This window comes from Muntiacus reevesi, chromosome 5 (assembly GCF_963930625.1).
Source record: "Muntiacus reevesi chromosome 5, mMunRee1.1, whole genome shotgun sequence".
Classification (NCBI taxonomy): domain Eukaryota; kingdom Metazoa; phylum Chordata; class Mammalia; order Artiodactyla; family Cervidae; genus Muntiacus; species Muntiacus reevesi.
In genome coordinates this window covers 102,852,237-103,140,594 of record NC_089253.1, presented here as the reverse complement: position 1 = coordinate 103,140,594, position 288,358 = coordinate 102,852,237, and the positions used below count along the sequence as shown (strand labels likewise).

Here is a 288,358-nt window from a genome sequence, read left to right as displayed (position 1 = left end):
TTCCCTTGGTGTCTCTAATTTTCTTGAAGAAATCTCTAGTCTTTCCCATTCTATTATTTTCCTCTATTTCTTTGCACTTATCACTGAGGAAGGCTTTCTTATCTCTCCTTGCTATTCTTTGGAACTCTGCATCCAAATGAATATATCTTTCCTTTTCTTCTTTGCCTTTCACTTCTCTTCTTTTCTCAGGTATTTGTAAGGACTCCTCATGCAGCCATTTGCCTTTGTGCATTTCTTTTTCTTGGGGATGGTTTTGATCACATTCTCATGTACAATGTTACGAACCTCCATCCATAGTTCTTCAGGCACTCTGTCTGTCAGAGATAATCTCTAGAATCTATTTGTCACTTCCATTGTATAATGATAAGGGTTTGATTTAGGTCATACCTGAATGGTCTAGTGGTTTTCCCTACTTTCTTCAGTTTAAGTCTTAATTTTGCAATAAGGAGTTCATGATCTGAGCCACAGTCAGCTCCTGGTCTTGTTTTTGCTGACTGTATAGAGCTTCTCCATCTTCAGCTGCAAAGAATATAATCAATCTGATTTCAGTATTGACAATTTGGTTAAGCCCATGTGTATAGTTGTCTCTTGTGTTTTTTGAAGAGGATGTTTGCTATGACCACTTCGTTCTCTTGGCAAAACTCTGTTAGCATTTGCCCTGCTTTATTTTGTATTCCAAAGCAATACTTGCCTGTTACTCCAGGTATTTCTTGGCTTCCTACTTTTGCATTCCACTCCCCTATGATGAAAATGACATCTGTTTTTGCGTATATATATATGCATATTTACAATGGAATATGACTCAGCCAAAAAAAGAATGAAATAATACCATTTGCAGGAACATGGATGCACCTAGAGGTTACCATACTAAGAAACATCAGAACAATAAAGACAAACATATGATATCATTTATATGTGGAATCTAAAATATAACACAAATGAACATATCTACAAAACAAAGACTGACTCACAGATATAGAGAACAGGCTTGTGGTTGCCAAGGGGGATGAGAGGTGGAGGAGGGAAGGATTGGGAGTTTGTGATTAGCAGATGCAAACTATTATATTTATAACAATAAAGGACTAGGTCCTGCTGTACAGCACAAGGAACTATATTTATATTCTATGATAAACCCTAATGGAAAGAAATATGAAAAAGGATATATGTATAACTAAGTCACTTTGATGTATAGCAGACATTAACACAACATTATAAATCAACTATACGTCAATAAAAATATTTTAATTGCATTTATTATTTTTATTAAAGCTTCAGCTGCAGTGTGCAGCATTCACTATGTTGCTCATGTCAGTGATTATATAAACTAATAAAAGTATTAGACAATAATATTTTATTATTAAAATTCATTAAGATAATATGCCATTATTCTGACATACAGTTCTTTCCAAAAATAATTTAAAGGTAATAATAATGCTGAATTATAGGATATTACAAGTAGGACTGGAGGAACAGTGCATCCAGATTAAACTGCCTGAACTAAATGTTATGTTATAAAATCTTTCTGAGGAAATAAATGCATTTCATTCATTCAACAAATATTTACTCTCTGAGCCACTAGAGAAGCCCTATTCTACAAATATTTAAATCGAATACCTATAAGAATAAAATATGTTATACTATCAACTTTCAATGAGTATTAATGTTATTTATTATATTTTTATGCATATAGTCTACTGTAAGTATGATAAACATTGTTCTTCTTAGATATATTCAATAAATTCAATTATGAATCTCTGAAAAAATTCCACATAGTTCTCTCAAAATGTCTCTGGGATCAATTTTTCTTTGTAAAAATACACATTAAAAATTTTGAAGTAGGAATTCCCTGATGGTCCAGTGGTTAAGACTGTGCTTACACTGCCAACCGTCCAGGTTTGATCCTTCATTGGGGAACTGCAAGCCACACAGTGTGGCCAAAAAAACATCAGGGCAATGGGCCACATCAATTTCCTTGCTCCCAAATGTTTCAAAGGAAAAAAATTACCATACTATACTTGAACTTTTCTCTGTGAGATTTCTTTTTCAACATAGATTTTTAGAAAATATGGATAAAGGATAAAAGACAGGCTAGAGATTGCATTCTTTGAGACTTTGGAGTAGTTTTACTATAGAATTAAGCCTTGAGGCTCTAAGCTTCTTGCTCTGCCTTCCTCTTGATAAATCCTTTTCCACTTCGGGGCCTCTGTGCTTGCATTCCCACTGCTAGAAATCCCCGATTATGTCCATGGTTTTGTTCCTCACTGCACTCAGGTCCTTGCTCAAACATCATCTCCTCTGGCAGTACCTTCCTCCATCACTCTCCATCCTTTTCCCGGCTGCCGTAGACTTACTTGAATCTGCTTTGGACCTTTGTGCTTCAAATAACAAAAAGAAATTCATGTGTAATAGACTCAGCATTAAGATGGCTCCATGACATGGATCCTGAAACAAATTGTAGCATTACTCATCTTTATACATGAATAAAGATTCTATTTTCAGATATAGTGACATTTACTGGTTTGAAAACTATTTTCATCTTAATATTAAAGAACATTACTTTTGTTAAAAAATCTCTTGAAGGTCTGATGACATTTGCTGATTGAATTTGAAAGTCAAGTACAATGAGATGTTCCCTCCCAGGCACCACGAATGTCAGTTTTAAAGACAGACAGACCTGGCTTCAGATCTCAGGTCTGCAGCTAACTAGCTATGTGAGCATAATCAAACTATTCTCATTAAAACCACCAGAAACCTTCTTTTGATTTAATCTAATAGACATCAGTTCTTACGTGATTGGTTCACTCAATCACTTGATAAAGATGACTTTTCTTTTTCCCAGAAATTTTGTTTTCTTTTTACATTTTTAGCTGCTCCATATCAGCCACCTTTGCAGACTCCTCCTTTCTTTGTCTTTCAGATATTTATGTTCCTCACGAATGAGGCCCTTTTTTCTCCTCGCTCTCCATCCTTTCCTAGTGCTCTCATCTGCTCTCAGGCTAAGACGTCCAAAGTACCAACGTAGCTTTAAGTTCTCTCTTAAAGGCCAGATACGGGTATACAACTATCTAATTGATACCATCATGTAAATTTTCCAGAGAGACTTCAGATGAATTACGTCCAAACCAGAACTTGGCATCTCCATCACACAGACTGATATGCTCTTGCTTGCTGTGCAAACGAAGGCACTTCGACCACTCCCATCACCCACCCCATAAACCTGCTTCTCCCTCCGCTCGTTCTCACCTCCACTCGCCATTCCCTGTGTGCTGGGGCACTTCAGTCGTGTCCGACTCCACGCGACCCCACGGACTGCAGCCCGCCAGGCTCCTCTGTGGGGATTCTCCAGGCAAGAATACTGGAGTGGGTTGCTGTGCCCTCCTCCAGGGGATCTTCCCAACCCAGGGATTGAACCTGCGCCTCTTATGTCTCCTGAACGGGCAGGTGGGTTCTTTCTCACTAGCGCCCCCTGGGAAGCCCAGTCACCAAATCCTGTCACAGCTTCCTCCCGTGTGTCTCTCAGATCTGCCCATGTCCCGTCACTCTCACTGTCATTGCGCTTGTTCAGGGGAAAAGAGCACCTCTGTCCTGGATCGCCCCTAGAGAATAGATGCTTAAATCTGTGGCACTGCTATAAGAAATAGTTAATGAGTAACTTCAAGTATTTGGAGTAAATCAGACAGAGGATGAGATGGCTGGATGGCATCACCGACTCGATGGACATGTGTTTGAGTAAACTCCGGGAGTTGGTGATGGACAGGGAGCCCTGGAGTGCTGCGATTCATGGGGTCGCAAAGAGTCGGACACAACTGAGCGACTGAACTGAACTGAACTGAACGGAATGTTTTACTTTAGCGGTTTCTGACTCTCAGGGAAGGTGAAAGTACCTCAAAAGGCCTCTTTTGGGGAATCAGAGACCAGGAGTCTTGATAAGATTGCTATATTAATTGAAGCTAAAGCAGAAAATAAAAGCATTTATCCTTCAGGGACACTGACTTAATAACCAAATGACACTATATAAGTCAAAAAAAAAAGCAAATTTAACCAGTCTGATTCTACTTGGTCCAGCTGGTTAAACTGAAAATACTAACAGTTAAGATTTAACTGTTTAAGAGATTTAGAGCTAAATATATTTATAATAAAATGTTGCTGCTGCTGCTAAGTCACTTCAGTCGTGTCCAACTCTGTGTGACCCCATAGACGGCAGCCCACCAGGCTCCCCCGTCCCTGGGATTCTCCAGGCAAGAACACTGGAGTGGGTTGCCATTTCCTTCTCCAGTGCACAAAAGTGAAAAGTGAAAGTGAAGTCGCTCAGTCATGTCCAACTCTTAGCAACCCCATGGACTGAAGCCTACCAGGCTCCTCCGTCCATGGGAATTTCCAGGCAAGAGAGTACTGGAGTGGGTTGCCATTGCCTCCTCCGACACAATATCCTGACCACATATGACATGCTCTGGTTTTCTAAGAAGGAAGAAAACTTGACTTCTCTTCCCATAATCTGTTGGCTTCATACCCTCCAACCTCTTCCCCCAACACACAGAGACCACCCCCCCACACACAAAGTCCCTTTTACTTTTCTCCCCAGAGAGTCACCTCCAGTCTCTCTTAAGGCTGCTCTCTTCAACTACTCCTTGGTAATTTTCTCAGGTACATTCCTCTATTTTAGCCATGTCAACATAGAGAAGCAAATTTGGTGGGATTGTGGGCTAGTATCTGTGACACAGATTTCTCTCAGAAACCATTCCATTTCAGATCTTTATGTGGGTCTGACAGTTTCCACCATCATATTTAGAAGTTTACCTTTTATTGAGGAAATACTACATGCCAGACACTATGCCAGACACTAAATGCTCAGGATGCATCAATATTATTGCTAACATTACCCTTTAAGATTAGTTTGCTAGACCCAAAGTAGTCGAGTAACTTTCCAACAAGGTAGTTGCAGGGCTGACATCTGAAGCCAGGTCTGTCTAACTTTAAAATCCATACTATAGTGCCTGAGAGGGAACATCTTATTGTACCTAAGCCTCCAAATTCAATCAGCAAATGTCATCAGACCTCCAAGAGATTTTTTTAAAAAGTAATATTCTTTAATATTAAGACGGAAATAGTTTCCAAACCAGTAAATATCGTTATGTATGAAAATAGAATCTCTCTTGATGTATAAGAATGAGTAAGGTTACAACTTGTTTCAGGATCAATGTCATGGAGCCATCTTAATGCTCAGTCTGTTACATATTAATTTCTTTTTGCTATATCGAACACAAAAGTCCAAAGGAAATTCGCAGAAAACCTTCCTGGGACTTCCCTGGCAGTCCAGTGGTTAAGATTGCTTGCTTCCCTCACTTCCACTGCAGAGGGCATGGGTTCGATCACAAGTCAGGGAACTAAGATCCCATAAGCAGCTGTGATGTGACCAAAAAAAAAGGGAAAAAAAAATCTTTCCTGAAAATGAATTATCAAATGTATTTACAGCATAATGTAAATTAAAAATTATCCACTCAGAATCACTACATAACAATTTTCCCAATTGATTAATTTTCTAAATGTTCTCTATTCCAAATTATAAGTTCACTGAATGTAACTTATTTCCATAATCTTTAAGTTATAAAGAGATTTCAAGCAAAAGTTCTTGAAAGTTAATTAAATAGACTGCCTTGGTAGATTTTTTTTTCAATTATTCAGTGGCCAAGGGATTTACGTATGCAATATGTTCCATAAACTCATAAAGCATGATGCTACTGACTTCTTTATTTACCAAGAGAGATAAGTGTTTAGTTCAGTTCAGTCACTCAGTCGTGTTCAACTCTGTGACCCCATGAACCGCAGCACGCCAGGCCTCCCTGTCTATCAACAACTCTGAGTTTACCCAAACTCATGTCTATTGAGTTGGTGATGCCATCTAACCATTCTCATCCTCTGTCATCCCCTTCTCCTCCTGCCTTCAATCTTTCCCCAAATCAGGGTCTTTTCAAATGAGTCAACTCTTTACATCAGGTGGTCAAAGCACTGGAGTGTCAGCTTCAACATCAGTCCTTCCAAAGAACACCCAGGACTGATTTCCTTTAGGATGGACTGGTTGGATCTCCTTGCAGTCCAAGGGACTCTCAAGAGTCTTCTCCAACACCACAGTTCAAAAGCATCAATTCTTCGGTGCTAGCCTTGCCTAGATGGACATTTGTTGATAAAGTAACATCTCTGCCTTTTAATATACTGTCTAGGTTGGTCATAACTTTTCTCCCAAGGAATAAGCATCTTTTAATTTCATGTCTGCAATCACCATCTGCAGTGATCTGGGAGCCCAGAAAAATAAAGTCAGCTACTATTTCCACTGTTTCCCCATCTATTTGCCATGAAGTGATGGGACCAGATGCCATGATCTTAGTTTTCTGAATGTTGAGCTCTAAGCCAACTTTTTCACTCTCCTCTTTCACTTTCATCAAAAGGCTCTTTAGTTCCTCTTCACTTTCTGCCATAAGGGTGGTGTCATCTGCATATCTGAGGTTATTGATATTTCTCCCCCCAATCTTGATTCCAGCTTGTGCTTCTTCCAGCCCAGCGTTTCTCATGATGTACACTGCATATAAGTTAAATAAGCAGGGTGACAATATACAGCCTTGATGTTCTCCTTTCCTTATTTGGAACTAGTCTGTTGTTCCAAGTCCAGTTCTAACTGTTACTTCCTGACATGCATATAGGTTTCTCGAGAGGCAGGTCAGGTGGTCTGGTATTCCCATCTCTTTAAGAATGTTCCACAGTTTATTGTGATCCACACAGTCAAAGGCTTTGGCATAGTCAATAAAGGAGAAATAGATGTTTTTCTGGAACTCTCTTGCTTTTTCAATGATCCAGCAAATGTTGGCAATTTGAGCTCTGGTTCCTCTGCCTTTTCTAAAACCAGCTTGAACATCTGGAAGTTCACAGTTCATGTATTGCTGAAACCTGGCTTGGAGAATTCTGAGCGTTACTTTGTTAGCGTGTGAATGACTGCAATTGTGGGGTAGTTTGAGCATTCTTTGCCATTACCTTTCTTTGGGACTGGAATGAAAACTGACCTTTTCCAGGCCTGTGGCCACTGCTGAGTTTTCCAAATTTGCTGGCATATTGACTGCAGCACTTTCACAGCATCATCTTTCAGGATTTGAAATAGCTCACCTGGAATTCCATCATCTCCACTAGCTTTGTTCATAATGATGCTTTCTAAGGCCCACTTAACTTCACATTCCAGGAGATAAGTGTACTGCTCATTTATTCTCAGAACAAAGTCTACCTTTCACATCTCGTGTTATGTTACGTTTCATCATATTGTAGGAAACAATCACTGAGATAGAAAAATAAAACAATTTCTAGACTTTCTAGTAGCCTTAAAAACAAAAGTCACAGCTAAGTCAATATTTTGGAATCTGAAATGCTCTTTTACATAAGAATGTGATCCATAACAGGAAAAGTCAGTCCACAAATGCTACCTGGGAAATATATAACATTCCTGAAGCCAAGAGCAAATGCTTCTAGTAAATCTAGTTGCTCTAGCACAATACTTTTTTTTTCCCCTTCCCCTATCAACATGGTATATAAACCCCAATTTCTAACTACCCCTTTCAGTTATTCATTCTGAGCATACCCATGAGTATGCTTTTTTTTTCTTTTGCTAATGTGTTGCTTGTCGGTTTAACATGAACATCTTCAGAACTAAACAGGAGAGGGTAGAGGACAGAGGTCCAATTTGCTTTGGGGTGAACTGGGGGAAATCCTACTCAACATGAAAACACAGAATCAAAAGTTCACACCTCCTTTTGTATGCCCTCAAATCCCCTATTAGTGGTAGCACATGGCCAAGGTGTTTGGTGCCTCAGATGAGGAAAAATTTAAATTATGGTAGCCATCTCCTCATGCAAGATTGAGGCATAACTTATCTAGGAGCAGACTTGTTAAGTGGGTTATCATTTGAATGGTAGCTTTTGTGTGTGTGATGCAAGTAAAAGGCAGGCAGGCAGCCTAGTCCGAGGGAAACCGGTGAAGCTTTATAAAGGCCCTTCCAGGTTAGACCCCTTTGTATGTAGCTCTCAAGAGAAGTTGTCCAGTTTATTCAAGGATCCCAAGACCCCTGGGAGGAAAGATCCTTGAGCTCCACATGACCCAGGTAGATCAGAGTGGCTAGAGTGTAGTCCACTGGTGTGAAAAGATACTGAAACTGGGACTTGAACCCAGCCAAAACCCAGATCAGAACTTGAACCCATAGTTTTTTAATGGAAATCACACACCTAGTTTAAGGACTTAATGAAGCTCTGCTTCCTGATGTCTCATTGCAGAAAGAATTCAGTGACAGACAAAGTGACAGGTAGGAAGTGAATTTATTTAGAGAGAAACACACTCCACAGACAGAGTGTGGGCCATCTCAGAAGGTGAAAGTGGCCTATCTCATGTAAAATACATTCTTAGCAATCATTTAGTATTTTGAGGTCGCATGTTTCCCCACTGTACCTCCAAAATAAGATCAGAGTCACTCTTTCAGTGCACTTAATTTTAAGGAATATTTCTCAACCATCTGTACACCTGCTCCTCCTTTCTTTACCTCCTACCTAATGAGCAAAGAGAGAAGGAAGTGCCTTAAAACCAAACCACAGATTAGGATTGAAAGCCCAAGAGTGCAGATTCTTCTGACTGTATTAATCAAGTTTCTTTTCATTACAAATGTCAGACACCCAACTCAAATTAACTTAATTAAAATTAAAAAATTTAAGAATCTATTTGCTTATGTATCTGAAAAGCCTAAAAATAGAACTAGTTTTAGACATGATTTGTCCTGGGCATCTAAATGATGCAATCAGGCTTCTTTCCATCTTTAACTCTGCTTCCTTCCGTGAATTGGTCCCCTCTTCTAACCACAGACAATCTTCCTCCCTGCGTCTGGGGAAAATGGCCACTGGCAACCCTAAACTCACAGTATCCTAGCACCTTTACAGTAAAGGAAGGAGTCTTTGACTCCTTTCTCTAGCAGAAAGGTCTCAATTTGCTATGTCAGTTTGGCTAACATACTGACAACCTCCAAGGAAGTAGAGGTCTAAGATACAGTAATTGACAGTTCTTCTATGACCCGATAGAATAAGAAAGGACGATTCCCCCAGAAAAGATAAAAGATAAGTGCTGAGTAAACAAATAAGATCCATGTAGAACAGAGAGGAAGAAGTGGAGGCAGAACTCTTGGAAAGAAATTAAATATATAATTTAAAACTGTCCCACAAAAAAAAAAAAAAAAACCACATACTCTAGATTCAGATGGCTTAACTCTCTTGAATTCTACCAAATATTCATGGAAAAAGGAATACCCAATCTTGCATAAACTCTTTCATGGGAGGAAGAAAAACGTACCATTTTGTTTTATGAGGGCAGCATAACTCTGATACCAAAACCTGAAATCAAACTTTAAAAAAAGAAAGTTATAGGCCAATATTTTTCACTAACGCAGATTCGAAAATCCTCACAAGGTACTGACCAATGGAATCTAAAAACGTAAAACAAGGACAACATAACCATGACCAAGTGGGCTTTTGTCTTAGGAATGCAAGTTAGGTCAACATGAGAAAATCAATCAATGTAATTTACCACATCTGCACAATAAGAAAGGAAAAAAGCATATTATTCTCAATCAAAAGCAGACCAGCATTTGACGAAATTCAATACTCATCCCTGATAAATATCCCTAATATTGCAGAAACTAGGAATCAAAAATAATTGTCTCAATCTGAAAAAAGGACATTGGTTAAAATCCAAGAAGGATATGTTAAATGCTTTCCTCATAAGCTCAGGAATAAGACAAAGACATCTTCTCTCATCTCTTCTATTCAACACTGTATTGGAAGTCCTAGACAGTGTGATGAAATACCTTAGCTACATTTTTAAAAAGGAGTTGTGGGTTTTCCATAAATGTGCTATTTTTTTTCTTTTATTTTACCCTGCTAATAACCCCTGTTATTTTTTTCTTTTTTATTAAACTTTTTATTTTGTATTGAAGTATGGCCAATTAATGGGCTTCCCAGGCCAGGTGGTGCTAGTGGTAAAGAACCCACCTGCCAATGCCACCTACCGATGCAGGAGACAGAGGGCATGTAACCCACTCCAGTATTCTTGCCTGGAGAATCCCCATGAACAGAGGATTCTGGGGGACTACAGTCCATAGGGTTGCACAGAGTCAGACACAACTGAAGTGATGTAGCACGCATGCATGGACGATTAACAAAGTTGTGATAGTTTGAGGTGTATAGCAAAGGGAATCAGCCATCCATATGCGTGTATGCATTCTCCCCTGTTATTTTAAAGGCATGTAGTCTTGAATCTGTCAACTTATCCATCTCATCCATAAAATTGTGGGTTAAGGAAGCTATTTCACTAAAACAATTTTCAAAGAAGTGAGATGAGACTGGGTTATTTTGGAAGCACATATGATCCTGTATGTTTATCCAGCAGGAGGAGGAAAAAATAATGCCTCCAAGAATAGATTGACTTTACTGCATCAGTATAATTTGCTTGCAATTGTCCCTTTGTCACTAAGTACATTCACATCATCACCTTCTGTGACCAGGGACAAATAATGACTATTTCAACTCTCCTTCCATTTCATCTTCTCACTTTTCACAAGCTTCAAATATATACTTGAAATGTAACAGTTCATTATAAAAAATTGCCTTGTTTTTCACTATGTCTGCATTTTATAACCAGTTTATAGTTGTGTAGTATTTGTTGTGACTATAAAGTTTATGGTAGAGCATGTAAACTTTAAATGTTACTGCATTCAAAGCAATTGGTTTTTTTTTTAAACAACATTAGTTATTTGGTAATTGGGAAGATGTTCTAAGCATTTTACATCCCAATATAGTTTGTTGCTTCCTAGGTAGCTCAGTGGTAAAGAATCCACCTACCATGCAGGAGACATAGAAGACACGGGTTTGATCCTTGGGTTGAGAAGATCCCCTAGAGAAGGGAATGGCAACCTACTCCAGTGTTCTTGCCTGGAAAATCCCATGGACAGAGAAGCCTGGACAGTCTACAGTCTATGGGGTCGCAAAGAGTCAGACACCACAGAGTGCAAGCACCCATAATAGTTTGTAATGTGTGGATGAACAGTGGCCCAAATTATGACTGACAGATAGACAGTCAGATAGACGGATAGACAGTCAGACTGATAGATAGATAGATAAGAAAGACAAAAAGCACAGAGGCAGATGTGAACAGAGATAGAGACTCAGACAGCCTGTCCAGAGTGTGAGCACTGCAGCTAGACTGGCAAGACTTTGAACCTTGAGCAAGCCAGCAGATGCTTAGCATTCCCAGCACTAAGATGAATTTGCAGAGCCTCTCTACACCAAAGGCATGCACATCCAAAAAGGAACTCTCCTTTTTGCTGAGATTATATTGTGACTGGCCATTCTCATCTGCCTCAGTGCTATGGCGTAGTCAGTACCCAGGGTACTTCTTCCTGTTGATGCAAGTTGAGAAGGTCCTTGTTTCTTTCTAAGATGCAGTTCATCAACTAGCCCTGGAGTGCTCTCTTCTGAATCCTCACAGCAGTGAACTCTACATGATCATTTCCATCCTTGTCCTGGTTAAAAAAGGGAACCTGTCCAAAATCATCGCCTGGTTGCCCAACTCCACAGTAGGCTGTGATGGTTACTCCACCTTCCGTCTGGGACAGTAAAGACACAGAGTAAGCTCTCCTGCCTCTGCAGATGGCCAGTAGGCTAATGCCCCTCATTTCTCTGAAACCTGCAAATAACTCCTTCATTTGCAATAACTCTACCCAGCTCCAACAAGGCTCCCTGCCCACTCCTAGCCCACTACTGAGGTAAAAGTGCCTTGATAGAGATTATTTAGCTTCACATCTGTGGATCAACCCTACCCTCCTAGGTGTAGCCACCTTTGGGCCTCAAGGAGATACTGGTTCTAGCTGGATCTTACCCCACCTAAAGCCACAAAATGAACAAAGTGTGCCTGGGATTTTCAACTCCAAACTCTAGACTATGACCTCACTCCAAATAATCTCCTCTGTGTAAATAATTCTAGGGTAGGATGAAAGTGAAAGTCACCCAGTCCTATCCCCAGCTCTGTGCAAGCCCATAGACTGTGGTCCGCCAGGCCCCTCTGTCTGTGGGGTTTCCCAGGCAAGAATACTGCAGTGGGCAGCCATTCCTCCAGGGGATCTCCCTAACCCAGGAATCGAACCCAGGTTCCCTGCATTGCAAGCAGATTCTTTACCGTCTGAGCCACGTGGTGACTTGGAGAAGCCCACGCACAGCAACTAGAAAGGAGCCCCCCACCCCACTCACCACAACTAGAGAAAATCCTGGGCACAGCAACGAAGACCCAGCACAGCCATAAATAAATAAGTAAAATTTCATGAAAAGAATAATCTGTTGTTAATCCTTTAAAAAAATAAAACAGCACACATGCAGGGGGAAATAACTTCAAACAGAACAAAAGGAAGTTCCTTTCTACTCCAGGCCCTTGGCCAGTTCTGCAACACAACATTTCCCTCCATCTGGAGTTTCTTACTTACCTTTGCAGAGTTTCCATGTATTTCATGTATTTATATATGTATATGTGCTTTAATAGCAATATATCTAATTCTACTGTTGTACACAAATGGAGAAATATGATTTATCTGGTATTTGTTAATAATACATCTCTCTTTTTAAGAACTGTGTGGTATTTCCCCATTGCTATATGGCTAGGGTGTCCCCCACCCAACTTTTTTCTCCTTACAAATAAAGCTGCAACAACATGCATATGCATCTTTTCAGACCTGTTTAAGACTAGATAAAATCCTAAAAGTGGAATACCTGCATGAGAAGCTTTGTGTATATTGAATTTTGATGGATATTGCTAAAATGTCCTCCACAGGGTAATTTGTACAAATTTGTGTGTATTATACTATCCGATTTTAATCTTTTTAAATAATCTGATAGGTAGGAAATGACCTCTTTTGTGTTCTTTTCTTTGCTTGTTCCAATAAGTTTGGGGGAGGTGGTAGGGGGAGGCCCATGCCGTGTGGTTGGCAGGATGTTAGTCCCCTGATCAGGGACTAAACCCAGGCCAGGGCAGTGAAAACACCAAGTCCTAGCCACTAGAATCCTAGGGAATTCACTCAATGTGCATTTTTTTTCATTTATAAATGAGGTAGACCATATTTTGATATGTTTACAATCTAACTGCACTTATTTTTCTGTAAAATACCTACTTATATTATTTGATAATTATTTTTTCTTTTTTATAAGCTTGCATTTTTCTTGTTAATTCTTGTTGTAATAGTTGTGTACTAAGAAAATGAGTATTTTGCCTGACATGTTATATATATATTTGATAGACAATCTTCCAATTGTCTTTTAAATTTGTTTAGAATATTTGTTGTTGTATGGAAAGCTTCTCTTTGATCTATAGGCATTTATCAGTATTTTTCTTTCTATGTTTGTTTTTGTATCTTCATTAGAAAATTCAGGTTAAGGAGGTGGTGGGTGTGAGGAGGAAGTGTTGTTGTTGTTCTCCATGGACTCCATGGACTGCAGTACACTAGGCTTCCCTGTCCTTCACTATCTCCCAGAGCTTGCTCAAACTCACGTCCATTGAGTTAGTGATGCCATCTAACCGTCTCATTGTCACCCCCTTCTCCTCCTGCCTTCAATCTTTCCCAGCATCAGGTTCTTTTCCAATGAGTTGGCTCTTCACATCAGGTGGCCAAAGTATTGGAGCCTCAGCTTCAGCATCAGTCCTTTCAATGAATATTCAGGGTTGATTTCCTTTAGGATGGACTGGTTTGATCTCCTTGCAGTCCAGTGGACTCTCAGGAGTCTTCGCCAGCACCGCAGTTCAAAAGCATCAATTCTTTGGCTCTCAGTCTTCTCTATGGCCCAGCTCTCACATCTGTACATGACTGTATTTTCCCCCAAATGGAAACTCAGTTGTTTCAATACATCAATAAATAATTTATTTTTATTATTTATAAAATATATTATATATTAAGATACATACTTCATAGTTATGTGAAACATACAATTTTATAAAATAAAATATTTTAATATTATATCATCAGTAAATAATATTCTTCATTGATTTGAAATGTTACCTTTAGCACCCATCAAATTTCCATATTATTAAAAAAATCTATATGCAGACTGTGCTCTTGTCTAGAGGTAATATAGGGTAGGCAGACCTCCACGAGTTACGGACGTACCAAAAGATTAGTCCCCTCAGCCCCTGGGGCACCTTAGTCAAGTCTGATGCAGCCCTAAGTCTGCTGCTTTGTAAGTAGCCTTGTTTCAATTTCCCATCATGCCATAAAAATACTTTTCAGAAAAAAAAAAAATACTTTTCAGTTTCTCTGTGAACCAGAACATGAGGAAGACTGGGAAGCGGACTGCAGCAGAACAGGCTGAAGTGATCTCTGCGTAAAACTCTTGTTGTTGCTTAGTCACTAAGTCATGTCCGACTTTATGTGACCCCCTAAGCTCTAGCCTACCGAGCTCCTCTGTCCATGGGATTCTCCAGGTAAGGATACAGGAGTGGGTTGCCATTTCCTTCTCCAGAGGATATTCCCCCAGGAATCAAAGCCACGTCTCCTACATTGGCAGGTGAATTCTTTACTGCTGAGCCACCCTGTCTAGGTTCAAATCCAGGCTCTGTTCTTACTGGTTGTGTGACCTTGGGTGAATTATTCATTTACCTTGTCTAAAAGGTAATTAAAGCAATTTGTGATTATTATTATTATTATTATGTGTGTGTGTGTGTGTTTGCATGTGCTCAGTCATTCAGTCGTGTCCGACTCTTTGCAACCCCAAGGACTGTAGCAGGCTAGGTTCTTCTGTCCATGGGACTTTCCTAGCAACTAGAGTTGCCTAAAAAAGGAAAAAAATGTAACTGTTAATAAACTGTTAATAAGCTGTTAATAAACTGTTAATAAGCTAACTAATAGCTTATTAACTGTAAGCTATACATCTACTGACAGCAGGGCAGGGGGGTCTGTCTTCCTTGGATCTGATACAAACCCCATGAAGTGGAGTGACAAGGTCAAGTTGATTAGCTGGCCAGGAGTCCTACCAAAATTTGCTGCCAGAACGAGGCAGCCTCAACAATGAGAGGATAAAGGTGCCTCATGGATGTAGAAGTGGAGGAGGATGAAATTGGCCACTGGGAAGCAGCATCACTTTGTTAAAAGCTAAGGACTTTTCTGCCCCTTCTCTTTCCCCTATTTTAATATTCAGTTCAGTTCAGTTCAGTTGCTCAGTCGTGTCCAACTCTTTGCAACCCCATGAATCGCAGCACGCCAGGCCTCCCTGTCCATCACCAACTCCCAGAGTTTACTCAAACTCATGTACATTAGTTGGTGATGCCCTCCAGCCATCTCATCCTCTGTCGCTCCCTGCTCCTCCTGCCCCCAATCCCTCCCAGCATCAGGGTCTTTTCCAATAAGTCAACTCTTCGCATGAGGTGACCAAAGTATTAGAGTTTCAGCTTCAGCATCAGCCCTTCCAATGAACATCCAGGACTGATCTCCTTTAGGATGGACTGTTCGGATCTCCTTGCAGTCCAAGGGACTCTCAACAGCCACAGTTCAAAAGCATCAATTCTTCGGCACTCAGCTTTCTTCACAGTCCAACTCTCACATCCATACATGATCACTGGATAAACCGTAGCCTTGACTAGACGGACCTTTGTTGGCAAAGCAATGTCTCTGCTTTTTAATATACTGTCTAGGTTGGTCATAACTTTCCTTCCAAGGAGTAAATGTCTTTTAATTTCGTGGCTGCAATCACCATCAGCTGTGCTTTGGGAGCCCAGAAAAATAAAGTCAGCTACTATTTCCAATGTTGCCCCATCTATTTGCCATGAAGTGATGAGACCAGATGTCATGATCTTAGTTTTCTGAATGTTGATCTTTAAGCCAACTTTTTCACTCTTCTCTTTCACTTTCATCAAGAGGCTCTTTAGTTCCTCTTCACTTTCTGTCATAAGGGTGGTGTCATCTGCATATCTGAGGTGATTGATATTTCTCCTGGCAATCTTAATTCCAGCTTGTGCTTCTTCTTAATATTAAAGAGCCTCAAAATAGCAACTATTAAATGGAGAATGCAATGAAGTAAGGGGAGGAAAAAGGTGAAAGCCCTTCCCTTTCCCATCCCTTCAGTCCTCTAAGCTTGGTGGTGGTGGTGGTTTTGTCACTATTCATGTCCAACTCTTTGCAATCACATGAACTGTACCCCACCAGGCTCCTTTGTCCATGGGGTTTCCCAGGCAAGAATACTGGAGTGGGTTCTATTTCCTTCTCCAGCGGATCTTCCCTGAAGATTGAACCCCCGTCTACCTGCATTGCAGGTGAATTCTTTACTGACAGAGCAATCACGGAAGCCCTCCTCTAAGCCTGATGTACACCTAAACTGAGGAAGAAGAGATTTTAAACTGAATGGGATTTTGGACTTTTGATATTTGACTATACTCTGATGTTAGTTATTTAGTGAGACAGGAAAAACTTGTGACCTGACTGAGATTTTATTCCAGGGGCTAGAAATATGTGTTATAACCCAAAGAACAAGGGAAAAAAATAAAGGTGCTTTCTGCTTCATTCTACTGAGTGCAGCTCATTTAATAAACCAATTAAATAAGTATAACTTGTCATATTAGGAAGAAATCCCAGTTAGGAAAACTTCTGAGTTAGACTTACTGGGAGAACAAAGTAACATAACTGTGAACTCTTTTGATATGAAAAGTGAAGCTAAACAAAGTCTCCTTGGCCAATTTCCAAATACTCTACAGCAACAAAAGATTAGAGATTCATAGAAAAGTAATATGTACTCCACTATTGGGCATCTTCCTTAGTTTTTCCATATGCCACTAATTTTTTTCTATCATTGAATCTCAGGACAGGGAGATTGTGACCTGTAAACTATAGCGTTCCTGTGTGGATAAATGTTTTTATTTTTTTCTAAAGCTGACCTTGAGTAGGAAGCTTGTAAAAAGGTTCAACTCTGGTCAGATAAACAAGTTTCTACCACCTTTGCAATAGGATACAAAGTTCATCCACAATAGGAGATAAATGAGTCAGAGATTAAATATAGTGGATGTTTTCAGATCAGCGTGCCCTGGTAGGTAGATCCAGGAATATTTAAGGCATGTTCTGAATTTATATAAACAATCTTTCTGAAAACATGGTGGACAGCTATGAAGCTGAAAAACAGAGAAAGAACATGGGTAGGGACTACTTCTAAAGTAGAAAATAAAGTGATAGCCCTAAAAATTATAACCTGGTCACCTTAACTTTGATACCTGAATAGACCAAATTAATCAATCATTCCATTTGTAAAATACTAAAAGATCACAAGATACCAGGGAATCGTAAGCAGGACTTTGGGAAGGATAAATCAGTTTGACCTACGTAATATCATTCCATGACAGAATGCCAGGCATTATTGCTAGAAAGGGAAGAAAAAAGGACTTTAATCCTGGTGTTAAAGGACATACTCATAAATAAAGCAGGGAAAATATTTTCAAAGTATATAACTATGTGAATTCTCGACTAATTAGAAGGCAGAACAGATGGATTTTTATTCTCCTCTTTTCTTTCCTGGAGAGGAGACAACAAGAGGTATGCTTAAGTTTTAATTAAATATATAAGAATTTTTTTAAAAACCCTCCACCAAATTTTTGTAAATTGGGAGAGTGTCATTCATTCTGGAAGGAGAGAAAATGCATTTTCTCCTCTTATAGAATGAAGACTGTAAATTCGTAGTATTCAAAGTCTGTAATATCCATCTGTAGTTGACTTTGCAGATGGATTTATTTTATGCTACATTAATCTAAAAAGAATCAAAGGAAAAATAAATAAATAAATAAATAAAAAGAATCAAAGGCTAGGGAAAGTTGCTCCCAAGAAAAAATGAGAGAATTTCAAGATAATTCAGAAAAAGAAAGCTAGCTGGGGAAAACCAAAGCAGAGTGAACAAAAATAGAGGGATTCTTGGGATCTAAGCTTTTTCATATCAAGGAAATGGAAAGAAATTTAATCTGTGTTGACAGAACCATGTGAGGACAGGAAATGAGTGCTGAATTCCATTGACACAGAGACAGCTTTAATCTGAAGCCAAGGGGGTACACTCCCACAAGGACCCAAGACACCACAAGAGAATACTCAAACTGTGAGACAAACTAGTCTATATCATCTCAGAATTTTCCACAGCTGTTGCCTCAACTGAATCATGGCTTTGCTGTGATAATACAACTTCCTCATGAATCTTTTCAACCAATGGAAGTCCCTCTCATTAATTGGGCATGAAGAGTTATATAGTTCTTAATGTCCCTTGCTCCAAACTCCCCTATCAATTCAAGACAGCTTTTTACCACTCTCACTACAGGTCATTACACTTGCAGGTCATGCCACCATTCTTGATGACTTCAATCAATGAGCTAATCTTCTTATTCATCCAATCCACTACCCAATCCCATTCCCATGCTTATTGACTTAACACCTAGTACCCTGGCCATAGAATTCCTCAATTCCAATGACAACTAACACTTCACTTGAGTTACAAGATGATAGAGGCACACTTTGGATTTTATCATACAGCACTGCTCCACCTCCAAGTTCATAAAATCTGGTTTCCTCTATATGGCCTCTATTCCCTCACTTTTACTGACCCCTTTCTTAAACTTCATTATGACTCTTGAACCTTACACACTAAAGTTAACAAATCTAAATTTAAATACAAATGTTCACATTTACAGGCCCTGGGACTTTATATGAGTTGCTCTACAAACCTCAGGATGCTTCGCTGCATAGCAACATAACAGCATTGCCTAATACAACTCAACTCACACCCAACTCACCATTAAAAATCTGTGACAATATACAAAATGACAAAAACTAGTTACAACTTTGTCCCATGAGAAGGCCATATGACAAATCCAAGGAAGATTTCCAATACCTGTACTATCAATTGAAATGGATTAAGAAACATTTTTAGACTATAAATCACATTTCTACAACCAAAATAAAATGGCATAGAAACCACCCCCTCCCCCGCCAAAAGGGAGACAAACCTTCACCTCTCCTTTCTATTTATCTCCAATTCTGAGACACAGTGAATATGATAAGCAGCAAAACAAATGATGGTTCCTCAATGATATCAGCCAAAGCCAAAATCACAAATAGCCATGTTCTTTTATTTTTCTACTTTATTATTTCCTCTTTGTCTGTATCTATTCAAAAACTAAAATCTTTAGTGCTCAATTAGGTAAAAACAGGCATGATAACTTTGCCCTAGATATCTTATCCAAAAAGTAACAATAATTTCAGTAATTAAACACTTATTATGTATCATGAATGACACTAAGCATTTCACCAGGATTGTTCCAAGCATTTCATCTGGATTATTGTAACAAGTTCACAAAGCAGGGACTATAATAATACTCTTCAGATGTAGAAACTGAAACTTACAGTGGTTGTTAATTGCCCAAAGTTGCATGGTTAGTAAATTTCAGGTCTGTGTTAAAATACATTTTCTTTATACTTTTAATGCAGGTAAGATAAGTGAATAAAATTATTAATCTTTCCTGCATTACATTCCTTCCATTAGAGGGACAATATTTTATTTTTGGTTATTGCACTTTTTTTTTTGCAACTTGAAGGGAATTTTTCTAATGTATTTTCTAGACATAAAGGAAAACAATGCATTTTTAATTTAGAGATAACAATCTTACTGATGTCTCCAATAATTTTAAGCTGATGTTCTAGGATTATAATGATAGATAAACACATCTAGAAATAGAGATGAGTACATGCATGTTTTTTTCCACACAGACAGTTTTAGAGAAACAACTAGAAAATGCATTAGAACTAGTATAACAAAAAGGGAATTTAAGTGAAATACATGTATCTTCCATTGTTTTCTAAAGAAAATAAAAATATGTATTTTTATTTTTCCCTTTCTTATGGAAAGGCAACATGCTATACAAAAGAACAAAGTGAAATATATAATTAATCCAGTTTTCTTCAAAGTCAATAATAAACAGTGAAAAAATAATAGTAGGAACATATGATATTACAGTAAGCATTAAAATATAATGTACCCAGAAATAATACATGAAACCTGAAAAACCTGCTAAAGAAAATGTCCAATATTAAATCAGACATTAAAAATTCTGTAAATAAATGACTTTAAAAAATAATGTCCTATATTTGAAGTTTGAATATTACGAAGCTGTCAATTTTTTCCCAAATAACTGTATGAGTTTAATTCTAACCCAATAAAAGCCATAAAGTTGTTAATTTATTAGTTTCCTTGTTTGACTTTTTTAGAGGTGATACATTCACATATCAAAGATACTATATGAAGGATCAAAGAACCTAACTATAAGAGCTAAAACAATAACACTCTTAGAAAGAATCATAGGGGGAAATTTTCATAATATTGAATTTGGCAATGATTTCTTAGATAGGATAGCAGAAACACAGACAACAAAAGTAAAAATAAATTGGACCACATCAAAATTAAAAATTGCTGTACAGTGAAAGATACAATCAATAGAGTAAAAAAGGCAACCTACTAAATGAGAGAGAATATTTGCAGATTATCTATCTCATAAAAGATTAAGATCCAGAATATATCAAGAACTGAAGAATCGGACACAATTGAGCGACTTCATTTTCACTTTTCACTTTCATGCATTGGAGAAGGAAATGGCAACCCACTCCTGTGTTCTTGCCTGGAGAATCCCAGGGATGGGGGAGCCTGGTGGGCTGCCATCTATGGGGTCTCACAGAGTCGGACACGACTGAAGCGACGTAGCAGCAGCAGCTTACAGTTCAACAACAAAAAAACCAAACAATCTGATTTTAAAATTGTCAAAGGACTTGAATAAACATTTCTCCGAAGAAGATATTTAAATAGCTAACAAGCACATGAAAAAAATGTGAACATCACTAATCATTAGGAAAATCTAAATCAAAACTACAGTGAGATACCGTCTCATACCTATTAGAATGGCTACTTTCAAACAACAACAACAAACCCAGAAACTATCAAGTGTTGATGAGGATGTGAAGAAACTGGAACCCTGTTCACAGTTAGGGGGAATGAATGATGCAGCCACTATGGTGTTTCCTCAAAAAATTAAAAGCAGAATTACCATATGACCTGACAATTCCAATTCTGCATGTATGCCCCCAAAGCCATGAAACCAGAGTCTCAAAGAGATTATTTGTACACCTCTGTTCATGGGGAGGAACCTGGCAGGCTACAATCCATGGGGTTGCAAAGAGTCGGACACAGCTGAGCGACTAACACACATGTTCACAGCAGCATCATTCACAATAGCCACAACATGGAGGAACCAAATTGTCTGTTGACATACAGATAAACAAACAAAATGTGGTATATAATACAGTGGAATATTATTCAACTTTAAAAAAGAAAGAAATTCTGATATATATTGATACTACAATGTAGGTGAAATGGAAGGACATTATGCTAACAGAACTAAACTGATTACAAAATGGCAAATAAGATGCCATTTATATGAAATATTTATAGTCAAATTCACAGAAACAGGAATTACAGTGGCAGATACCAGGGGTTAGGAGAAGGGGGAAATGAAGAGTTGTTTAATAAGGATATAAATGTTGGTTTTATAAGATGAAGAGAATTCCAGGAATTGATTGCACAACTCTGCAAATATATTTCACACTATTGAACTTTGCTCTTTAAAAAAATTAAGATGGGAAATTTTATGTTATCTGTATTTTATGATAATGAAAAAAAAATTTGAACATACAAACACAAGATTCAAACATACCAAATGATAGACTAAAAATTTAGACATAAAAGTCAAAACTATAAAACTCTTAGAAGAAACCATGGAGATAAATCTTCATGACCTTGAATGGACAATGGTTTCTTAGATATGACACCAAAAAAATAAGCAACAAAAGAAAAAAATAGATAAATGAACTTTGTCAAAATGTAAACTTATGGGGATTTCTCTTGTGGTTCAGTGGTTAAAACTTTGCCTTCAGTGCAGAGGGTGCAGGTTTGATCCCTGATCAGGGAGCTAAAATCCCACATGCCTCACAGCCAAAAACCCAAAACATAACACGGAAACAATACTGTAACAAATTCAATAAAAACTTATAAAAATGATCACAAAAATTTTTTTTAATAAATTAAAAATGTAATACCTGTGTGCATTAAAGGATACTATCAAGACAGTGAAAAACATTCCACAGAATGGGAGAAAATATTTGTAAATCATATGCTTGATAACACCTTAGCTATAAAAGAAATGAAAATTAAAGGCACAATGAGATATCCTGCATTATCTATCAGAAAAATGAAAATAATAAAGAGTCACAGCATCAAATGATAGTAGGGATGTGAAAAACCTGGGTCACTCATACAGAGTTGGTAAGACTGTAAAATGGTAAAGCCACTCTGGAAAAAATTTTATAGGTTTCTTATAAAACTAAATACATAATTATCATACACCCCAGCAATTTCACTCTCAGGAATGGATCCTAAGTAAACATAAAATTATATTCACACACACATATTGTACACGGATGTTTATAGTAGTTTTACTTGTAAAAGTTCAAAGCTGAAAAAAATCCAAATATTCTACAACACATGCATTGTTAGACAAATCCTGGTATATCTATGCTAAGGAATATCATTGAGAAATAAAAAAGAGTTAACTGTTGATATATACACAATGATTTCAATGGATCTCAAGGGAATTTTGCTGAGTGAAAGAAGCCAATCTCAAAATGTTATGATTCCATTTACAAAGCATTTTGAAATTACAAAATTACAGAGATGGAGAACAGATTAGCAGTTGCCAGATTTTGAATGATCAACTGAAGGAGAAAGGTGTTGGTGACTATAAAGGATATATAAGGGATTCATGGATGGAACTATTTTGTATCTTGACTATGGGTAGTAATCACACAAGTCTACACATGTAATAAAACTGCATGACTCATGACACACACACATGCATACAAATGACTGCATATTAAATTGGTGAAATCTGAATAAGGTAGATTATATTAATGTCAGCTTCCTGGTTGTGATATCATACTCTAGGTAATACATGTGACCCTTGGACTAGTAGCCTTATCAAGAACTTGTCAAAAACATAAATTTTGGGCTGAACTCTAGAGCTACTGAATCAAAAACACTGGTGTGGGAGCAACCAAGTTGTTTTAATAAGCTCTTAGCTGATTCAGATGAATGTGAAATATTAATAGCCATTGCTTTTGTTTATATGTTGCCAAACCCCTGGAAACCATATTCCAGATAGAAAGAACTGTTTATCACCCAGAGATTAATGTTTTCAGACTGGAAGTAATAATTGCATAAGACTGGGGTTGTTGAACTTGGAGAAAAGATGACTATGTTCCATGAAAAAGAATAAAAGGTGTATACAAAAATTATAAAACCCACAGGAACGGACTCCATTTGTTGGCTCAGCAGACTCTTTCTCTCTTCCTGCCTTCTAGTTGGGAGTGGCCTTTTGACACTGTTTTAGCTAGTAGAAATCTGTTGTGGGACTCCAAGGAATTATTTTCTTAGTCCAAGTGCTGTCACTTTCCTTTGTTCAATCTAGTGAGTCCATATATAGGTAGTCTATCCTAAGGAAATAATCATATGTATATATAAAGATTTAGCTCATGTTGTTCATCATTGTGTATTTTTTTGGAAATAACCTTAATGCTTAATTACTGGAGAATAAATAAAAATAATAAATAATTTTGATGTTTTCTCAAGATGGAATTTTTCTGGTCATTAAGGATGATGACTACTAAGAATTTTGATGGCATGGAAATAATTATAATATTAAGGGAAGTAATCAAAATTAAAAACATATATTCACATATATACAACCTTTAACATTTAACTTAAAAATAAGTGTATATTATTAATCAATATTTTGAGGTAGGGTTAAAGATCCTTCTTTAAGCACTGTTCAAATGACTGGAGCTTCAATTCCTCTTCATCAAACAAACTGATAATTTTTTTAACTTTCATTATTGTCATTACATATATAGTGGTATTGATGATAACGTTTAATGTGAAGCCAGAATTGAGAATTATCAGTATACTGTGTAGGGTGTGTGTGTGTGTGTGTGTGTGTGTGTGTGTGTGTGTGTGTGAGTGTATTTTAACATATAAGAATGCTAAAATGTTAAGAAAGCTATAATCAAATGTTAAGAAAGTTATATCCATTTCAATGCATTATATATTTTTACATACTTGTGTAATTTTCTATGATGTGTTATTATTTTTAATACTCCACAAAATAATTTTTAATATTAAAGAAGGATGAGGAAATAATTCAAGCTCAAGTCAGACCAATAGAGCCAGAGAAGCAGCTCAGAGTGAAACAACTTACCTGGGGGATTAAATCTTTGCCTTCAAATAAAAACATCTCTTCACCATGCTCCGGTTTACGAATTAACAGCTGCCTGCTTGCGTGTTTGCTCTTCCATTGGTCCAGACAATGGAATTAGATTAATTTACTGAGCCATTCCAAAAATTACAGATCAACAGATAAATAACACAGCTGTAGACATATAGATAGACAGGAAGAACAAGTATATGCTTCTTTTATGCATACATAACCTTTTTCCTAATTTGAGCTAAATCCTTTCACCAACCCATGATTTTTTGCCTTTGGGAAGCCCCTATTTTATGATTCACAAAAGGCAGAAAATAAAAACTGCATTAAAGGAGCAGTATGATCAATGATTTTCCCATGCATCACCTCTTGGCTCCATTTCTACTTAGAAGATGTAATACACCAGGATAAACCAGACCCTTAATATTTTATCAAGTATTTCCAAAGCAATTTCTGATTCTAGAATTCAAATTAGATTTTTTTATCATAGAATAAGGGTTTTAAACCATTAAAATTCTTCAGAGGTTTTCACTGCAGAGCTGGTGATAATGACTGATCATTGAAGTAAGAGCCATTACTCCCAAGGCAACACTCCCGCCATACCCAATTCATTTGATGACCAGAGGAATAAGTTTCTTGTTTCCCTTACTACCTCAGAGTCTTACCATTTATTCCAATAGAGAGTGGAATTTGAAAGGAATAAAGTTCACAGTCTACTTTTTGCCACTGACAGAATATAGAATATATACAGAACTGAATATATATGTTCTAAAATGAACAATGTTGATGAATATATTAAAATACTGCAATGTTAGAAGTCAGGGTAAGTCCATCATTACTGAACACAGAGCACAAACCAGAATTTCAAGAGGAAGAAAGAGATGATAAGATACCTACTACTCTGCATGCCTACTTTTAGGATTCTATATTGATTTATATGGCTGTCCTGAGCCACATAATTCAGCTGTTTGGTTACTGAACTCTTTTGTTCTTTTTGAAAAGATGACCTTGAGTTTTTGAATTTACATGGCCCCAAAATATCTAGCTTTTGAGAAAGGGTAAATTCAATTTAACAGGCATAGTTTTAGAAAATAATTGCAATTTTGCAAACTTTCAAGGCAGATATTATTGAAGTCACCTGAACAGTTGCTGTCCTCTCCTCAGTGTGAGTCATGGGAACCAACTAGACAATCTGAAGGTCATTTTTCAAGATCAGGGATCTTTCAGAAACTCCACCCTACCTGTGGCTAATGCCTCTGACAGGCCTTAGATATGCCAGAAGATCTATGAGACTAATTAACTAGAAAATCTATCGGTCAGCTAAATTCAGCATGCCTTCTCCTATTGTTATGCTTATTCTTATTCTGCCTTGAAGCTGCTCTGGTCATCTGTTCCTTCCTACTACACTGCTCCCTGCTAATCCAATGCCTGTTGCTATCCTTTCAGGGGTGCTGTCTGAAATCTCCAGACCATGGAAAACAACCCTTTTTACATTATCAACAGCGAATGTTCCTCGTGGACATTTCTTCTCTTGAATCTTTCCCAAATGGGTGCTTCTAACACCCCACAATCCCCTAAATCATGTGTAGAATTCATGTTCTCCTTACTCCTCAATGTCTTTGAAGACCTTTATCCTTTGTGCTCATGTAACACACCCCTCCGCTGGTGTAATCAAGGAATATAGGTATATGTTAATAATAAAAGTTGGTATCTAAGGATAATGCAAACTTCAAAAGGTGTATCTTTCTTTTGAACATTATTCAGTATTTTTTATCATTCCATCCCCCCAATTATTTTGGAAATTATATATTGCTTCTGTATTTGGTTTTTTTTTTCTTTTTTTTTTTTTTTTCTTTTTCAGTGGGTTTTGTCATACATTGATGTGAATCAGCCATTGTATTTGTTAATATTTAATAGTTACACCAAAGGTTACCACATGCCTCCTTAATTCATCATTTTAACTTCTTCCAGGACAAAGCAAAGGCCTGAGAACACTTTAACTATATTTATCTTCATTTCAATGTATAAGCTTATTTCTGCATATATTTCATTTCTCTAGATAGCTCACTCAAACCAAAACACAAGATAGCTTTATTAATATTTTATGCAATGTTCACTTAATGAACATGTTATTGCTCTTCATTTCAGGTGGCACTAGTGGTAAAGAACTCCCCTACCAATGCAGCCGATATAAGAGATGTGGGTTTGATCCCTGGGTTGGGAAGATCCCCTAGAGGAGGAAATGGCAACCCACTCCAGTATTCTTGCCTGGAGAATTCCATGGACAGAGGAGCCTGGTGGGCTACTGTCCATGGGGTCATAAAGAGTTGGACATGACTAAGTGACTAACACATACTTTCTTTCCTTCTAAACCTCTGACCTTCTATCCATGGTCATTTTCCTTCAATCTGAAGAATACCCATTAGAATTTCCTTTGTGCATGATTAACTCAGTTTCTGTTTATTCAAAATTTTCTATATGTTTTTATTCAGATCCAAAGGATTCTTTCACTCTGTAGAGTCTTCTAGGTTGTGTGTCATATTTTTCATCACCTTGAAGATATCATCCCACTATTTTCTGGTCTCTATTTTTGCTTTTGAGAAGTTAGCTACAATTCTGTTATGCCTTTAGTTAAAGTCTCTTTTCTCTAGCTGCCTTAAAAGATTTTCTGTTTGACACAAATATTTGAAAAGATAATGGCTGAGATTTTCTAGAACTGATGAAAGACGTGAATACACAGAAGTTCAATGAATCCCATGCTAGCTAATAAAGAAATACACTTCTAGACATTTCATAGAGAAGTTACAAAATGTCATGTCACTTTTCATACATAGTTGTTAGTTTTATATTTTTAGATGATGCTTTTATTCATATATGCATATATCCTATATATATTTTAGTTGTCTTCAATGGTTTTGTCTAAATTATCTAGTCTAGCATTATTGGCCTTTCTTGTCTGTAATTAAACTCATCTTGATTTTGCGCCTCTGTCATACTAAGTAGTGAGGGGAAGTAAATTAAACTTTCCAGCTAAAGGCATTTTAGTCTCTGGCTTTAAAACAGTAAATTCAGTCTCTTTTAGAAAAAAATTTGTCTTTGGGGGTAAATATTGAATGCTTTAAGATTGCTCCTCACCCTTTCTATCCAAGATGTAGTCAAGTACGTTTGGAAGATTATAAATCCTTATAAAAGAAATGAGGGAAGGGCCTTAAGTTGACATGTATGAGTTTTCGATTAGATTCCAAAACTTACTGAAATCCCTGAGTAATGAATCAGTTGGTGTCTTTCCTAGTCATAGCTGGGGTCTGATGGCCCCACCTTAGCTCTTTTGGGGGCTGCACATCCTCTTGGTTCTCAGCCACATCCTCCGTCTTGCTCTCAGAGTCGATCACTAAATGAGGAGCCGCCTCTGTAACATTACCCTGTCCCTTGTCAAGATGGCACTGTACCAGGGCCACCTGTTCCCTACTTGGCTATCTTCTGTATTTCCTACATGAAGTACACTGGGCTTTCTCACACTTCTGTACTACACACAAGTCATGGAGCCCCTGTCTTTTCCAGTGCTGCTCTCTTGCTCCTGAATCCATTCAGGTGTGGCCCTATCTGACTGTGGGTCAAATTGAAGAGGTGTCCCTCATCTACTGCATATGACTAGAAAAGCTAGTCACTAGCTCTGATATCCTCTGATTTCCCTATGCCCACCTAGATGTATCATCCTGTTTTCTGATTCCCAAGATTTGACCTGAAAGGATATACGATGATGCTAACTTCTGGCCTCACTCAGCCTTTTTCTCCTCTCCAAATTTAAGTTGAAACATTCCTCCCCTTGCTGACTGTTGTATGCTGCTGCTGCTGCTAAGTCACTTCAGTCGTGTCCAACTCTGTGCGATCCCATAGATGGCAGCCCACCAGGCTCTCCCATCCCTGGGATTCTCCAGGCAAGAACACTCGAGTGGGTTGCCATTTCTTTCTCCAATCGTGAAAGTGAAGTCGCTCAGTCGTGTCCGACTCTTAGCGACCCCATGGACGGCAGTCTACCAGGCTCCTCCGTCCATGGGATTTTCCAGGCAAGAGTACTGGAGTGAGTCACCAGTGCCTTCTCTGGACTGCTGTATCCTTCTAGCCTTAAATCCTTTTTTCCATCTTACCCTTATGATAAGACTTCCTACCCAGTGCTCCAAGCTTTGCTTTTGATATAAAAAGAGAAGTGTTTGCTTGTTTGTTTAGAAATCTCTTTTGACACAATAAATTCTTGCCATCAGATTAGTGTTTCGCCAGAGACTCAAAAAAAAAAAAAAAAACAACCCAGCTCTGGATCTTCAAGTTGATTGACTTCTTCGTTTTAGATGGAACTTCCTGTGTCTGAATAGAAGCAGTTTCCGAGCAACAAGGTTTACAATCAGTAAGATTACATCTGAAAATATCTCAAATGTAGTAAGCTCAAAAAATGGAATAATTACCATTGAGATGTGCAAAACATGCAGGCTTCTTTTATTTTACATAACTAATTCAATGTTGCTCTTGGATACCCATTCTGCTGAGTGGTGCAGGAAAGCAGAGAGAAGATAAACCAGCCAGTTTAGAGTAGCTCATTCTCTTTTAAATTTTTTTTGGCTGCACTGCATGGCTGTGGGATTTCAGTTCCCCAACCAGGGATTGAACCCAGGCCATGGCAAGGAAAGCCCAGAATCCTAACCACTAAGCCACCAGAGAACTCCCTTAAGACTTTTTCTTTCAGCTTAAACACGTCATTTACCCTTTCCTGCTCCTCCTCCCAAAACATCAGCTCTGGATTTAGTGGAAAGCCTAATTGTCCTCAAGGAGTGCAGTAGCAGATGGGAAATGTTTCCAGATGTTTCCACATCAAAATGGGACAGCCAGTTCAGAGTGAAATCTGCAGAGTAAATTCACCGTATCGATTGAAAGCCAGAGATAGTGCTAATAACCTAAAAAATCCAGAGACGTCTATGTGCCCTGGAGAAAGTTTTAAAGTGTAGCTGATAGTGAAGTTGAAAAGGGATTGCCACAGAAAAGACAAACAACAAATGTGGTTGAGAACCTGCAGACAAATTCCAAGAGGAATCACATGAAAGTGTTAGCCAGATCTCAGAGGGCCAGCAGCACCAGTAAAGGCTGAAAAAAGGCCTGAAGAAATCCCCACAAATAATCCCCACACTGACAGAGTTTCACCAGAAGCAGAGTTCAACAGCAGAGTCCCTTGAAGAGGCAGGGCAGGGCCCTCCCTGCTCCATCATCACAAAGCACAGTTTTCCAGTCCACTATTTCTAGACACTGCCTTTGGGAAGAAGAGAGGTAAGAAACTCGGGAAGACTCAGTCTTTATCCGAGATGGACAGTTATAAAGAAAAGAGACTTTTATCTTGAAGCTATTAAGGTATTTCTAAATGCAAATACACATTTTTATTTTTCCATCACTCACTGGTATATGAGTTCATGAAAAGGCTCAGACCACTTACAGAAAATAAAGAAGCTATAATTTCCAAGTTTTATAAAACTTGAAGCACAATATATAAATTATAATATCATGTGCCATTTTTCAGATTTATTAAGTTACAAAGTATTTGCCAATAATTTCATTTTTTCCCCACAGCTATCTTTTTTCCATCTTCATCTTGAGTTTTATCATTTGCATTTTTACCCTCATAACTTGATAGACTAAACTAGTGAGGCTTCCATTTAATAAAGTTTGTTTTCAAGAAAATAGTTCTTGGATTATATATTTACTCTGTTATTTCTAATTTAGCAATTAGTACTTTTATTTGTTCCTTCCGTTTTTGTTAGGTTTACTTAATTATTTTTCCAACATCGGAATTCAATATTAATTTGATTTATTTTAATTTCCTTGGTGTAAGCAGGCAGAAAGAAGTATCTTTTGTCTTTTCCTCATTATAAGAACATTAATCCTATCATGAGGGCTCCATTCTCATAATCTAATATAACCTTATTACTTCTCAAAGTCCTTACCTCCAAATACCATTACATTGAGGATTAGGGTCTCAACATACAAATTTGGTAGTAGCACAACTATTCATTCCTTCAGTTTTACTCAAACTCATGTTCATCGACTTGGTGATGCCATCCAGCCATCTCATCCTCTGTCGTCCCCTGCTCCTCCTGCCCCCAATCCCTCCCAGCATCAGGGTCTTTTCCAAAGAGTCAGCTCTTCGCATGAGGTGACCAAAGTATTGGAGTTTCAGCTTCAACATCATTCCTTCCAATGAACACCCAGGACTGATCTCCTTTAGGATGGACTGGTTGGATCTCCTTGCAGTCCAAGGGACTCTCATGAGTCCTCTCCTACACAACAGTTTAAAAGCATCAATTCTTCAGTGCTCAGCTTTCTTGACAGTTCAACTGTCACATCCATACGTGACCAATGGAAAAACCATAGCCTTGACTAGGCAGACCTTTGTTGGCAAAGTAATGTCTCTGCTTTTTAATTTGTTGTCTAGGTTGGTCATAACTTTCCTTCCAAGGAGTAAGTGTCTTTTAATTTCATGGCTGCAATCACCATCTGCAGTGATTTTGGAGCCCCCCAAAATAAAGTCAGCCACTGTTTCCACTGTCTCCCCATCTATTTCCCATGAAGTGATGGGACCAGATGCCATAATCTTAGTTTTCTGAATGTTGAGCTTTAAGCCAACTTTTTCACTCTCCTCTTTTACTTTCCTCAAGAGGCTCTTTAGTTCCTCTTCACTTTCTGCCATAAGGGTGGTGTCATCTGCATATCTGAGGTGATTGATATTTCTCCTGGCAATCTTGATTCCAGCCTGTGCTTCTTCCAGCCCAGCATCTCTCATTCCTTAGCAATATTATATTGGAGGTTCTAGCTACTACAATAAGACCAGAGAAGGAACAAAAGGCACAAGTTTGGAAAGAAAGAAATAAAATGATTATTGTTTGCAAATGACATGATTGCTTACAAAGAAAATTTATTGAAGAGTATGCTGACAGTGTTCTCATTTAACTTACTGGGTTGTAAACAGAAATAAAAGGCAATTCAAATGTCATCAATCTCCACAAGCATCTTTTATGAAATAAATAACTGGTGACAACAAGGTTTTACAGATTTTAAGCATAAGCACAGTGACTGCACACTTTGACCATAATCAAAATGACTTTTTGTAAAATAAAACAAAACAAAAAAAAAGAAAATCTAAAAAAACTGACAAAAAAATTTCTGGACTTAGAAAACAATCATAGGAAAGTTGCAGGATATATAATAACCTGTTAATATACAGAAGTCAATAGCTTTCTTATACATCAGCAATCAACAACTGGAATTTTCCTTTTTTTAATTAAACCACATATAACACCCACCTCAAAATAAAATTCTTGGATATAAATCTAACAAAATATGTTCAAAATCTACATGTAGAAACAACAAAATTCTAAAAAAAAAAAAAACCACAGAGGCTTGGTCTTCCCTGGTGGTACAGTAGATAAGATACTGTCTGCCAATGCAGGAGACATGGTTTAATTCCTGGTCTGGGAAGATTCCACATGCCACAGAGCAATTAAGTCCATGTGCCACAACCACTAAGTTTGTGTTCTAGAGCCCCAGAGCCACAACTACTGAACCTGCATGCTGCAACTCCTGAAGTCTATGGACCTAGAGTTCATGTTCTGCAACAAGAGAAGCCACCACAATGACAAGTCCACGCAGTGCAACTAGAGGGTAGACCCCACTCACCACAAGTAGAGAAAGCCTGTGCTTGGCCAAAAATTAATTAATTAAAAGTAATCCTACTTTAAAAAAATTAAAAGAAGCTCTAAACAAACAGAGAGATATTCCATGTCTATGTATTATAGGACTCAATATTATTAAGATGTCAGCTTTCCCCATCATGATCTATAGATTCAAAGTAATCCCAATTAAAATCACTGTAAGCTATTTTGTGTGTGCATGCTAAGTTGCTTCAGTTGTATCTGACCCTGCAACCCTATGGACTGTAGCCCACCAGGCTCCTTTGTCCATGGGATTCTCAAGGCAAGAATACTGGAGTGGGTTGCATGCTCTCCTCCAGGGGATCTTCCCAATCCAGGGATCAAACTCACTCCTCATATATCTCCTGCATTAGCAGACAGGTTCTTTACCATAGCACCACCAGGGAAGCCCCTAATTATTTTGTAGATACTGACAAAATGATTATAAAATATACAAAGAAAGACAAAGTACCTAGAAGAGCCAATATAATACTGTGAAACAAAGTCGGAAGACTCCATTACCCAGTTTCAAAACTTAGTATAAAGCTGTAACAGTCAAGAGAGTATGTTATCTCTTCAGCAAGTGGTTTTGGGAAAGCTGGACAGCTACATATAAATCAGCTAGTTAGAATACTTCCTCACAAATAGACAAAAATAAACTCAAGATGGTTTAAAGACTTAATATAAGACATGACATCATAAAAACCCCAGAAGATATCATGGGCAAAACATTCTCTGACATAAATCCTAGTAATATTTTCTTAGATCAGTCTCCCAAGATAAAAGAAATAAAAGCAAAAATAATGGGATCTAATCAAACTTACATGCCTTTGCACAACAAAGGGATCCATAAACAAAATACAGTCTATGGACTGAGAGAAAAAATTTGCAAGTAGTACAACTAACAAGGGCTTAATTTCTAAAATATACAAACAGCTCATCATAAAAATCAAACAACCCAAACAAAAAATGTACAGAAGACTTAAATAGGCATTTTTAGGCAGATGGCTAATAGGCACATGAAAAGATGCTCAGCATCACTAATTATGAGATAAATGCAAATCAAAACTATATGGAAGTGCCACCTCACACCAGTCAGAATGGCCATCATGAAAAAGTCCACAAGCAATAATGCTGGAGAGGGTGTGGGGAAAAAGGAATCTTCCTTCCCACCTACACTGTTGGTAAGAATGCAAACTGGTGCAGCAGCTATGGAAAACAGTAGGGAGGTTCCTTACAAAACTAGAGTTACCATGTGACCCTACAATCCCACTCCTGGGCATATGTCCTAAGAAAACTCTAATTTAAAAAGATACATGCACCCCAATGTTCATAGTAACTCTATTTACAATAGCCTAGACATGGAAGCAACCAAATGTCCATTCATATATATATATATATATATATATGTTTGTGTGTGTGTACTAGTCACTCAGTTGTGTTTAACTCTTTGTGACCCCATGGAATGTAGCCTGCCAGGCTCCTCTGTCAATGGAATTCTCCAGGCAAGAATACTGGAATAGGTAGTCATTCCCCTTCCCCAGGGGGATCTTCCCGACAGAGGGATCAAACCTGGGTCTCTTTCATTGCAGGCAGATTCTTTGCTATCTGAGCCATCAGGGAAGCCCACACATTCACATACATGATGGAATACTACAAAGCCATAAAAAAGAATGAATAATGCCATTTACAGAAACATGGATGGACCTAGAGATTACTGTACTAAGAGAACTAAATCAGAGAAAATCTAGTATCATCTACTAGAAAATCATCTAGAAAATCACCTACGTATAGGTAATATCACCTATAGTTTATTATCACCTAAACTATAATACGAATAAACTTATTTACAAAACAGAAACACACTGACCGACACAGAAAACAGACCTATGGTTACCAAAACGGGAAGAGGGGAAGGGATGAATTAGGAGTTTGAGATTAGCAAATACAAACTACTGTATATAAAATAGATAAAGTTCTCTTGTATAGCACCAGGAGCTATATTCAATATCTTGTCATAACCTATAATGAAAAAGAATATATACAGGGACTTTGTGGGTGGTCCAACCCACCTGCCAATGCAGGGCACACTGGTTCAATTCCTGGCCCAGGATGATTCCACACGCCTTGGGGCAACTAAGTCCTTGTGCCAAAACTACTGAAGGCTGCACGCCTTCCCACCTGTGCTCCACAAGGGAAGCCACTACAGTGAGAAGCCCGAGCACCACAACTTGAGAGAGCCTGCACACAGCAAAGACCCAGTGCAGCCAACAATAAATTTAAAAAGACTTTAAGGTAGTTGAAAAAAATCATTAAAAAAATAATATATATACACATATATCCACATACATCAATCACTTTGCTGTACACCACAGCTAACACAATACTGTGACTCTGCTATACTTCAAGTTAAGAAAAGCAAGTAACAGAAAGGACAGAAGTAAATTCAACTGTGTCTCTAATTTCTTTAAATTTTAAAAAACTGGTTGACATGAAAAGAATGAAAAACATACACCATCTAAATTCAAAAGAAAGCTGAAAAGAGTTTTATTAATATTAGACTTAATGAACCTCAAGACATGAAGAATTATCATGGATAGAAAGAGACATTTATAATGATAAATGGGTCAATCCATGAAGAAGACATAGCAAACCTAAAATGTAGGTGGTTAATAACTGATCTTAAAAATAGATGAAGCAAAGGCTGACTGAAATAAAGAGACAAATAGACAAATTTACAAAGTAGAAATATCAATTTCCTCTTTAATAACTAGATAAAAATCTAGAAGGCTGTGGAAGATCTAAAAATATTAACCACTTTAACCTAACCTGACCTTTATAGAACAATTTATCCACTAAACTGCAGCATTCACCCTCTTTCCACGTGATTATAGAGCATTGACAAAGACAGATCTTATGCTGGGGCATAAAACAAGTCTCTACTTAAAATCTTAAATTCTACAGAATATGTTTTCTAAACACAACAAAATTAAATCAGAAATCAATAACAATTAGATATTTAGAAAATCCTCAAACAATTAAATTTCTAATTAACCAAAGAGATCATTAAAATTAATAAATATTTAACACTAAGTAAAAAAAATACATCAAAATATTTTGGAGGGAGGTAATGTGTACTTCAGAGAAGGCAATGGCACCCCACTCCAGTACTCTTGACTGGAAAATCCCATGGACGGAGGAGCCTGGTAGGCTATGGTCCATGGGGTCCCTAAGAGTTGGACACGACTGAGCGACTTCACTTTCACTTTTCACTTTCACACATTGGAGAAGGAAATGGCAACCCACTCCAGTATTCTTGCCTGGAGAATCCCAGGGACCGGGGAACCTGGTAGGCTTCCGTCTATGGGGTCACACAGAGATGGACATGACCGAAATGACTTAGCAGCAGCAATGTGTACTTACAGGAAGTGTATCAATCTGTCTTCAAGTCTGCTAATTCTTTATACTCTGCCATTCAAATCTACTGTCAAGTCCCTCCAGTGAATTTTTAAATTCTAGTTATTGTACTTTTTATGGACATCACTTGCCACATCAGAGGGTAAGATGGTTGGATGGCATCACAGACTCGATGGACACGAGTTTGAGCAAGCTCCGGGAGTTGGTGATGGACAGGGAAGCCTGGCGTGCTGCCGTCCATGGGGTCGCAAAGAGTCGAATGTGACTGAGCAACTGAACTGAACTGAACTTGCCACATCCGTAAACAAAGGATGTTGTTGCTGTAAGCCAAGGCAGCTGCCCTGCTCTCTGCACTCTTGAGGGGATTCAGGATGGAGAAAAACAGGATACTGGCCCTAATAATTAAGGTGCATATCAAAGGGATGATTTCATTGAGCCCAGACTTCTACACCTTCCCATACACAGAAAAGCACAAAATTCATTCACTTCAGGTATCTGCCTTTCTTTAATTAGCAGTAATCTTTTGATGTCGGACTACCAGGTGTGTTTGAACTCCTGTGTATCCTGGCTCCTCCTTTATCTCTTTGGAATAGTCCCTCAGGGGAGTTCAGTCTGCAGTAAGTCAGCCAAATAAAACATCATTCTAAACTTTTAGATTTTGTGTGTGTGTGTTTCCATAAACATTCTCAACTTCAACAGAATTTGCATGTTGACTTTTCTTTGTATTTCTATCTCTTCATTGATATTCTATCTGATGCCACACTGTCATACTATCTCCTTTACATCTTTAATCAGGCTTTCCTTTAGTTATGTGAGCATATTTATAATGGCTACTTTGAAGTCTTTTTCTCTTAAAACTAACATCTACTCACTCTCACAGTTTCAGTCATATGTATAGGTCACAATTTCCTGTTTCTCTGCAAGCCTCAAAGATTTTTGTTAGAAAATAAACATTTTTCCTATATATTGCAGCAACTGGTATACTGGTCCCCCAGCCGCTTTCCAAGAGTGTTTTTGCTATTTGCTTTTTTTTGGTGGGGGGGGGGGGGGGTATCAAATTAGTTTATTTGAATGAATGGTACCAAAAAAGAACTTAAGTAAATGTTTTGGTACAAATTATAGAAAAGGCAGAGATAAACCAAACATGCACAGCCTGCCTTGGTCACCAAGGAAGTCATCCTCCTGGCTACAGGAAGCCAGCCTAAGGCTAGCTTATTGTCACTGCTCCCCAGGACGTGCTTGTCAAACAGAAACTTCGTCAGTCATGCTAGATACACGGGGCCCCCATCTTGGCACAAGTTGGTTACATAGTCACTCAAATCTTTGATGAATTTCATCTACTCATTCAGGTATGTCACACAGAAACATGTTAGTTAGTCAGTTGTGTCCGACTCTTTGTGACCCCATGGACTGCAGCCTGCCAAGCTCCTTTGTCTCTGGAATTCTCCAGGCAAGTATACTGGGGTGGATTGCCATGCCCTTTTCCAGGGCATCTTCCCAATCCAAGGATCAAACTTGGTCCTCCTGCATTGCAGGCAGATTCTTTACAGTTTGTGCCACCAGATAAGTCATATGGTGGGGAGGGGTGTCATTATTGTCAGTGGGCATTTTGTGCCCATTCCAGTTGAGATGGATCTACAATTTTTTCCGAAGAGTAGTGCACATTCCATTGCATTCAGCCCACTCTTTGAGACTGGGTTTCTTGATATCCTAAAGGATATCAAGCTTCTCAATTAAGTGCCCTCGCATCACGAAATTGGAGAGGAACGTATTTGGCAAAGTTCTTCAAAGCCGCATCATCAAGGTCAGAGTCATATGACATTGACAGGTAGCCATAGAAGGTGAAGAGTTCCAGGCTGGTGGCTGATGGCAGTCTCCGAGTCCCCGTGGTAGTTCTGGCACACCAGCGAGATGGCCACTATCCTCACAATGAGTTGAGACCTGGGGCTGCGCGGTGCTGGAGCGGCTTTGAAGAGGTGGATTCCCTCCAAGCAATGCTGAAGTAGGAAATCGAGGTGCCTGATCAAGGAAGACTGCAATTTGTTTTTTTAATTTATGTAAAGAAAAGTCTTTTGGGGACTTACAGTGGCTAAGACTCCCAATGCAGGGGTCCTGGATTTGATCCCTGGTCAGGGAACTAGACCCCAATGCCAGGACTAAAGATCCGACATGCGACAAGGAAGATCGAAGGCCCAGGGTGCTGCAAATAAGACCCTGTGCAGTCAAGTGAATACATAAGTGAAGACATAAAGAGAAGCCTTCTTTCCTTTACTCACTACTCACAGAATATGTGATACATGGATGTGTTCTTGTTCATCAACCTGCTTTTCAACCCTCTAATCACCCTAGTTGGTTCCCCTGGCAACCAGCCCCCATCCTTAGGTGATCCCCTACTTATCTAGAGGAGTAGTCCCTAACCTTTTAGACCCAAGGGATCGATTTCATGGAAGACAGTTTTTCTACATACCAGGGTTGGGCAAACAGTTTCAGGATGATTCAAGCTCATTACATTTATTGTGTGAACTTTACTTCTATTATTGGTGGCTTAAAGGGTAAAGAGTCTGCCTGCAATGCAGGAGACCCAAGTTCTATCCCTAGGTCTGGAAGATCCCCTGGAGAAGGAAATGGCAACCCACTCCAGTATTCTTGTCTGGAAAATCCCATGGATGGAGGAGGCTGGTGGGCTACAGTCCATAGGGTCGCAAAGAGTCAGACATGACTGACAGACTACACACACATACTCCAATAGGCATTAGATCCTGGAGGCTGGGGGTTCCTGATCTGGAGGTTTTCCAAAAATTTCCTCATGAATATGAACTCAGGTGTGATTGAAAAGGTTTGTCATAAATAACCAAATGCACCCATTTTACCTTTACCACTCAACTATTGCAGGAATCAAAAACAAAAAAGCAAACATAAAAGATGCCCCTACTACTCTAATCCCTTAGGAAATGAAAAGGGTTTTGAGAGCCAAGAAGCAGGAACCAATAAATGAGACCAAATTTTTTTATTCTACCACAGGCCACCCCCTGTGTTTTTTGAATACAGAAGCCTTACAGCAAAATGATAACACCTATCAAAGTATGTACATTTTGTGTAGCATTTATGGATCAGATCTAGAAATAATACTGTTAAATAACAAAAATTCAAATGAGGAAATGTGAAGATATAGTTGGCTTCATTGGAGAAGGCAATGGCACCCCACTCCAGTATCCTTGCCTGGAAAATCCCAAGGATGGAGGAGCCTGCTAGGCTGTAGTCCATGGGGTCACTAAGACTGGGACACAACTGAGAGACTTTCCTTTCACTTTTCACTTTCATGCATTGGAGAAGGAAATGGCAACCCACTCCAGTGTTCAGTCGTGTCTGACTTAGCAGCAGCAGCAGCAGCAATTGGCTTCATTAAGTGACTCATGAAATGAACAGCATCCAACCTAGTGAATAGAAAAGAGCTTTGTCTAGCCCTTCCCTGGTGGCTCAGATGGTAAAGTGTCTGCCTGCAATGCGGGAGACCTGGATTTGATCCCTGGGTAGGGAAGATCCTCTGGAGAAGGAAATAGCAACCCACTCCAGTACTCTTGCCTGGAAAATTCCATGGACAGACAAGCCTGGTAGGTTATAGTCCATTGGGTCACAAAGAGTCAGACATGACTGAACAACTTCACTTTCTATATGCAAAAAAGGAAAAGATTTTCATATTTTTAGAAAATCTTTTTATTTATTTAATGAATTTATTTGGCTGTGCCAGGTCTTAGTTGCAGCATATGGGATCTTAGCTCCCTGATGAGGGATCGAACCCAGGACCCCTGCATTGGGAGCATGGAGTCCTAGCCACTGGACCACCAGAAAAGTCTCAGATTTCAGTATTTTTAAAGCAGAGAGTAAGCAGGAGAAAGGAAATTATTAGTGAAGAATTGCATTGTTTTAGGTAAGGCCACTCTCCTAATGGGAACAGAAGGAGCCTATCGGCCAAGTATCTCAGTGCTAACCAGGTAATTCCTGGTTGACTCATGAACCTGGGGGAGGCCGTAACTGCAGTTAGGTTAGGTATTAAGTCTTGGTTTGCTGATGTGGGGCCTAACACAAGTGACTCCATTTTGGAACAGAACCAACACAAATATGCCTAACATTTGAAGAAGCCAGTATGGGGTAGGGACAGATTTAAATAAACAACTAATTTGTCCTATAAAGCCATTACAGACATTTTCATATTCTGGCACGAGTTTGATTATTCATTTTCCCCCTTGATCTACTACTATTTATACCTTATAACTATTTAGCTCAGACATCAACTGATGGTTAGCTAGATCCAGTTCCTCCTCAGGCCAGTCATTTTCCTTATAGCCATCCTGAGGAGGCTATAACTCAATCTCCCAATACACTTGATCATCAGTGTATTATAGTATTGTAGGACTCCTTGACATGAGGCAGTTGAATCTTTCCAACAATACCACATCGTCATTGTCAGTGCAATTTAGCTTCATTACAGGACAAATCAGTCACTTGCTGGTTGGAGGCAGGACTGAGGTTGGAACCTCCCAGATGTATTTTCATGATCCCTCTGGAATGGCCTATTAGACGTCTTTTGCCATGGTATTTTTACTTTTTTGAATGATGGACTCATATATATAGGCTTCCTAGGTGGCACAATAGTAAAGAATCTGCCTGTTGATGCAGGAGACACAAGAGACAATCTCTGGGTTAGGAAGATCCCCTGGAATAGGAAATGGCAACCTATTCCAGTATTCTTGCCTGGAGAATTCCATGAACAAAGGCGCCTGGCAAGCTACAGTCCATGGGGTCTCAAAGAGTTGAACATGACTGAACTACTACAAGCACACATAGATGTGTTCTACCCTTGCCCATACAACAGGTATTATTAAAAGACAGGTGTCATTATGACTGGCCTTGGCTTGGTTTTCTCTGGGTTAATTCAAGTTAATTGGAGGGGATAGTCATTCATCTTCTCCACCTTGTACTGAGACTGCGTTTCATTGTGTAAAAATATAGCAGAGCCCATCTTCCTTCAAAGAAGAGGATTTGAGCAGTATTTAGCACAGTTCCTATTCCTACCAACTATACTTCAGGGTATGTTTTATTTCAGCTTTCAGTCATTGTACATTGGTGTAAATTACAAGTACCCACAAAAAACTTCCATAAGCTTGGAGGCCTTAAGATTTCCATGGGTGTACTCCCTTAAGGCTCAGGAATAGGGTGAAGAGTCATTGTTTCCCATCCACTTTAGCCTCCATCTGCATTAAAATTTCCAGAGAACCTCTCAGGTCAGGGTGCAGACCTTTTCCCCTGTCTGCTAGAACTCTGTGTTCTAGCATTGTGGAGCAGTACTTGTAGAATCTGCCTGCTCCAGTTTGCTAGTGCTTCTTTATCTCTCCAAGCTGCCTCTTATCCTTCACCTTCATCTAGGAAGAGAACTCCTTCTAATCTGCCTGTTCTAGTGAATATGTCTTCTTCCTCTGAATGCTGCTCCTCATTAAAAGGAAACCCCACTTGTCCCAGAATACCTACTGGCATCTATCTCCCCTAAGGCCCTTTTCTGTCTTGTGAGTCATCGTTGTTTAATCCACTATACATGTTGTTGCCATCATGGACTAACAGCCTGAGTGCGGTTAGGGTACATAGTTTGTACCCAAAAATGTTAGGCACCTTCTACTAGGGTTGGTTGGTCAAAGTCAGCTGTAAGTATTTCATAAGACCTCTTACTGCCTTCCTCTCTAAGGATGGGAATCTCAAATCCATCACATGATGCTTTAATCCCAACAGGAAGCCATTGTCCCTCCCCATTCTGCTTATAGCTTTCCATCCACAAAAACCAGGGTGACTGTGTTTGCACATAGCACGCTGTGGCATGTTGGGCATGCTGCCGTTGTATTCTGTCCACTATAACCAGCAACCTTTCTAAGCATTTGCTTGTCAAGGTTTATAGCTACATGGTAATCAGTCTGCTGGGAGCCACCCACCACTGGCCTAACTCCCAGTAGGAAGCAGTTCTCAGAAAACAACTCAAACTAGTTAAAGAAAAATATGGATTATAAATATAAATGCTTGCTTTTCTCCCTGCATATCGATTCCCTGTTCTTCTCTGCTCCAAATGAGGGGAAATGTGGCTGCTGAAACATCTTGCATGTTACGTCTCGCAGTTCAAGTTCTCAAAGAAAGGCTGGCCCCTCTCAATTCCAATTCCAAAATGTCCAGGGAAGGACTGTAATTGGCCATACTTGGGCCAACTGACCATCCCTAGACCAATAATGATGGCTGGGGGTGGAGAGTGAGGCAATTTTGTGTTCTTCTGAGAGACTCATACAACTTCTGAAGGTACACATTATTATTAACCTCATAATAAGATACGGAAATTGAGAGAGGAGTCTTCAGAAGAAAGGCATAAACATCGTAGCAAATGCTGAAGTTTGCCCAAACTGGTAGCATTTCAGATAAAAAAAGCAGGAGTGGTCTTGGCAAACATAGCTTTGCCCCTTCTGGGCACCTGGTGCAACTATACTAAGAGATAGTATTATTCTCTTACTCTAAACCTCTCCTAAGGTTTTCTTTCATCACATAACCCACCTATACACGCTTTTATACTCTATTATTTCTCCTCTCATCTGTCATTTATTTTTACCTGAACTTTTCCACATTTGGAAGGGACATTAAGCCCAGTCACTGTGCTGGTCCACATTGCTACCAGCAACAGTTGTCTCATAAGTGCCTCCCCCTCAATTTGTTCGTGATTGGTTGGATTATTTTAGTGAAGTCTAGTCTCCTTGCCAGCTCACATGTGAACAGACGTGCATGCGTGCACACACACACACACACACACACACTCTCATATTGCTCCTTAAGAAGTGATAGTTGGGGTGGGTATGCCCAGAGTCACCCTGAGATGGCAGTGCTGTCCTCCTCTTTCCCTAACCACACCCAGGATGTTCAACTTCACTAACTGCTGGTTAGTGGCTTTATTTTTTTTTCATCAGTGTCCTGGTGCCTAATTGCTCTATAAACTAATCCAGTCAAACTATACCTCCCTTAAAGAATAGTTTCTGAACTTTGCATTCTGTGTATTTTTCTGACTCCATAAAGAATCCTCCCAGCTATCCTATTCCTCAGTCCTCTCTCCCAAACTATCCAGCCTGCAGTCTAGTCCGTATCTTTATTAAATCCACAAATCTCTTTCTGGTTGCCTCTCACCACTGCCTACTGTTCAGGCCCTTTGGCTTGAACTTCTCCAAACTCTTACCCATGAGGTCAGTCCTTTGGGAAAAGACTAGAAATTATCTTTTGTATAGACTACTTCTCTCTCCAATAAAAGTTTCTGAGCCCAAGCTCTGGAGCTGGGGTTGGGAATGATCTTGGGTGGCCTCTGCCTGCAGTGGCTTGAAGCAAGGCTTTGGTTCTCAGCCAGAGATTGAGGTTGGGTCCCAGGTGTGAGAGTACCAACTCCTAACCACTAGACCAGTGGTTGATGACAAGCCCTGGCTCCTTGACTTTGCAGAAGAAGAATTTCCACAAAGACAGAAGGTAGTAAAACAAGTGGAGTATTTAATAGGAGGAAAAAAAGAGTATGTATGATAAACACAAGGGCAGACTCAGAGAGAGAGTGTTTCAGAATCGCAGTAGTTTGAATGACCTTTAAGGAACATTTCTTTCAGGTTTCCTTTGGCCAATCATTTTGATTTACCTGGTTCTGAATCCATATTTGGTATATCTCAGGATCCTCTCATATGTGCACACACATCTTAGCGAACACAGGTTTCACCTAAGAGGCCTATGGATAGTCAGCATCACTTGCCTTTTGACCTCTAAGGATCCTTTCTACACTACGCATGCATAGTTGAGGAGGTCTCCTGACTTTGAGAATAAGAAGTAGGCAGTCTCTTGTCTTCTGTCTTTGCAGGACTCAGTCTCCTCCCTCCATTGTCCTGCTATTTTTGTCTTGTCTACAGGTCCACAGAGAATGAGCTCCAACTATTTGCTCAGGGGGCCCATCTATTTTCTGCCTCAGGAACAACGGCAAGTTTCTCTCTGAGTGACACCCCAGCTGTAAAAGCTGAATACTCAGTGAAGTGGGGGGTGGGGTGGAGAAGGCAACAGCCTGGTCCTCCCAGCTTGCCTCTCTTGGCATGGAACCATGGCTCCCAAGCTGGGGCAAGGACGATTGGTCCCTAGTCTTCTCAGCATGCTGTGACCAAGGCCCTGGATTGCTCTTAACTCACACAATAGCCCCTACTTCCTATGTCAGCAGTCATTTAAGTCATTAATACGTCATTGGCAAGCAGTACCATAGACACCTACACATGTTCCTTTGATATTAATAGAATGTCTCAGATCATTCTCTTTCTGCCTACTACCATCAGGATGTCCACATTTATAAATTTTTTTCCCTCCTAACAACCAAAAATTCTTCAGTTAAGTTAGTGTAAATTGTGGGAAGTTGTCTTTCCTGCTTCTTTCTGTTAGGTAGTTAGAAAAGGAAAAAGGAGTCCAGAATGGTGGTGGCTAAAAGACAAAGAAGGGGAAAGCCCATGAAAATAGAACAAAGGAAGGCCCAAGGACCCAAGTGAGGACCTCGAGTAAAACAAACAGCCCTTCTGGCTAGCCCAATCTACACAGGGCAGGCTCAGGGGGGAGGAGACAAATGTATAAAAGGAGGAAGCCTAGAGGATTGGGGCTTCTCTTCTCTTCGAATCTTTTGGGTCAACCCACCCTCACGCCTCAAGGATGTATTTTCCTTTGCTTTCTAATAAAACTGAGCTCTCACACAGAGCTGTATCACTGGTCCGTCCGTCACTTCAAATTTTTACTGCGGCGAGACAAAATTGAGGAAATTACACACTCCCCCAACATTTCCATCAGAAAGTATGAAATAATCGTCCCTGACATGAAAGACTTCTTATCAAAATGACGGATCACTTTCTCCCCAGACTCTATTATACTTCAGTTCAGTTCAGTCGCTCAGTCCTGTCCTAACCATTGTTAAAAGATGGTGAAACGGAGCAGTAGCCTGTGGGGCCCTCCTGGATACAAAAGCTTTTCCATGTCCCCAGTTTTCTTGCTTATAGGCTTCAGCCTCCTAGACTTTCCCTGAGTTCTGAAGGGCAGATTCAAACAGTTACTCATTAGGTAAGTGAGAGAATGCAGAAACAAAGGAAAAGCAGTCAAGAAACAATAGTGCCGCAATAAAAGTGAATGCTATTTCCTCCTCAAGGAATAGACACAACAATGAATCTTTGAGTTCTATAAGAACTGAGGCTTCCACTCAAGCGAAGGTTGTTAACTTCAGGCCAAGGACAAGATTTCTGGAACACCACCCTGTTACTTCATCATCAACCAATCAGAAGAAAGCCAGACATTCAGTAGCCCTCACCCCAAACTTTGCCTTTAAAGGCTCTTCTTTGAAATCTATTTGGTCTTTGCACACATGCCATTCATTCTCCTTGTTTGGCTGTTACAATAATCCAAACTCTGGTGTTTCCATTTGTTTGGCCTTACTGTGTGTTGGACTTACGAACTTGTGTTTGACAATAATAGGACTTTCTGAGATTTATTACAATAAAAGCACGGTAATATTTTGAAGGGTAGCAGAATATGCCATCCCAAAATATACCTCTTTGGCATAAGGATTATTTTGAACTGATTATTGTGGAGCCCTATACCAAGGTCACAGGTGTGGAGCTGTGTATGAGGGTCACAGAATAAAAATCTCTGGAGCTGACCAAGCCCAACTGTTGCCATGAATCTCCAGATCCAAACTGGCCAGTTCTCTGACCCCATGTTAGGTAAAATACCCACCCTATTACCCACTCTTTTATACAGTTCATGAGGTTCTCATGGCAAGTATACTGGGTTGGCTTGCCATTCCTTCTTTAGCGAATCATGTTTGTCAGAACTCTTCACTGTGACCCATCCATCTTGGGTGGTCCCACACAGCATGACTCATAGTCTCATTGAGTTATGCAAGCCCCTTCACCATGATAAGGCAGTTATCCATGAACCGTATTACTCTGCCCGTCAAGGCTATGGTCTTCCCAGTGGTCACATACCATTGTGAGAGCTGGATCTTAAAGAAGACAGAGCCCCAAAGAATTGATGTCTTTGAACTGTGGTGCTGGAGAAGACTCCTGAGAGTCCCTTGGACAGCAAGGAGATCAAACCAGTCAATCATAAGGGAAATCAACCCTGAATACTCCTTGGAAGGACTGATGCTGAAGTTGAAACTCCAGTATTTTGGTCATCTGATTCGAATAGCTAACTCATTGGAAAAGTCCTTGTGCTAGGAAAGATTGAGGGCAGAAGGAGAAGATGGCATTGGAGGATGAGATGGCTGGATGGCATCACTGATGCAATGGGCATGAACTTGGGCAAACTTCAGGAGGTGGTGAGGGACAGAGGGACCAGGTGTGTTGCAGTCCATGGGGTTGCAAAGAGTCGGACATGACTGGGTGACTGAACAACAGCAATATCACCCACCCTACAGCCTCCTAACCAATCACCTAATGCCACTGTTCCAGTGGATATTTTCTCTGTCTTGAGGCAATAAAAATTGGCTGCTAGCCTGGGAAAGGGCTTGGCTCTCCCTTGAGCCGGCCTGCTTTTCTAACAGCGTCTCCCACTCCAATAAACTTTTTTCTGCCCTCATTCTGCCTCATGTTCGGAAATTCTTTTCCAACCTATGCACAAACCACAACAATTATTTTTAAGAAACTGTAGATATAAGAGAAGATCTGAAAACAGAATAGAAATACACTTTTTGTAAGAGAAATACACATTCATAAAGGAAATCTACATTAGAAAGGGAGTCTACACCAGGAAGAGAGCTATTACTAGAGAGAACTTTTGCAACTGTGAGACTTCTCTGCACAGCAGGGCAACATTTATTTACCAAAAATTTCTCCTTCAACTAACCAGAGAATTGACTTTTCGTCTTTGAAACCACAATGTGTGTATCAGCCACTCAGTCATGTCTGACTCTTTGGCGACCCCATGGACGGTAGTTTGCCAGACTCTTCTGTCCATGGGATTCTCCAGGCAGTAATAATAGAGTGGGTTGCAGTTCCCTTCTCCAGGGGATATTCCCAACCCAGGAATCGAACCAGAGTCTCCCACACTGCTGGCATATTCTTTACTGTCTGAGCCACCAGGGCAGTCCTTGAAGTCCCAGATTCCTCCCTAAACATCTCCTGAACTCATGATGGTATATAAACCTCCATCCTCTGGCTGACTTTGAGTCTAATATTCCTGAGGGCGTCCCACAAGTATATTATTAAAATCATTATTTTTCCTCCTGTTACTCTGTCTTCTTACTCCAGGCCCACCCCCACCCCGAACTCTGGCTCACCCTCAGTGTAAGCCAGCATAGATCTCCTTCTGAGAGTAAACAGCCCACAGTGTAAAATAAAATATTCTCTGGTCTACTATTTGAATGTGCCGCCCATTCACACGCACCCCCTCCCCCCACCTAGTTCTTTCTGGCTTTGTTTCCACTTTTTGCCTAACTCTGGAGTTGCTGCTACAGACTTTGTGGTCAAAGCATTCTCCCTGTAGCAATAACCTTCTTCCCTAATTTGCAATAGTTCATTTCCCTCTCTTGCAATAATCCTTTTGAATACAGTCTCAACTTCACTAAGTCTAGATCTGATTTTTATTCTAGTCTGGTCAGTGATTTTTCTTGATATTGCCTACCCTATGACATCCCAAACATATGGCTTTACGTTTTAACTTCTTTAGGGTTAACTTTGAGTTAATATTTGGTATCAAATAATGACATACCTCATGGGGTACAGCAGATTGTTGCTGTCCCAGCTAAGGGCATCATAGACCATCTAGCCTCCAGCCTATCCAGCAGCCACAGAGAGTCTGAGTGAGACCCAAAGAGCTTCCCAGTGGAGCTCAGTAGAAATTTCCAACCTGTAGAGTTGGACTCAAGTGACTATTAGTGGTATTGCTTTAAGCCTCTAAGTTTGTAGGCATTTGTTATGCAGTAGTAGATTGATGATAGGTTGGCTGAACACATGAATGAAAGAATGAACAAACAAATGAATAACGTCAATCTGGAGATTGATTTTCTTCTCAAGTAGGCAGAAGGCAAACAAGGACTTCCAAAACAGATTGCAACTGGGGCTAAGATGCTATACAGTATATGAACTGACAAGGATGAAAATATTACTTCTGAGCGTATTTTTGAAACTTCAGTTGCTATGGGGGTGTTTGGAAGTATATCAAATACATCACCCACCAAAAATATGGAGTGACAATACTAACAGGATATTAGTGAGTTCTCTGTGAGTCATGCATTCACCCTAGGCTAGAAAATATCTTCATGATTTTGTAAAAACTAAAAATCACAAAGGAAGTTGGATTAATCTTTAAGGCATCTTTAAAATATGGGAAAATCTTAATTCAATATCTATTTAATAAAAATATATGAACCTCATACTCTGTATACCAAGCATTTTTCCAGATGCTGGGAATAGACCAGAGAAGATACAGTCACTGCAATCAATGTGACAGTCTAGTCAAAAGATACTGATGATTACAATGTTAAGTGCAACAACAGCAGTAAGAAATTTATTGCCTGTGTAACTAAATATTTTGGGTTAGTGCTGATATAAAAAATGGCAAGATTTAGGGCTGAAAAAATGATGTGGTTAGAATTTCATTTCTATGTATTAATTCTACTTTCCTCTAAGTTGGTCTCATTCTTGGATTCCACATGGTAGCAAGACGATACCAACAAGGTGGTAATAGCTATGGCTTCTTTGCTTTCAGATCCAAAGGGGGAAAAAAACAAACAAACAAGCTCTCCTTCCTAAATGCCCCAGGGAAAGTTCCTTTTTTTGAGTAATCTGTCCATTCCTGAACCAATAACTCTGGTGGGAAGGGGGGGAGGCACTGAGAATATGATTCGCTGATTTAAGTCTGGATTATATGCTAAATTTGCTGAAGTTTTGAGGTTTGGCTCTCCTCCATGGAGTCTCTTATGGACTGAAGAGGAGGAAGGACACAGATCCCCACAGATCAGCAGAGGTAGGGCAAAGGGAAGTGTGTGCTTAAGTCTCTCAGTCATGTTGGACTCTGCGATCCCATGGACTGTAGCCCACCAGGCTCCTCTGTCCATGCGGATTCTCCAGGCAATTCTACTGGAGTGGGTTGCCATGCCCTCCTCCAGGGGATCTTCCCAACCCAGGGATCAAACCCAGTCTCCCACATTGCAGGCAGATTCTTTACTGACTGAGCCAGCAAGGCAAATGAATGGTGGTATTTAAAACATAATCAATATAGATTACAGAGGATCTAGGACCTTCAGCCAGATTCTTCATAATTCTCACCGTATCATAAGAACACTAGTCAAATTGGATTGGGGGACACTCTCAAGGCCGCATTTTAACTTAATTACCTCTTTGAAGACCCTGTTTCCAAATGTCATATTTTGACAGATCAGGGCTTCAACATATGAATTGGACTAGGGAGGAATACAATGGAGTCTATAATATTACCTTTCTGACCTCATTTCTTCCCTCTCTTTCTCTCACACATACTCTCTTTTTCCACCCTAACTTGCTGCTTCAGCATACTGACTTTTGAACTTCAAATACTAAGCATTTTCCCTGATCAGAGCCTTGGCACATCCTCTGATACTCTGCCTAGAATGATCCTCCCGCTCTGGCCCACTTCTCCTTTCATTCAGGTCTTTGCTCTAACAATAGTCTCAGAGATGGTTTGACCAACTCAATCAAAATAGCACCTCTATTAGTCAACTTTGTTTCATAGAACTTGCTGTTGTTATTTAGTCGCAAATTCCTGTCAGAGCATCTGACTCCTTTGCAATCCCAGGGACTGTAGCCCTCCAGGCTCCTCTGTCCATGGGATTTCCCAGGCAAGAATACTGGAGTGGGTTGCCAGTTCCTTCTCCAGGGGATCTTCCTGAACCAGGGATCAAACCAGCATCTCCTGCTTGACAGGCAGATTCTTGAATGATCTGGGAAGCCTTAAGAACTTACCTACTGACTTGAACATTCTTTTCCTATTAGCACATAAAACACATGAGGAAGGAAGCTTGTGTATGTACTGTATCTTCAGAACAGTTGTTGATACATGGCAAGTGTCCAGTGAATGTCTATTGAATGAACGTACGTAACTACTGAAGAATAGAAAGAGACTGATCCACTGACCCCCTACATATGAGTAATTAATTTATGATTGGATGTTATCTTCTAATTATATCCATCTCAGGGACCAAAAGTCATTAAAAAAAAAGTGAGAACCAAGAAAATATTTGGTAGGAAAAGTATAATAACTGATAGGATAGCAGCAGATGGATGAAGCCATAAGACATACTAGTGAGATGAGTTAGAGAAACTCTACTAGAAGGTAAAAAACGAAGTAAGAGAATATAAATATAAAATTTATATATACAAATAAGATGTAGATGTAGAAAGGATAGAAATTAAAGTATTTAATTGAAATTTCAACTAAGTGAAATCTCAGAAGGAGAGAAAAGGAGGAAATACATGGTGAAATAATATGATGAAATATGCAATGATTAATTTCCCAGAATTAAGGAAAAATAAAATAACTCAGACTGATAAGGTCTGTAGAGTGGCAAACAAAGAGATAAGAAAAAAGGATGTGGTCTCAGATTTAAATACTAAAATAGGGTGAGAGGAAATTCCCTGGCGGTCCAGTGTTTAGGACTTGGCACTTTTCACTGCCGGGGCCCAGGTTCAATCCCTGGTCAGGGACCTAAGATTCCCTGAGAGGAAGGTAAGAATGATGCAAATGCAGGCAGTTTCATTCTATAAAGTCTGAATCCCATTCATTATGACCTAAATGTATACTGATACCATAAGTTTATGAAAAAGGCTATAGTACACTCAATGTGATATAACAAAAATATAATTGATGTTTTTTATATTTAAACTTAAATTTATGTGGAAAATTTTTTGCATGGTGTCAAGTAAGGACTTGATTTCTAATCTTTCTAAATGGACAATTTCCCCAGCATGATTTATTGAATAATATTAGTATTGTTTCTAATATTTATGTATCTTTTTTTTCAGTGCTTGCTAAGAATTTGAAAAGGATGTTGAAATTCTTGTGAATTATTAGCTAGAGTAATATGCACTAGCTGCTGCACAAACAAATCTTCACATATCAGTAACTCTTCTAGCTTTGCATGAGCTTTGGGAGTGGTTACCCTCACCTCCCTACACCTGCAACTTTGGGTGGTTCTTTCCCTAACTATGTGGTGGTGGTTTCGTCGCTAAGTTGTGTCCGACTCTTGCGACCTCATGGACTGTAACCTGCCAGGGTCCCCTGTCCAAGGAATTCTCCAGGCAAGAATATTGGAGTGGGTTGCCATTTCCTTCTCCAGGGGATCTCCCTGACCCAGGAATCGAAACCAGTCACCTGCATTGCAGGCAGACGATCCTCAGGCAGTTTCTTCACAGTCATCATGCCCTATTCGGCATTGAGCTGAGGACTTGAGGAAAAAGCTCTTGAGATCTACGGAGCTCTCTCTTTGTAGACCTCTTTCCTCTCTGCAACTCTACCCTGAAAACTCTAGCCACTGGATTCTCAGCCACTTCTCAGCCTCTCACATATGTTTCCTTATCTGAGACCTAGGTCCTCCTCCCTGTAGTCTGGCTTGCAGATATTCTTCAGGCATTAAGCTGGGGCAGCCTTAGGGCTTGCCTCATTTCTTTCCCCTTTCTCAGGGATCACTGTTCTGTGCTACCTGACATCCAATGTCTAAAAGTGTTCTTTCATTTAGTGTGCCCATTTTTTCAGTTGTTTCATGTGGAAGAACAAACTTGCTTCATGTTACTCCAATATTAAAAGATGATAGCTCCGTGGAAGAATAACTACCACAAACCTAGACAGTGTATTAAAAGACAGAGAAATCGCTTTGCTGACAAAGGTCCATCTAGTCAAAGCTATCGTTTTTCCAGTAGTCATGTACAGATGTGAGAGTTGGACCATAAAGAAGGCTGAGCACTGAAGACTTGATGCTTTCGAACTGTGGTGAGAAGACTCTTTTGAGAGTCCCTTGGACAGCAAGGAGATCAAACCAGTCAATCCTAAAGGAAACCAAAACTGAATATTCATTGGAAGGATTGCTACTGAAGTTGAAGCTTCAATACTTTGACCACCTGATGCGAAGAACTGACTCATTGGAAAAGGCCCCGATACTGGGAAAGATTGAGGGCAGGAGGAGAAGGGGGAAGTCTGGCTTGCTGCAGTCCATGGGGTCACAGAGTCGGACACAACTGAGCAAATGAACAACAAATTATTAACACTGGTTCATTTTGGTACTAATCAAGAGTTTGAGAGTTAAGTATTAGTACACAGCAAAGGAAGAATGAAGAATAGCACATGATACTTAATTTTAATTTACAACTTGGATTTAACTAACTCAAAACCATTATATACTCTTGTATCAGGTGAACTATTGTCAGGCAGAGATAATCCAGATTTAGCAAACCTTAGCTGTTGAACATAGGGTGGAGTCCTGAGATTTTGGCCAGCAGCTTTATTGCTTTCACCTAATTTTTCTAAACAGAAGGTGAGATAGTCCCAGTTTCTACTATTTTACAATAAGTTGATTAGTGCAAATGCAGTTGATGAACTGGTTTTAATGGGAGATGCCCAGGGCTCTGTGTGGGAGGATTCAGTGTGGGGTGAGAAAGGAAAAACCCGCTCTATCTGAGCAGAGTATTCACATTTAGAATATAAGAATTACCATACAAACTCAGGAAAAAGAGGAAACATATTGGCAGATGGAATATTTGTTTTACTTGACATCCTCCTCAAATGTTAAGAATAGGCTCCCAAACTAACTTCTCTTCCAACCTGATGTAAGTCTAATTATAATGATTATATCCAAATGCTCTTCCTCCTTCATTTTAGGTTGTTACACAAATTCATAATTTAGTGCTATTTTAGCAGTCCCAGAATTCTGTAAGATTTTTACAGAATTCAGTGGATGACAGGAATAGGTATTGGAGACAATATGGTAACATGATTTGCCAGCAATTACATCCTAGTACACTCAGGGTACCAGGCAGAAAGAAATATCACTCATGATCTAGGAAGAGACTTGATGAAAATTACAATGGACAACGTACTGTTTTAAACGTTTCTAGATTCTAACTGTACACACTTTCCCAGATCACTTAGGTATACAATGCCACATGCATGGCTAATCAAATTCCAAGGGGCAAATGACTTGAAGTGTTACCTGCTTCCACTTCAGGGTGAAGTGTTTTTCGCTGGATCTTTAATATTACCTGGTCTCCACCTCTTGATGACCTCAATTGTTGTTTTTGTAGATTGCATTATACCTCATCTTATTTTGGTTTATAGTCTTTAAGTAGATCTAAATCTACCCATATATTCATAAAATCTGTATACATTCACCACATATAAAACAAGTACATGTTTCTCTACTCAATGTTAGCTTTTCCTCGTGTTTGGTTTCTTTTCTTTTTTTTTCAATATTTGTTTATTTGTCTGCATTGGATCTTTTAAATTTTATTTATTTATTTTCGGCTGTGCTGGGTTTTCATTGCCGAGCCTGAGCTTTCTCGAGTTGCAGCGAGTCAGGTCTACTCTCTAGTTGTGGTGTGTGGGTTTCTCACTGCGGAGGCCTCTCTTGTTGCAGAGCAGACTCCAGAGCAGGCTGGTTTCAGTAGGTGTGGCTTGTGGACCCTAGAGCGTTGGCTCAGTAATTGTGATTTATGGGCTTAGTTGCTCCAAGGCATGTGGGATCTTCCGGAACCAGGGGTCAAGTCGGTGTTCCCTGTACTGCAAAGCAAATTCTTAACCATTGAACCACCAAGGAAGCACTTGGGTTTCCTTTTATTAAGCTGACTAACCCTATTCAGTAACTTGCATTCACATTCATACAGCCACACCTATAGTTCTTCATTGTTAACAATGCTTCTATCGGCTTGGGCCACATTTCACAAGGACTTTGACTAAAATTGCTAGCTGCTGCTAAGTCATTCACTCTTGTCGACTCCGTAAGACCCCACAGACGGCAAGCCCGCCAGGCTCCCCTGTCCCTGGGATTCTCCAGGCAAGAACACTGGAGTGGGTTGCCATTTCCTTCTCCAATGCATGAAACTGGAAAGTGAAAGTGAAGTCGCTCAGTCGTGTCCAACTCTTAGCAAATCAATGGACTATCCTACCAGGCTCCTCCGTCCATGGGATTTTCCAGGCAAGAGTACTGGAGTGGGGTGCCATTGCCTTCTCCAAATTGCTAGCAGTAGGTTGAAGAGGAAATTAACTCCTCTTAATAGAATGAGTGACTTACAAAGGTATTAATGCTATTAGTTTACCTTCTCTAAAAAATTCTTGTAATTTCATATAGAAAGACTAGAAGGGAATAAAAGCTAATGATGCAATTCTAGCAATGAAAACAACCCAATAGACATCTTCAGAAAAGAGTTGTCCTCAAATTATAAGAAATTACAGTGCTTCACAGGTAACTACCTCTGGTTTTAATGTATAAATTGAAGCTTTTAATTTTACCAGTAGATTATGGATTATTTTCTGCTAGATATATCACGATGCTATTGAGTTTCAAAAAATTTTCTTTTTCCCGTCCATTCACTTGGACAGAAAATATTTGACTCCTTTTCCTTCTCAATTTAGCTTGTCAGTAGTGTGTTTATTCACATTCCTTATGTTGTTATAACAGGGCAACCACATTATAAAAAAAAATTAACAGAAAACAACCATTTACTCACAGGTTTTGTTAGGGGAAGCACACTGACTGAAACCGCCCACCCTGGCCAGGCACCATAGTAACCATTTGCATGAGTTGTTTTATGGCAGGAGATCCTGATAAGGAATACGGAACTAATAAGCCACCACCAGCCGGAAGAGTTCGAGAAAGATCGAAAGGAGACACTACCTGTCCGTCCACTTCCCAGAATCCCTCTCGCTAGCATCCACCTTGGCTGAGCAATGCGTGCGCCACCAGGAAAGACTCTGAATTAGAATGATTGGCCAAAGACCACCCGGAAATGAATCCCATCACCATAAAACCCAAGACTGCGAGCCACGCGGCAGAGCAGTTCTCCTGGGTTCCCTTACCCTCCTGCTCTCCACCCGGGTGCCCTTTCCCAATAAAATCTCTTGCTTTGTCAGCATGTGTCTCCTCGGACAATTCATTTCCCGAGTGTTAGACAGGAGCCCAGTTTCGGGCCCTGGAAGGCGTCCCCCTTCCTGCAACAGTTTGAGAGAGCAGACAGGGCTAAAGGGGAGCAAACCCTCCAGGTGAGTCAGGCAGAAACGTTTTTCAGGGAGGATCTTTTGAGGAGATTGGTTACCAAAGGGTGGGGTTAGTGGAAGATGGAAACCACTGGCCTTATTTCCCTACAATGTCATATTTAGCTAAGACACCTTAGTAATACATTTGGGAAGTTCTGTCCTGTTGACAATTCCATCCCATTTTAACTACATGAGATATTGGGCGTCCCTGGCGAGTCAGCAGTAAAGAATCTGCCTGCAATGCAGGACCACAAAAGACACAGTTTAGACCCCTGGGTCGGGAAGATCCCCTGGAGGAAGAGCCCCTAGATGAGAGCATGGCAACCCATTCCAGTTTTCTTGCCTGGAGAATCCCACGGACAGAGGAGCCTTGGAAGGCTATATTTCATGGGGTCGCAAAGAGACCCGACTGACTTTGCATGTGCAAGCACATGGTATTTTACTTCAGAAGTGTTTTTGTAGAAGACTTCAGATTTTGTCTTATCACTTTTGTCAGGACTAATATTTTCAAACATGATAAAATGATTTTTAGTTACTAGGGCTTAATTTATATTTCATGTTTACTTTTGTTTCTCACTAATGTTCTCTTTTCCTATTAGCTACTTCTGAATTGGCTGACTTCCTGTGTGTATGTTTCGCTATTCTTCCCCTTTTCTCTTCTGCTTTCCCAGAAGTCTTGCCACCAGAAACTAGAAAGGGCTGTGTCCTTTCAGACTAGTCTTTATACATTTATCTGGTATGAAAGGGAAATTCTATTGCATCACATCACCTCAGCTTCCTTTTATGAGTTCAGATTATACTGAAGATAGTTCCAAAGAGATAATACTAAGAGCTGATGATTTATTTTCCCCCCAGGAAATTTCTCAGCGAGGGTCATATCACTTTCTGTCCTCTGAATAAGATACCTGAAAGGAAGAGACTGTCTTACATATTTCTCCTGAACTGCCTATAATATTAATCACAGTATTTCTTAAAAGGTTACCTGCATCAAGTTCAGCTGGGTGAGGATAAGAATGCATATTCATAGGTCCTAGCTTAGAACCATACGTTCATAATCTCTGGAGAGAGAGCTCAGGAAATCAGCAGTTTTATTTTTGTTATGTGCTGAATCTACTCCTGTGTCTTGCCTGAATTTTCAGTCACTGGTTAGATATGCTTACTTGAATGTATTTTCATCTCATGAACACTTAAGATATCCACAATCAAATCATTCAGTCTAATTCTGTCATGCTGGTATACCTGAAGTCATCATTAGAGTCCTTCATCCTTGTGTTTCCTAATTTTTACATAATCATCTAATTGGCCTTTGTGCCAAGCACGGGGAAAGACAGTGATGACCTTAGGACAGACATGGGTCATGCCCTCAAGGATCTTGAAGATTCTATTCTTTGGTTGTGCCAAGTCTTTGTTGCTGCAAGCGTGCTTTCTCTAGTTGCGGTGATGGGGGCTACTCTTCATTGCAGTACCTGAGCTTCCCATCGTGGGGGCTTCTCTTGCCGTGGAGCATGGGCTCTAGGTGAGTCAGCTTCGGTAGCTGTAGGGCTCTGGCTCATTAGTTGCAGCTCATAAGCTCTAGAGCTCTGGCTCCGTAGTTGTGGTGCATGGGCATAACTGCTCTGCAGCATGGGGAATCTTCCCAGATCAGGGATCAAACCCATGCCCCTTCTGTTACAAGGCAGATTCTGATCCACTGTGCGACCAGGGAAGTCCAATGAAGATTCTTTTACAGAGAGTAACTTAACCCTGTAGATTCTTGTGTGTGTGTGGGTTTCATAATACCCTTTTACTTTCCTTATCCGTATACTAACCTAGAGGTCTTCCCTGGTGGCTTTGTGATAAAGAATCTGCCAGCCAATGCAGGAGATGCAGGAGATTCAGGAAGATCCCCTGGACTAGGAAACAGCAACCCACTCCAGTATTCTTGCCTGGAGAATCCCATGGACAGAAGGGCCTGGTGCCTGGTCCACAGGGTCACAAAAGTCAGATATGACTGAGCGCGCGCGCGCACACACACACACACACCCCCCAACCTAGAATCTCATCACGTATGCTTGGACTGCTCTAATGTTTTTCCAATTAGTCTCTTAGCTCCAAATCTCCCACCGCTCCTCAAAGATTAATCTGCTGAAAATGTAATCTTCAAAACACCACTTCAAATATATTTTACCCCTACTTAATCTCTTATTTCCAACTGCCTGTAGCCTATTTTTCAAAGTAGAATCAAGGCTCTTTACAATATGGCCCCCAAATGAATTTTTGCCAAATGAACTCTTTGAACTCTTATCAAATAGATATCTGAACTTGATGTAAGCATTTTTATTTATTTTCTGGGCTCATGACTTTAATTATACTTTAACTGACCAAGCCATACTTTTCTCTTCCAGCCTTACAACTCCCTACCCCTGCCCCCTGCGGCGCCCCCCGCCCCAAGCACGGCTGGCCCTAAGCACTTGCTCTTGCTTCAGTTCCTATGTTGATTCTCTGCTTAACTGATTAAGCATTTAGCACATACATCAGTAGTCACGTATGGATGTGAGAGTTGGACTATAAAGAAAGCTGAGCACCGAAGAATTGATGCTTTTGAACTGTGGTGTTGGAGAAGACTCTTGAGAGTCCCTTGGACTGCAAGGAGATCCAACCAGTCCATCCTAAAGGAAATCAGTCCTGAAGTTTCATTGGAAGGACACTGAAGCTCCAATACCTTCACCACCTGACGCGAAGAACTGACTCATTGGACGAGACCCTTAGGCTGGGAAAGACTGACGGCAGGAAGAGAAGGAAATGACAGGGGATGAGATGGTTAGATGGCATCACTGACTCAATGGACATGAGTTTGAGTAAGCTTCGGGAGTTGGTGGTGGATGGGGAAGCCTGGCATGCTGCAGTCCATGGGGTCGCAAAGAGCTGGACATGACTGAGTGACTGAACTGAATGTACACCTTGGTAACATTACTTATCTTTACATATTTTTCTAATTCTTCAATTATTCCATGAACATATATTTACCTCTTCCTTGCCTAGTCCAGGGCTATGTGTAATAAATATTCAATAAATATTCATCAGATTCCTTGGCTAATAAACACATGAAAAGATGCTCAACAACACTCATTGTTAGAGAACTGCAACTCAAAACTACAATGAGATATCCCTTCACACAAGTCAGAATGGCCATCATCAAAAAATCTACAAACAATAAATGCTAGAGAGGATGTGGAGAAAAGCGAACCCTCTTGCACTGTTGGTGGGAATGTAAATTGATACAGCCACTATGGTAGACAGTATGGAGATTCCTTAAGAAAGTGAGGAATAAAACTACACAACAATCTCACTACTGGGCATATACCCTGAGAAAACCGTAATTCAAAAACACACATGTACTTCAATGTTCATTCACATTAGCTAGGAAATGGAAGTAGCCTAGATGTTCCGTGATGGCTAAATGGATAAAGCTGTGGTACATATATACAATGGAATAGTACTTAGCCATAAAAAGGAACACATTTGAGTCACTGCTAATGAGGTGGATGAACCTAGAGCCCATTATACAGAATGAAGTAAGTCAGAGAAAAACAAATGTCGTATATTGATGCAATATGTATGGAATCTAGAAAGGTGGTACTGAAGATGCTGTTTACAGGACAGCATGGATCGCAACGGACATGAACTTGGGCAAACTCTGGCAGATAGTGAGGGGCAGGGAGGCACAGCACGCTGCAGTCCATTGGATCAAAGAGTCAGACACAACTGGGAGACCGAACAACAGTGGAGATGCAGACATAGAGAACGGACTTATGGACAAGATGGATAGGATGGGAAGGAAGAGTGTGGGATGAGTGGCGAGAGTAGCATGGAAACATATATACTACCACGTGTAAAATAGATAGCCAGTGAGAATTTTCTGTGACTCAGGGAACTCAAACTGGGGCTCTGTGACAGCCTAGAGGGTGGGGAGGGGAGGGAGGTGGGAGGGAGGTTTGAGAGAGAGGGGACATATGTGAGTGAGGGGACATACATACACCTATGGCTGATTCTCGCTGATGTGTGGCAAAAATCAACATAATATTGTCAAGCAATTTAAAAAAAGGGGGAAATACTCATCAAATTATTTACGTTCATTTATTTATGGATTCCTTCATAAAAAATTACTTGAATGTCCACTGAGAACTCCTATGGTCCTTTCTTTCATGGAGCTTAAATTTTAGTTGGAAAGACAGACTTTAAGCAAATAATTAAAGTAAAAATGACATCAATTGCTTTGTTTGCCCAGAAATACTTAATAAGCACTGATCATAGGCCAGATATTGGGTTACATGCTGAATTGGCTGGAATATAAAGCTGAAGCTGATAGGTTACTGGAGGAGAATTATAAAATACTAAAATACAATGTTGTAAGTGCAAAAAATATTCTAGGGACACAAATGACGGTGCAACTCTTTCTGCTGAGAAGTTAGTAAGGCTTGATATTTTAACTGTGTCTGGAAAACACATTTAAACAAAGGGTTGTATAACAGAATAATAAGGAAAAGAAGAGGGTTGTTAGAAATCTGATATGCCCATCCCTGTATCATTATACTGAGCAGAAACCTGAGCTGGGAATATGAGTGTGAGCAGCTAAGGCAGACTTCAGTGGGATGGTGGCCTTAAGATGGATGGGTGGTTCACGGCCAGATATTGCTGCTGGGCCCGCATCGAGGCCCTCTCCTCAGCATGGACAGGTATTCCTAGGGAAAGGCCCTCTAATTGCCCCTAAGAGAATTAACTGAGATCCTTCCCTCTAAAAATCATAGCATGAGTGTTGGAAAGTATATTGACAATCAGAGTTAATTGTTTCTAATTTACATCATCAAGAATCGGGGGGGGGGGGGGTGTCTCAAAATGGCAAATGAAAATCTGTAAACAAATTTCAGTATTTCAAAAAGCCTACCAGAAACTACAACTTCTGGTAGCATTAACTGCCAGAGTTTCCTTGTTTTGTGCTAAAAATCGTATCAGACACACATCAGACGGAGGTTTTAACTGAGCTATGTTCCGATTAAGTAGAATTTGTTTTCTCATTATTATGATGCTTAACTTGGTAAATAACTTTTCAAACGGTCACGGTCGAGCACGTAAATTGGAAACACCTGCTACCACGCTTGCACTGTACAAAGCACTGAGCACTGAACTCAGTACTGTGGAATGGCTAACAGCAGCAGCGCCTGGAGTCGTCAGTCCAGAACTCTTCTCAGCGGCTCGGAGCTTCCAGGTTCTTTCCCTGTGTCCCAGCCTTCAGAGCCTTCAAAACCCGAATCGAAATACCTGTCGTGCCCTCGCCACTGGGTCACACTGCCTGCCTCGCAAGCCACAAGCCGCCGCTCCCAGTTCACGTTCAGGAATGCGGCTCACCCCCCACGCATGCGCGGTGCGGCAGCCCACGCCGGCGCCACTCCCCGCGCTGGGACTGGACCCTGGGTAAAGCAGGAGGGTCTGCGCCCCGGGCGCGCGTGCGCAGTTGTTTTCGGAGCACTTTTCCCCCCGCCCCGTCCCCCTGCCCCGAGGCCTCCGCCACTGCGACCATCCATTTCTCTCTCCGTTGCCCTTTCGTTCCCTCAGACGGCCCTACCCTCGGGCACGTTAAGAAAGAAAACCGGATCCCCACTAAGGCGGCGGTCGCTGCTAGGCCGCCGCCGTCGCCCAAGGCGCGCTCGACGCGTCTGAGCGCCGCCCCGGCCGCGTCTGAAGTTGTATCCCCCGCCGCTCCCGCCCCTTCCGCCGCTCGCGCGCGCGCACGGCCGGCCCACGGCGCGCTCGGGTTGGCTGCGACGGCGATCGCGGCGGCGGCGGTCCCGAGAGCGGCAGTGGTTCCTGCTCTGCTTTAATAGTTCCCTCCGCCCCCTCCCGTCGGACGCTGCTGTGTGGTTTTGCCTTTACAAAAATCAACTTTATTGTTCCTCAGCCCCACCTCCCGACGCGGCGCGCGTCCTCAGGATGCACTGAAGGCGGAGGGGAGGGAGGCGGCGGCGGCGGCGGGTCGCGATCGCGGTCCCTCTCCTCCGAGCTCCCAGCCGGAGGGGAGGGAGTCACGATGTCTGGGAGCCGCCAAGCCGGATCGGGCTCCGCCGGCACCAGCCCCGGCTCCTCCGCGGCCTCCTCGGTGACTTCCGCCTCCTCGTCTTTATCCTCTTCTCCGTCGCCGCCTTCCGTAGCGGCTTCGGCGGCGGCGCTGGGGTCCGGCGGGGCGGCCCAGGCCGCGGGCTCCGGCGGTCTCGGGGGCCCGGCGCGGCCTGTGCTGGTGGCGGCCGCGGTGTCCGGCAGCGGCGGCGGGAGCGGCGGCGGGGCGGTGTCCGCGGGCCTGTCCCGGCTCAGCTGCGCGGCCAGGCCCAGCGCCGGCGTAGGAGGGAGCAGCTCCAGCCTAAGCAGCGGCAGCAGGAAGCGACCTCTGCTCGCCCCCCTGTGCAACGGGCTCATCAACTCCTACGAGGACAAAAGCAACGACTTCGTCTGGTGGGTTGGACGAGCAGCCTTCGACACCCCCCCCATCTCTGCGTTAGGAGTTTCTGCTGTTGGGGCTGCTGGGGTCCGGGGTGACGGCGGTCCGTGGGGCGGTCTGTGTCCGCAGAGGGATTCGAGCGTTTGCAGGGGCTGGTGGAGTGGGATGGGGGAAATGTTGGCATCCCGACTCAGGGTGAGGGTACTAGAGAGGGTAGTGTTGGGGGGAGACGTGAAGGGAGTTTAGGCAATAATAAATAAGAGGGAGAGATGGAAGGTCAAATAAGTGGCTGTGCATAAAAGGAGAAAGGTGGGCACGGAGGTTGGGCATTGAATTTTCTGGCCATCTGGTCAATTAGGTACCCTGTCAGTCCGGATTGCTCGTGGAGGTGAATTAAACTTGTAAAGGGAGAGAATTAAGCTTCCTAGTATGCTGAGGGAGGGAGTTGTTGGTCACAGTTTGTTTATTGAAAGTGTGGTAGATGGTACTGTAAACATGGGTATAGCTGTTTTAAGGAGAGGTAGTATTTGCTGTAAATATCCGTCGTGTGTACGTGTAAATATTGCCTCCTGTTTCAAAGGCTAGGTCATTTAAATCTGCTGGTGAGGCTCCTGTAGTCAATAAAGTCTGTTCACAAAAAATTGCACTTCTCAGTTGAATGTCTTGAAAGCGGGGGTGGGGGGGGCGCATTTTTAAATACCATCCGTGGGTCAGATGTAATTGCACTGCACTTGGCACTTGTGCTAACGCATCAGAGTTTTTTAGAACTTATGATTTGAGAAACGCTTGGAATTAGACGTGTTGTCATCATGGATAGTATACAGTAGTACTCAGTTATGATATTTGGCATAGGGGGCTTATTTATATTAAGGGAAAGATGGAGTTGATTGTCCTGCTTGAGAGTGTTTTCAGTTTTCACTGGGTTTTGTCCAATTCAAATGGTAAGATTAGGAGAAAGGAATTGCTGTTAGCTGAGTGAGAACTGGTAAAATCTTGTGCTTTTCTTCTGGAGGAAATTGTTGATAGACTTAGTGTATTAGTGATACGGGAAATTGGCTTGCACTATCATTAGAGGGGAGATTCACTTCAGGGTTGCAGATGGCAAGTTGTCATTAAATATAATAGGGCTAGAAGTTGGGAGTATAAGAGTTATTGATTAGACTTACAGTTTCTAGTTCTTGCAGTGAAAATGGCTTTATATTTTCGCTTTTGTCATAAATTATTCTGGATTGAGAATTGATTCATTTTTCATTGAAGCTGGACTAGAATTGTAGTTTTTTTTTTATAAATAACTTAAGCAGCTTATGTTAGGTCTGCGTTTGTACCTGGTAGGGAATGCCATGTGATAAAAGTAGAAACTAATGAAACAAAGTGTGGATTTTCAGAATTTGTCTTTTTAGCCACCATTTCCATTTCACTTATGAGTAGACTAAAGGAAACAAATGTGTTAGCATCCATGTAGGTGCACTAAGATACAGGGTGAAAGAAGGGAATTAATCATTCATCCAACAGACATTTATTTGACACTCACTGTCTGCCAGGCACTGTATGTATTTATTATACTTACTTATTACTTATTATACTTACTGTAAGCCATTTTATAGAGAATTGGAGAGGGATAGGGGAGTATAAGCCACTGGTGCTAATTTTTATTATTTGGGGGTAAAATTATTAAAATTTTTGTTAGTCTGTCACCTGACTTTAAAAAAAAAAATTGAAATCCAGTCTCTGAATCTTTACTATGTTGCTTAGATTTTTTTGCTTGTTTGTTTTCTTTTATATTCTAAGTGGAAGTGTCCAGTGAGAGTCTTTAGTTAAAAATTCTGAATATTTCACTTTCTAAGAATGTCATAGTTCTTGGTCTCTTGTTGGTGAGGTTGACGTTTCAGAAGAATTCATTAATGGGAATCAGTTTTCCTGATTCTCAAGCTAGATTTGATTTGGCCAAGTGTTTAGGGTAGGAAGATAAAGGACTAGGCAAAGCCCAAGGAATCCTTTTCATTTCTAATTGGCCCTGGGTGGTTGGTCTTGTGTGCTGCAAGGTTAAACTGTGAACCAGTCCAAACTACTCTAAGCTTTTACATCTTAATGAGGCTTAAGTTTGAATAATGATAATAATTCCTCATTCACATTTTAAAGATGTTTATGCTTCATGTTTCATTTTATCCTAGAGCAACTCTGTTAAGTTGTATAAAACTTCCAATTTTAATGTAATACTAATATAATTGTATTCTCATAGAGGTAGAGAGAAGTTAAGTAACTGTTTCAGATTGGACTGTTCAGGAACAGAATTACAACTCACATCTCCTGATTCTCAATTTAGTGCTTTCTTTTATGGAATTTAAAAATTTCAGATCTATAAGATCAAATATATGCATTTAGCCTCATGGTTTTTAAATGTGGTGGATTGGAGGAAAACAGCTGTTTCACAATCACAGGAGATAACTTTTTTTTTTTTGACCACACCCTGTGGCATGCAGAGTTTCTCTGACTAGGAATCCAGTCTGAGGCCTCTGCAGTGGAAGCTCAGAGTCTTAACCACTGGACCACCAGGGAAGCCCAGGAGACACATGTTTTTATTCTTTCTCCCTCCCCTTGCCTGTCTGTCTGCCCACATCCTAAGAGGACTTAACAGAATTGGAGGCTGGAGCGGGCAGTGTAGTTTGCAAAAGCTCCCTTGGTGATAATGGCTTGTTCTTTCACCCTGTTTGAGAACAGTTGATTTAAAGTCAGATGCTGAATTGTCAGCATCACCTATTGGTCTCTCCTTACTTATATTTGAAAGTAAGTTTATATCTTATTGGAGAATTGATGGACATTTTAGGGATTTGTAGTTTTGACTCTAGTATTTCTTTCAAAGGATTGAAAGTACCAACAAGTTGTAAATTCTGACTTTTATAGATGAAGAGTCTGTAGTACAGTAGAGAGTGGTATATATAGCTTGAAGTTGGATAAGCCTCTGACATCAAAGGAAGTCTTTGTTGCCTTACTTTTCAAAATTGTCTTACATGGTCTGTTAAAGTATGAGTCTGTCCTGTGTTTGAAAGACAATATCTTTCTTTTACACTGTCACATTATGACTGTCTCAGTGTTAGCCTTTCCAGCTCCCCGAAATGATCTTTTCTACTTCTTTAAGTCCCAGATATTCTTTAAGTTGTAGCAGGAATAGGTATTTTTAAGTCTATAGTAAGCCCTTATGGGAAAATTTACTCTGCCCGATCAAATGTAGGTAGAATGTATGTGAAGTCCATCGACCATTTAATAAATGTGATAGACAGCCTCTTGTGTCAAACTGTTAATAACAGACTGTCCTGAAGGAGCTCACGATTTATGTGAAGAAAAACTTTTAATCACATAATTATAATATCACATCCTGGCATCACTGCTTCTCTTAGTGTCATGGCAGATGTTAAGTACTCTTTTGAAATTCAGATGTTGTCTCACAGTCCTCAACATAGCAGTCTAGGCAGCCACTACCTATTAACCATATTTAGCTCTAAAGATGAGACCTGTTGCCCATGTCTTACTGACTATGAGAACTCAGTTTAGTTTAAGGATGGGTTTTGGGCTCAGAGATAATGAAGCAAAGTGGGTTTAGTGAAAATTACAGATAACTGTGTTGGAGGCTCATGTAGATGCTTGAAACTCAAAGTTCATAAATGCCAAGTTCACTAAAAAGTACTAACCGTTGGTTTGGTATACATAATAATAATGTGAAAGTCGCTCAGCTGTGTCCCACTCTTTGCCACTCCATGAACTATACAGTCCGTGGAATTCTCCAGGCCAGAATACCGGAGTGGGTAGCTGTTTCCTTCTCCAGGGGATCTTTCCAACTCCCACATTGCAGGCAGATTCTTTACCAGGGAAAGGAAGCCCAAGAATACTGAAGTGGGTAGCCTATCCCTTCTCCAAGGGAACTTCCTGACCCAGGAGTCAAACTGGGGTCTCCTGCATTGAAGGTGGATTCTTTACCAACTGAGCTATCAGGGAAGCCCAGATAATAATAATATGGGTTCCAATATAAACTATTATTTATTTGCCAGGCACTATTCTAAGGGTTTGACATGACTTAATCTTTACAACAACTATTTGATGCGGATAATTCCCACTGAAAAAAATTAACCAATTGCAGTTCGCTTGTTTTGGAGCATAGGCTCTTGGTGCACAGGCTGCAGTAGTTGTAGTGCGTGGGTTTTAGTTTCTCCACCGCACGTAGAATCTTCAGACCAGAAACGGAACCCACGTCTCCTGCATGGCAGGCGGATTCTCACCCACTGTCCCACCAGGAAGTCCCTAATTCCCATTTTATAGATGAGAAAGTGAAGGTCAGAGAGGTTATATAACTTGTCTCAATTCACATAGTTAATAAGGGTAGTATCAGTGTTTATATCCAGACGTTTTGGCTCAAAACTCAAGTTCTTAACCACTATATTACCTTGCCTTTCAGAGACCAGTGATTTTGTTTACAATCAGCCTTATTAAGATATAATTTGCATACATTAGAAGTCCCCAGGTTTAAGTGTGAAGTTCAGCGAGCCTGACAAATGAATACGTCTATGTTACCACCCCAGTTAAGGTACAGAACATTTCCATCACGCTCATAAGTTTACTGTGCCACAGCTTTGCACGCAGTCTCCTGTCACCTCTGATAACCTGGCAGTCTGTTTTCCTTCAACATGGTTTTGCCTTTTCTAGGATTTTATATAAATGGAGTCACTCAGTATGTAGTCTTTTGTGCCTGACTTCTTTCACTTGGAGGAATGTTTTTGAAATTCGGTAATGGTGAGTGCTGTGCTGTGTGTGACTCTGCCACCCCATGGACTGTAGCCCGCCAGGCTCCTCTGTCCATGGGGATTCTACAGGCAGGAATGCTGGAGTGGGTTGTTGCCATGTCCTTCTCCAGGGGGTCTTACCGATGCAGGGATCGACCTGGGTCTCCTGCATTGCAGGCAGATTCTTTTACCAGCTGAGTTACTGGGGAAGCCCTCAATAATGGTGAATGTTTCACTAATTTTCTTCTTTTAATTTCTGAGTAGTATTCCATTCCATGGATATAACATGACTTCTTTATATAGTCATCAGTTAAAAGATACCGAGTTTGTTTGTTTCTGAAGTTTTCAGGGATTGTAAAGAAAGCTGTTGTAAACATTCAGGTTTCTGAATGTAGACCCATCTTCACGTCTCTTGGGTAAGTATATAGGGGTGTATTCTTGGGTTGTGACCAACTGTATGTTTAACATGATAAGAAACTGCAGAATGGTTTTCTAAAGTGACTATCATTTTGCATTTCTACCAGCAATGTTTGAGTTTCAGTTCCACATTCTTGCCAACGCTTGCTTTCAGTCTTTCAAGTTTCAGTCATTCTAGTGGTGTGTTTAGTAGTATCTTATTGTCATCGTTTGCATTTTCTTAATGACTGATTGTGTTAAGCATACTTCCATGTGCTTATTTCCACTTGCCTATCTTTTATAAAATGTGACTTCTAATCTCTCGCATATATTTCTCATGTTTGTGTTAAGTTGTAAGGCTTATGGCTGCAAGTCTTTTGTCAGTCTATATATTCTGATGGTTTCTCCTAGTCTCTTGTTTAGTTTTTAGTTTTCCGAGCAGTCTTTTGAAGTTCAAAAGTTTAAAATTTAAGTTCAGTTTATTGGACCTTTTTCTTTTATCATCTGTGACTTTTGTGTTCTATCGAAATTGTTGTCTAAATCTTCTTGTATACTCTAGAAACTTTATAGCTTTTTTGTACTTAGGTACAATCATTTCATGTTAGTTTTTATATTCTGTTTGTGGTAAAATTTGAAGATTTTTCTCCTCCAGTGTAGATATCCAGTTATTGAAGCACCCATTTGTTGAAAAGACCATCTTTTTTCATTAGATTTTCTTGGAATATTTCTCAAAAATTAATATGTTTAAGTTTATTTCTGAAATCTTTAGTCTGTTCCATTGATCTAAGTGTTTTTACTTATGCCTATACCACAGTTTTAATTTCTGTATCATTGTTGTAAATCTTGAAATCAGATAGTGTAGTTTTGTTCCTCTGTTTTTAGCTATTTAGGATGTTTGCATTTCCACATATATTTTAGCTTACCAATTCTTAAAAAAAAAAAGATTTCTAGGATTTTAATTTGGGTTACTTTGAATCTATGACTCAATTTGGGGAGATTTGACATCTTAACAGTGTTGAATCTTTGAGCCATAAACATAATGTGTTTCTCCAGTTATTTAGGTCTTGAACTTCTCTTAGCAGAGTTTTATAGTTCTCCATGTTTGGATCTTGCACATCTTTTGTTAAACTTACTCTTAAGTGGTTCATGTTTTTGATGCTGTTGTGTTAATTTCAGTTTCCTAATGTTGCTAATATGTAGAAATATAAATTGTTTTTGTATATTGACTTTGTTCTTTAAATTCCTAAGTTCACTTTTTACTTGTAACAGTTTTTGGTAGAACCATATGATTTTCTGAGATGACAATCATGTCATCTGAAAATCAGTATAGTTTTACTTCTTTCCTTTTGAATTTTCTGCCTTATTTTGGGTTCTTCCCTGGTGGCTCAGAGGGTGAAGAATCTGCCCACAATGCACGAGACCCTGGTTTGATTCCTGGGTTGGGAGGATCTGCTGGAGAAAGGTTAGGCTGCCCACTGCTGTATTCTTTGGCTTCCCTGGTAGCTCAGACAGTAAAGAATCCACTTGCAATGTGGGAGACCTAAGTTTGATCCCTGGGTGGGGAATATTCCCTGGAGAAGGGAGCGTCTACCCACTCCAGTGTTCTAGCCTGGAGAGCTCCATGGACAGAGGAACCTGGCAGTCCATGGCCTCGCAAAGAGTTGGACATGACTGAGCAACTTTCATACACTAATTTTTTAAAGCTATATTTTTCATTTTTATTTATGAGTGGCATTGATCTATTGTTTTCATATAATGCACATATATATTTACTTTATTTACCTTATGTATTTATATATAAGTTTTGGTATCAGGGTTATTAGTTTCTAGGGCTGTTGAAACATAATTACAGACTGGGTAGCTTAAAAAGCAGAAAGTTATTTTCTCACAGTTTCAGAGGCTAGAAGTTCAAGATCAAGGTGTTGTCAGAGTTGGGTTCTTCCCTCCTTGACTTGGTGACGGCCACCTCTTGTTGAGTCTTCACATAGTTGTGCTTTGGTCTGTGTGTTGTCTGTATCCTAATCTCATGTAAGAACACCAGTCATTTTAGGTTTAGGTCCTACTTATATGACCTTACTTTACCATAATTACCTCTTTAATGTCCAGTCTCCAAATACAGTCTTCTGAGGTACTGAGGGTCAGGATTTCAATGTATGGATTTGGGAGAGGACACAGTCCAGCCCATCACCTAGAGTAATGCTGGATTTCTAAAAGGGGATGAGAAATGTAATCGATTTTCTGAAAGAGTGTATGAAATTGGTATATTTCTTCTTAAGTGTCTGGTAGAATTCATCAGTGAAGCCATAGTTTTTGTGGTAAGGTTTTTATTTACAACCAGTTTCTTTAATTGATAAAGGACTGTTCAGGTTTTTTATTTCTTAAGTGAGCAAGTGAGTTTTGGTAATTTGTCTGCTAATGGATTTCTCCATTTCACCCAAGCTATTGAATTTGTTGGCATAAGGTTCCTAAATATTAGTACTTCTTTATGCTTTAAGTGTTTGTAGGATTTGGAAGGATGTCCTTTCTTTCTTTCATTCCTGATAATTTGTGTTTTCTCTCTCTCTTTTTTTTTGCTTTAAACAGTTTATCCAGAGGATTGTCAGTTTTATTAATCTTTTCAAATAACTCTTTTTCTCTGATATTTGACTTTTGTTTTTTTAATTCTATTTTGAGTTTTATCTTCTTTTTCTAACCGTGAATATGGAAGGTTACATTATTTTTTTCTAAGAAAAATTTAATTCTAATAGTTTTCCTTACTAATCCTGCACTAATTTTCATTCAGTTCCATATACTTTTTTTGTCCTTTCCATTGTGATTGGAAGAATGGGTTACTTAGAAGTATTTTAATTTCTAAATGGGAATTCTCTGGATATCATTCTGTTATTGACTCCTAATACAATGTAGCTTTGTTCAGAGAATAGGATTTATTTGAATTTAATCCTTTTAAATTTATTGACTTCTTTCATTGTCCACCATAGGATTTATCTTGGTTGATGTTGCATATGCATTTGAAAAAAATGAGTATCCTGCTGTGTGTAGACTGGTATATTCTATCAGTGTCAAGTTTGTTGATGTGTTAAGCTCTGTATACCCATACTGATTTTCTGTATACTTGTTCTATCAGTTACTAAAAGGGTTGTTAAAATCTTTAACCATGCCAGGTGTAATTGTGGGTTTTACTATGTTTCCTTGCAATTCTGTCAACTTTTGTTTCATGTATTTTGAAACTTAAGTAGTAGGCACACACATTTAGAGTTGGTAGTTGGTCCCCTTATCGTTTAGAAATGTCCTTGCTTATTACTGGTAATATTTGTTGGTCTGAAATCCATTTAGTCTGTTGACATAGCCTCTCCAACTTTATTTTCTTACATGTTTAGATGGTATGTGTTTTTGTCCTTCACTACTTCTGTGTCCGTTTCAGAGTAGGGTTCTTGCAGATAGCATATGGTTGAGCCTTTTTTACTTACTATGACAATTTGTCTTTTAATTGGCTTGCTTAGACTTTTTGTATTTTAACGTAATTATATGCTTGGTTTTATGTATACATCTTGCTTGCTCTTTGTTTTCTGTTTGTCCTTTCTGTCCTTCTATTCCTTTTCTCTCTTTTTTCCCCCTTCTTTCCTTGCCTTCTTTTGGATTAATTGTGTATTTTTAAGACTTCTCTTTTGTTTCTACAGTTGACTTATTAGTAATACTTGTATGGGGGTGTGTGTGTGTATGTGTGTGTGTTGGGGGGGCGAAGTATTTGCCCTAGGGTTTATAATACTCATTTTAAATTTTTTATAGTCTGCCTTCAAATAATGTTATGTCACTTCATATACAGTGCAAGAATTTTGTAATAGTATGCCTCCCTTCTGTAGGATCCATCCCAGTTACTGCCTCATGGCCAGAAGTGTAAGTTCTATGTGTGTGTGTGCATGTGCGTGCACTCAGTTGTGTCTGACTCTTTGTGATTCCATGGACTGTAGCCCACTGGACTCCTCTGTGGAGTTTTTCAGGCAACAATACTGGAGTGGGTTGCCATTTCCTCCCCCTGGGCATCTTCCCGACCTAGGGATCGAACATGCATCTCTTGCGTCTCCTGCATTGGCAGGCAGATTCTTTACTACTGCACCACCTGGGAAGTCATAAGTTCTGTATTCTTTTTCTAAAAAAAAAATTGACGTGAAATGCATACTTTATAAAAGTCCCCATTTAGAGTGTGCACTTCAGTACATGTACAGTGTTGTGCAGCCATCCCCACTAGCAGTTGCCCTGCAGCATGTGGGGTTTTAGTTCTCTGACCAGAGATCAAACCTGCGTTCCCTGCATTGGAAGGCAGATTCTCAACCACTGGACCACCGTGGAAGCCCCTGAAGCAATATTTTTTCAAAAGTTACTTTGAAAACTCCAGATGGGAATATAAGGAGCACATTTTCCACGTGGCTGGGTGTTTCTTTCTCCCAATGATGGGAATGACAGTATCAGGGCTTCTTTGGTGGCTCAGCTGGTATAGAGTTCATCTGTGATGCAGGAGACCCGGGTTTGATTCCTGGGTTGGGAAGATCCGCAGGAGAAGGGATAGGCTACCTACTCTAGCATTCTTGGGCTTCCCTTTTGGCTCAGCTGGTAAAGAATCAGCCTGCAATGCAGGAGACCTGGGTGCAGTCCCTGGGTTGGGAAGATCCCCTGGAGAAGGGAAAGGCTACCCACTCTAGTATTTTGGCCTGGAGAAGTCCATGGACTGTATAGTTCATGGGGTCACAAAAAGTGGGACAGGACTTCACTTTCTTTCATTGTTTAATGAAACGTATTAAGTATGGTATCTCCCCGTCCATTCTTTTGTAGCCCCTCCTGCATATGCCTCCATGTTTTTCTAATGGGGGAACTTGCTATCTTTCCTAGCTCATTGGCCTGTGATGGTTGCTTTTCTGAATTAATGACTAAAATATAGCAGTTGCATCTTGCTGTTGTTGGCATGAAACAGTTATTTATGTTGCATCAATCATATTTTCTATCTCAGGAATTTGAAATTAAAAAAAAACCCACACACTTTAAAAAAAATATTGACGTTCTTGATTTAGTGCTGATGCTCGAAGGGCTATACGGTTGACCTTGAACAGCACAAGAGTTGGGATGCCCACCCTCTGCCCAGTCTAAAATCCACTTTAACTTAAGTCAGCACTTCATGTCCACAGTCCCTCCACATCTGTGCATTCAACCAAATGGAGATTATATTTTACTGTAGTATTTATAATTGAAAAAAATCTGTGTGTAAGTGGACCCACAGAATTCAAACCTGTGTTGTTCAAGGGTCAGTTGTATATTGCAAGCTGAGATATCCTTGAGACGCAGAAAAAGAAACATTAGTCAGATTAATAGCAGAGCTTTAGTGAAGATCTGTATTCCATGTAAATGCACCGAAGTCCCTAGATCCACCTTGAATCTAACGCCAGATCCTGTGAACCCTGGTGATGTTTGCTATGAGACAATTCTCTTAACTGTTCCACTTATAACTCACAAGCCTAATTGAAATTTTTCTCTAACTGTAAGCCTTTCGTGGTTAGAACTGCTACGCTGAGTAGTGGAATCTTGGGAGGGTGTGAATAAAAAGAGATCCAAGAGGAAATTGAGAGTGTATTGGGGTGATTTCATACTGGGAGGAATCAATAGTGACAGTCTTTGGCCATATTTGTTTTCTTGATCAGTCTACTTTTTTAGGCGATTGCGATGGATGAAACACCAGAACTTGACTCCCTTGCTTATCTTTTCATGCCTATCACTTGTTGTGTTAATCACGGTGTCCTCTTTTTCTCCTAGCCTTCATGGTCTCATTTAAAAACAAAAAACAAAAAACTCTGCTTCTGAAACTCTACCATGGCTACTTTGAATGCCCTACCCTTCTCTGTGTTTTTTTTTTTTCTTTTTTTTTAAGATTTCATTGTTAAATTAGAGTCTAAAAATTTTGTCTTATCTTTCTTTTCTTCTTTACCTTCCCCGTCCTTATTCAGAGAATCCTGTGATATAAGACAAAGTTAAACGCGGAGATAGGAAAGGAATCTCTTTCATAAAATACAGGATAAATTTAATCTCTATTAAAAGGGACGTTTAAGTTCTCTAGGGCTTTTTATCATATCAAATGAAGTTAGGAAGGAGTGAGATGAATGGACAGAGGCTGGAACTTAACTGCTCCCTGTGAAGATTGGTGCTTGGGATCTAGTGTTACCAGTATAAAGTGAAGTCGGTCTGTTGTGTCCGACTCTTTGCGACCCCATGGACTGTAGCCTACCAGGCTCCTTTGTCCATGGAATTTTTCAGGCAAGAATACTGGAATGGGTTGCCATTTCCTTCTCCAGGGGATCTTCCCAACCCAGGGATCGAACCCAGATCTCCTGCATTGTAGGCAGAGGCTTTACCATCTGAGCCACCAGGGAAGTCTCGTTATCTGTGTAGGTGTTAAAAAATGATTTGAGGTTATTATTATTTCCTTTTCATTTATTTCCTTGTCTTTCAGTCCTGAATCCACTTAGGGCCAGTTGAGAATGAAGGGTGCCTTGGGGATGGTCACAAAGCAGCTGGTTTAAGGGGAAGGAGGAAGCTAGGTAATTGTCATTTTTGGACATTTTGAGGGGAAAGAAGAAACATTTCTGTGGCTGACTTTTGTTGGGTGTCTTTCACTCTTGAAGGATGTATATAAATTTCAACATATTCAAAATAATTTTTCCCAAGGTTTTCTAATTGCTGATAGTGATTTGAAATTTCATGGTCACAGTGATACATGTATTTGTTTCCTTTATCTTCTGATGCAAAGGGCACTGGACTTGGAATTAATAGCCCTGAGATTTAACTTTGGGCAAATGAATGTTTGAGTATGTTTTTTTTTTTTTTTTTCTTCGTTTTTTATAAATTGAGACGTAATGGTATCCCATTATAGGATTGTGAGGTTTAGATTATATAATACATGTATGAAGACACAGTAACTTATAAAATCACTGAAAGGAATCAGGTGATATTTGCCAGGATTTCACATTTGGTACCAAAATATGAAAGTGGTTCTTTGGTCCTGTTAGGTAAGATAAGATATAACCACTCCTTATTTTCCTAAATGATTCTTAATTGTGCCTGGTTCTGATTATCTTGATTTTTTTTTGTATAATACCTAACATTTGAAAAATCGAATGCTTGGTTAGTTAGAATCAGTGCCACTAGAATCAGTTGACACATTTTGTGGAAGCATAATAGAATCAGTGTTGGTATCAAATTATGTATGGATTGAGCAATGGCCTTATTATTGTACCATTTATTATTATATCATTTGGTAAGTTTGGATGCTGGTTTTGAAGCAGATAATACATATAAAAGGAAGAGTATAGGCACTGACTGAAAATTTAACTTGAGAGTCAAACCAGTTGTTCTGAGACCTTTGCTTAACTGAGGTGATGTGCATTATAAATACAAAATAGTGAATTAAAAAAGAATTTTCTGTATCTATATCTGTTCTGCTCCGTTGGTTCTTAATGTAGTTAAATGACACACATAACCTTTTGGCAAGCTTAAGGGTTGTGCAGTATAATATCTACCTTTAGTTTTGGCAGCTGCTATGAATTTATCTTCTTCACAAGATTCAACTGAAGATTATTATTTTAATAAAAAATGTTAAGATGAAAAGTTCAGATAATCACTACTAGTGTGGTTCACTCCATGGTCTATCAACATTTTTGTGGTAAGGTTGCAAAATCAGATACCTAAAATGGCCATCTAATTTTCTCTTAAATCAGTGCCCATTGTGCTTATTTGCTCTTCTGTCTTTTTCTTTATTTCTAAGTTTTCCTGAGTTCTTTAACTTCTTTTAAAATAATTTTTTCTTCCTAATAATTGATTTCTGAGGTTGCCTAATTGAGAATTTTCTTTATCTTTCAATGCTTTTGTAATTTTCTTTATTTCTTTTAGTCCATCTTAAAATATTAGGTTATAATTTCCATTTGTCTTACTGTTTTCCTCTCGTGCTTGCATTGTTTCCAGGGATGGTATTATGCTCTATATTCAATTGTGAACTCTTCCTGCTGCTTATATTTTAGAATGATTAAACATAAAATATGTTTCATATTTATATTCATTGTTACCACATGTAGAGCTCTTTCTGTCTTTGTGTATATTTGCTGTCTTTGTATTTCTTATTCCAGTTCAGTTGAGTTGCTTAGTTGTGTCGGATTCTTTGTGATCCCATGTACTGCAGCACGCCAGGCTTCCCTGTCCATCACCAGCTCCTGGAGCTTGCTCAAACTCATGTCCATCGAGTCAGTGATGCCATCCAATCTTTTGTCCTCTGTCGTCCCCATCTCCTCCTGCCTTCAGTCTTTCCCAGCATCAGGCTATTTTCGAGTGAGTCAGTTCTTCACATCAGGTGGCCAAAGTATTGGAGCTTCATCTTGAGCATCAGTCCTTCCAATGAATATTCAGGACTGATTTCCTTTAGGATTGATTGATTTGATCTCCATGTAGACTCTCAAGAATCTTCTCCAACACCACAGTTCAAAAGCACCAATTCCTCAGTGCTCAGCTTTCTTTATGGTCCCACTCTCACATCCATACATGACTACTGGAAAACCATAGCCTTGACTATATAGGCCTTTGTCGACAAAGTAATGTCTCTGCTTTTTAATATGCTGTCTAGGTTTGTCATAGCTTTTCTTCCAAGGAGCAAGCATCTTTTAATTTCATGGCTGCAATCACCATCTGCAGTGATTTTGGAGCCCAGGAAAATAAAGTCTCTGTTTCCACTGTTTCCCCATCTATTTGCCATGAAGCAGTGGGACCAGATGCCGTGATTTTAGTTTTTTGAATGTTGAGTTTAAAGCCAGCTTTTTCACTCTCCTCTTTCACTTTCATCAGGAGTCTCTTTAGTTCCTCTTCACTTTCTGCCATAAGGGTGGTGTCATCTGCATATCTGAGGTTATTGATATTTCTCCTGGCAATCTGGATTCCAGCTTATGCCTCATAGAACTTACGTGAATATATCAGGAAGTGAAGTCTGTATGCAGTGAGTTCTCTAAGTTATTTATTTCTTTATTTTGGAAATTACTTCTTTTGTCTTATATTTGAATTTTTTTTTTTCTGGATATAGAATTCCAAGTTTAAAGTTTTTTTTTTTCTTTCAGTATTTTGAAGATATCAGTCCACTGCCTTTTACTATATAGTTTTTTTTTTAAACCATTAAAAAGTTGAAGTATGGTTAATTTACAGTGTTTTAGTATCAGGTGACCAGCAAAGTGATTCACTAATACATATATGTATCCTTTTCCGATTCTTTCCCATGTTAGGTTATTATAAGATATGGATTGTAGTTGCCTGTGCTATACTGAGTACTCTTGTTGTTTACCTATTTTATATATAGTAGTTTATATATCTGCTAATTCCAGACTCCTAGGTTATCTCACCCTGGTTCACCCCAGCCCCTTCCATGCTATCCCTTTTAATAATTTTAAGTTTGTTTTCTATGTCTGTGAGTCTGTTTTATGCTTTGTAAATAAGTTTATTTGTAGCATTTTTTTTAGATTCCACATGTAAGTGTTATCATAGGATATTTGGGTATGTCCACGTTGCTGCAAATGGCATTATTTCATTCTTTTTTATGGTTGAGTAATATTCCATTGTGTATATGTACCATGTCTTCTTTATCCATTCATCTGTTGATGGACATTTGGGTTGTTTCCATGACTTGACTATTGTAAATGGTACTACTGTAAAAATTGGGGTGTATATATCTTTCTGAATTAGCGTTTTATCTGAATATATGCCCAGGAGTGGGATTGCAGGCTCATGTGGTAACTGTTTTTAGTTTTTAAGGAACTTTGAGACTGTTTACCGTAGTGGCTGCAAAATTTACATGCCCACCTTCAGTGTAGGAGGGTTCCTTTTTCTCTGCACTCTCTCCAGCATTTATTATTTGTGGACTGTTTAATGACGGCCATTCTGACTGGTGTGATACCTCATAGTAGTTCTGATTTGCATTTCTCTTAATAATTAGCAGTATTGAGCATCTTTTCATCTTTTCATGTGCCTGTCGGCCACCTGTATGTCTTCTTTGGAGAAATGTCTATTTAGGTCTTCTGCCCATTTTTAAACTTTTTAAAAAATATTGAATTGCATGAGTTGTCTGTTTTGGAAATTAATCCCCTGTCAATAGCATCCTTTGCAAATATTTTCTTCCTGTTTGTAGGTTATCTTTTTGTTGGTATGGTTTCTTTTGCTGTGCAAAACCATGTAAGTTTGACTTAAGTCCCATTTCTTTATTCTTGTTTTGAGTTTTAGTTTTTCTCAGAGACAGATCCAAAAAAATCTTGGTAGAGTTTACGTCCAAGAGTTTCCTGCTTAAAGAGTGTTTTCCTTTAAGAGTTTTTTAGTATTCTGTCTCACATTTAGGTCTTTAATCCATTTTGAGTTCATTTTTGTTTATAGTGTTAGAGAATGTTCTGCTTTCGTTCTTTCACATGTAGATTTTTCCTAGCAACACTTACTGAAGAGACTGTATTTCTTCCATTGTATGTTCTTACCTCCTTTGTCATGGATTGAATGATTATAAGTTCGTGGATTTATTTCTGGGCCTTCTGTCCTGTTTCATTGATCTGTATGTCTGTTTTAGTGCCAGCACCATACTGTTTTGATTACTGTAGCTATATAGTATAGTCTGACGTCAGAGGGCACGAGTCCTCCAGCTCCGTTCTTCTTTCTCAAGATTGTTTTGGCTATTTAGGGTCTTTGTGTTTCCATACAAATGTAAATTTTTTTTCTATGAAAAATGTCATTGATAATTTAATAGGGGTTTGTATTGGATTGGGACTTCCCTGGTGGCTCAGCGGTTAAAGCGCCTGCCTGCAATGCGGGAGACCCGGGTTCGATCCCTGGGTCGGGAAGATCCCCTGGAAAAGGAAATGGCAACCTACTCCAGTATTCTTGCCTGGAGAATCCCATGGAGGGAGGAACCTGGTAGGCCACAGTCCATGGGATTGCAAAGAGTTGGACACGACTGAGCTACTTCACTTCACTAATTGAATCTATAGATTATCTTGAGTAGTATGGTCGTTTTAACCATATTCTCCATCTTGGAGCAGTGGCTCTTTGTAGGAAATGTCTTGTGCCGTCCCTTCTTGTCACTGGGTCCCAGGTAGTTTCTGACCCGCCTTTGCAGACTTGGTCTGTGGAGCTACAGTTTTCTTGTTTATAGTGTCTGCCCCCTGAAGGGTGAGGCTGGTCTCGAGGCTGGTGCCCCATTCTGGCGGGAGGGTCCAGTGCCTGACCTCTCGGGTAGAACTGGGATGTGGCCCTCTGTTAGCGGTGCAGCGTCTGGGGTGTACCGAGAGGCAGCTGTGCCCTTCGGAAGTCTTAGGCAGCTTGTCTGATTGGTGGGCCTGTGTCCCTACCCAGTTTGCTGTTTGGCCTGAGGAATCCCAGCACTGGAGTCGACAGATGTTAAACAGGGCCAGATCTTGATGCCAGAATGTCAGAGCCTCCAGGAGAGCTCTTGGAAATGAGTGCTCCCTGATAAAATTGCCAACAGTGCGGATGCCCCCTGTTTCTCCCGAAGACCCTGTGAAAACAGCAGGTTGGTCTGGCCCAGGCTCCTGTCAGATTATTGCTTTTACCCTTGGTCCCGTTGGGTGTATGATTTTGTGTGCACCCTTTAAGAGAGATGTCTCCGTTTCCCCCAGTCTTCTGGAGCTCCTGCAGTCAAGCCCTGCTGGCCTTCAAAGCCACATCCTGTGGGGGCTCTTCTTCCTGGTGCTGGATCCCTGACCTGCAGGGGCTGGCATGGGGCTCAGAGTTCTCACTCCTCCTGTGGGAGAACCTCTGTGATATAATTAGTCTCCAGTGTGTGGGGCACCTACCTGGAGGTAAGGGATTTGATTATATGGCAAATCTGTCCCCCCTGACGGTCTCAATGTGGTTCCTTGAGTGGTAGATTGTCTTTAGTGGTAGATTTTTTTTTTTCTGGTAGATTTCACTCATTTTTAGTGATAGTTGTTCTGCATATTGTTGTGATTTTTGTGTGCATGTGAGACGAGGTGAGCTCAAGTGTCTTTCTACTCCACCATCTTGGCCGTTTCCCCCAACCCAGTTTTTTAAATGGGCAAAAGACTTAAACAGATGATTCCTGTATGGAGTAGTGCAGCAACCAGTTCCCACTGTGTAGATGATCCATCGCGTCTAAAATTTGGAATAATGACCATATTACTGGTTTAATAGTAGAGGATGTGACTCAGAAACAGACCGATGGAGAAGATGCATAGAACACGGTGCAGGGAAACGGTGCAGAGCTTCTGTGCCCTCTCCAAGTGTGCATTCTCCCCGGGCCGTCACCAGTCCAGAAGCTCTCCAGACTCTCTAGACTGGCATAGTTTCTGATGAGAACTCTGCTGTATTCTCATCTTTGTTCCTCTGTATGTGGTGTGTCTTTTTTCTATGACTGCCTTCAAGATTTTCTCTTCATTTTTGCTTTTATCGGTTTAAATGCAGTGTATGTATCAGGGTGTTTTTTGTTTGTTATTTTTTAAAATTCTACTTGGAGTTTTCTGAACTTCTTGGATGTGTGATGTGGTGTCTTTTGTTTTTTTGTTAATTGTTATTTTAAAATAAACTTCAGTGTCTTCATATATTTATTTTGATTCATTTGACACACAGCCCATAGATGCTGTGTTTTCTTTTTCTCTTTGTGTTGTAACTTGGGTAATGTCTGTTGACGTCTGATTTGCTGCTGCTTTTATCAGCTGGTAGTTCATGTATTAATCAGCCCCTGGAAATGATCGTCTGTCTCTAATGTGAGCTTGTGGAGTTTTCACCTTGGGCACACGTGACTGGCATTCAGCGGTGAATCTGATGAGAACACTGTGTAGATATTTTTAGGATTTCCTTCTTGTAGCTCCTTCTTGGGTGTCCTGCCCTGTAAGTTCTTTCTTCTTTGTCCTTCCAGCAAGATTGTGGCGCTCTGCTTGTGTTCTCCCTCCTTGAACCTGGGAAACTTTCACTTTAAGGCAACAAGCTGAATCTGTGATGCGTTCGTGTCATTTGTCCCCTTTCCTCAGAGGTCTTGGTACTGTGTTGCTCGGTGTCCAGTGTCTAAAAGCAGTTGGTTTATTTGTTCTCCCTGCTGCTCACCCCCGCAACCTCCGACCGCCAGCCAGTTTCTAAGTGTGTATAGTAAGAGGGCAAGCCTGCTTCGTTTAAATTTTGACTTCAAGTCCAGGGTGAACTAATCGTGTTTCACCTTGCTCGTTAGCCAGCCCAAGGCTCCTCTTTTGCTTTGTTTCACTTTGTCATTTTCTTTGATTCTAGTTTTTCCTTCATTTATTCTTTGGCGTATTTGAAAATTGGGTTATGTGTTGTAGATGATGAAATTAAAAAAAAAATTCTTGGAGGTAGCTGTCATTTTACCCATGGATAGATATGTCAACAGAGAAAACGCCTGCCTCAACAGATTAGAATGTGGTGAATTAGACATGTTTAGCAACATTCCTAAAGCTGGAGTCAGATGTAGGTGATCTGACTGAGTGTAAACTTGGCTTACAGTCCCAGGAACGACAGTTTTTAGTTCCATTATGAATTCTCCTAGTAAATGATACTTCACCAAAGAAATGGACAGTAATATGTGGAAAAATCTGGATATCAGTGACTTAGTCAAAAAGTGATTCGGAGAAGTTAGACCTTGAAGAATGAGTATTTGTTGGAAAACCTAATTATAAGTGTGTGTGTGTGTCTGTTTTCCACAAGAGTGATGTATGATAAAACTTAAATCTAAAAGAGCTTTTTAGAAAAGGATAAAATTCTAAACTGATAAAGAAGTAATTAGTTTAATCAGCAGAGTTGTTTCCTTTTTAATTGCATATAATGGTACATCTTGGAGAAGACAATGGCAACCCACTCCAGTACTCTTGCCTGAAAAATTCCATGGGCAGAGGAGCCTGGTGGGCTGCAGTCCATGGGGTCACGAAGAGTCGGACATGACTGAGCGACTTCTCTTTCACCTTTCACTTTCCTGCATTGGAGAAGGAAATGGCAACCCACTCCAGTGTTCTTACCTGGAGAATCCCAGGGATGGGAGCCTGGTGGGCTGCTGTCTATGGGGTCGCACAGAGTCGGACACGAGTGAAGCGACTTCGCAGCAGCAATGGTGCATCTTACTATTGATGTTATTTTTAGATTCTGTTGAATAAGGTAGTATATTTCTCCTCCTACTTAATTTTTTATTTTCCTAACCTCTTCTCTTGGTTTTCTATTATATTGTGATTTATGTATGTTTTTGAATATATGCATACCTGTGACACCAATTTTTTGTGTTTTAATTTTATGTGAAACATATTGTGTGTCACAGATCTTATTTTCATTTCTGTTTTCACTTGACAAAATAGCCAGTCATGGTGCTTCTGTACCTTTGATTCATTCCTTTTGGCTGTTTCATGATGTTTTCTAGTATACATCTAAGCACATTTTTATTTGTCCATTCTAATAATTTTGATTGTTAAGGCTGCCTCTAAATTCCCTACTGTAACAAGTATCCAGTTTGTTGCAGGTATCCTCAAAGGTATTCCCTATTGACAGATGTGGGTGTTTCTCTTAGCTCTGTACACACACACAAATGTATACACATGTATATATGTAGTTACATATATGTATACATATGCTAGATGTGTATATTTTTATGTTGTACAAATCACAGGTACAAATCACAGGAGTGGGATTACTGGGTAATAAGTATATGAAAATTCAATGTAGGTTGCTTTGCCAGATGTCTCTTCATGAAAATTCTTGTTTTTCCATATCCTCCCTCATATTCTTGGTATTCTAATTTTCTAATAATTTAATGGGGGTAACATTTTATCATCTTAATTTGCAAATTTTGATTACTGCTGAGTTAGAACATCTTTCTATATACTTGAAAAGTAGTATGTCTTCCCTTCCTGTGAATTAGGAATTGATATCCTTTCCCATTTTTTCTGTTGGAATTTCTGTCTTCTGTGTTGATTTACAAGAATTGCTTGTTTTATGGTGATACAGGAGGCATAAATGGTCACAGCACTGGCTTTAATCTATTTGTGATTTCTTCCTTGTTTTTGATGCTGCCACTGTCAGATGTCCATAAAAAGTTTGAGAGGGTCCATAAATATTTTGGGGGGTCTGTATAAAGATTTGGGGGCTGCATAAAATTTCAGATATCGCTATAATATTTAGCTTGTCTACCAGTTCATATACTTGCTATGTTTGTACTTATGCTTAGGTCTTCTAGCTCATTATCTTTGAATGCTATTGATAAGCAGAGTAGAAGGAGTTTTAAGCTGTTTGTTTACATTTTCCCCCAAAATCTACCCTGAGTATGTTTTTGCCCTTTTTCTGGAATTGGGAAGAGCTGAGAGTTGGGAATTCCCTGTCAGTCCAGTGGTTAGGACTCTATGCTTCCATTGCAGGAGCCACAGGTTTGCTCTCTGGTCAGGGCACTAAGATCCTGCTTGCCTCATAGATGACCAAGAGAAAAGAAAAAAAAAAATTGGGAAAAAGAAACAAAAAGAAAAATAAAAGAAAGAAAAAAGGAGAAAAGAAAAGGTATGACTTACTGACCAGAGAAATCAAGGAGTAAGTGGTATTTGTGAAAAAGGGTAGAGCCCAAGTGATTTGAAGATTCCAGGCTTAGGGGCTGACGTAGACCTGAAGAGATCTTTATAAACAAAAGGAAGATCTGTTCTTCAAAGTCATTCTGTAATTCTTTGACTCAGCCTCTTCTAAGATTAAGAGAATTACTCTCAACTCTTCCTTTTTTCTTACTAATAAAACTATATATATAGTCCACTCAAGAAGGACAATTTTCACTCTTTTTGGAGTTTGAATGCTAAGAGATGGATGGGTTTAGAAAACTGCAAGATTAAAAAGTAGAATATGATTCATAATAGTTAGGTGAGGTTTGGAGTATTCAAAATGTTAAAATTTTGGGACTTTCCTGGTGGTACAGTGGATAAGAGTCAGCCTACCAATGCAGGAGACACGAGTTTGATCCCTGGTCCAGGAAGATTCCACATACTGTGGAGCTACTGGGTGTGCCTGCCACCGCTGAGCCCGCACTCCAGAGCCTGTGCTCTGCAAGAAGAGAAGCCACCACAGGGAGAAGTCCGTGTGCAGCCATGAAGACCCAAATTAATTAATTAATTTAAAAATGTTAAAGTTTTGAAAGCTATATGCTGTTCACATGTAATTGAGTAAATATTTCTATCTGTTAAAAAAAAAAAAATTGGCCTTAAGATACCTGCTTGAGCACCCAGTGACCTGCTGTACCGGTGTAAAATAAAATTTGTCTATCCCAGATCTGCTCTTCAGCATCCTTCATTCACAGACTGGGATCACAGAGCACCCTGGGCAGCTCATGCATGTGTCCTCAGGAGGGACTCTCGCCCCTCTTCCTTCTTCATCAGACGGAGCAAGATGGACTTCGTTCCAAAAGAAGAACTACCGAATCCCCACATTTAAGAGATTTCTCCTTCTTCTGAGTCTGGGACAGTAAAGGGTTGACAAATTCAGTGCAGTCTATGCCAGGTTACTATAGGTGATGAAACGCCGAGCTTGTGCAACATTGAGACTTTATAACTTACTTTAAACCTCACGTTCTAAGATGGTACTTATGCCTAGGAAACTTTTCTTGAAGGGAGTGGATAAATTTTCATTTGCAGTTTAATTGTCATGTATCATCAATAAGGACTGGATTTGCATACCAGTAACAGAAAACTCGATAAATATTGGCTTAAGCAAGTGAGGATTTGCCTTTCTCTTGTAATGTGAAGTCCAGAGAGAGACAATTCATGGCTGATGCAACTGCTGGAGAATGTTACCAAGGAACTCATATCCTGTCTTTTTAGCCTGTGGTTGTTGTCTTTGTGGTCACAAGATGGCTGTTGTATCTCCGGAGACTTCATGGAGTTTTTGGAAGGAAGAACGGAGAAGGATAAAGGGAAATTGCTTTTTGTAAGGCTTTGCATATCTTTGGTGGACTGTATCCTCTCAAGAGATTGATAACCACCTTTCCTTGGCCAGAACATGTGGCATAGTTGGTGTGACTTGATATTTAACTTATCGTATGTGAAAGTAGTATGGAATAGCGATTGAGAACATGCACCTGAGTTTGAAAATTTGGCTGTGTTACTTCCTAGCTCTGTGACTTTAACATCACTTGTGTCAGTTTCCTTATCTATAAAGGATTGAGTTAATATATATCATTATTTAAGTGGACATGCATAGCTCGTGTTAAGTATTAGTTATCATTAGCATCTTCACCGCCTGGAAGAGTTATTGACATTGTAACTGTAAATTTATCACTCAGGAAATTAGGTTTCTTTGAGATAGAAAATAAAAGAGCATTTAGATGGGTAGGTCTTGTGTGTCTGGTACCAGGGATGATCGAAAAGATGGCAGAACTTAATTGCTTTTGTTATTGCACCACACTGTGAAAAGTTACGGACTTTTGAATATATTGGGGTCAGTTAAATTATTCATTTCATTCATTTTAGAACTTGATGGCCCACAAATTATTTTTTTTTTACCAGCAATCCACTAAAGTTCATTCAGCCCAATAAAAATTTCATCTCTCATCAGTAAAAAGTTTGAAGACTTACCTGTGTACTGAAATATGATTTTGTTGATACTGTTATGACTTTTTCCAATTTGTAATTACTCTGTTTAAAAAATGTATTAATTATTTTTCTATTTGTTTTTAGCCCCATCTGCTTTGATATGATCGAGGAAGCATACATGACGAAGTGTGGTCACAGCTTTTGGTAAGATGATTTTATTTAGTGAAATTGTCTTCTGGCAGTTTTTAACTTGTGTGTAAATGTAGCCAGCGAGAAGTTGCATTTTATAGTTACTGTTGGTTATTTCGAATTGTATTTCCTTGACTGATACACCTTTATAGGTTTGACTTCTCAAGGCAAACCTGGTTAATGGTGTAGTTTCTGTGAAATACTTTGATTTACCATGAAATCAAATATGAAATTATAATTAATAAACTTCTGGGTTTATTAACTGTTTAAAGAGCTTTGACTGTTGTTTTAGGAACTTGGAGGGTGCTGGGTATCAGAATGAAGCATGAAACACCTTTAACTCACTCATGGGGGTCAGATGTGAGGGTCATTAAAACAGGCTAGCAGGTCATTGAAAAAGGATATTAGAGGATTAAAAAGTTCTGGTCCTTTAACACTGTGCTCAGGGCTGTCTTAAGGTTATATGTCACATAAATTTGTGTATTTTGAAAGAGTTTCAGTTGTGATGAAATACACATATCATAAAATTTACCATCTTAACCATTTTTAAGTAAGTAATGTTGAATATTGTTCACATTGTTGTGCAGTCTCCAGAATGTTTTCATCTTGCAAAACAGAAACTATCCTTATTAAATAAGTCCCCGTATCCCTCTTCCCCCAACCTCTGCCAGTCACCATTCTACTTTCTGTGGTTTTTGACTTCTCTGGATGTCTCATATAAGTGAAATCAACCAGTATCTGATTTTTGTGACTGGCTCATTTCACTCAGCGTAATGTGCTCGGGTTTCATCCATGTTGCATCACATGTCACAGTTTCCTTCCTTTTTGAGGCTGAATGACATTTAACTGCATGTACGGTTGGCCCTACATATCTGTAGGTTCAGCATCTGTGGGTTCAACCAATTAGGGTTCAGAAGTATTTGAAAAAAATTCCAGAAAACTCTAAAAAGAGAAACTTGAATTTGCAGCTCACTGGCAACTATTTCCATAGTATTTACATCATATTAGATATTACAAGTGATCTAGAGATGATTTTAAATATACAGGAGGATGTGCAGTAAGCTATAAGCTAATACTGTTCTATTTTGTATAAGGGACTTGAGCATCCTTGGATTTTGGATCCATGGAGGTCCTGGAAGCAGTTCCCTGTGGATACTGAGGGATGACTGTATATATCATAGTTTGTGTGTTCATCTCTCTGTGGACACTGGCGTTGCTTTCATCTGTTGGAACTGTGGTTAATAATGCTGCTTTGAACACTGATGTATAAATAGCCTTTTGAAATCCTGCTTTCAGTTCTTTCAGGTGTTTACCTGGAAGTAGAATTGCTGGATCATGTGGTAAATCTGTTTAATCGTCTGTAGAACTGCCATACTGTTTTTCCTACCTGCAGTACAATTTTACATTCCCCTCAACAGTGTACAAGGGTTCCAGTTTGTCTGCATCCTCTCCAGTACTTGTTATTTTCTGGTTTGGTTCTTTTTTTTTTTTTTTTTTAAATAGTGGTCATCTTAATGAGTATGAAATTTCTGTATGTTTAATTCCTTTAGTTTGTTTATTTACCTGTTTGATTCGGGGTGATATAGTCTACTTGTAATCATCTCCCTAAATTATTTACACTGTTTATTTAATATTTCTGTCGTGTTCTAATATACCCAACAGGTATACCTGCTTCTTTAACAACTCAGTAGCAACCGTTTTGCTCCCAGTTGTAGCAAACAAAAATGTCTCCAGCCATTGCCAGATATCCCCTAGGAGACAAAATTGCCCTTAGTTGAGTATCCTGATGTAAAGCTAAAAGAGCAAGGTCTTGAAGTCGATGGACCAGGAATCTAGTTCTGGGTTCTGGGTCTAAAATTTACCTTTGTCAAGTCATTCAGCCTATCTTCTGCTGCTCTACAACGCTCAACCCCCATTGTCTTCATGTCCCGTGACCTCTTCTTCTTTCACAGATTTGAAAGTGAAGTGTGAAACAGGTTGTAAAGTGAGATTTTCATTTTTCCTAACTGCCCTCCTCTAACTTATAATTTACTGTGGCATTTTAAAAAAACTTAAGAGTCTGGTAAATCAGTTCAGAGATCTTGTTTCACGAAGTTGTGAAATATAATAAATTACGGATTGACTTTATAACTGGACAGTCCTACCCTTTTCAGTGAGTCCTGTAATCTTCATGGTATGTCTTTAGGTCATTGTTGGGAAGCTCCATTGTTTTCTTAAATACCCTTTTTTTCCTTTCAAATAAAAATAAAGTTTAGATCCTTGTTACAGTTCAAGTTACTGTGTTACACTCTGATATGATTATGTTTTAAAATACCTACCAGAGAGCAGGTTTTGGTAGGATAGAGATAATAACATTGGCAGGAGCCAATAAACCTGGAGTCTGACAATCCAAGTCCCAGGCTTGATAAACTATGAAATATTTTTGTGGTGGTGGTGGTTTAGTTGGTAGGTCATGTCTGACTCTTGCAACCCCGTGGACGGAGGAGCCTGGCAGGCTACAGTCCATGGGATTCTCCAGGCAAGAATACTAGAGTGGGTTGCCATTTCCTTCTCCAGGGGATCTTCCCAACCCAGGAATTGAACCTGGGTATCCTGCATTGTAGGCAGATTCTTTACCAACTGAGCTACAGGGGAAGCACCTAAATATTTTGTACTTTTGTTTAAAGCAAAAACTCATAATTATTTACTTTATCTAATATGTGAGGCCTATGGAACTTTAGTCATGAACAGTAGCCTATTGTATCAACTCTTTGCCAAGTTGAACCCTGGGGCTGGTAACCTGGAGTCAAGCTGTATGCCACTTCAAGGCTCAATCCAGATTATTAACACTAAATCAGATTGAGCCACATTAACTGTTTATCCCTGGTCCCACTTATAAATGATAAGTCTTTCCTGGTAACACATTGGAGACCATATAGCAGGAAGTCCTTTCTCGTTATTCATTCCCACTTCACAGTGAATCTGCTATTAATATTAGCTGTAGTCTAACTTAAACTCAGTGATATCATTTTAAAAAACTGGCTATTGTATGATACAGAGATAAGGCTTGCTCTTTCTCTTTCCCCCTTGTGGTCTCCAGGTTGTCCTCTGTCCCCTGCTTCTCTGACCACATGTATATCAATTGCTGATTTTCTATTTTGCTTTATTACAAATTAGTTATAATTAATAGGGTCCCTCAGTGTTGTCATCACAGCATACCTGTGATCGAGCCTGAGGGTCAGTTTGTCTGTTGGGACTTCTGACCAATCCTCCATCTTGTGCTTTACTAGTACCAGGTTGTTAGATACAATCACTGGTACTATCTGTTCTTTCTGTACCCCCTTCTTTTTTGACAATTTTCCACTTACTCAGTTTTCTTTATCTATTCATCCCTGTTCACTCAGAAAGAAAAATCTATTATATTTTGTAGGTAGGTATCGAGAGCTTCCCTGGTGGCTCAGATAGTAAAGCGTCTGCCTACAGTGTGGGAGACCCGGGTTCAGTCCCTGGATCAGGAAGATCTTCTGGAGAAGGAAATGGCAACCCACTCCATTATTTTTGCCTGAAAAATCCCATGGATGGAGGAGCCTGCTAGGCTACAGTCCATGGGGTCGCAAAGAGTCAGACATGACTGAGCAACTTCACTTCACTTCACTTCAAGCACTTAATAGGAGAAAGAGAACAACTATATACATCTGTGGAGAAATAGTCATTCTTTGTGATCAGATCTACACTTATTAGGGAACACAGGTACCCATTTATGTCAGCGCACTGTGGTACTAAGTTTTTTTTAAGAGTTGCAGTGTGAGTAGCTATTGAAAATATATATGTCCATCTTATCTCTTTATGCTCACCTATTTTGATTGCTAGTTTAGGTACTTTGTCTTCTTTTGGAATCCACAACATTGCGTTTGGACTTGTGATGTCAGGTAGATAGATGAATGAGAATTAGATGAATGAGAATGAATTAGAGTTATTGTGATAGGGCTTCTCAGGCAACACGAGTGGTAAAGAACCTGCCTGCCAGTGCAGTAGATATCAGTCGCAATTCAGTCTCTGCATTGGGAAGATTCCCAGGAGGAGGGCATGGCTACCCACTCCAGTATTCTTGCCCGGAGAATCGCCATGGTCAGAGAAGCCCAGTGCCTACAGTCCATAGGGTTGCAAAGAGTCGAACATGACTGAAGCGACTTGGCATGCATGCATGTGATAAAAAATACTGAAACTTTCTAGGAGTATTTTATATGACCCAGAAGGCAACAGAAGTATGTCTTTGTTTTGTTTATATCTGTTTTTCATGTATTCAACATTTATTGAGTTCCAGCTCTTGAGTGGGATATTAGGCTGGATATTGAGGGTAGAGAGATAAATGAAACAAATCTCTGCTTTTAATTAGCAAATAGAAGAGCTACTCTGAGACATATACACAGATTAAGTACAGAATAAGACAGCAAATTTGGAAAACTCAGCAGTGGCCACAGGACTGGAAAAGGTCAGTTTTCATTCAAATCCCAAAGAAAGGCAATGCCAAAGAGTGCTCAAACTACCACACAGTTGCACTCATTTCACATGCTAGTAAAGTAATGCTCAAAATTCTCCAAGCCAGGTTTTAGCAATACGTGAACCGTGAATTTCCAGACGTTCAAGCTGGTTTTAGAAAAGGCAGAGGAACCAGAGATCAAATTGCCAGCATTTGCTGGATCATCAAAAAAGCAAGAGAGTTCCAGAAAAACATCTATTTCTGCTTTATTGACTATGCCAAAGCCTTTGATTGTGTGGATCACAATAAACTGTGGAAAATTCTTAAAGAGATGGGAATACCACATCACCTGACCTGACTCTTGAGGAATCTGTATGTAGGTCAGGAAGCAACAGTCACAACTGGACATGGAACAACAGACTGGTTCCAAATAGGAAGAGTACGTCAAGGCTGTATATTGTCACCCTGCTTATTTAACTTATATGCAGAGTACATCATGAGAAACGCTGGGCTGGATGAAGCACAGCCTGGAATCAAGATTGCCGGGAGAAATATCAATCACCTCAGATATGCAGATGACACCACCCTTATGGTAGAAAGTGAAGAGGAACTAAAGAGCCTCTTGATGAAAGTGAAAGAGGAGAGTGAAAAAGTTGACTTAAAGCTCAACATTCAGAAAACTAAGATCATGGCATCTGGTCCCATCACTTCATGGGAAATAGATGGGGAAACAGTGGAAACAGTGGCTTACTTTATTTTTTGGGGGCTCCAAAATCACTGCAGATGGTGATTGCAGTCATGAAATTAAAAGACACTTACTCCTTGGAAGGAAAGTTATGACCCAACCTAGACAGAATATTAAAAAGCAGAGACATTACTTTGTCCACAAAGGTCCGTCTAGTCAAGGCAATGGTTTTTCCAATGGTCATGTATGGATGTGAGAGTTGGACTGTGAAGAAAGCTGAGTGCCAAAGAATTGATGCTTTTGAACTGTGGTGTTGGAGAAGACTCTTGAGAGTCCCTTGGACTGCAAGGAGATCCGAACAGTCCATTCTAAAGGAGATCAGTCCTGGGTGTTCATTGGTAGGACTGATTCTGAAGCTGCAACTCCAATACTTTGGCCACCTGATGTGAAGAGCTGACTCATTGGAAAAGACCCTGATGCTGGGAAAGATTGAGGGCAGGAGGAGAAGGGGACGACAGAAGATGAGATGGTTGGATGGCATCACCAACTCAATGGACATGGGTTTGGGTGAACTCCGGGAGCTGGTGATGGACAGGGAGGCCTGGCGTGCTGCGGTTCATGGGGTTGCAAAGAGTCGGACACGACTGAGTGACTGAACTGAACTGAAGACAGTTACTGTTTCTCAAACTAGAAGGAATGTACCTGAGGTGGTAGTGTGGTAGTAGATGTTATAGAATGAAATCGATTCATCTTGTTATCACTGGACTTTTGTATAGTGGGATGTAATTTGATACATTTAAATTTTATAGTATAGATGGATGTTATCAAGTTACAGGGCAGAAAAGTCATTTGGGCTTCTGTTTCTGGTTGTGTCCTAGACTTCTTTTTTTCCTTCTGGGAGAGGATGGTATGGTAATAGGTTAATGAGAAGAGATATGATTTGGGGGTTGAAGAAAGGAGAGGGGACTGTTCTACTGGATTCAGGAATTTGTATGTTGACAAACTCTCTGTCTTAACAATTTAGTTTATTCTTATCATTTTATTTGCTCATTTTCTAACTAGCATTTCTTTTCAAAAGCTATTTGCTATAACCTCCAGATGTCCTCCTTCTGCTTATCTCTCAGCCCCTGTCTCCCACCTTTAATAACCTTCTCAGATTCTCTCCTTCATGACTTGCTTTATGCGAACATGCAGGTGTCTTTTATTTCCTCATGGTCACACAGAGTGGCCTGCAGGATCTTAGTTCCCCATCCAGGAATCTAACCTGGGACACAGCAGTAAAGTGCAGAGTTCTTATCACTGGACCTCCAGGGAATTCCCTATAGTTTTGTTATTTTTTTGTAAAGATTAAGTCTTGTCTTGTGGGCAAGTATTCTGGTAATATTAATTCATTTCTTTTTCCCTTAAGCAGACTATAAATGTTTCCATGTTGGAACTTAATCTATTGTATTTGCATATCTTCTTTATGCTTTTCCCTTGCAATAAAAATAAAAACAATTTAGCATTAAAATGAAAAAAATATGATTTCTTTCATTGAAATTTCCATGTAGAAAATTTTTCTTCCTATATGGAATCTATTTTGTGGTAATATGGTATTCCTGGCCTGGTCACAGTTGCAGGGGGTGATGATATTGTTTCTGGAACACTGTGCTCGTCATTTGTTGAGTATGTGAGTACCTATTACATGCCAGACGTTTAATCTCTAGGTCCCTGTGCTGTGCCAGAGACAACCGTTACATTGATTGTCTGTCATGTCCTCCTCTTTTGCTTGTCTTCCAGTAACAAGTGTGAGATGAGAAAGTAGATAATAACTAGAACAGAGCAACCTGATAGTTGTAGGTTTTTGTTTTGATAAGGTTGAAGAAAGTAGGCAGATGCAAGAATCTCTTTAGTTTATGAAGGTGAGGTAAATTTATAGTAATTTGGACTCAGATTGAACAGGTACTATCAGTGGATAGCCATCAGGGACCTACCATGTATCAGAGGGAACTCTGCTCAATATTAGAAAACCTACCTAAATGGGAAAAGAATTTGAAAAAGAGTAGATACATATATATGTGTAATTGAATTACTTTGTTGTTCACCTGAAACTAAAACAACAGTGTTAATCAACTATACTCCAACGTAAAATAAAATGTTAAAAGAAGAGATATTGTCTTTTTTGGGAATCATCTTTATACTTGTCACTCTAGTAAAATTTTAGAAGTAACTTTTTTTTTCCTGATTATTAGGAGCAGTACATATTTACTATAGAAACTTGTAGACACTGCCAAAGAAAAAATTTCCCATAATTATATGACCCAGAGGCACATACTGCTAACATTATGGTGAATGTCTTTTTTGGTTTATTTTAAATGTACCCATTTAAATGTACACAGTTTTGCTGTGGAGTCTTTAGGGGTTGTTTTTTTTTTTTTTTACAGAGTATCATGTCATCTGCATACAATGATAGTTTTACCTCTTTTATTTTTACCTTTTATTTCTTTTTCTTGTCTGATTGCTATGACTAAAACTATTAGAACTAATAAATGAGTTCAGCAAAGTAGCAGGGTAGATGATCAGTATGCAGGAATCTGTTGAGTTTCTTTACACTAACAATGAAATGTCAGAAAGAGAAAGTAAAAACAAGACAATCCCATTTAAAATCTCATTAAAGAAATTAAAATACCTAGGAATAAACTTAACCAAGCTGCAGTCCATGGGGTCGCAACGAGTCGGAAACGACTGAGTGACTGAACAACAACAAAAGAGAATAATGAAAGATCTATATGCTGAGAATGATAAAACATTGAGAAGGGAAAGATGATACAAAGAAGTGGAAAGATATTCCCTGCTTTTGGATTGGAAGAATTAATACTGTTATAATGGCCACACTGCCCAAAGAGATCTAAATATTTAATGGGATCCCTATCAAATTATCCATGGCATTTTTCACAGAGCTAGGACAAATAATCCTAAAATTTATATGGAACCACTAAAGACCTAGACTTGCCAAAGCAATTCTGAGGAAAAACAGCAAAGCTGGAAGCATAACCCTCCCAGACTTTGGATAGTACTACAAAGTTACAGTAATCAAAACAGCATGGTGTTGGCACAAAAACAGAAGTATGGATCAATGGAACAGCACAGAGAGCTCAGAAATAAACCCACATGCATGTGGTCAGTTAATCCTAACAAAGGAAGCAAGAATATACAATGGAGAAAAGGCAGTCTCTTCAGCAGGTGGTATTGGGAAAGCTGGACAGCTGCATGTAAATCTATGAAATTAGAAAACTCCCTTATACCATACACAAAAATAAACTCAAAATGACTTAGAGACTTAAATATAAGACTTGATACCATAAACGTTGTAGAGGAGAGCATAGGCACACATTCTTTGACATAAGTTACACTAATGTTGTCTTAGTTCAGTCTACCAAGGCAAAAGATAAAAAATAAAAGCAGACATAAATAGATGGTACCTAATTAAACTTATATGCTTTTGCAGAGCAAAGGAAACCATAAACAAAATGAAAAAACAACGTACAAACTGGAAGAAAATATTTGCAAATGATGTGACCAACAAGGGCTTAACTTCCAAAATCAACAGGCAGGTCATGAATCTCAGTGTCCAAAAAAAAAAAAACCCAATTAAAAAATGGGCAGAATACCTGAATAAACATTTCTCCAAAGAAGACATATAGAGGGCCATCAATTGGGTGATAAAATCCCCCACATTGCTAACTAGTAGAGAAATGCAAATCAGAACTACAGTGAAGTATCAGTATCATCTCACATTGGTCAGAATGGCCATCATCAAAAAGTCTAAAAATAAGTAGTTGCTGGAGAGGGTGTGGAGAAAAAGGAACCCTCCTACACTGTTGGTAGAAAGGTAAGTGGGTGGGGCCACTGTGGAAAACAGTCTGGAGATTCCTGAAAACACCAAGAACAGAGTTACCATATGATCCTACAGTCATACTCCTAGGCACATATCCTGAGAAAATGCTACTTCAAAAAGATACAGACACTCTAATGTGCATAGCAGCACTATTTACAGTAGCTAAGACAGGGAAGCCCCTGAAATATCCATCAACCAATGATAAGGGGATAAAGAAGATGTGGTATATATTCAGTGGAATATTACTCAGCCATTAAAAGTAAAACATTGGCATTTTAGCTACATGGGTGGACCTAGAGATCATCATACTAAGTAAGTCAGGCAGAGAAAGGCAAATACCACTTATAAGTGGAATCTAAAAAAGTAACACAACTTATTTATAAGAGAAAGAGACTGACAGACCTAGAAAACAGCTTCTGGTTACCAAAAGGGATGGGAGGGATAAATTGAGTGTGAGATTAATAGATACACTACATTGTATATAAAATAAACAACAAGGATTTACTGGTGTTTAGTTCACAGAACTATATTCAATACCTTGTAATAACCTGTAATGGAAAAGAATCTGAAGCTGCTCATGTGAAACTAACAAAATATTGTAAATCAACTACAATTTAATGAAGTTAAAAAGTTTAAAGAAATGTACACATACACAATTTTTTAAAACAGAAATGGAATTGTATCCACTGTGTTAAAGATTATTTTTATTGAGTAACATAGTGAAAGTGAAAGTCGCTCAGGTGTGTTCCACTCTTTGTGACCCCATGGACTGTGTGGTCCATGGGATTCTCCAGGCCAGAATACTGGAGTAGGTAGCCATGCCCTTCTCCAGGGGATCTTCCCAACCCAGGGATCAAACCCAGGTCTCCTGCATTGCAGGCGGATTCTTTACCAGCTGAGCCACAAGGGAAGCCCAAGAATACTGAAGTGAGTAGCCTACCCTTCTCCAGTAGATTTTCCTGACCCAGGAGTTGATCAGGGTCTCCCGCATTGCAGGTGGATCCTTTACCGACTGAGCTATCAGGGAAGCCCTAGTAATGTAATGATTATTTTCATAATGTCAGTTTGATATTTTCTCGCTATTTAGTTGAATGACATTTTCAAAGTTTTTATTATAAGGCAATATACAGTTGTAAAAAGCCAAACATTACAGAAATAAATAATCTGAGAAGGGAAAAATTTATCATAATCTTATGTCTCTAGCTATGCCTGTAACAGTTATTATTTTTCATGGCTTATAATAAGTTACATATTATGATATGATTTTTATTGACTATACATTGGATTGATGTTTACAAATTTATGTAGTCAATTTCCTAATGTTTTGGTTGCTTCTAATTTATTTTGCTGTTTACAAATAACTTTGAATTGAACATTTTTCTACTTATATATATTTGCTTATTTCCTAAAGATAAATTCCAGGAAGTAATATCACTGCATCAAAGAGGTTACACAGCCTTAAGAATTTTCCATACAGTTTGTCTTCTAGAAAGTTATGGTAGTTAAATTTCCTACAACAGCCTGTGAAATTATTCATTTTTACATGTACTCCTAACTCTGATAGCCTTTTGTTTATTTTTCTATTCTGATTGGTAAAAGGTAATATATAATTTTAAATCAATTTATCATCCTAGTGAAGGTGGTATTTCCCATGCTTATTGACTAATTTTTCATTTGTTGATTTTTATGTTCTTCTTTTATTTTCTTTTTATTTGAATGAGCTTTTCTTGTATTAAGGATATCAAAACTCCAAGAACACAGTCTGTTTGCTTAACTAAATTGTAGGCTTTTGTTTTTCTTGCTATTGTTATGTACCGTTTAAATTGCATAAACTTACCTTTTAAATTTTATATCCAGTAGGCTTGTTATTTAAGTTTATTTTTAAATAACTTTTGTATATATTATCTAATAAATGTCCTATGTACTTTTTTTATGATATAAAAGTATAAGCTGAAATTAACTTGATAACTGCTAGATTGCTTATGTTGAAAATAAGGAATAGAAAACTAATAGGCATTATTTTGTGACCAGTTTACTAATTAGTCACTGATTTAATGAAGCCTATTTTATTTTTTCTTTGTTAATAGCTACAAGTGTATTCATCAGAGTTTGGAGGATAATAATAGATGTCCCAAGTGTAACTATGTTGTGGATAATATTGACCATCTGTATCCTAATTTCTTGGGTGAGTCTTTGGAATGATTTTTAATTTTTAAAAATATTCAGTCCCCAAAAGGTTGTGGTAGCACAAATTTATTTAGAGAACATAACTTATAGGTAACCATATCTCTCTGTCCTAGTCACCACTGCTTTCCCCAGTCTTCCTTGGGTTGTGACATCAATTCTGTACTATATGTACCATATATCATATCTATTTCATTAAAAAAAAATTGACTGGTACAATTCTCAGGTTCTTACATCAATAGCTAGGAGGAATGTGAGGCTGTAGGAGAATACCAGAGTTCCAAATCCCTGTCTCTTGTCCTGTTGTGCATTCTTGTTTCCGTTCTGGGGCAGAAGCAGTGGAGGGAAGAGTTAATGGAGAATGGGAAGGGGGGAAAAAGTTGGGCATGAGGACTCCTGGATGAGGGAACAAGAGTCTGTGACCTGGGGAGGCAATCGAAAAGTAAAACTGGGGAAAGGAAGGCATGAATATGGAACATTTGATGGAGGAATGGTGACTGGAGAAGACAGATACAAATAGGGAACCCTTAAGGTAAATGGTAAGTAGTTGGGAATAATACCTAGTCAGAGGCCAGTTATGAAAAATCTACAAATTCTACGTGTTGAAAAGCCTAAGGTAGTGTGGAAAGTCTTCAGTTTGAGTTTTTGTGAATGAAGATTAATTTTCAGGTGTGGATAAGCAGGAAGTACGACGCTATTCGTTATGTATATCAGAAAGGATAATTGTTCTTTCTAAAGTGTAACATACTTGGAGGTGAGGATATATAAATTCTGACCTCCCTGTGCTTCAGTTGCAGTTTGATTTGTTTGGTGTTTTACAGTATTAAATCTTGACGTGGAACCTGTTTAGCCATGGCTTTCCCTTTTTTTAATCTCTGTTCTAAAATTCCATTGACTTCAATCCTTTCTTCTCTTTCATTCTTCACTGCACTCCAGTATCTTTTCATAAAGGAAAATAAATCATTGGATGATTGCATAGCAGAAAGGAACCCTGAAGAAAATATTCTGATGATTTTCTGTTGAAATACCAAGTTCTTCTAGGTAGATAAAGTCTTATGATAAACTAGGAGAAAAGAAGAGATACTGATTGATATGATACTCTGTGGGACTGGACTTCATGAGCTGAGTTAGGGAAACCAAAGTCCTGCAAAGCAGAAGCCTTTGTCCTTGAACTCACAAACATGGATTCATGCTACTTATGAGTTTTAGAATCACTTTTCTTTGAGTTCTTATAACTTTAGAAAACTACTCCTTCTTTTGGAATGGTTAAATACAGCAAGGAAATCAGTGGTCTTAAGATTTTGGTATTTACCAAAAATTTCAGGCAGTATTCCTTAATGAGACCATAAGTTAGAAATTCTGTTGTGTAAATTTCTAAATAGAGTGAGAACACCATACAGAAGGAATGTGAAAATATTAACACTAAGATGTAATTTCATATTTTATATGTTCTCAAATGTGTACATTCAGTGAATAGTGAAGTCATAATTACTGATTTCCTTAGCTGGACATTGTCTTCGCTATGATCTAGTTTTTAATCTCTTTATATGGGTAAAGAATTTTGGTTTTATGTAATTTAAGCATTAAGTATTTTATGCCCAGATTTGAAGTCTTAGTTATAATGCAGCTTTCAGTATGAGTATTTATGTCAGCCACAGAAATAGCATTTCATCCTGATGTTTATTCTGTTTCGCTGCCCGCCACCCTTTACAGTCTTTACCTTTGTACAGTGATAGTCAAATCCTCAGGTTCCTGTGTACTCAGGAAGCTACAGAGATCTGTTTCTGAAAGTGATCTATCACTTGTTTTTTTCTGTACTGGAAAAAAAAACAATTTATTCCCATTGATTTAGTTTGAGATTACATGATTTGTATAATGCCTGTAGTTCTTTGCTGGACTAGAAAGATGTTGAGCCTTCTAAAAGTAATATCAGATTTCCTCTTGAGCATCATAAAATAACTGTAAGTTATATGATTCTGAAGTATTCTAATATTTTTATTGATGGGTTAGGATCCTTCACTTTTAATGTTTTACATTTACTTGAGTCATGGCTAGAGGGCTGGGCTACACATTTTCAAAAAGATCTTCAAACCTTTTTGTTTGGATGACACATAAAAATTCTGAAAAATGATGTACTTCCCACTTTGATGCCATATTTAAATTAGCATCCAAATTTTTCTTCGTAAGTTTTAGTGCTTGTAAAGAATATAGTTTTTAAAGTGTTATAAATATGGTTATTTAAAAATAAGCTTTTATCTCTTTTTAAAATGTATCTAGTGGAAACTGAATAGTATAGTGATTTGATACCATTGTTTCAAAACTAAAGACTTTTCATTAACAATGAGAAATTTTGTGTTTTGTTCCTTTGAACTTCTGCTTAAATTGCAAATTGCCCATGAAATTTTGTCATTATGTATTTTTGGGACTTCCTGGCAGTTCCCTGGTTAAGACTCCATGCTTCCAATACAGGAGGCACAGGTTCAATCACTGGTTGGGAAATTAGGATCCCACATGCTGCCCAGTGTGGCCAAAAACACACACACACACACACACACACACACGGTTGAAATTCTTACTGATTTATCTGTCGTACTTTTCTGTTAGAAATTACAGACTTTGAAGTTTCTTTTGATCTTTTGAATGTGTTTTTTCTGAGTTGTAATTAGTCGACATGCATTTGATCAAATAAATATGTACAAGTTTTATAAAGTATTAAACATAAAAATTTATTGAAAATGGCTGCTTAATGTGTGATGGTGTTCTTCTCAATTAGTTCCATTGCCACTGATAGTTATTACTAAGGCAGGGATTCAATTTCATTTATATTTTTCTTATTTATTTAGGATCATCACGGTTTTTTTAAAAGATTTGAGATATAATTGACATATTGTGTAAGTTTAAGACTTTTTATTTTGAAAAGGGTAAATCATGAGAAACTCTGCTTACATAAATACTTTGATGGGGATTGAAGGAACTTTGTTCCAGCAGTGTCACTTATTTCTTTGACCTCCTTCTGAATTACATGCTTCAAAAAAAGAAGCATTTATTTAGCAAAAAAAAAAAAAATTTTTTTTTTTTTACTGCCATAATCATTAGCAAGTCCACTTGTTTCTTCAGTTTTAGTGAGAGCAAAGAATTAATTGGAAGTCATACACCCCAAACACAAGTGGATTTGGTTTTCTGGTCTTTAGACTCATGCATTTTTTTGTCAAGACAGGTATTTTGATTTTTTCCTTTCATGCCCTAAGCCCTACACTACAGTTCCTCCTTTTTCTTCTTCCTCTAGTTTTCTTCCAGAGAAGGCAGTGGCAGCCCACTCCAGTGTTCTTGCCTGGAGATTCCCAGGGACAGGGGAACTTGGTGGACTCCTGTCTATTGGGTCGCACAGAATCGGACACAACTGAAGCAACTTAGCAGCAGCAGCTACCTTTCTTCTCTCCTTCTCCCTTCCCCCAGAAGGGGCACAACTCTCACTTTTTGCCTTTCTGTCCTCTTTGCTCTTCAGTTCAGTTGCTCAGTCGTGTCCTGGCTCTTTGTGACCCCATGGACTGTAGCATGCCAGGTTTCCCTGTCTATCACCAGCTCCTGGAGTTTGCTCAAACTCATGTCCTTTGAGTCAGTAATGCCATCCAACCATCTCATCCTCTGTCGTCCCCTTTTCCTGCCTTCAGTCTTTCCCAGCATCAGGGGCTTTTCCAGTGAGTCAGTTTTTTGCATCAAGTGGCCAAAAGTATTGGAGCTTCAGCTTCAGCATTAGTCCTTCCAGTGAATGTTCAGGACCGATTTCCTTTAGGATGGATTGGTTTGATTTCCTTGAAGTTCAGCGGACTCTCAAGAGTCTTCTCCAGCACCACAGTTCAAAAACATCAATTCTTTGGCGCTCAGCCTTCTTTATGGTCCAACTCTCACATCCATCCATCACTACTGGCAAAACCATAGCTTTGACTAGATGGACCTTTGTTGTCAAAGTAATGTCTCTGCTTTTTAATATTCTGTCTAGGTTTTCATAGCTTTTCTTCGAAGGAACGAGCGTCTTTTAATTCCATGGCTGCAGTCACCATCTGCAGTGATTTTGGAGCCCAGGAAAATAAAGTCTGTCACTGTTTCCATTGTTTCCCCATCTATTTGCCATGAGGTGATGGGGCCAGATGCCATGGTCTTTGTTCTTTAAATGTTGAGTTTTAAGCCAACTTTTTCACTCTCCTCTTTCACTTCCATCAAGAGGCTTCTTCCACTCACATGTAGGGAGTTCTGGGGACCCTTCTGCTTACCAGGCTGCTTTTTGTCCCAGTGTGTTCAGGAATGGGGATCTGTTAGGTCCCCTATTTAGCCTGAAGCTGTCCCAGGGACTGGGAAGCAGGGTTGCAGCTTGTGACTGAGAACGTGAAATTACAGAGCGGGGCTGTGGGCAAGTGAGTCTGGGGATTGCGGAATCTGGGCTCTCTTTCTCTACTGTTGCTGGAAGGCTCGTGCGGGGCAAGGGGGTGTGTCTCCTCTGAGCTCTGCAGTGGCTCTCCTGCACTCCTTCTAGGGCTTACTCTAGCTCTCGCTGTCCTTCTGTGATGCATGATCTTCCTCCAGCTACACCCTGCCCCTACCACCACCCCCACCGCAGCAATCTGTTTTCTAGTGTTCTCTGTGGATAAAATTTGTAAATTGAATGGTCTTACCTCCCTAATGAATGACTTTCTTACTCTTTAATGTAAAAGACAACATGCATGCAAAATTTAAAATCTGTGTTTTATAAAAAGTCACCAACACATATAATGTCTTTACTACTGCCAAGTACTTTTCCAGGCACTTTATACATTCTCCGTCTTATGACATAGGTAGTTGTTGTCATCTGCATTCCTCCCCTGGGGGAACTAAGGCACAGAGAAGGCAAGTAACTTGTGTAAAGTTCAACAGCCCCTGTAAATGGTGGAATTGGGATTTGGTCCTTAGTATGGGATTTGGTCCTGACTTGAATATGTGCTTTTACTTTGCTATCTTGCCTCTAAAATGACAGTTGCTAGAATGAACTCTTTAGCAGTAGAAAGGCATTTTGTTTATTTGTTTTTTTGGCTGTGCTGTCCTTGTTTTGGGGCATGGGCTCTTGTTGCAACATATATAGTCTTCACTGGTTGTGGCCTGTGGGCTCAGTTGCCCCATGGCAGGTGGGAACTTAGCTCCCCGACCAAGGATCAAACCTGTGTCCCTTGCATTGCACGGTGGACTCTTAACCCCTGGACCACCAGGGACGTCCGAGAAAGGCATTATTTGTTCTTAGTACTATGGCTATTATAAGGATCCAGAGAATTCCAATTAAGGATTTGGAACATTCATGGCCAGTGTTAAAATGAGATTTCTTGAGATTTTTACCCCCTCTACTCCCTCCTACCCCTACCCCACCCCGTTTTGGGGGCATACCATGTGGCTTGTTGGATGTTGGTTCCCTGACTAGGGATTGAGTGCAGACCCATGGCGGTGGGTCCTAACCACTGGATCACCAGGGAGATTCTCACACAGCCTTATTTGAATTCTTTTCCACTTCTTTTCCTGGTTAGTGAGTCTCTGTGTGCTTATTATGGCCCAGTTCTGATGTCATCTCCTGTGTGAAGTGTACTCGTTAACATTTTAATAGCTCCTTTTCCTGTGTTCTTAAATCTGTTCAGTGATGGTACTGATTATCATATTATAAGTGATGCATTGTATGTGTTTGTCTGCTTACTCCTAGTTGCTTGCGTCTTTAAGTCTTACTTAGGTTGAGTCTTATCTTTAAACCTTGGTTTCTAGCATGGCCCTGGTATCTCTCTGAATTTTTAGAAAATATTTGTAGTAAATTGTGGTATGGTGGGAAGTATTAGTTAGGTTTATATCCTGGCTTTGTCTTGTATTGTATGTCACCATGAGTAACTTTCTTGTGCTCTTTCTAGTATTTCCTCATTTCTAAAATGCAAAGAATAACCCATAGGATAACATCTGTAAATTAAAGACCAGTACGTTAAACTAGCTTGGTGCTAGTTGCTCTTTTCTTTTATGAGGGTTTTTTTGTTTTTTTTTTTTTAAATCAGTTGGGTGTTAAAGATGAAAAATCTATTAGGAGTGGCTGGAACATTAAAGGAAATGTATTGATTTACACAGAAAGAATTTCTAGATTGAGTTAATTTGATATCTCAGTGATATGATCAGATTCTTTCCATCTTTCTGGTCTTCCTTCCCCAGCAGATGTGTTGGTCCTTTGGCTAGCTCCCCTCAAGAGAGATGCAGGGTGGCTCTAAGTGATTCCAGGTATCATCCCTAAATGAAGGCAGACAAAAATCTCATTCAAGCCTTCTCTTCTGAAAGATAGCATACCCTTTACTGGGCAAAATGAGGTCTCAGTAATTAACCATTTTGTCAGTCACTGTCAAGAGGATGACTAATGGATTTAGGTTAAGTCAAGCATCATTCCGTAGGGCCAGGGAGGGATCTAGCCCATCTGAAAGTATATGGCAGTTGGCATTCTGACATTTGGGAAAAAATAATATTCTTATTTTTATTTATTTAATTTTTTGACCACACCGAGCGCTATGTGGAATCTTAGTTCGCGGACCGGGATCAGGCTGGCGCCCCCTGCAGTGGAAGTGCAGAGTTTTAACCACTGGAGGGCCAGGGAAGCCCCTCATGTTCTTATTTTTTAAAAAAGGGTTAGAATGGCTTTTGGGTAGGTAACCGACTGTGTTTGCCATGATATTTATAGAAAAGTCGCAAGCAAAAAGAACAACAAATGAAACCTTTTAGTGCCTCCCTCATAGAATCGGCCACTTACCCTGTAGAGTGTGAAACGGTCCTTACAGCCAAGAGCTGTTTCCAGATGCTGATAGTGTCATCGCTGACACATGTAGGAGAAAGTACATATTCTGAAGAATTTTCCTTTTGCAGTAATAGTAATGGTAATAATAGTGGTAGTTGTAGTAGTAGCGGTGGCAAAACTGTTTCTAATTTGGGGAAAAAATAGCATATTCTGCTTAGCATTTTTTTTTTTCTGAGATTTGAGACTTTTTAAAGTTAAATAGAATCTATTTAAATAGAACAGTTAGATAGGTCATTTAATAAAAGTACAGATTATATGTGCTTTTTGTTTTGTTTTTATTTTCAGTGAATGAGCTCATTCTCAAACAGAAGCAAAGATTTGAGGAAAAGAGGTTCAAATTGGACCACTCAGTGAGTAGCACCGTATGTTTCAACTCTTTTACTACTATTTTTAATAAATTTCATTTTGCTGTGTTCATTGGTTTAATATTAATTGGGTATTCAAGCTTAGCATATTACTGATTTTTCTTAAAGGATATCTAGGATTATGCTATTCAATAAACTGCTTTCTTTTATCTGAATTGTCTAAAATATACTCTTTTGAAAGATCTGGTGGGGTAATACTGAGTCAGTTGGCTTGTAACACATTGCATTTAAAGAATTATATGGCAGGATGAAATTATGAGTGGTCATTTGAGGAAAAAAAAAAACTGTTAAAAGACTCAATTTAAGAGGACTAACCCCAAATTACCGAAGGAAGTGAACTTAAATTATTACCTTACCAAATACAAAGTGGAAAATATGGTTAGACAAGTAATTAAAATCTAGGCACTTGTTTCGAAGGGAATTACACCTTTAGAGAAGCTGACTTGACATATCTTGAATGTGCCTTTCATATCATTTAAATTTATTTAAGGGAGAAATAGTGATTAAATTATATTTAGAAGGCATTGGGGAGCCACTAGCTGGGAAGGAATAGTTTACTTTTGATATGTAATAAACATATTAGAAAGTAGCAAGCATTTGTTTTTGACTCTCTAAAACAGTTTTGTGAAGTTGGGTTTCTTCTTTGTTTTTAGAATGGCCACAGGTGGCAAATATTTCAGGATTTGTTGGGAACTGACCAAGATAACCTTGATTTGGCTAATGTCAACCTCATGCTGGAGTTACTAGTGCAGAAGAAGAAACAACTGGAAGCAGTAAGTGGCCCCTGAATTTTAAAAATTTTATTTTAAAAAGATATAGAAATATTTAAAAATAATAGGGTAGTGTTACTCAGTCAGTTCAGTTTTATTCAGCAAGAGTCATCCATAAGCTACCACTTATAAGATTTCCCTTTTTCAATTCAAAGAACAAATTCCTTATAATACAACTTACTCGCAGTGCCCAATTTTTATTAACAAAAGCTGAGTGTTCAGATCATGAGAAAGTAGAGCTTCATTTTAATGGGGAACAATTATTATTGATCTTTTTTCTTCTAATGAATCTTCCCCTCTTCATATGTGGAATTTGGAGGAGAAAATAGGGATTATTTTTATTTATATAAAATCCTTCCAGCAGGTGTTGGTTAGTAGTAGCGGCAATTGATGGCTTAACTAAGGGCATTTAGAAAGATGGGAACTGGAACAACATTATGTCCTATTTTCGTGTAATGGAATCTAAATAAGTGAAAAGTTGCATTTATTTCAGGTAAATAAATGTAAAACATATAAAATGAGAATTTGCATGTATTAGTTAGGAATTGAGTATGCTCTATTCAAATAAAGACTGTATACGTTAGTGTAAGCAGATACCCACCCTAAACTACCTTGAACAAAAAGGGAATATAAATTGACTGAATAAGGAAGGGAGAAGCTCACACACATAAAAAGGAAGAGCTTAACAAGCAAGTGTTAGGAACATGGGAACCATCACTTCTTTGGTGACTATATGGAAACGAAATCAGGCATTTGAATGTTGTCAGGAGAGTTTCTGTTTTTCTTCTCATGACTGTTTCTTTGGGACAGGTTTGATTTTCTTTTTTTGGGTTTTTATCCCATGGCAGATAGTGTGGTCATCTGTACTTGCGAATTTATGTTTTTTGATAAAAGAAGAAAAAGGGCCTCTCAACTTGATTTTAAAGAAATTCTGTGGATTGATTCTGATTAAAATAGCTTAGGTCTGGATGAAACTGAGTAGAATGGGAATTTCTTAGTGGGAGAAAGGACTAGTTGAGATTGAGCTGACTAAAATGAGCCTCCCTGTTGTGTCTTTTTCATGGTGGGAATTTCTCCTGTGGTTTTTCTGGGGGGGGAGAGTGGGATGGCTTTATCTTTTATTTGCTTTTCTTTCTTTCATATTTGTTGAGATGTAACTGATATATCATTGCTTAGTTGTTCAGTCGTGTCTGATTCTTTGGGACCCCATCGACTGTAGCCTGTCAGGCTCCTTTGTCCATGGGATTTTATAGGTGAGAAATACCAGAGTGGGTTGCCATTCCCTTCTTTAGGGGATCTTCCCTACCCCGAGTTCGAACCCATGTCTCTTGTGTCTCCTGCATTGGCAGGAGGATTCTTTACCACTGGTGCCACCTGGGAAGCCAAGATTGATGTATAGCACTGCGTAAGTTTAAGGTGTATAGCATAACGGCTTGACACATATATATTGTAAAATGATTATTCCAGTAAATGTAGTTAACGTCATCTCATATAGATAAAAGAACAAAGAAGAAAAGTTTTTTGTTTTTTTTTCCCATGATGAGAGCTTTTTTAGAATTTACTCGCTTAGCAACTTTCAGATATACCCTCCACTAGTGTTAACTATAGTTATCTTTTTATACATTGTATCCTCGTTACTTATTTATCTTAAAATTGGACGTCTGTACTTTTTTGTTTGTTTTTTCCCTTTTAATTTTTTTAAAATTATTTTTATTGGTGTGTAGTTGCTTTATGATGTTGTGTTTGTTTCTGCTGTGCAGCAAAATGAATCCACTGTACATGTTCATAGACCCCATCCTTCAGGACTCATTCCCATTCCGGTCACCGTAGTGCATTAGGTGGAGTTGCCTGTGCTATACAGTATGTTCTCACAGTTATCTGTTTTGTTTTATTTATTTAAACATTTTTAATATAATTTCATTTGTCTACTTTTGGCTGTGCTGGGTCTTCATTGCTGCACAGGCTTTTCTCGAGTTGTGATGAGTGGGGCCTATTCTCTAGTTGCAGTTAGGGGGCTTCTCATCGCGGTGGCTTCTCTCATGGAGCACAGACTCTAGGGCATATGAACTTTAGAAGTCACGGTTCCAGGACTCCAGAACACAGGCTCAATAGTTGTGGCTCACAGGCATAGTTGCTCTGCAGCATGTGGGATCCTCCTGGATCAGGGATCAAACCCATGTCTCCTGCATTGGCAGGTGGATTCTTTACCTCTAAGCCATCAGGGAAGTTCTAGTTCTCTATTTTAAACATAGTGTCAGTAGTATATATGTGCCAATTCCAGTCTCCCAGTTTCTCCCCCTTTTCCTTCACCCTTGGTGTCCATGTATTTATTCCCTACGTCTTGTCTTTATTTTCTGCTTTGCAAATAAGATCATCTATACCGTTTTTCCAGATTCCATGTATATGTTTTAATATTCGATATTTGCTTTTCTCTTTCTGACTTAAACTTTACTTTGTATGACATTCTAGGTCCATCCATGTCTCTACAAGTGACTCAATTTTGTTCCTTTTTATGGCTGGGTAAAATTCCATTGTGTGTGTTTATCACCTCTTCTTTATCCATTGCTCTGTTAGTGGACATTTAGGTTGTGGAAATTGTACTTTTTAACCTTTATTCAATTTCCCCTGTTCCCTGCTTTTGGTAACCACAAATCCGATCTTTTTCTCTAAGCTTGGGGTTTTTTGTGTGTGTTAAGACTCATATGTACACGAGATCATACGGTGCTTGTCTCTCTGACTTATTTCATTATACTGCTCACGAGGTCCATCCATGCTGTCACTGATGGCAGCGTTTCCTTCCTTTTTGTGGCTGGATAGCATTTCATTATATGTATGTCCCACCCTGTGGCTCAGTTGGTAAAGAATCTGCCTGCAACGCAGGAGGTCTGGTTTCGATCCCTGGGTGGGGAAGATCCCCTGGAAAAGGGAAAGGCTACCCACTCCATTGTTCTGGCCTGGAGAATTCCATGGATTGTATAGGTCATGGAGTCTCAGAGAGTCCGACACGACTGAGCGACTTTCACTTTCACACCACATCTTTATCTAGTCATGCGCTGATGGACACTTAGGTTACCAACATACCTTGGCAGTTGTAAGTAATGCTGCATTGGACGTGACAGTGCAGGTGTTTCTCTGACATAATGGTTTAATTTCCTTTGGATATATACCCAGAAGTGGGATTGTTGGATGACATGATAGTTTTATTCTTAACGTTTTTGAGGAGCCTCCATTCTGTTTTCCATCGTGGCTATACCAGTTTACTTTCCTTCTAGCAGGGCACAAGGGTTCCCTTTTCTCCACATCCTCACCAGCATGTGTTCTTTCTTGTCCTTTTGACTGTGACCATTCTGACTAGTGTGAAGTGATGTCTTCTTGTGGTTTTGATTTGTATTTCCCTAATGATTTGCAGTTGAACACCTTTTCATATACCTGTTGATTATTTGAATATCTTCTTTGGAAAATCCCTTGCACATTTTAAAATTACATTATTTGGGGTTTTTTTTTTTTCCTAAATTGCTATTGAATTATATTAATTCTTTATGTACAGTATTTTGTATATTAACCTCTTATCAGATATATGATCTGTAAGTATTTTCACCCATTCTATTGGTTGCCTTTTCATTTTGTTGATCATGTTTTTGGTTTGCAGAAGCTTGTAAATTTGATATAGTTATACTTGTTTTTTGTTTTGTTGCTTTTACTTTAGGTCTCTTATCCCAGAAATTGTTGCCAAAACCCTTCTGTGCTTTTTAACATGGTTTTCTGTTAGCATCTACTGTGTGCTAGATGCTGGGTATCTTGCTCCCTTAATGTCATTAAAATGACAGTAAAGTGATTTTTAAAAGGCAAAAGAATAGGAGAAGAGACAATATACTTTCTTAAGCTATAAAGTAGGTGGATGAAAAGCCATAGATTAGATTTGAGAAAATTGAGTCAGCGTTAGGGAATTGGTGGGAACCAACTGCTATTTAGATTATGGAAAAAAGGCCTTCCTTGGATTTGGGAGCATGAGATACCTCATAGAGTAAAGGTTGAAAACAGGATAATTTGTTCAGAATCCGACTAAGAAGCAGTTGGACTCTCTGATCCCTTCCTGTACCACTCAGAGCTGTTGACCTTAAGAGAACACTAGAAGCTTTTCCCCTGGTGGCGGTAAAAGAGAGACTTTCTGGACTGTCACACTGCAGGCACATTTAAAGGTATGTGGGGGCTTCTGTACTGGAGATAGACAGATTTACATACTGAATGTGAGAGCTGTTACCCTTATTCCTCATTTGACTTGTCAGTGTTAATCTTTGCGTGCTTTTGTCTCTTAGAATTGAAGAAATACAGGTATCTTAGTTTTAGAACTCAGATCTTTTTGAAGAGAGAGGCAGTTCAGAAACAAAGGTATCATAGGTATTATAGCATTTTTACATTATTGTTTTCTTGTTTTACTTTGCACTCTAATAATCACAGAAAACTAACCAAACTGATCACATGGATCACAGCCTTGTCTAACTCAGTGAAACTATGAGCCCTGCCGTGCAGGGCCACCCAAGATGGATGGGTCATGGTGGAGAGTTCTGAAAAAATTTGGTCCCCTGGAGATGGGAATGGCAAACCACTTCAGTATTCTTGCCTTGAGAACCCATGAACAGTAGGAAAAGGCAAAAAGATATGATACTGAAAGATGAACTTCCCAGGTCGGTAGGTGCTCAATATGCTACTGGAGAAGAGTGGAGAAATAGCTCCAGAAGGAATGAAGAGACGAAGCCAAAGCAAAAATAGCTCCCAGCTGTGGATGTGACTGGTGATGGAAGTAAAGTCCAATGCTGTAAAGAACAATACTGCATAGGAACCTGGAATGTTAGATCCATGAATCAGGGTAAAATGAAAGTGGTCAAACAGGAGATGGCAGGAGTGAACATTGACATTTTGGGAATCTGTGAACTAAAATGGACCGGAATGGGTGAATTTAATTCAGATGACCTTTATATCTACTACTGTGGGCAAGAATCCCTTAGGAGAAATGGAGTAGCCCTCATAGTCAACAAAAGAGTCCAAAATGCAGTACTTGGATGCGATCTCAAAAACGACAGAATGATCTCTCTTTTTTCCAAGGCAAACTATTCAGTAGCACAGTAATTCAAGTCTATGCCCCAGCCACTAATGCTGAAGAAGCTGAATTTGAACGATTCTATGAAAACCTACCTGACCTTCTAGAACTAACACCAAAAAAACATGTCCTTTTCATTATAGGGGATTGGAATGCAAAAGTAGTAAGTCAAGAGATACCAAGAGTAATAGGCAAGTTTGGCCTCAGTGTACAAGATGAAGCAGGGCAAAGGCTAACAGAGTATGCCAAGAGAATGCACTGGTCGTAGCATATATCCTCTTCTAATAACACAGGAGATGACTCTACACATAGACATCACCAGATGGTCAAGACCCAAATCAGATTGATTATATTTTTTGCAGCCAAAATTGGAGAAGCTCTATACAGTCAACAAAAACAAGACTAGGAGCTGACTGTGTCTCATATCATGAGCTCCTTGTTGCCAATTCAGACTTAAATTGAAGAAAGTGGGAAAACCACTAGGCCATTCAGGTATGACCTAAATGAGATCCCTTATGATTATACAGTGGAAGTGGTGAATAGATTCAAGGGATTAGATCTGATGGAGTGCCTGAAGAACTATGGATGGAGGTTCGTGACATTGTACAGGAGGTGGTGATCAAAACTATTCCCAAGAAAAATAAATGCAGAAAGGCAGATTTGTCTGAGGAGGCCTTACAAATAGCTGAGAAAAGAAGAGAAGCAAAGGAGAAAAGGAAAGATATACCCATCTGAATGCAGAGTTCCAAAGAACAGCAAAGATAGATAAGAAAGCCTTCCTCAGTGATCAGTGCAGAGAAATAGAGGAAAACAATAGAATGGGGAAGATTGGAGATTTCTTCAGGAAAATTAGAGATACCAAGGGAACATTTCATGCAAAGATGGGCACAATAAAGGACAGAAATGGGATGGACCTAACAGAAGCAAAAGATATTAAGAAGAGGTGGCAAGAATACACAGAACTATGCAAAAAGGATCTTAGTGACCCATGTAACCACGATTGTGTGATCACTCACCTAAAGCTAGATACCCTGGAGTGTGAAGTCAAGTGGGCCTTAGGAAGCATCACTACGAACAAAGCTAGTGGAGGTGATGGAATTCCACTTGAGCTATTTCAAATCCTAAAAGATGATGCTGTGAAAGTGCTTCACTCAATATGCCAGCAAATCTGAAAAGCTCAACAGTGGCCCCAGGACTGGAAAAGGTCAGTTTTCATTCCACTCCGAAGGCAGTGCCAAACAATGTTTGAACTATGGCACAACTGCACTCATCTCACATGCCAGCAAATTGATGCTCAAAATTCTCCAAGCCAGGCTTCAACAGTACATGAACCGAGAACTTCCAGATGTTCAAGCTGGATTTAGAAAAGGCAGAGAAACCAGAGATCAAATTGCCAACGTCTGTTGGATCATAGAAAAACAAGAGAATTCCAGAAAAACATCTACTACTTCTTTACTGACTACACCAAAGCCTTTGACTGTGTGGATCATGACAAACTGTGGAACATTCTTAAAGAGATGGGAATACCAGACCACCTTACCTGCCTCCTAAGAAATCTGTATGCAGGTCAAGAAGCAACAGTAGAACCGGACATAGAACAACAAACTAGTTCCAAATTGGGAAAGGCTGTATTTCATCAAGGCTGTATTTCGTCACCCTGCTTATTTAATTTACATGCTGAGTACATCATGTGAAATGCTGGGCTGGATGAAGCACAAGCTGGAATCAAGATTGCTCGAAGAAATATCAATAACCTCTGATATGTAGATGATACCACTGTTACTGTAGAAAGTGAAGAGGAACTGAAGAGCCTGTTGATGAAAGTGAAAGAGAAGAGTGAAAAAGCTGGCCTAAAACTCAGCATTCAGAGAACTAAGATTATGGCATTCAGTCCCATCACTTTGTGGTAGATAGATGAGGAAACAATGAAAATAGTGGCAGATTTTATTTTCTTGGGCTCCAAAATCACTGGGAATAGTGTCTGCAGGTATGAAATTAAAAGACGCTTGCTCATTTAAGAGAGAAGAAAAGCTATGACCAACCTCGACAGCATATTAAAAAGCATAGACATTACTTTATCGACAAAGGTCTGTGTAGTCAAAGCTATGGTTTTTCCAGAAGTCATGTATGAATGTGAGAGTTGGACCATAAAGAAAGCTGAGTGCCGAATAATTGATGCTTTTGAATTGTGGTATTGGAGAAGACTTTTGAGAGTCCCTTGGACAGTAAGGAGATCAAACCAGTTAATCCTAAAGGAAGTCAGTCCTGAATATTCATTGGAAGGACTGATGCTGATACTGAATTTCCCATTCTTTGGCCACCTGATACGAAGAAGTGACTCCTTAGGAAAGACCCTGTTGCTGGAAAAGATTGAAGGCAGGAGAAGAAGGGGATGACAGAGGATGAGATGGTTTGATGGCGTCACCAACTCAATGGACATGAGTTTGAGCAAGCTCTGGGAGTTGGTGATGGGCAGGAAAGCCTGGCGACACAGAGTTGGATAATGGGGTCACAGAGAGTTGGATATGACTGAGCAAATGAACTGTACTGAACTGAAACTGGATGAATGTTTCCAACATACAGAAAAATACAGTAAATAATGCAACTTTTGATTACCTTCTTTTAGTTTTAATAAATAGTAACACTTTTTCTTAGATCTGCCTTTTGAGAATTATGTTATTTTTTTATACTTAACACCCTCTCATGTCATTCCATTCTCCCAGTGTAATCACCATTTAAAGTTTGTAAGAATCCTTCTGAAGTGTGTGTAACCCTTTTTAAATAAAATATATACTTATATCTACAATCATATTTAGTATTGTTGTATGATTTAGAAGTTTCAGAGTTTATCCTTTGACATATGCCTTTTTGTTTTTCAGGTTTCCACTGATGAATATAGATCTAGTTTGTTTAACTTCTATAGTTATCCATTGCATGAACATTTCTATTCTCCTGTTGATGGACATTTAAGTTATTCAGTATTCATGATTGTCAGCAATGCATTTAGTGTTGTTATTCGTGTCTTCTTGTGCTTGTATATAAGTACTTAAGTGATTTAAGAAGTGTAATTGCTATTCATAGGGTTTACATGTACATTTTAACCGTATTAAATATTGCCGAATTGCTCTTCTGTGAGTTTGTACCATATCAAACTTTGGTATTGTTTTTTAGCTTCTGCTGGTTTGATAGTTTAAGCCAAATGCTTGTGTGTGTGTGTGTGTGTTTTGTTGTTTTGTATTTTTTGTATATCTTTAATTACTAGTGAGGACAATTTCTTCATTTGTTTGGCTATCTTGGTTTCTTATCTGAATTGCTTATTCATAGCCTATACCCATTTTCCTGATAGATTGCTTGTCTTTTTTTATTGATTTGTAAGAAATGTGTGTATGTATTTTGGATATTGCTACTTTGTCAAATGGTATTTTGATAATTGAATTCTAGTTGAATTGTATCATGATCAGACAATGATTTATATGATTTTAGATTGAGTATGTTTTATGATTTTATTTTATTTGTCTTGTTGACTTTAATTTTATTTGTCAGATATAACATTTTGTTTGGTTTCTTAGTCATTGCTTTGGGTTTTTAATATAATTATACATTACATTACATTACATTACATTGTACCTTTAAGTAATATTATCCTACTTCATTGGTAGTATAAAAACCTTACACCAATATACTTACATTTCTTCTCTCTCAGCCTTTGTACTGGTTTTGTCAATTGTTTTACTTCTTTGTATATCATAACTCCCTAATTATTAATTTTGAGTAGTAAATTGTACTCTATGGAGATATTTTAAAAGTTCTGTATATGCCCATATATTTATCATTTCTGGTGTACTTCATTCTTTTGTTTTCCATTCACTTCACTCTTTCATTTGTTCTTTTAAATTCCATCAGTTAACTTTCCTTCTGCCTGAAAGACAGCCTTTATTATTTTTTTAGTGTAGATCTGCTGGTGATAAATTCTCTTATTGTTTATATCTGAGAATGTCTTTATTTATCCTTTGTGTCTGAAAGGGACTTCCAAATAAGTATAGAGTTCTAGATATACTCTTTTTCTTTCAGTATTTTAAGGACGTTGCTCCATCGTCCAGTGTCTTGCATTGTTTCAGATGAGAAGTCTTGATCCTTGAAATGAACTGTATTTCTCTCAGCGTGTGCTCTTTTTATGGTTTTAAGTATTTTGACTTTGATATACCTTGGTATAGTTTTTTTTTTTCCCTCATGTTTCTTCTTGAGGTTCTTTGAGATTCTTGGATGGTAGTATTATAGTTTCCACCAGATTTGGAAAAATTTCAGTTATTATTTCTTCAAATATTTTTCTGCCACCTTTTCTACTTTGGGAAGTCCTGTTACACATTTCTTAGGCTGATTGAAGTTGTATCACAGCTCAGGGATAAACAGCTCTGTTTACTTATGTTTTATCTTTTCCCCCATCTAGTTCATCTTGTGTAGTTTCTATTTCTGTTGTCAAGTTCACTGCTTTTTTCTATATTCCATTGTCTCTCCTTATGCTTTGTACTAACTTGTAGGACTCTTTTATGACTGTGTTTCCTTATTCTATTATTTGTGGCATTGTTGTTTCTGTTTTAAATGATGGATTTTCCCCCCCTTATTTTGGGCAGCATTTCCTTATTTGCGTGCTTACTAATATTGTGATTGGATGCCAGAAATTGTACATTTTACCATGTTTAATATTGTTAATTTTGTATTCCTTTACACATTCCTAAGCTTTGTTCTGGCATGTAGTTAAGTATTTTCAAAATAGCTTGATTCTCTTGAAGCTTGTGTTTTAAGTTTTGTTAGGGAGAACTAGAATAGATTTTTGTCTAGCTAATTTTGCCTCACTGCTGAGGCAGTCTTTTTGAGAGTGTTCCTCCTGTTGCCTGTGTATTTGGAGGTTTTTCCATCTAGCTCCTGGGATAATGTATTATTTCTGTTCCTTTGTCTGAAATGCATCCATTCATATAACTGGCCTGCTGGTTTGTTGTTTGAAGTAGGAATTCTTATCTTTCTCACTTCATTTTAGCCTGTAAGTTCAATTTGTTTGCTTTTGGTCCATTGAAATTTATTGCAATTTTTGTCATAGCTCAGTATAAGGTCTATGTTTTGTTAAATGTTCATCTTTATTTAAAAACATGGTGTTACTTGTTGTGCTTTATGGATGTAGCATTTGTTAATATTACTCAGATATTGATTTTTTCCTTGCTCCATCAGTTATTGATGTGTGCATGTGTGCTAAGTCATTTCAGTCATGTCCAACTCTTGCAGCCCTGTGGACCGCAGCCCACTAGGCTCCCCTGTCCATGGGGTTCTCCAGACAAGAATACTGGAGTGGGCTGCCAGGGATTTGTTAAAAATATTTTTGATTATTTATTTTTCATTGGTTCCTATGATTCTTGCATCATATATTTTGGAGCTCATTATTAGATACATGCATATTTAGGATTGTGATGTTTTCTGGATGAATCATCCCCTTTGTCATTATGAATTGTATGTGTTTAATGCTGGAAATATACCTTGTTCTGAAGTCTGCTTTTTTATTTTCTTATGTTATTGATAATATAGCTTAAGTAGTTTAGTTATGACTAGCATTTCTATGGTATATTCTTCTGCATCTTTGTACTTCCATTTTATTGTTGCCTTTATATTTTAAAAGTGTGTCTCAACTGTATGTAGTTGAATTTTTAATGATATCTAATAAACTCGTTAATTCAAATGCTTAAGTTCATTTAAATGTAATACGATCACTGATGTGGTTGGGTTTGAGCTTACCACATTTGTATTTGTTTTCTGGTTTTCCATATATTCCTTATTTCCTGTTTCTCCTTTCTTGCTTTCTTTAGAGAGCATTGTGTTTCCAGGATTTCAACTTATCGTATTATCTTCTCTATTTTTTGCATGTTGCTTATAATTATTATATTTCTAATGGTTTCTCGAAAGATTACAGAATTCCTCTTTTACTTTTCACAATCAACCTTGAGTTTATAGTATAACACTCCCAGGACACTGTATTCAAATCAGCATTAAATGTGCAGTTGATCTCTAAGCAGTGCAGGAAGTAGACGTGCTGACCCCTGTGAATTTGAAGATCTGGATCTAACTTTATAATCTGTCCTCCATAGCCATAGGTCATCATCTGTGTATCCAGCCAACTGTGAATCATGTAGTACTGCAGTTTGTATTTATTGAAAAAACGCCGGGTATAAGTGGACCCATGCACTTCAAACCTGTGTTGTTTAAGGGTCGACTATGTATCATTTTCTGGACAATGTAAGATCCTATAGTATTTAAATTTACCAAGCTCCTGCCTTTTGTGATTCAAATTATAAATGTTATAAACTCCACCTATTTTTGCTTTAAGAAGTCACTAGTCTTTTGAAGCTATGTTGCAAAAAAGGATAGAAAAGGACTCTTTTGAACCGGTATATTTACCCTTTGAGATGTCTTCATTTTCTCGTGTAGACTTGAGGGTCCATCTGAGTCAGTTTCCTGTTGTCTGTATGATTTCTTTTCTGTTTCTTGTAGAGCTGGTAGGTTTCATCTTCATAGAAGTCTAGTTTTTTGTTTTTCTTTTAGCACCTTATTGATATATTTTCATTTTCTGCTTGCTTCTTTGATTCTGATGAAGTTTTCAGTCATTCTTACTGTTCTTCTCCTTAAGATAGTGTATCCTTTTTAGCTGCTCTTACGATGTCCTTTTTGACATTGGTTTTCAGTAGTTTGATTATGGTATTCCTAGGTTTCATTTAAAAAATATTTATTTTGGTTGTGTTTCACAGAACAAGAGGATCTGTTTGTTGAACATGTGAACATTATTCAGCCCTGTGCACTCTACTTTTCCTTAGGGTTCCAATCATATGTTTTATTTTTCATATTATCCCACATTTTTCTGGTGCTTTTTTTTTTTGAACTGTCTTTGAATTTGTTATTTCTTTGCTCTGTCCATCTGTTCCTAACTTTATCTGAAGTTATTTTGTTTAAATTTTTTTAAAATTTCAGACTGTATTCTTCATTTCTGGGATTTGCACTTTGATTTTTCAGTTCTTTTCTAATTTTCTGTTTCTTCACTCCTGTTCATTTTTTCTTTTAATTCTTTAATAATATATGGAAATATTTTAAAGTCTTTTTTTTTTTTTTTGCTCATCCCAGCTTGTGAGTCATCTCTGAATTTTGTTCTTTTAGCCTGCTTTTTTCTCTTAACTTTCCTACTTCTTTTCATGTCTTGTAATTTTATAATTATGTCTTAGATGTTCTGTATTCAAGAGCAGTATAGATAGACTAAAGTGGTTAATACTTTCTTCCTGAATGGTCTTGTGTTTTCGTTTGTCAGGAAACAAGGATAAGAGGTTGACCTCTTTGGTCTCATCAGGAATTTAGCTGAGTTGGAGCTCACTTGTTGCTTGAGCTAGTTTCAGTTCATTGAAAGTGAAGTGGGGAGTTCCCTGACTGTCCAGTGGTTAGGACTCTGTGCTTTCACTGCCAAGGGGCTGAGTAGTCCCTGGTCTGGGCACTAATATCCTGCAAGCCAAAGTGGCCATGCTTTTTTCAGTATGTTTAATACCTCAGTGATGCTTCAAATTTTGACTGGCTAGTAAGGGCTACTCTCTAGTTGTGGTCTGAGGGCTTCTCATTATGGTGACTTCTCTTGCCATGGTTATGGGCTCTGGTGTGTGGGCTCGGTAGTTGTGGCTCCCGGGCTCTCAGCACAGGCTCAGTAGCTGTGATGCTCAGGCCTGCTTGGCTCCATGGCATGTGGGATCTTCCTGGACCAGGGATTGAACCCGTGTCTCCTGCATTGGCAGGCGGATTCTTTACCACTGAGCAACTGGGGAAGCCTGTGATGGCTTGCTTTTAAAAATGCCAATTAGCAAGTAGAAAACTGACAAAATAGAAATGAGACTAACTTAAATGGATGAATAAAGTTGCTTCATACTGATTATACTGTGGTGTTAGAGAAGACTTTGAACTCAAAGTTGTATTTTTAAAAGAACAATTATAATTTTCTATTATAGGAATCACATGCAGCCCAACTACAGATCCTTATGGAATTCCTCAAGGTTGCAAGAAGAAATAAGAGAGAGGTATATTATTTTGTGTATTTTACATAATGTTTCTTTACTGTTGTTGATTCTTGACATTTTTGTCCCCATTTTTGTGAAAGCACTTCAGGCTTAAAATTTTATTTAAGTATTTGAAAGCATTTGAGTTTTCAGGAGTTGTGTTTTTTTTTTTAAGCTTTGTTATTTTAGCTTCTTTTACTTTTGCAACTTGATATGTTAAAAACCCCTTTTTAGATATGAGCTAAAAAGTTTTCTGTAGATTTGAAAATAATGACATTACCTCAAAACTGTAAAGAATAGCTACAAAGAATGAAAGTTAGGCTCAAATGACAGCCACACTTTTACCCTGAAAAGAAAACATAGGAGTTACAGTTTTCCTATGATTGAAATGCATGCTGGAGAGGAAAAACAAGTAAAAATATAGCTACCTATTTAGAACTTGGAAAGTGTAAGTCATGCAGGATAACTAAAAAATAACTTTTTATTTTATAACCATAGTGTGCTAACTAAGCATTTTAACATGTCAAAGTCATTTCACAATAGTACAAAACATGGGAAAACCAAAGACAAAATTCTATGTTCTCAGTAGCATGCTAAAATAACTTTGAAAACTATTTTATATTTAAATTCCTAATTGATTCAAATCTTATATTTTTACTTTCAGTTGTCTAATTAGGTCATTTTCACTCAAAAAATTAAAACCATGTATTTTAGGCTCCAGGCAGTCTTTATTATTTTTTGAAGATAAAAAGATGAGAACTTACTTTGATAACTGTGCAATGCCCAAATTTTATATTATCTTAGTTTGATATTTCCACTTTTTTTTGACTATTCATGATGTCTGTTTTTAGCTTTTTTTTTACTTTGTTAGATTGGACTTTTCCATGTTATGCTTCTGTTTATAGCTAAATGCTGTTCACATGGTTTATGATTGTATTTTCCTTTAACTTTTGCTGAGGTAGCAGTTGTGATTTTAATATGTTTTAATATCTATTAAAATTATTTTCATTATAAATTGAAGACTTATATATACTTAAATGACTTTTAATTTATCTTTTTGGCGGGTACTTTATCTTCAGTTTTTGTTTAAGAATCACCTGAGGATTTTCTTAGAATCCAAGTTGTGATGTAGAGGGTGTGTGTTGGAGCCTGATAATCTGCGTTTCTAGCAAGCTCCAGATGGTGATGCTCTTGGTCCTTGAACCATACTTTAAGTAATAAAGCTGGACATTTTATGACATATGGAAACAAAATTATTAATTCAGTACCCAACCATCTTTGCTATAGCAAATTCTTTGGAAAATGATAGTTTTTTCTATTTCATACATACTTTCTCCCCTCCTAAAACAGCATCAAATTGTTTTGAAGTAGTTTTATGTGGTCCTTTCTATATTAGACTTTGAACTCATTGAATGAAATTAGTACATAGGAAATTACTTGATAATGAATCAATTAAGTGAACAGTCCAAGCATAAAGATAACTGGGGATTAAATGAAGTGGCTGATTGTTATCTGTGATCTGGATTATTAAGGTTTTCTTTTTTCTCTGAGATTTTTCACACTTCTCTAGAGTGTCTTAATGCTTGCAACACATTTAGATTTGAAATCATTTCAGGCAAGAAGGATATAGCATATAACTATAAAATAATGCAGATTGACCAGGAGGTCAGTTACTGCTTTTGATTTTTTTTTTCCTCAAGATTAACTTTCAGACTTTGGATATAAGCTTTGTGATTTTATGCAGAACTTCTAATTGGGCAGTTGAATCTGCTTTTCAGAGTTAACATACTTACTTGTTCAAGTGTCACATCTTTTTTTTAGAATTGTAGATTTAATTTTTGTTTTTTATTTTTTTTCCTATTGACTCTCTTTTGAGCATTAAGAGAAGGGAATGTGCGAGGCGCAGAGTAGGCATTTTCATTAGTTATTTATTTCTGTGTAACAAGTTACCCTCACACTGAATGGCTTAAAAACAGCGAATATTTACTGTCTAGTGTCAGGAATCCTGGTGTAGAATAACTGAGTGCCTTGGCTCAGGGTTTCTCACCAAGCTACAAGCAATCCAGGTGTTGGCCAGGGCAGCAGTTATCTTAAGGTTCTATGGGGATAGTAATGCATCCAATACTCATTGGCTGTTGGAAAGAGATACCAAATTCTTAAGACATGGGCTTCTCCATAGGATAACTTACTCCATGGCAGCTGACTTCCTCAGAGTGAGAAAGTAAGAAAACGAGAGGGTTTTATAGACAGCAGTCACAAGCTTTCTGTAGCTTAATCTTGAAAGTTACATCTCAACAAATGTTTTTTCTGTTAGAAGCAAAGTTTTGGGCCCAGCCCACACAAAGATGGAATTACACAGGTTATGGATTCTGAGGTGGGACTCTTTGGAGGCTGTCTTAGAGCCAGCCTACTACAGCACTTAACAAATATATGTTTTTAAATGAACATGCTATTCTTTCTTCAAAGTGAGATTGAACAGGAGGGCTCCAGGTTCTATGTAAAAGCCAGTCTCCTCGTTGCAAATTTGTACCAGCATTTGAACAATTTGCCTTACATTTCATTCAATTTAATTTTAAAATATGCTTTTGGTCGTTTGTGGTACCTTTATAATTCTTTGTTATAGGACAGTTTTGAGGAATCTTCGTTTCCTTTTGGTTTTGTTTGAAGTTTTATTTTGAATATAAATATATTGCATTTTAATATTTTTATATGAAATAAAGCACAGAATACACTGTAAAACAAATTAAAGTTTAAAGATTCATAGCACGATCTTCCATGTAACCACCATCCTGATCCAATGATAGATTTTTGCTAGGTCTCATAAAGCTCTTTGCCTACTCTTTCCAGATTATAGTCTTTTCCCTTGCCTTTAGGTCGTCAGTATTCTAACCTCTCTGTTTTTCTTTATTGTTTTAAAGTCTAAGTATTTTTAATTTATAAGTCTCTTCTTTTGAATTAATATAAATGTACTTCTGCATTATGTAATGTTTTGTTCTTCTCTTTGGCTCAGTGTTAAGATTCATCCCTAGTTTTGTATATGGCTATAATTGATTCACTTTTGTTGTTGTATAGTATTCTATTGAATACACACCATTTTTGTTATTGCAAACAATGTTGCTGTCTCATATATATGTTTTATGAAGATATATATTAGAATATATATCTATGCTTCATATGTAGAAATGGAATTATTAAGTCATAGGATATATACATCTTCAAATTTAGTAGATAATGCCAAACAATGCCTGAGTGGTTGAATTGGTTACTCTTCCTACAGGAATTGTAGGAATGTTCCTATTGTATTATATTCTTAGCAGTGCTTGATATCAGTAGACTTTTTTCAGTTTAGCTCATCTTGGGATGTATATTGGTATCTCTTTGTGACTTTAAGTTTCATTTCTCTGATGGATAATGAGGTTGAATACTCCGTATTATGAATTGGTCATTTGGATTTTTGTATATGTATGAAGTACTTGGTTTAAGCTTTGCGCATCTTTTCTATTTCATTGATTTTCCTTCTGGTTTGCTTATATATTCTAGATAAAAATTCTTTGTTCTGTCTACCTACTTATCTATAGCAGATCTTTCTTCCCTCTAATTGGGCTAATTTTTTTCATTGTCTTAATGATGTTATTTGATGAAGAGAAGTTTCTGTCTATAGTGGAGTCAAATTTATTAGTCTTGCCTGTTGTAATTAGTGCCTTTTATATTAGGTAAAGAATTCTCCACCTGAGGTCATGAAGACATTTTGCTATATTATCTACTTGAATCTTTTATTCTTTTTTTTTTTTCATACATACATCTATAATCTACTTGGGAATTTTGCATATGAATATCCAGATGTCCAAGCATCCTTAATTAAAAAGTTCATCCTTTTCCCATTGCTTTGAAATACCACATCTGTCATACATCATGTGTCCATACATACATGGGTCTGTTTCCAGGCTCTCTTTTGCTCCACTAGTCTGTTTGTCTGTCTTTCTGGCAATACCACATTGTATTAAATACTGGAATTTTGAAATAAGTTACTATTCTTTTTTTAGGAAAGTAGCAGCCATTCGTGGCTCTTTGTATTTCTGTATAAATCCTAAAACCAGCTGATACGTTTCCATGGTCTACCTGCTGTGATTTTTATTGGGATTACTTTGACTCCATCGATCAATTTGGGAAACTCTCTTTACAGTATTGAGTCCTCTAGCCGTTGAACATGGTGTTTCTGTCTGTATATATAGGTCCTTAAAAATGGCCTCCAAAATTTTGATATTTTTCAGGACATTATTCTTACATATCTCTATTTTAGAGTTGTCCTTAGGTCTTCAATCATTTTTATGCTATTCTAAGTGATGTCTGTGTCTTTAATTTCAGTTTCTTACTATTTATTGCTGGCATATAGAAATGCAATTGATTTTGACACATACTTTTTTTTTTTTTGTATCCAGCAACTTTGTTAAAATCATTAATTTTAAGAATTTGTAGATTATTTTGTATTTTCTTTGCACACATCATCATCTACAAATAATAACAGTTTAGTTTCTTTCTTTATGATCCTTATATCCTTTATTTATTTTTCTTGTCTTACTCTGCTGGCTAGGATATCCGGTACAATGATGAATAGAAGTGGTGATAGCGGGGCATCCTAGTCTTGGTGCTGATCTCAAAGTGAAAGCTTTCGACGTGTCACCATTAGGTATGATGTTTTCTGTAGGTTTTTGGTAGGTATTTTTTTTAATCTTTCAAGGAACTAAGTTTATATTCCCAGTTTCCTAAGAGAATTTTTTTTTTTAATTGTAAGTGGGGGTTGAGTATTCTCCAAAATTTTTGTGCAGTTGAGATGATATAATTTTTTTTTTTCATTTAAAATGGATCATTATTTGTTTAACATTAAAAACTCAATCAACTTTGCACCTAGGGTGACCAACTGTCCTAATTTGCCCAAGAGTGTTTAGTGTTTAGTTTTACTGAATGTTCTGCATTCTAGATAAGTAGGACAGTTGTTTGCCCTCCTTGGCTCCCTTATTACATCTGTATTCATTAATAAGATTGTTCTTTAACTTTTTATACACTGATCTTGTCTGGTTTTGTTATAAAGTTGGTTTTATCAAATTGGTTGGAGAATGTACCCTCTTCTGTTTTCTGTAAGAATTTGTATAATCTAGGATGAATATCTTTGCTGAATGTTTAAGGATTTTGCTGGAAAAGCTGTATGGACCTGTTGTTTCCAGAAACCTTGTTGATTCATTTACTGCTTCAGAGCTTTGTTTTAGATGCCATTTTTGACATGTTGTAATTTTTCTAAGAGTTGTCTGTTTCTTCTAAATTTTCAAACTTTTTAGTATTAGATTGGTCTTAATACTAAATTTTTAATACCACTAGAGTTTTTAGTGATGTCTTTCATTCCTGGTTCTGCTTATTGGTGCTGTACATTTTTCTGTTTGTTTGTTTGTTTTGATCAGGTCATGTCAGGTATTCAGGGATGTATCAATTTTATGAGTTTTATCCAGGAACCAGCTTTTTGACTTTGTTTATGTTCTCTACTTTATTTTTGTTTTCCATTTTCTTAATAATTACATTGTCCATCCTTCTACTTTTTTGGCTTTATTTTGTTGTTTCTTTTCTAATTTGTTAACTTGGATATACATATTAGTAGGAAGACTTTATTTTTAATAATATACACATTTCAGGCCATAATTCTTTTAGCTGCATCTAATAATTTTGGTATGACATTTTGTTTGTTATTCCTTAGTTGAAAGTAGTCTCTAATTTTCATTATACTTTTTCTTAGGCATGTGGGTTATTTATAGATAAACTTATTACTTGGATGTTGGGATTCTTTCATTTAAAAAGAAGTTGCTTATTTTATTTTTGGTTGTGTTGGATCTTCGTTGCTGCCTGTGGGCTTTCTCTAGTTGTGTCAGATGGGGGCTACTCTTCGTTGCTGTGCACAGGCTTCTCATTGTGGTGGCTTCTCTTCTTGCCAGGCACAGGTTCTAGGCACACAGGCGTCAGTAATTGTGGTTCATGGGCTCTAGAGAGCAGGCTCAGTAGTTGTGGCACATGGACTTAATTGCCCCGTGGCATGTGGAGTCTTCCTGGACCAGGGATCAACCCATGTCCCCTGCATGTGCAGGTGGGTTCTTATCTACTGTACTGCCAATGGAGACCCTTTTTAAAAAAAAATTATGGATTTCTGTTATAATTGCATTGTTATCAGAAAATAATTTGGTTTTTATAGTATGATATTTGCACTGTCACATGTTAGTCTATTAAATTTTGGAATATTCGTGCTTGTAAAGAATGTGTTTCCTGCAGTTGCACAGTGTGGTGAGAATGTTTTGCATCCTGCTGAATCTTTGGTTCTTTGTTGTTTTACTAATTTATTTGAGGCGAATTTCTTATATACAGCAGAGGTTTTTCATTCATTCTGCCAGACTCAGTCTTATCATTTTGTATTTAAACCATCTACATTTAATGTAAAAGAGTTTAAGCCTGCCATTTTGTTATGTTTTTGTTTCTTTTCTCTTTTGACTTTTTGTTCTTATGTTTTTTCTTTAAGAGTTACTTCACTGTATTTATATTTTTTAAAGACTTTTTTAGAGCAGTTTTAAGTTCACAGAAGAATTGAAAAGACGGTACAGAGATTTTCCATATACCCCATAGTAATAACACATTTAAATTCCCTCATGTTTTTTTATGATTTGAAAGCTCATTTCTTCTTAGCGATGAATATTATTCCATTGTCTTTATGAATCACTGTTTATCCATTCATCTGAAGGACATCTTGGTTGTTTCAAGTATTGTTAATTGTGACTAAAGCTGCTATCAATGTGTTTTTTTGGAATCAAAGTTTTCAACTCACTTGGGTAAATACTAAGGAGTGTGTTTACTGGCTTATATGATAAGAATATGTATAATTTTTAAACTGCCTTTCAGAGTGGCTGTACAATTTTTCATTCCCACAAAGAATAAATGAGAGTTCTTGTTGCTACACATCTTTTTCAGCTTTTGGTGTTATCAGTGTTCTGGATATTGGATATTCTAATCAATATACAGTGCTTTTTTAAAAAAATTTATTTTTAGTACTTTTTTGTTTATATATTATATAGTATTATTAATTTTGCTACTTTTTTTTTAAACCAGCTTTTTTTTTTCCTGGAAGTTTATCAGTATTCTTTTGTTCAGTTTTGAATGTTTCAGATAGTTGATGAGGTCTTGGAAACTGTAATTTATTCTAATTATATTAGCTCCAAAAAACAAAATTAAGATACTGAATTTAATATTTCAGCGTATTTTTATTCAATCATAGTGAAGGTCAAATAAATGAGTGCCAATGATACCTAACTGCACCAAAGCTAATGCCAATTAAAGGGGGTTCTATTTTTGAATTCTTTTATGTTTTAGTCTTAAGGGATTCAGACTTCTGTTCTTCACTTTTCAAATTTGTAAAATAATTTCTTTGGGTTGTAATACAGTATACTGTGTTGAGAGTGCTTTCTATTGAGGACTTTGGACTGTGCTCTCAAGTAGCAGTTCTCCATCTTGTGTATTTATTATTATTATTTTTTTTAGTACCCCCCAAACTCACAATAGTGTTAAGGCAGGTTTGATCCAGAAGTTTGTCAATTTTCATTCCCATTTGTGGTCTGTTTTCATTTAGATAATGACAGTTCAGCTTTATGAACTTTCTTTATATATTTCCAAAACATTCTTGGTCTCTGCTTTATGCTTTTGTTCTAGATTCTGCCTCTCTGGTTTATGAAACACATTTGCAGAGTGAATTTAGGCTAGTTGTTCAATTTTGCTTTTTAGAACAGTTATCCTTTGTCTTTCTTCTGTTTCCTATACTGTAATGTCTTATATTGATGCCTGAAAGGAGAATACTTGTTTCCTTTATTCATTACCTCTCTCCATATTTCTGGCCACCAAATGTGTAGGTGATTTCTTACACCAACTAGTTCTCCAGTTCTCTGTAGACACAAACAGAGTGTCCTGAAACTCAATTCAGGTCAGTTCTATCTAACACTATCTACTTGGAGTTGGCTGCAGATTCCACTGGTTGAGGACTCGGTCCCACAAGGCTGAGCTGCCCCTTCAGATCATAATTGCATGTCCAAGAAGTCATTTGTATATTTAACCTACTGGCTATAAATTGGCGGTTCCCCTGCCCCCCTCCAAGGATTTGATAATGTGCTAAACTGGATCACATAACAGGAACATAGTTTACTTACTGGATTATCAGTTTATTGTAAAAGGATAGAACAGAGATATGTGGGAAGGGGCATGGAGCTTCCCTTCCCTCTCCAGGTGTGCCGTCCCCCCAGCATCTTCACGTACTCACCAACCTACATGTTCACCAACCCAGAAGCTCTTCCCTAGACTGAATTCCATGAGGCCAAGGGCTAGAGTTTTCTAAATCCCGTCCTTCACAGTACTTAGCAAAATGTTTAAGATTGGTTAATATTTGAGTTATTATCAACTGTCTATATATTATCAACTGTATTATCAACTGTCTGTATATTGCCTCAGAAGAAAACATGCTTAAAAATGTTTATTCCTGCTAGTCATTAGGTAAAATAAAGTTAAATAATAAGGTACTGTTTTCAAGTAGTAGTGTTATAACATAGTAGTTAACAGCATGAATTCTGAAACAAGAAGGCTGCTTTGATTTCAACTCCAGTTCTGCTGTGTACTTACTGCGATCTTGGGCAAGTCACTTAATCTTTCTGTGATTATTTTCCTGTGTAATACTTCCTATTGCACATCTGGCAATAAGTATTACATAAATATATTCATCATTGTTATTTTGTATTCTAAAAACTTGCTCAGGGGTTTTCCCTGAAAGTTCAGTGGTTGATACTCAGAGCTCCCAACACAGAGGACATGGGTTCGATTCCTCTTTGGGGAACTGAGATCCTGCATGCTGCACAACATGGCCAAAAAATAAAATTGGCTTCAGTATATTTGGCTTAGGTTAAGACAGCCACTTATTTATAATAATTATAGAAACTTAAGTTTGATAGTGTTTCTGGAAAGCAGTTTTTTTCATGTAGTGAAGAGTTGCTGTTTCTCTTGATCAAATAATTTCACTTTAGTAATCTCAATAAAATTTGGAATGCAGACTCATATAATCTAAAATGCAGACTCATATGGTTCAGAATTACTTATGATTGTCAAATATATCATTAAATATGATATAACAATTAAAATTTTTGCATTTTAAAGGCATGGAGAAAAGTTATGGTGCAATAGGCAAAATGTCAAAGATGAGGCATTATCTTAAATGTTTTAAAAAATGCTTAAGAGGGTAACTTGTGATTGCTTTTGGGTGGTAGAATTTAATCTTCCAGACTTATTTTTATTTTTAAAATGAGGTTAACAACTGACATGCTGACATTAATTGCTGACAGTTAAATGAGGTGATTTGAAAGTTCTTTGGATATCTTCTGTTTTTACTAAATCATGCTATTATTGTTCATCTTTAATATTTTTATTAAAAAGTTAATTATTGTATTAAAGAAAGTACTATTTTCTTAAATATTAAGTCTTTACATTTAGCTTTTAACATAGGAATGTTCAGTGCTTTTTATCTGTTGTTTTTCACCCCTACATTTTACCATTAGTGCACAATTTCCTAGAAATCATATTCCAAATATAAAATTACTTTATGATTGTGGTGATGCTAGTGTGGTTTGGTTTAAGCTTTTTTTTTTTCCCCCCTCTCTAATCTACAGCAACTGGAGCAGATTCAGAAGGAGTTAAGTGTTTTGGAAGAGGATATCAAAAGAGTGGAAGTAAGATCAAAAATTTCTTACATCTCGAGTAGCTTTTCAATTTTATGAATATTTTGCTTTTCTTTTAAATTGCTGCATTAAATTTATGGGATTAATCTCCATTATATAGAAAGTAACAGGCATAATTTCTGTGATAATTTATTAGGAGCCCTTTTCCTCTGAGTTAATGATCAAAAGTTAAGAGTTTAAGCAGTTAGTAAACAAAGCTAATATTTGCATCAAGAGGGATGCTACTTTTCTTAATGTTTGCAAAGAATATTTTCAAAGTAGTGACTGATATATCCTGTTTTTTTATACTTTGGTGAGTTGAACAGTAATGATCCAGTTGCTGTTGTTGCTCAGAGAGTTGAACAGTAATGATCCAGTTGCAATTCAGTCGCTCAGTCATGTCCAGCTCTTTGTGGCCCCATGGACCTCAGCACACCAGGTTTCCCTGTCCTTTACCATCTCCTAAAGCTTGCCCAGACTCATATTTATTGAGTCAGTGATTTCGTCCTCTGTCTTCTGCTTCTCCTCCTGCTTTCAGTCTTTCCCAGTGTCAGGGTCTTTTCGAGTGAATCGACTCTTTGTATCAGGTGGCCAAAGTATTGGAGTTTCAGCATCAGCATCAGTCCCTCCAATGAGTATTGAAGATTGATTTTCTTAGGATTGAGTGGTTTGATCACCTTGCAGTCCAAGGGACTCTCGAGAATCTTCTCCAACCCCACAATTGAAAAGCATCAATTCTTCAGTGCTTAGTCTGCTTTATGGTCCAACTCTCGCATTAGTACATGACTGCTAGAAAAACCGTAACTTTGACTAATGCCAGAGAAGGTGAAGTAGAACAGTTCTGTGAAGACCTACAAGACTTTATAGAACTGTATAGAACCCTAAAAAGATGTCCTTTTTGTCATAGGGGACTGGAATGAATAGTAGGAAATCAACAGATACCAGGAGTAACAGGCAAGTTTCACCTTGTAGTACGAAATGAAGCAGGGCAAAGGCTAACAGAGTTTTGCCAGAAGAATGCAATAGCAAACACCCTCTTCCAACAGCACAAGGGACTGCTCTACACATGGACATCACCAGATGGTCAATACCAAAATCAGATTGATTATATTCTTTGTAGCCAAAGATGGAGAAGATCTATATAGTCAGCAAAAGCAAGACTGGGTACAGACTGTGGCTCAGATCACAAACTCCTTATTGTAAAATTCATACTTAAACTGAAGAAAGCAGGGAAAACCACTAGACCATTCAGGTATGACCTAAATCAAATCCCTTAATAATTATACAGTGTAAGTAATGAATAGATTCAACAGATTAGATCTGATAGAGTGCCTGAAGAACTGTGCACGGAGTTTCATAATATTGTACATGAGGTGGTGATCAAAACCATCTCCAAGAAAAAGAAATGCAGAAAGGCAAAATGGTTGTGTGGCGAGGCCTTACAAATAGCTGAGAAAAGAAGAGAAGCGAAAGGCAAGGGAGAAAAGGAAAGATATACCCATTGGAATGCAGAGTTCCAAAGAATAGCATGGAGAGATAAGAAAGCCTTCCTCAGTGATCAGTGCAGAGAAATAGAGGAAAACAATAGAATGGGGAAGATTGGAGATTTCTTCAAGAAAATTAGAGATACCAAGGGAACATTTCATGCAAAGATGGGCTCAATAAAGGACAGAAACAGTATGGACCTAACAGAAGTAGAAGCTATTAAGAAAAGGTTATTGATGCGGTGTGGTTGTGTTCTCCCGGGCCGGGCCTAAGCCGTGCCGGACGAGGGACGGGCGTTCCCAGTGAATGTGTCCGCTCTTCTCGGTCTGCCCGCGGGGCCCCTCGCCTGTCTTTCCCCTCTTGCCCCTTGGGGAGGGTGAGGAAGGCAGGTGTTGTGGCCTCTGGCCCTGACCTTTGGTCTCCCGTCCCCCGCTTTGGGGTGTCTAGTGGGGCCGTGGGTCTTCGGACACAGCAGATGTGCTTTGCTTCGCCTTCCTGGCGTGTGCCCCGCGAGCGGCCCTCCCCGCGGTGGGGAGGGCTGTGCCGCTGCCACGCTGCGCGCCCCCGAAAAAAATAAATAAATAAAAAATAAAAAATAAAAAAAGAAAAGGTGGCAAGAATACACAGAAGAACTGTACAAAAAGGATCTTAATGACCCAGATAACCACGATGGATCACTCACCTAGACCCAGACATCTTGGAGTGTGAAGTCAAGTGGGCCTTAGGAAGTATCACTAGGAACAAAGCTAGTGGAGGTGATGCAATTCCAGTTGAGATATTTCAAATCCTGAAAGATGGTGCTGTGAAAGTGCTACACTCAATATGCCAGCAAATTTGGAAAACTCAGCAGTGGCCACAGGACTGGAAAAGTTCAGTTTTCATTCCAGTCCCCAGGAAGAGCAAAGCCAATGAATGTTCAAAGTACTACACAGTTGCCCTCATTTCACATGCTAGCAAAGGAATGCTCAAAATTCTCCAAGCTAGGCTACAACAGTACATGAACCAAGAACTTCCAGATGTTCAAGCTGGATTTAGAAAAGACAGAGGAACCAGAGATCAAATTGCCAACATATGTTGGATCATTGAAAAAGCTAGAGAATTCCAGAAAAACATCTTCTGTTTCATTGACTACTCTAAAGCCTTTGTGTGGATCACGAAAAACTGTGGAAAATTCTTCGAGATGGGAATACCAGACCACCTTACCTACCTCCTGTGAAACCTCTATGCAGGTCAAGACAGAACAGTTAGAACTAGACATGGAACAATGGACTGGTTTAAAATTGGGAAAGGAGTACATCAAGGCTGCATATTGTCACCCTGCTTATTTAACTTATATGCACAGTACATCATGCAAAATGCCAGACTGGATGAAGCACAAGCTGGAATCAAGCATGACAGGAGAAATATCAATAACCTCAGATATGCAGATGACACCACCTTTATGGCAGAAAGCAAAGAGGAGCTGAAGAACCTCTTGATGAAGGTGAAACAGGAGAGTGAAAAAGTTGGTTTAAACTCAACTCAAAAAACGAAGATCATGCTATCTAGTCCCATCACTTCATGGCAAATAGATGGAGAAAAAATGGAAACAGTGACAGATTTTATTTACTTGGGCTCCAAACTCACTGCAGATGGTGATTGTAGCCATGAAATTAAAAGATGCTTGCTCCTGGAAGAAAAGCTGTGACTAACCTAGGTTCAATCCCTGAGTCAGGAAGATCCTCTGGAGAAGGGAATGGCAATCCCCTCCACTATTCTTGCTTGGAAGGCTACAGTTTGTGGGGTTGCAGAGAGTTGGACACAACTGATTGACTAATACTAACACACACCTAGACAGTGTGTTAAAAAGCAGAGTCATTCCTTCGCTGACAAAGGTCTGTTTAGTCAGTTGCCATACTTACCTTAATATTTATCAGTAGGTTCTCACCTAGATTAAAAATTATTGGCTAGTTCACTGTTCACATAATGTACAATATGTCTCATTAAAAAAATTACATTTGTCTTTTTCTGCATTTGGTGGCTTCATTAGTAATGAATAATATTTATTAAAGAATTTCTAGTTCTTTAAGCATGTATATCATAAAAAAAGACTTGTCTCATAAGTTTCAGATATCCTTGTTTTTGTACTCTATGGAGAGGAAGCCTTGAGAAATTTGGATGTTGAGACAAAAAGGAACTGATAAAACCTGGGATTGGAAAGAAATAAATAGCTCCTTTTGACTTATATATCTTCTCTTTGGAGTGTCTATAACTCTAATAATTGTACTTCCAGGAAATGAGCGGCTTATATTCTCCTGTCAGTGAGGATAGCACAGTGCCTCAATTTGAAGCTCCTTCTCCATCACACAGGTACAAAGCTTGAAACCTGTAATTGCTTTGGATTTATGTTATAAAGTTCACATATGGTATTAGTCCTTGGTAGCCTTTTCCATGTAATGAACACAACTCCTGAGAAATTACTTTTGGTCATGATGTAGAAATGAGATTCAGATGGCTCATCTCTTTCCTTTATGCTTTAAATTTCATGCCAGGGACAGGTAGTAGAATATTATAATACTGTGAATTCAGTAATGAATTAAAAGTTTGGTGGATTTCTCAAAATAATGGTAGCTTTGAATATATTGTGAATTAAAATCAGATGACATTAAAAATCTATAATTTGAGAGAATGAAATGGTAATATTAGGGAAAAGTTAGTTAAACTAATACCTTTGACTTTGCCACTGTCCTGTTGAATTAGATAGATCTGTTTGTTTAGACATCTCTGCTAGTTTCTTTATAACTCCCCATTATTAATTTAATTAAGTGTTCCCTTCTGTATTCTCTATAGAGCAGGAATTACATATATCTTGCTCATGACTGTTTCCCTAGATTTTAAATAGTGGTAGTGACTGGCCTCCTTCAGTGTGTTTTTGTGAAATATGGAGAATGTCTATGGCCCCTATGTAAATTTAAAGTTCTATTGATGAAATATCTACTACCTAACATTTGAATTTGAACTTTTTTGTTATGTTCAGGGCAGGAGAAATTTTACATGTTTTTAACTTGCTAATCCATTCACAATTGTGGTCTCACAGAAGCCTTTTAGACAAATAGTTTTAGGATAACACATGGATTTTCAAGCAGTCCAGTGGCAGGACAGAGATTACACTAACTTCACGGCCAGTGTCAGATCAGGAAAGCCATTCTACATCTAGTTTGGGATGATATGTGGGGAAGGGACACAAGGAATATTCTAGCAAAATAACATTGCTGGTATGTTTGATATATTTCAGTAACCATTTTATAGAAAATCCGCATAAGTTCTGAGTGATTCTGGGGTCACTTTGCCTGTGTAATTCAGCTTGGTTTTGTCCATATTTTATTTTCTTTAAAACACTTGGGAATGACTCAGTCTGTGGGATATTATCTTTAGCTTAGCATTCACTTCCTGACATATGTGGAGTCTGTGTAAATAGAATATTTATTATGTGAGTGCATCCAGGCAAGTGAAAGTTGTCATATCACAATGTCTTCTCTAATAAACTGATAATTCTTAGTATCATGTCACTCTCTGTCATATCACTTTATATAGCATTTGTTTCTATCTGTTGTGGCCAGGTCTTTATTACCATCTGAGCTGCTATGGAAGCCCCTGGTCTTTGTTAATCTCTCACTGGTGACTTTTAATAACATATTAACAATATAGTATTATGTTCATTTAACTGGCTTTTTAAAATTTAATGCCTCTGATACACTGGGCACTGTTTTAAGTGTTGATGGAAAGTCCCTCCCTTTTTGGAACTTCCCTTTTGGGGGGGGGGGTGTGTGTGTGTGTGTGTGTGTGTGTGTGTGTGTGTGTGTGTGTGTGTGTGTGTGTGTGTGTGTGTGTGTGTGTGTGTGTGTGTGTGTGTGTGTGTTGAGGGAAATGCTAAGTAAGAAAAAATATAATATTTGTACTTGACATATAAGTAGTATCCTGGGTGGGTGTGTGGGTGTGTGTGTGTGTGTGTGTGTGTGTGTGTGTGTGTGTGTGTTGAGGGAAATGCTAAGTAAGAAAAAATATAATATTTGTACTTGACATATAAGTAGTATCCTGGGTGGGTGTGTGGGTGTGTGTGTGTGTGTGTGTTGAGGGAAATGCTAAGTAAGAAAAAATATAATATTTGTACTTGACATATAAGTAGTATCCTGGGTGGGTGTGTGGGTGTGTGTGTGTGTGTGTGTTGAGGGAAATGCTAAGTAAGAAAAAATATAATATTTGTACTTGACATATAAGTAGTATCCTGGGTGGGTGTGTGGGTGTGTGTGTGTGTGTGTGTTGAGGGAAATGCTAAGTAAGAAAAAATATAATATTTGTACTTGACATATAAGTAGTATCCTGGGTGGGTGTGTGGGTGTGTGTGTGTGTGTGTGTTGAGGGAAATGCTAAGTAAGAAAAAATATAATATTTGTACTTGACATATAAGTAGTATCCTGGGTGGGTGTGTGGGTGTGTGTGTGTGTGTGTGTTGAGGGAAATGCTAAGTAAGAAAAAATATAATATTTGTACTTGACATATAAGTAGTATCCTGGGAAGGAAGTTAGACGTATTAGAAAGCTGACACATGAGTGAAGTGAAGAGAAGAGATAATAAAATGTCATGGGGTAGTTTTGAGTAGGGTCTATTTTAGATTATAAAATACCTACAGGAGTTCACATGTAGAGGATAGAGAAGAGACTTTCTGTCTCTCCCAATCCCCTGCAATTGGAAGCTAGGAGGAATGTTAGGAACATTGCAAGAATCTGTAAAGAGGAAATGGTGGACTTTTTTTTTGAATTTTGTAGGATTTTATTGGTGGAAGAGAAGAGAAGTGGTTGTATTATAAAGTGACCAGTCTCAGGAGAGATGTAGGAATTCAGGATGTCTGTGAAAACTTCGTTGAATTACTAAAATCGTATGGGACACTATTGTCAGATGATGTGATCAGTTAGACTGGTTCACAGTTGAAGATGGAAAAACAGGCAAACATGATGTTTTCTTAAAATACATTCTTTATCACTTAAGATTTGAGAGAGACACTTGGGAAAATGATGGTAGCTTTGAATATTCTTGGGAAATGACCCTTAAGATTAAGATGTGGAATTTAACATGGGAAGAATGTTATGCTAGCAATATTGAGGTTTGTTTTATTTTTAAGAAATAATGTATAGTTGAAATATAATCCCCCCTCATGATTATTATCATCATTATTTAAATGCCAGATTTTGTTATTATTCCTCATTGTAATGTTTTGGTCTCTTTGAAGAGGTTTACTTTAAAAAAGAGTTTTGTGGATTCACTTTTTTTCAAATAAGATCATTAAATCCCTTACATTGATTTTGGGTTTATGGTGAGGGTTATGTACTTAATGTAAAGAGAAAGAGAAGACATGTAACTATTGCTATTACAGCTCCCTCTCCAGGAATTTGCCTTCTGTATACCGTAATTGGCTGTGATTGTCCTGTCCTGTCTATTCTCTCCCTGCTGCGTTGTTAATACCCAAGTGTCTCATAGAGTCATGCAGTAGTCTTTTAACTATACTCCTCCAGTGCATTTTGAGGAATCTCATCATGTTACTTTCCTCAAAATCATTCAGTGACTTTCCATTGTATTTAAATTGGCTTAGATTGCTTTTTTATGGCCTTCCATAATCCCCTTTACCTTGCCTACTGTTTTTGTGCTTTAGAATTGAATTTAACTCTCCAAATGGGGTATTAAGGTAACTTTACTTATATATTATTTTTTGCTTAGAAACTCCGCTGTTCCTTCTCTTAAGTAGCTACCCGCCCACAAGCCATCCCCAAAAATCCAGCCAAGGGTCAGCTTTATTCTTTTTTGATACACCAGTTCCCTTAGAAAATGAAGTGGAGGAAAGAAGTGCAAGATAGAATTAACTACCAGTTTTTAGAAGATTTTCTATTTACTTTGTTCCTGTTCTATACTATGTTTGCTAGTTTGGGTAGATTTTCCATGCTGTACTATAATCCTGTTAATACTGGGATTTTCTTACACTCCCATGTTTTTAGGTGAGCATTTATACATAATAGAACTTAAAATAGGTTTTGAGTAAATGTATGCGTCACCTAGAATATAGTTTAATTTTCATAGCTTGTGAAAACTTGATTGAAGCATGACCTTTAGTATACTTAATAAGTAAACTAATTAATCTTTAAGAAAAAAACTGTCAGGCTTCATTGGGGTGAGTGAAGTTGGAGGTGAGTATGTGATTATTTCCTTAATAAAATCAGTCTAAATTTTGTAAAACTTTTAAACCTTCATTCATTGCAAATTTTTCTTATTAGAATTAGTTCAAACCTGAAGATTGCTGCTATTAGGGCATTTTTAGTTCTTTAGATTCTGAGGAAGAAAGTCTTCACAATTCAGAGGATAAACTATAGTTTATACTTCTTTGTTACATGGCTCTTTGTATTAAATTATGAGTAAATTAGAGAGTGATAGGCAGGCACAGTCCTTTTTAGCTTTTGCCAAATGAATTTTTTTTTTAATCTGAGAGTATGAAACATTTTAGTCAAATCTTCTTCTCAAAAATGACAGTGATAATTTGGTTTAAATTAAAATATTCTCAGACTGAAAAAACCTAAGGTCTAAAGTTTAGATTTTAGTCTTCTTCAAAGCCATTTATTACCAGTAGTTTTGCTTGTAATTTTTAAAATGCATCTCATTGATGTGATTTCTGTCTTAGAAATAATTGTCTCATAATTGCTTCATTCTTTGTCTTTAAATCAAGCAAGTATTTCAGAACTGTTATTTATTATTCACTAACCTCTGGTTTTAGAACTCCAAAGAACCTGGTTTAAAGATAATGTATTAGTTGAAGCTTCTCTGTTTGCTTGGAGGTAAATATGCTTTAATATGATCCAGATAGTTACTGGAGTTAAATTTGCAGAATAACTCTGGTTTTCATGTGATAAAGTAGTAAATAAATACAATACAAATAGTAAATAAGATTAATCTAGAATCTCTGATCTTTCAAATGCTTTTGCCAGTAATAGACTTGCTATTGATCATATTTAATTCATTTTTTAAAGACACATTCATAAGTTTAAATTGTGAATTGCTTATTTAAGTTTTCTGTTGCATAGAACAGGGATATTTATAAATAAAATTTATAAGTAAGACTTTTATATAAGACACTTTTGCTTTTATTTAACTACTCTAGATATTTGTGAGACTTAAACTTTCATTTGTCTGTTATTTTTGACAAAGATCCAGATAAATCAAAATGAAGGGAAAAGCAAGGGGTCACTTTAGGGATGCTAGAATTATTTAACTATAATTAAGAATGTGTGTGTGTGTGTGTGTGTGTGTGTCTGCGTGTGCACACACAGACACACACACTAGTGGGTCAGTACCTTGTGAATTTGTAAATTTTATAATTTGACTGAATAAACTGATAAAGTTCAAGGAATTTGGTATTATGTAATGGCTCCTGGACTAGGATAGGAAATTACTCTTTAACTCACACACAGAACTCTGTGCAGTTACATTTACCCATGACACCCTGCCTTCTCCACAGTTGTTAAAAAAATTGTGTGTGGTGGGGAAAGGGTGGGTGGTGGTTATAATGGTTCTTTGGTGTAATGAATGAAAATGATCTCATCTCTGTATTACTGCATATTGGGTCTTCGGCTGGATGATGACCCACAACCAGAGCAGTGTCAATGGTTTCTTCACATAGTAATGCTTACATTTTTGGTACTTTTTGGCAATTATTATTGGTTCAACTGCTTTGTTTTACTTGAGATGGTACCTTTTACAAGTTTTATTTACCTTAATTTTTATTTATTTATTTAGGCTGTGCAACACAGCTTGTGGGATATAAATAGTTCCCCAAATAGGTTCAAACCTGGGTCCTTGACAGTGAATGCTTGGATTCCTAACTACTAAACTGCCAGAGAATTCCCCAAGAAAACTTTTTATTAAAATGTAGGAGTTAACATGTTTTTATGGTCAAGTCTAACTCTATGCCTTATAGATTGGTCGCTAATTTATTATATATTTTAAACAAATCTTCTACATAAACCTAGAGGTTTCTTTTGTTTTAATTTTTTATATTTCTTCTTACTTTTCCTTTTTTTCTTTAAAACTTTTTTTTTTTTCTTTTACGAACCCTTGTGTTGAGGGCTGACTTTCAACAGATCACAGCTAGGGAGTTGCTATACTATATATGAAAGCCCGACCCAGAAGCAGGTCGTCTGCGGATGTTTAGCACCAGGTTCCCCACAAACATGCGGTGTGTGACAGGTGTGGGGGTGGCTGTTTTTCCAGCTGCATCTAAAGAGTTTTTAGCGTAACATTTCCCTTTATCCAGGAGGAGAATTCTAAAATATAGAAAATTCTCCATACACAGCCTGATATTATTTTCTGTATCTCCAAAGTTAGATGGTTATGAACAGATCTTAAGAAATCTCTGCTACACTCAGCGTTTATTGTTGTGATTACTAAGGACTGCATGTGTTAACTCTGGCCCTGTAACATGCAGAGGGGTTGAACTTGATGCCATAGGCAATGGAGGACATTGAAGAATCTTAAGGAATTTTCAACTTGAACAAAGAAACAGAAAACACAGAAAGCAAATTTGCTTGGCAGTAATGTAAAAGATACTCTTCATACACCTGCAGTTTCATTGACTGCAGATTCTTCAGCACTCAGCTGTCTTTATAGTCCACCTCTCACATCCATACATGACTACTGGAAAAACCGTATCTTTGACTAGATGAACCTTTGTTGGCAAGTCTGTCTCAAAGTAATGTCACTGCTTTTTAATATGCTGGCTAGGTTCGTCATAGCTTTTCTTCCAAGGAGCAAGCATCTTTTAAAAAATTCATGGCTGCAGTTACCATCTGAAAAGTGCTTTTGGAGCCCAAGAAAATAAAGTCTCTCACTGTTTCCCAATCTATTTGCCATGAACTGGTGGGATTGGATGCCATGATCTTAGTTTTCTGAATGTTGAATTTTAAGCCAACTTTTTCACTCTCCTCTTTTCACTTTCATCAAGAGGCTCTTCAGTTCCCCTTGCTTTCTGCCATAAGGGTGGTATTACCTGTGTATCCGAGGTTATTGATATCTCTCTCTGCAACCTTGATTCCAGCTTGTGCTTCATCCAGCCCGGCATTTCGCATGATGTACTGTGCATATAAGTTAAATAAGCAGGGTGACAGTATACAACCTTGATGTACTTCTTTCCTGATTTGGACCCAGTCTGTTGTTCCATGTCTAGTTGTGACTGTTCTGTCTTGATCTGCATACCGATTGTGCAGGTAAGGTGGTCTGGTATTCCCATTTCTTTTAAGAATTTTCCACAGTTTGTTGTGATTCACACAGTCAAAGACTATGGCGTTGTCAATAAAGCAGAAGTAGATGTTTTTCTGGAACTCTTTTGCTTTTTCGATGATCCAGTGCATGTTGGCAATTTGACCTCTGGTTCCTCTGCTTTTCTAAATCTAGCTTGAACATCTGGAACTTCTCAGTTCATGTACTGTTGAAGACTGGCTTGGAGGATTTTGAGCATTACTTTGCTAGCGTGTGAGATGAGTGCAATTGTGTGGTAGTTTGAACATTCTTAGAAATTGCCTTTCTCTGGAATTGGAATGAAAATTGACCTTTTCCAGTCCTGTGGCCACTGCTGAGTTTTCCAAATTTGCTGGCGTTGAGTGCAACACTTTCACTGCATTATCTTTTAGGATTTGAAATAGCTCAGCTGGAATTCTGTTACCTCCACTAGCTTTGTCTGTAGTGATGCTTCCTAAGGCCCACTAGTACAGTAGGTATGTCAGGACTTTTAAAAAAAATTTGATTTCTTGCTATAAGCTAATCGTCAACTGCTTAGTGAAGATAACTAGCAGTTCTTTCTAATTCTGAAAGCTGAGATGTGAATAGGACAGATTTCCATGTGCTTGAGATTCAACCAAGGCTCCTGTTTGACATGTAGTTTTTTGAACCATGCTCTTTAAATCTGATCATTAGGTCTGAGGTGAGTTCTAGAATTCCACATGTTAGCCTGGAAGATCATACTTTAAAAGTGTATGGTTTAGTGGGCAGTGAATATGTCTGTATTACTGACGTGTTTTAAAAATCTCTAAGATATGCTTATTTTCTTTTGCATAACAGAAAACTCTGTTGTCCAACAGTGAGGTTTTTTTTTTTTTTTTTTTTTTTTTTTTTTAAACTATCTTAAACTTATTTCATCTTTGGGAAAGATAACAGTAAAGATTTCTATTTATTTTACTCTCTACTTTGTTAGGTTACATATCCTTCTATAATGTCTCAAAAATGCCGCGTTATGTTCCTGGCTTGAGCGAACCAGAAAAGTTAAAGTTAAGTTTCATGGAAGGAAGCAAATTGCTCTGTTGGCATTGCCTATTGATGCTGTTCATGTTACTCTGATTAGAGCCTCTTGCTGATGGCCTTTTGCCCCTTCAGGTTAGAGACATATAGGGAACTTTTCACCGCTTTGCTTATCATGGGTTTACCTTGATTCTGGAAGGTCAGGGATGGGAGAGGCTGGGGAAACCAAAAGTATATATTTTAACCGTAGCTTAGATATAAGTATCACTGGATGCAAGGGTAGAATTTCATGTGCTGTCACCATTTTCTGTTTCTGCATTACCTGTCTCTCCCATCCTCAAGTTCCAGTGTATTTTCCCCATTCTCCAGATCCTCTACCTGTGAATCTTTTGTTGCTGCTCCTGGAATGCTGCTTCTACTTTCTTTGCTTTTAAAACTTTTTTTCTGAGATTATTTCAGAGAACTGGGTTTTTTGTAACACTAAGATTTGTGGCAACTATATCATCTGATAACTACAAATTTATCCCCGATGAATTACAACTAAATTGTAATCTGTTCCCACTCATTGATAAGTGGTAATAGAATATAAGGAAATCAAATGCAGCACTTAGCCTAACGAACTGGGACTTTTGCTAGTTTCATTAGAGGCAGATCGGTCTTTTTCTTTTGAGCTTATTATTACTGTTTTTGAAAATTTTCCAGGGAAGTTATTTACTTTCAGAGGCAGTAATGCAGTAGATTCAGACCTGTTACATCTTTCAGAAATTTTCCGTCACATTTACTTTTTATATCTGCAGCAGTTAAGTTTCTCTCTGAGGAAGCTCTTGTAAGGAAAACTTTAAAGTGAATTGCCCCTTTGCTTTTTTTTTTAAACCTTAGCGATATTGTGGAATTACAGACCTTTTAAAAGGTGGCATAATATTAGATTCATGCAGTCCTCCTATACATTGTATAGGTACAACTGTTTCTAACCATCTACAATGAAAAGGGAACAGAGGGTGTTGAGGAAAGTTTTTCCTGTATATCTGAAATACTCTGATAACTTCTGTTCTTTGAAGAGTAAGTTGAATCTCTGTTCCCTAAAGATTATATTGGGTTCATTCTGGAACCCAATGGTTTTTATTATCGAACTACCCTTGTGTTTCTCAAGTAAATCCAAGCTTGTATGATATATAGGTTTTCATTTGTTTTGGGGAGCCCTTTGTTGTCAGATGTCTTTCAGTATATAATGTTATGTCTGTGCCCCTATACCTTCACCAGTTTTAGAAAGGTAACACGGTATGTATGCCATATATCACATAAACTGATGGAGGAGGAATAGGCAGTTCCTTAAGTAAATTAAAATTTCAGCGTTGAAACATGTACACGTTAACAGTGAGCTAAATGGTATTAAGTGTATTCTGATCAGGTTTTCACTTCAAAAAAGTAACAAAGAGTATTTGATTTTCATAGTTCTGGATTTTAGGAATTGAAGTTTTATGTAATTTTTTTAAGCCCAATATTTTAAAAATCCCGACTATATATTGCTGAAAAGGCCATTGTAATCACCAGTGTTTATTTATATAAAATCTGTTATAAAATACCTTGTTGAAATTCTTATAAATGCCATGAATGAGTCGTAGTAGTACTGCCTATTCTAATAACCCGAGACACTGTAGAAGAAAATATTTCATGTTAATTATCAGTTGAATTTGCAGCAAAATCAGGAAATTATTTCTACCCTAGGGGAGACTTGTACTTATAAAAGTTGTAACTGTCAGAGTAGTAGAGCATATGTGTATTAGGTACTGTTTTGTAATTTTATGTATTACCTCATACAGCCCTCAGAATAGATGCCATATATCCTTTTCCTTTGACAAATGAGGAAATTGAGTCATAACATCACACAGTTATAGTAGCATAATCAGTATTCTAAAGCAGGCATCATTACTCTAGAGGCTATAAAGCCTTGGGAGGTAAAAGGGTTTTAGAGATCATCAAGTTGATAATAAAGGTCAAACAAGAAAATCAGTAGAAACTTGCAGTTCAAAAGTGGCAGGGTAGCGAGATTTCAAGAAGAGAAAACATGTTACTTTGGCAGTCTTTGGTGAGGATTCTGTAATTATACTGCCTGGGTTCAAATTGCAGCTCCACACCTTATTAGCAGTTTGACCTTAGGCAAGTTTATTGTTAATTTCTGTACACTGTAGTTTTCTTGTTAGTAAAATAAGGATAATAACACCTATCTTGACTAATACAATGTAATAGTACATTTAAAGAAATGAGAGAATAATGCCTGACACATACTAAGCACTCAGTAGATGGTGGCACTCAATAGATTAGTCATGTTGATTTTATGTGATTTGTTTGAATAGTTGTATCAAATGTAGGAGTATGTGGAATTAGAAAGGAAAACTCGAAAATGAAGAGCAGTTTCTAGGTGCCTGCAAAATTAGGGCCATGAAAATTTGGGTTGTTAGTAAATAGGATTTACCTTAATTTGAAATTCTGTGTTAAGTAACTGACAGAAAAACATTATTTTGAAGAAAGCAAGTTATTAATCTTTTGATCTGTTTATAATACTAGGGATTACTTTCTTGGTAGGAAGGAAATAAAGTAGTAACAGGCTTTGCTATTAAAAAACATTAAAGACATATTCTGTTTTAATTAATCATTATTAAAATAAGTCAGATTATTTTCATGTTACATGTTGCTCAGTATGTGTTGTTTTGAGAAAATGGATTCAGTAATTCTCTTGGAATACTATACTGGTAAGGAACAGGGTTTGGCTGTAGCCCCATATTGTTTTTTAAATGTAGAGTTTATTTTCTTCTGTATTAAGTTTATACTAATGAAAAAACAAATTAGTGACAGCACTTAGTCTAATTTCATATGTGCATGCAGCTTTTTTTGTTTTTTTTGGTTCATTCAGTTTACTTATTTAAACATTTATTTAGTTTATTTTCTTTATGCTCACCCTTAAATGATCTTAATACACTTTATTTTGCTTGCATATTAAAATTCTCTATAATTTAATTAGTTGATTTTGTACCTATTAGTAATTTAAATGTGAAGCCTCCTTTTTCAAAAAGAACTCAGTCTAAAACTAGTTACTTATTATTTTTGCCAAGGGTGAATCACTGTTTTCTCTCATCTTCCTATTTATTATAGGTATATCTTGTATTTTCTATGTGAAATTGACTTAACAGTCTATCATATTTTATTATTTAGATTTTTTTAAATTTCTTTTTTAAATTGACGGACAGTTGGCTTGCAGTGCTGTGTTAATTTCAGGTGTATAGCACAATGATTCAGTTTTCTATATATACACACACATGTATACACATCATCCATACATATACGTAAATACATAAATACACATATATACATACATAAATGCATATACATATACTCTTTTCCAGATTCTTTTTCCTTACAGGTTATTACAAAATACAGAGTATAGTTCCCTGTACTTGTATAGTAGGTTCTTCTTGCTTATCTGTTTTATATATAGTAGTGTGTATATGTTAATTCCCAAACTCCTAATTTATCCCTCTGCCCCATTTGCCCTTTGGCACCATAAATTTGTTTCTATGTCTGTGAGTCTGTTTCTGTTTTATATATAAGTTCATTTGTAACAGTATGTCTTTTAATTATAAAGTATATTCTTGCTTTTGGAAGCAAATAATTTCAGTGAGAATAGTTTTTGTTACATCTGCTTGCATAACTGAATTTCCTTTGTATCTTGAATTAACAGCAGTTTAGTTTTCATATGTTTTTAGCTCAGCTCCTCCATGTCATCAGCAAGAACATTAAAAAAATTTTTTATCATCTTATTTTCCTCATCCTAAGTATTATTCCTAACCTAGTTTTAGTTCAGTTCAGTCCTCAGCTGTGTCCAACTCTTAGTGACCCCACAGACTGCAGCATGCCAGGCTGTCTATCACTAATTCCCGGAGCTTGCTCAAATTCATGTCCGTCGAGTCGGTGATACCATCCAACCATCTCATCCTCTGTCGTCCCCTTTTCCTCCTGACTTCAGTCTTTCCCAGCTTCAGGGTCTTTTCCACTGAGTTAGTTCTTCGCATCAGGTGGTCAAAGTATTGGAGCTTCACCTTCAGCATCAGTCCTTCCACTGAATATTAAGGACTGATTTCTTTTGGGATTGACTGGTTTGATCTCCTTGCAGTCCAAGGGACTCTCAAGAGTCTTTTCCAACACCACAGTTTAAAAGCATCAGTTCTTGAGCATTCAGCTTTCTTTAATGGCCCAACTCTCACATCCATACAAAACTACTGAAAAAACCTTAACTTTGACTTTACAGACATTTGTTGGCAAAGTAATGTCTCTGCTTTTTAATATGCTGTCTAGGTTGGTCATAACTTCTTTCACGGGGCAAGCATCTTTTAATTTCATGGCTACAGTCACCATCTGCAGTGAGTTTGGAGATCAAAAAAACTAAAATCTGTCACTATTTTCACTGTTTCCCCATCTATTTGCCATGAAGTGATGGACCAGATGCCATAATCTTTGTTTTTTGAATGTTGTGTCCTAAGCCAGCTTTTTCACTCTCTTCTTTCACTTCATCAAGAGGCTCTTTAGTTCTTCTTCACTTTCTGCTATAAGGGTGGTGTTATCTGCATAACTGAGGTTATTGATATTTCTCCCGGCAGTCTTGAATCCAGCTTGTGCTTCATCCAGCCCAGCATTTCGCATTGTACACTGCATATAAGTTAAAGAAGCAGGGTGACAGTATACAGCCTTGACATACTCCTTTCCCAATTTTCAACCAGTCTGTTGTTCCATTTCTGGTTCTAACTTGCTTCTAGACCTGGATACAGATTTCTCAGGATTTAGATAAGGTGGTCTGGTATTCCCATCTCTTTAAGAATTTTCCACAGTTTGTCATGATCCACACAGTCAAAAGCTTTAGTGTAGTCAATAAAGCAGAAGTAGATGTTTTTCTGGATTTCTCTTTTTCTATGTTCTAACGGATGGTGGCAAATTGATCTCTGATTTCTCTGCATTTTGTAAATCCAGCTTGGACATCTGGAAGTTCTTGGTTCATATACTGTTGTAGCCCAGCTTGGAAAATTTTGAGCATTACTTTGCTAGTGTGTGAGATGAGTGCAATTGTGCAGTAGTTTGAGCATTAATTGGCATTGCCTTTCTTTGGGATTAGAATGAAAACTGACCTTTTCCAGTCTGGTGGCCACTGCTGAGTTTTCCAAATTTGCTGACATACTGAGTGCAGCAATTTAACAGCATCCTCTTTTAGGATTTGAAATAACTCAGCTGGAATTTCACCACCTCCACTAAAACAGTTAAACAGTTAAAGAAACAGCAACCTAAAAATATGAAAGTCAGCAATTGCTTCAATAAATGTTAAATAAATAACCTGAAATTACTTCAAATAAATTATAAAAATAAATCCATCAGACTATGGCAGGAGCAAGAAAAAAATTTCGAAGTAGAGGTTTTCTATGTAGAGAATCACATCGTCTGCAAACAGTGAGAGTTTTACTTCTTCCTTCCTTATCTGGATCCCTTTTATTTCTTTTTCTGCTCTGATTGCTGTGGCTAACACTTCCAAAACTATGTTGAATAGTAGTGGTGAGAGTGGACACCCTTGTCTTGTTCCTGACTTTAAAGGAAATGCTTTCAATTTTTCATCATTGAGGATAATGTTAAGGTATGTTCCTTCTACTCCTGCTTTCTGGAGAGTTTTTATCATAAATGGATGTTGAATTTTGTTAAAGGCTTTTTCTGCATCTATTGAGATAATCATATGGTTTTTATCTTTCAATTTGTTAATGTGGTGTATTATTACATTGATTGATTTGCTGATATTAAAGAATCCTTGCATTCCTGGGATAAAGCCCACTGGTCATGATGTATGATCTTTTTAATATGTTGTTGGATTCTGTTTGCTAGAATTTTGTTAAGGATTTTTGCATTTATGCTCATCAGTGATATTGGCCTGTAGTTTTCTTTTTTTGTGGCATCCTTGTCTGGTTTTGGTATTAGGGTGATGGTGGCCTCATAGAATGAGTTTGGAAGTTTGCCTTCTGCAATTTTCTGGAAGAGTTTGAGTAAGACAGGTAGCTCTTCTCTAAATTTTTGGTAGAATTCAGCTGTGAAGCCATCTGGTCCTGGGCTTTTGTTTGCTGAAAGATTTTTGATTACAGTTTTGATTTCTGTGCTTGTGATGGTTCTGCTAAGATCTTCTATTTCTTCCTGGTTCAGTTTTGGAAAGTTATACTTTTTTAAGAATTTGTCCATTTCATCCAAGTTGTCCATTTTATTGGCATAGAGCTGCTGGTAGTAGTCTCATAATCCTTTGTATTTCAGAGTTGTCTGTTGTGATCTCTCCATTTTCATTTCTAATTTTGTTAATTTGGTTCTTCTCTCTTTGTTTCTTGATGAGTCTGGCTAACGGTTTGTCAATTTTATTTACTTTTTCACAAAACCAACTTTTAGCTTTGTTGATTTTTGCTATGGTCTCTTTTGTTTCTTTTGCATTTATTTCTGCCCTATTTTTTTTTAATTAATTAATTAATTAATTATTTTTGTTTTTTTTTAAATTTTTTAATTTTATTTTTTTTTTATTTTTCAATAGGTTTTGTCATACATTGATATGAATCAGCCATAGAGTTACATGTATTCCCCATCCCGATCCCCGCTCCCACCTCCCTCTCCACCCGATTCCTCTGGGTCTTCCCAGCCCACCAGGCCCGAGCACTTGACTCATGCATCCCACCTGGGCTGGTGATCTGTTTCACCATAGATAATATACATGCTGTTCTTTCAAAACATCCCACCCTCACCTTCTCCCACAGAGTTCAAAAGTCTGTTCTGTACTTTTGTGTCTCTTTTTCTGTTTTGCATATAGGGTTATCGTTACCATCTTTCTAAATTCCATATATATGTGTTAGTATACTGTAATGTTCTTTATCTTTCTGGCTTACTTCACTCTGTATAATGGACACCAGTTTTCATGCATCCCACCTGGGCTGGTGATCTGTTTCACCATAGATAATATACATGCTGTTCTTTCAAAACATCCCACCCTCACCTTCTCCCACAGAGTTCAAAAGTCTGTTCTGTACTTTTGTGTCTCTTTTTCTGTTTTGCATATAGGGTTATTGTTACCATCTTTCTAAATTCCATATATATATGTGTTAGTATACTGTAATGTTCTTTATCTTTCTGGCTTACTTCACTCTGTATAATGGGCTCCAGTTTTCATCCATCTCATTAGAACTGATTCAAATGAATTCTTTTTAATGGCTGAGTAATATTCCATGGTGTATATGTACCACAGCTTCCTTATCCATTCATCTGCTGATGGGCATCTAGGTTGCTTCCATGTCCTGGCTATTATAAACAGGGCTGCGATGAACATTGGGGTGCATGTGTCTCTTTCAGATCTGGATTCTTCAGTGTGTTTGCCCAGAAGTGGTATTGCTGGGTCATATGGCGGTTCTATTTCCAGTTTTTTAAGAAATCTCCACACTGTTTTCCATAGTGGCTGTACTAGTTTGCATTCCCACCAACAGTGTAAGAGGGTTCCCTTTTCTCCACACCCTCTCCAGCATTTATTGCTTGTAGACTTTTGGATAGCAGCCATCTTGACTGGCATGTAATGGTACCTCATTGTGGTTTTGATTTGCATTTCTCTGATAATGAGTGATGTTGAGCATCTTTTCATGTGTTTGTTAGCCATCTGTATGTCTTCTTTGGAGAAATGTCTGTTTAGTTCTTTGGCCCATTTTTTGATTGGGTCATTTATTTTTCTGGAATTGAGCTTCAGGAGTTGCTTGTATATTTTTGAGATTAATCCTTTGTCTGTTTCCTCATTTGCTATTATTTTCTCCCAATCTGAGGGCTGTCTTTTCACGTTACTTATAGTTTCCTTTGTTGTGCAAAAGCTTTTAGGTTTCATTAGGTCCCATTTGTTTATTTTTGCTTTTATTCCCAATATTCTGGGAGGTGGGTCATAGAAGATCTTGCTGTGATTTATGTCGGAGGTGTTTTGCCTATGTTCTCCTCTAGGAGTTTTATAGTTTCTGGTCTTACATTTAGATCTTTAATCCATTTTGAGTTTATTTTTGTGTATGGTGTTAGAAAGTGTTCTAGTTTCATCCTTTTACAAGTGGTTGACCAGTTTTCCCAGCACCACTTGTTAAAGAGATTGTCTTTTTTCCATTGTATATCCTTGCCTCCTTTGTCAAAGATAAGGTGTCCATAGGTTCGTGGATTTATCTCTGGGCTTTCTATTCTGTTCCATTGATCTATATTTCTGTCTTTGTGCCAGTACCATACTGTCTTGATGACTGTGGCTTTGTAGTAGAGTCTGAAGTCAGGCAGGTTGATTCCTCCAGTTCCATTCTTCTTTCTCAAGATTACTTTGGCTATTCGAGGTTTTTTGTATTTCCATACAAATTGTGAAATTATTTGTTCTAGTTCTGTGAAAAATACCGTTGGTAGCTTGATAGGGATTGCATTGAATCTATAGATTGCTTTGGGTAGAATAGCCATTTTGACAATATTGATTCTTCCAATCCACGAACACGGTATGTTTCTCCATCTGTTTGTGTTCTCTTTGATTTCTTTCATCAGTGTTTTATAGTTTTCTATGTATAGGTCTTTTGTTTCTTTAGGTAGATATACTCCTAAGTATTTTATTCTTTTTGTTGCAATGGTGAATGGTATTGTTTCCTTAATTTCTCTTTCTGTTTTTTCATTGTTAGTATATAGGAATGCAAGGGATTTCTGTGTGTTAATTTTATATCCTGCAACTTTACTATATTCATTGATTAGCTCTAGTAATTTTCTGGAAGAGTCTTTAGGGTTTTCTATGTAGAGGATCATGTCATCTGCAAACAGCGAGAGTTTCACTTCTTCTTTTCCTATCTGGATTCCTTGTACTTCTTTTTCTGCTCTGATTGCTGTGGCCAAAACTTCCAACACTATGTTGAATAGTAGTGGTGAGAGTGGGCATCCTTGTCTTGTTCCTGATTTCAGAGGAAATGCTTTCAATTTTTCACCATTGAGGGTGATGCCTGCTGTGGGTTTGTCATATATAGCTTTTATTATGTTGAGGTATGTTCCTTCTATTCCTGCTTTCTGGAGAGTTTTAATCATAAATGAGTGTTGAATTTTGTCAAAGGCTTTCTCTGCATCTATTGAGATAATCATATGGTTTTTATCTTCCAATTTGTTAATGTGGTGTATTACGTTGATTGATTTGCCGATATTAAAGAATCCTTGCATTCCTGGGATAAAGCCCACTTGGTCATGGTGTATGATTTTTTAAATATGTTGTTGGATTCTGTTTGCTAGAATTTTGTTAAAGATTTTTGCATCTATGTTCATCAGTGATAATGGCCTGTAGTTTTCTTTTTTTGTGGCATCTTTGTCTGGTTTTGGAATTAGGGTGATGGTGGCCTCATAGAATGAGTTTGGAAGTTTACCTTCCTCTGCAATTTTCTGGAAGAGTTTGAGTAAGATAGGTGTTAGCTCTTCTCTAAATTTTTGGTAGAATTCAGCTGTGAAGCCATCTGGTCCTGGGCTTTTGTTTGCTGGAAGATTTTTGATTATAGTTTCGATTTCTGTGCTTGTGATGGTTCTGTTAATGTTAAGATCTTCTATTTCTTCCTGGTTCAGTTTTGGAAAGTTATACTCTTCTAAGAATTTGTCCATTTCATCCAAGTTGTCCATTTTATTGGCATAGAGCTGCTGGTAGTAGTCTCTTATGATCCTTTGTATTTCAGTATTGTCTGTTGTGATCTCTCCATTTTCACTTCTAATTTTGTTAATTTGGTTCTTCTCTCTTTGTTTCTTAGTGAGTCTTGCTAACGGTTTGTCAATTTTGTTTATTTTTTCAAAAAACCAGCTTTTAGTTTTGTTGATTTTTGCTATGGTCTCTTTAGTTTCTTTTGCATTTATTTCTGACCTAATTTTTAAGATTTCTTTCCTTCTGCTAACCCTGGGGTTCTTCATTTCTTCCTTCTCTAATTGCTTTAGGTGTAGAATTAGGTTATTTCTTTGACTTTTTTCTTGTTTCTTGATGTAAGCCTGTAATGCTATGAACCTTCCCCTTAGCACTGCTTTTACAGTGTCCCATAGGTTTTGGGTTGTTGTGTTTTTATTTTCATTCTTTTCTATACATGTTTTGATTTCTTTTTTGATTTCTTCTATTATTTGTTGGTTATTCAGAAGGGTGTTGTTTAGCCTCCATATGTTTGAATTTTTAACAATTTTTTTCCTGTAATTGAGATCTAATCTTATTGCACTGTGGTCAGAAAAGATGACTGGAATGATTTCAATTTTTTTGAATTTTCCAAGACCAGATTTATGGCCCAGGATGTGATCTGTTCTGGAGAAGGTTCCGTGTGCACTTGAGAAAAAGGTGAAGTTGATTGTTTTGGGGTGAAATGTCCTATAGATATATCAATTAGGTCTAGCTGGTCCATTGTGTCATTTAAGGTTTGTGTTTCCTTGTTAATTTTCTGTTTAGTTGATCTATCCATAGTTGTGAGTGGGGTATTAAAGTCTCCCACTATTATTGTGTTACTATTAATTTCCTCTTTAATACTCGTTAGCGTTTGCCGTACATATTGCGGTGTTCCTATGTTGGGTGCATATATATTTATAATTGTTATATCTTCTTCTTGGATTGATCCTTTGATCATTATGTAGTGTCCTTCTTTGTTTCTTTTCACATCCTTTATTTGAAAGTCAGTTTTATCTGATATGAGTATTGCGACTCCTGCTTTCTTTTGGTCTCCGTTTGCGTGAAATATTTTTTTCCAGCCCTTCACTTTTAGTCTGTATGTGTCTCTGGTTTTGAGGTGGGTCTCTTGTAGACAGCATATATAGGGGTCTTGTTTTTGTATCCATTCAGCCAATCTTTGTCTTTTGGTTGGGGCATTCAACCCATTTATATTTAAGGTAATTATTGATAGGTGTGGTCCCGTTGCCATTTACTTTGTTGTTTTGGGTTCATGTTTATACAACTTTTCTGCATTTCCTGTCTAGAGAAGATTCTTTAGCATTTGTTGAAGAGCTGGTTTGGTGGTGCTGAATTCTCTCAGCTTTTGCTTGTCTGTAAAGCTTTTGAATTCTCCTTCATATCTGAATGAGATCCTTGCTGGGTACAGTAATCTAGGTTGTAGGTTATTCTCTTTCATTACTTTCAGTATGTCCTGCCATTCCCTTCTGGCCTGAAGGGTTTCTATTGATAGATCAGCTGTTATCCTTATAGGAATCCCTTTGTGTGTTATTTGTTGTTTCTCCCTTACTGCTTTTAGTATTTGTTGTTTGTGTTTGATCTTTGTTAATTTGATTAACATGTGTCTTGGGGTGTTTCGCCTTGGGTTTATCCTGTTTGGGACTCTCTGGGTTTCTTGGACTTGGGTGGCTATTTCCTTCCCCATTTTAGGGAAGTTTTCAGCTATTATCTCCTCGAGTATTTTCTCATGGCCTTTCTTTTTGTCTTCTTCTTCTGGGACTCCTATGATTCGAATGTTGGGGCATTTCACATTGTCCCAGAGGTCCCTGAGGTTGTCCTCATTTCTTTTGATCCTTTTTTCTTTTTTCCTCTCTGCTTCATTTATTTCCACCATTTTATCTTCTACCTCACTTATCCTATCTTCTGTCTCCGTTATTCTACTCTTGGTTCCCTCCAGAGTGTTTTTGATCTCATTCATTGCATTATTCATTTTTAATTGACTCTTTATTTCTTCTAGGTCTTTATTAAACATTTCTTGCATCTTTTCAATCTTTGTCTACAGGCTATTTCTGTAACTCCATTTTGCTTTCAAGATTTTGGATCATTTTTATTATCATTATTCTAAATTCTTTTTCAGGTAGATTCCCTATCTCCTCCTCTTTTGTTTGACTTGGTGGGCCTTTTTCATGTTCCTTTACCTGTTGGGTATTTCTCTGCCTTTTCATCTTGTTTAGATTGCTCTGTCTGGAGTGGGCTTTCTGTATTCTGGAGGTCTGTGGTTCCTTTTTATTGTGGAGGTTTTTACCCAGTGGGTGGGGTTAGACGATTGGCTTGTCAAGGTTTCCTGGTTAGCGAAGCTTGCGTCGGTGTTCTGGTGCGTGGATCTTGATTTCTTCTCTTTGGATAGCAATGGAGTGCCCAGTAATGAGTTTTGAGATGGGTCTATGTGTTAGGTGTGACCTTGGGCAGTCTGTATGTTGACGTTCAGGGCTATGTTCCTGCGTTGCTGGAGAATTTGCGTGGTATGTCTTGCTCTAAAACTTATTGGCTCTTGCGTGGTGGTTGGTTTCAGTGTAGGTATGGAGGCTTTTGGATGGTCACTTATTACTTAAAGACCCATGTAGTCAGGAGTTTTCTGGTGTTCTCACGTTTTGGGCTTAAGTCTCCTGCCTCTGGATTTCAGTTTTATTCTTCCTGTAGTCTCAGGACTTCTCCAACTATACAGAACTGATAATAAAACTTCTAGGTTAATGGTGAGAAGATTCTCCCCCGTTAGGGACACCCAGAGAGGTTCACAGAGTTACATGAAGAGGAGGAGAGGGAGGAGGGAGATAGAGATGAGCAGGAGGAGAAAAAGGGGGACTCAAGAGGAGAGAGACAGATCTATGAAGTTGTCAGATCCCAGAGTGTTCTCCGTAGCCCAGACACCCACAAAGATTCACAGAATTGGATTGGGAAGAGAAGGGGAAAGGAGGAAATAAAGGTGTTCTGAGGTAGAAAACAGAGAGTCAAGATTGAGAGAGAATAATCAACACACTCCTGAATAAAAATGGGAGCTGAATATTGGATTCTTAAATGTTCACAATTTATATCATATACTGAAAAACAAAAATTAAAAATCTAGAGTAGAGGTTAGACTCTTAAAAATACCATATTAAAAACAAAAACCAAAAGACACAAAACAAATTTTAGAAATATATATGAAGTTCAGTTTAAAAATAGGGCTTCTCTTTTTTTTTTTTTTCTGTAAGGTTATAGTGTATTGAAAATGAAAATTAAGGAGTAGTAAGAGGAGTACTAGAGGACTTTAAAAGAAATAAGAGAAAAATAAAAATAGAAAATAGAAGAGAAGAAGAAAAAAGAAAAGAAGAAAAAAAATTGTTTTACCTAATTAAAAAAATCGTAAAAATCTATGAAAATGAAAGTTATGGAGTAATGGGGGAGTAATAGGGAATTTTAAAGGAAAATAGAAGAGAAAAAAGAAAAAAAAAAGGAAAAAGAAAAAAGAAAAAAAATTTTTTTTCTTACTTAAAAAAAAAACAAAAAATATATCTAGGAATTTCTTTGGAGCTGTTGCAGTTAGTGTGGGTTCAGCTCAGTTTCAGATAGCTCCTTGTTCCAGCTTACACTTCTCGATATCTACAGGCCCTTCCGGTGTAGTCGGTGTTTTCTACAGGGATTTTAATCTGTTGCACCGGTCCCTTCTGAAGCGGTTCCCTTTGTTTATTTGGCTTCTGTTGCCGGTCTCTTCAGGGCCTCATTTCCGCCCTGACACAGGCGGGCGGAGGTGGACTCTTATTCAGTTAGCTAGTTCCGTCGCGCTGCGACGAGGGGCCGGCGCTCCGCGGAGGGGCCGGCGCCATTTTCTCCGTCAGCGCTGCTCAGGCTCCCGGCTGCTCTGTATGGAGCGCGCCCCACGCTGTGCGCTGTTCCAGCCCTCGGGTGATCCACAAAAGCGCAGAACACAAAGCTGTGCCTGCGTTTTGCCCCTACGCCGCCCGAGTGGCTCAGGCAGCCAGGCGCTTGTCAGGCGCTCTCTCCCCGTGTGGCGTGTCTTCTGCCCTGCGCGATCCCAGCCTCAGTTTCCGACCGCGCCAGTCAGGTGCGTGCGCCCTCTGCCCTCCGCGTCCGCAGCCCCAATCCCCGCCCACGCCGGTCGGGTGCATGTGCCCTGTGTCTAGCTGCGACCCTCCCGGTGGATGTCGACCATCCAGAATCTCGGGAGGTCTTTGATTAGAAGGCGGAGGCCCGTCTGCAGTGTGGCAGGGGATGCGGTCCTTGGGGCAGAGCCTGCCGCTTTCCCCTCCCCCCTGCTTCCTGCCTCCGGAGGGGCTGGGCCGGTCCGCAGCCTGCGAGCTCTTCCCAGGACTTTCTCGGTCCCTTTGTTCTGCGAACGGCCGGCAGTGTGTTCGGGCCGGTTAATTTTCTCTCTCTCTTTTGCTGTCCTATAGTTCAAGTTGGCAACTCAAAAGCTCCCTCTGATTGTCTTCAAGGCACTCAGGCCCGGACCCTACCCCAAGCAATGCCGCCCGCTCCTCTCCATTTCGCCCCCACTTGCTGGTTGCGGATGTTGGCGTCTGGGGTACTTTTCTGCTGGGCGTTGCTTCTAGGCTCGTAATCTGTGGGTTTTATTTATTGTTTCCCTCCCAGTCAGATTCAAACTGCGAGATTCAAACACTTCCCCCAGGCCCGCCAGTGCGAGGGTTTCCCCGTGTCTGGAAACGTCCTCTATTAAGACCCTTCCCGGGACGGATCTCCGTCCTTAGCTCTTTTGTCTCACTTTTTATCTTTTATATTTTGTCCTACCTCCTTTCAAAGACAATGGGCTGCTTTTCAGGGCGCCTGATGACCTCAGCTAGCGATCAGAAGTTGTTTTGTGAAGTTTGCTCTGCGTTCGGTTGTTCTTTTGATGAATTTCTAGGAGAGAAAGTGGTTTCCCCATCCTACTCCTCTGCCATCTTGGCTCCTCCCTCTGCCCTAATTTTTCAGATTTCTTTCCTCCTACTAATTTTTAAGGTTTCTTTCCTTCTACTAACCCTGGGGTTCCGAAGTAGATCTGATAGACAGAATACCAGAAGAACTATGGACAGAGGTTCATGACATTGTACAGGAGGAGGTGATCAAAACCATCCCCAAGACAAAGAAATGCAGAGAGGCAAAATGGTTGTCTGAGGAGGCCTTACAAATAGCTGAGAAAAGAGAAGTGAAAGGCAAAGGAGAAAAGCTTTGTTCGTAGTTATGCTTCCTAAGGCCCACTTGACTTTACACTTTGGGATGTCTGGCTCTAGGTGAGTGATCACACCATCATGGTTATCTGGGTCATGAAGATCTTTTTTGTATAGTTCTTCTGTGTGTTCTTGCCACCTTTTCTTAATAGCTTCTGCTTCTGTTAACGTCCATACTGTTTCTGTCCTTTATTGTGCCCATCTTTACATGAAATGTTACCTTGGTATCTCTAATTTTCTTGAAGAGATCCCTAGTCTTTCCCATTCTATTGTTTCCCTCTATTTCTTTGCATTCATCACTGAGGAATGCTTTCTTATCTCTCCTTCCTCTTCTTTGGAACTCTGCAAATTCAGATGGGTATTCTTTCCTTTCCTCCTTTGTGTTTACCTTCTCTTCTTTTCTCAGCTCTTTGTAAGGCCTCCTCAGATAACCATTTTGCCTTTTTGGTTGTCTTTTTCTTAGGGATGGTTTTGATCACCTCCTGTACAATGTCACGAACCTCCGTCCATAGTTCTTCTGGCACTCTCTGTGAGATCTGCTTTGAAATTTTCTTGCTTTTGCCATAGTTTGATGGATTTAATTTTTATCATTTATTTGAAATAGTTTCAGGGTATTTAACATTAATTGAAGTAATTGTTGACTTTCATATTTTTAGGTTGCTGTTTTTTTAACTTTTCTCTTTAAACTGTGTATGTGAAGTGGGTTGGACTAGTCCAGGATTTCTTCACTCTAGTTGTAGAATATGATATGCCTAGGACTCATAGCATTCTGATTCAGTGTAGATTCTAGAACCTGACTGCATGGTTTTGAATTCTAACTCTCCTGTTTGCTAACTTTTTAACTTGGGCCGAATGTGTCAGCTCTTTGTGGCTTTGTTTCGTCCTTGGAGAAATGGGAATGATATAGTACCTACCTGAGTTATGAAGTTTAAATTATTAGATCAGTGCCTAGAGCCTGGTGAATGCTTACTAAATTATAGCTATTAGTATTGTTGTTTTAATTACCATCTGTAGATTGTGGCTAACCTGGAGAGAAGAAGTAGAATAGCACCAGAATCAAGAGGAACCAGCCCAGTCAATGCTTTCTAATATTCTCTTCTAATCATGTTTTCTTTATATACACATATACACACACATTTAAAAAGCAAAATTAAAGGGATTTATTTCTTCAGATTGCTTCTGTTGCAGTTGTGTATGCATTAATAAATTTTTCTAGTGAATAAGATTAAGATCTAATATAAACTAAATTTCGAATTCTGCAGTGATTGTTACCAACATATCACTTAAAACCTGTAATTTCAATGCTTTCTTATCAGTACTATTTTTTTAACTTTATTTATTTTTGGCTGTGTTAGGTCTTCATTGCTGTGTGGACTTTCCTCTACTTGCGGCGAGTGGGGGCTACTCTCTAGTGCGGTGCATGGGCTTCTCGTTGCATGACTTCTCTTGTTGCAGAGCATGGGCTCTATGGCTCACGATTTCAATAGTTATGGTTCCTGGGCTCTAGAGCACAGGCTCAGTAGCTGTGGCACATGGACCTAGTTGCTTCTTTCCTCCTGGATCAGCGATTGAGCCTGTGTCTCCTGCATTGGCAGGCAGGTTCTTTACCTCTGAGTCACCAGGGAAACCCTGATCAGTACTGTTTTTCGACATGTATTTGAAGTGTAGTGTTATTTCCCGATGCACGCTAAGAATCATTGTCATTGTTCCAGCTTGCAATCAAAGAAGTCTGAATTACATTCCCATAAATTATTATCTAGAAATAGTTCTGTTCTATCAACCTCTAAATGTGAAGCTTCATAAGTTCATTAATGTTTATACAAATAGGGGATTGGGTTTCATTAGTGGAAGGAACGCAAATTTTAAATATCTGGCATCTCCTCATTTTTAGCCGTATTAGTCCCTTGTATAGAGTATTCTGAAAATAGCACGTGATCTTGTCATATCAGTTCATGACCCTGTTCAAGGAAAGTAGGCATTGGTTATATTTCATCAGGAGAAATTAATTACAAGATCCTGTTAATTCTTTAATTTGTGGTGTAGATGCTTTGAGGGTCTTAAAAGTGAGTCTTATCATAGGAATGGTTAAGAACACAATAAATTAGTGTCTATTATTATGTGTTGGAGTACTGTGAGAACAGTTCCTTCTGATTTATTAAATTTTTGAAAACTTAAGTTTGTATGTTATTGACATTTTATTAATAGAATAAAATTTATTGAATACCTACCATTTTTTGGTATTGTACTGAGGAATATTAATACAATTAAATCTTACACCTCTCTGAAATATCTTGCTTAACAGATGGAGACATTAGAGAACAAATAATATCAATAACTGCCCAGAGTCATTTAGCTGCTAATAGGTGAAATTCATACCCACTCTGTACTCTTTAAGAGTGCCTTCTATATTATAACCTTTGTGATTATTGAACTAAAGTGAATAATGACTTTGTGTATTTATGTAAAGAAATGCACTGAAATTAGTACTCTTAATTGCTTAAATTTCTTTAAGGTGGACAAATATAGACATTTCTATAGTAGAAATAGGGAAGAATTTTTTAAAATGTAGGTAGCTGTTGATCTGTCATTGTTGATGTATCTGTTAATGCCATTTTCAGATGTTAGTAGTCCTCATAGGCTAATTTATTTAAAGATGGGAGGGGGAGAAGAGTGAAGTGAAAAGATAGATATGGTAAGATAGAACTCTTAGGAAGAAAAGGTAATCTGTACTTAAAAAGGGTTTACTAAGGTAAGTAGGAGAATGCACAGAGAATATAATCAAATAGAAACAACCAATAGAGAAAGCAAATTATGTTTGACTAGAGCAGAGGAAATTAGAATATAGATTTTGGGTTATAAAAGAAATATTATTGGTATTCTACCATTTTTATTCCATTCCTTTGGTAGCTTTTTTTCCACATGAGATGATTATCATAGCATTTTAGAGCTTGAAGGGACTATAGATTGAGCTAGTTAGTCATTGTTAGTCTCCACTTATCTCATTTTGCAGATAAGGAAACTGAGTGATTGTAAGGTGTTTGTCCAGGGGCACATAGCTCTAGTTTCATGACAGGATCTGTTCGTCATAGCTTTTGATTGCATTCTTGTGCTCTTTTTACAGTATTCTAGGTACTCTTCCTTAGAGTTCAAGCAACTTAACTGAAAATGAAACAACTATCTGAAAATGAAGTTGTAGCAAATACTTCAATTATATATGCCTGTCTTGTGATTATTCCCTATTGACATTCTTTCAAGATGGATACATTTAAGGTGGTGGGATGGAGGGGTAAATTGTTTATTTCCTAATTTTTAATTTATGGAATATGTATCTATTTGACTCATAAATTATTGACAATAAATATTGGATTTATATATGATACATTTTAGATTTACTTTTTCTGTTGCTAAAGAGAATGTAAAAACTGAAATCACATTTTTTTTTTCTTCATTTTGCAGTAGTATTATTGATTCCACAGAATACAGCCAACCTCCAGGTTTCAGTGGCAGTTCTCAGGTAAATGATGTATCTAACAATCTGTTCTAGTGGGGCCGTAAGTCTAATCACCTGAGTTGTAAAGTCACAGCTGAGTTTACTGGAATGTCCTATCCTAGAGACAGCAGTTCTGTGTGCTGTAGCATTGATTAGGGCTTGAATAGCTCTGGTGAATAATCAGCTGTATATCTGCTCATTACTGATTGAGTTAAAAAAATTTTTTTAGCATGCTAGTAACATTAGGCCTTGAGAGGAAGGAAATACTGTAAGAGGAAATTATGAGTAATCAGGACATTGTTTCTCTCGGAGATAAGAAAGTTATAATTTATTGATGAATTACCTATTATTATGTTGAAACAGGAAACTTTTTTCTGGAAGGTAAACTACAGGCTTTATTAAAAATCGACTCTGGCTTCTCCTTTTCTTTAATTAATTGTATGATTATTTTGATTTTTACTCTCTTCATCTCTGACTTGGGAATGCTGATATTTGTCAAGTCTAATTTTGAGGGCAGTCTGTGTTTTTTTTTTTAACTTTCACATTGAAATAACTTCAGACTTAAAGAAAAGTTACAAGAATGTTAAAAATAATTCCTTTATATTCTATATGCAGATAATCTAGGTGTTCACATTAGATCACATTTGTTTTATCATTCTCATTCTGTCTCTCTTTTACATATATGCATATAAAATTTTTTCTTTGGATTGTTTAAGTAAGGTACAGACATAATGTTCCTTTATCTATGTACTTCAATTTATGTTTCCTTAAAAACAAGAATATTGTCCTGTATAATCACAATATAATTTTAAAATTCAAGAAGTTAACATTGATGTGGTGCTTTATGTAATTTCTATACCTTATTCAGATTTTACAAATTGTTCTTACAGTTATCCTTTACCTCCTTTTTTCCATAAAAGGAAAAAATAAGGCTTTTAAGTAAGGCCTGTCTTTGTGTATTTATTTTATGTGATAGTGCAGTTATTTTTATCAAAGTGGAAAGAAAATCTTTAATATCATACAGCTTTTATTTGTGTTTTTCTTTTCCCACTGCTTAGATGACTGACTCTCTGAGTGTTATGATTAGCCTGCATAACTCCTCTGCATATCCTGTGTTCTCTTCAAATGTGTGCTTGGATTTGGCAAGTTCATAGATTTGTTTGTATCTCTTCCTGAACAGCCATGAATGCACTAGATCTAGGTGTTTTTGTAAGACATAATGAGATATATAAGGAGAAAATTTTTTAAAGTTTTATTTATTTTGTTTTTTGACTGTGGTGGGTCTTTGTTGCTGCACACAGGCTTTCTCTAGTTGTGGTGAGCAGGGGCTGCTCTTCACTGCAGTGTGTGGGCTTCTCATTCCCTCTCTCTTATTTTAATATTTATTTATTTGGCTGTGTCGGGTCTTCTTTGCGTCATGTGGAGTCTTCTGCTGTGGTGCACAGATTTTCTAGCTACAGTACACAGATTTAGTTGCCAACTGGCCTGTGGGTTCTTAGTTCCCCGACCAGGGAGCGAACCCATGTCTCCTGTGGTGCACAAATTTCTCTAGCTGCAGTGCATGGACTTAGTTGCTCTGTGGTCTGTGGGCTCTTAGTTCCCCAACCAAGGATCGAACCCATCTCCCCTGCATTGCAGAGAGAATTCTTAACCACTGGACCACCAGGGAAGCCCCTCAGGAGAAATTTTTAAGAACTGAATGGAAACATCTTTAAGAACTTGAAGAGGGAAAGCAGAATCTGGAAACAGGCTTGGCATTCACAGCTGGGCCTTGATGTTCTCCTTTCAAACATAATCTCACAACATCCACATCAGACACAGTCACTCTGGGACTAGGAAGAAATGAAACAAAAACTAAGATCACTTCATAAACTTACCTAAGCCATTAAAAAAATCATTGTGCAAAATATGTAAAATACCAAACACGCCTGTATCCTGACTAATACAGGCAGTTGCTGCATCTTTACTAATTACGGCTTTAATCTCGCTCTAGTTTTCTGTTGGTCCAGGTAAGATTTGTTAAGACACCTGGTCACAAGATTATCCCCCTTCTTGACAGTATCCAGTCCAGAGCAAAGCCTTACTTCCTAGAACCCTCCCCCAAATCACTTAACCTGAACCTGTATCCTATCAGTAGTTTGTAACATCTTCCTACCTTAACCCATAGTATGCTGTGTTCTTCATTGCAATGAGCAGTAGTAAAACTTGTTCAGGTACAGGTGTATTCCTATTGGTCTTTGGTTGCAGGGCTTTGACAAATTCTGCATAAAGGAACAAGGGAAGCCCTTTTCCTATTGCCATTTATAGGACGTTGATTTGGAATTTCTAGCAAATTCTGTGAGTTAGAAATTAGAGAAACTGAATCTAGGTGGGAAAAAAGCCATTCAGAATAGTGTTTTTGTGTGTTTTTTTTTTCTTTGGTTTTTTAATTTTTATTCTTTGCGTGTAATAAAGGAGACTTTGTTTGAGATGGTACAGTAAGCCTGTGGTCTCTCTAACCTTCACCCACTAGAAATCCCATTGACATATAACTGTCCTCATACGGAAAACTTAAAAAGAATTTATACGTGATAAAAAGAATACTGAAGAAGTCTGCCTAATGTGAGTCACCATGTGCAGAGTAAAAGAGTGCTTTAGGTAAAGTCAGCCACGGAGGTTGTTGCGGAGGAAAACCTGCTAGGGCTTCTGGGACAGAACTAATATGACATATTGTGCCAGAGTTCTTACCCTTCATTTCTAGGAATACTCTTTAGAAAACACAGACTTAAAATAAGTTGACATAAAAAGAATTGAAAACAAAGGAGTAGATGAGGATAAGTCTGGCAAATGTAAGAATGGTAAGGAAGTTGACAAAAACAAACAGCAAAGTAAAGTACAGATCGCAATAGAACTGAAGGGAAAAATCATTAGAAGACAGATACACATTTTCACATGATAAAAGGTATAATCCCACAAACTAGTAGTAATTTGTGTGACATAATATAAAGGATTGGTATTTATATAAAGTAAAACTTTATTAGAAATTTTTTAAAATTGGTTAAAACTTAAACATGGTAGGAGATTTTAAAGTATACTTATCCCTCAGGGTCTATGAGGGATTGGTTCCAGGAGCTGTGGCAGATGCCAAGGTCCAAAGATGCTCAGGTTCCTTATATGACTTGTGGTATATATATTTGCATGCAACCTCTGCAGCACATCCTCCTGTATACTTTGTCATCTCTATGATTACTTACAATAACTAATATAACAAAAATGTTGTGTAAAAAATTTTAAGTACAATGTGAATGCTATGTAGATAGTTGCCAATGCAGCTGCAAATTCATTTTACCTTTTGGAATTTTCCAGAATTTCCTCCTTTGGTTGGGGGTGGATATTTTCTGTCTGCATTTGATTAAATTTGTATTTATAGAACCTGTGGATATGGAAGGCCTACTGTATAGCTCAAGAAATAATTAAAGTAGTAATATTAGTATTTAGGTAACATTTATTTTCCATCTACTATGCATTGCATGTACATTGCTTAGTGTTCTTTACAAGCATTAACTACTTTAATTCTTAGAACTTGAGATAAATATTATTTTCTATTTTATTAAGGAGGAAACTAGGTCAAAGAAGGTAAGGAGAAGTTAAGATATTCTAACCCAGGCATTATGGCTTCAGGACCTGTGCTTTTAAATATTAGCTTATTAAGCCAACAGTTTTTTGTTTTTTTTCAGTACCTTCTATTTACCAGACACTATGATGGACTTGGGTTATTGAACAAAAACAAGGCAGACAAAAATTCCTGCTGTAGCCCAGCTTTCAGTCTAGTTGGAGATATACTAATAGTAATAAAGATAGATTATTTTTGAACAGAGGAGGTAAGGGAGGAAACTGTGTGAATATCCCTGGGCAGATGTAAGTGGAGTGAAAGAAGGAAGTACATAAGCCCTGCGCTAGAAGCGTGCCTGACATAGTCTAGAGTCTGTGATGGCTGGAGAGGAATGAGCAAGGGGGAGAGAAATAGGAATGAGGTAAGAAACGTGGATAACGGAGGCCCCTTGGTGTATAACTTTCTTAGTTGTATTAAAGACTGAATTTTTTTCTTTGGTTGAATGAGTTAAACTTAGCTTAATGGGTACTTGCCTCACTTTATACTTGGTATCAAGGGATATGCATATTGTTAGTAATCTTGGAGCACTGAGAAAATTGGATTGATTCTAAAACAAGATAAATTGTGCCATCTATATTCTCAGAATCAGAACCTCCAGTAAACAACTACTTCAACAATCTGGAAGAGAGTAAACCAAAGACTCCTCTGAATATCTTTGTGTCAAAGAGTATACAAATGTTACTACAAACAACTTAAAAAAAATCCTGTGTTGAAACTGTTATAAATCAAAATTTATGAGATTTTGGTCAGAATTATACTAAAAATTATATCATTAAATGGATTCATTTTTAGATGAGAATAAAAATAAGTGAACTAGGCATTAAACTCAATAAACTGGGAAGTACTTAAGATGGAAATGTAGAGAGATTAAAAAAAGATTATCTATAACATGTTTCAATATATAATTGAAATTGGCTATTATAGTATTGAGTAGATTTAAAAAACTGGGTGCTAGTGCATACTAATAAAAATAGAACTCTTAATAAATTGAATAATTTGAATAGACCAATAACCATAATTGGATGTGATTCCAATTTAAAAATAAAAAAACCTCAAGAATATTTTTTAAGGGTTTGTAGAGAGTGTGACCAACTGACTTTAAATGGTTATTTGTAGAATAAATGCTTCAGAAGGATATTACAAGGGCATTTACCCAATAGGTTATTTTAATGTATTCTAAGACTGCCCTAACAAATGGGACACAATAAAAATTTTAAATCTTACTGAAAGGTAATTAAGAGTTTACCCTATGGTGAAGGTGGTTATGCAGATCAGTGGTAAAAGGGAGGATTAAGTAAATAATGTTGCGATACCCAGGAAACCATTTGCTGGAAATTTGCTTTCTATTTTATCTCTTACTGTAAGAGTTCAGATCAGCTAAATAATGATTTAGATAATAATAGAACTGTAGAAATTAAGAAAGAGGGCAGTGTATAAGAAAGTACCACAAACAAAATTTTATACCCAAACTGGGAAAGGTATTATCAATATGATAGGCAAATGGTTTAATTGCTTCAAAATAAAAATTTCTTATATGGATTCTATGTTTTTGATGAAAGCACCAACAGGCAAAAAGTAGATGAAGAACATGGGGAAAAAAGATAAATCCAAATGGCCCACTCACATGTAAAATAATACTCAGCTGTGTGATTTGGTAGTGATAAACATAGAAATTTCTTATAAGAAATGATTCAAAGTACTATCTAAAACTTACATACCAATATTATTTATACAAGCAAAAATTCTGGAAAAATAAATATGCCCAGTCATAGCAGAATAGCTTCAGAGACTGGTACAGCTGTTGCGTATATATTTTGCTACTCTTAAAAATCATGTTTATAGTTGAAATGGAGTTGATAAAAAGTTAATATGATGTAGGTGAAGCCAGAAGTAATTATTTTATACCTCTGAATTTTTATAATTGCTTGTTTTTGCCTTAGAGTTTTTATATAACTTTAGTATAATTAGTAAAACCAGGATGTTAATATAATATCATTATCTGAGACAATTTATTTAAATTTCCGCAGTTTTGCCACTAATATTCTTTTATAACAAAAGGAAAATTTTCTTTGTCCAGAATGAATCCAGACTCACTGGTTATATTTAGTTGTCATGTTTCTTTAATCTCCTCTAAATTGTTTTAGTTCTTCAGTTGTACATGAGGTTGACATTTTTGAAGTGTAAGTTGTTAATTTTGTAGGCCATTCCTAAATATGAGTTTGTCTGATATTTCCTTATAACTGGATTCTGATTACCCATTTTTATCACAAATGCCACAGCCAACAGTGTGGTATCCTTTGTTAGCTGGTCACGTCTGGATATGGTGTATCTGCTCAGTTTTGGTGGTATTACCTCTGATCATTTGATTAAGGTGATGCCTGCCAGGTTTGTTTGCTACAAATTTACCATTTTTCTCCCATTTGAGCATTTGTTAATGAATCTTGAAATAATAATTAATTATTTTGTCTAAACAATAAGTTTTAATTTCTTTTCTACATTAATTTTAAAATTTTTTGTTGAAGTATTTTGTTGAAGAATTTACAGTGTTTTTGTTTCAAGTGTATAGCAAAATGATTCATATGTATGTATATATGTATTTTTGTATTATAGGTTATTTTGACTATTTTGAGTATAGTTCCTTGTGCTATACAGTATGTCCTTGTTGTTTACCTTTTTTGTATACAGTAATGTGTGTCTGTTAATCCCGAACTTCTAATTTATCCAAACCCTGCCGCCCCCCCGCCCCAGCTGTGCTGTCCTCTTTGGTAACTGTAAGTTTGCTTTCTAGTCTGTGAGTCTGTTTCTGTTTTGTGAATATGTTCATTTGTGCCATTTTTAAAATTCCATATGTAAGTGATATCATATGATATTTTTCTTTCTGTAATTTACTTCATTTAATATAATCTCTTGATCTATCCACATTGCTTCAAATTGCATTATTTCATTTTTTTAATGCCTGAGTAATAATTCCACATTTATTGTTAGGATTTTCACTATAAGGGAGATCTTTCCTACCATCTCTTTGTTTATGTGGTTAAGGAAACATAAATTTAAAAGTTTTTCTGTTAATTATTTTGAAGCTCAGTCTGTTCTCTGTTTGACTAGTTGGAATTCCTTCAAGCTGATCTTCAGGTTCTTATCATTTTTTAAGTACCTTCTTACATTCTTAGATAATAAGATGTACCAATATCATTTTGTACTTACCTTGCCCCAGTTCTGTAATCAGCCATGTATCCAAGATGTCCTGTTTTCTTTTAATGAAGAATGATACTTCAAAACAAAGATCTGGGTTTTAAGTATGCTCATTGCTTGTAGAGTGTCATTGCTTGTAGGCCTTCTTGGTCAACAGAGCTAGGAAACATGCATATCTGTATATATAATATATTGATTAGTTACATGTTAATCACCTTAAGTGTTTGATGAAAGGACTCACAGGAATCAAGGAGTTTATACTTCTGGAACTTGATTATAGGCAATTATAGGATACAGTACAACCAAGCAGAAGAAAGGCACTCACTGAAAAGGATATGGAGATTTCAAGCAGTTTTCTTTGTCCTTGTACCACAGAGGAACTGCTTTGTTTCCAGGTTCAGAATGACTACTTGCTTACATTCTCAAGCACCTTAGTAATGGGAAGTGCAAATTTGACTTGTAGTCAGATCTCTTATTTTAAGCTAGTGCCATAGGCAGTGCATTCTAGTTATGTGACCAGTTATTAACTTACAAACTTCACTGTAATAGGTGAATCATAAATTCAATTATTATTACTAAACAATGTTGACAGAGTGACACACTCTGTCACCAAACAACTCTCAGGCCTGTGGTTATGGAATACCATTTATCTTTACTTAATATATTTTGCAGTGTAGGTTAAGAGTCAGTAGCTCTGTAAATAACCATGTGGGCAACCCAGACCAGCTGAGATTACTCACTACTATTCAATTGATGAAAATCATTTATATAATCTTCTATGTTTGTGACATATCTGTGTTTCTGTATCTGTCATAAAAGCTGTGGATTCATGCTGGTGACCTCCCGTTATACTTCACTATCACAGGGTTCATTGTAGCTTTAGTGAATCCTTCCCATATCTTTAATTCCCTTTTCTGACAGAAACCTAGTTCTCATTATCAAAACATACATTTTACTTACTGTCATAGTCTTATTAGTGTGTGTACTAAACTAGTATGGAAATTATTAAGAAAGCAAATCTACTAACTAGTGGTGAATATTTATTTAAATTCCTTTATATCTTTAGTCTGAGAATATAGTTATGAAAATACAGTGTGTTCAAAAATTACTTGGATTTGATTGTTAATTATTCATCAGTATTAGCTGCAATATTTCTTTGAAATACAACTGAGTTCATTTGCTTCTGTTTGTATTCCACCACCAACCCTTACCTTTATTACATACAAACTTTTTTTGAAAATATGAAATATTAACCTGATTTTGAAGGTTAGAGCTATACAGAAGGTCATACTCAATAAATACCACCCCTCCAGCCTTTCTACCAACTTCCATATCCTTTACCTTTGCCCACTGCATTGTTCCTTACCCTTTCTTGGTAACCAGTTGTGTTAGTCAAGTTTTCGTGATGCATATGCATATTCTTATTTCTTCTTTTTTACACAAAGGGTAAGTTTCCTAGTGATTCTCTTCTTTGCTTTTTTATTTAACAGTTTATCATGAAAAAAGCTTATAGAAGTGCATAGAATTCTTACTCATTGTTTTTATAGCTGCATAGAATTTTTAATCAATTTGTTACTTAAAGAGAGGTAGTTTACAGTATTTTGTAGTTACAAAGTAGTGCTGCAGTGATTAATTTGTACATATATATTTTCATATCATTGTATGGTGTATCTTCAGTGTAAATTCCTAGATGTGGGATTTCTGGGTCAAAGATGGATGAATGGATGGGGGTAGATGGATAGATAGATGGACAGACAGAGAGATTGATATTGCCAAATCATCTTCCTCCCCCAAAGGATTGTACCAGTTTGCACTTTCCCAGCAGTATGTGAATGTGTCTACTCTCTTAGACTCTTTCTCAGAGCTTCTCTAATAGAATGAGTTTTACTTTAAAATTTTTGCTAATCTGTCAAGTGAGAAATATATCTCACAGTACTTTCCCCAGCAGTAGATGAATGTGTCTGCTCTCCTAGAATCTTTCTCAGAGCTTCTGTAATAGAATGAGTTTTACTTTAAAATTTTGGCTTATCTGTCAAGAGAGAAATATATCTTAGAATAGTTTTGTAAGTTTCTGTAATTATAAGTTCGGTGGAACAAATATCATATGACTGGTGGTATATTAATATACTTTTTAGTAGATTATGTGTTTATATTTCTGACCTTTTTTTTTCTATAAAGTTTTTTATATGTTCTGTTCAGTTTTTAAGACTTGGCAGTCAGTATGTTAGGAAAATTAGCCCTTTATCTGTAATAAATGTTGCCTGTATTTTCTTCTGTTTTTTTTTTAAACTGTTCAAAATTTCTAAATCATTATTTAAAGTTACCAATCTTTTGTTGCCTCTGGGTTTTGAGTCATAGTTCTAAACGTCTACCTCTAACTAGGATGTAGAGAAATTTACCCACATTTTCTTGTCTCATTTCATTTATTACATTTGGACTCCTGTTCTCTTTGGAGTTAATTCTGGTATATGTTTTGAGGTGTGGATATAGTTTTATCTCTATCCAAATGTCTAGTCAGTTGTCCCAGCTCACTTTTTCTTTATTTATTTACTTTTATTTTGGCTGCATCAGGTCTTTGTTGCTGCTCATGGGCTTTCTCTGGTTGCGGCAACCAGGGGCCACTTTCTGTTGCAGCACGTGGGCTCAGCCATGGGCGGCTTGTGGGCGCTAGAGCATGGGCTCGACACTTGTGGTGCACATGCTTAGTTGCTCTAGGCATGTGGAATCTTCTGGACAAGAGATTGAACCTGTGTCCCCGGCATTGGCAGGTAGATTCTTATTCACTGTAGCACAAGGGAAGTCGCCTGTCCACTTTTAAAAAATCTTTCTTTGATCAAGTGTTTTGAGATGCAGCCTTTCTTATATGAAAAATTCTGTGTGTATATGGATTCATTTCTGGTCTTTCACTTCTGTCTACTGGTGTATTTCTCTCTTCATCTTTCACTGTCACCTCTTTATGTTTTAATGTCTGATAGAAATTATTTCCCCCAACCCCCAGCTTTTCTTTTTCAGTGTTCTACAGAAATTCTTCCCTGTTTGGTTTTTTCACATGAACTTTAGTATCAGTTTCTCTAGCTGCATAAAAAAGCTTCTTGGCATCTTTATTCAAACTGCCTTTAACTCATAAATTACCTTATGGAGAACTGATATATTTATAATATTGAGTTGAGTCTAGGTTTGTTTATTTCTGTGTAAGTTTATTCCTGTTTTTTTTTTTTTTTTACAGTTGTAAAGATTTTTAAAGTTCGAGATAATTGTAGATTCATGTGCAGTTTTAAAAAATAATTCCGAGATAGCCCATGAGAATACCCTGGTAGTACAGTGGTTAGGACTCTGTGCCTGCATTGAAGGGGCTTGGGTTCAATTCCTGGTCAGGGAACTAAGATCCCAAAAGCCATGTGGTAAAGTCAGAAAAAAACAAGCATAAACAAACAAAAACAAAGAGAGAGCCTATGCATCATTTGCGCAGTTACCCTAATGATAGCACATTAATAATATTGAACTTTCTAGTCCATGAATATCTTTCCATTTATTTTGGTCTTTTAAAAATTTCTCTTGGCAGTGTTTGTATTTGTAATATAGAGTTCGTCCATGCTTCTGTTAAATTAATTTCTAATTTTTTTTTGATGCCATTATTGATCCAGTTGTTTTAAAATTTTCTACTTTGTTGTGAGTATATAAACATATGATTGATTTTTATATGTTCACCTTATTTCTTATTATCTTGCTGAATTTTTAAAAACATTTTCATTTATTTATTTTTGGTTGCACTGAGTCTTCTGGGCTTTCCCACTGGGCTTTCTCTTGTTGAGGCAAGTGGGGGCCACTCTTAAGTTGTGGCACTCGGGCTTCTTCTTGCGATGGCTTCTCTTGTTGCAGAGCTTGGGCTCTAGGGTGCAGAGGCTTATTTGCTCTATGGCATTCCTGGATCAGGGATCAAATTCATGTCCCCTGCATTGACAGGTAGATTCCTAACCACTGGACCACCAGGAAAGTCCTTGCCAAACTTATTAATTCTAGTTGTTTTATAGATTCTCATGAAATTCTGTGTACAATCATGTGATCAGCAAAAATATTTTTGCCTTTTCTAATCTTTTTGTGTTCTCTTTTCTTTTCTTCCCTCACCTCTTCTAGCCTCCTCTCCTTCTCCCTTCTTACCCTTTCCTTCCCATCTATCCTTTCTTTTTCTTTTTACACTCCCTTTCCCCCCAATACTTATCTGTTAGCTCTACATTTTGGTAGATGCCCTTGATAAAGTTGAGGAAGTGTTCTTCTATTCCTAATTTTTTGAGAAATTTAACACATATCAGTTCAGTTCAGTTCAGTCACTCAGTCATGTCCAACTCTTTGCAACACCATGAACCACAGCACGCCAGACCTCCCTGTCCATCACCAACTCCCAGAGTCCACCCAAACCCATGTCCATTGAGTCAGTGATGCCATCCAACCATCTCATCCTCTGTCGTCCCCTTCTCCTCCTGCCCTCAATCTTTCCCAGCATCAGGGTCTTTTCAAATGAGTCAGCTCTTTGCATCAGGTGGCCAAAGTATTGGAGTTAGAACTTCAACATCAGTCTTTCCAATGAACACCGAGGACTGATCTCCTTTAGGATGGACTGGTTGGATCTCCTTGCAGTCCAGGGGACTCTGAAGAGTCTTCTCCAACACCACAGTTCAAAAGCATCAATTCTTTGGTGCTCAGCTTTCTTTGCAGTCTAACTCTCACATCCATACATGACCACTGGAAAAACCATAGCCGGACTAGATGGCTTGACTAGATGGACCTTTGATGGCAAAGTAATGTCTCTGCTTTTTAATATTTCTATGTAGGTTGGTCATAACTTTCCTTCCAAAGAGTAAGTGTCTTTTAATTTTATGGCTGCAGTCATCATCTGCAGTGATTTTGGAGCCCAGAAAAATAAAGTCAGCCACTGTTTCCACTGTTTCCCCATATTTGCCATGAAGTGATGGTACCAGATGCCATGATCTTAGTTTTCTGAATGTTGAGCTTTAAGCCAACTTTTTCACTCCTCTTTTACTTTCATCAAGAGGCTCTTTAGTTCTTCACTTTCTGCCATAAGGGTGGTGTCATCTGCATATCTGAGGTTATTGATATTTCTCCTGGCAATCTTGATTCCAGCTTGTGCTTCATCCAGCCCAGCGTTTCTCATTATGTACTCTGCATATAAGTTAAATAAGCAGGGTGACAATATACAGCCTTGAAGTGCTCCTTTTCCTATTTGGAACCAGTCTGTTGTTCCATGTCCAGTTCTAAGTGTTGCTTCCTGACCTGCATACAGGTTTCTCGAGGCAGGTCAGGTGGTCTGGTATTCCTGTCTCTTTCAGAATTTTCCACACTTCATTGTGATCCACACAATAAAAGGCTTTGGCATAGTCAGTAAAGCAGAAATAGATGTTTTTATAGAACTCTCTTGTTTTTCGATTTAGCATGTATTGCTACTGCCAAATTACTTCAGTCGTGTCCCACTCTGTGTGACCCCATCCCTGGGATTCTCCAGGCAAGAAAACTGGAGTGGGTTGCCATTTCCTTCTCCAGTGCATAAAAATGAAAAGTGAAAGTGAAGACGCTCAGTCATGTCTGACTCTTCCCGACCCCATGGAGTGCAGCCTACCAGGCTCCTCCATCCATGGGATTTTCCAGGCAAGAGTACTGGAGTGGGGTGCCATTGCCTTCTCCTTTAACATATATAGGTGTTGAATTTTGTCTTTTCTGCATTTCTTGGAATTATTATATGGTTATTTTCCTTTGTTTTGCCCACCTGGTGAATTGCATTGATTGATTTTAAAATATGAAAACAATCCTGCATTCTTGGACTAAACTCCATTTAGTCATGATGAGTTATTCTTTTTACATGTTGGAATCGGTTTGCTATTATTTTGCTGTGGATGCTTGTTTACATGAAGGCTCTTATTCCCTTCTTTTTTCCTTCCCTTCCTCCAGTATCATCACTGGGTGTGGGTATTACAGTTATGCTGGCCTCATAAAACAAATGGGGGGGCGTTTTCTGAAAGGTTTTTGAAAGACTGATGTTATATCTTCCATGAATATTTGGTAGGATTTTCAAGTAAAAGTATCCAGGCCTGCTCTTTAGAGTTATATGCTGGGTTTTTGGTGTACTTATTCTGTCTTATTCTTAAACCCCATAAATGAAATATTATAGTTAATGTATGCAAACAATATTTGAAATCACTTGATTGGTTACTATATCCTTGCTTCTCTTTTATTCTGTGTCTCCAATCTTCTAGTTTGTTTTATTGAACTTTTCAATTAAAAAATTTCAGAAAATTTTTAAAAATCCCTTTTATAATAATAAAAGGTGGCAATCCTTGCTTTCAGTCACACGAAAAAGTCTTTTGCTCAGCGTTCTGTTGTTATAGGATAGTTTTGTCCGATCTGAATTTTAAGTTGAGGTTTTTTTTCTTTCAACGTTTTAAGTATAGCCAAGTCTTGGGATGTTCTAGCTTCTATTATTGCTTTTGAGAAGTGTTTTGCTTCTTTAATTGTTCCTATTAGGTGAATTATCTTTTCTGTTTGTGTGATTTTAAAATCTTTGTCTCTTGGACAGAAACACAGTTTCGCTTTAGTATATCTAATTGTGGATTTCTTTTTAATTATCCTTGATAGGAATAATTTCTCTGTCTATATTCATGTGTGTTTTCAATTTTGGAAAATTGTCAGCTTTAGTTCTGAAGAGACTTAGCAGCAGCAGCAGCAGCAGAAGCTCTTCAAATATGTCTTCTTCCATCTGTCACTCTTTTCTGGGTCTCTGGGTGCCCATATTTAAACCTTATTATTCTTTTATGTTTCTTTTCTTTTCTTTCAAGTTTTTCTGTCTTCCTGACTTTTATCCTTCATTTTGGATAATTATTTTCGATTTGTCTTCCAGTTTTCAAATTCTCTTTTTATTTTCCAGATCTAGTACTTGCCCTTTTGTTCATATTTGTCCTCAGATTGTCCTCCTCTTTCCCCTTTTCTACATTGCTCCATTTTGTTTACCTTTACTCCTCTGAGTTCAGCTTCCTGTTTGGTTATTAATCTTTTGGTAAATAGTCTTTTTTTCTTGTGATGCAAGCACTGCTTTAAAATATAGTTCTTCTTTAAAAATATTATTTATTTTTAGTTGGAGGACAATAACCATTTACTTTTAGCAGGAGTTCACTCTAGATAACTGTTTTGTTCATGGTAGTAACTTAGTATTTCTTAATACATTAGCAGTTGTATTCTTATTGGTTAACTTGTGTTATCTAAAGATCTCATTTATGTAGCTTATTTCTGTGTCTGTTAATGTGCCACAAGCATAATAGATAGAAACCATTTGTGGAAGGGTTTTCATACCCTTTTTGTTAACATAGTGTTGGTGATATATATTTAGGATTATAGACTTTTTTTAATAGAGTTCATATGCTAGTATATTTCATATTTGCTTTTGTTGTCTAAATATATATACGTGATTTAGTTATTTTGGTTTTCTAATATATCAAACTATTTAGTATATACATGTTGACTAACCCTTAATCTAATAATAAATACTAATTTAAATACCTATTCTATACAATTTAGCACTGTTCCTATTACTTAAAATGTATAGGGCTGCACTAAAATGCTGAAAAGTAATTAGTTTCCTTTTGGTAATTGTTTCCTAACAATTGATGCATGTTCAAATTCTTAAAATTCTAAGTTTGGCACTTATAATGGATTCTGTCTTCATTAATTTGGAGAGTTGAAAGATGCTTCTCATTTTATTTTTACAAAATTGACCTGTTTTCCCTTTAAAATAAGAATTGGAAAATATGATCTTAATAACTACAGGATTTTGCCGTTTGTAATTATTTTAATCTGAACTTTTGAAATTAAATATTCAAGCATCTAGATTTTCTCTGTGGAAAAAATAGTATGCTTTGTTCAGAATTACAAGTGTCATTTTCTTGTTATCACCTTAGACAAAGAAACAGCCCTGGTATAATAGCACATTAGCATCAAGACGAAAACGACTCACTGCTCATTTTGAAGACTTAGAGCAATGTTACTTTTCTACAAGGATGTCTCGTATCTCAGGTACACATTCAAGAATTCTTAAAATATCTCAAATTCATGCTTCCTGTCCATGTCTAGCTTCTTATGCTGGATTTATGAAAAGTCCTATTCATAAAGCAAAATTGTCTATTTTCAACATAGTCTAGCATAGCATTTTGAAGGTTCTTAGACATCTTGGATGACATTGCTTTTCTATAACTATTTTTGTTGTCTTTCTCTATTTGGGAATTTTTAATCTGTACATACTGAGCTGTATAAAGTTAAAAACAAATCAGCCATGAATATGTAGCTAGCAAAAATAAATTCCATTCAGTTGCCTTCTATTTTTCAATGTTTAAGTTCTAAGCACTATCATCTGTGCTAAGAATAAAAAGATGAAAGAACTTGTTTTACTCTCAAGGAGTATTGTAAATTTAGTGAAGAGGAGCAACAGGTAAATAATGCTGCATTGTATTATATGTTATATAAATATGCCAAGGACATTAAAGGAACAGATAAGAATATCAACTAATATAACTGGGGGTGAAAAAGCCATGCCAAGTTGAAAATGGGGAAATATAAGAGAAAGATTCCTGTAGGGATTTCAGAGAAGTTGTATTTAGTCAAAGCTAGTATTAATTAACAAATAAAGGATAATAAAAACATATTCAAAGTAGAGGAAATAACTTACGCGAAGACTTGTATACAATAGAACAGAATAGTTTTATTGCTATAGGACAGTTCTGTGTCCTTTTTGTAAGTTCTCTGATCTTTAGCCTTTCTTGGTGTCTCTGCTCTCCATTGAGGAAGGGACATTGTTTCCAACCCTGCACGGTTTTTGTCTTTTTTCTTTTTTTTTATGGTTTATAGATGATGCATATAAAATACAGTGCTTTGTATAAGATTCTTAATTAGTTGATGTTATTTTTAATACACTTGCTCAAAATGAGCATTACCAAGGAAAGAAACATATGATATTTTATTAGTTGTTAAAAATTTGGCCTTGACTCTCTTGAATAAGCATGGTTGTTATTATAATCTGCACATTATAGAGAGAGAACCTTTGGACACACTTGCCTCAGGTTTAGAGGTGGAGAAAAGCAAAATATATAGATTCACATGGCATTTTTCCTGTGAAGACTAGAAGAAAGCAAAGCTTTGTTTATAAGTGTGTTTGAAGTTAATAGTCAGCAGTCAATAGTTTTCATTCAGATGGAAAGCTTTCTTTGTATTGTCTGAGAATTAAGCCTCTTATTAAACTTTTGTAATAATCTATAAACTAGTATGAAGCTGTAACTTTGAAAGTGGTCTGAGACTTACATTCTGACTGGCAGAGGGTGCATGTTAAGCCTTTTAGATTTTATTTGTTGGTATGATGTTGAAATACAACCACAGGTAAATGGCAGACATTAAAAAGAGAGAGAGAGATAGTAAAGAGAGATTGGAAAAGGCTAGTGATTCATAATTTTTAAGTAACTATAACATAGGCATGTTATGGGATAGTAAAGGTAATCACAAACCAATTTATTTTTGTGATATAGCTTTATAGGAAGGTAGACTAGTAAGTTAAAACCAGGAGGAAGATTAATTTATTTTTATACTTAATAGATATGGTTATATTGTACTCAACACGATTGTCTTAGTTTTTAGGAATCTCAAATTTAACTTATCAAATTTGTACACTGACTACACATATTGCTGAATATGAAGTTCCTCCTAGTTTTCTTGGCTGTAAAGAAGAACTTGAAACTTCTTTGTAATGGGTACCTAAGAGTTTGATTGTCCTTTTGTCTATTTTCAATTGAGAACCAACTCCCCATCCTCACTCCTGTTTTTATCTATGAAAATGAGAGATGACTAAGAAATTAATAAATATCTTGAATTCTTAATTGTAATTGAAAAAGAAGCTAAATTATAAAGCAATAGAAGACAGAAAAGAGACACCGAATACACTTTTACAGAATAATCTGTAATTAGAATAGGAGAGGTGATTTGCCAGAAGATATGTATGGATGTTGATCAAAAACCAGCCAAGCAAACAGAATCCTACCTTTTCACAACGAGATAAGTGAAATCTAATCCCTATGCTTTCAGATACTGAAATAATTGTTTTAAAATTTTAATTTTTTTTTAATAACTTCTGTTGAAAGTTGGTAATAAACTATTGGGTATGATGGCCAGAAGTTCAGCTACCTTAGAAAAAGATTATAATCTTCTACAGAATGTACATTTTTGAATGCTTGTGAATTTTATGTACTTAGAGATTGATGTCAAAATGTTGAAAGAATAGATTAACATTAAACTGATTTTTAAATGGATATCTAAAGTAACTGTCTTTTCAGTATTTATTATATTTGTTATTTTAAGTAGCTCACAGTGATTGGTTTTGTCTTAATTTATAAAAAGAACCAGTTAGCTATTGTATCCAGACTACTTTGTAGTACAATTGATATCTCCCCCCCCTGCCTTTTTTTCCCTGTAATAACCTATGTTTTATTTATAATTTGTTGAACTTCCTGAGACTAATTTTTGTCAGCTAAGAGCTTTAGCCCAATGACATTTTGATACTGCATGCTAAGAAGGTTTGTTCCTTTTGCTTTTCCCAGAATGGAAACACTACAAAATTGATCCCTTTTAATGTAGGTCATTAGATGACTGTGTTAAGTTAGCTTTTAAATCTTTAAAATTTAAAATGTTGCGGACAGAGCTTACTTAGTTTCCTCATTTGTTTTCCTTTATGATAATTATTAGATAAATTTCTTCATGTCAACAATTTAAGATAACTGGAAATCTCCAGATAAATAAATTCTTAATTATATATCACATAGTATAGTAAAAGTAAAATAATTCTTTTGACTTAATGATTCTTAATAGTATAATTTCTTTTAGCCTACTGTTATTTTCAGAGAACATTTGAGAAGGAAAATCGCAAAACTTAAAAAGTTGTGTGTGTGTGTTTATGTATATATATGAGCTAAAAATAAGGAATAAGGAAGAAGTTATGAAAAAGACATTGTTGTAACAGACTTATTTCAAGTTTCAATAGAGGAGGCTAACTAACATAATTGTGTGCTTTACTTTTCTTTGGGAAGGAAAATGCAAATCCAACCTTTAAGCAGTTTTAGAAAACAATGTTTTTTATTTATGCTTTTTCTTTGTAGGCCTATTTCTACATTGGAGAGTAGGTTAGCTCTCTTCATTAGAAGAGTAGATTAGATCTTTCATAACCTGACTTTGTGATTTAAATTCTACATCATTTAATTATGAATAGTTTACTGAAATGGATTTTACTCAAAGTATTTGTAAAGAGTTTTGTTGGATAGAATTACTGTTTTCCATGTTCCACCAAGATATTTGCATGAACCTATTTTAAGTTTGGCTTTGAAAATTAATGATTAATAATTGCAGTTTTTTACTTCCATCCCATAATTGGTTTTGAAACACTTCAAAGTATTATGTGAATAAATATTTCATTTGCTTTTTATTTAAAAATTCATTTTTTAATCTAAATTGTGTTGTTATAAACTGTGTTTTGACGAGTAAACAGGAGCATGATAGTGTATCCCTCTAAATATGTTCCTTCAAACTAACAAAACTCTCACTTTTTCCATTGATAAGGGATTTTATTTTAATTATTTAACTTTTCTTGATCATAGGTACTTTTTTCCCTTTGTTTTGCAAGAAATGATTGCTTAAAAAAGAAAGAGTATTCATAGTATGTTCTTATTGGTGTTCAAAGAGACAGTGTCTTTCAAGAACCACTAAGAAATTTTTATGAAAGCTGAAAGATCAGCTAATTAATTTGTGTACATTAGTCCTCTCTAAATAAGAGTTGTTGTTTATATTTATAATTGTTAATCTGTGGTTATTGCTCTTTGACTTACGTTGCAGTTCAATTTGTTTATTTTGTTTTCTTCATATAGATGACAGTCGAACTGCAAGCCAGTTGGATGAATTTCAGGAATGCTTGTCCAAGTTTACTCGATATAATTCAGTACGACCTTTGGCTACATTGTCATATGCTAGTGATCTCTATAATGGTTCCAGCATAGTTTCTAGGTAAGTATTGGGCAGCATTCTTTACTATTTTCTTTTGCAGAAGTATCTAGAATTTAACTGAATTTGAGAAGCAAGAGTGTTATGGTTAAGAGCCTGTGTTCTGAAATCCAGGTTGCCTGCCAATTTTTATCTCTCTGGTCTTCGGCAAGTTTCTGAATCTCTTTAGTCCTTGATTTATCTGTAAAATGGGATGTTTGTTAGTATCCACCTCATAGGGCTGCAGTTTGTTTTCTTATAATTCTTTTGTCTGGTTTTGATAACAAGGTATATTCTTATATATTATAAGCTTATAATTATTATATTCTTATATAAGAGTTTTTATATTCTTAAGATATAAGAATTAAATATAAGAATATAAGAATTCTTAAATTCTTATAAGAATATAGTTCTTATAGTCTTATTATAATTTGTCTTATAATTCTTATATAAGCTTATATCCTTATAAGAATATATAAGAATATACATATGTATATATATATTTCTCCTTTTCAGTTTTTTAGAAAAATTTGTAAAGAATTAGTATTATTTCTTCTTTACATATTTTATGCAGTTCTCCATTGAAGCTGTCTTGGTCTTGAGTTTTCTATGAGGGAAGATTTTTAAATACAAATCTAATTTTTAAAAGAGATTTAAGGCTAATCAAGTTATCCATTTCTTTTTGATTGAACATTAGTTTGTGCCTTTCAAGAAATTTTTCCATTTCATCTAGGTTGTTTAATTTATTGGTATACTAGTATTCATAGTATTCTTTTATTATCCTCTTAAAATCTTTATATTCTGTAATGATTTTCCCTTTTTCATCCTTGGTTTTAGAAATTTGTTTCTTTTTTTTCCCCAACTTAATAGTCTGGCTTAGAAATTTTTATCTTCTCAAAAGAGCCAGCTCCTGGTTTATTGATACTCTCTATTTTTCTGTTCTCTGTTTCATTGATTTCTACTCTTAACTTTATTATTTCCCATTTTGTTCTTTCTCTTATCTTTCTAGTCTCTTAAGGCAGAAACTGAAGTGACTGAGTTGGAACATTTTTTCTTTTCTTTGCTTTTTTTTTTAAATTTATTTTATTTTATTTTTTTCCAGTGGGTTTTGTCATACATTGATATGAATCAGCCATAGAGTTACACGTATTCCCCATCCCGATCCCCCCTCCCACCTCCCTCTCCACCCGACTCCTCTGGGTCTTCCCAGTGCACCAGGCCCGAGCACTTGACTTGTGCATCCCACCTGGGCTGGTGATCTGTTTCTTTTCTAATATAATTTGTGTTGTAAATTTATATTTTATGTGGTATCTTTTCTTTTTTCCCCAAATTCTTTTATTCTGGGAAAATACACAGGTCATAAACTTTACCACCTTAACAAGTGGACTATTCACTGGTATTAAATACATTCATAATACTGTGCACCTATCATTACTGTCTGTCTCCTTAACATTTGACATCTTGTAAAACTGAAACTCAGTACCAATTAAACAATAACTCATTGTTTTTTCCATGCCCTCCCTGTCCCCCAGTCCTGGCAAGCACCATTCTACTTTCTTTGTCTATGATTTTGATTACTTCAAGTATCTCATATAAGTGGAATGGTGCAATACGTTTCTTTTTGTGACTGGCTTATTTCATTTAGCATAATGTCATCAGTGTACATCCATGTTACAGAATTTCCTTTTTATGGATGAATAACATTCCACTGTATATATATATATACATACCGCATTTTGGTTATCTATATCTGTCAATGAATGCTTGTGTTGCTTCCATGTTTTAACTACTGTTGAGATGCTACTATAAACATGGGTGTAGAAATATCTCTGAGACCTTGCATACAGTCCTTTTGTGTATATACTCAGAAATGGAATTGCTGGATCACATGGTAATTTTGTTTTTAATTTTTTGAAGAACTGCCATACTGTTTTCTACTAGGGCTATACCACTTAGTATTTTCCCCAGCCGTGCATAAGGGTTCCAATTTCTCCACATCCTTGCTAGGACTTGTTTTCTGTTTTTTTGATCATAACTATTTATTGGGTGTGAGGTTAGATTTGATTGGTTAGATTTGATTTGAATTCCCTAATGATTAGTTTTGGTCTTTTCATATGCCTGCTAGTCATTCTTGCCTGGAAAATCACGCAGACAGAGGAGCCTATTAGGCTACAGTCCATGGGGCCGCAAAGAGTCAGACAAGACTGAGCAACTTCACTTTCACTAGTCATTTGTATATCTTCTTTGAGGAAATGTCTGTTCAAGTCCTTTTTCCATTTTTGAATTGGTTTTTTTGTTGTTGAGTTTCAGGAATTTCTGATACATTCTGAATATTTTTTTAATTAAAGGATAATTGCTTTCCAGTGTTGTGTTGGTTTCTGCTATAGAGCAGCACAAATCATTCTCATCTGAATATTAATCCTTTATCAGATTTGTAAATACTTGTTCTCATTCTGTGAGTTGCCTTTTTACTCTGTTGATATTGTCTGTTGATACACATAATTTAAATTTTATGGTCTTATTTGTCATGTATTTTTTCTTTTCTGTTGCTTGTGCCTGTGGTGGCATACAAGAAATCATTGCCAATCTAAAGCTGTAAAAAGAGTTTTATGGTTTTAGATTTCAGTTTTTGATCCATTTTGAGTTAATTTTTATATGTAGTTTTAAGGAAGGATCTAAATTCATTCTTTTGCATGTGAATATCTAGTTTTCTCAGGATCATATGTTGAAAAAATTGTCCTTTCTCCATTGAATGGGCTTGGCACTCTTGTTAAAAATCCTTTGATCATATATGCAAAAGTTTATTTCTGTATTCTCTCTTCTATTTCACTAGTGTATATGTCTGTTTTTATCTATGTTTTTTGACTCCTATAGACTTGCAGTAAGTTTTGAAATTAGAAGTGTGAGTTCTGTAGCTACTTCAGGTCCTTTGTAAATCCATGTGAATTTTAGGATGGGTTTTTATATATCTGTAAAAAAAAGTTACTGGGATTTTGATAGGAATTCCATTAAATCTGTACATCACTTTGGCTAGTAGTGACATCATAAGGATATTCGACCTTCCTGTCCATGAACGTGGGATGTGTTTTCGTTTATGTCTTTTTTTCGTTTCTTTCAGCAGTGTTTAGTAGTTCTCTTATACAAGTCATCACCTTTGTTAATTGCTAAATGTTTTTTTTTGATGCTGGTGTTTTCTTATTAGATTGTTCATTGTAATTGCATCAAAGATATGATATTTTTTATTTTTACTCAGTTCAAAAGACATTTTAATTTCAAACTTGATTTTATTTTGACTCATGGATTATTGAAACTTACTAGTTTTCAAATATTGGGTTTTTCTAGTTATCTTTTTGTTATTAATTTATATTATTTTTGTCTTAATCATCTTGATGACCATTCTTTAAATTTTTTTTGGCAAAAGTTTCTAATATACTTAAGATGGAAGAGAATGGAATCCTTTTTAACAGTCATCTCCCAGACTCATCAGTGATCCAAATTTTGCTATACTTGCTTTGTTTATACTCTTTATTCTTACTCTCTTGGCTTAAATATTTTGAAGCAGCTGCCAGGTATCTTGTCATTTCAACCATACATTCCTAAGAATCTCTATGTCTTAAAATATGGACATTATATAACTACAAGGCTGTATCTCATCTAACACAATTAGCAGTAGTCCCTTGGAAGCATCAAATTGCTAGTGTATGTTCAAATTTTCTTGATAGAATAGAGAAGCTTTAAAAAAGATATTTTTGATTCAGTTTAGGAATTTGACAAGTTTTAACTTTTTAGAAATTAGTAAAACTACACGTGCTTTTTCATTTACATGACTAAGATTTTTATTTATGTAATTAATATTCATCTTGAAATTCAGGCCATTAGCTAAAAATACCATTACATTAAATCTTACTATATTCAAGCTTGTTTAACTTGGTAACAAATAAGACAAAAATCATACATTTATTTATTTTTCTATAGGTTAAAAATAGAAGCATTCCTAATCATGCCCTGGAATGATTAAAGTTTAAAAATGCAGAAGTTTGTGGGTTTTGCTTAACTAATTAAAGTAGTAATTAACCTATTTAGCAAAAATTCATTGACCACCTAGTGTAGGCAAGGCTAGGCATATAGCCATGAACAGGTCAGCTTTGATGCTTGGATTCAGGAGAACTCTCAGTTTTATTTCAGTGCTTTTATACTGTAAATCTTATTGACCTGCTATGTATACATTTGCCTATAATTATATGGCTCCAACTGAAATGTAATGCAGGTTAAAAATCTGTTGTAATATTGATTAGTGTCTCAGACCATCATGAATTCATCTTGAATTATATTTTCTTCTCCATTTAAAAATGAACAAAAAACCAAAAGCAAAATAAAAATTGCCTTCTTAACTTCATATTACAAAAGCAGCATTTCTAGTTAGAAAATGTAGGATTGGTTATGCACTTCTGCGTGCATGCATGCTAAGTCGCTTTGGTTGTGTCCAACTCTTTGCGACCTCATGGATTATATAGCCTGCCAGGCTTCTCTGTCCACAGGATTCTCCAGGCAAGAATGCTGGAGTGGATTGCCGTGCCTTCAGGCCATCTTGGGCATCTCCCGACCCAGGGATCAAACCTGCATAGGTATTCAAAAAAGAATAAGAGTTATTCTTTTTTCATCATTCCTGAAAGCCATTTTAGCTTGATTTAATGTAATTCTGTTTTTTAAAAAATAAGTAAACCTTAATCATAGAAAGACATTATATCAGAATGCTGTATTTTCTGAGGCAGACATATATTATCATAGGAAAATTTAAGATTTCAGTTTGGAAATATCTCACTTACTGAAAGTGAGATTAGTTGTATCAGAATATTTCAGTCAAAATATTTCAAGCAAAAAGCATAAAGGTACACTTTAATTGTTTCATCTTGGATGTAAACATCCATTTTTTTCTCTTATTTACATTGAATTAATGTTTCTGAAGGAAAAATTTCCAATTTTAAAAGTGCATAAACAGAACTGATGAAGACTATACATACAATCCATACAAGAAACGTACAATCCATACAAAGAAACATACAATCCATAGTATTCAAGGGATTTTGAAACTTTCGCAACACTGGTGGTTTTTGTTTTTTTCTAGTTTATCACATTCAAACACATCATTGATAACAGATTCATTTTGATAACAGATTCATTTTCAAAGCTTTCAATTCCTTGTTAATTAGGACATTTAATGAAGAATTTCTTTGGGAAAGAGAGGTCAGACATGTTAGGGATGACAGATCATGTTAATTTGGTACATTAATTCATTGCGTTATAGAAGAAATTATTCTTTCTGTAAAATTACATGAAATGTGTCCAGTGTTTGGTCATTTATTGCAGTGAGAATCTCAGAGAGTAAAAGCTCAACCCGAAACTTTTGCTTTTAAAATTTGTCGTCCTTTGCTTATGGATCACGTTAGGTTATTTAAAGTTACACTATGTTCCTAAGTCCACAAGGTGGCGGCATTTGTTTACTTTGACAGTATCTCAACTATTAGACAATAGACAAGGTATTGAAATTAGTGACTTAGAAGTGAAGTTCATTCTCATGAATACTAGGTAGTCCTCGGTTAACCTCAACAATTAATAGAAAGGACAGAGAACTTTTCTGATACATAGCGATAGTGGTACATTTTGCATTTTTTCTTAAATTAGGTTTTCAGTGGCCACCAGAGAGAAATGCTTTGATGCTGCATTGTTAAACTTACTGACCACTTAGTGGCAGTGACCGTTTGTTGAATTCTTGGTTTGAATTATGCATACCTAGATTGTTTTGGTTAAAATTGTTATACTCTCCATCTGTAGTTTAGAGATTATTTTAACATTTTTGTTTCTATCTTCTCAAATTCTTGAAATAGAATTACATCAGGCATTAGTAAATTCATAAGAAAATGGTTATATATTGTGGCATTTTTTTTGCTGCTGGCAGTGTGGTGATGTAGTGTGTGATTACTTTTCCTCAGACACCATTATAAGTATTTTACATGACATTGTAGGTGCGTTACTGGTTCTTTTAATCTTTATATCAGCCCTCGGAGTCAGGCATTGTCATTCATCTCATTCTACACAGGAGGAACTGAGATAGAAATTTTCGAACTTGTCCAAGTCAACACAGTTCTACGAAGTGACAGAACTAAGATTTGAACTAAGATGTCCTGGGCCCTGGGTTCTGCTGTTTTGGTGTCCCTTCAGAATCTGTTGAAACCTTGGGAAAAGTTTCTGAAAATCGCTTTACTTTTGAGACAGCCAAAAACAGTAGTTCTTGTGAGCTTCTGATATTTTGTATCCCAATTACGTCTAACTTGGCTTCAATAATGAAAACTTACTTTTAATTTAATGTAGATATGACATTCCAATGTCACTTTTGCATGGTTTGAAAATATTCAAATTAAATACTTTTTTTTTTTTTTGTAGTAGCCAGTTATAAGGATTGATTTAACTTCCGTTTTTAGTGACAGTCAGTGCTGATCCAGATTTAGGGTACCTTTTAATATAGTCTTTATTGTAGAATACTGTGAGTTTTAAATTTGTGCTTAAAAATAGGTTGTCTCCAGGTAATTAGTGATTTGTTTTCTGGGGAAGAAGTTTGATTTTTAGGACTGCTTATGCATTCCTCTTTTTTTCAGACCATATTTCTGTTACTGTCTTAAGAGTTAGTGGGCCATCTGGGGTTGTTGAGAAATGAGAGGAGTGGGAGTGCAGAGCAAAGAATTTTTTTTTGCTTCAGAATTTGGCCTGGGGCCAATTTTTTGAAGCAGTTATTTAAAACACTGTGTTCTAGGCTAGAAGCTTCATCAGGGAGGGGATCTTGTCTGCCTTATTCCCTGCTGCATCTCCATATCTGGCACATGGTAGGTGCTCATTAATAAATAGTTGTTGATTGAATGCATGCATGAATGGAAAACTGTCTGCAGGCCCTGGAGACCAGGCAAGGATCTAGCAGTTGTCAACCTTCACCTGCTTTTACATATTTGCTTGCTGATAAGTATTCCTTTGAATAAAGTATCCCTAGGCTAAAAATGAAGTCTGTAAATCACCAATGACACATGACAGAAAAATAAGTTAATGTTAACAACTTAAAATAGAGACATCCAAGCTTGTCAGCAAGTGTTAATGAGTTTCCTACGTCTGTGACAATTCAAGACACAGTCTAAAGACGAAATAAGGAACAGTCTACATTTAAGCTTTAGAAATTGCTACATACCTTCCCTACGCCATAAGCCTCTGTCCTAACTTTTTCTTCTTCATCTCAATTCCTTTTAGTTTTCCTGTTTATTTTCTTTTGCCCTTGCTTAGGCTGAGGCTTGTCAGTAGTACAGTGAAACAATAAACTCAAATTATTTTATGCTTATTACCACAAAGTATTGATTAGGCTAGCATTTGAGATTTTAGTAGGCTAGTGAAACTTTGTCACTAATCAGAACAGAAAGCCAACAACAAAGGCTTAGAATTAGAATGCTGCCTTCTATTCATGATAAAACTATTTACCTGGAAAAGACTAGAGTTTGTTAAACTAATGATCTTTTCAAATAATCAAAGTAGATAAGGAATTAGAATGATTCTGTTTGGTACCAAGAGACAGAAGTAGGACTAATGGCCAGAAAGTAAAAGTGAAAGTGTTAGTCATTCGGTCCTGTCTGACTGTTTGAGACCCAATGCACTGTAACCCACTGGAAGCCACATTTTAATATTAATACAGGGAAGATTTGCTCTTCTGAATTTTTTTAAAACTAAGCTCTAGGTTTTTTTTTTTTTTTTAATATAGAAAATTTTTCCACAATCCTTAGATCAGTTATACATATTTACCTGTATTTTTTACGGTATTGTTTTTGTTTTAATTTTAATTGTATGTATTTATAACAAATACTATAATGTTGAGAGTACAGATAAGAGTGATATACAACATAGTGGCAAACTTATAAGCCAATATATAGAATAAAGTGTAATAAATGCTAGGAAAGCTTTACTGAGTACAGTATGGAGAATGGATTTGAAAGAAGCAAGAGTAGGAAGTAGAGAGATCCAGTATGTAGATGGTTGTTGAAATTGGCCATGCATAGTATATGATGCTTGCTTACATGGGTGAGGTCAATGAGGCTTGGGTGAAGAAGTGTTTTAAAAATATGTGGGCACTAGGGTAAACAAAACTTGATGATTGATGGATGTTGTCTTTGAAGCAGAGGATGATAACTTACAGGTTTTAGGCTTCAGAAGCTGGGCAGAAAAATTTGGGTGTCATTTACAGAGACAGGGATCCTGGAAGAAGGGTAGATTTAAAGGTAATGAGGCAGATGGGATCTTATGCTTAGGCTCTACGGTTATACAGAGACGAGGTCTGTGATTATGGGGATTTGTACAGTTGGTAATTGACTTGGTGGTTGTAAACTCATAGAGCTCCAACATCTAAAGGTCAGGCAGACAAAGAGGAACTAGTAAAGCAGATCAAGGAGGTTTTTAGATGAAAACGAAAACTAGGGGAGTTTATTGCCGTGCAAACCAATGAATGAGGAAAGGTAAGATAATTTGTAGGATTAGATCATGTGCAGGATTGCATCCAAAGCAAAGTTGCTTTCATTAGAAGGGAGGACACTTCCTCCATAATAGTAGGGAAAGAGAAGAGAATGGGTTCAAAGACAGGCATGCTTGTATATTTAGTGACAAGGAGAGAAAGAGTTCTTCTCATAAGTGTTTATGTTTTTTCCATATGTCATCTTAGAGTGACACATAGAAAGGGTGGTTAGTGTATATGTTTGGCTATAAAAGAAAAAGATATTAGATGATTAAAATGATTAAATTTATGGACGATGGAACTTAAAAGGCATACTGAGGGAAATAAAGATAGGCACGGTGTTGAGAAAGAGGCAAAAGTGGTGGAATCGGCTGTGTGGAGGCTGAGAATAAAGGATTATGAGAATAGAGAGCAAGTAAGGGAGTGTTGGCATGGAGATTGTGGTAGAGTTATTTTCATTTTTGGCAGGGAATTCTTTTTCATCTCTGTGTTCCCGACACTGGGTAGTTTGCCTGATATCTAATGGGCTGTCCTGTTTGTTGACCCAATTATAGAATAAACTAAAATGCAAGGTAAAAAGTAAATAATAAATGCTTGTAGGAATCTGATAAAATGCTGAAAGAGTTGACTAAAGACAGAGTTCACTTTAGGCTGTGACTTTCAAGTTCCTGAAAGTATTTGAGGTGGTTCTTTTAATTTTTTTCTTCTGAATTTCTATAGATTATTCTTTCTCCACTTGGTCTTTAAGAGGAAATGACATTACTATACTTTTCTTTTCTTCACTGTGTTCAAAATCCTTGCTTTTGTAATCTGTTGCTGAAGTTTGTGGTGGAAGTGGTAATTGTTGTTGAAGTCTGGTTGTCATTGTACTTGCTTAAGTTTAGGGGGAAAATAAAGCTTGGTTTGCAACTTTTCCAGATAGGTTCAGTGATAGCAGCAAGAAGTGATAGCTACCTAGCTTGACAAAGGGACAAATGATGAAACTGCAAATAGGAGCTAAAAAGTAAAGCACATTGTTTTCTATTTAATATGAAGTTAAGTGGTTTGCCATATTTTAATAGATTCATTGAGATCATGAGAGATCATTGAGGTGCAATAGAATGTGGTAGCTAATGTCAGCAGGGCTGTTCACCTTACTATGCTCAGTGTGTTCGTGTAAAGATCATAAGGGATATATTATATTTGATAGATTGTATTCATTAAGGGTCAAAAGTTGGTTCTAAAATTTATTTAACTAATGTTTATTGGGCACATACTCTGACTTAGAGCAATAGACTGATATGTCCAGATAATACTATTCTGTTATCCTTTAAAAATAATTTTAAATATACATACTGCCATTGGCATAAATATAATATGAAATTTCATATTTCTTGTAATTACTTTAAAAATTTTAGTTTCAAGTTTTGCACTGATTTTATTTATATAAAAGAAGATGTTATGAATAAGAAAAATACTGACTTTTATGCTTAGTACAGGAATCAACAAACTGTGACCCATGGAACTCACATTTGGCCCATTTTCTTTTTTAACTTTTTATTTTGCATTGGGGAATAGCTGATTAACAATACTGTGATAGTTTTAGGTGAACAGCAGAGGGACTCAGCCATATATATGCATGTGTCCATTTTCCCGCAAGCTCCCTTTCCATCCATTCTGCCTTATAAGGTTGGGCAGAGTTTCCTTTCAGTTTCTATGGAAACTTCCAATGGGAAGTTTCCTTCCCATAACAAGGCAAAGGTCCTTGTAGGTAGGTCCTTGTTGGTTATCCGTTTTAGATATAGCAGTGGCCATCAACTATTTTTGAATGACCCAGGAACTAAGCATGGTGTTTATATTTTTAATTGGTTGAAAAAAAAACAAAAGGAAAATAATAACGTAATGATATACAGTAACATGACTTAGAATAATGACAGGAAAATTAGGTGACATTTAAATTTCAGTGTATCCATAAGTGGGTTTTATTGGAACACAGTCTTGCTCATTCCTTTCCATATTGTCTCTGGCTGATTTTGAACTGCAGCAGCAGAGTTGAGTAGTTTGAAGAGAGACCCACACAGCTTCTCTGACCCTTTTACAGAACAGTTTTGCTGACTTGAACTAGTGGGTTTGCTTAGGCTCTAAAGACATACTACTCCAAAATCACTGCAGATGGTGATTGCACCCATGAAATTAAAAGATGCGTACTCCTTGGAAGGAAAGTTATGACCAACCTAGACAGCATATTAAAAAGCAGAGACATTACTTTATCAACAAAGGTCCGTCTGGTCAAGGCTATGGTTTTTCCAGTGGTCATGTATGGATGTGAGAGTTGGACTATAAAGAAAGCTGACCGCCAAAGAATTGATGCTTTTGAACTATTGTGTTGGAGAATACTCTTGAGAGTCCCTTGGACTGCAAGGAGATCCAACCAGTCCATCCTAGAGGAGATCAGTCCTGGGTGTTCATTAGTAGGACTGATTTTGAAGCTGAAGCTCCAATACTTTGGCCACCTGATGCGAAGAGCTGACTCATTTGCAAAGACCCTGATGCTGGGAAAGATTGAGGGCAGGAGGAGAAGGGGACGACAGAGGATGAGATGGTTGGATGGCATCACCGACTCAATGGACATGGGTTTGGGTGGACTCCAGGAGCTGGTGATGGGCAGGGAGGCCTGGCGTGCTGTGGTTCATGGGGTCACAAAGAGTCGGACACGACTGAGCAACTGAACTGAACTGAACACCACTTGATTAAAGCTCTGTCATATTTTGGGGGCTTTAGTGTCTATGAAAGAAAAGGGGCTTTGTGTCAGATTTTCTAATCTCCTAGTGGTGACTGGCTGACTATTTTATATACTTCATCATTACTTAACCTAAATGATAACCTAAATGACCTATCACTCCATCATTGGTTGAGTGATAACTATGGTTTTTAGTACTCTTGTAACAACCAATTCTGGTTTATTCAACAGAAGGTTTCCTATTTGTGTCTTTTAAAAATTATTTATTGACTGAAGTTGGAAAATGCCTTGAAATAAGACAAAAGCTTGCACTCTGACTAGCTGTATCATACTCATCTTTACCCATGGCTGCTTTCCTACTGCGAGTAGTTGTCTTTCTCTTCCCTTTTCCTCTCACATGTTCATAGGTAATTTTTGTAGATAGCATTTAAAGTTATAAAACATTGTTCTTTGATCCATCCTTGAGAGGGCTAAATTTGTTGTTCTGTTATTTACATAATTTAAGTTTAATAGATGTAGGATCACAAACTGGGTAGTTTTAAAAATCACCTTTGTTGAAGTACAATTTACAGTAAAGTGTTAAATTTTAATTTTGGCAATTGTATAAACCACAATCTAAATAGAGAACATTTCCAAAAATTTTATTTACTGTCATTTTGCTTTTAATTCTCCAGACTCCTTTCCCAGGCCACTGGCTATCTACTTTCTGTCGTCATAGAGTAGTGTAGTCATTCTGGAAAGTGAAAGTGAAGTTGCTCAGTCCTGTCCGACTTTTTGCAACCCCATGGACTGTAGCCTACCTGGATCCTCAGTCCATGGGATTTTCCAGGCAAGAATACTGGAGTTTGTTGCCATTTCCTTCTCCAGGGGATCTTCCCAACCCAGGGATCAAACCCGGGTCTCCCTACATTGTAGGCAGACGCTTTACCGTGTGAACTAACAGGGAAGCCCTATCATTAGTTATTCTGGAGTGTATTATAAATGGAACCATACAGAATGTACTCCTTTGTGTCTAGCTTGTTTAGCTCAGCATGTTTTGAGATTCATCCATGTTTTCTGCGTCAGTTGTTAGTTAATTATTTAGCAATATTCCATTTAATGAATATTCCACAGTTGGTTTATCCTTCATGTATTGATGGACATTTGAGTTCTTTCTAATTTTTGACTATTATGAATGAAGCTCCTATGAATATTCACATGCTAATTATTTGGATATCATTTTCATATTTATTTCTCTTGGGTAAATACCTGGGATTGAAATTGTTGGGTTGTATGATTAGTTTGTGCTTAACATTTTAAGATAGAGAAGGAAATGGCAACCCACTCCAGTGTTCTTGCCTGGAGAATCCCAGGGACAGCGGAGCCTGGGCTGCTGTCTGTGGGGTCGCACAGAGTCGGACATGACTGAAACGACTTAGCAGCAGCAGCAGCAGCAGCAACATTTTAAGAAACTGCTAAATTGTTTTCCAAAGTGATTGAGTTATTTTAACATTCCAGTCAGCAGTGTAAGAGAGTTCCATTTGTCCCAAACCCTCAATAACTCTTGGCATTGTCAGTCTTTTTATTTGTGGATGTATAGATATTTGCTTGTTTTATGTGTTTCCCTTGTGACTAATGCTTTTTAATGTGCATATTGGCCATTTTGTATATCTTTTATGAAGTACCTATTCAAATTTTTTGCCCATTATTTAAAAATCAGCCTTTACTATCATTGAGTAGTGAGAATTTTTTATGTACTAGAAATATGTATTGGTAGTATTTTCTCCCAGTCTGTGACTTGCCTTTTAATTAATGGTGTCTTTCAAATAACATAAGTATTTAATTTTTATGAATTCCAGTTAGTTTTTAAAAATGATTTAGGCTCTTTCCTTTAGAAATGTTTGCCTGTCCCGAAGTATGAAGATTTTTATCCCCTGTTTTCTTCTATAATTTTAATAGTTTTAGCTTTTATGTATAAATAGAAAATCCATTTCAAGTTAATTTTTGTTTAGATTTTGAAGTAAAAGTTGAAAATCAGTTTTTGCCCCCAGTATGGATATCCAGTTATTCCAAGCATTGTTTGTTTAAAAGGTGAACCTTTCCCATTGGCTTCTATCTTTAGAACCAATTGAGCAAGTATGTATGAATGTGCTTCTTGACACTCTGTTCTGTTGTATTAATCTGTATGTCTGCTCTTTGACTGGTACTACACTCTCTTGATTATTTTTTGTAGTTTCATAATAAGCCTTCAAATCAGGTAATGTAAATCCTACAACTTTGATACTCTTTTTCATAGTTGTTTTTTATTCTAAATTCTTTGCATTTCTGTAAAAATTTTAGAACAAGAACTCTCTCTCTCTTTTCTCACCCCCCTCCCCCCAACAACATTCCATGGCTCCTCTGTCCATGGAATTTTCCAGGCAGGAATACTGGAGTGGGTAGCCATTCCTTTCTCCAGGGGATCTTCCCAACCCAAGGATTGAACCTAGGTCTCCCACATTGCAGGCAGATTCTTTACCATCTGAGCCACCAGGGAAGCACCCCATTTCCCAAACAGTTCTCAACATCAGACACACATCAGAACCAACTGGCAAGAATACCCAAAGAGCATGAGCACTCACAGACAATCCTCAGTGGCAGTCAGAACCAATTGGCAAAATGCCCAAATAGCACTAGCACTCACAAATGGGAAAGTTGCCTGTATGCACACCGGTGGACTTACCCAGTCTTGGAGCTCCTCGGTTCATCCCAAATGCAAATTTGCATCCATCCAAGGACAAGCAAAAGTTGGCAGCCAGTGCTGAGCAGGGGAGAAACAGGAAGGATCCTCAAAACAAATGGTTTTGCAGCTGCTAGGAACGTCCCCTATGTCCCCTGCCTGGGGCTAGTAGGCCGTCAGCAGCAGGCTAATACACTGTCATAGCCACAGCTCTCCCCTGGAAGACCCAGGAAAGCCAGCAGTAGCCAGCCCCATGTTGGGTGCCAGATCTATTACCAAAAGGTATGCCTGGGAGGTCCGGCTGCTCGCCGCTCAAAAGCCAATAAGCAGGCCAGGTTGGGGGAAAGGAAAGTTTGCTTTATTTCAGATGCTGTCAACTGAGGGGGAGGATGGTGAACATTGGTCCAAAGGCAGGCTGACTCCCCGTGCCCACCCCCCTCCATTTAATTGAAAGGATTAATCTAATAAAAGTCACATTTTCTCTTAGATTTTTCTCAGTAGTTTTGTCCACTTGTTTCTGTAAGAAATATGAGATGGATTTCTGATTTATTAAAGTCTGTCTGGCTAACTTATTTTGGGAACATACTTTCATATATTTTATATATGAGAATTTTCCTACATTATACATTTTCACTTTAGATTACCCCTCTGTAGTGTTGAATAGTTTCTTTGTATCATACTTGTGTTGTTTTCTGATGAAGCATCACAGCATTAATAACATTAATGATTTAATAGTGTATTCTTATTGGTTGCTCATAAATGCTACCTGAGGATACTAAACAGTTAGATAGATGTATCTTCTACTTCAATTTCAAAAGTAAAGAATTGAAACTTTTTCTTTGCCTGTGGTTCCTTCCACTTTCCTAAATACTGACATATTCCAAAGAGGACACAGTGTCATAGTAACTTTCAGAACAAAAGATATTTTGCTTTTTAACTCTTGTTTTTTTTTCTCTAGTAGATGATTTTATACTATCTTTCAGTTAATCTTTGCTTCAGAAGTTATTTTTAGTTTCCCAAAGTTCTTTAATAAACACCATCTATTATAAGATATTGTTATATTGTACATAGAAAGGTGTTTTAAGGTAGATGAAGAGTCTAAAACTAAGTTAATTTAAGTGAATATAAATTATAACTTGCTATAGACTTAAATGAGAAAAATTTGATAATCAGTACATTGATCTTAAAGGGCCTCCAGTTATATCTTTAATTTTAAATCCTTTGAATAGAAAGGTGTGTTTGTGTTCATTCATGTCAGACTCTTTGTGACCCCATGGACTGTAACCTGCCAGGCTCCTCTGTCCATGGAATTTTCTAGGCAGGAATACTAGAGTGAGTTGCCATTTCCTACTCTAGGGAATCTTTCTGACCCAGGGATCGAACTTACATCCCCTGCATTAGCAGGCAGATTCTCTACAGCTGTGCCACCTGGGAAGCCCAGAAGGAAATTTTATCACAGTATGAAACACTTGGCATTCACACAAGTGTTGCAGAATATATGTAAGATGGTATACATAGTTGTTCTAGCTGTTCTAGCTGTTCTACAGTGATAGCCAGAGGGAACAGAAAAATAAAAATTTTTTAAAGTAGTTGTTTTAAAGCAACATCTTACAGCTTTGTGGAATTAAAACCCAGAGAAGCAAGTTAATATAAATAATCATACAGATATACACACAGAATTTAAATGTGGCTTCACTTTAGTGCCTATGGAATAAAATCAAATGTATCTATTCATTCAAGACAGGGGTCAGTAAATTAAGACCTGCAAGCCAGTTCTGACTCATTGTATAATTTTGTACAGCAAAAAGCTGAGGATAGTCTTTATATTTTTAAAATGAAAATATAAAAAATATAAAGAATAACATTTTGTGACATGAAAATTATATGAAATTCAAAGTTCAGCATCCACAAACAAACTTTAACTGAACTTTGATGCCATTCTGAAGTAAAAGTAATAGATACAACAACCTATATACACATTAAAAAAATTATAGTGCCCTAGCTGTAATATGAGAGAAAAGGAAAATAATTTAAAATGTAATATATATTTTAGTATGTAAATTATTTGATATGGCTGCATTAGATGATATAATGGAGTAGTCAGATACTTGAATCTACTTACAATGAATAAGTAGAGTGGTCAGAAATGTCATGGCTGGTTTGTCTTTATATGTATAATGAGATTCATTTCTATGCTCAGGTAATTGTTTATAGGTTTTTCACTTGCACAGAAATGAGTGGTAAAAATATCTTTGAATGTATTAAGTAAATTTTAAGATAATCAATGTAATCAATAGGCTAGGAAGAAGAAAGGCAAAAATAATTTTGTTCTTTGCTCAGATTAGAGACTTAATAGATGCATTTAATCTTTTCTTTCTTGCTTTCTTTCTATGGTAACTCTTAATGTCATAAAAATTGCCACTAGACAGAAATACTACAGTTCCCATTTATGAAAGTAGCACATAGAAAGCAGAAAGAAATCAAATGATGAAAAATATTTTTTAATTAAAAATGCAGTTAAAAATACATATCACAACATAAAAGAGAGTTGAAAGCAAATGTGTCCTTGATAAATAACTGTAAATAGGCTAAACCTCCCATCAAAAGGGATATATTTTCACATTAGATCACAATATGAAGCATAGATTTGTTGTGTATATAAGAGTTCTTAAAACTTGGAGCTGTAAAAGTTGGAAGTAAGGTTTAATTCAGGCTAGAAAGCGCTAAATTTCATTTTCTTTTCACATTTCTCCCTGCCCTGGCACTTCATAAAGATTAGGGTTCAGTCCATGATGAGGTTTAAGTAGTTATAAATATTATACATTGGAAAATTCCTCTGTTGGCTGTAAGGCAAAATAAAAGCACAAGTTGTATGAGACTTTAAATCAGATCAGATCTCAGTTCATGACAGACTTCACCAAGAGGCTTTTTAGTTCCTCTTCATTTTCTGCATTTGTAATAAATGTGGGAAAGAGATTATTCAATAAATGGGTTTCCTCAGTAATGATGTAGAAAAATACAAATTTACATTTCTTCTCATAGTTTTAAATAATTTCCAGGTGAGGTGAATATTTAAATAAAAAAAAGAAAAGAAACTAGTTACAGAAGTATAGGATATAAGTTCTTTAAATCCTATAAAAGAAAAATAGAGCAGAGGGAGGTAATTCAGGGAAGTAGGGGATAGAGAGTAGAAAGCTTCAGTTTGAAAAGATTAGACCACTTTGGGATCAGAGACTTACCAGGTGCACTGCCTCTGAAGTGGGATTAGGTTTGCAAGTTCCTAGTTTTACCATGAGGCCAGTGTAACCAAAACAAGGGAGAGGGAGAGGCAAATCACTTACACTGTTTTATAATCACTTTGCCTTTTTCGTGAGACCAAGTCAGAAGCCATTAAAGAATTTTGAACCAAAGGAATGGTGATTTGACCTGTTTGCAAAGAGACTGTAAGGGTCAAATACGGAAGCAGGGAGCAAGTAAGGAGCCTGTTTGATAATATAGGCATGGGATAATGGTAGCTTGGATGAGCGTGGTGGCAGTGAGCTAGTGAAAAGTGGTTACAGTCTGTATGTATTTTGAAGTTTGAGCTGAAGGACTTGATGTTAAAGTTAATTGAAAGAGAAATGGAGTTAGTAAATAAGATGAGAGAAATGTTTGATAGGGGATTCAGAAACTCAGTTTAGTATGAATTAAGATGCCTGTTAGATTAAAATTGAGCTGTCAAATAGGCATGAGCCAGTAGTACACAGAGAGGTCTGATATGTGAGATAACATTTGGTAGTCATTGGTGTATAGATTAAAACCTAAAGATTAGATGAGATTCTCAAAGAAGTCCATGGAGATTCAAAGGAGATGAGGGGCAAGAACTGAACTAGGGGATACTTGAGTATGAAAGTGGACACAGGAGGAGGGATGAACAATGCATGCTATGATGGAGCGGCTAGGGAGGTGGGAGAAAAATAAACTGTTGAGGAGGAGGGAGTGATCATTTAAGTCAGCTCTTTTTTTTTTTTTTAACTTATTTTTAATCAGAAGAGAATTGCTTTACAATGCTGTGTTGGTTTCTGCTGTAGCAGCATGGATCAGCTGTAAGTACACATATGTCCGCTTCCTTGTGAGCCTCCCTCATAAGCCTTCTTCCCGCCTCGCCATCCCACGTCTGTAAGTCATCACAGAGCACTGAACTCTGTTCCCTGTCCTATGTGACTGCTTCCTGCTAGCTATCTATTTTACTCATGGTAGTATATACATATGTCAATGCTGTTCTCCCAATTTGTACCCTCCCCCCTTGCCCCACTGTGTCCGTAAGTCCATTCTCTTTGTCTGTGTCTCTATTCCTGCCCTGGAAATAGATTCACCGGTACCATTTTTCTAGATTCCGTGTGTGTGTGTGTGTGTGTGTGTGTGTGTGTGTAAATAGATTCATCGGTACCATTTTTCTAGATTCCGTGTGTGTGTGTGTGTGTGTGTGTGTGTGTGTATGTGTAAATAGATTCATCGGTACCATTTTTCTAGATTCCGTGTGTGTGTGTGTGTGTGTGTGTAAATAGATTCATCGGTACCATTTTTCTAGATTCCGTGTGTGTGTGTGTGTGTGTGTGTGTATACCCATCAGTCATGTCCGATTCTTTGCAACCCCCGTGGACTGTGGCCCGCCATGCTCCTCTGTCCAGGCAAGAATACTGGAGTGGGTTGCAGTCCTCTTCTCCTGGGGAATCTTGCCAACCCAGGGATCAAACCCACGTCTCTTGGGTGTGCTGCACAGTGCACCTGGGAAGCCCAGATTCCATATATGCATGTTAATATATGATATTTGTTTCTCTGTTTCTGACTTAGTTCACTGTGTCTATCAGGCTCTAGGTTTATCTATCTCAGTTCAGCTAACTCAGATTTGTTCCTTTTTATGGTGGGTAATATTCCATTGTATATATGTGCCACAGCTTTCTCCATGCATCTATTGATAGACATCCAGGTTACTTCCATGTCCTGACTGTTGTAAATGGTGCTGCAGTGAGCATTGGGGTACATGTGTCTTTTTGCATTATGGCTCTCTTAGGGTATATGCCCAGTAGTGGGATTGCTGCATGATATGGTAGTTTCATTCCTAGTTTTTTAAGGGATCTCCATACTGTTCTCCATAGAGGCTGTATCAGTTTACAGTCCCACCAATAGTGCAAGAGAATTCCCTTTTCTCCACACCCTCTCCAGTGTTTCTTGTATAGATTTTTTGATGACGTCCATTCTGACTGGTGTAAGGTGATACCTCATTGTAGTTTTGATTTGCATTTCTCTAATAATAAGCAATGTTGAGCATCTTTTCATGTGTTTGTTGGCCATCTGTATGTCTTCTTTGGAAAAAAATTGTTTGTTTAGGTCTTCCACCCATCTTTTGATTGGGTTGTTTGTTTTGCTGATGTTGAGCTATATGAGCTTAAGCCAGCTCTTGTTGATATTTGGGTAAGATAAGAATTCAGATTTGACTCTTAGATTTATCAGACAGCAGGTCATTGTTGACCTTAGTACAGCATTTTCAGTGGTGAAGGTGAAAGCTTGATTCCATTGGGTTAAAGAGAAAGGGAGGAGAGGAATTAGGAATTGATGTGTTTGGGCCACTTTTTTGGTGAAGTTCTGTGATCAGAATGGAAAGGAATAGCATGATAGCTAAAGCAGAATTAGGGTTCTAAGAGGTGTTTTGTTTTGTTTGTGTTTCACTTAAAGGAAGAAAGCATTGAAATTGAAAGGCTCATGGAATAGATCCAGGAGAATGGAAGAAATGAGTGATATAGGAGAGCGGTGGAGGTCAATCTAGGAAGCAGTCCTAGCGTAGGCAAGCAAAGCTGGGATCTAGTGTACAAGTAGACGTGTTGGATCCATCGAGGGATGTGGGTCTTTGACTCAGTGACCAGAGAGGCGCAGAGTACATCAAAGTATGTGGGCATATGCTGGTAAGTGGGGGAAGTGATGGTGGTAGCCATTGTAAGTTACCTGCTTATTCTGTGTGTGTATATATGTGTGTGTGGGGGGGGGATAAATTACAGAGAGTAAAATAATCTGCTGAGAGTGATTAAGAGGAAAGAGATATGGAAAATTTGAGAAGAATGGAGAAATTATGTACCTTTTTTTAAAGCAAATATTGTGGGACAAATTTGTAGCAAATTTTACGGGACCGGAGATATTTATCATAAACTTGAGCAGTGTGAGAGCTCCACTTGAGGATAGTAGTCATGATTAGAACATGTTTTTTTTTTTTTTTCCTCTAGCCATGCTCAGCCATGCCATTTCAAGTGTAGAGTGAGTAGAGAGTTGAATTAGCTAAGAGTTTTACCAAGGAAGTTAGGTATAAGGAAAAAGAGATGTAAAAATGTTAAAGGAGTAGAGTTATATAAGGCAGGAGGGACAGTGGTGATAAGATCAGTGCATTTTTAGATTCCTCATGGGCCTGAGGGCCTGAAGGATTGTTGCTAACAGTGACTTAGCTGAAGCGAATGGACGTGGTTGTCAGAAAGCAATATGTCAGAAAGTGAAATTGCACTTACGGAGAAATGACATTATTGGTGATGAAGAAGCCTAATCATGGTGTGTGAGGTGGAAGTGAGCAGAATAAAAGATCTGTGGAGAAAGGAAAGTCCAACTGATAGACCAGGATATTAGAATCTCTGGGATTGTTGAAATTATTAAGAATTATGACAAGGGTAGACTTGGAGAGAGTGATATTGAGCTAAAAGTTAATATTTCCAAGAACTCATGGATTCCTGGAAGGAGTAATAAGGAGCAGTATTGTGTGATGCAAGTTAACAGGATATTTTGACCTGGGAGGTTTTAGGGAGGAGGAAGAATATCTGGGGAAGTTGTGCATAGCAAGGAGGACTCTGACGTGAGAGGACCTCAGAGGAATCAGTATTTTCAGGGAAGAGCTGGCTTTTAGTTAGATTTAGAAGACAATGAAACATTTGGAGACAAATTGAAATTATTAGTGGTGTTGATCTGGATGGAGAGAGGTTTAGCTTTATTTAACTATTTTAACAAGGTATGCTTTTTGATGTAGCACTTCATAATCCAGGTATATTTAGGGATATTCTGGCATATGTGAAAAATGACATGCATAGAAAGGTATTTATTTCATTGTAGTATTGTTGTTAACAGTAAAAAACTAGAAAGTAAATGTTCCTCATTAGACTTATTAAATAATTTATGATATACCCATATGTTGGAATTCTGTGCAACCACTGAGGAAAAAAATGAGGTATCCCTAATATGTACTGATACAGCATGATTACCATGTATTTAAAAAAAAAAAGACTGTGAATACCCATATGTTTGTTCATATGGGTGGTTCTAGTAGGATGCACGAACTGTAACTATTGATTGGCTCTAGGGAGGCAGGTCAGGTGCTTATTTGGTAAAATTGGGAGGGAGACTTGTTTTTCTGTGTACACTTTTTGAACCATTGCCTATATATGTAGTTTTAAGAAATAAAATAAGTTTTAAGAAAAGCTTCAAGCCAGGTTGTGACACACCTTTCTTAATGGTTGAAGTTTGAATTTTACATGGTATTAGGTGTTGGCGTGCCTCAGTTCACGGCAGCACAGGGTCAGAAAGGACTTAGCCACTGAACAACATCAACAGCAAAGTGATGATGATTATGTGAACAGAGCTGTGTTTTTGGAAAGTCCCCTAATATCCGTCCTTCAAATGGATTAGAAAAGAAAAGTCAGGACTGGCAGACTTGTAAGGAGGCTGTTGCAGTAGCCCGGGTTTGTATTAATGCTTATTTCTGCACATTTCTCAAATGTGTTTCGGTTTAACATCCTGGTTTTCCATCAACTCGGTCAGTGTTTGGCAGATAGCAGGCACACCCATATGAATATTCTCATATGGATGAGAATACCCAAGCATCATACGTTTTCTCCAGTGAGTCTTAGTAATCATTGACTCTCGAATTCCTGTGTCATGTTTTGTTCCTGTTGTTTGGCATTTGCTTATTTTAGTAATAAATGACCTTGCCCACTAATTATAAACCCTACCAGCCTACTGTACTGTCTTTTTTCTCTCTCTGTTTAAATTGTGGTACAGGATGAGTTATGATGTTATTACTACTACTATCATATGTATGAGTAGATACCATTTTTATGTTATTATTTATTTTTATGTTATTATTATTTACTTTGCCTTTGTAAGTGTTTCTTGTAGACTAGCCCTTCTATTCTCATTAAAATAGGAGTTTTGCATAGTAATTGAGAGCACAGACTCTGAAACTTGATGACTTGGCATTTTCTAGTGAACCTTGAGCAAATTACTTAACATTAGTATACTGCAGTTTCTTTATCTATGCAGTGGAGATTTGAAGATTAAATATATTTAATGCAAAGTGCCTAAAACAATGCTTGACACATAGTGAGTGTTCAGTATGTTATGGAAGTTTTTGCCAATACTATTGATTGAGTTGAAAGAAAGTCAGCTGAATATCCTCAGTTATTATTTACTTATCCTTTTTGTATTATGTTAAGCTCTACTCTTTTGTTTTCATTAAAAAAAGGCCATTTCTGAGCTTTTCTTTGTTTCATTGAAATTATAGCAGCCCCTGTCTCCTGGGCACACTAACATGGTAATGAATTGGACCTTTAACAATTTTGTTTACTTTACATTTTCTTTTGATAAATTGGATTCTGTTGTTCAGGGATGTTAATCCACCTTGTTCACTAATACATTTTATAATTACAAAAAAATATGACAGACAGTGGGAACCCTGACAGAATTCCCCTCTTGAGATGCTGATATGTTTATGTTGTTTTGTGCTACTCTGTACTAGATGTATGCATTAATCAGATGTCCTGTATGGTTTGTTGCCTTGATGCTTAATCACTTGACTGATGGCCCTTTTGACAAAGAATATAGCCAGTTTCAAACAGCTGAGTTTCATCTTATAGCTGCTTAAATAAATCACTTTTAAAAACAGTTGAAACGTTCCAAGTGTGAAAGAAAAATGCAATTTATTTTCATGTAAGTCCCCATTCAGATGATTTTTCAATGTTTATTTTTTAAATTTAAAAAATTCTGTAAAACTGAATTTATTTCATTGAAATTAACTTTCATAAACTACTTGTTTTATTACTGGTGATAGTGGATAGCAGAAATGAATTTTGTATCACAAGACTTCTTACAGTTCTTTTTTGAATTTCATTGCACCATCAAGTGTGTTTTAATTTGTTTACCTTTCATTTTGTTTTTATTTCAGCCTAACTAGTCATTGTTTATTACTTTTGTTTGTTTTATCAGATTTCAGAAATTAAAGCAGCTGAAATATTATATTGTGAAATGAGAGACTATCTATTTTGAATTAGCTCTGAAAAGCTCTCTGCCTGAAGACTACATTATTCTTTTGAGTTATTCCATGGTTGGTTTCTAGAGTCTGACTTTGTCTTTGGGAACAGATATGATTAAATCTGTTTGAAATTGGGAACAAATGACTCATGTTTGGAACTACTTAAATTCTGAGTCTTAATTATGTGAAAGTACTTGCATTTTTTTTAAAGGTAGCTGTTTTTCTTCCTTTCCTTTTTAATCAGTAATAATGCTATTCTTTATACTTTTTGATCAGTATTTCTATTAAAATCTTATTTTTAAACTAGAGCCTCTGTATCTTAGAATATTAAAATAAGGATACTCTCTAGGTCCTTGTTATACTAATGTATTAAGAAGAAAACATAACCAGAATGTAAGAAAACAATAGCAGTAAAGTCAAAACAAAAAGTTAATAATGAGATGAAACTTTTTATTAACAAAAAGTTAACTCTTTTACAAAACAAAATGTATGAGTTAATAATGATCTGATATAGCTAAATAATTACCTTTATTGAAAAAAGAGAGCTGTGTTGAATAACAGGGTGGCAACAGAGGAAATAGATTTAATTACTTGTTTATGTCATCAAATCCATTTTTCTGATAGTATTTTAATTTATATGCCAGTTTTCTTCCTATAGTGTCTTTAATAAGTTAGTGTTTAAACTTTTTTATATTAAAAACAAATAGTTTGGAAGTAGCATGTTAACTTTTACTAGTACAACCTTTGGAATATTTTTCTTTTATTAGCCATGTGTATTTGTAGATGAAGAAAAAATATTTAGAGATAATATAGCTGGTTTTCCCGTGACATCTCAGCCATAACAAAATTTCCTAAGTTAAGGATAGAATTTCAGTTCTGATAACTCTGATCCTTTACCAGACACAGTAATATTTCTCCTTCAGTGGTGTGAGGTTGTGCATATAAATTGAGTTGGGATAGATGAATAGTTGCCATCAATACAGTTATATTGCATTAGGGTCCACAGGGCAGATAACATTATCTGAGACAATAGTTAGGTTGAAATTGTTGTACAAGTAAGTCTGTTGCATTGCTACATAGTCATATAGTATTGATGGGAGCATTTGCTGAATTTTACAATAGTCAATGATATTTCATGAAATTTCTTTAAAAGTTGCATATATTGAAGAAGGATTTAAAGATGTAATGAAAAGTGAGCATCTCAACGTGTATTTTTATGGGAAATATTCTTGATGTGTACTTATTTTCCTTATTCATTGTCAGCCTAGCAAAACTTCTTGCTATATTATTAACTAACCATATACTTTTTGGTAAAAAGATGTCACAGTTATTCTATAAAGAAAAATATGTAGATATTTGTATCACTTGGTGAATGCTTAAAATCTGCAGAGCACTGCCATATCATTTTAGCCACTTATCAGATGCTTTGGGCAAGTTACTCAACTCCAGTCCTTAGTTTTCTCATATATAAAATGTGGATAGATTAATACTTATCTCAGGGTTGTTATGAGAATTTATTGAGTGGTTATAGTGAGTGGTCAATGAATATTATCTATTATTGGTATTAGTATGTAATTAAAGATCAATAATTCTTATGCATTCTCTTAACTTTATGACTGAGCTTTTAGAAAGGATATTTAACTCATTGAGAAATAATGTGTGTGATGATTCATTTTACTCTTAATTCCATTAGGTTACTTAACATTCTTGTTGATTATATAACAACTTTTTTAGGACTCCAAGTTATGGTCTTTAAAGGCGAATAAAACCTTGTGTTCTGCTTTGGAGTTACTTATTTTGAAACTTGTGTAAAAAGTCAGTAAAAGACAGGTGAATTTTCTTAAGTAACTTGAAAAGAAGGAAAAATTTTTACTTAGTTTTTCCTCTGTTTGTTTGTGGTTCATAAGTCAGAGAGATCATTTTAGATTGGGAGGTGAGAAATGATTGGAGGAAACGTAATGATTATTTAATGATTCCATTCATATGTATATTTTATCCTTTTATTGTTATACCTTCCTTAGTTGTGTCATAATTCAGCTTGTGTACTCATTAATTTATTAAAATAACATTAAATATTGTGAAATTCTATCATCTACACAGAATGGTAGGTAGAGAAAAAGCTAAAATTAAGGAAAAGGTTTATTGACTATTCTCTTTTGATGTATTTTTAATATACCAAACCATTAAATCTTCCCTCAATACTTTTACAGTGTAACTTGTTAGCCTTGACAGTTTGGTATGTTGTAATATGGTTATTAAAGATGAATTGAAAATCATGTCAAGTTTCTAGGAACCAAAAATACCATCTGTGGTTCAGAATTGTATAGCTATGCAGTTCTCCACCACTCTTAATTTTATATGTCTTGATAATGACTTAATCTCCAAAAGGCCTAATACAATTTGAAGGCATTTCAAGTAGATCTGTTATTATTTTAGATAGAATCACTTTAGAAATAGGGGAGAAAAAAAAACAAATTCTGAAATGTTGTCATCGTAACATCACAAGGATAAGTAAATAGTCTTACTGATCCAAGTATGTACTTTGTTCCTTAGTATTGAATTTGACCGGGATTGTGACTACTTTGCAATTGCTGGGGTTACAAAGAAGATTAAAGTCTATGAATATGGCACGGTCATTCAGGATGCGGTGGATATTCATTACCCTGAAAATGAAATGACCTGCAATTCCAAAATCAGGTATTTACATTATTTACTTGGCATGATGTAGTCTGTATGCAACAGTATCTGTGATTAGTATGTTTGTTATTTTTACCTTTTCACTCGTTCGTGATGAACATTATTAATTATATATAGAAGATACATCAGAATATCTTTTTTTTTAATAGATATTGATCGCTTTTTCCTTGTGGGGGTTAGTAGTTAGTGTTTTTCTATTTGCCAAATGAAAATCTTCTTTCCTTTAATCAAATGTCTTTATTGTAGATGACCTTTCATGGGGTATTGAATGAAAGATTACTGTAGCCAGTAGTATCTCAGAGTCTGGAATTTTTCCTCTAGCATGCACATATCTCTAACTTTTATAATTGTTTACAATTTTAAGAATTCTTTTCACAAGAATGGTATGTGTCTTTTTGTGAGGGCATAGTATTTAAGTTTCATGTATTAACGGCTAGAGTTTATAACGAGTGCTTTTTAAACCTGGAATACTGTTAAAACTGCAGAAAGTAGACCCAGCTTCTGATATGCCCCCACAAAATCTAAAAGGAATGTTAGAATCTTCATGTTTAAAACAAGCTTCCTAAGCTATTTTCATAGGCACTGGCTTCAAAGGGAGTGACATCAAGAAACTAATAGTAAATTTGCTTAAAACTTTGAACATTTTCCAGTTATTCTTGTACCTTTTTTATCTGGATGAATGACATATAATATATGTGGTCACTTTAATAATGTTAATATTATAGCAAGTACTGTAGTCTTTATTTGTATAGCTTTCTTTTCTGTTTCCTAATTCATATAAAAATAGTAGACTGATCTAACTGGTGTTCATCATTGAGAATGTGTAATGGTTATCTACTTAGTTTATATACTTTATTCCTAAGTGAAAAGAATGCAGCATGAGTGAGACATAATTTTATTGAATCCTTCAGTGGCAGGCATCATCATCAGTTCTTTGTCTTAAGCAGACCATCATTACCCTGTTTTATACACGAGAAAGCTGGAACACAGAAAGGGTTCATTAACTTGTTGATGGTTGTACAGCTGGTCTCTGGAGTAGCCAAGATTCGAGTAGAATCTAGCTCTTAACCGTTTCATGCTACTCATTTGTAAAATAGAGGCTCTAATAGTAATACCTATTTCATAGGATTATACCTTAAATAAATCCACATGATGCACTCAGCAAAGTACTTGACCCATATCAAGAATTCATAATACATGTTACCATAATGAAAATATGGATTAGAGGGTTTACCTTGTCTGTCTTGACAAGGTAAAGTAATATAGTAGTATTTTATGCACCTTGGAATAAAGAGAAGGAAACTTCAAATCTGGAAACAATGGACTTGGGGTTGAAAGGGTCAATATGTAAGCTTCCCTGAAATTCATTTGGAGCACACCAGTTGTGAAAGTGAAGTGAATTGCCCAAAGCCACAGCTAGTAAGTTGCAGATCTGGAATTTAAACTCAGGTCTGACTAAATCCAAGGCTCTTGACTATTCCACATAATTTCCCCCAGAAATTCTAATAAGTATATCTAAAGCTGCAAATAAATTCTTCAACCCCTAAAATGTCGCACAAATACAGCTAGAAGACAGCAAAAAGGCTTTGTGTACAAATGCTTGGAAATCACCTAGGTCAGCTGCTTTGCTTTCTAAGTGACTTTTTTCTTTAATATACATTAGCTTTACTGTATGTGTGATGCACATATATATCTAGCCAAAAGTATATATTTTTAGATGTTGCATTCTCAATATTGAAACATTTGAGAAATAGCCGAAACCATAAATGTTAGAATTTTAATTCTGTTAAATGCATTTTATTGAAATTTGAACCATACACTTATGTTAGTCAACATTTGCTTGTAAACCCAGAGACTCAATTCAGACTAGTTTACTGGCTTATATGATCTGACACAACTGGATGTAGGGGCCTGAAGGGTCTGATTTAGTCTCTGCCACTCTGCCATGACATACGTGTGCCCCCCTGGCCTGTGTTATCTCTACCTGCAGACATGTATTCCTCATGTGTCAAGGATGGCCAGTAGGAACTTTAGGCACACCATATCTGTCTTCTAGCTGGTGATAAGAGTGAAAAATGGTTATGGTTTGTAACTTGGTGGTTTCAATTGAAAAATCTGAGAATTATTTGATGTCTTCTTCCTTGATAGATTGTGGGCAGAATAATTATTGTGAATTTGTGTAGACCATTTTGAAAGTGTTCTAATCTTTCTGAACACATCCAAATTCTTTGTATCCATTGCTGTTTCTTTTTATGTAAAACAAGGCTTAACTTAATATCCCTTTCTTTCAGCTGTATCAGTTGGAGTAGTTATCATAAGAACCTATTAGCCAGCAGTGATTATGAAGGCACCGTCATCCTATGGGATGGATTCACAGGACAGAGGTCAAAGGTCTATCAGGTAAATAAGAATACTGGTTACCTGTTGTTGTTGTTACTGTTTAGTCGCTCAGTTGTGTCCAACTCTTTGCAATCCCATGGACTGTAGCACACCAGGTTCCCTGTCCATCACTATCTCCAGAGTTTGTTCAAACTTATGTCCATTGAGTCGATGATGCCATCCAACAATCTCATCCTCTTATCATCACGTTCTCCTTTTGCCCTCAATCTCTCCCAGCATCAGGGTCTTTTCCAATGAGTCAGCTCTTTGCATCAGGCGGCCAAAATATTAGAGCTTTGTTGTAAGAATCACATTTGTACTTTTTAATAATTATAGAGCTTCATATGTTTTATAATTACAAATTTAAAATCATTATTTAGTATTTTCTCAGTTCCTCAGTTCAGTCGCTCAGTCATACCTGACGCTTTGCGACCCCATGGACTGCAGCACACCTGGTTTCCCTGTCCATCACCAACTTCCAGAGCTTGCTCAAACTCATGTCCATTGAGTCAGGGATGCCATCCAACCATCTACCTATGTAATTCCAGTAATGCTTTTCTGACGCATCTCTTCAGACTCTTTACATTTGTGGGATATATCAAATGAATTTCCAAAAGTGGTAATTTTATAAATGTATATTTAAAAAGTTTATGAACTACTTTACATCTTATTTATTTTCATAGCCAGTTCTTTCTCCCTCTTACCATAGTGATAAATTGGTATCAAGTTTGTTTATTTGTTTTGCTTTATTTAAGATCTATATTCTGAGACTACTTTGTCTTCCTTCTACATCTAGGAGCATGAGAAGAGATGTTGGAGTGTTGACTTTAATTTGATGGATCCTAAACTCTTGGCTTCAGGTTCTGATGATGCAAAAGGTACTATTTGGGTCTCCTCTCTTGACTTAATTCCTTTTAAAACCTAACAGAAATACAGATATTTATTGAAACCCATAGCGATCCTTTGCGATTACTGATTATTCTAAAAATAGTCTAATAAGCACAAAAATCTGTATTTCTTGGAGTGAAAGAAAAATGAATATTCTGCATCTTTATTATAATATTTTTTCTGAATTCATGCCACACTGTGATGTTTTTATAACCAGTTCCTTTACATATACTGTGAAATGAGCTTTTTTGTTGAAATATTTAGACGTCGCTGTATTTTGAATTGTATTAAATTCTGAGTGTATACCAAAATCTTTTAATGAAGTTTATCATGTTTCAAGGCAGAAATTCTATATTTCTTTCTGCCAGTTTAATTGATCCCTCTTTCTGTTTTTGTATATGTATGTGTGTGTGTGTCTGTCTTTACTATTCATTCTTTACTGTTGTTGTCTTGTTTTGGCCTATTTCTTCTCCAGATTAGATTTATAAAGCCCTGTTAACAGATGTCTTTTATCTTGGCCCTTTCCTTCTTTACAATATGTAACTTGCAGACTAGTGAATAGATAGGCAGGGGTAGCTCTAGAGTTGAAAACTTTATTTCACAGTGATTGTTGTTGTTGTTGTTGTTGTTCAGTCTCTCGGTCATGTCCGACTCTTTGCAACCCCTTCAACTGCAGCACGCCAGGCTTCCCTGTCCTTCACCATCTCCTGGAGCTTGCCCAAACTCATGTCCATTGGGTCGGTGATGCCATCCAACCTTCTCATTCTCTGTTGTCCCCTTCTCCTGCCTTCAGTCTTTCCCAGTATAAGAGTCTTTTCTAATGAGTCAGCTCTTCACATCATGTGGCCCAAGTATTGGAGCTTCACCTTCAGCCTGAGTCCTTCCATTGAATACTCAGGACTGATTTCCTTTAGGATTGACTGGTTTGATCTTCTTGCAGCCCAAGAGACTCTCAGGAGTCTTCTCCAACACCACAGTTCAAAAGCATCAATTCTTCAGCTCTGCTTTCTTTATGGTCCAACTCTCACATCCATACATGACTACTGAAAAAACCATAGCTTTGACTAGACGGACCTTTGTTGGCAAAGTAATGTGTCTGCTTTTTAATATGCTGTCTAGGTTTGTCATAGCTTTTCTTCCAAGGAACAAGGGCCTTTTAATTTCATGGCTGCAGTCACCATCTGCAGTGATTTTGGGGCCCAAGAAAATAAATGTCTGTCACTGTTTCCATTGTTTACCCATCTATGACTGGATGTCATGATCTTCATTTTAGGAGTGTTGAGTTTTAAGTCAGCCTTTTCACTCTCTTCTTTCACCTTCATTAAGAGACTCTTTAGTTCCTCTTCGCTAAGGATGGTGTCATCTACATATCTGAGATTATTGGTATTTCTCCCCACAATCTTGATTCCAGCTTGTGCTTCATCAAACCTGGCATTTAACATGATGTACTCTGCATATAAGTTAAATAAGCAAGGTGACAGTATACAGCCTTGACATACTCCTTTCCTAGTTTGGAACCAGTCCTTTGTTCTATGTCCGATTTTAACTGTTGCTTCTTGACCTGCATACAGGTTTCTTAGAAGGCAGATGAGATGGTTTGGTATTCCCATCTCTTGAAGAATATTCCACGGTTTGTTCTGACCTACACAGTCAAAGGCTTTAGCGTTATCAGTGAAGCAGAAATAGATGTTTTTCTGCAATTCTCTTGCTTTTTCTGTGATCCAACAGATGTTGGCAATTTGATCTCTGGTTTCTCTGCCTTTTCTTAATCCAGCTTGAACATTTGGGAGTTCTCAGTTCAGGTACTATTGAAGCCTAGCATGGAGAATTTTCTGCATTACTTTTGGTAGCATGTGAAATGAGTGCAGTTGTGCAGTAGTTTGAATGATAGAGCTGTCCTATTCTGTAAAAGAGAAATGACATGACTGGATTGCCCTCCAAAAATTTTTGGATCAAAGAGAAGTAGCTAGTTGTTTATCCACAGTATATATAGATTGTAACATTTTCCTTCATGATTGCTGTAAGAAATTATCTTTGAATTTCTAAAATAGATCATTGTGTTATAATTGATTTTTTTAAAATGTTGTAATACAGAGCTTCACTAATCAATGTTAAATACTTCTTAAAAATAATGTAGTGGGTAGCATTTATTGAGAATACTTGTGTTTTTGTACTGAAGATTAACATTTGTTCAAAGGTGGTGACTGGCTAGTTTCCTCAGAAAAATATAACTAATTTAAGTAGAAAGAGCAATTTTAATTAGGAAGAGATTTTTTTAAATTACTTATTGATTTTAAATTGTTTTAAAATACACATATAATTAACCACGTTAAGTGTACTGTTCAGTGGCATTAATTACCTTCAGTTTGTCTTCATCATTGTCAATCTATAGAACTTTTCTCATATTGCAAACCTAAAACTCTGTTTCAGAAACTATTTCTGTTTTACTGAAACAGTAACTCCTCATTCCCCCTTCATCAGCTCCTGGCAGTCTCCCTTCTCCTTTCTTTCTCTATGAAGTTTACTAGTTCTCTTCTGTGTCATATATGAATATTTGTCCTTTGTGACTGTTGTATTTCACTCAGCATAATGTCTTCTAGATTTTTCCATGTTGTAGCTTATGTTAAAATTTCCATCTTTATTAAGACTGAAAAATAATCTACTGTAGAGATATATTATATTTTGTTTCATTTGTTGACTGGTGGATGGATCTTGGGTTGCTTCCACTTTAGGGCTATTATAAATAACGTTGCTATGAACATGAATGGCAAAATATCTCTTCATATCCCTGTATTAAGTTCTTCTGGGCATATACTCAGAAATGAGATTACTGGGTCATATGATATATAGTTAATTTTTTAGAAACTGCCATTGTGTTTCCCAAAATGGCTACACCATTTTATATTCCCACCAATAGCACCCAACTATTTCTGTTTCTCCACATCCTTGCCAATACCTGTTCTTCCCCCACTTTTTAAAAAATAATGATTTTAATGGGTATGAAGTGGTATTTTATTGTGGTTTTGCTTTGCTTTCATTTCTTCAGTGATAGTGAGGTCAAGCATTTTTTCATGTGCTTATTGACTATTTGTATATCTTCTGAGGAGAAAAATTTATTCAAGTCTTGTGCCCATTTTGATTGTATTTTTTTCTTGCTGCTGTTGAATTTCAGGCATACTCCCTGTATCATAGTCCATATCAGATATATTATTTTTTGATAGTGTGCTTTGATGCACACAGCTTTTTCATATTGATGAAATGCAGATTGCCTATTTTTTCTTTTATTGCCTACTCTTTTCGCGTCATGTTCAAAAAGGCACTACCGTGTCCAGTGTAATAAAGCTTTTGCCCTGTCTTCTTCTAATGGGTTTATAGTTTTAGCTCTTACATTTGTGGTTTTGATCCGTTTTGGGTTAACTTTTGTGTAAGGTATAAAGTAATGGTCTGACTCCGTTGTTTACATGCGAATATCCAGTTTTCGCAACACCACTTCTTGAAAAGATTATCCTTTCCCCACTGAAAGATGTTAGCACCTTTGTTAAAAATCATTTGATCGTATCTGTGAGGGTTTATTTTTGAACTTTCTTCTCTTCCATTGGTCTCCGTGTTTCTTTATGCCACTGCCACACTGTTTTGATTACTGTAGCTTTGTCTTGAAGTTGGAAAGTGAGTCTTCCATTATTTTTTTTTCTTTTTCTTCAAGATTGTTTTGGCTATTTTAGGCCTATTGAGATTCCATATAAATTTTAGGATGCGTTTTATTCTATTTCTGCAAAAAACTTCATTGAGATTTTGTTAAGGATTGCCTTGAGGCTTGTCAATTTAGTCTTTTTAAACGAGCTTTTGGTTTCGTTGATTTTTCTCTATTGACTTCCTGATTTAAATTTACTGATTTTTCTTCAGATTTTTATTACTTCTCTTCTGCTTTCTTTGGATTTAATTTGCTCTTCTCTTTCTAGTTTCCTAAAATGGAAGCTTGGATTATTGATTTTAGATCTTTTTTCTTGCTAATATATGCATTCAGTGCTATAAATTTTCCTCTGAGTGATGCATCCCACAGATTTCTTTATTAAATTATATTTTCATTCTCATTTAGTTCAAAATATTCCTAATTTTTGCTTTAGGTTTCTTATTTGACTTATGTGTTACTTAGAAGTATGTTGTTTGATCTCCAAATATAATCCGCTGTAGTCTGAGCAATATATCGTATGGTTTTTTTGTTTTTTTTTTTTTTTAATAATTTGTTAAGGTGTTTTACGGCCCAGAGTGTGATCTGTCTTAATGAATGATCCATGTGAGTTTGGGAAGAATGTGTATCCTACTGTTGTTAGATAAAGTAATGTGTAAATATCAGTTATATCCAGTTTGATTCATTATTGAGTTCAACTACATTCTTACTGATGTTCTGCTTGCTGGATCTGTCCATTTCTGATACAGGAGTGTGACACTTTTTTGATTCTACATTGATCTATGTATCTCTTCTTTTACTGTATGACATTGTCTCGCTTTGTAGCTTAAGTCTTGGAATCATTTAGTGTGAGCTCTTCATCTTCCTTCTTGAAAATTATTTTAGCTCTGCAGTTTCTCTGCTTTTCCACAAACACTTTAGGATCAAGTTACTAGTAGCTATAGAAAATTGTGCTGGGATATTGATTGAGATAGTACTGACTTTAAAAGCTTCTCAGATGGCTCAGTGGTAAAGAATCCACCAGACAATGCAGGAGACACAGGTTCAATCCCTGGGTCGGGAAGATTCCCTGGAAGAGGAAATAGCAACCCATTCCAGTATTCTTGCCTGGAAAATCCCATGGACAGAGGAGACTGACAGGCTACAGTCCATGAGGCTGTAAAGAGTCGGACATAACTGAGCAACTGAGCACACACACTTAACCAATTAACAGTGTTGTGATAGTTTCAGGGGTACAGCAAAGGGACTCAGCCATGCATATACATGTATGCATTCTTCCCCAGACTCCTCTCCATTCAGGCTCCATTCTGCTCACGTAACACTGAGCAGAGTTCCATATGCTCTACTGTAGGCCCTTATTGGTTATCCGTTTCAAATATAGCAGTGTGTACATGTCCATTCCAAACTCCCTAAGTATCCCTTCCTCCCAGCAACCATAAGTTCATTCTCTAAGTCTGTGAATCTCTTTCTGTTTCCCACATAAAATTTTAAAATCATGGATTTCTTAAGCGAAAGATAAAATAAGAACTGCTTCCAGGTACTTTAAGTGACATTTGTGTATGTATCATATATACAATGTGAGATATATATATATATATATATATATATATATATATATATATATGTATGTATATAAATCATACATGTGAAAATGTGTGTGTATATGAAGTTCTCAAAAGTTTAATAGGTTGGAAGATAAGCCATGTAGTTTCCCTGCTCATACACATACACACACACAATTTAAAGAATGCTAAAACAAATACACATGTGTTTCCAGACTGCTTTTTTTTCTTAACCTGTCTTGTATGCCTTAGTTAAGAGATCATATTTTTCTCTCATATATTGATTGTCTGTGTTGTTTTCTGACTTTGAAACTAAGCTCTGTTGGTTTAAATACACTGTTCTATTGAACATTGTTCATTTATTCAGTTTAAATATTTTTGATTCTACTAAATCAAAATACTTAGATGAGCATGAAAAGACAGCTGTTGAAGCAGACTCCCTAGGTTGTAGAAGCCTTGGCTCATGTATTGTTTATTTTCATTTTTATTGTTATTCTTCTTAGTGAAGCTATGGTCTACCAACTTGGACAACTCAGTGGCAAGCATTGAGGCGAAGGCGAACGTGTGCTGTGTCAAATTCAGCCCCTCTTCCAGATACCATTTGGCTTTCGGCTGTGCAGGTAAGAAATGAAAGATTTGTCTTCTTTTGATGTCAGTTTTCATGACTAAGGTAAAAAAACATTTTAAAAAGAATAGCTTTCTTTGTAGCTTTAAACTTTGTTTTCATTATTACACTCTAAATTAGAAGTATGTAGTATACCATTTTTACTCATTAATTGCTGTGCTTTAATTTTAGCATTCCATCTCCCATGTTTAAAACATAAAGATGTGTTTGTTGATTATTTTTGTTTTTGTTCCTCTAAGTCTTTGCATACCCAGATTTATGCTTGTTTACAAATTTAGGTCATAATGATGCTTAAATATTGTATAGACACGGGAAACCTTTTGTTTTTAAATTATGGGAAACCTACTATAAAACCTTGAACAGTTCCTGAGTGCCTACTATGTACAACGCACCCATCTAGGGACAGTGAATACAATAGATTAAATCTTATGTTGTGCAATACGTGCTAACGTAGTAAGTACCAGAAAAAATCATACCAAAGAATTTTTTGTTAAAGTGTTTTTCTTAACTAGGGTGACCAAATGTCTGCGTTTGCCTGGGGCAGTCCTAGTTTATATTTGTCTTACCATTATAATAACTGTTAGGCCCTTATTTCATTCCCAAAAGTGTTCTGGGTTGAAAGGTTTATTATGTGATCACTCTGCTCTTAATTCCTTTGTCTTCTATATCTGATTTCCTACCTTGAGTGTTTACTGAAGCAGCAAACACTTGTATTTTAACTTTTACATTGCTAAATCTCCTTGATTCTTGATTCATTTTTTTTTATTGGTAATCTCGGTTAAAAAAATAAAGATTATCTAGCACAATATCATGAACACAATAATTACTTTTTTAAAAGGTAATTTTAAATCTTAATTTGTCATTACATCTTTTCCTTATTCCAACTTACTGTGTATTTCACTTGGATACTAACATACTTTCATAGTTAAATTCCAGGAGAACATGTATATGTGGGTAGAATTCCCTTTTCGTTAGCAGATACATTTTCCCCCCAGTATGCTGCTCTTTTCCATTGGGAACCAGTATTCTCTTATTTAAATCCTTCTTTGTCACTGACTAGAAATGTTACTTGGGGCAAGTTGATTAAATTCTCTCCCCAAGTTCCTTATCCTTAAAATGGAGTTACATCTTTTGGGGCTCTTAATGAGGATTATGAAAGGAAGATGCTATGTGTAAAGCTCTTAGAATATGATGCTCAATAATTTCTAAGGTATTTTTGTTAATTAATACTTGTCAGTCATTTAGATAAAGTAGTTTTTTGAGTTTTTTAATGTTATAAAAACACTATTAGTCATCATTTTTAATAGAAAAATGATGGTCATATTTATAATCAATATGAAATATGTACAAATGCCAGACGTGAGCATCTTTAAAATTTCTCCTTCCTGGAAAGGAGAAATCTACTTTAAAAATGCCTCAACTATCTGGCAGGCAGTTTTGTCCTCACTGTGTTAAATTTTCATGTATTTCTTAGTTAATTTTTACGTTTCCATGTAAGCTTTAAGATTTATATTTTTCCAGTTCTACAAAAATTCTTTTGGGATTCTCATCTGAATTACCCTATATTTATTAGTTAATTTTGGAACCAGTGATATTAAGATAGTTCATCTTACTACAGTTACATGGGATATCTTTTTGTTTGTTTGGATTATTTTCTGTCTTTCAAAGAGATTTTTAGTTTTAGTTGTTTTCACTTACATTTTAGGTCTTTCTGGTTAATTTTTTCTATGTTTGCTATAATTTTGTTATTATTTTTTCCCATTCCTTTAACTATTGTTTGCTGAGAGTAAAAAACAAAAAGCTGTTGATACTTGAATATTTGTATTATATCTAGGCATTGTTCTTATTAAATCTGGTAACTTTTTATTAGAGTCCTTTGGGCAATCTGTTTATATTTGATAGTAGCCAAAAGTGATGGTTGTATTTTTCTCTTTTCTAATGATTTTTTACATTCTCTTTTTTTAAAAGGCATGTTATATACTAATTATAGTTATTTTTCCCATATATTTCCTTTAGTTGAATCAGCTTTAGTGGTTTGCTGTTCATGATATCCCCTTTTGAAGAATAGCTTTGTGGGTTTTTAAAAATTTTTTGGCCTTGCTCCATGGCTTGCAGGATCTTACTGCCCTGAGCAGGAATTGAACCCAGGCCTTTGACAGTAGAAGTGCAGAGTCCTAACCACTGAACTGCCAGGGAATTCCCTGAAGAATAGTATTTATTAAATTCAAATCATTTATTTAACTGTTTCTTAGTTACGAGCAAATTCAGTATTTTATCAGGTGCCTTTTCAGCATCACTTTATATAATCATATGGTTTAATTTGTTGAGATATGCTTATACATTTTCTGATATTATATTTGTGTTTCTAGAGTAAACCTAGAATTTAGGTTTAGCATTAATGTGGAATTCTTTTGATAAATTGCTAGACTTTTTGGCTTATATTTTTAATATCTGTAAACATAAATTGGTCTATAATCTTCTGTCTCCTTTTTAGCCATTTTTAACATCTGTTATTTTGTAACTTTCATATGTTAGTCTTGAACTTCTTTTGTTAAATTTATTCCTAAGTGTTTTATTACTGAATGGAATTGTCTTAATTTTATTTTTGGATTGTTTGTTGCTTGGCTTCAGAAATACAATCAATTTTTTGCATATTGATTTTGCATCCTGTAATCTTGGTACTCATGTTTTTTTTCTCATAGTTTTAAGGTTAATTTCTTGAGATTTTCTACATTTAGGATTGTATCATCTGTGAATAAAAATAATTTTATTTCTTCTTGTACTATGTTAATGCTTTTTTCTTTATTGCATGAATTAAAAGCTCTTATATAATACTGAATGAAATTGGAAGAAGGGATTTCCTTATCTTAGGGGGAAGTATTCATTCATTCACAATGAAGTGTGATGTTAGCTGTGAGTTTTTGTAGATACCCTTTATCAGGTTAAGTTTCCTTCTATTACTAGTTGTGAAAAGTATTTATTATTATGTTATTAGATTTTGTCTAAAGTTTTTCTACCTATGTTGAGATGATCTTGTGATTTATGTTATTTATTATAATAATATGAGGTATTTCATGGGGGGGATTGGTTGTTGTTTTAATGTTAAAGCAACTTTTCATTCCTGGGAAAAATCTGTCTTGACCACGTTGTGAAATTTTTTTTCACTTGTTGCTGGATTTAGTTTGCTAAAGTACTATTGGCCTCATAGAATGACTTGGGAATTGTTTCCTCATTTGCTTACTGAATGAGTTTGTAAAGGATTATTATTATTTCTTCTATAAATATTTGGCAGAGTATATCAGTGAAACCATCTGGACTTGGACTTTTCTTTGTGGAAAAATTTTATATTACCTAGTTCAGTTTCTTTACTTTTTGTAAGTTTGTTCAGATTTTCTATTTCTTCTTGAAGTTCTTTTTGGTAAGAATTTTTAAATCTAATTTTTCTAATTAGTGAGCATGAAGTTGTTCATAAGATTCTCTTGTGATTTAATTCCTTTAAATTTCATCTTCCTTTAGTGTTCTGTAATGTCAGTTGTAATATTCCTTCTTTCATTCTTGATTGGTTATTTGTGTCTTCTGTCTTTTTTCTTCTTCGTTCTAGCTAAATATTTGTTACATTCTTCAAAGTTGGGGTGTGTGTGGTGGGTGGTGCTTCTGGGGCCAGAACACCACACATTCCCACTGTTTTTAATGTTCTTATGCAAATTTGATTATTAAGAGAGTTGGAGGTATGCAAACTGAACCTTCTGGAATGACTCTTAACTCACTCTGAGTATAGGTAAGCCAGGAGAGCTGTTACTTCTTTCTCGGCCATTGGAACTGTTGTGATCAACGTTTGTTGACGAGAATGTGATGCCATGGCTCTAATCAAAGTATCAGAAATTCACTGTAATTGCCACAGAGCTGCAGACTGGACACTGGAACAGTACTGCATCTGTTCCAGAGAACATCCACATCTTTATAGTGGTGCTTGCAACAGATATTTCCAACTCAGAATGACCACAAAATTCCAACCTTTCAAATCATACATAAGTGCATCCCACTGTGAAATCTGTTTCACATCTAGAAGCATAGCTACATGAGAATCTGGGCAATATAGTTTTTACTTTCCATCTTCCATTGGCTGTAAATTCTATAAGGTATTGGGAACAGATACTAAATGTCATCTGCCCTATCCATCACAATGCTGAATAATTGATGTGAGTTAAAGACTTATTTTTCCTGGCTTTGAAATAGGGTTAGAATCAATGCCTTTAGTCATAGTTTAAAAAAAAAATTTTTTTTTTTATTACTAGAAGACAGTGACTGATACTGAATCATCTTCATTTAGAATTGAAATATTTCTTAGAATGTAGGCTATTATCTAGATGTTGCTCCTTAAACTATAAAACATCAGTCTCTCTTTAGCTGTACCGTTTATTTTGCCACTGAGAGAGTTACAGAATCATAATCATGAGGTTGCTTATTAAATATCATTTGTGATGATGAATTCGATGTTGGGAATGGGCTGTACGTTTTTAAACATTGCTTTTGGAGTTATGATAATACAAAATTAGTATGTGAACTCCCCAGCAATTACGGATTGACTCCTGGTTGAAAGGGCACTATGGATCCTACTTGGGTAATGATGCCTAATGCTAATTCTAAGCTTTCCTGCCTACTTTCATTTAGATCTTATATTTCCATTTGATGCAATAAATTCATCTCTCTCTTTGTGCTCATTATTTTGCTCTTTCACCTTTTAACATAATGTAAAAAGATGAGTTTTGGGGGCCATTGGTTGGTTGGTTAGTTGTTTTTTTTTTCTTGTTTTTACTAGAACTTAGAGCATGAAAAATTTCTTAAGGTGGACTAAAAGTTTGCATGTGCTTCTTTTACAATATCAAATCCTAGGTCATGGTCCCCTTGAAAAAAGTAGACTACAGAGTTTTAAACTATCTTTTTTGTATTAAATATTGAGAAAAAGGCTTTAGATTTTATTTTAAACCATTTAAAATCTGTTCTTAAGCCCTGAGATTTTCTGAAGCATTTACCAGAGGAGAGAACAAAACTTTATACATAAAGATAAAGGCATTTATTAATTATCTTTTTACTATATTACTACATGGTGTTTTCTTATTGAGTAGAAAAAGGAAAACTATTTTTCTCCAATTCATCCTCTCTAAAGCCAGTTTTAGAGAGCACTGTTACACTAAAGTAAATAGAACTCATAACAGTCTGTGGTTTTAATAGAATGGTAGATTTGCTTGCTTACTACTAACTTGAACCATTTTGCAAATTTTAAAGCTGTAGTTATGGTAACAGGTAGGAAATTTGGGTACTCCTGAGTAATACTCTTTAAAGCTATGTCGTCCCCCACCCCAAAAAATTACTGGTATTAATGTAAGTCAAAGGTAAAATTCATATTATTCTGATTCAGGAGTGACATTTATACACATAAACACGTTCACTGGGAAGGAGTAATGTTTCTAGAACAAACAGGAATTCTGAAATATTCTAGTTAAACTGTTTTCAACAGATTTTTCAGTTTTGGTTGCTGTAAACAATTTCTTACTGTCAGCAAACTAAACACTTCATACATATAAACATTCACCATTTGTTTCCCCATTTTCAGTATTTTCTAATTTTTGTGATTTGGACAAAATAACAAAAAGGTTATTTTTTGCTTTTGAAGACTAAGAGTTTGTGTTTTATTTTATATAGTGGTTGCCAGTGGGAATGTCTTTTCCTTCACATTTAAATAAATTAAGTGTCTGAATATTTACTTAATGAATCTTAATTAGCGTCACAGCATTCATGAACATGTGTTTCAGTTATTTATACTATGTCAAGGACATTTTGTTTTCAAGTTTCTAAGTAATTTCTGTGAATGCAAATGGAAGTGGCATGCATTAGCACCAATATTCAAGAAACAAATTGTTATTCTGTCATAAAACCTACCTTTGATAGTCTAGAATTTAAGAGCAACTTTGAGGCACCTAGTAAATCTTTCACCTATTTGTATGTGTCTTACCTTCCAGCCTGTAAGTGGCGTTTAGCTAGGTTTTTATTAAAAACAGACTTCACAAGAAATTTTATATTCACATTAAATGCAGAAATATTTTCAAGTCAGGCATTTATTATTCGACTGTTACTAATATAATAGACATGATCATTCATTTTTTGAAACTAATTGATCTATCAGTGCAAACGCTGAAAAGTATGAAATGCTTGGTGGATAAATTTGGCTGCAACAAAATTAAAAACTTCTATTTATCAAATAATACCTAAAACATATTTTCTCAAAAAGTTATTAATTGGGAGAAGATATTTAGAACACATATAAGTGATAAAATCTTCATGTCTATATTACATGAAAAACTCTTTCAAATAAATAAGGAAATAATGAATATATCCTACAGCTCTGCTCCTCGAAGCATAAACATTAGCATCACCTAGGAGCTTGTAAAAAATGCAAATTCTAACACCCTGACCAAGACCTACTGAATCAGAATTTCAGGAGGTGGACCCCAGGAACCAGCTTTTTTAACAGGTTCCCCATATAATTCTTAAGCACTCTGAAGTTTGAGAAACCTCACCCTAGGGAAACATGTATTTAAGTAATGTACATAGTTGTACTGTTTGCATATTCGCACTGGAGAACATTTTCAGCAGTGAAAATGAAGGAACTGCATCTCCATGAAATGATGTGGATGAATAACAAGCATGAATGTTGAACGAAAGAAAGTCAGAAAAACACAGTGCAATTCTATTTATGAGCATGCAAAACAGACTACGCTGTTTAGGAATATGTACATTGACCATAGGAATATGTGAGCAGACCATTTAAAAAGGGGATTCAGTTCAGTCGTTCAGTCATATCCAACTCTTTGCAACCCCTTGGACTGCTTCCCTGTCCATCACCAACTCCCAGAGCTTACTCAAACTCATGTGCTTTGAGTCGGTGATGCCATTCTAACCATCTCATCCTCTGTCATCCCCTTCTTCTCCTGCCTTCAATTTTTCCCAGCATCAGGGTCTTTTCAAATGAGTCAGTTCTTCATATCAGGTGGTCAAAGTATTGGAGTTTCAGCTTCAGCATCAGTCCTTCCAATGAATATTCAGGACTGACTTCCTTTAGGATAGACTGATTGGATCTCCTTGCAGTCCAAGGGACTCTCAAGAGTCTTCTCCAACACCACAGTTCAAAAGCATCAGTTCTTCGGCATTCAGCTTTCTTTACAGTTCAAGTCTCACATCCATCCATGACTACTGGAAAAACTATAGCTTTGACTAGATGGACTTTTGTTGGCAAAGTAATGTGTCTGCTTTTTAATATGCTGTCTAGGTTTGTCACAGCTTTTCTTCCAAGGAGCAGGGGTCTTTTAATTTCATGGCTGTAGTCACCATCTACAGTGCTTTTGGAGCCCCCCAAAATAAAGTTTCTCACTGTTTCCATTATTTCCCCATCTATGAAGTGGTGGGACCAGATGCCATGATCTTGGTTTTCTGAATTTTAAGCAAACTTTTTCACTCTTCTGTTTCACTTTCATTAAGAGGCTCTTTAGTTCTTCTTCACTTTCTGCCATACGGGTGGTATCATATGCATATCTGAGGTTATTGATATTTCTCCCTGCAGTCTTGATTCCAGCTTGTGCTTCATCCAGCCTGGCATTTCGCATGATGTACTCTGTGTAAGTTAAATAAGCAGGGTGACAATATACAGCCTTGGCGTATTCCTTTCCCAGTTTGGAACCAGTCTGTTGTTCCATGTCCGGTTCTAACTGTTGCTTCTTGACCTGTATTCACATTTCTCAGGAGGCAGGTAAGGTGGTCTGGTATTCCCATCTCTTGAAGAATTTCCATAGTTTGTTGTGATCCACATAGTCAAAGGCTTTGGTGTAGTCAATAAAGCAGAAGTAGATGTTTTTCAGGAACTCTCTTGCTTTTTCGATGATCCAGCAGATGTTGGCAATTTGATCTCTGGTTCCTCTGCCTTTTCTAAACCCAGCTTGAACATCTGGAACTTCACGGTTCAGGTACTGTTGAAGCCTGACTTGGAGAATTTTGAGCATTACTTTGCTAGCATGTGAGATGAGTGCAATTGTGCGATAGTTTGAACATTCTTTGGCATTGCCATTCTTTGGGATTGGAATGAAAACTGACTTTACCAGTCCTTTGACCACTGCTGAGTTTTCCATATTTGCTGACATATTGAGTGCAGCACTTCCACAGCATCATCTTTTAGGATTTGAAATAGCTCAACTGTAATTCCATCACCTCCACTAGCTTTGTTTGTAGTGATGCTTCCTAAGGCCAACTTGACTTTGCATTCCAAGATGTCTGTCTCCAGGTTAGTGATCACAGCATCGTGGTTATCTGGGTCATGAAGATCTTTTTTGTATAGTTCTTCTGTGTATTCTTGCCACCTCTTCTTAATATCTTCTGCTTCTGTTAGGTCCGTACCATTTCTGTCCTTAATTGTGCCCATCTTTGCTTGAAACGTTCCCTTAGTATCTCTTATTTTCTTGAAGAGATCTCCAGTCTTTCCCAGTCTATCATTTTCCTCTATTTCTTTGCATTGATCACGTAGGAACACTTTCTTATCTCTCCTTGCTATTTTCAGGAACTCTGCATTCAAATAGATGTATTTTTCTTTTTCTCCTACACCTTTAACTTTTCCTCTTTTCTCAGCTATTTTAAGGCCTTGTCATACAGCCATTTTGCCTTTTTACATTTCTTTTTCTTGGGGATTGTCTTAATCACTGCCTCCTGTACAATGTCACAAACCTCCATCCATAGTTCTTCAGGCACCCTGTCTATTAGATCTAATCCCTTGAATCTATTTGTCACTTCCACTGTATAATCATAAGGAGTTTGATTTAGCTCATACCTGAATGGTCTAGTGGTTTTCCCTACTTTCCTCAATTTCAGTCTTAATTTTGCAATAAGGAGTTCGTGACCTGAGCCACAGTCAGCTCCCAGTCTTGTTTTTGCTAACTGTATAGAGCTTCTCCACCTTTGGCTGCAAAGAATATAATCAGTCTGATTTCAGTGTTGGTCATCTGATAATGTCCATGTATAGAGTCTTCTCTTGTGTTGTTGGAAGAGGATGTTTGCTATGACCTGTGCATTCTCTTGGCAAAACTCTGTTAGCCTTTGACCTGCTTCACTTTGTACTTCAAGGGCAAATTTACCTGTTACTCCAGGTATCTCTTGACTAGAAAGACCTGGTTCAATCCCTGGGTCAGAAAAATCCCCTGGAGTAGGGAATGGCAGCCCACTCCAGTATTCTTACCTGGAGAATCTCATGGATAGAGGAGCCTTGCAATCTGTAGTCCATGGAGTCACAAGAGTCGGACATGACTTAGTGACTAAACTGCCATCAAAGACATGATCATTTATGTTTAAGGGAATTGTTAGAATAAGCTTAATGCAGGAATGGGGCTTCCCAGGTGGCTCAGTGGTAAACAATCTGTTTGCCAAGAAGGAAACGCAGGTTTCATCCCTGGGTTGGTCAGGTCCGCTGGAGAAGGAAGTAGCAACTCACTTCAGTAATCTTGCCTGGAAAACCCCATGCACATAGAAGCCTGGTGTGCAGTTCATGGGGTCACAAAGGGTCAGACACAACTTCGTGACTAAACAGCAACAATTCCAGATTAAATATGAGTATCATTGTTTATTCAAATATTCACTCAATAAGAAAAAGATTTTTTACATTCTGTTATTTGTGATTTACTTGATGGGTTCTAGAAAGTGTGTTTTCCTCAATTTTTTTTTTTTAAGTTATTTCTGAATAGGGCTTACTATTGCAGATTATTATAAATCTGTCAAATGCTTTAAATATTTTTGAAATATTTATGTAAAAAATTGAAATCACTTTTCTGAATTTGAACATTTATTTGGTGTTTTCACATTTTGTTTGTAAGGTTATTTTTTTTTAATACACTAAGTACAGTAGAGTGATGAATCATGTAATTTACATATTATTTCTTTAGTGGGAAAATTTGGATGAGTATTGGAGAAGAGGCTATATTAATAAAAGACTGCTCTAGAAAATCTAAAATTTAGCTACTAGTATCTGAGTTACAGGTATCATTAGACAGAGACCATGGTTAACATATTATCTTAAAGGACATAATTGAATTACATAAAATGTGATTGTTCTTTTCCTCCCCTAGAGATCTTAGTTTAAAACAGAATGTATAGATTGCCATGTCAGTATTACAAGCCATGAGCTCAAAAGTTTCTCTAAGCTAGCTTTCTTTCTGTTTAGTGATTATTATTTCATCTTTTTGTGACCATTCAACATATAAATGTGTAGTGCTTATACCTCTTAATATTTCAAGTGTTATTTCTTCCTCTAGTGGTTCTGAATTACTCTTAAACTGTATAAACTGTGTTTTAAACTCTACAACAGAGCCAATTTAATTGTCCTCTTTAAATGTTAAGCTATTGTTAATGCTGAAAGATTTGTTTCAGATTTTAATATTTATATTAAATTGCATTATTGGTTTTAGTTCTTTACTCCTCTGTGTGCTTATGTGCTTTGATACGAAACAGTTTTTTCCCACTGTCAGAAACAACCCTACCCTGACCTTGAACTTGGCAGTGAGACTTGCTTTGACTCCAGTGATGTTAGATATAAAATTGACCAAAAGTTTGAAATGCACTTTTCCAGTTGGGCTTGCTTACTTTTGCCCCTTTGCCATCACCAGGAAGAGAACATGATCAAGCCAGCTGCTGGTCCCAGTCAGAGGAGGAAAGCCACTTGGAGTGGCGCTGATTTGCCCCAGCCAAATCATTCAACCTCCAGCTGCATAAAGAAGTGCTACTGGAATTAGCCAACACTAAGCTGTCTCTCAGATCTGTGAAAATAAATGATGGCTCTAAGCTACTAAATTTTAGAACAGTTTGTTACACCACAATTTTGTGGTAATGACTAAATAATGTCCTGTTCTTAGAAATTTTATGATACTGAGTGAGTAAAGGCTGTATAATTATCAAGGCTCTAATCATCTTCTGTTTATGAAAGAATTGTTATTTATTGAGTGTCAGTGTATATTAGCTAATTATATTACCTTCACTGGCTTCCCCTTGTGTGAAATCACAGGGAAATTTTTACATAAAAATACTACCTTTGTGCATATGCTTTACAGTCTTCACATGTAAAAATGCATACTTAAATACATGACATGTAACCTGAAGCAAAGGTCTCCAAACTGAAGTAAGAAAACCCTGATGGAACACTGGAAGTATTCAGGGTTTGTGTTGAAGGTATTCAGGATGTATGTAGATCCTCAAAGTTCATATATAAGTTGATATGCCTGGCATTGAAGCCTGAGATACCATGCCAGTGCCTCCTTTTCTTCAACTTTTATAATAGCTTTTTTCTGTTTTACAAAAGAAAGGCATACTCATTATTATGAGTCTTAAGATGATACGGTTTTGCCAGGTTGTAAAATCCTCAGGATTATCTAACAAAGGGCTCTTTCTTCTAAATGTTGTTACTGAGTAACTTGCTGTCATCCTTTGTCTTAAAAATATTTCTGTTAAGAGTGAAGCATTGTGTTAGAAAAATTGTACTTTTTAAAAATTCTTTTACTTTAGATATTTCTTGAGTGAAACAGTGAAAGTGTGTGAAGTTTTTTTTATTTTTTCTTTAAAGGACTTCTTTCTTGAGTTTTGTCAAGAAGTGTACACATTGTTCCCTATTTTCAAGTTTCATGGGAGCAAATCAAAGAAGCCATTAGCACCAAATATTGATGTAAATCTTTCTACTTCACTTGGATAATACAGATACAATTAATATGGTCCATTATCTGCAATTTGAAAATCTTGAAAGTTCTGAGTATCAAAATTTCATTTCATTTGATGGCATGAAGATATCTGCTTGTCTTTATATATCCCACTTCATGTCATTGTTCACAAGTTTTCCAGTAGAAATTTTAATATATTTGATTACAGTGTGCAGACACACCCTTATTCACAACTTTTCCAGTAGAAATTTTAATATATTTGATTACAGTGTGCAGACACACCCTTATTTGAAGTGTTGCATATTTCCTTTCAAAAAGTGAGAAGTTTAGAATTATGAAGCTTATCTGTCCCAAGTGCTTGGGTTAAGGTATTGTGTTTCTGCACATTGGTTTGATGTTGTTAAAATCATTTTATTACTTTGCAAAAATTGTGATTTGTAAAATACTCTCAATTACTAGGAAACAAGGTAGATGATTCTAGTTCCTTGTGTTATATAAGAAGTTAAGGCACAGTCCAATCAAGATGTCAAATCATTAAAAATATTTTTAATAATAGATGACTGTGATTTGGGGCACAGACGTGGGATTTAAAAAATTGACATTACTATGACATTTTACATTTTTTATGACTATCTTTATAAATATATAAATTAAACTATAGGAATAAAATTAATACCAACAATAAGAATGGAATTCTAAGAGTAGGTAAACTCATTTGTAGTTACCAGGACAAAAAGCAGAGGGAGAGGCTGTGCTACAACCATCTTACAAAGACATGTATTTCTAATAAAATATTGTGTGCTACATGCTTAGTTACTCAGTCATGTGCAGTTCTTTTGTGAACCCATGGACTGTAGCCCATGAGGCTCCTCTGTCCATGGAATTTTCCAGGCAAGAAAACTGGAGCAAGTTGCCATCTCCTACTCCTGGGGATCTTTCCAAACCAGGGATCAAACCCACATGTCTTGTGTTGCATGCATTAGCAGGTGGATTCTTACCCCTGTGCCACCTGGGAAACCCTAATAAAATACTATTTTTGTTTAATAATTACCAAAACTTATTGGGTTTTTTTTTATCAGTTGTTTACTGATAACTTTAATAGTAACTTAAGTGGAAAAAATGTCCTACAATTAGAGCATTTTGGTCACAGAAAATTAATGTTTGTATTGTGTACAGTTTTCTTTTTCAGAGGAGAGAATGCTAAGTAAGACAGTCTAAAAAGATGGTATAAAATCAATTGGATGCTTTTTATTTTGCAAGGGAAATGAAACAAAATTCGAGGATAAGATTACATCAAGTTTTCCATTATTAAATAATAATTTGTTTATGTGTATTTTTAATGGATGATGTTCAACATAAAACTACTGTGATGTTTAGATTTCATTAGATATACTTAATTCATATTTTAGAATGTTATTTAAATATGTTGTAAGGGCAGCTGTTGCAAATTTATGATGAAAAATTTTAGGCTTTGATTTTAAAATTTATGAGGCCATAGTTTTTCAGTATTCATTTAGGAAACAGAAGTCTACTTGGTTAGGTAATTTTGGGACAGATGTAGGTAGATAGTTGTAGTCAGCAGAGAATCAGTGAGTAGCTATTACTTGTCAAAAAACAGGTGCTAAATGCTTTAAAATTGTTAGATTGAAAAGCGAAATGGAAGTATAAGTCACCCAGTTGTGTCCAACTCTTTGTGACCCCTTGCACTGTAGCCCACCAGGCTCCTCACTCCATGGAATTCTCCTGGCAAGGGTCTTCCCAACCCAGGGATCAAACCCAGGTCTCCTGCATTGCAGGCAGAGTCTTTCCTCTCTGAGCCACCAGGAAAGCTAATTGTTTGGTTAGTCTTTAAATGAGTTATCACACAACATTAAATGAAAAAAACATGTGTAGTTGTTAAGAAATATGTGTTTTATGATATAAATGAAGGAATTTTAGTAAAATGTGAATTTTTTCATAAGTTCATACATGAGTGTGAAAAGAACACTCTGCCATTATAGAACTGTCTGTGATTGTAGTTTTCAGAATCGGAGAAAAATTTTTCTTGCCTATAAATGTGTTGCCTCTTGCTTGTTCACATTCTCTAGTGCTGTCTTTCAGCTCCCCTTCCTTCTTTGCCTTCCTTTCCTCTCCCTCTGTTTTATCTCCTTCTCTCCCCTCCGTCTTCCCCTTTTCTGTTCTGTCCTCCTTCGCTGACCTTTCACCCCGTATTTCTCCCTCCCTCTCCCCTCCCTCACCAGCCTACCTCCTCTCTCCTACCAGTGCCTGTCCCTCCTCCCCTGCGTCCGGTCCCTCCTCCTCTGCCTGTTTCCCTCTAGTCTTATAGTGGCTCTCAAGCCCATGCTTGAGTCTCTTGCCCACAGTTCTACATACACATTTCCTGATTTCTTTTCATTACTGTCAGTTCATCCTTCAGTTCTTGTTTTCTCTGCTTTACAGTTCTTCTGCCATGCCAGAAAAACGGAGTAAATGTCTTTTTCAGATTACTAATCAAGCAAAAATCTGAGATTTGGCTGACAAAATAATAAATTATTTGTTTTCTGTCAGCTTAGAATTGATTTCCCTATATTTATTCTTTTCATGAGGCATTTTATCAGACTTTATTTCTAAGTGGGTATATAGTGATACTGATGTCACAGAGACAACTGATTGTGAGACCAGAATTGCCAATATATTAAATTATATTAAATTTTTATTAAATATATTAAAATTGTCTACACATTAGAATTTTCTAGCCAGGGTACTTAATAGATGCTACTGCAAAGTGAACAAGGAAAGGCTGAGCTGTTGCTCTGGTAGGCTGGTGTGAATGAGAAGGAACACCAGGCCAAGTCAGTGTAGTTTTCTTACAAGTTGCAAGAATGTGTGCTCTGTAGATGTGATGAGGAGATATTGTCAAAACATAGCAATTTGGCTTAGTGTATAGAAAGCTACCAGAAAATGTTACCTTCATCTAAAAAGCAAAAAACACTATATGAGAAACAAAATTGCAATCTTCCTGATCCCCTCAGAGAGCTGAGGTCACAAGGCAGGGGAACACTTATTTTAAAAATAACTTTGTATTTGTTACCATCTATACAAAAATTAAAAATAATCCTAAAATTCAGGAGATCACAGAAAGGTAGACAAGCAAATAAATTATAATATGTTGTAAAAAATAACATTAAACTAGTGTTTTTAAAATCTGAAATATATCAGTCTTTTTTAAGAAGCTGAAGCATTATTCATGCCTGGGCCCTGTTACAGACCTATTGAATTAGACTCTTAAGAGAGGAGACCAAGCATTTGTATTTCAAAATCGCTCCTCAGATCATTTTCACGTGTACCCCTCTGACTTCTCCTGGGACACGAATAACTCTACTTGCTAAAAATGTTTACAGCTTCCTGAATTGTTGGAACAAGAACATGGAAATGCAGATAAAGGCTAAATAATGAAGATCTTTTATATGTCATAGTGAGAAAGCTTTGTTTGTTTGATGAACATCATTGCATTAAAATATTGTTTCTGTTTTAATAGCATTTAGCAAAACATAGGGACCAAATCTGCCTAGTAAAAGAGAAAAACCAAATTGTGTTTTCTTATGAACTATTATTATTTGGTTAAAAATTACCAAATTGTTTTAGCTTAGGAACTATTATTATTTCTTATGAACTATTATTATTGAGATAATATGATTTATTATAACTTTTTAAAAACAGCATAAAGGTCATTAAATAGATTGAACTCCAAATCTACATTATCTTTTGAGTTAAATTCTCCATTTTGGATTAGTTTTTCAATCTTTTTCTTGCATGGAATGTATCATATTACTAATATAGAAAGACACAATATAGAAATACTTTATATTAATAAAAATGCTCTGGATTGGATGCATGTGCCTCTGGAAGTGGAGGGACAGTGTGAAATACACCAGAAAAGTAGTTACTTGACATGCATAATATGAGGGTTAATCAGTCTTTGGGGCTTCCCGATGGCTCAGTGGTAAAGAATCTTCCTGCAGGGCAGGATATGGGAATTCAGTCCCTGGGTCAGGAAGATCACCTGGCAGAGGAAAAGGCTCTGCTCCAGTATTCTTGCCTAAAAAATCACGTGGACAGGGGAAGTACAGTCCGAAGGGTGGCAAAGAGTAGGACACAACTGAGCCCTCACACACCCAGTCTTTTATTTTGAAACTTGCTTCATACTTATACCAATATAAGTAATAAGGTTCTCTAGAGAGAGTTCTGGTTCTAACAGTGTGATAGACTAGATAAACTGAAAATCCTCTGTCAATGAACATTTATATTTCAGCTAAACACTACTTTAGGTAAAATATATAAAATACTCTTCTAGATAGATAGTTAACAGAGTATTGAAATAGCGAAGGGTCACAAACAATGCAGAATATAAAAACCAGAGAAGTAAACATGTGAGCTGAAGTTCTGTTCCCTGCTGGTGATGGGAAGTCGCTGGCCTCAGCAATCCAGGGACCTGGATATTGAAGTGTTAGTGGGGAGGGAACAGATGGTGTGGACCTGGGAAGTGTGTACCTAGAGTGTTGTAATTGCCTGTTTGCAAGGTTACAGTTCTAGAAACTTTGTCTTAACCTGGGCTCTGAGTGGTGGAGAGGAATTGACTCCCTGAGAATTCTAACCACTGCCTTCATGGTATGGGATGCTTCTTCTTCTTACCCCACCACAGAGAAATAAGCAAAAGGAGAGAATTAAATCAAGAATTGAATAAAATGTAAGGAATGAAATCCTGTGAGCAAAGAGATTCATAAATGTGGGTAAATCTTAGCTAGTATTGAGTATATAAAACAACAACAACAGTAATAGAAAAATAAGACTAGTTTGGGGGTTTTTAAAAGGTGGAAGTAAAAATTTGGACAATAAAAATGTAACCCAGGTTTTGGAGGAGTACTCATGAAATGGAAACAGTGTAAGGTTTTTATATAATCTGTGTGACAATATTAATTAAGTTTGTCCTTAAAGTCATGCCTGCATTCTCAAATTTTAAACCATTAAAGAATAGAAGTAGAAACTCTACTTTCAAATCTTCAGTAAGAGAGAAAACTCAGTTTGTATTAAAAAGAACTCTACAAGGCAGGAAATGAAGAATCACAGAAAAAGCCAGGATAAAAAAAGTAAAAATCTAAATAATGATGAGAGTTAATCCAAACATTTATCTAATCTGATCACACTAAATTGAAACAGATTGAATTTACTATTTAAAATGATCAGCTAAATGCTGTGTAAGAACCCTGCCTAGGCTTTTTTGGTTCTTTCCTACTATCAACTAATTTAGACAGCTATTTTCTAGATATTTGAAATAAATCAATAGATTTATTTACAACCTTTACATGTCCACATGGTTTATTTTTACTTTGGCTTTATTGCCTTTCTAGTATTGAAAATAGTTTAAAGTATCCCCAGTGTTTATTCGTTATTACTTAAGCATTGTTTACATTGATTCCTTAAAGCAAAAGTGTTTGAAAAGAGATTGAAGTAAAGCAGATCAGTAAAGATTGAAGCAAATTCATTCTCAAAGAATAAACACATATTTTTGCAGGTGTTTATTTGGCTGTATGTAAACTTAGCAATCTAGAAAATAGATTACTAGTCCCTTTTATTTCTCTTGTGGCAATGCTGATTTTGTATTTCTAAAGCCATTAAGATTTGCAGGGCATTGCCTCTGAATTTAGATTTATGATGTTTGAATAATTTTATGAAAGTTTAATTTAAAAAAAGTCACCTACTAAGTTGAAGAGGAAAACGGATCCTTGAATTTCCCTGGTGATTAACACACAGTTTATTGCACAGAAACTGATTCCAAAGCAGGGAGACTGTGAAACTAGGAAATTTTGCTAGTATTTTGTGCTTATTTAGTATCTTATAAGCCACTGAATATTCTAGATTGTGTGTTGTGCCATATTACAGTAGTATAATAATAAAACTATATATTCCATAAGTAATTTATTGTGTATACTTTCAAATGAATTCGAATAACACAAACAAATTTTAAAACTTTCTATATTTGATAGAAATTTTTTTTGTTTTCCAATGATAAACAGTGTTATCATTGTTTAGCCACTAATATCTATGCATAGAACACTGTATTGAGTCCTATTAGTGAGTATGAAGATTTAAACACTATTTTCCCTGTTGCCAGTCTGAGAAACACTTTTCGGGGAAAGAGTTTAGGGAAAACACTTTTTCTTCCACCAGAGGTGATTAAAACCAACAAATCATGTTGTTGTTCAGTTGCTCAGTCCTGTCCGACTCTTTGCAGCCCCGTGGGCTCCAGGGTGCCAGGGTCCTGCCCTTCACTATCTCCTGGAATTTGCTCAGACTCCCGTCTATTGAGTCAGTGATACCATCCAACCATCTCTTCCTCTGTCACCCGCTTCTCCTCCTGCCCTCAATCTTTCCCAGCATTGGGGTCTTTTCCAGTGAGTCAACTCTTCACATCAGATGGCCAAAATATTGGCGCTTCAGCTTCAGTACCAGTCCTTCCAATGAATAATCAGGGTTGATTTCCTTTAGGATTAACTGGTTTGATCTCCTTGCAGTCAAGAATCTTCTCCAGCACCACAGTTTGAAAGCATCAGTTCTTTGGTTCTCAGCCTTCTTTATGGTCCATCTCTCACATCTGTACATAAGTACTGGAAAAACTGTAGCTTTGACTATACAGAACTTTGTCAGCAAAGTGATGTCTCTGTTTTTTAATACACTGTCTAGGTTTGTCATAGCTTTCCTTCCAAGGAGCAAGCATCTTTTAATTTCATGGTTACAGTCACCATCCACAATGATTTTGAAGCCCAAGTCATAGTCATAGTAATGATTTGTAAAAGTTTTTATTTGCCAATAAATTTTGGAATTAACATATAAAATTAATTAATATACTCTCTCCCTACCATAGAAAGATAAATTTGGAAAAAAATAAATGACTTTATTCATAGTAATCAGTAATACAGCTGATATTTTTCAAATTCTATCCTTTAGATTTCTCAAGAGTTGGCAGGTAGGAAGAAAGCCAGATGTAGGGAGAAAAAGAGGCTGAGAAAAGGGCCCCTTGCTCCTCCTTGGGCGCTAGCCAAAGCAGCTCTTACTTCAGTCTGTTTTATATCCTGGGATTCTAAGCAAGTTAGGTTGGGGACGACTTTGTGATTAATGTTTTTGCTACTTTTTCTTAACTGAGATTTTTGTTTTTATTTTTAATTTGGGAAAGTATACATAACTGAGATGCTGAGATTTCTGGGTCTCTTTAGACTTTTTTGGTGTGTGTGTAGTTTTAGGTTCACAGCAATATTGAGAGGGAGATACAGAGAATTCCCCTGTGCCTTCTGACCCTACTCATGTGTAGTCTCCCATTATCAACATCTCTCTCCAGAGTGGTGTATCTGTTACAATTGATGAACATATATTGGCACATCATAATCACGAGTTCACTTGTGGTGTTATTATTCTATGGATTTGGACAAATACATTCATCATAATGGGCTTCTCAGGTGGCCCTAGAACCCACCTGCCAGCACAGGAGACATTAGAGATGTAGGTTCAATCCCTGGGTGGGTCTGGAAGGTCCCCTGGAGGGGAACATGACAACTCACTCCAGTATTCTTGCCTCGAAAATCCAATGGACGGAGGAGCCTGGTGGGCTATAATCCATGGGGTCACAGAGAGTCAGACACTACTGAAGTGACTTGGCATGTTTGCATGCCTTTCATCATGATAGTATCATGCAGGGTAGCTTCTCTGCTCTAAAAATCCTTTGTGCTCTACCTGGAAAAACCTGATGGGGCTTCTGATGAAATTATGGAGAATTTCCTATGACTGTATCCTTCTGGAATTTTTAACTCTCAAACTTGTCCACACTGTGTGTGTTTTCTTTTGACGCTGCTGTATCTGCAGAAACATCTGCCATTTCATACTCAACTCTCCACACTACTTTTCTCATTCCCACTACTGAAAAATCTTTTTGCAGTACACAATGACATAACGTTTACTTACACCCCAATATCCTTTACATATTACACCCCGTTTTGCTTATTAGCCTGAGAATGAAGTATTATTTCACTATACTGTAGTATGCTATTTTATAGTATCTTATTTTCAGCTCATAAAATAACTTGAGAAATTAAAGACTTATTTTACTAAAATGTTTTTCAGTTTTGAATTATTTGCTGCAAAAAAAAGGTTTAATCTTTTTTACCAATAAATTTAACATAAACACAGCAGTTGAAGCCAGAATTGTTTTTCTTCTATTTTTTCTCTAGCACATGCCAAACAAACTACAGCTATATATTTGTACTTCCATAGTATAAGCTGAATGCTGTCATTTGAGGTAATCACTTAATGTAATTACAATGATAAACATAAAGTGGAATGTGGAAATACTCTTCCATATAAGCAACAGAAATACTGGCAAATTTTTAAAAAACTAACATTATGGTTATGGAAGCTTTGAAAACCAGCAATGTTGTTGTCAACACTGGGGCCAAAACTAGTTTTGGAACTTCTCAAAAATCCTCATTTCCAGGTCATTGCCACTATTTGACCTGACTTACAACTCACTAGAGAAAGCTCCATTGGCAAGATGTTGTTTCTGTTTGACCTGATTCAGAGTCTCCATGGGAAAAGACCTGGACCCCAGGGTGTTGTTGAAAACAGTCAGATGTAGTACCACAACCTTTGAAGGCTATGATGCCAGGTGGGACAAACAGGAGCCCTGTCAAAAATTTGAAAGGAAGATCTGGGCAAAGGGCCACAACTTTTTGAAAAATCTCTCACATGTTCCTGGGATGAGAATGTTTTACATGTCCAGGCCAGTGTCCTCTCTCAGAAAAACTGCAGAAAGATCTAGTCTCTTACCTCTGGCTGACCGTAAGTCTGTCTATATATAAGCTAGAAGTCAAGGTTAAGACAGATGTGTAAGTTGCCGGAGTTTTGACTGCATCCATGAAATTAAAAGGCACTTGCTCGTTGGAAGGAAAGCTATGACAAAACTAGACAGTATATTAAAAAGTAGAGACATCACTTTGCCGACAGAGGTCCACCTAGTCAAAGCTATGGTTTTTTCAGTAGTCAGATACGGATGTGAGAGTTAGACCATAAAGAAGGCTCCACACAGAGATCCCCTTGGCAAAGGGTTGAAGACACTGACCCAAACCATTTAAGGAAATCTTGTGACTTCTAAGTGACCCAGTCGCAGCCTTTACTCTGCTAGGTTTAAAAAAAAAATACAACAGAACTGATCAGAGACTTCAGTGATTCTATATAGCAGGAATTACAGACTCTATAGAATTTAGTTCTGGAAAAGTCACTGAACAAATAAATAACACCATCCACAAAAGTCCAACCACAATAAACCTGGGAGAGGGAAGGTAGGAACTGATTCTGGAATTGTCACATTTTGCTATCTGAAATGTCTAGATAGCATTTTTTTTGGTTTTTTGGGTTTTTTTAGTTTTTAATTTTGTATTGAGGTATAGCTGATTAACAGTGATGTGATAGTGTCAAGTGAACAGCGAGAGGACTCAGCCAACAACATTGTTGTTGTTCAATTGCTAAGTCGTGTCCAACTCTTTGTAACCCCATGGACTGCAGCACGTCAGGCTTCCCTGTCCTTCACTATCTCCTGGAGTTTGCTCAAATTCATATCCATTGCATCAGTGATGCTATCTAACCATCTCATCCTCTGCCGCACCCTTCTCCTTTTGCCTTCAATCTTTCCCAGCTTCAGATTCTTTTCCAGTGAGTTGACTCTTCACATCAGGTGTCCAAAGTATTGGAGCTTCAGCATCAGTCCTTCCAATGAATATTCTGGATTGGTTTCCATTAGGATTGATTGATTTGATCTCCTTGCAATCTAAGGATCTCTCAAGAGTCTTCTCCAGCACCACAGTTAGAAAACATCAGTTCTTTGGTGCTCAAGCCTTCTTTATGGTCTAACTCTCACATCCATATCTGACTACTGGAAAAACCATAGCTTTGACTATGCGGATGTCTGTCAGCAAAGTGATGTCACTACTTTTTAATATACTGTCTAGTTTTGTCATAGCTTTCCTTCCAACGAGCAAGTGCCTTTTAATTTCATGGCTGCAGTCATCATTCACAGTGAAGCCATAGTCCCCCCAGCTCCCCTCCCATCCAGGCTGCCACGTAACATTGAGCGGAGTTCCCTGTGCTAATCAGTAGGTCCTTGTTACCCATTTTAAATATAGCAGTGTATCCATGTCCATCCCAAACTCCCTAACTATCCCGTCTCCCCGTTATTCCTCCCAGTAATCATAAGTCTCTAAGTCTGTGAGTCTGTTCTGTAAGTAAGTTCATTTGTATCATTTCTTTTTAGATTCCACATATGAAGGATGTCATACGGTTTTTCTCCATCTCTTTGTGACTCACTTCACTCAGTGTGACAGTCTCTAGGTCCATCCATGTTGCTGCAACTGCCATTATTTCATTCTTTTTAATGGCTTGTATATTTGCATATTTGTACTACATCTTCTTTATCCATTTCTCTGAAATGTCTAGTTTTTGACAAAAAAGTTTATGATATACACCAAGAAGCAGGGAAAATTCAGTCCATAAAAACTATTCCATATGTTGGGCTTACTAGATAGAGACTAGTCAACTTTTATAGGTAATATTCAATGAATTAAACCATAATTAAGGAGTGAAGGAGAAATATGACAAATATATCTTTTCAAATAGTATTAAAAATAGAAATAAGAAGAAACAAATCAGAACTCTGTAGTTGGAAAGTGTAATAACTGAAAAGAAAAATAACTGGAGGGACTCATGAGCAAATTTGAGCTGGAAAAACAATCAGTGAATTCAAGAGGCAGATCAATAGTGATTATTCAGTCTAAGTAATAGGGAGAAAAAAGAATGAAAAAAATGAACGAAGCTTCAGAAATCTGTGAGACACTGTCAAGCATACCAATACATACAGTGCAGACTCAGAGAAGATAAGATGAAAGAGAAAGAGCCAGGAAAAATTTGAGGAAAGAATAGCCTAGATCTTTCCCAGTTGCTTAATAAACATCACTTTACACATCCAGGGAGCTCAATGAACTCAAAGTAACATAAACTCAAAATGGAAAAGATCAGGAACTACCAAAACGATTTTGAGAAGGAATAAAGTTTGAGGACTTTTTCTTCCCTATTTCAGATTTATAAAGCTCTAGTTTTTAAGACATCATTGTACTAGCAGAAGAGTAGATATGTATGGATCAGTTGATTAAGAATTAAGAATCCAGAAATAAATCCTTATTTATAGTCCATTCATTTTCAGTAAAGGTGCCAAGCAATTCATTGGGGAAAAAGTAGTCTGTCTCAAATGATACTGGGACAACTGGATTCATATCCATCCACATGCAAAAAGATTTACTAAGGCCTTTACTTCACACCATACACAGAAATTAACTTAAAACTGATCACAGACTTAAATGTAAGAACTAAATAAAACTGGTAGGAAAAAAAATAGAAAAATCTTTAAGAACTTGGATTAGTCAGTTTTTATATTTACAATACTGTGTGTTCTATAAAAAAAAAGATAAATTGGACCTTATAAAGTTAAAAACTTACCAAAGTAAAAAAACTTCTGTGCTTATCTAAAAAGATAAGCAACAGAATGGTTGAAAATATTTGCAAAACACATTTCAGATGTGTACCCAAAAGTTTCAGAGAACTCAATAATGGGGTTGGAACCATCATGTATTGTTGGTGGGAGTGTGAAGTGATATCCTGCACTGTCTGTCAGTTTCTCAGAGTTAAACACAAGATTGTAACATGATACAGTATTTGCACTTTTCAGGTATTTGCCCAAGACCTAAATAAATGTCCATACAAAGATTTGAATGTGAGTGTTTAATAGCAACATTATTGACAATAACCAAAAAACTGAAACAAATATCCATAAACCAGTGAGTGGGTGGACAAGATGTGGTATGTCCACACAGTGGATACTATTTAGCAACAGAAAAGAATGAACTGCTAACACATTTAAACATGTGGATGAACTGTAGAAACATTAGGTAAAGAAGCCATCCATACATAAAAGTTACATATAGTATGATTCCATTTGTATAAGTTTTCAGAAAAGGCAAATTTATAGAGGTAAAATATAGCAGTTGCCTAGGGTAGTGGGTGGTAAATATGCATGAGGGGTCTTATTGGAATGAAGAAAATGTTCTAAAACTGATTTATGATGATGCTTGCACCACTGGGTAAAGTTAGTAAAAATCATTGAATCATATACTTGGAGTGAGTAGGTTTTTACCATATGGAAAATGTGTCTCAAGAAAGTTTATTTTAAAAAGCAAATGCGGGAAGCAAAATTGTATTGCATTTTGTTTAACTTGAAGTCCAAAATGGTTATATTACTTTTCTAAAGCGATCAGAATGTAAGGACACATTAAAAATTTTCCGGTGTTTTGGGACTCCTAATACTATTTCTGGGGCCAGGATCTCAAGAAATATCAGTGGAACTCCCTTTCAGACTCACATTGGCATATGTGTCTACACTGTTTTGTACTAACCATATTCTCCTAGCTGCAAAACAAAACTTACTGTATTTGCTTATCTTTGAAAATGAGTTGTTACCCTTAGTTTTCTGAGTATTATAGGTTGGATATTGTTTCTGAAACATTTGATGAAAAACCCTCAAACCAGTTAAAATTAGCTTTGCTTTCCATTTCTTCATTTATTGCATTTTTTTCTTTTTCTTTTCTGTTTGTTTTTCTTTTAGATCACTGTGTTCACTACTATGATCTTCGTAACACTAAACAGCCAATCATGGTATTCAAAGGACACCGAAAAGCCGTTTCTTATGCAAAGTTTGTGAGTGGTGAGGAAATTGTCTCTGCGTGAGTATTACTGTTTTCAGAAATTGAATTTAACATGTCATAATTTACTGGTTTGTAATGTCACCATGGGTTTTGCGAAGAGTAACACTGTAGTATATATAGTTTTTCTTAGAATAGTAGAATTTTATAACTTGTTTAATTAAAATACATGTGTATTTTAGTCTGTATTGCTCTCTTTTATATGTTATTTGTGAAGAAAATCCAGATGATGCTATATTTGTTAAAGTTGCCCCCTTAAACATTTGAACTTCAGATTGAATTTCAGCCCCTGCTCCTTAAAAACAGAGAAACAATAGTTGATACAATATAATAATGAGAAGTGTTTCATTTACTAAAGAGCACTAATATGTTTTTATATATTATCTGTATTGTGGTACAATAGTATAATTTTGGGTTTAAAGCAATATTTAATTGACTTTTATGATTCCATGTTACTTCATCTCCCTATGATTTCATGGTGAGTTTTAAATATATTTTGAAGAGAACTTTCTAAATATGATTGCTTATACCTGATAAATATTCTTTAAGAAGCCTTCTGAACTAGAGAGCCATAAATAAGCTTTTAGTTATCATTTGTTTTGTTGAAGGTAAGAAAGGTGTCAACCAGAAAAATACATCTCAGTTGCTAAAATACTGTTGATTAAGCCTTTCTGCTAACAAGGACAGTCTCTTCTTTCTGCTATCCATTTTATTGTTCTCTTTATTTTATATTACCCTAGTAAATGCCCACTCTCAGTCTCCTTTTTTCATATATATTACTTCTTCTCAAGCTTAATCATACATTGTTTTCTTTCTTTCACATAGTTTCTAACATATCCTAGGAGATAATTAACACCAGGGCCTTATACTTGGGATCTCCCACCACATCTGTCTCCATTCTGGTGGCTCTAGATAAGAACTTGGTAATTTGAGTTGATTTAACAAGGTAATTTGATTGTTATTTAAAAAAAGAAAAAAGGGAAAAAAGAAAATGAGAGCTGAATTTCTAAGGGGAGTTAACATAGAAAATTAGTTCACAAATGTATATTAAAAGTGATGACCAGCCAAAAAGTCTCCCTTCTTTAGGAGTAATAACGGGCAGTAAATAATGAAAACTTTATTCAGATTCAATTATGAATGATATATGGCAAAAATATTTTTTCTTAAGTTTCAAACTTATAAGTGTTGAATCAGTTAGTTTGATTTCAACTAGTTGAAGTAAGAAGTGAAGTGTTAGCTGCTCAGTCATGTGCAACTCTTTGCGCCCCGATGGTCTGTAGCCCACCAGGCTTCTCTGTCCATCGGGTTTTCCAGGCAAGAGAGAATACTGGAGTGGGTAGCCATTTCCTTCTCCAGGGGATCTTCCCCACCCAGGGATTGAACCCAGGTCTCCACATTGCAAGCAGATTGGCCGATTCTTTACTGCCCGAGCCACCAGGGAAGTCAGGAAGCTGAAGTATATGTTTGCTTAACTGTATAAATTTGAAATCTTAGTCGACCTTTTTTAATATATATTCACCAGTCTTTTTTCCTTTTTGGTGTTTATAAATCATGATGATTTTCCTCTTGAACATATTTGGTGTTTAGAAGTATGTGAGACGAGTTTACCCACAAGTATATTTGGAAATACGAAAAAAGTGATATTAAAACAATCCTACACGTACATGTTGCTGCAACCTCTGAATTCTTTGACTGTATGCACACCCACACACACACATATAAAGGAATTATCAATGTAATATTGTTGAGCAGAAAAAAAAAATTTAAAACAACATAAATGTCAGAAATTCCCTGGTGGTCCAGTGGTTATAGCTCTACGCTTCCACTCCCAGGGCCCAAGTTCGATTGCTGATTGGGGAACTAAGATTATTACAAGCCGCATGGCATGGCCAAAAAAACCCCAAAACCAAAAAACAGCATAAATTTCTGAGAATAAATGCTATGCTGAAAAATAATGAGAAGCAATAGAGTTTTGGAAGTTGGAATGTGGGCTGTGAAATAATAAGTTTCAATATTAACTCTACTATTTACTAGCAGTGGTACCTTAAAAATATTCTTAACCTTCTGTATCTGTTTCCTCACCTCTGAAATGGAACTGAAAATACTACTTATATGTTGTGAATCTTTGAATAAAATATTGTATGTCAAACATTTAGCATGGTGCCCTATTCTGTGACTGTTAGAGAAAAGATGATTTATTGTATAGTCATTAATAGAGAAATGTGTTTATTTCACATAAAATGTAAAACAAATTGTTGGATGAGGAAGAAGCACTTTGCAAAATAATGTGCTGTATGATTCAATTTTTATAATAAAAAGTCAGAAGTATTGAGTATTTTATTCAAATCCTCAGACTGTCTTTGCATGATAGGGTTAGCATTGATTTTTATATTCAATTATTTTTTGATTAACAACTGCATTTGCATATTAGTAAGGTAAACTGTATAGACCAAACATTCATAGTATTCCTTGCCTGTAGGTACAACTCAGCTGTGAAAATAGTTTATATTTAATATACTGTTATAGTTGAACAGTTGAAAAAATAAATCAAGTTAGCTGAAATTGGGAACACAACTCCCAATAGAGCTTTCTTATTGTTTGATGGTGGTTGTATGGTGGTATTGATGAATAATTGTTATACTTCTAATGTGCCCAGGGACTATTGAAAGCATTTTAAAAAATTCATTTAATTTTTTTTCAGTCTCTTCTAGGATTCGTCTAATCATGTAAAGTAGGAATCATTATATTTCATATTTAATTGATGAAAAAATTGAGGCCAAAGAGTTTGTATTAACTTTCCTAAGGTCAAAAGCAAGTAATAGCATACTGAGCATTCTGACTCGGACAGTCTGGCTCCAGAGTCTGCATTCCCTACCACCAAACTGGATTGCCTCTGATTAGTAGTAGTGATGAGTTTCATGTCATGAAATCTTAGAGGTGTTCTAACCTTTTGTGTTTCTCTCAGTTCAACAGACAGCCAGCTAAAGCTGTGGAATGTAGGGAAGCCATACTGCCTACGCTCCTTCAAGGGTCATATCAATGAAAAAAACTTCGTAGGCCTTGCTTCCAATGGAGATTATATAGCTTGTGGTAAGTTAAACTACTTTCTCCTGGAACTTTTAAATAGGTATCTGTCACCAAAATTGCATTCAGTGGAATAGGCGACATACCAACTCAGGAAATGATCTTTACATTCAGAAGGTAGCATGCTGAATTTTCTTTGGATTAGAAAAAGCATTAGTCCTTCTCTCCTTCACTGAGCACAAGCCCCAACCATATGAAACAGCATAAGATTGTTAACTGTCTTATGAGAAGACATTTCTGCTGATATCTTAATTTTGGAGACAGTTGTATCCTTAAATCTAATATTCCTTGCCTCCTATATAATGTTCCCTTCAATAAACAGTCTGTTTGGGTAGTCTCGATCTGTTATTCTAGGACTCTCGTTGATAATTTGAACAAATTTAAATTAGAAATATGAAAATTTGGTACTGTTGAAATGCTTTAATACATTTGATTCCTGAGTATATGAACTTCCATCAGTACTTTTAAATGACTTGGCCTTTATTCAGTAAAATTAACTATCTCTACATGTATATGAACGTAAACCTTGTCAAAGCAAATCTCTTACATTGAGAAACTGTTCAAACTACTGGTTTGTAGACCACTCATCTTCTATTAGGAAGTGGGAGATAAGTTTTTTAGATTATTAAAATCTGCCTTTATAAGTGCTGCAACTTTTTTTTTCCACTCTAGACAGAAATCTTTTTAAATGAACTTTAAGATTATACTGTAATAACAAATTTCTGGTTCTTCTCTAGACCTCTACTAAAATGATTTTTATATCAATATTGTTAAATCATTTGACATTGATAATATCTTTAGGTTAGGAAAATATATGTTTTTTCCCAGGAATCCTTTTCTCACATGATTCCCAAGAAGTCTTGTGCTCTGGTCTTTCATATTTTACCATAAAAGATTATTAGTCTCTGAACTTAAATGTTGAGTAATAGTTAACTTGTGAATGTGAAGTCCTAATACTAAGTTCTTCCATTCTAAACAAAAAAAGATATTTTAAAATAATTATTTATTTATTATTATTATTTTTTTTTTTAGGAAGCGAGAACAACTCTCTTTACCTGTACTATAAAGGACTTTCTAAGACGTTGCTAACTTTTAAGTTCGACACGGTCAAAAGTGTCCTGGACAAAGACCGAAAAGAAGACGACACGAATGAATTTGTTAGTGCTGTGTGCTGGAGGGCACTCCCGGATGGGGTGAGTGTTTGTGTCAGTGTCTCCACCTTGGTGCCTCATGTGATGCATTGTGTCTATATATACACGGGTGAGCCTTTTAAGGTTAAAATGTAAGCTGTTGCATGTATTTTCTTTTTTGCTTAGTATTACATCACTAAAGGAAATAGACATTTTAGAAAGTAGTAATTGAATTGTCACTAAAGGAACAGTAATTGAAATGTTACATCATGCTGACATGATGTCTGTCCTGTGTACGCATAGCATCTTATGCATACCTCTGTTACATCATTATCAGATTATCTCTGTATCTCTCCTACAGGACTGGAAATTTATCCAGGAAACATACTGTGTCTCATTTCCCTTTTTAATCACTTGCAGTATAGGCTAAATAAACATTCAGCTGAACCTGATATTATATTAGGAGAAAAAAGTTTGATGTAGATAAAGTAGAGTGGCCTATATGCATACCTAGTTAAGTACTATTTCAGGGCAGAATTTCTGTCTATCAAATACATTTATATGAGAATATTTAAACACATTTGATTTCTTAACAAGAAAGTTGAATTTCCAGGTTGCCCAAAAAAGTTTCTTCAAACTTATCATTCAGTTATACATTTTAAAGTACAAGTTTTGTCATAAGTTATATGAAGAAGTAATTGTTTTCATTGTCTTGATTTTGTAAATGTTAGTCATCTGTTAATGTCTTTTTTTTTTTAAATAACTTTTTAGGCATTTACTTACTTTTATTTTTGACACAAAAAATTCTACTTAATAGGTACTTTAAGACTTCTGAATTCTTGTACATTTCAAATAGGTGTATTCAAGCTATCTTGTTTAAAGTTCTGTTACTCAGCTTCAGTTTTGGTAGTGGCAGACAAGATGATTTGGACCAACCCTTCCTCTAAGTAGAACTAGAAAAGTTAGACCAAGTATATGTATTTTAAAACCAAAACCGGTTTTAAGTCATTGGAAAATAAACAAGATAGAAAAGAATTAGCAGTCTAGGAATGTGAGCCTGGCTTTTGAATATTCTTTCTCCGCTGGGAACATTTGCCAGTTTTGGTGGAATGTCTGAGAATACTTATGGTAGCTTCATGGAATCACAGGGAATGCAGTCTAGTGCTCACCACCATATGGGTGAACTCACTTTGGTCTCGGTACCCAAAGGGCTCTAGTCTAGAGTAAACCAGTTGAAGATAAGCCCCCAGTGATTTTGCAACCCAATTTCAGGTCACATCAATCCTGAATAAATTGATGTTATCATGGATTGCTGGGATTCACAGGATGTAAAATCAAATCCTCTCTGCAAGAAGGCCTTCAAAAGAAGATCACCTAAGAATTTTATTTTTTTTTTCAAAATTGCAAATATAGTAACTAGGCACAATAAAAAGTAAACAGGCATAGGAAAGGCAAGATGACATGAATAAATTTAGTGTAAGAATTGGACAATAGAAACAAAGTCACAGAAACTCTGGGTATTATCAGACATAGCCTGAAAATATCCATACTGACAAAATGAAAGACAAGGTTGAAAATTTCAAATGGGAAATAAAAAGTGTTTTTAAAATGAAAATTCTAGAACTAAGAAAACACAATTACCAAAATTAGGAACTTGGTGGATGAGTTGAGTGGAAGATGAGACACAGTTGAAAAGAGAGTTAATGAACTTGTAGTATAGTTAGAAGAAAATATACAGAAGTAATCATGGAGAGACAAAAAATGATGAAAAAAAAAAGAGGTAGAAGTTGAAGTAAGAAAGTTGATGCTCAGTCATGCCGGACTCTGTGACCTCATTGACTGCAGCCCGCTCGGCTCCTGCCCGTGGAATTTTCCAGACAAGATACTGGAGTGGGTTGCCATTTCCTCCTCCAGGGGATCTTCCCCACCCAGGATTCAAACCCACATCTCTTGCACCTCCTACATGAACAGGTGAATTATTTACCACTGTGCTATGTGGGAAGCCCCAAAGCAGATATTAGAAAGAATTATTGTTGATAAAGCTTTACACCATTGATGAAAGACATTAAGGCAGAGATTGAGTAAACTTTCATACCCCAGAGAATAAATGGCTTGAAACCTACATTGTGAGTAGAGATTTAATATCAGATCTGGACCCTGAACATACACAGACATGCATGAAATTCTGACCTTGAGTCCTCCCTCTTATAGCAGCACTTTGCTGTGCAAATAAGCTGTATTGAGACAAATAGGGAATGTTATGTGTTAGGAGCTAGTTATCTCTTAATTTTACTCTGAAACCTCATCTATCACGTTGCTTCTGAACTGAGAGAACTGTGAGTTGACATACTGGCCTCACATCTGCGCAGTGTGAACAATATAAGACTGGCAGGAAACCAAGGTACCTCTCTGTGTTGAGGTGAACCACCTGCATCTCAGCTGTCCTTGGCAACTGTGCTCACTTTCTGTGGTTTGGGGAGAGATCCAAGAAGCTATGCATGGTTTTGAAGATGCTGTGCACGCTGAATATCCTATCTTATATCCTTCTATAAAGCTAATGAAGTGCTAGATTTAAAACTCATTGTGTCTGATCCTGTGACCCTTGCTGGTGGTGGGACACATCTTATTAAAAGTGCTGAAGAAATACAACAGGAGATTCTTAAAAGAAAGCAGAGAAAAACTGTCTTCAAAGAATGGGTAATTGGACTGACAACTTCTCAATGAAACAATAGAAATCAAAAGATAGTGGAGCCAGATCTTCAGTGTGTGAAGGAAAAATACCTGCCAATCTAGCATTCTGTATCCAGTAAATGAAGACTTTTTTAGATAAATAAGAATGAAGCACTTGCCACCAGCAGAAAATCTTCTACACTAAAGAAAATCTTAAAGGATATTCTTAAGGCAGAAGGAAGAAAAAATTGCAGAAGATGGAAGGTCAGAGTTGCAGAAAGGAATGGAAAGCAATAGAAATGGTAAATATGCAGTAAATCTAAATGCATGTTGACTATAAAGCAATGAATGAGGTCTGTTGGACGTAATACACACATAGAATTAAGTACTTGACAATAATAAGTCAGAAGAATAAATGTGATTAAAGTGTCTCAAGCCCTTGCTTTGTCAAGGAAGGTGGCAAAAGAACTAATATTAGACAGAAAGGGTGCATATTATAGTTCATAGGATAACCTCCAAAATAGGTTCTTAAAGTCAACTTTTTCTTCTGGCTTAGAATATTTGCTTCTAATTCCTTCTATTTAAAGTCAGAATATGTCTAAAATTGTTTTAGTCTGAGGGACAGTACTTTGTCCTTTCTCTTTTTCTTTCTTCCTAATACCTTCCCTATGTCTAAAAACACATCAGAGTCTTCTGTCCTTTGTTCTTCTGTTAGTGGCTTTGGCATTTCTACTGTTAAAGTGCCACAACCTCTTGTACCACATTTAATTTTCAAAAGAGTTTTAAGATAAGTTTGAACTGTATCAAAAATACTTTTTTCTTTTTTTTAGAAGGAGAATTTTTTATTGTACACTATAGGTCCTCTCTAGGATACCTAGAAATGGTAATATTTATTATATACTAATGAAGAATGCAGAATTCTTCATTTTATATTTTGTTTTTACTTTTATTATTTTAATTCACTTGAAGATATTTTAATTAAACTTTAGTAATTTAGAATTATTGACATATGAATATTCTGTTATTGCCAGATTCTTAGGATTTTAGCCCCCAAGAGTTAATCTTATTTGTATTGCCTGTTTTGGTATTAATGTCATGATTTTTTTTAAAGGGGGGAATTTGTATGAAATAACTGCTTGGAATACCACTTACCACCCTACTTTTATTTAGACTTTGAAATTTAATTTCCTCATTGGTTGGTTTTTAAATATAAATGAAGTGAGCTTGATCATATGTTTAACTTGCTGTAATAAAAAAATAAATTACTATCCATTTATTTGAAAAAGCAATTGTAAAGTCTAAAACTGTGTACTTGAATGTAGTATATCCATATATGATTGAACATCCAAATACATTACATTTGAATAATTACACAATCTATGAAATAGTATGGTTTGCTTTATTTCCATGTAGAGCAGTCAGCTATGTACTTTTGATTATAGACAATGGTGGGTTAGTGGAATGTAATTTCAATTCATTTTGTGACTCTTCTTCCTTGAAAAGTACCGCATAATTTATTTTAACCTCTTGTGTCCCATTGTAGTAATGTTTGCTGTCTGATACTTATTGGACAAGCCATTACCTGGATCTGTTCATGTTAGTTCTAGTTTCAGCTTTTCTTCTAAAATATTCTGTTTACTCACATTTTTAGTAAGTATTCAAATGGACTAACATAAAATTTATTTCTTTGTTCCCTTCCTTCCTCCTGAAAGGCAGTAGTAATATGATTAGTTTAAGTAATTATCCTTAAACTAATTTAGAGTTGATTCCAAAGAAAGTTCTTTTGCAGCTGTATATTAAGAGAGTGTGGAGTCAGAGTGAATTTCCTTGGCAAGTGCATCAGTGGAAAATGCTGTCATCATCTTGAAACATTGCGTAGGTTTTGATTTTTGTTTTCTTCCCCAAATAGTTATAGTAGCTTATTATTGAAAGGAACCGTTAGTAATGAATACATGTATATTTTAGAGAATTTACAATAATAACAACAAAAAATACAAGAAAATCTCTGTTATCACTTTTCCCAGAAATAGCTAATATGGGCATTTTAATATAATTAACATGTAATTTTTTCCATTCATAGGAACTTTTTCCCCCAATAGCAGTGAATATTTTGTTTATTATCATGTATTCTTTACCTTTTGCCTGTCATGAACATTTCCCAGATCTAAAGATATTTTGAAAAGAGAGTTTTCACTGGTTCCATATTATTTACCATAATATGGTAAGTTAAGGATTTACCATAACTGATACACTGTTGTTTTGCTGAAGATACTTTACTTTTTACTACTATGAATAATGCTTCTTGAATATTTTTTAATAAATCTTTAAATTTCTAATTAATTCTTTAGGAGAAAACTTTAGAAATTTATTCATTTGAAGGAAATGAATAGCTTTAACGCTTTTGATTAAAATTGGTAGATTGGCTTATAGTATCGTCTATTTCCATTTGGTCTTGCACAGAGAAAATCCAGGTGTTTCTGTTTGACCATACCCATAAAACATGGACTATAATGCCAGTCTTTGCCAGTTAGAAAATAATCTTGTTAGTAAAAGAATCTTTGTTAGTTATTTCCATAAACACTTTTATAAAACATTAACTTTTGATTTCTTACAAATTGTATGTTTATGTACTGAAAGTTGTTTTTTTTTAAAGAAATTCTTGTTTGAACAGGAAATTCAATGCAACTGAGATGTTTTATAATTATATTCCTTTGGCAATTTGATATTAGTAATTTATATCTATTCCATTATCCTCTACATCCCATATCTACCTTAAAAGTAATGCTATAGAGTAAAAGTAAATTTGGAATGATATTCTTATTCTTTATTTCTGTTGTATCTTTTTTTATCATCACTGCTTTATTCAGACACTGAAAGTTAGGTAAAGGAGACCAGATATGTTCTATATCTGTGGATCAATTCTGTGGTATATCTCTTATCTGAAACTACTGGTATGAAATATAAATTGTTTCAAATTTATATTGAATATAATTTAACAACGCAAATTATTTTCTGTTAAATAACTGTATCTATGTAGAGGGACACTATATTTTTGTTGACCTTGGCAGACCTTGACTCAAGGCAGACCTTGGTCCATGGTGACTCCTGCTGAGGCTGTGTGTCATACATAATTATTAGTCTTGAGTCACCAACTCTAACTAGATACCTACTAATGAAAGACAAAGCTTGTAAAGGATCCTTAAAGACTCTCATAGACAGATGTATATATATACTATATCCTCAGAAAAAGCTTTTGTTAGTTATTTAAGGGTTATTAAGGGTGAATTTTCCTCTTGTGGCTTGAAACACCAGGAGTCATATTGAAAGTTTTTATAACTCAGTAGTAAAGTATGTCAGACTAATGATATCCCTAATTTCCCTTCTTTGAAACCAAGTCCAACAAGACTTGGCATGGAAATTTGTTAGCAGTGTCAATCACCCATACAGTGCAAAGTTACAACTATATTAGGCAGGGGCATCTTTTTTAGTCATATAATAAAATATATCCGTACTTCTTACAAATAAAACTTTATATAATGAAACATTTATTATAAAATGTTTTTAACTAAAACTTTGTGTTCTTATGGAAATCTTTTCTTTACCTAAATCTCTTTTTATTCCTATCCATTAAAAATATTTCCTGAATGAATAAATACACTGCTTTGTACTGTTACTTGTGTTCATGTCTCCTGTCCCCTGCTAGTCTGTAACCTCCTTGGAAACAAACATCATAGGGTATAGAACAAGGGCAAAGACTATGGACTCAGACCACTAAGGTTCAAATCAGATTTTCCACTTACTAGATCTTGGATCTTGCTTAAGTGCCTTAACATCACTGTACTTCAATTTCTTCATCTTTAAAGTGCTAATGATAATAATGACTGACCTTTAGACTTAAATTGAAGAAAGTAGGGAAAACTGCTAGACCATTCAGGTATGACCTAAATCAAATCCCTTATGCTTATATAGTGGAAGTGAGAAATAGATTTAAGGGACTAGATCTGATACACAGAGTGCCTAATGAACTATGGACGGAGGTTTGTGACACTGTACAGGAGACAGGGATCAAGACCATCCCCAAGAAAAAGAAATGCAAAAAGGCAAAATGGCTCTCTGAGGAGGCCTTAATGATAGCTGTGAAAAGAAGAGAAGCCAAAAGCAAAGGAGAAAAGGAAAGATGTACCCATTTGAATGCAAGGTTCCAAAGAATAGCAAGGAGAGATAAGAAAGCCTTCCTCAGCGATCAATGCAAAGAAATAGAGGAAAATGATAGAATGGGAAAGACCAGAGATCTCTTCAAGAAAATTAGAGATACCAAGGGAACATTTCATGCAAAGATGAGCTCAGTAAAGGATAGAAATGGTATGGACCTAACAGAAGCAGAAGATATTAAGAAGAGGTGGAAAGAATACACAGAAGAACTGAACAACAAAGATCTTCACCACCCAGACAATCATGATGGTGTGATCACTCACCTAGAGCCAGACATCCTGGAATGTAAAGTCAAGTGGGCCTTAGGAAGCATCACTACGAACAAAGCTAGTGGAGGTGATGGAATTCCAGTTGAGCTATGTCAAATCCTAAAAGGTGATGCTGTGAATGTGCTGCACTCAATATGCCAGCAAATTTGGAAAACTCAGCAGTGGCCACAGGACTGGAAAAGGTCAGTTTTCATTCTAATCCCCAAAAAAGGCAATCCCAAAGAATGCTTAAACTACCGCACAGTTGCACTCATCTCACACACTAGTAATGTTCAAAATTCTCCAAGTCAGGCTTCAGCAATACGTGAACCATGAACTTCCAGATGTTCAAGCTGATTTTAGAAAAGGCAGAGGAACTGGAGATCAAATTGCCAACATCTGCTGGATCATCGAAAAAACAAGACAGTTACAGAAAAACATCTATTTCTGCTTTATTGACTATGCCAAAGCCTTTGACTGTGTGGATCACAATAAACTGTGGAGCATTCTTAAAGAGATTGGAATACCAGACCACCTGACCTGCCTCTTGAGAAACCTGTATGCAGGTCAGGAAGCAACAGTTAGAACTGGACATGGAACAACAGACTGGTTCCAAATAGGAACAGGAATATGTCAAGGCTGTATATTGTCACCCTGCTTACTTAAGTTATATGCAGAGTACATCATGAGAAACAATGGGCTGGATGAAGCACAAGCTGGAATCAAGATTGCTGAGAGAAATTTCAAATAACCTCAAATATGCAGATGACACCACCCTTATGGCAGAAAGTGAAGAAGAACTAAAGAGCCTCTTGATGAAAGTGAAAGAGGAGAGTGAAAAAGTTGGCCTAAAGCTCAACATTCAGAAAACTAAGATCATGGCATCCTGTCCCATCACTTCATGGGAAATAGATGGGGAAACAGTGGGTATAGTGACTGACCTTATTTTTTTGGGTTCCAAAATCACTGTAGATGGTGATTGCAGCCATGAAATTAAAAGACGCGTACTCCTTGGGAGGAAAGTTATGACCTATCTAGACAGCATATAGTGTATTAAAAAGCAGAGATATTACTTTGCCAACAAAAGTCCGTCTAGTCAGCACTATGGTTTTTCCAGTGGTCATGTATGGATGTGAGGGTTGGACTATATAGAGGGCTGAGTGCAGAAGAATTGATTCTTTTGAACTGTGGTGTTGGAAGAGACTCTTGAGAGTCCCTTGGACTGCAAGGAGATCCAGCCAGTCCATCCTGAAGGAGATCAGTCCTGAATATTCATTGGAAGGATTGATGCTGAAGTTGAAGCTCCAGTATTCTGGCCACCTGATGTGAAGAACTGATTCATTGGAAAGGACCCTGATGCTGGGAAAGATTCAGGGTGGGAGAAGGGGACAACAGAGGATGAGCTGATTGGATGGCATCACCAACTCAATGGGCATGAGTTTGGGTAAACTCCAGGAGTTGGTGATGGACAGAGAGGCCTGGCATGTTGTGGTTGATGGGGTCGCAAAGAGTCGGACACTATTGAGCGACTGAACTGAACTAGGGTTATTATAATGTTAAAATAAGTTAATGAATAGAAAGGGTTTAAAATAGTGCAAGTTATATGAGTGTTTGCTAGTAGTAACTTTCATTTTCCAAAATATCACTGGCATGTCCATTGACCAATGAGTGGATGAAGTTGTGGTACATATTACTTAGCCATAAAAAGGAATTTATCTATGTCAGTTCTAGTGAGGTGGATGAACCTAGAGTCTGTTATATACAAAGTGAAGTGAGTCAGAAAAACAAACATCATTTATTAATGCATATATACGGAGTCTAGAAAAATGGTACTGATGAACCTATTCCAGGGCTGGAATAGAGACACAGAGAATGGACTTGTGGACACAGGAGGGGAGGGAGAGGGTGGAACCAACTGAGAGAGAGGCATTGACATAGATTTGCTACCTTGTGTAAAATAGCTAGCTAGTAGAAAGTTGCTGAACGAAGCTCAACTTTCCAGTGATAACCTAGAGGGGAGGGGTGGGATGGGGGGCAGAGTGAGAGGGAGGTTTAAGAGGGAGAGGATATATGCGTACTTATGGCTGATTCACATTGTTGTATAGCAGAAACCAACATAACATTGTAAAGCAGTTATCCTCCAATTAAAATTTTTTTTAAAACCACTAGCACTGAACAGATGGTGTGCACATAATGTATAATTAATATATAATTTTCGTAATGAATGATACAGTTCTTCAGCCTTGTCCTTTCACTTGTTTGTTGCATAATTAATTAAATACTGGTTTTTGAAACCAAGGAGATACTGGAGTAAAGGGGAGAGATATTTCTTATACTTAAAACTCAGTGGTAGTATGAAGACTATATCAATTTAAGGAAAGTAGTTTTCTCGACATTAACATTTTGTATACCTATATAATTATTTCGTAGTTACCATTTTGTCCTTCGGATATAATCTCCTTGCTCTTGCACATTTTCAAAAACAATGAAAACATTATAGAATGTGTGCAGTGGAGGAATTGGTATTTATTATTGGTCCTTCCCTTTCTCCACTGCGTTTGTCATGTTTCACAGTTCAGTCTTCTCTAAAAAAGCCTTACATAATATATCTAGTTTCCAGTTTATATATGCTTTTATCCAAGAGATAGGCTTTCCCTCTCTGATTTAGTAAACACTGTGTATAGAGCATCAAATTGCACTAAACTGGGGAAGCCAAAGCTTGTATGAAAAGCCAGTCTACATCCATTAAGATGCAGAAGGCATCTATGGTAAAATTTATTTATTACAATGATTTTCAGACCTGACTGATCATCCAAATCACCTTGGAATCTTTTCAAAAAATGTATGTAACAGAACAGCTCTCTTCTTAGACCCCTGAGTCTGTACCTTGGGGGAGGTGGGGAAGAGAGTAAAGATTCGTATTTTGGAAAGTTCCCCAGATCTTTATAGAAAATTATATGAACAATCAGGTTTGGAAACAGATGATGTATGTTACCACTGGAGATCTGTGTGCATAGTAACCAGGAGGCATTAATGGTTCTCAAGCATCTGTTAAAGAGGGAATAATTGTAATTATGAATACCTAATGTCTGTTACATTTTGCTACTTTTTATGCTTCTCAGGAAGAAACACACAAAAGAATAAGATGTGGTCTTTTTTCTTTTATTCAGTTTTTAAAAGCTACCTTTAATATATATTGATTTCCCACCTTCACAGACTATTTCTCATCCTAGATTCTTCAGTGAGCACTGAGAAGACAGCATAGGATCTTGTTTTTTCTTTCTTTCCTTTCTTCATTTCTGTTTCTTTCCTTCCCTTTTATCTTTCCTTTCTTCTTCCCTCTAGCCGGATGATTTATAACACTTTAATAAAAGATTTTCCTGACTGGAAGAGGGCCAATCTGAATGATCTCTTGTCTGTCTTGGGCGTGGAAGGAAAGGAGATTTTGAGCATGGACCCTGCCTTCCAGGAAGACTGTGGCTCCCATGTCTCCTAAGTGCCCCACTCATCCCTGTGTCCAGACTAGAGTTGGGTGGGGAAGTAGAAAATAGAGGAGACCAGAAGACTGTGGGAAACGGAAGCAAACCTGTGATTTATTTCTTCTCTAAATTACATTAAGTGTCAGTATCCCTTAACTTTATTGTCCACTACTCTATGGACAGTTTCTATGAAAACATTTGTTGCATTAGATATTTCATGGTGAAAATGTAATGAAATCAGCAAAATAATTTGGTGGGTCTGTAAGGTGACATTTTAGATACTTATTTTCCTTTTTATATATACTGTAATGGAATTTGACCTATATTAGAATGATTCTTATAATTTCTTTTTCTCATTAAATGCTTCTTTAAAAATAGTGTTTTTCCTTCTAAAATACGCAAGTTTTGAAGAGTAGAATCACACAAATTTTTAAGTAACTTGATAATGGGTTTTGTTTTGCTTTTTTAAAAGAAATTTATTAATATTAGTTTGAGAGTGCATTCTGAATGATGCCATTAGCCTATTAATAATTTTCGTTATTATCCCACCATGGTTTAAAGTGTCCAAAATATTTTGAGATGGGAAAAAATTTAGCTTTGGTTTCTGAATGTTTATCTTGATATTTCCTATAAATTTCTGTAACACTAGTCGAAGGAAAGAGAGTGAATGTTGGGTATCATTTCCTTGACTTAAACATTTTTGTTGAATACTGCTTGAATTGGTTTCATATGCTGAAGTGTAGACAGTAATTAAAAAAATGATTATTCTTTTCTAACTGAATAAAAATATATTTAACAATTACTTAAAGCAGAGTTAACCAAAGACAGCAGCTGTTTGAGAGAAAAGTATTTCCTGCAGTCTATCTGAGGAAAAGAAATGTGATTTTGTATCTTACTTCCACAGTCTCACATTAATTTCTGTTGTTCTTATGACAGTCTCCTATACTGATGTGATTCTTGTGGAGGTTTGTACCTTCCATATCTCTTACTCTGTTATATCTTAAATCCCATTTTATGCAGCATGTCTTCCAAGTAAAGCTATCAGAAGTTGACATTAACTAGTCCCAGGATGGTAGAAAAATTATTAATTATTAACTGCTGAACGTAGGAATAATTTGATTATGTAGAAAAGTCATTCATTATAATTGCTGTAAAGAAGCCATTTAATTTTGTGCCTGTTTATGTTAATCTTTTTTTTTTTTTTTTTTTTTTACTGTATATCAGAAGATCAGCTTCGATGAAAATAGATTTTTTTGTTTGAACTGTGATTGCCAAGCGAAAAATGAAGATGAGGCAGAAAATAAATCTAAATCATTTGCTTTTAATGACAGAGTATGTACATATTGTTGAGAATTAAATAGGTCATTAGTTATGCTTGTGTTTGTCTTCAGGATCTTTGACTCTAATGAAAGTAGGGAGCTTTAGGGATAGATTTTGTATAGAAAGTCAATCTGACTTTAAGTATCTCAATTATAAAAGATAATTTAGTATCTGAATCGGTAGTGGCAATGAAATCATCTATTTCAAATTAGTTTTCAAATGAGAGTCTCAATATAAATTTAGCCAAGGGCTGGAATTTTAAAAGTGTGAGTAAAATATTTAGGCTATCCAGAAATTGTGACATGACCGGGATCTTAACAATTAAGGACTTTCTAATTATTTAGTTCAAATATTGAGTTTTTCTAAAATTTTGCCAGATTTCTCATATGTAGCTGACAGGTATGAAGACATGCCAATTTGGCATTCTACTTATGAATTGCTGTAGAAATTCCAATAATATAGGCTATTGCTATAATTTACTATATCATAGAGAATGTTGGATTAATTTTTTTAAGTTTTATTAAGCACAGTTCTATTCTTTGGCATTTTGTAAATTTAAAATCAAATTTATTCATGTACGAAGTTTTAACCATTAAAACTGGAGTCTTACAAATGTAAAATCGAGTTTTGGTATGTAATCTCAGCACAAATATGATCTCATTTTCTTTTTAATGTATCTTGAATCCATCATCCATCTACTCCTACTACTCTTCTACTTAGCACTAGTTCAAGCTTTCATCATTCCCTGCAATTACTTCTCAGTAGTACCTGTGCTGCTTAAAATCCTTCAGTAATGTCCCAGTGGTTATAAAATAAAATGTGAGCTTGATGTGATGTCTGACAACACCCTCCTTCTTCAGACTTCCCACCTACCTTTCCAGCATGGTCACCTACCACTTGCATAGGCATATTTTATACTTCATTAACACTGAATTGCTTATAAATCCTCCAACACCTCTAATGGATTTTTATGTTTGTTTCTTTGCATTTAACCTTTGTGCCTTTGATCTTGCAGTTCCCTGAGCCCAGTTATTCTTTCATATACCTCTTTATAGTCCATATTGTAATGTCATTAGACTGGAGGTCCTTTCACTAAAGTGCTGGTTTTTGTAGCCACAAAAGTAGTAGAGGGTTCATTGAGTGGATAACAGCCATTTGATTGATAACTGCCTAGCCCTACCTTTTGCCTATTGGTGAAATGATTTATATCGTATTTAATATCCTTCAGGCTTTTTGAACACTTGATGACAGGGAGCTTGTGATTCACAAGGAAGTCTATTATATTTTTCCTTAACTCAAAATCTTACCAGGTTGACTTTGATAAAACTTGGTAAAAGAACAGCTCTTTCCCCCCCATCACCTCATAAACAGTAAATATCTCTAAATGTGTGATGTTCAAGAACTTGTGGCTCTGCTTACAGCAAAGATCAACATTTTCTGTATTAATTTTCATTGTCTCAACTTGCTCATTATTTCTGATTTACTTGAATCCTCTGGGGATATAATGTTACTTGAATATGTAGACAGTTCAAAACTGCGGATTTCATGTACTACTTAACTTTCATGAACTAGTTTAAAATACGGGAATAGGAGACTGAAAGAAAAGAGAAGAATAAGGCAATTGCTAGTATATGTAAGCCACACTAGTATTTTACATATTCAGCTTCCCATTACATTTTACTTATTGTAAATTCTTACAGATTTCCACTTGTGAAGTTAACTTAGAACTAACTAAATTTCTGTGAGCCTAGTGTAATTCAAATACCAGTATGGAATATAATGTCTGTTAACCAAATAAACTTATATAATAAGGGTAAAAATGTTGCCAATAACCTTTACATGTATAATCATTCTTATTGAACTCAAAAACTTTCATAGGTTAAAAAAGTCTTGTCCTGTTTATCTTGGTTATTACGTTGGCCTTGCATTCAGTAAATGAAAACAGACAGACAAACAAGTAAATCTTTCTTCTCTACTTCCCTCTCCCCAGCCCCCTGACCAAAAGTAGAAAGATGCAGATTTCTCCTTTCTCTTGAGTTCAACATTTATAGACAGCTTCCAGTATCTGTACTAGTGTTTTTCAAGGTATGGTCTACTGATCATCTACTTCAGAATTACTAATAACCTGGTATATGTATTTAACTTGCGAATTTCTAAACCCTAGACTTATTAAGCCAGAGTTTGAGGGAGAGACCCAGGAACCTCCATTACTTGTTGGTTTTTCTTATGGGATGCATAATTCTTTTTCACTTTATTAAAAAACCTAGAATTATAGGGAGAAAGATTTTTCATTCCCTCTTTTAATCAGTCTTGTGCTCACCTGTGGAAATTTATAGAGCTCCAACAGTGTTCTCATCTGGGAAAGGGGGAAAAAGTGTTTTTAAAGTGTTTCTGACAGCGGCCACCAGAGACTTCTTCATCTCCCAGGAGTAAGTAGGTACATCTCATACCCTTCCAAGAGCCACATTAGGAGGCCTTCTGAGGTTCCTTTGGAAGTTGGTTACTTCAGAAGCTATTAAAGACCAACTGTGAGGGAAACATTGGGTATTGAGGTTCTAGTTGATCTGCAAAAATAAAGGCTAGAACAGTCTTGTGTTGCTTGTGGTAAGTCAGGATCTTAAAGCTGGAGTCAAAGATCTGACTCCCAAAGGCATCCTTATGCTTAATCAGCCTGATTTGACTCAGTGTTTACCAATTTATTATGACGGATACAACTCAGAGACAGCCAAATGGGGAAAAGGCGTAGGGAGAGGTATAGGTAGGCGTGGTGAGGCCAGGGCCTTCCGTACCCACTCTGGGCAAGCGTCTAAGTGCTGTGAGATACCAAGTTTGGGGCTTTTTTTCCCTTTGTTCATTTCCCTTGTAAGTATTTGTTGAATTTCACAAATTAAATTTTATCTAATTTTTTTTGTTCCAATTATTCATCAAAGAAAAACTCTATTTCAGTGTCATACATCTGTCTCATTCATTTATGCATTTAGTCTCCTCATTCCTGTTTCTTTTCACCCCTCCCACCGCCCCACCATAGATTACTTCTGATCCCGTTATATCTTTGTAATCATTTCACAGAGGAATTCAGATGGACTTAAACATTGCTTGTTACGTTTAATTAACCCAGAAAAGTTTCTTTCAAACTCAGTATTTATGTGTAACTCCACCTTGTATATTTGGCCATCATTAAAAGTTAGAGGAAAATTTGGTAAATATATTATCTGAACTTATCCATTATTTTATCTTTTTCATTTCAAATACCTTTATCTAATTTAAAGATTATATTTTGCCCTCACTATTAAATATGATCCCTTTAAAAAAAATCCAATTCTAATTATAGAAAAAACATAGTAGAGGAATTGATTCGAAGATAGCTCAAATCCAAATTTAGTAGAAATTAGTTAGGAAGTCAGCCTTTAAAATAGTATAGAGGAATAGTAGACATGACTTTTAATTGACTCGTCTTTCTACTCCTTTAATGATTCCTATTTCCTCAAATGTTTGATCGTAGGCATCCTATCTAAACTGTTACTTGTGTGGGTTTTCAGGAATCTAGAATAATGTTGTTTGTCCCACCTTATTTCTGTTGTTTTCTTGTTTGTTTGTTTGCTTGTTTTTTAGCAGAAAGCATCCTTTGGGAAGGTTTCGTCATTGTCCCAGACTGTTCCCATTTTTACCTCTAGACCTGTGCTGATGTTGTTGCTTATGTGTCTGTATTGCCTTGTGCTCTTTCTTGCCTCTGCCATTTATCTAAATCCTTTCATCCTGTCCCAGCTCCAACCCCTGTTTATTTACCTCTCTCCTAACCATCCATCTCCCTGGTTTCTGGTTTCTGTGATGGTCCATACTGCTTGCACCGTGCCAGTCGCCTTTCAAGTATATTTTTCTCCAAGGTTGTATGTCATCAGTGTTGCCTTAGTTATATTTCTTGCTTCTAGTTTGAGAGCAAAAAGTATCAACACCAGCAACTGCCATGATAAAAGCTACTTCATTTTATAGGGAAGTTACAGTTAAGATAAAATTTAGTCTTAATCTGAAAAGCCTGCATTATGTTTCTAATTAGTTTTACAAGATCATAAATCTGATGCTGAAAATAATACAGTAGTATATTCATACTTGACAAAACTGCCCTTTAATTGTAAAGAAATTTAGGTTACAGTGTCTTTTTCTGTTTTCTTGGCCACACTGCACACAGCATATGGGATCTTAGTTCCCTGACCAGGGATTGAACCCTTGGCCCCTGCATTTAAAGTTCAGAGTCTTAACCACTGAGGACCACCTGAGAAGTCCCAGTTATAGTGTTTCAACGAGAATAACTACCACTTATTTTTTTGGTGCCTGAAATATGCAAGTTCTTTTTTGGTTAGATACATTGCTGTGTTTTCTTTGAATCTTCATAAAAATTCTCTGAAATACTTAAGGTTATCTGTTTTATAGTTGAAGAAATTGAGTTTCTAGGAGGATTGAACAGTACTATGGCAGAACCAAAATGCAGATCTAGTTCTCCTTGCCTTAAGTTAACTGCTATTTCTACTTCGTTACATGATATCCCTAAAATAATACAGAACTCTTTGGAACAGCTTTGCCAGGCTATCCTGGAGGAATTTATCCAATAGCACCCTTAGAAATGAACAGTTCCATGCTCAGAAGCCCTCCTTTGTATTAATCAGCAATAAAGAGTCATTTTTCCCTGTCAGATATGCCACTGTAAGCACATTGTTGTCAGACTTTATTCAGAAGAGCTGTCAAGAGGTATTGATAGGTGAGAGAAGTTGTCTGATGTGGCAAGGAAAATTAAGTTGATAAGAGCTGCTTGGTGAGAAGGGAGAAGACTTTGGAAAGCATGTGGAATAAAGAAAGGGTGGTGAAAATGATGTGATATTTTTGTGTAACTCAATCCTCTCTCCCTTGTACATGTTTTTTATAACCTTTTCTTGCTGAGTAAGGGTCATTTTGAGCTTGTGTGCTGAGTGTACCTTCTTAACTGTTCTTTTTCTGTTCTCTGATTCATGGTTGTTTGTTGTTCTATAACTCATTTGAATGTATTTGAATGTATTGAGGTGTATTTAAATGAGGATTTGATGCAGTTAGAAGTTGGTATATAGAAAAGACTGGATAGCAAAACTCTTCTTAATAATGAAGCGCGGTAAAAATGGAACCTGCAGCAACCAACCATGTGGACAAATGAAAAAATACCTTTTGTCTGCAAATTGCAGTGATCCTACATTAACATGGAGGTCTCTGTCTGACTTAGGACAGCTGGCTAAGTCTGATCGTTCCCCTCCATACAGCCTTTAAAACCAGCACTCCTATGTACTGCTTTCCTTGCCATTTTGTTTACTGTCTCTGCTAATGAAGTGTACTAGATTATTAATAGACTACTAGGTGAGATTACTTCTGCATCCATCTTAACCAGTGATTGAGGTATATTGCAGTTTTTTAAAATAGATTCTTTTTTGTTTGATTAAGGAAACTACAACCAGGAAATAGAATGAATACAGAAATGGGATTTTTCTGAGGGACCACATTGGCTTAACTAATCCAGGGTTGTCAGTAAAGGTCAGTCAATATTTTGGATATGAAGAAGCTATTCAGAGTTAGCTTCCATCAGTCATTAAGAATTGATTTGTCATTAAGAAAGTGATTTTTCCAAAATACAATTTATGTAATTTTGTAAGTCTATAACTAAATTTCCGGAATGACTGTTTCATGGAAAAGCTTGCTACTGAATATTAGCTTAGTACTCAATTTGAAATCTAAATTTTTTGTAATAAATTTTTCATTGTGTGTATTCTGTGGTAAGTTGTGGGGAGGGGTATGGGAACAGGGAAAAGAACTGTGGTGGCATTTCTAATACTTTGGGGTATGATATATAGCACCAGGGTATGCAAGTCATTGCAGGGTTTATTTGTAACTAATTGTGTGAGAATCCTTGTTTGTGGTTCTGAAATCCCAAATCTGTTATTCTGACTGATTCTTGTATCAGACCGTTATTGAATAAGTAGTCTTATTTTTTTAGGCTCTTTAGAAGTCCTTAGTCTACAGTTTAATGAACCATTTTATGATTTTTTACTCACTTATTTTTGCTCTGTCTCTTTGCATGACAAATTCAAATCTAGATTCAATACCCTTCACTAAAATAACCTGTAACTAAGAATCATGAACACAAATATTATTTAGATCTAATTCAAAAGGAAAAAGAATGCCTTATGACTGAACTTGTCTAAACATATGTTTACACCATATATTTGAGAGGTATCCTCACCACTCTTTATTTACTTTCTAGGATATCTCAACCAAGGCCATGAAATGTAGTACTTCACCTTTTGTTCTTAAATCCTTTGCAGCACACCCTATCATTTTGCATTTATTTGCTACCATATTCTTTCTTTGTTCTTCTGTGTGACTACATGTGTTTCCATATCCTTTTCTGCCAGATCTTATATGACCCTTAAAACTATTTCCTTTGTAAACTCCAGTACTAGTAATGGATAGCTAACTTCTACTCAAACAAGATATATGTGAATATAAGAATCAAATGATCCTCATATATAACAAATCAAAGCAGATAATGTAAATTAAAAATAGACATATAAAGTAAACACAAGTGAGTATTTTGTACCCTGTACTAACACCTTCATTTACATATGCCTCTTTGCTATTTGAAGTTTTATGGAAGCTCAGACTTTGAGCCTGCAATAAATTTTAAATCCTATTATAAGATGGATATTTACTGTGTCTGTATTGTTATGCTTAAAGATTGAATGGAACTACAGCTACTTTTATGGCCAAGGATATGCTACAAACAGGGACAATCAGATATGTAATGCTATAGCTGTATGATTTTTTATGATAGGTTGGTGCCTGTGCCTGGTGTTAAAATTTTTTTATTGAAGTATAATTGACTTATATTGGTTTCAGGTGTTCACCATAGTGATTTGACATTTTCATACATTACAAAATAATAAACCATGATAAGTCTAGTTAATACTTGTCACATATAAGGTTATTGAAATATTACTGATTATATTCCTATGCTGAATGTTACATTCCCATGACTCATTTATTTTACAACTGAAAGTTTGTACTTCTCAGTCTCGCTTATCTGTTTCACTCATCCCCTATTCCCTATTCCCTATTCTCCTATTCCCTCTGCCTCTAGCAGCTACTAGTTTGTTCTCTGTGTTTGTTAGTCTATTTCTGTTTTGTTATGTTTGTTCCTTTGTTTTGTTTTTTAGTTTCCACATCTAAGTGAAATCCTACAGTCTTTGTGTTTCTCTGTCTGACTTATTTTACTTAGCATAATACCCTCTAAGGCCATCCATGTTGTTGCAGATGGCAAGATTTCATTCTTTTTTATGGCTGAGTAATATGCCATCATGTATGTGTGTGAGTGTGTGTATGTATGTCACATCTTCTTTATTCATTCATCTCTTGATGGACACTTAGGTTGTTTCCATATCTTGACTACTGTAAATAATGCTGCAGTGAACATGTTGGGGTGTGCATATGTGTTTTTTTTGTCCTTCAGGAATATACTTAGAAGTGGAATTGCTAGATCATATGGTAGTTAAATTGTTAATTTTTTTTTGAGGAGCCTCTGTACTGTTTTCTGTAGTAGCTAGACCAATTTACATTCCCATCAACTCTGTTAGGAGGGTTCCCATTTCTTCACATCCTTGCCAGCAATTGTTATTTGTTCTGCACTGGGTCTTACTTGTGGCATGTGGGATCTCGTTCCCTGACCAGGATTGAACATGGGTCCCCTGCATTGGGAGAGCAGAGTTTTAGCCACTGGACCACCAGGGAAGTCCTGTTATTTGTTCTCTTTTTAATAATAGCTATTCTGATAGGTATGAGGTGATATTTCACTGTGATTTTTAGTTTTAGTTTCTTGATGACTAGTGTTTATACCTTTTTATGTGTCTGTTTGCCATTTTTATGCCATTTTTGGAAAAATATAAATTCAAATATGCTGTCCATTTCTTAATCAGGTTGTTTGGTATTTTTTCAGTGTTGAGTTGTATAATATAAAGATTAGGTCTTAACAGAAAGCGAGTAAGTTGAAGGCAGGGAGGAAATGCAATAATCTGGTGACTCTGTTATAGGTAGGTAGGTGATTCCTTCCTTGTGTGTGTGTGTTTCTGTCTATACACACATATTATTCCAAACAGACATTAGACATGACTTTTTACTACTTTGAAATTTGGGTAATTTCTTACTGTATTAAGTTAGACTTTTAAAATGGCAAAACATCTTAAAAGAAGCCCTACAAAGAAATTATACTACTAGACCAGTATATATATGTGTGCATGGCCATATTCCCAGAGAGAGAAGCAGGTTATACCAAATTGTATTTAAAGAATGCTAATTTTCATATTTGTTTGGTAGAGACAGATTCCAGTGCACTGGTAAAAATTTAGTGAGCTACTATTTTGTATTTATATTCATGATCACCTTAGGCTCTTTTATCATTAGATAAAATTTGAATTTCATACACACTTATGTCTGATGCTACTCTCACTGTGACTAATGCTACTTTTTCTTAAATCTAGTCATGAAGTATAGGAGATATCTAGCACCTAGAATACCATCTCTTTGCCCTAAAAATACCTGGTACACCTTGTCTTAGAATGATAGTAAAAAATTTTCAACATTTATGGATATTTTCATTATTTAGGAAACTCGTTTATAAAGCGTAAGCATTTTAGATTTGAAAATGTAGTAAGCCAACTAATGTAGAAGTTCTTTCGATTAGCAGTGTAATTCATTTCCTCCTCTTAGGTAAATTAGTTGTAAGAGTAGGTATTTGAATGAATCAAAAAAAGTTGAAGTGTGATAAAGGTAATATATTTTATTAAAACAATAACCCTTTATTCTGTTAATCATACATTATGACTATATTTTTCTATTCATAATAGTCCTTATAGTTTGGGATTAAAAAGGGACCCAGTATCATCCTACGCAAGGATGCCAGTGGGGAGGAAAGAGAGGATTTGTGTTTAACTGAGTAGTCTTGAAAGCATTCCTTTATGACACATAAACTCCAAGATCTTAAACTGGGTTGGCGGTGTGGCTATTAGCCTGGCATAGCCGCTACATATGCTGATTGTGGTGTACTTCCTTCCAGCTTACTTCTGTGGCCAGGTCCTTCTCTCAGATGGTATTATACTTGAAATTTTGTATATTTTAAATATATATATATTAGATAATATATATAAAATGTATAATAATTTTATGTATTATTATACTTGAAATCATACTTATGGTTAGGAATCTAGGCATGTGATATTTGAGGTGTAATATCTGTATATTATATCTGAGAGCTGAGATTCTCCCATACATATCAAATGCTCACCTAAGACCCCTTTCTCCTCCTAAGTTAGTAAATTCAAGTCACGGCCAGTCATGTGATAAACTTAACAAACCAATATGTCTAAAACCAAAAATTAGCATATTTCATCAGTCTCCACATATTGATTCATGTCTTCGCTATTTCATAATTGTGTGTATGGCTTTGAACAAGTTATTAAGTGTCTTTAAGATCATGTTTTCTTCTTTTTAAATTGAGGATAAAAGTATTATCTCATCTTCCTTTGTGGATTGCTATGTGGATTAAGTGAAATATATAGTCCTTAACACAACAACTGGCCTGTAGTTCTCAACAATTAGTTATGTGATGATGATAGCATTTTTTTTTCATTGTCTCTATAAGATTGTAAAATGAGACAGTGAGACAGTAGTAAAATGAGAACCTTAGAATCTAAGAAAACAAATTTTATTAATTGTCTGTCTTGAAAACACAGTTCAAACCATTAATTCACACAGTTTTAGATCCTTTATAGAACACAGGGAAGGCTGACTGTTAACATTTTCATTTAAAGAGCAGGACCTCTTATTGATAGATTGTGTTTTTGTATTCATTCTCTCTTAAACATATTTACATATTTTTTACTAAGTCATTTCTGAAAAACCACATGCTGAAAGAAAGGTCAGGGTCAAAAGAAACTGCTTGGTTTACCAATGGCACTTATTTAAAAACCACTGGGGATCATCTGGAGCCAGTATTTGTGTATATTTGTGTGTGCTCTCACATGCTGCCCACACACAGCATAAACAAATGTCTATATTAAGGTAAGTGATCACTCTGGGCAAATTGGGAGACTCTCTTGATGACTCAGATCCAAACAAAAGTGAAATGGGTAAAACTCCAAAATCCAAAACAGTAGAAATGATAAAAGAGAACCTCTGTAAGTGGGTTTTAATGGAAGAATTATTGTGCCTGTCAAGAAATCCACTACAGCTCAATAAGATGAAGCAGTGAAATGTTAGCACTTTGAGTATTTTCTCTCTTTGTATATAAATCAGAGGCTACCATAGGAAAGTATATAACTACCTTGGGATGGTGTGAAGGAAATATAAAAGAATGCAGAAATTGGAGAATTGAATAATACCACTTAACAGAACATTGATGGAAGAGAGCCTCCTCAGAATCTCTGCATATTATCATATTTGCATTTCATCTCACGGGAAAGGAAGGGGATATTCATAAGACAACTATGGGTCATGCTTAAACAGAAAAACTGAAAGGGCAAATTCATTTGAAAGTGTTTTTCTATTAAACCCACTTATAGAGGTTCTCTTTTATCAAGTTTCTATTGTTTTTGGATCTCAGAGTTATATACGATTTCACTGTTGTCTGGATCTGATTCATCAAGAGTCTCCCGGTTTGCCCAGAGTGATCATTTACCTTAACATTAGATATTCATCTGTACTGCACATGGGCTGTAAGATCCTGAAAGAAAATCAAATTCAGCCTCACACAGAGTCTGTGACCTCCTACATGAGGACAAAAGCCATTTTAATTTTTTTTTTTTTTTTGGCTGTACCTGCAGCATGTGGACTCTCAGTTTCCTGACCAGGGAAAGCCATTTTAATTATCAAGATGCATTTTGAATACAGATGTTAACCACCCTCTCACCCCACCTCAAAGTAAGAAAAAAATGAGACAAAAGCCCCTAACTTTTATTTCTGTGTTTATAAGCTTGGTATGAAAAGAGCCTGAAGTGTGAGTGGTCTTTTATTTGCCATGACACTGAAGTCATACTCGAAATTAACACTCTTTGAGCAACAAGCAAACAAGATAAAAAGCAGAGACATTACTTTGCCAACAAAGGTCCATCTCATCAAAGCTATGGTTTTTCCAGTTGTTGTGGATGGATGTAAGAATTGGACTATAAAGAAAACTGAGCACCGAAGAACTGATGCTTTTGAACTGTGGTGTTGGAGAAGACTCTTGAGAGTCCCTTGGACAACAAGGAGATCCAACCAGTCCGTCCTAAAGGAAATCATTGGAAGGACTGATGCTGAAGCTGAAACTCCAATACTTTGGCCACCTGATGCGAAGAACTCACTCATTGGAAAAGACCTTGATTGTGGGAAAAATTGAAGGCAGGAGGAGAAGGGGACGACAGAGGATGAGATGTTTGGATGGCATCACTGACTCAATGGACATGAGTTTGAGCAAGCTCTGGGAGTTGGTGATGGACAGGGAAGCCTGGTGTGCCTCAGTCCATGGGGTCGCAAAGAGTTGGACACGATTGATTGACTGAACTGAGCTGAAAAAAGATATCTCTGTTTATTAAAAAGAAAACACTAAATAAGACACAAGCCTCTATGTAAAGAATATTAAGGAATTGACAGATACAATGATTTTAATGTAACAGATATAATGTGGTTGTTATCGCTTAAAGCCTAACTATCTCAAATTTTTATATACTTCTTTCTTCATATATATTTTTAAATTTTTCCTTAAAGATATATATTTGTATGTATATCTTTAAGGCTGACTGTTAAATTCAGGGCCTCCTCCCCACTGTTCTGTGTCCCTAGGGGATTGTCTTTGCAGGCACTGTATGTTGTACACAGTGATTTATCTGTGATTATGTCAGGTGCTTACCTAAAGAACTTAAATGGATGTTCAGTTTTAACTTAGTGAACACTTCAGTAAGGAAATTCAGTGCTTGTAGGACAAACTGTTGAAGACAGACCACTTACATTAATTTTTGCTAGTGATCTCAATGGCAGTTCTTGTTTTGGAGGACAGATGTGATTAGTATTTCGGTGAACTTCACATTTGCTGTGTCACTAATAGTGTTCTATCGAGACTCAATTTTAAAGACCCTTTGTCTGGGCATTTTTTGCCCCTAGAAAAGATCTTTGAGGAACTTTCCTTCCTTGGTCTTACAACACAGACCATAAAGTTGTTTGTGGGGAGAAAATGTTTCTGAAATTTTTGAGATCCTTAACTTGGCAAGCTTGTGCTTTTAATTTAAACATCTAGAGGGTGGGTGGCAGTGTGTGTCATTTCTAACTTCTGTCTTAGGGTAGTGTTGTGATTAAGATTGCTGGAATCAGGTTGCTGGGTTTCCTTCCTTGAGCCTGTAAATATTAGCTCCAGAGATTTGTTGGTTGGCTGGTTTAGTCACTAAGTTGTGTCCAATTCTTGTGACCCCATGGACTGCCTGCCAGGCCCCTCTTGTCCATGGGATTCTCTAGGCAAGAATACTGGAGTGAGTTGCCATTTTCTTCTCCAGGGGATCTTCCCAACCCAGGAATTGAACTAGGGTCTCCTGCGTTGTAGGCATATTCTTTACCAACTGAGCTGTGAAGGAAGCCCCAAAGCTTTGGGGGTGGGGGTGCTAATTTTTTATGCCTCAGTTTCCTCTTCTATGAAATCAGAATATGGTATCTTCTACATAATATTTAGGAATAAAATGAGAAAATACATGTGGGAAACTCAAGGTAAATGATTAATCAATAAATAAATGATCTGTCATCTTTAATATTGTATATGTTAATTGACATAGCTAGACAACTACTTGTTTTTCATTGATCAGATATTAATTTTGCAACATGCAAAACATATTCTCTGTTTAAGTGATTTATAACCTACACGACTGAGTGGCTTCACTTTCACTTTTCACGTTCATGAATTGGAGAAGAAAATGGCAATCCACTCCAGTGTTCTTGCCTGGAGAATCCCAGGGACGGGGCAGCCTGGTGGGCTGCCATCTATGGGGTTGCACAGAGTTGGACACGACTGAAGTGACTTAGCAGCAGCAAACACAAAATATTTATAAACAAATAACTGATATAAGCTTGAATAAAAGAAATCCTTAAAAAAGAATTATCACAGAAAATAGTCGCCCTGGAGGGGAGAAATAACTTCTAACAGGGAGAATTTTAAAAGACTTTATGAAGATATTGGCTTCTGTGCTGGTCTTCATAAATACTAAAAGAGTTTCAGAAAGCTTAAGGCAATGGAAAGACCATACCTGGACAGAAGACTGTAAACCAGCACCTGGTGACTGCCACCCAGGCATTATACGATAAGTTTTATGTGAATTCAAAATCGTCACTGGAAATCTTTTTTAAGTTACATACTTTTGAGGTCTGTCTGATGTCTGTTTACAGTGAAATTGAGGTTCAGAGAGGTTAACCGATTTACCCAAGACAACACAACCAAATAAGGAGTAATAGAGTTGGAAATTGAACCCAGGTCTCCCTAACTCCAAAATGCACATTCTTTCTGCTACACTGCCTTCCGTGTAGTTAGAGGAAAATGTGAACTAAGATGCTGATGAGGGAAACTGTAATGCAGGTGAGGAACACTTTTAATAGAGTATTAACGACAAAATGTGGGTGGTGGTTGTGGTTTAGTCTCTAAGTCGTATCTGACTCTTGCGACTCCATGAACTGTAATCCTTCGGTCTCCTCTGTCCATGGGTTTAGAAACTCTATTGGGGAATGAGGCCAGAGAGGTACCAGAGTATACAGTCTAGAATAACACACGGGAAAAGAAGTCTGGGCTCTCTTCTGTAGGGATTAGTAAGCTCCTAACGCCCAGTGTACCAGGAGATAAGCTTATCCCATGAGAATATTTTTGTGGCCATGTATAGAGTGCATTATAATGAGAGGAGATTAGAGGTAGAGAGTTCAGTTAGGTTATTAAATAATTTAATCAGGTATTTTCCTATATTTAATTTCCCTTTAAAAATGATAAAAATTGCCCTCACATATTATAAGCTTGTTTATTTAAAGGTATTTCAGTATAATTCACTTCAAAAAAATCTTTTCAACTGTTTTGAAGATACAGTTATTATCTCCCACCTAATGATGATAGATGGATAGTGATAGATGACTCTAAATGGCATGAAAATAATAAACTTATGGTGAAGCCACTGTCATATTCTGAAATTGGGATAATGGACATTTATTCTCTCTGTGGAAGCAATTTGGTGAATTACCCTGTCACCCAGGAGATGAGAGAAAACTTTTTCCAGAAGCTCCTGTCAAAGTGGAGTTCTAGAAGCTGGGTTAGCTCCAGGGACTTCTGCAAAGGTTGTGAACTTTAGATAGAGCTGCTTCTCAGGTCACCAGTACCGTTGTTGTTGTTCAGTCGCTTAGTTGTGTCCAACTCTGTGTAACCCCAGGACAGGAGGAGAAGGGGGCGACAAAGGGTGAGATGGTTGGATGGCCTCACCAAGTCAACAGACATGGGTTTGCTCATTTTCATGTCCATTAAGTGGGTGATGCTATCTAGCCATCTCATCCTCTACTCCCCTCTTCTCCTTTTGCCTTCAAACTTCCCCAGCCTCAGGGTCTGTTCCAGTGAATCGGCTCTTCACATCAAGTGGTCAAAGTATTGGAACTTAAGCAGCAGTTCTTCCAGTGAATATTCAGGATTGATTTTCTTTAGGATTGACTGGTTTGATCTCCTTTCAAGCCCAAGGGACTCTCAAGAGTCTTCTCCAGCACCACAATTCGAAAGCATCAATTCTTTGGCGCTCAGCCTTCTTTGCAGTCCAATTCTCACATCCATACATGAGAACTGATAAAACCATCGCTTTGAGTATACAGACCTTTGTGGGCAAAGTGATGTCTCTGCTTTTAAATACACTGTCTAGGTTTGTCATAGCTTTCTTTCCAAGGAGCAGGTGTCTTTTCATTCCATGACTGCAGTCACCGTCAGCAGTGATTTTTGGAGCCCAAGAAAATAAAATCTTTTCACTGCTTGCACTTTTCCGCTTCTGTTTGCTGTGAAGTGATGGGACTTGATGCCATGATCTTAGTTTTCTGAATATTAAGCTTCAAGTCAGCTTTTTCACTCTGTTCTTTCACCCTCATCAAGAGGCTGTTAGTTCCTCTTCACTGTCTGCCTTTAGAGTGATATCATCTGCATATCTGAGGTTGTTGGTATTTCTCCCAGCCATCTTGATTCCAGCTTGTGATTCATCCAGTATGGCATTTTGTATGATGTACTCTGCATATTAGTTAAATAAACAGGGTGACAATATACAGCCTTGTTGTACTCCTTTCCCAATCTTGGGACCCCATGGACTGTAGCCTACTAGGCTCCTCTGTCCATGGAATTTTCCAGGCAAGAATACTGGAGTAGGTTGCCATTTCCTTCTCCACGGAATCTTCCTGACCTAGAGATCGAACCCATGTCTCCTGCTTTGACAGGCAGATTCTTTACCACTGAGCCTCCTGGGAAGCAGGAATTCACCAATACCATCTAATACCCAAATCTAATAGCATGTTATTGTTAAACAATTTCTTCATTTTCTCATGATTTTGGACAGTTCTGACTATCTTTTCTTTTGGGGAAGAAAAAAAAACCTTGCTCACTTAGAAACAGTTCCTTATAGGATGCATACTGTATGCCAGATACATTAAGTGTCTCATTTAGTCATAAAAACAACTCACTTAGCTCAGTTTTCTTCCCACCCCACCCCTCCCCTTCGCTTTTTCCTTCCATTAGCTCTGTGAGCTCAGTTTTTATTAGCTTAGTTTTATTTGATATTTGAAGAGACTGAGAGTCAGAGAGGTTTGGTAACTTGTCCAGGATGACATAGTTTGGAAGTGTTGGAAGTGTTTCCGACCACAATGACCATGTTTATTCCAGTCTGCCACTTTCACTCTACATAGCATAATTTGCCTGCATATTTTGTTACATTTGATTAGAGATAGAGATTTAGGTCCATTTCACTCAGAAGGCCAGTTACTAACATGTCCTAGAACTCAGAAGTGAATTCCGTGGAGGTGCTTTATTTTGTAAGAGAAGCTGAAAGATTTCTCTGAGGTGATCAGGGGACTTAGAATTGAGTATAAAATACAGTTTGTCACTTTTACAAACGTGAGATCCCAAATTGGGGGTAGAGTTGCTTGATATCCTGAAATCAAGCAAGAAAAGAATCAGCTGATAGAAAACTCATGTTTCCTTACATCTTGAGAAAGCTTTGCCATACATTGGAACTTCACAGTAATAATGCTAATTTATCTGGAAAAATTTCACATATAATCATTTCTAATCATAGCAATTGCCCCAGGAACTCAGAACCAAGATGTGGGAGACACTCACTTTTCCTCTATTCTTTTGTACTGTTTGGATTCTTACCACTCATGTCTATTCTACCTATTCAAGTAAACAAATTTCCTATTTTAAGAGAGAAAGAATCAACAGTGCCTAAAGAATAGTACATTATTGTCCCTATTTCTCAATCCAGGAGACTCTCTTAGCAATTTTAATTATGCACTTCTACATGTTAAGGATTTTTTTTATGCATACAACAGTATGATCCACAAGTAATGAAAGTTTAATCTACCTTCCCAATTTTGGTACCTTGGTACATTTTGTTCATGTAGACTTATTCCAATGGCCAGGTACTTTAATAGAATATTAAATAGAGGTTTTGATATCTGGCATCCTTATCCTGTTACTTACCAGAGGGAAAACTTGATTATGTCACTATTATATATGATTTCTACTTTAGGATTTTTGCAGATACCCTTATTAAGAAGTTTCATTTTCAGTTGTGAAGTTTTCTTGTCATTAAGGAATGCTAAAGTATATTATTGCTTTCTATTGTACCTATTGATATAATATTTCATTTTGAAATACTGATGTAACAGGTAGCATTTTTTTTCCTACTGTTAAACCAATCTTTTGTTGTTGGAATAAGCCCAACTTGTTCAAGATATAGTATCCTTATATCAATATATTGTTAAAATTGACTTCCTGCTATTTTGTTTAGCATTTTTCCATCTATGTTCATGAATAACATAGGCCTATAATTTTTCTTTCTTGTATCGTCCTTGTCAAATTTTGATTGCATAGTTCATTAGCTTCATAATACAAGTTAAGGAGTGTTCCTTTCCTGTGGAAAAAATTGTGTAAAATTGGAATTGCTCCTTTCTTGAATATTTGATTGAACTTGTAGGTAAAATCATATGAGCCTGAGGTAGAAAAAATTTTTGACAGTGGATTCAGTTTTTTTTCTTTTTTTTTTTAATGTAATGCCTGTTTTACATTATAGGACAATTCATGTTTTCTATTTCTTCTTGGTCAAGTTTTAATAGGAACTTTTCCACTTGGTTTAAATATTTGATTTGTTAATATAAAATCTTCTATTTCTATTTTTTTCTGCAAAATTACTATTCTGAGAGGAGGAGAAATCAGTTTAGCATGCTTAACATTTGGAGACTAAATTAAGAAAGGGATATATTCTGATTTTGTTTAATGGGGACCTATGTCTTCAGGTTAAAAAGAAAGTGTTTATCATCCTGTGTACCGAGACTTACACATAAATCCATCCTTATTTTATGGGGGTATATCTCCATGAACATGGTATCTCTGTCAGTTTATTTATGCGTTCCTTAATATCTCTCAGTTTATAATTTTCAACATGTAGATCTTACATGTATTTTGGTTATCTCTAAGGAGTTTCTATTTTGGTGTTATTATAAGTGATATTTTTAGAAAAATCCCTTTGCTAAGTATTCATTGCTGGTTTATAGAAATAAATTTTAATGTAATGACCTTGGATCTGACAGCCCTACTAGGTCAAAATATTAGTCCTAGCAGCTGTTTTAAAGATTTTTACAGACTTTTCTACATAGGCAGCCATGTCATTTACAAATAAAGACAGCCTTACTTCTTCATTTCTGATCTCTATGGTTTTCCTTTTTTTTCTTTGACTGTTGCCCTCTGGGTAGGACCTCTGATACAGGGTTAGATACACGTGTTGATAGTAAGCATCCTGCCCTTGCTCCCAGTCTGAGAATTAGTTCAACGTTTCACCATTAAGTATGACATTAGCTGGAAGATTTTCATAGGTATTCCTTATCACCTTGAGGAATTCTTATCCATTCTTAGTTTTCTGAGAGTTTTTCTTATGAATATGTATTGAATTCTGTTGAATGCATTTTCCATGTCTATTGTAATTATATGATTTTTCTCTTCTGTTAAAAATGTTAATTACATTCATTGTCTTAAAAAAACTTAAGCCTACTAGAATATCTGGATTAAAACCACTAGAGCATGATGTATTCTTTTTATACATGACTGAATTCTCTTTACTGGAATCTTTTAAGAGTTTTTACATCTATTTATGCTTCCCTGGTGGCTCAGAAGTTAAAGCGTCTACCTGCAATGTGGGAGACCTGGGTTCGATCCCTGGGTTGGGAAGATTCCCTGGAGAAGGAAATGGCAACCCACTCCAGTATTCTTGCCTGGAGAATCCCATGGACGGAGGAGCCTGGTAGGCTACAGTCCACGGGGTCGCAAAGAGTCGGACACGACTGAGCAACTTCACTTTCACTTTCATAATTGGTCTGGAATTTTTTAATAATATCTTTTGCTTTGTTTGACTCAAACTGAATTTGGAGGTGTTCCTTCCTTCTCTGTTTTCTGACTTGGTCTTCCATCATATTTTGGAATTGAATTGTCTTTCATACAATTCATTTATTTCATTGTGTGTCAACTTTATTGGCATAAAGTTTATTCTACTCATACTGTCTTTTTCTTTAAATATCTGTAGGATGTCCAGTGATATCCCCTCATTGAGGATATTATTACCTTACCCTTTCTTTCCTTTTGTAGAGATTTTTCAGTTTTATTTCCAGAACTAGCTTTTGTTCTTAATAATTTTTGCCCATTTTTGTCTTTTTATTTTATTTGGTTTCTGCTTTTTATTACTACCATATTTATACTTCTGTTGTATGTAATTTGCTTTTTTCCTAGCTTCTTAAGCTGAAAGTTATTACATCATTTATATTAAACTTTCTGCTTTACTAATATAAGTATTAAGAGATATAATTCTATCTAAGCACTGTTTTAGGTGTATTTGTTATTGTTTGGTCACTAAGTCAGGAATGCTGGAGCAAGTTGCTGTTTCCTTCTCCAGGGGATCTTCCTGATCCAGGGATTGAGCCTGTGTTTCCTACATGCAGGCGGGCTCTTTACCAGTGAACCACCAGGGAAGCCCTTAGGTGTGTTACACAAATTTTAATATATTGTTTTTTCAGTATCTTTCAGTATATTGCTTCTTATTTCCTTGTGATTTCTTTTTTGAGCCCTATGTCATATAAGAGTGTTTAAAATCTCCAAATATTCCAGGTGTCTCTTGTTACTTATTTTTACTTTAGGTCTGTTTGGTCAGAGTCCACATTTAAATGTTTCATTCTTTTAAATGAACTGAGATGTGTTTAATAGTCTGGGCACATGGTCTGTCTTGGTATATACTTTGTAGGTAGCTTAAGAATATGTACTTTTACCATTTAAGATTTTGTGTAAATATTAATTTGTTCAGTTTGTTTCTGATAGTATTATTCAAGTGTTTTGTATATCTTTTTTTATTTTCCATCTACTTATTCTTTGAATTATTGACAGATGAGTGTTGAAATCTGCACACTCAAGTGTAGAGCTACCTGTTTCAATTCAGTTCTATCAGTTTTTGCTTCATGTATCTTGAAGTTCTATTTTATTTATATATTCACATTTAGGATTTTTTTTTAACGGACCCTTATTTAATTATAAAATGTTTCTCTAATTCCTGGTCATATTCATTGTCTACTTTCTATGTCTACCTTGTATGGATTTTTTGCTTATTTTTTTTTTCTCCTTTTGGCTGTGCATTGTGACTTGCAGTATCTTAGTTCCCTGACAAGGGGTTGAACCGGGGCCATGGCAATGAAAGCACTGAATTCTAACCACTGAACCACCAGGAAATTCCCAGAAGTCTACTTCTTCTGATGTTAGTAGAATCATCCCAACTTTCTTATGATTAATGTTTGCATGGTATATTTTTTTCTTTTTTTTAAAAAATCTGTTTTTCTTTAAAGTGTGTTTCTTGTGGGCAACATAAACTTGCTCTTTTATCAAGTCTTATCATCTCTGCCTTTTAATTGTAGTATTTAAGCCATCTACATTTACTTGTCAGTCTAGTTAGGTATTGTCTACCATCTTGCTATTTGTTGTCTGTCTGGCCTATCTGTTCTTTATGCCAATATTTCTCATTTTTTAATTGAATATTTTATCATTCATTTTGTCTCCTTTAGTGGTTTATTAGCTGTACTGTTTCTTTTCCTTTTCTAGTGGTTTCTCTAAAGTTTATAATATTCATGTTTAACTTATTGCAGTCATCAGATATACCACTTACATTATGGAAGACCATTCCAGTTTACTTCTATTTTTTACCCCTTTTATCCTGTGTACTTTTGCTGACATATATGTTACTTCTATTTATAATAGCATAACAATAGCATAATATATTGTTATTATTTATGCCTTAATTGGTGATTATCTGTTAAGAAAATTAAAGAACAAGAAAGCAAACATCTTTTATGTTTACCCACATCTTGATCATTTCCAGCACTCTTCATCATTTTGTTTATGTTTAAGTTTTATAAGAACTTCCTGAAACAGTTCTTACAGTGCATCTATGCTGCTATCTTAGCTTTAGTTGTTGTCAAAATATCTCTCTTTTTACATAATATTTCTAGGTTGATAGGTTTTTTTCTTTATCCTCTTAAAAAAGCTGTGTCTTATTGACTTGAATTACTTCTGATGACAGTTGGTGACCTTGTTCTTCTATATGTAATTATTAACATAAAACAGCTATTTCTGCAGCAAAAATGAGTTTTTCAGGATCATCAAAGAATTGCAGTTCAGAGTCTGCAGCTATGTTGAGTCATGTGCAAGTCTCCAGCAAAATGGAGAGGAGAACTCTTGTAGAAGGCGAAAGGAAGTTGGGAGAGCAAGAGTAGACAAAGAGTCCATGACTTTTTCTTAGCTGAGTTGTGCCTGTCTCTCATTGGCTGAGCTCTTGCCAGGCAAGAAGAGGGTCTTCCTGTGGCTTCGCTGTCATCCTTTTTTTTTTTTTTTAATTGAAGGATAATTGCTTTACAGAATTTTGTTGTTTTCTGCCAAACCTCAACATGAATCAGCCATAGGTATATATATGTCCCCTCCTTTTGAACCTCCCTCCCATCTCCCATCCCATCCTACCCCTCTGGATTGACACAGAGCCCCTGTTTGAGTTTCCTGAGCCATATAGCAGTTTCCTGTCGGCTATCTATTTTACATATGGTAATGTAAGTTCCCATGTGACTCTTTCCATATCCCACCCTTTCCTCCCATCTCCCGATGTCCATAAGTCTCTGTCCATAAGTTTATTCTCTGTGTTTGTTTCTCCATTGCTCTCCTGTAAATAAATTCTCCAGTACCATTTTTCTAGAGTCTATATATATGCATTAGAATACGATATTTATCTTTCTCATTCTGACTCACTTCACTCTGTATAATAGGTTCTAGGTTCATCCACCTCCTCAGAACTGACTCAAATGCATTCCTTTTTATGGAATACATTCCATAAAGGTTGCTTCCATGTTCTAGCTATTGTAAATAGTGCTGCAGTGAACAGTGGGATACATATGTCTTTTTCAATTTTGGTTTCCTCAGGGTATATACCTAGGAGTGGGATTGCTGGGTCTTATGGTGGTTTTATTCCTAGTTTTTTAAGGAATCACCATACCATCTTCCATAATAGCTGTATCAGTTTACATTCCCACAAACAGTGCAAGAGTGTTCCATTTTCTCCACACTGTCTCCAGCATTTGTTGTTTGTAAACATTTTGTTAATGGCCATTCTGACCAGTGTCCATTCATATGGAAACACAAAAGACCCTGAATAACCAAAGCAGTCTTGTAAAAGTAGAATGGAGCTGGAGGAATCAACCTTCCTGACTTCAGATTTTACTACAAAGCTACAGTCATCAAGACAGTATGGTACTGGCACCAAAACAGAAATATAGACCAGTGGAACAAGATAGAAAGCCCGGAAATAAACCCATGCACCTATGGGTACCTTATTTTTGGCAAAGGAGGCGAGAATTTACAATGGAGCAAAGACAGCCTCTTCAATAAATGGTGCTGGGAAAACTGGACAGCTACATGTAAAAGAATGAAATTAGACCACTTCCTAACACCGTACACAAAGATAAACTCAAAATGGATTTAAGACCTAAATGTAAGACCAGAAACTATAAAACTCTTAGAGGAAAACATGGGCAGAACACTTGATGACATAAATCAAAGCAAGAGCCTCTATGACCCACCTCCTAGAGTAACAGAAATAAAAACAAAGTAAACAAGTGGGACCTGACCTGATTAAACTTTGATGCTTTTGCACAGCAAAGGAAACTATAAGCAAGGTGAAAAGACAACCCTCAGAATGGGAGAAAATAATAGCAAATGAAACAACTGACAAAGGATTAATTTCCAAAATATACAAGCAGCTCATACAACTCAATGCCAGAAAAACAAACAACCCCGTCAAAAAGTGGGAAAAAAGACCTAAACAGACATTTCTCCAAAGAAGACATACAGATGGCTAACAAACACATAAGAAGATGCTCACCATTGCTCATTATTAGAGAAATGCAAATCAAAACTGCGATGAGATATCACACCTCACACCAGTCAGAATGCTGTCATCATTTTAATTTGGGGAAGAGGCTCCGAGGGATCTGTGTGAATCTTGATAGGATGTGGACACTCCCCCTTCTGATCTCTCTACTCTGTTTATTTTACGCAAATAAACCTTTTTTTCCTCTGGCAGTTTTCAAGATTTTCTCATTCTTACTCATTTTTAGTATTTTATGATATATCTTAATATGTTAGTGTTGTGCCTTTTTCTATTTGAATATTAAGCTTCTTAGATGATGGGTTTTCACATTTGAAAAAATTTTAGTTTTATATCTTCATATACCTTTTCTATCTTTTCTCCTTTGTTTGAAATTCCAATTACACATTTATAAGATTGCATATTGTCCTATTGTTTAGTCAAATACTAATATTTTTTTCTTTCTTTCCAGCTTTTGCATCAATTTAAATTTTTTTTTCCTGTGTTGCCACGTTTATTGTTACTTTATTCTTCACTGTCTTATCTATTGTTATGCCCATCCAATTAATTTTTCGTTTCAGACACTATCCTTTTCAAGTGAAGAAATGCCATTTGGTTTTTGTATTATATCTTCCATTTCTTTTCTCATTAACACCATTGTTTCCTTTAAATATTTGAATATAATTATACTTACTTTAAAGTCTTCATTTGGTACTTCTATTGTATTTTCATTTCTACGTCTAGTTCTACTCAATTAAAATTTTTTCCTGATTATTTTTGTCTCTAAAATGCTATATATTATGAATGCTTTATTGTTGAATGTCTAGATTTTATTTATTTCTTTTAAGAGTATTGAAGCTTGTTTTGACAGAAAGTTGAGTTTTTGGAGACAAAGTTGATTCTTTTGACACTTGGTTTTTAAACTTCTATAGGATAACTAATGTAGCAGTTAGCAAAACTCTTTCTTAAAGGACCACATCAGAAGTATTCTAGCCTTTACAGGCCATGTGGTCTGTTGCAGTTCCTCTATTTTGCTACTATAGTGCAAGAACAGCTATAGACAGTACTTACCTGCAATCCTTGGTATTCACAGGGGACAGCTTCCAAGACCTCCAACAGATACCAAAATCTGTAGACACTCAAGTCTTTGTATAAAATGGCATAGTATTTACATGTAATCTAGCACATCCTCCTATATACTTTGTCATCTCTGTATTATTTATATCTAATACAATGTAAATGCTTTGTAAATAGTTGTAAATCAAATGTTGCCACAAATAGCAAATTCAGTTTAGCATTTTGGAACTATCTAGATTTTTTTCCCCAAAATATTTTTGATCCACTGTTGGTTAAGAACCAGAGTGTCAACTGTAAACTAATGACTATGGCTGGATTCTGCTAAAAGTGAAACTTAAAATACAGGCAGTTTGGGCTGGATTTAGTCCATAGGATCAGTTTGCTAATCCCTGGTCTAGAGGAACATTTGTTTTAAGGCTAGGTTAGCCCTACTGATAAGGCCTGACCCTCTGAGGACTCTCTTAAATGGGGGCATTGAATGTTGTCTTCACTCTGGTTTGTCTAAACTCCGAGATCTCCTAACTCTGTGTGAATTCTAGCATTTGATAATGTTTTAGATTCTCAGTAGTTGTACTTTCCCCTTTTCATTGTTATTTTTCTGGCTTTGTGTAGTTTCACCCTGTGAGCACACAGTGTGTTATTCTTATGTACAATCATGGGCACCCCAGTACAGGTTCCTGGAACTGTACTTTTAAGTCGCTTTCTCCCCTGTGGGAAGTCCCAGCTGTTCCACAGATGCCCCGTGCTTGCACCTCTGTCTCCTCACCTCACTCTGCTATGGTCTTCTCAGATTCCTCTCTGTTCGTTTGGGTTCCCCTCCCTTGCTCTGTGGTTCAGAAGTGGCCTCCGGGCAGAAAGCCGAGGTGACTGTAGGATGACCTTCTTTGTGTTTCCTCTTGTAATCACGGTCCTGTGCTGCCTGTTGTCCAGTGCTGTCTTTTATAATTTGTTCAGTTTTCTACCTGTCTAAGGTAGGAGGGCAAATCCATTCCATTTATTCTGTTACCAACCAGACATAGAAGTTTCTTAATCACTTATTTATATATCTAGTGAAGCAACTTCACATTTAAAATCGATTGTGACTGTCTCTAGGACTGTATCCTCCAGTTTCAAGCTAAATGAATAATTGTCAGTTCTCAACTTGCTCAGGATGTTAATGTAGTAGCTATGGTAGCTCTTTTATAGGCAAGCTGGCAAAGAAGAAACAGTTCCAGTGGACGCTAGTTTTGTTTCATTATGAGTTACTGTGGTATCTATCTCCAGCTTGCTCAGTAAGTTGATATATGCTTATGTATTTGTCTTCTACTTTTGTAAAAGACTTGCTGCTGATTTTTCCATAGTCTTTTTTAATCTCTTTATCTTAAGAAGAAAATAGTAGGAGCATTATTGTCTTAACCTTGAGGAAGTCTTTGTAGGAAAACTCCCAGTTTCCAAGAAAGAGGGAGAAAATAATGAGAACTACTGGCTGGCATTTTTCTTTTATTTAGCAAGTAAAAGCAACACATTGAGCCTGAACTTATTTATTTACATTAGCGCTCTGGCAGGCTACAGCTAAGAATTACTAGTCATTCAAAATGCAAACAAGAATTACTCAAAAGGTATAGTGATAACCTTGTACTTACCACCTCTGTAACTCTATGCTGAAGTAAAATACCTGGCTTTATTTTTCTTTTGCATGCAAAAATTCATTTATCTTAAGCTAATATCTGCCTTTCTGAAAGACAGTTTAATCCTAAATCCCTTTTTAATATATTTGTTTGCTTTGGAGGGAGGGACATACTGAGAAGTGAACCTATTTTTCTTTTATTTTTTGTCATGTTTAATAGTTTTGAGTGTTTCTAAAAGTTCTTAGGACTTAGTTACCTATATATTAGTCCTGAAAGACAGTATGAGCTGGGTAATCACTCTCTGTGTTAGCTTATTTGTAAATGAGATATTTCATCTGTCTCCACAGGAAGAAGTGTTTCAAGTTAACTTTCTTATATTGAGCATGCAATTTCATACTGTATGGTAATATACCATGTTTTTTCAGAGGTTCTTCCAACCTTTGAAGAATTACAAATTTATGTTGTATAATTAATAATCTCTGTAATTGGCAGAGGTGGATTCCCCTCAGGATGAGTCTTCATCTCCACCAGGTTTTTCTACTTTCTTCTGTATTGAAAGATGACTCGAACCAAAATGGCAGAAAGAGAGGTAGCTTTGGGCCATAAATGTTTCATTATCCTGACGTTATGTGTTTCCATAGCAGAGGGAGCAATTCTTGGTGACTGCCTCATCTAGCTTTAAACAACTTGTTTAAAGTTCTTGCGAGAAAGAAATTGCATTAAACTTCAGTGCCTCTTTTTGTTGTTTTCTGCGGCATATACAGAAATTCCGCCTCTTGAGAAGCTCACAGTGACTTATTGTATTCCCTAAAGATGCCTAAAACTCACTCCAACCAATTTCTGAACTTAGTTTACTAAAAGAGTAGATTAATAAGAGGGATTTGGGAATACCCCCTATCACAACCACCCCTCACCCCCACCGGTATGGATGTATTAACGCTCTGCACATTCAATCATAGCCCATAATTCCCCAAAGTGGATATTGAAACTAATTCTGATAGTGAATGCTATTTTCCTATGTTACTGTTGTCAAGAATGTATGTGCTATTCAGTTCAGTTCAGTCACTCAGTCATGTCCGACTCTTTGCAACCCCATGGACTGCAGCACACCAGGCTTCCCTGTCCATCACTAACTCCTGGAGCTTGCTCAAACCCATGTCCATCGATTTGGTAATGCCCTTCAACCACCTCATCCTCTGTTTTTCTCTTCTCTTCCTGCCTTCAATCTTTCCCAGCCTCAGGGTCTTTTCCAATGAGTCAGTTCTTTGCATCAGGTGACCAAATGATTGAAGCTTCAGCATCAGTCCTTCCAATGGATATTCAGGACTAATTTCCTTTAAGATGGACTGGTTGGATCTCCTTGCAGTCCAAGGGACTCTCAAGAGTCTTCTCCAACACCACAGTTCAAAAGCATCAATTCTTCGGCGCTCAGCTTTCTTTATGGTGCAATTCTCATCTGCTGATTTAAGCGAAAAGGTCAGCTAGGAAATAAGCTGAAGCTTCAGTCCTTTGGCCACCTGATGTGAAGAACCAACTCATTGGAAAAGACCCTGATGCTGAGAAAGATTGAGGGCAGGAAGAGATGGGGGCACCAGAGGATGAGATGGTTAGATAACATCTCCGACTCAATGGACATGAATTTGAGCAAACTCCAGGAGATAATGAAGGACAGGGAAGCCTGGCGTGCTGCAGTCCATGGGGTCATAAAGAGTCAGACACAATTGAACAACAACAACAGGGAAGGAAAAAGTTTTTCATTACTCTTTTAGGGTCCTTGACTGGTTCTGTAAATTCTGAGAGACAAGTTAACAGGAGGAAAGCATATAGATTTATTGAATATGTTTTACATGACATGAAAGCCTTCATAAGGAAATGAAGACCCAAGGAGGTAAACCTGTGTATTCTCTGCTGTGCTTGTGAAGAGTGGGTGGTCATGAAGCAATGTGGTAGGTTAGGGAGTTTGAGGTAATTATACTCAGGAGTAGTAAGCCGCAGGAAACAGATTGTTCTTAGCATTCCTTTGTTGTTGGAGATAAGGATGTTCCTTTACTTGGTAGAGGGAAGACACTTCCCACATGAGAATTTTGTTTTAGGGGAGAAGGGAAGGATATGGAAGGGCAGAGTAACATTCCTGCTTCTGCCATTTTCTTGAAATCCTTTAGCTTGAAATATTCAATATGCCACTGTGCCATATTTGGGGATTCTGTGTTCCAAACCCTATCATCAGCAGTTCCCACGCCCACTTCCAGAAAAAGCATGTCTTTGGTCCTTCCTTTTTATGTCTTATTTATTTATTTTTGGTTGTGCTGGGTCTTCACTGCTGCTCGGGCTTTCTCTAGTTACGGCAAGTGGGGGCTGCTCTCCAGTTGTCGTGTGCTGGCTTCTCGTTGCTGTGGCTCCCTTGTTGCAGAGCACAGGCTCTGGGTGCACAGGGCTCAGTAGTTAGAGCATGTGGGCTCAGTAGTTGTGGCTCACGGGCTTAGTTGCTCCGAGGTATGTGAAATCTTACTGGCCCGGGCATTGAACCCATGTCCCCTGCATTGGCGGGCGGATTCCTATCCAAGGGAAGTCCTCTTTATTCCTTCATGATACTGACAATTGATGCTGTCACCACTGACTGTATCCAAGAAATAGTCTGATCCCCCAAATTTGGGATTAGCAGAAGAGATCATTTTGTTCCTCCTATACCGATAGCAACAAGGTGAACAGTTTTCAAAGGTAACTTTACTTGCAATCCAAAAGAAAGTTAAATGGTAGAAATATAGATGTTTGTAGAGCACAGATGCTTTGCATCAAAGAAACTAAGGTTTAACTCAAGATTGGTTGCAGTAACTTTCCCAGAATACAAATCAAAAGTGTTCTTTCTTTTCATCACTTTCTGATGAAACCTGTAGGATATTCAGGCAGATCCCCTCCCTCATTGAAGTTTGACCACTTTAGCTGTTTCTGAGAGCTGTTATTTGGACTTGGACTTCACATCAGTCAAATGGCCTCTATGGCAGTTTTGAATCTGTTTACTTCCTTTTGACTGCCTGCCCTGAAAAACAAAAAGACTTGTATACACTCCAAAGCTCAAAGTCTATTAGACTCTTTACAACAGAAGGCATGTCCCAGCTCTTCCTAATCAGTGAGATTCTCTCTGGTAAACTCAGTCTTGTCTGTTTCCTTTTCCATCCTTTCTGCTTTCCAGAGAAATAGTTTTTTCTTAAGGCTTAGAATATTTAAACAATATGTTGCCACATGCATTCTATTTGAAGTAATCACCAAGGTTTTTAAAATGCATATAGAGTGATAGAAGCATTGAAAACAAAGATAGCCCTCTGTCTCCAGATGAATATTCACATTCTGTTTTATTTTGTTTTCCTAATACCAGGTAGCTCTCTGTAGAGATGTGTAACAGTTGCTGGTTTCTCAGGGGATAAAATGAATGAAGGGGAAGTTGTCCACGGAAAGAACTGTGTACTTTGTTTTTCTCAAGTTATTATTTGTGCTTTGTTTCAGTCTTTGTTTCTCTTGGCTTTCCTCCTAGTGGCAGTCTGTTTCTCTTTTATTTTTCTTTACATTTGAAAGTTTCCTACTCTGCTTCCAACTTTTTTTTTTATTAAATCTAATCCTCAAAATATGGGATTTTGAATTTATAATTCATAGTTGAAAGCATGTTAAAGTTGCTTCTCCAGTTTAGATTGTATTGGTGTCCTAGGGTAAAGTGAAAGAAAGAAAGATGAAGAGGAAATTATTCTCCTGGGCTGCCCTGCAGGAATTCCTTCTCTGTACTCTAAAAGTTCTTGTTCTTTTCTAGGAGTCCAATGTGCTGATTGCTGCTAACAGTCAGGGTACAATTAAGGTAAGCTATTTTATACATCTCCATTTTTAGGCTATATCAGACTATAACTGTAACACGGAAATGCAGAGTTGTTCTAAGCCTTAGAGAGCATGCCAAATCATGAGTCTCTGTCTCTTTGGAAATGGCTTTGATTGAAGGGGAGAAGAATAGGTAGCCTGCAACTTTGGAGGAGATGATAGTACTTGTTAGAGGTTATACAAATGCTGAAGGGTCTGAAAGGCAGTCAGAATGACAACCAGATGAAGACTATGAAGCACTCACCGTGGGCCATTCACTGTTCAGCTTCTGTTATACCTGTGCAGCTGTCCCGCTGGGTATTCGGGGGACAGAATCCAAGATACAGCAACAGATGCTTAGACACTTAGCAAATTTTAAAATGTCTTTAACTCTTATTGTATTCTTCTCTTCATCTTGTTTTTCTTCCTTTTCTATCTTGACAAGTAGATTTATCCTCAGTTGCTAGGGGAAGAAAAGGAATTATACTTTTCTGTTGAAAGTTGATTGATCGGGAGGGGGGATCGGGATGGGGAATACGTGTAACTCAATGGCTGATTCATGTCAATGTATGACAAAACCCACTGAAATGTTGTGAAGTAATTGGCCTCCAACTAATAAAATTGGAAAAAAAAAAAAAAGAAAGTTGATTGATCGTGTGATCATGCCATTGGTATAATCTGAAAACTTTGATTTCTCTTCACTCACAACCTCATTCCCAAATTCAGATATAGTATTCCACATACTTTTCTTGGTAGTTAGGGGTTCAAGGAAATAAAATTTTATCTAGTTACACCATTGGATACTCAGCACTTAGGCACAGTACATTGGATAAATAAATCCTGAGCTAAGCAGTGAGCTTTTAATCAAAACATCGTCTTGGAGAAGGGTTTTTATTACATGGGTTTGATTAGCACTTAGTTTGCGGGTACCAGTTCTTTCCACATATTCTGTGCTGATATAGAAGTTATCGGAATGCATTTTTAAAAATAAGATGTGGCTATTTCCCTGCCACTTAACATTAATTTTGCCATGGCTTCCTTCCACTCACCCCGAGTGGAGAATGACCCAGTAATCAAGAGAGCAAATCCAGGCCTCACACACTGTCCTACAGAGATGAAAGGAGCAAATGCAAAGCAGAACAGCACTATTAGCTGGTAAAATTAATTTACATGGTATATATTTTTTATATATCTGGTTTCTTTTATTTGGGAAGACTTATTAGAGAGTCATGGACAAAAGCCAGTGCTGTGTTATGGAAGCCTCATACAAGATGGTAGAAGATCTTAGAATCTCCATTTTAAGTGATTTTGTAGTCTCTCAGTTTCTCCTTATTCTCATGGCAAGGCTTGTACTGAAAAAGCTGTACTTTATTCTTCTACATGTTTGGCCTTTGAGGCAATTGGGATTGCTAATGTATCTACAGAAAGCTCAAAGCTACATACACACTTATAGAATCTCAGTGATAAATCTTTAGATTTCTGTTCAGTAGCCCTGACCTCTTATGCAAAGTAACATGCTTGCCATATGTAAAGACAAAAAGCGTTAGTTAGGGAAGCACGGGTATAACTCAAGCCTTAGCACAGCAGGCTATAAGTTGCTCCTTTAATTCTTGCTGGTGCTGAGGCTGCTGCTAAGTCGCTTCAGTCGTGTCTGACTCTGTGCGACCCCATAGATGGCAGCCCACCAGGCTCCGCCGTCCCTGGGATTCTCCAGGCAAGAACACTGGAGTGCGTTGCCATTTCCTTCTTAGCAGCCTAGAATTACAGTCTTCATCTAACATAATCCTTTTTGACAGTACTCATAATTGTCCTCACATTCAGTGTCCTTTCTCAGCCATTTCTTCTACTCTTTTTATAACTGATCATTGCTTTTTCTTATTTTTAGTTTTAGCAATATCACAATTTTTTTTTGTATGATAAGGTACTACTCTAATAGCTAATAAAATATCTTGATACCCAGACAGTTGACTAGAAAATAAAAGAAGCAATAGGGAAAGATTAGATTTTAGGTCCTGAATACCTTGATCACTATGAGATGCTTGTCAATGCAAGAAATAGATTAAAATTCTAAACAGTAATAGTTAATATTTTTCTTATGATTATGGAAAGATACCAACATAATATTCCAAAAACATCATATTCATGCTATGCATCAGACAGTCATTTATCTTTATTTTTTATGTAGTTTATCTCTAAGGCACCCTAGCTAACTGTAGAGATAACTAACCTGAAAGAGTTCATGCAGCTATCGAATTGAAAGAAAGAATGGATTAATGTCTAAACCCTTCAAATTCTTTGGCATTTTAGCAATTGGGAAACGATTACTTGGTTTGATTCTTTATTTACAATGTAATGAAGACTGATTAAACTTTTTCTATATTGTAAAACGGTTTTATTGTACTGATTCTTTTTTCTCCCTATTAGGTGCTAGAGTTGGTATGAAGGGTTTGCTCAAGTTAAATTGTACTAGATCCTGCTGAAATACATCTGCAGCCGACAATGAGAGAAGACAGATCCTGCAATGTCTCTCCCCAAAGTCACCATGGGTTTTGGATTTGTTTTGAGTATTTTTTCTTTCCCTGTTTTTCCTCCTTTTGACCTTCGGGACATTGGGAATACCCAGTGAACTCTCCACCATCAATGTAACTCTACGGACTTTGCTGCTGTTGGTGGTATGCTTATCTAATTTTTGTGATAGGGAAACAAATTCTTTTGAATAAAAATAAATAACAAAAAAATAATAAAAGTTTATTGAGCCACAGCTGAGCTGGGGAACTTTTTGTCAAATGTGGCAAAAGATAATTTTGTCTTTTCAAGAAGCATAGCACATCTGAATTACAATATACTGATGAATAATTTGTAAGATCCGTATTTCCTGACCTCTTTGGAATTATGCATATCAACATAAATGTAAAGCATAAGGATTCTTTTCAGTGAGTTTAACATTTATAATCAATGGGAACATTATTAACTTCATCTTATGAAGTTCTGTCTTCATCCTCTGACCAGAGTTATATCATCAGCAAGTAGCATACTCCTCATCCCTCTGGATCTGGCCAAGGGTCTAACATGTTGACCTGTTGAGACCACATTCAGACAGGAAGGGAGTATCAGTCTGTGACAGCTGTCTCTGTCTTTGCCTTTGAAATGTCACCCATAAGGCCTTAAAGTGAAAGTGAAAGTCACTCAGTCATGCCTGACTCTTTGCGACCCCATGGATAGTCCATGGAATTCTCCAGGCCAGAATACTGGAGTGGGTAGCCGTTCCCTTGTCCAGGGGATCTTCTCAACTCAGGGATCGAACCCAGGTCTCCCACACTGCAGGCGGATTCTTTACCAGCTGAGCCACCAGGGAAGCCCAAGAATACTGGAGTGGATAGCCTATTCCTTCTCCAGCAGATCTTCCCGACCCAGGAATCGAACAAACCAGGATCTCCTGCATTGCAGGCATATTCTTTACCAGCTGAGCTACCAGGGGAGCCCTAAATAAGCCCTACATGCAGACAAACCAACTTATTTTATAAAGTCATGGCTATAATGTAGTCATAGGTATTAGTACCCTTGTGGGCTAATCAATTTGGATCAAAGCTCAGCAAACCTTTTTCAATAAAGGGCCAGATAGTATATATTTTAGGTTTTGCAGGTCATATGGTCTCTGCCACAGCTACACAGCTCTGCCATTGTGGCTGAAAAGCAGCCACAGACCATATATAAATACGTGGGCATATCTGTGAAATAGGCGGAAGCCCACAGACCATCATTTGCCAGCCTCTCACTTAGAAGAAAAGAAATTGAAGCCCTATTTCCCAAATATTCAAGCCATATAATCTCTTAGACTGTCTGGTTAATTTTGCACATTGATTTCAGTTTGTAAAAGAAAAGAACTTAGAGTAGCAGGTTAAGCACAAGTTAAAAACAGAAGTTTTCTATTTGAGCTACTTTAAGTCTGAATACATGTTAGACAAAGATAATCAGAATTATATACCACATGTATTTTATAGAAATAAACACCTAGAAAAGTTTAGTATGATTAAGTATGTAGTTGATAAAGGTGATCAGACTATCCCATGTATCCCTCTATTTTAAATTATTGAAACCTACTACAGGTCCACATTTCATTATCCAAAGCCCTTGGGCCAAATGCGTTTTGGAATTTAGAACTTTTTGACTTTTGGGAAAGCAATAGAGGGGTGGTGGTTTAGTCACTAAGTTGTGTCCGACTCTTGAAATCCCATGAATTGTAGCCCACCAGTCTCCTCTGTCCGTGGGATTTCCCAGACCAAAATACTGGAGTGGGTTGCCATTTCCTTCTCCTGGGGATCTTCCTGACCCAGGGATTGAACTTGAGTCTCCTGCATCTAGGTGGATTCATTACTGCTGAGCCACCAGAGAAGCCCTAGAGTACATATACTATGTATTATATAACACCCTCTGACAGAGTCTGGAGGTTTTTAAACACATTAATATTTCTGCAGCAAAATGTATGTTCATGTTACGTGAGATTAATAAAGACTAAAAATAGTCTTGATCGGTTCAAGTCAGTTTTTACTGCCAAATGAGTAAGCCTGAAACCTAAGTAAAATTTTTCAGTTTTTAAAGCTTCAAGACAGTTGTATCTTAACTAATAACTTCTGGGAGTTAAGTACCTGATAAATTTTTAGACGCAGTTCTGAGAGGAAGGATCACTATCATTCAAAAGTTACACCTGTCATCAACCAGAACAATGTCGGTTGGGATTCTTTTCTGAGATTAATGAATGACCTTTTGCAAAAATAAAGAATATTCACATGTAGATTCTTCACTTAAAGAACTTTACTCAGGCACATATGTCCAGAAAGTCATCATAGTAGGAAGCAGAGAGTTAATGCCTCTTTGAATGCATTTAAATAGAAGCAGGTTATTAAGGTTTTTGTTTGGTCTGACTATTTTTTGTTGTTTCGTCTCAAGCTATCAGCATTATAAGATTATGTTAATTTCCATACATTTGGAAAATTGCAATAGGATACTGTTAATTATCAAAGGGACTCAATTTTTTAATAATTTATTAAGAAGGTGGTGTTTTCTTTAAATTTGTGTTTAACTCTTTCTTGTAAATAGAAAACATTTTAAAATTTGAATTAGTCTCTGCAGGATGTCAAAATCAAACAAATTTTACTATTTGTCAGAAAAATAACATCAGTTAATTAAAGCTCAAAGATGATGTACATTTTTAACACCAGAAAAACTTCTAACTCAAGAAGAATATGAGTTTTTATCTTTTAATCTAGTCTTTATTTCAGTGTGTTTGTGAGGGTTTCTCAGACAAGTTGCCTTTGTTCTTAGGTACACAACTCATGCACAAGAAACATTAAGGATTGAAAAACTGAAAAGTTCTTATAAGAAGATTGAGCTACTAGACATCAAAAAATTTATGGGACTGTGCCATGACCTCAGAAAGATAAGCATGGCCAGATCATTACTAGTTAAGGAAGAGATGAGTGTGGAATGTCTTTGAAGAGATAAAGGAGCCCAAAAAGTATGGAACCTTCTAGGGCATGCGTAAAGTTTTGAATTTTGTTATAAAATCAGTTAAGTGGTTGTGTTAAATGGAATGACACGATCTCATTTATGGTAAATGGATAGATGGAGGCAAGAGTGCATTTAGGAAAGGTGATCAGTCAAAAGTTAATGGTGGCTTGGACTAGTGTGGTAGCATGATCCAAACTAAAAATCTGTTTCATCTTACTAGAGTTCATCTTATTCCTATATCTTGGAAGATTCTTGATTAATTTTAAAGTCATTTTCTCATAAGTATTGACAACAACAAGTGCAGCTCAGCACATTTTTTTTCTTCAGTGGATATGCAGCCCTCAACCAGTAGTAAGTCTCTTGGGACCCTCATGACTGAAATTCCTGTGTCCTGTTTTGGGAACACTACTTGTCTAAGCTAAGCAGAACTAGAAGCTGCCTAGCTTTGGTTCCAAATAAAAAGGTCATTGGTCATTACCTTAACATAATTGTGCGCGTATAACTGAAATTAATAGTCAGGAAAAGTCTGCTTACTTAGAAATGAGACATGAGGAAGTGCTAACTTAGATCCTGAGCTTATTGTGTTACATGACAGACTTTGACACTTGTAATAGTACCACTTTGTAGCTCCTACCAGAACAGTTAATAACCAACTCCTGTATGGCTTCTGGTTAACATATTAGGCACCCTGGTTCTTGGACTAAAGAGAAAACCATAGTGATCATTCTAGAAATACTTGTTGAGTTCCTTTGTACAAGCGAGGCATTATGTATTGATACTGTATACTAGATGTGTAAAATAAATAAGATGTAATCTCTGAGACTTCCCTGGTGGTCCAGTGCTTAAGAGGCCCCCTTGCAATGCAAGGGCCATTGGTTCAATCCCTGGTCCAGGAAGATCCCACATACCGCAGAGCAGCTATGCCCATGTGTCGTAACTACTGAAGCCCAGCCTCTTTAGAGCCTGTGCTCCCAAGTATGAGAAGCCCCCACAAGGAGCAGCCCTCAATGAAGAGTATCACCTGCTCACCGCAACTAGAGAGCATCTGTACACAGCAGCGAAGCCACAAATGAGAGAAAAAGAATCCACCTGCTAATGCAGGGCACATGGGTTCTCTCCTTAGCCCCACATGCTGAGGACTAACTGAGCCCGTATGCCACAACTGCTGAAACCTGCACACTCTAGAGCTTGTGCTCCCTAACACGGGAAGCCAGCAAAGTGAGAAGCCAGAGTACCACTGCTAGAGAGCAGGCCCCACTCACCACAGCTGGAGGAAGAGCCTGTGAGCAGCAGCGAAGTCCCAGCACAGCCATAAATAAGTAAGTAAAATTTTAAAAAAGATGTAATCCCTACCTCAAGATGTTTATCATCCACTGGGAGAAACAGATAAGTAAAAATATTTAAGTACCCTAGTAGCCGTAAATTTTAGATGTACTGGAAAATCCATTTAGGGATTAAGGATCAGGGTAGGGGAGTTATATCAGGAATATTTTTCATTTCAGCTGAAGACTAAACATTCAAGACCAGGGGAGGCAAAGAAAATGGCTCAAGTAGCTTCTAGTAGCCAAAGTTGGAACAATTTGAGCAGCACAGTAAATGAGTGTTGGAATATAGATTATACTCAAAATTTATATACTCAAAATATATACTCAAAATTTAAGTATATTTGAGTCCATGCTTATATAAATAATTGAATAAGTGAAAAGTTTCTCACACAGAATTCCACATTATATAGCTATTCAACCCTCAAGGAGATGGAACATAGTTCCCTACTCCTTAAGTATGGGCTGTGCATAGTGAGTTCCTTCCAAAGAATTCAGTGTGGAAAGAGAGAAAAAAAAAGATTACAGTGGAGAAACCTGACAAATAACTACCTTAGCCAAGTGATCCAGGTCAACATCAAAAGTTATATCTTGTTGATACTATGTATCCTGGATATGACATAATAAAAATGACACTTTAACTCTGTGATCTTCCTCCAAATTCATAAATCCAGTCTGAATGATAAAAATATTTTTAATCCCTATTGAATGACATTCAACTAAACTATCAGTATTCCTCAAAACTGTCAAGGTCATCAAAACAAGGAAAATGAGAAGCTCACAGCCTAAGAAGATGTGATTGAATGTAATGTGAATGTGATGTGATGTCCTGAATGGGATCCTGAAACAGAAAAGGATGTTACATAAAAGCTAAGGAAATCTAAACAAAGTATGGACTTTAGTTGATATTAATTCATT

General features: G+C 36.9%; 1 protein-coding gene and 1 non-coding gene across 5 annotated transcripts; both read left to right on the top strand.

The window, feature by feature from the left end:
* Nucleotides 1–60,683: 60,683 nt before the first annotated feature.
* On the top strand, nucleotides 60,684–286,938 carry COP1 (COP1 E3 ubiquitin ligase). Of its 4 annotated transcripts, none has more exons than XM_065936105.1 (20): nucleotides 60,685–61,346; nucleotides 84,227–84,286; nucleotides 95,380–95,477; nucleotides 102,597–102,661; nucleotides 103,330–103,449; nucleotides 116,566–116,634; nucleotides 126,342–126,401; nucleotides 130,147–130,223; nucleotides 156,579–156,636; nucleotides 171,418–171,532; nucleotides 175,414–175,549; nucleotides 201,351–201,494; nucleotides 203,786–203,894; nucleotides 204,670–204,751; nucleotides 210,515–210,631; nucleotides 235,108–235,225; nucleotides 238,170–238,294; nucleotides 239,321–239,481; nucleotides 280,570–280,614; nucleotides 283,035–286,938. In XM_065936105.1, the coding sequence occupies exons 1-20, from the start codon at nucleotides 60,928–60,930 to the stop codon at nucleotides 283,050–283,052; spliced, it is 2,196 nt and encodes a 731-aa protein (XP_065792177.1). In that variant the 5' UTR covers nucleotides 60,685–60,927; the 3' UTR covers nucleotides 283,053–286,938. The 4 variants fall into 4 exon arrangements, with proteins under 4 accessions (XP_065792178.1, XP_065792179.1, XP_065792177.1 ...); XM_065936104.1 differs by having other exon boundaries at nucleotides 60,687–61,346; nucleotides 102,597–102,673; XM_065936106.1 differs by lacking the exon at nucleotides 116,566–116,634 and having other exon boundaries at nucleotides 60,684–61,346; nucleotides 102,597–102,673.
* LOC136170152 (small Cajal body-specific RNA 3) lies at nucleotides 256,490–256,630 on the top strand. The gene has a single exon (XR_010663593.1). It is a non-coding gene; the product is annotated as a small Cajal body-specific RNA 3 (non-coding RNA).
* Nucleotides 286,939–288,358: the final 1,420 nt, after the last annotated feature.

Coding starts and splice junctions, on each gene's coding strand:
- COP1 (XM_065936104.1), top strand. CDS start 60,928: ATGTCTGGGAGCCGCCAAGCCGGATCGGGCTCCGCCGGCACCAGCCCC. Junction 203,895..204,669: donor AGAGGTCAAAGGTCTATCAG/GTAAATAAGAAT, acceptor TTCTACATCTAG/GAGCATGAGAAGAGATGTTG. Junction 210,632..235,107: donor TTTGGCTTTCGGCTGTGCAG/GTAAGAAATGAA, acceptor TTTTTCTTTTAG/ATCACTGTGTTCACTACTAT.